Source organism: Macaca thibetana, chromosome 18 (assembly GCF_024542745.1).
Source record: "Macaca thibetana thibetana isolate TM-01 chromosome 18, ASM2454274v1, whole genome shotgun sequence".
NCBI lineage: Eukaryota > Metazoa > Chordata > Mammalia > Primates > Cercopithecidae > Macaca > Macaca thibetana.
In genome coordinates this window covers 3,729,503-4,017,860 of record NC_065595.1, presented here as the reverse complement: position 1 = coordinate 4,017,860, position 288,358 = coordinate 3,729,503, and the positions used below count along the sequence as shown (strand labels likewise).

At 41.5% G+C, this 288,358-nt stretch overlaps 2 long non-coding RNA genes across 4 annotated transcripts; one reads left to right on the top strand and one right to left on the bottom strand.

Annotated features, from left to right (window-relative positions):
• Window positions 1–66,723: 66,723 nt before the first annotated feature.
• On the bottom strand, window positions 66,724–265,855 carry LOC126941272 (uncharacterized). Of its 3 annotated transcripts, none has more exons than XR_007721219.1 (5): window positions 264,886–265,855; window positions 73,299–73,428; window positions 72,286–72,921; window positions 70,930–71,028; window positions 66,724–69,359 (listed from the first exon to the last, which is right to left on the bottom strand). It is a non-coding gene; the product is annotated as an uncharacterized LOC126941272 (long non-coding RNA). The 3 variants fall into 3 exon arrangements; XR_007721220.1 differs by having other exon boundaries at window positions 72,606–72,921; XR_007721221.1 differs by lacking the exon at window positions 73,299–73,428.
• On the top strand, window positions 155,420–155,913 carry LOC126941277 (uncharacterized). Its single transcript, XR_007721226.1, has 3 exons — window positions 155,420–155,463; window positions 155,579–155,612; window positions 155,820–155,913. It is a non-coding gene; the product is annotated as an uncharacterized LOC126941277 (long non-coding RNA).
• Window positions 265,856–288,358: the final 22,503 nt, after the last annotated feature.

Below are 288,358 nucleotides of genomic sequence, written 5' to 3'. Positions count from 1 at the left end.
ATTTAAAGCAATTAGAAAGAAGGGCATCACCAAACACCATTTGTGAAGAAAGTATCACAACGAGAATGACTAAAGAAGCATAGGTTCGGCATCTGTGAGTTGCAAATGTATGTCTGTGCATAACTAGCACTGAAATGTCTGCAAATCAGTGAGTTGAGCAGGAGAGTTATTATGTTTGCCTGCAGTAGTATGTGGCCATGATTATAATTGTTTCATTTTAAATATGAGTCATTTGAGTTTTCTTTTTAGTGACTTTTTACTTCATTGTGACCCTTACAGTTGCACTGAAACTTGGAATACAAAAGCCATCCACTAGATCTTGAAACCAAGAGAAGAGGCAATGTAGCAGATTTGCAATTTAAAATAAAAAGAAATGATGCATTATCTCCTCCTCCCTCACTCTCTCCCTCCATCCCTCTCTCCTTCCTTCCCTCCTTCCTCCCCAACTTGCATTTTTCTTCCTTCCTTTTCTTTCTTTCTTTCTTTCTTTCTTTCTTTCTTTCTTTCTTTCTTTCTTTCTTTCTGTCTCTCTCTTCTTGCATTCAATAAATATTTATCCACTGCTTATACACCATGCTTATGGGAATATAGAAATGAAACAGAACTATTATATTTCTAAATATAACACAAAACCATAAGAAAAGAGAAGCACCAAATTTATTATGTGTTTTTCAGAAGCTTTCAGAAATCCCTTCTATGATATATATCAAGGAAAATATACAAGAGTGCAGGGAATAGTGGAATCTGGGGCTTTTCCTAAACTGGCGAAGAAAGTGACTTAATTCAGGGTCAGTATATATTTAAATCCCACAATTTGAAAAACATCTGTCCCCTAGATAATAGGAAATAAAATCAAGAAATTGGATCAGTGGTTGGTGTATGGGATATGGGAGTAGATATGCTGAAAAGAACATAATACCACATACTATCTGTAACTTTTAGGGTACTATCTGTTTAAATTTGCACACACATTACAGAATTGAGGTTTGAATTGGGTTCCATTTTTCATCAGTGAAAAGCTGTCTAGCAGGACATCTCAAACACAGTGCCAGACACTCTGAATGCTACAAGAATGGGTAGTGAGATGAAGGTGGAGACCATGTCCTAGACGCTTATAGTCAAGAGAGAAAGAGAGAAAGAGATGGAGGGAGAGAGAGAGAGAAAGAAGGAGAGAGCATGCTAAATAAGGACAGATGGACGAAAAATATGGAGCAGAACGAGCAAAGAGGGAGCCTCAGAAGACAGAAATATTAATCCTGACAAATGATCAAAATCACTTAATAGCAAAGGTGGCTTCTGGGATGAATGTAGGAAGATAAATTGGGATTTTAAAAGAGTTGGAAAGAAAAACAAGAAAACTGGTTTTAAGAAACAACATAAGTCAAGACAAGAGGTGCTGGGTCTCCAGGATCTGCTCAGATATATGTGGCTGGTGTGCCAGACGATTGGAGAGATAGGAGAGTTCCATTTGGAAGTAGAGATTTATTAGGATTAGGACAGCTGACTGTAGGTAGAGAGTAACTTAGATGAGGAATAAAGACCAAAACTTTTGCCAGCTTTTCATAAGTGGGAGTTGAACAATGAGAACACATGGACACTTGGACAGAGGGAGGGGAACATCACACACCGGGGCCTGTCGGGAGTTGGGAGGCAAGGGGAGGGAGAGCATTAGGACAAATACCTAATGCATATGGGGCTTAAAACCTAGATGACGGGTTGATGGGTGCAGCAAACCACCATGGCACATGTATACCTATGTAACAGACCTGCACATTCTGCACATATATTCCAGAACTTGAAGTAAAATAATTTTAAAAAAAGAAAGAAAGAAAGAAACAGCGTAAGTCAAGACAAGAGGTGCTGAGCCTCCAGGATCTGCTCAGATATGTGTGTCTGGAGCACCAGACAGGTCGAGGGATACGAGAGTCCCGTTTGGAAGTAGAGATTTATTAGGGTTAGTACAGCTGAGTACAGGTAGAGAGTAATTTAGATGAGGAGCAAAGGTCAGTTTTGCCAGCCGCGATCAGCCCTCTCTGATGACGGGTTGACGGGTTGGTGGATGGCTGAGCATGGCCGTCCTCTGGTCCAGCCAGCTGCAAATGCCAGTGCACTAAGGAATCCTTAGTGCTACCTGGGATGAACCATGCTTTTGCTTCATGTGCACAACATCCTGAGACTGTTCCTGAACAGTCATGGTTACTGGGAGTGGTATGGAAACTCACATTGCGGAGGGCATGACTTTACCATGGGTCCAGTCACTTGGGATAATAATAATAATAGGTATCTCATCAAAACATGTCAACTCCTTAACATGTGCTCTCCAACCCTCACACTGCTGGTATCATGTGATTTCATGATATTTCTAGAATTTCAGCTCTGGGCAGCTGGTCACTGAGGACCGCAGCCATTCTTGCTTTTAATTAACCCAGGCTCCTCTCTACAAGATGACAAAACTGTGGCCCTAGACAGCCAGTCTCCATCAGCATGGGCATCCCTCAGTCACAACAATTTGCTGCGTTGTCCCCATCTTCTGGAAACGTTCACAATCCACGTTGAAACAGTGAAGAAATTACAATTGTTTCCATTCGCCCACAGTTTAATGAGGATCTGGTGATAATGGTGGCAGTTGCATGAAAATCTGAAACTTCTCAGTTACGGGAAAAGCTCCTACACATGAGTGATCACATCCCCACTCAGAGGCTTGCCCGAAAAGGAAATAACATATACATAATTGTGTTGTATTTTGTTTCTCCTTCTGCATCATAGAGGACTAAGGGAAGAAAAGGAGAAATAATATGCTGGCTAGATATGAAAAAATAACGGATTGTGGTGGTAATGGGTGATTACGTCATGCATTACCATAGCAACTAAACATATAAAATAACAATTATGTTAGCAGAAGTTATTTGAAATAGCTTTCCTGGTAGTTGATCTACAACCGCAGTAAAAAGATGAGACAGATAAATAGAAAGATTTGTTCTTTCAATTGAGGTTTGATTCACTATTTCTCTGTTCTTGATTTTTCCCCATTATACTCTGAACTTCTTTAGAGGAAAGAAATATCCCTTTGTCTCTTTGATGGAATAAAAGCAATGCTTAAACCTTTCTCTCTACCTTTTTCTGTTTTGGAAGAGCTCTACCATTATTTACTTTACTCAAAAGGAAGCTGAGCACACAATTCAGCAGGTACAACATATGTAACAATAAGAAAAATACCATAGGGAAGTATTTCCCTGGAACAAAAAATAAAAGGAAAATAAAGAGTCAATAAAACCAGCTACAAAGTTCACTTTCACTTTGAAGACACAAAATGGAAGAGGCTTGAATCTTATTCCTCGTGTAAGTTAGGTTGCATTTGTATTTAAAACCCACACTATGGAAGAAATATAATCAGCTACATTTATCTTCTAGAATTGGAATATTTTTATTCAAATCTATCTTGCAAGTATCTTGCTACAAAGTCCTTTTAATTTTTAAAAAGGCATTTGGTGGTTTATAGCATTAAAGTATTCCTAATAATTCCGTGGCCCAGTAGGCTGGCCTGCTCTTTCTTTCTTTCTTTCTTTCTTTCTTTCTTTCTTTCTTTCTTTCTTTCTTTCTTTCTTTCTTTCTTTCTTTCTTTTTTTCTTCTTTCTTTCTTTTCAAGAAATGTGGAAAACATTAGTGAAAATTGTGTTGGTCTGTACAATTTTATTCTGTTAAAGACAGGTTTTATGATACATTTAGCCTTTTAAATGACACTAATAGTCTCTGGAGACACACGATTTTTCCTCTAGTGCAACAATTAAGTCCATTTCAATGCTATTTAGAGAAGTTGAAACAATTCAGTTACTGTATGTCTGCTCCTAGGTATGTACTGTAAGCCCCAAAGAGAGCGCCGAAAGTTACCTAAATAATAAAGTTTTAGCCAACTTTAGACATGTACCAAGCTATTTGCTTTTTCCATATTTCACTCCCTTCATTTTCTCTCATTTCTTACAGAAGGGGAGTAGTAAGACCTTCTGAAGTGTGTGCTGGTCAGAGGAGTGACTCAGTAATGAGGATTATTAATCACAATTGGGTTCTTTTCTCCTCCCTCCCCAGAGCTTGAAATGTGTTTCCCACTAGAACCAAGTAAGGCTTATTTGATTTATTTATTTTATTTTTTTAATCAAGTAAGTTAGAATAAATATGTGTGTATAATTAGACATGCTTTTCAGGTGAAAGCATATTTTGGTAGTTGGAAGCCTCTGCAGAATATATATTTGTATGTCGCTCAATTATGAAGCTCAATTATAATCAAATTATTACCAACTGAGAAATAAGGAAGTCAGAGGAAGTAATTTAGTGAATTCCAGATCTACACATTTGGCTCAGCTCATGCTTTTAAGTAAAAGTTTAACCATTGGGAGAAAAGTTGAAGTCTAGGAATGTCTTCACTTCAGCAAAAGGCCCCCAGGTAATATCATTCACTCCTTTCAGACATCTGATCTGTTGAAATTGCCTTATTAGAAACATGGCTGGCAAAAGTATGTGTGCATTTTTTAATGGGCACATGTTCTTTTGTTGTTCTATGGGAAAAGAAATAGAGATACTTAATGAACCTGGAAACAATGATTGTGAGATTTTGCAGTCTTGAAGGAATTGTTATCATTCATTTCCATCCTCCTGATATCTGATATCTAAATCCAGAAGAGACTTCAAAAAGCAACAAAAGAAAACAACCACCAACACAACCAAATCAATCAAACACAGGACATTCTGTAGAAGCCTGATTTTAATCACAAGTCAAATTGAGATCATGATAAACATATTTTTCTTACAGATACCACTTTTTCCCACACTTTTCTCTTAAATTCATTAATATGATAATACTCAGAAAATAGTAGAATATCTTGGTCACTGGTTCTTGTGAGGTCTAGAGTGGAAGAGAAACATGAATTATCGTCATCGTTTATCCCCAGAGAGTTAAAGGGCTAGAGTGGGGTAGATATTCCTCCAGCCCGTGGCGATCCTCGTTCTTCTGAGGTCATGGTTCTTACATCAACTCCTCTTTCAGCGATTACGGATGCCGTAGTGCATGGTGTTTTGTAAGTCTCCTCCCATATGGTTATGTGACTCTACCGTGATTTTTATCCTGAATGTGTTTATGTCCTATCTCTCCAAAAAGAGTATACCATCCTGAGTGGTAAAGCTGTAGTTGGCCTTCATTGATGACCACTGAACCTACCATGGTGTACGAAAATTGTGTGGCTGACACAGGTACTCCCAGGAATTGTGTGTTAATTGTCACATTACAGTTGATGTAGACTTTTGCACACATATTAATAAAAAAAAAGAAGTGAACTAAAGAACTAGAGAAACTGGGTGAGCAAATATCTCACCATGGAGGCAGGAACAAAAATTATTTTTGCAAATCAGAAGATAAATAGAATCTCTTTTTCACAGTAGCGAATGAGGGTTTTCTTCAATACTTGAATTAAACAAATTTGAAGATCCAGTGTGTATCTTTGTGATAAAAATTAAGAAAATTATATAGTTAGTGTTGAATAACCAGTGATTTCTCCAGCAGGTTTTCTGGTTCAAAACCATATAATAGAAGACTGTATTGTTTTAAACAAGATAACTGTAAAGACAAATGAAAATGTCTTCAAAGAACTTTAAAGTAGTCAGAGAAGGCATTAGATTTTTAAGTGCAATGCATTTTAAAGTAATTAATTTTTATAAAACGCTTTCAAATTGTCCATGGGAATGCAATTTTTGTGGTAAATGTAAAGTAGTAGGTTTGAAACTTATAATAGAACTTTGATATTGAAAGGCTGAATGTACAATTTCTCTTTCTCTCTCTTTGTCATCGGACAAAGAGAAGGTTGGTTTGGTACCTAGACTAATGTATTATAAGAGCAGATAGAGTTCAATACAATTTTCAGACTAAATAAGCTCTCACTGCTGTTTTTATTTTTCTCGCCATTTAGGAAACAAAATAGCTTCGATGCTTCTGTTCACATTTTTAATACAGCAGAGTCTCTAAGCCAGACAGTGTTGCTAATATAATGATCGTGGCCACCTAAATTTCTCCTGTGTATTAGCATGTTAAAATATCATTTTGTATTTAGGTAATTTTACGTATTACCAAATGTCTCATCCCAAACATCTTAAAATTGGCATTATTATCAAATTCACGAAATATTTGAATACATGTGATGAGCCGAGGACCATGTAAAATGCTGAAAATGAAAAATAAAGCACAGTGTCTACCGTCAAGGGGCCACAGGATTTGGCTAACATTAAGTTCAGTTTATCTATTATTTCCAATAAAGGAAACATGGCCCCGTTGGAAAAACTTCATCATTCCAGAAAAAAAAAAAACAAGGTTTTATTGTTCATAATTTTATTTTATTATTTAGCTCAAATTCCAAGTTTAACCAAAAAGGATTAAAACAAGTTAAAAATTCAGAGGAATGTTATTAGAAAAAAGTCCTTCAAAGGACAGGGGTACATGTGTCATGTCAAGAATAATTTACTTTTTTTTTTTCCAATTCCTACAATTTGAAGATAATATTTTCTCCTCCTAGTGAGGATAGCATCGACATTGGAATGAACACATTAGGGTTCAAATCCGACCACGCTTCTTAGCAGCTCAGTGACCTGCGGTCCAGGCCTCCCTGTCTGACATGCCATTTTCTTTAGGCCAAAAGTGGAGTCTCAAGCCTCTCTGGCAGGTTCTCTGGTGACCAAAGAATGCAGAGCTTATAACGTACTGAGCGCTCACAAGGGAGTCACTTAGTGGTCACTAAAGATAACTAAATAGGTGTGATTCAGCTTATCTTTACACTGACGAAAATGTGGTAGTTACTAACAAAGCAGCTGCACATCTGTGGATATTTTATAATGAAATGGTTGGAGGGTAGACCTGAAGCCTGCACTTCGGGAACCAGCTGCTTAAAGATGACATCATCTTTGAGCATTTCTTTTCCGATTTAAACAATTATAACACGTTTTTGGGTTCCTGTTTTGTGTTTATTTAAATAAACAGTACCGGTTTGTTTTGAGGTATGTCGTGAAAGAAACGTGTTTGTTATAACTAAACACACAGACTCGCTAGGTGGAGTGCAAGAATTCAGAATCTAATATTGTAGATTCAAACCCCAGCTCCCTTGCTTCCTAGCTGTGTTTCTTTGGATAAATAATTTCTGAGTCTCAGCATGCTCACATAAAAATGGGGTGTCAACTGGGTTCTTACTATGATTGCATAAGATAAAGCATGCAAAGTGCTTAGCACAGAGCTTGGCGCAGATCAGTGACCCATGACTGGCAGCTGTTATAATATTAATGCTGCTACTTCTAATATTGATGATGATGGTTATGATGATGCTGCAAAGCAAACCTTCTGGAGGTAGAATGGCAAGCATGTTATCTTTCTTTTAAATTGTGGAAGCATTGCTCTGAAAACACTTGGCTAGACCACAACTCTAGTATTTCAAAAGCAGAGGTTTCTCAGCCCTATGCAGCATTAAAATGTATACAATATTGAAGAAGTCCAAAGCTAGAAATACTTATTTCCACATCCTTTAATGTTCAGCAGTTATAATCAGGAAACTCCATACAGGCAAGTCTTGGCCTTGTAAATATTTTAGCTCTGTTACTCTGGTATGGACCACACTCGTAAAATAAGAAACCACGCTAAGTGTCTGCTTCTCAGTTCATAAAGAAGACATGAAATTCTAAATATCTTACCAAGCCCAAAATAAGCCAAGCAAAGTGCTCTTATAATTCAAAATATAACAAAGAAGAACTCAAAATATGCTCAAATCATCCTTAATTTATGTCTTAAAATTTGACTGGGATAGCCTCAACATTCACAGGAAGGGAGCTTCTCAGATTGTCATCCACGTATTTTGTAGCCATTGTCAAATTTGACATTTAGCAGAACGATTTCAAAATGAAAGTATGCAGATTCAATATACCACGGGTCCAGCCGCCTTCCTCAGGCACACAAGAACATGGAATACACACCGGTGCACATCCACGTGCCACTTCTGTTCCCTGACACCAGTGTTACAGGGGTCACGGGATTCCAGATGACCAGGATGCAGCATCAGCCTCATGCCTGACTTGAATCTTAACACCCCTCTCTGACACTGTGCTTGAAGATCGGTGAAAATACTGCCTTGTGCTCACATTAGCCTTGTTCTAGCTCCAGGTGACCAGCCAACACACAAACCAACGCCTCAACAAGGATTGAAGTGAGAGGGGCTCCTGGCTCCCCACTGCCCCCTGACCACCCCAAGGGATGGGCCGAACCTCGATGGTCAGCCCTAGGGAGTGAGAACAGGTGGCCAGGGTGGGCTCAGAGTACCAGCACTCTGTCTGGTACAGCATGAGGCTAGGAGGGTCATGACTGCACTCCAGCCCACTCACTCCCAAACAAGGCAACTCTCTGTGTACCAAAATGACAAACTCCATCCTCCGCACTTGACCACCTGCCAGTGGCCTTCAAGAGATGTCAAAAATACAGGAGTCTGAAGAAGGAGTGGTGAACAACAATGAAATTCAGCACAAGATTTTTGCCTGTGCAAGTTACTAGTTGCCTTAGTTTAAAGTATTTTAAAGAAGAAAACAAAAAAAAAATAACAATTTAAAATCATACTATTGCATCCCAGGAATGTACATGCATTAATGCCTCCAATGTGTTCAGCGCTATGCTCGTAATAGGAAACTCTGGTGAAACTGGTAGTTTTGTCACTGGACCTTCATGTGTTCTATTTTTTCGCTGTTGGAAATACTTCTCCCATTCTCCTTAAATTAGCCTTTAAGGCTCCACTGATGTGTTATTTTCTAAAAAGCAACAACAACAACAACAACAAAAAGGTAGCCCTACACCTTCAGTCCTACTCCTTTGAGCCTCATGTTCCCTTCCCCTCTCACCAAATCATGTAACCATTATTTTGTTCAATGATTATCTTACTACCCCACTGTAGCCTCCATGAGGGCAGGAAACTGTGAGTTCCAACTCATTATGCTTCAGGATTAGAAACGGATGGAGATGGATCCCATGAACCAGATATTCTTCGGGACCGTGTTGATGTGTGAACATTTTCGTTCATGACTGCATTGACTAAGAGGCAATCATGCATCTTTTTAAGATTGGAGAATAAGACTAAGAACCTCTTGTTTAGGGGTACCGGGCAACAGTAAAATGCCAGAAAGGCATGTTCACATCTGTCATGTTACAGAAAACATGCTACGCAGTAGCTCTCCTGAAGCCAGCACCTGAATCAACCTCTCAGCCATGATCACCCCTGACATTCCAGGTGAGAGACGTGTCACAGGAAACATTTCATCACAGTGAAGCAAGAGAGTTTGCAACTGACTCCTCAAAAGCATAGTAAACTAGGGAAGATTTCGGGTTGTCTCTAGGGTGAGAGCAACTTCATTCTCCTGCATTCTGACCTGCTTTGACTGAGAATGATGGAGAGGCTGGAGTTATAGTCAGAATTCAGTAACTAGCTGTCATGGGTGGCCTCGTCGCTCTACATGCAGCCCGTGATAAATACAATAATTGCCACACCACTGATATCTGTGGCAATTACAAATCCTGCAGTGCGTTCCTCTCCTGCAGACTCAGGGCATGGAGGAGGGCACTGGGCTTCCACATGGCATCATCCATGTGTGTCTGTAGAAGAAAGGCTCACTCACTGCTCTACATCAGGCGTGGACAAGTATTTTCTGCAAAGGGACAGATAGTAAACATTTTATGCTTTGTGGGCCATGTGGCTCCTGTGGCAGCTACTGAACTCTGCCATGGCAGGATGAAAGCAGTCACAGCCACTGCGGAGGAGAGTGAGCACGACTGTGTCCCACTACACTGTTACTCACAGACACTGACATGTGAATTTCACTTAACTTTCACATGCTGCACTTTTTAATCTTTTTTTCAGTTACCAAAAAATGTTACAAGCGTACTTAGCTCACAGGCCACTCACAGTCAGATTGTGTCTGGATATGGCCTATGGCCTGTGGGGTGGAGCTTGCGGCATCTTGCTCTGGTCAGTAAGAAAATCAAAGGAATTCATGATAGATTAGGACTTGCCACAAACACTAAAATGATCAAACATATGCAAATGCCACATATTTTGGAAATGTCAAGGGTAAAAATGTTGCATATAAGAAGCATGTTATTTAAAAACACAAGACTTGTAAACAGTTTAAAGAAATGGAAAATGCAGCAGAAAGTTCCAAAAGCATTATAAATTTCTCATATTGAATAAAGAAGGAAAATTTTCACCATTTAAAATCTACATTAGACTAATGTAATATTTATTTTAAACATTTTGAATTACTAGTGGTGACATTTTAAACATGACATCTACTTTCCAAACCACAAAAGGAAAACAAAGAATAAAGTGAAGAAAATGAGGTCTCTATTTCCAAAATCAAGAAAACAGCAATAATCAAGAAAATAATTCTTTAAAAATGTAGTATTTAAAGAAGAGAGGACTAAGACCTAATATTCTCGTGCATTTCTTAAACACAAAGTGACCTTTAAGTCATAACAACTACAACTCATTTAGAAAACACAATGAAACTGGAAAGTAATAATAAGAATCTCAGGAAAAAATTATTTCTATACATTTAAAAATGGTATTATAAAGTATTGTGCATCCAAAGAGGAAATTAAAAGTGTTAAGTATAGAAAAAATAAAACATGAATATTACAGATTGAGATCTATGTAACTAAGCCACACCCACAAGGAAATGCATTACACCATCGGCATTCTAAGTTGATAGAAAACACAGAGTATTCAACTCAAGTATTCGGAAAATAACTTCAAATCTTTCTAATTTAAAGAAAACAGAAGAAAAATATAATAAGGTGGAAAGCAATAAATCAGAAAATCACAATCTAGAGTGGATGAATGAATTTACAAAGCAAATCTTTGAAGGAAAATTTGAAGCACATTATGAAGGAAAAAGAGGGACTGGAGGGCCTTGGTCCACAGGAGTGACCCTGTCAGGTGCAGTGAGAGGAAGCCATGCTGGGGCCCCTCTGCAGCTGCCAGCCCTCACCATGACTACTCAATTCATGAGCCCGTTGGGCAGCTGCTGGTGGATGAGGAAGGAGTGTGGCTTCTTCTGTCCACTGGTTGGATCATCTTGTCCACTGCTCATTCAACGGCCCCTCTGAGCTGGATGCTTTCTGGTGGGTGTGGTATAAGATGCAAGGATATGCACACTTTGCACTCATTTCTGCAGATCTGTACAAATGCCTCCAGTGCAGATCTGTTCATCTTTAACCCTCCAGCTTTGCTCTTTCCAGCTAAGCTCTTTGTCCCTTCCCAAGTATCCATTTGTGTACTTACCTCAAATCTCTGCCATTCCATCCAGAAGCCACTTGGAAATGGACTTAGGCCAGTGCCCTGCATATCTTCTGACCTCTGCGTGTCCCCATTTCACAGGGAGAGGGGCAGGACAGTGCATCGGGTTCTCTGGTATAAGTGTCTGTTCAAACTCTGTATCTAGTATCTCTCGATAGATCTGGTATTGTCCTTCCTCTAGAGTACTAGTTACTCTAGGAAATGACCACAAGTCCCATTGGACAAAAACAGTGGAAGCCATGACCATGTATAACTAGGGTAACACTGAAGAGCCCTTGCAAGGAGCCCTGCCTCTCACGTCGTCGATGGATGTTATCGGGAAACTGGAGGAGGGCTCATGATTTTATCCCAACTGACAAAGGAATTCTGCTGGTCTACCTTTTAAAATCACTCTTGGAAATGTGAGTCAAGCAATATCCTCATTGGCTTCCTATCTGTATCTGCCCTAGAAGTACCAGGGTCTACTAGCCAGGCCCAGAGCCCCACGGGTCCAGGCCCAGACGCCACTTAGGCCGTGCTGCTCTGTGCAGTAATTACATTGGTCTTCCCTCTAACCTTCGGCGACTGCCCCCTGATTCTCTGAAGTCTTATCATCCTTTTTAACACTCAGGAGACCTGTTGCAAAGTAACATTTCTTATGTCAGCACTATTTGCCTGAAGACAGCCCACAGCTGGGCTTTTCACGGCTGGTGGCTCTCCCTGGGGCATTTCTCACAGTGCTAGCAGAAGGAGTGCCTCCTACACCAAACCAGGAAACATAGTTGGCCAGTGGATTTTCTGTTCTCATAAAATCAATGTATTTAAAGATGCCATTTTTTCCAACTTGCTGACTACAGTCCAGGGCTCTATTGACACTTTGGGCTGGGTAATTCTTAGTGGAGGGGTCCTGTCCTGTGCATTGTAGGGTGTTTAGCAGCATCCCCTGGTCTTTACTCACTTGATGCCAGTAGCACTTTCCCTCATTGTGACAGCCCAAAAAGTCCCCAGACATTGCCAAATGTTCACTGGGGGACAAAACAACCCGAGTTGAGGGCCAATGCTAATGTAAATAATCACGGTTTCCAAGTTTAGTAGTGATTCCACCCACATTTTGGATTGGCTGCAGATTTTCTTCTAAGATGTTAAATTCTGAGTCATGAGAAAGTGTTTCTAAATCAATGGCCTCGCCCTGCCCAGCTGTATCTGCCACCCTCCCTGGTCTAGCATACCCCATATCCATTCCTGGTCATGTCCTCTCAGTTTCCTTCTACAATGAGCCCTTCCTTCTGGAGCCAATGCAGAGTTTTCCTGACTGAGCCATGCTGAGATTTTGTCTTGTTATTGGTCTGGCAGCACTGAGAGGGGAGGTGCTGATGTTAAGGAGGGCAGGCAGCATCTGTCTTGCAAGTCCTCCAGCCTGGCATGGAGTCCGCATGATCTCCAGGCGATGGGAGGGTTCATCGGTTCTGCTGGACAGTGCTCAGGGAAGTCCAGGGCCTAAACTCTGAAGACCATCTTCCCAGTGTCCCAGCCCAGGTATCAGGATCTTCCCACTTCTGTGGCTTTAGTGTAAGAGAACTGCCAGGGAAGCAAACTCAGCTCTTCTCTGAAACTCTACCACTCCTGAAATCATATTTTGGGCTTAAATTTTAGTAAAGTTTGCCTTTGTTCTACAAGAGAAGAGATCTTCTTAAAAATGCTTCCAGGTAGGCCTCCAGGCTCTTATGATGTTACTTTTTATTTCACAGATTCCATAGTTTTCATCAGCAATCACCCAGCTCCTTCATGTTCATGTTGATGTGTGAGCCAGTCCCTCCCTGCACTCAGCCTGGTCCAGGTCAGACGAGAGCGCTAGTCATTGCGATGCTGCAACGGGCCCCACGTTGTCACTATCTTCTCTCCACCAGTAAAGATTCCCATCCCATGGCCCAATTCTGAGTCTCTGCTTCCTAGAACTACTTCTGGTTCCTCGTCTCTTACGTTTCCTTCTCCAGAAGCAGACCCTGAGAAAAAAAAAATGTTGGAGTGAATGTAACTTACTGAGGAGGTTTCAGGAAGTAACTGACTGTTTCAGGAAGGAAAGTGAGACAGAGAAGGGAAGGCAGCCAGGGAAAGTGTCACCAAGGAGCACATTTCTGGTATGGGTGACCAGTGCTCAGTCATGCTGGAAAACCCTGGGAGGAGCTGAGAACACGTTCCAGAGCCTTGCACGGGGGATGAGGAGTCTGCTTCTTTACTCTTCAGTTCCCAGACATCACTGAATGAGAGCTGCTCCTACAGGTGCCGGCTCCCAACACATGAATCCTGCCCTGTGTGCACACAGAGCGTGCCATAGAAAGCCCTCAGGCGAGAGCTTCAGCAGGACGCAGTCTGTGTGCCCAGAATTCAGAGCGCCATGGGCATAGGGTGGGCATTGAAGACACTGATGGCACCTGCTGCTGGAGAAAGGAAGGGAACTCCCTCCACACAGCCTAACTGGGGGAAGGCTTGTGGGGTTTTGTTTCTTGCTCCCTTCCTTCATTAACTTTGCTTTGGCTTCCTTTTAGGATCTAACCTCTTCGTGATGCGTGCAGTCCTGGTGAATCTCACTCATCAGTTTCCCTGCCCTCCCATCCCTCAAGAGCAAGCCGTGGGACCCAAGCTAGGCCAATGGAACTCTCTCCTGGTGTGTTGAATCTTGAATATAATGTGCAAAGATTTTAAAAAATGGCTGGACCTCATTTGTTTTAATAGTAGTTTCTTGACGTGACCATTGAAGGGTTCTTGCTACTCTGACCCTAGATGATGTCCTGAGTCCTATTCCTTATGAGAATGTTTCTCCAGTCTTCCTTTCATTACTATGAGCTGCATAATATCCTTTCAATGAAACTATTTGCTGCTTCAGTTGGTCATAAGACACTTCTGTTGCTCAAAACCAAAGAAGCCTAATTGGTAAAGTGGGCATGGTGCTCGGACTTTCCAGAAGAGAACTGATTTTCAGAGTATATAGAAGAGTGCATAAAAGCAATACAACTAATAGGTGACAGAAACAACACTTCAATCTCAAATGTGGTGTTCTTTTTATTAGAACAGCATCCCTCTCTCCTATCTATTTTTATTCCTAAAATCACTCCTAAAACTTTCACTCAGCTATAGGCAATAGGGCTATAAAAATTTGATGTGGGTCAGCTCTACATTACTTAAACAGATGGAAAGCTGTTTAAAGCATGAGTCCTGTTTTATGTTTCTATACCCATCCGCTACTCCAAAGTACATTGTCTTATATATAGCGGTCAGTTAGATATATTTGCTGATCGATTATCCGAAAGCCAAGGGAACGTTTGAGAAGTGCGTAGCCCACACATCTCTCCACGTGTGTCTTTTGCCAGTTCTGGGGCATTTCCGGTGTTTCTCTAAACCAGTTGCTTTCCCCCTTCAACGGCTCCTGCCCCTTCAGGCATCCTTCCAGGAAGCCTATTCCGTGGCTGTTCTAGATTCGTGCACACCCGAACTTACCCGCTTTAGGTTGCGGATCTGTCCGGTCACTCCTGCCTCGCCCTGGGTCCTTTGGGATTAGACACTTCGTTGGAAGAACTATTGGTTCCCTGGAGTTGAGCTTCCTGGCTCCTGTTCTCCTGCCTTCACCAGGCACAAGGGCACCATCCTCACCCTCATGAGAATGCAGGGCCTCACTCGGCCTCCACACCAGGAGGGAATTCAGACAGTGAGGGGGACTGTTAGAGCTCTCCCGTTCAAAGCTTCCAACAACATTTCATTCTTCGATAAACTATTGACATTTTTTCTTGATGTTGACACATTGCGTCACTTTCTTCAGAAACTTGTCCCAGTAATTTATCTTTTTGAAATAGGTAGCTTTTCTCAATTATTACGAGGCGCGGTTTCATATCGTAATCTCATTTCTTAGCCTTTTCAGTACCCTCTCTGCAGACATGTATTTTCTAAACCCTCATATGGTTAAATTAAATCATGAACTCCATAGAGTTAAAAGATTTATTCAGTTTTGGGTCCCTGGAGTTCAGCAAAGCACCTAATACATAGTGAGCACTTCCTAAGTGTTTGCTGATCGAATGAATGAATTAATATATCCGGGATAACTAGTATATGTGCATACTGCATTTCTAAGTAAATACGCACCTTATTCTACATAAAATATTCATGTCCATAGTGATCTCTACTCTATTTCAAGCTAAGATGTGACCTTTTCTTTAAATTATGTGAATCCGATGGTGAACTTGTGATGAGATAGTTTGCAGCTTCAATTAAATTAATTACAGCTACCAGTTCAGCCCAGAGTACACTGTTTTTCACAGAAGTGGTGGAAATCAGGGTGGAGGAGACTTCATATTGAAACCCAGAGTCTTCGTGGCTTCAATAGGGTACAAGTTTGGGATTGCAATGTGACTCTTCCATTCTGTAATCATCCATTTTCCCTAGGCCAGTTGCCATCCGTTAGCTATGGAGAGAATTCTAAATTTTACCTTCCTTCTGTTGGCACATGACATACTATATTTAATTCCCTTAAGAGGACATCCATATCTAAGTTGAAATGAAGGAGAAGGTTCAATTCAAAGGTTGGATGTTTTTCTTTGTAAAGATCACTAAATAATAGGAGATGAACATGCTGCATGTCTGAAATACATTCCCAAGAAGTGGAAAGATAAATCTGTTTTCTTTTCAAACTTGGTTTCCATTTGATTTAACTGAAATCACTGCCATTGACTATCTTCCTACAAGTCAACTTCAGTCTCTCAGAAATGGACAACGATGTAAAAATTTTAACCTGATATTCAAACCTAATTCAAGAGAGTCCAAATCAAAATATACGGTAACAGTTTTCTCCAATTTTATAGTTCCTTTGTCCTGCTTTTCCCCCTCAAACCCAGTATACGTTAATTTATTGTTATTAGTCTCTTCCGTTGAAGCTGTCTGTCACACAGTGGAGGTAATAATGGGCTGCTTAGTATTCTCTGCATAAGGTATTCCAGGCCTTGAATGACAACACTGGCCATTTCTTTGTATGAAAAACCCGATGATAATGTTGAGTATCATGAATATTTAACTGGAGATATGTTTGTGAATGTGTGTGTATCTGCGTGAGCATGTGTTTGCCAGAGTATGATATCCACAGTGAAATGATCCCTAACCAAAAGTGGGCGAATAAACAGCTAATGTAAATTCCAAACACCGCAGGACATCAGGATCAGTGTTCTGGGATATGATTAGCTCCTGAGTTGTGGAACTCTGTGAAACAAAGATAGATCTCGGTGGAACTTAACATACAGGGGGAGAAAGGCAGAAATGGAGAGGGAAAAACAGAGTCAAAACGAAACAATAGAGCAAGTAAATATGAGCTGAAATCATTAGTGTCAATTACTCTCATCCAACTCATATGTGACCAAATATAAAAATGGTTTTGGGATGGAGGTGCTGAAAAATTCAACAGATAGAGAGAATTGGGGCATATTAATGTCCTTCTGGAAGGCTTAATTTGGGGTGTGGGGAAATACAGTTTTATGCTTCATATTTTTAGTCACTCTGATTAGCGGCACTTTCTGGTGAGAAAGAATGAAAATGACAACAAATGGATTCTGTGGGAGAGCAGACAAAAGCAGTGCAAGACACTCTCTCTAAAATGAGTCCTTTCTGGTTAAAAGCAGAGGAAAAAGCTGCTCTGGTAATATGTGATTAAAAGGACAGTGTAAACACTTAGTAAACAGGAAGAAAAGGTTCATTGTGTTAAATGGGACTACTAGAGGAGAGCTGGAAATTTTTTTCATGACGTGCACTGCATGTTGGCAGCCATGAGAAATGGGTAGAGAGTTTTATGTGTGGGCCAGACCTGAGCTCAGGCACAGGCAGAATTGTGCCAGTATCACCCCAGTGCCATGCTCCATAAAGAGGTGGGCTACAGGGCCCGAGGGCCAGTGTGGGCCAACTCCCAACTGCCTGTCACCACTCTGTGACCTTGGGCAGGTTTCTGGACCTTCTAAAACTTTTTGGTAGGATGTGAAGATTAAATGGGATAATGTATACGAAACATCTAATAGCAATTTGTAGGTATTATTATTATTCAGACTATTTCTAGCAAAATGAATGAAGTGGCAGGAACTTCACCAATTCATCAGTGTCTGTTTCTGTCTCCCAGGACACCCTGAACTGGAGTCAGGACTCAGAGCTGTCAGCTGACGAAAGCAGAGACCATTGTCATTTCTTCTGTAGTAAGGCAATACTCAACGTGCTGACCTTTGTGGTTCTCTCTCTACCCACCATTAAGCCTTTCTCATGTGTTTGGATAGAGCCCTTCTTTCTCCTCTCCTTTTGCTGTCCCATTGTAAGTTGCTTGGCTACTATTCCAAACACACCAGTGACACCTTCCATCCTGAGCCTGTGCTCAGACTCTCTTCTGCACACACTTCCTGTGATCTTGTCAAAACACTAACATGGATGTCAAAGAGGCATTTCCACTCGGCCCAACCAAAAGTGCTCAAAAATATTTCTGCCTCCACCCACATACTCACTTTCTGTTGTTTCCCATTCTGTCTATGGTTCACCAACCCCCCAGTCTCCCAAGCCAGACACGACAGTGTCATCCCAGCCCCCTCCCCTCCTACGCATGTTCAGACAGTCCGAGCTGGTGGGTTCCACCCTAGATGCTTTTCATCACTCCTGGGGGGCTGCACCAGCCCCGTCTCCTGCTGTCCCTCACCTGGAGGGCTACATCACTTTCTAGTGCTTCTTCCGCACTCACTGCCCCGGTCCCTTCATGGCTGCTCCACTCGTTGTTGTTAAAATACAAATATGGCCTTTATATCTCTTCCACAACAATCTCCAGTGGTGTCCCATTGTTATAGAACAAAATCCCGACCTCTCTGCTTGGCACTCGATGCCCTTCACGGCCTGGTCACATATGGCCTTTCCAACCTCACAGGAATGAGAAGACTAGCGTGCCCTTCCCCAAGCCACTCCACACGCAGACAGGAATAAATACTAGGAAACATGTGTTCAGTCAACACATTTAGCCATGAACGTATGTGACGTCATCCAACAAGAGGACAGACCGGGGAGTTCATACCTGCTGGGCTAGAAACTGGAAAGCTGGTGAGAATTTCTAGGACCAGCCTGAGAATGAAGAGATGTTATCCATCCCTGGCACCCGAACACCCTGGGGAAGCTGTTTCTCCTATGGTTAGACCTTGATTTCTTCTTCGCCAGCCTAAGCCTATGGAATTTAATGATCTTAAGGACATGTTTGGTTTAGCATTTAAGGAAAATGAGCTGGTAGCAAAACATAAGCAGGGCACGACAAAGTGAACCAGAAGGGAGGGAGTTCAGGAAGGAACGGACATTCGCGTTCGTAATGCAGGAGCTGGGAAAGCTGAGAGCCTGAGGAGCCTCTTTGGTGGGGAGAGGGCCAGGAGGAAACAGCTGAGAACACAGACCACGGATCAGCGTTCCAGTAAAAAAAGGGTCGATACAGGAGTCATGGGTTACATGAACGGAGAAGAAGAGATGCTCTGAAATCAGGAGGCAGAGGACGAGAGCAAGCTACTCATGGGCAAGTGGACAGGCAGGAGCTTGTGGGAAACTCTGATTTGCTAGGCGCGTCCTCCAGCCAAAGAAGTCACGAAATCCCTGCCACCTGGGAAGTCACCTTGGTGGTCTGCCTGGTGTGTGGCTTGGGGTCACTGTTGGTCTGCTGGGCACAGCAAGCACAGGAAACAAGTGAGGACAAGCTGAGACCTTCTGGAACCCTTGCGTCTGTTCAACACTGAATCAACACCTGTAGGTCCTTTTTAAAACTTTCTATTTTGAAATAATTATAGAGCTATAAGAAGTTACAAAAATAGTACAAGGAGGTCTCATGATCCCTTCACCTAGCTTCTCCCAGTGGCTGCATTATGAACTATGGTACAATATCCACACCGGGAAACTGACACTCGTGCAATGTGTGTGTAGGTCTATGTCATTTTATCACATGCAGACTTGAGTAATCTCCACCGCAAACAAGACACAGAACGGTTCCGTCACCATGAGGATGTTTACAGGCACACCCACCTGCAACCCGCATGATTCTTAAAGCCGGGAAATCACCAATCTTCCTCCATCTCTAAAATTTTGTTATTTCAAGGATATTGTATAAATGAAGTCATATACTATGTAACCCTTGAGACTGACTTCTGTCACTCAGTCTTATTCCCTGGAGATTCCTCAGAGCTGCTTGTGCATCAGGAGTTTTTCCTTCTTAGTGCTGAATAGTATTGCATGGCACTGATGTACCACGGTTTGTGTAACCATTCACACATTGAAGGACATTTTGCTCGTCTCCAGATTTTGGCAACTGCGAATAAAAAGGCTACCAAGAATTGTGTACAGTTTTCTGTCAATTTCTCACTTTTCTGATATGAATGCCCAGGTGTGTGACTGTTTGGTCATAGGATCTTTGTGTGCTTTGTTATTGTTGTTGTTCAAGAATTTTCCAAGTGATTTTGCAGACGGTAGGGACCATTTCATATTCCCACCAAGGACGTATGAATGACTAAGTTTCTCTGCACCACTGACAGCATTTGGTGTTGTCACTAGCTTTTATTTTGGCTGTTCCAATAGGTGCTTTGTGGTATCTCACGTGACCTTAATTTGCATTTTTAAGGTTAGTGATGTTGAACTTTTTACGTGCTTTTTTTCTATCTGTTTGTCTTTTTCAGTGAAAGATCTCTTCATGTTATTTCCTATTTTCTAATTGGATCATTTTGTTTTTTACTGTTGAGCTCAGGGAGATCTGTACAAATTACAAATATGAGTCCTCTTACTGGTATATGTTTTGCAAATATTATCTCTGGGTTTATAGCTGTCTTTCCATCTTTTTAATGGAGTCTTTCACCGAGCAAAATTTTTGTTTTGATAAAGTTCAACTCATGGATCTTTTTCTTTTATGAATTGAGCTTTTGATACCACATCTGAGTACTATTCATCAAGCCCAAGTCCTGAAATTATTTTCCTGTGTTTTATTCTGAAAAATTATATTTGGTGTTTTACTTTTAAACCTATATAATCCATTTTTAGTTACATTTTGTATAAAATGTGTGGTTTAAGTTGAGATTTATTTTTTGTTTAAAAGACTACCTGTCTTCCATTGAATTATTTTAGTACCTCTGTGAAAAATCAGTTGGCTGTTCTTGTGTGAGGCTGTTACTGGTCCATTTTTCTATTTCATTTATCTTTGTGTGTATCCCCATCCCTGCCAGTCCCATAGTCTCAATGCTATGTAATAAACCTGGAAATAGGGCAGAGTGATTCCTCCCACTTCATTATTCTCTTTCAAAATTTGTTTAGCTATTCTTAGGATTGTTCTTTCTCACATAAATTTTAGAATAATCTTTTTTGTATTTATAAAAATTTTGCTAGAATTTTGATAGGAATTGTGTTCAGTGTTTGTAGCAATTTTGGGAAAATTGGTATGTTGGGTCTTCCAGTTCATGAGCAAAGATCCTCTCTCCATTTGTTTAGATTGTCTTTGATTTCTTTCATCAGCATTTTGTAATTTGCAGCACACAAATTCTATACATGTTCCGTTAGATTTATACCTAGGTACTTGATTTTTTTGTAGCTATTACAATGGTATCATATTTGCAGTTTCAGTTTATCTCTCTTCCTTATTCATTGTACAGATACAATTCATTTCTGTGTGCTGATTTAGTATCTTGTGAACATATTGATCTGATTTGTGGTAGGAAGTTTTGTTTGCTGGTTTGTTTTTTAGATCCTTTGAGATTTTATGTGTAGACAATCATGTGATCTACAAATAGGGTAATTTCTTTCTTTCAGATCAGTATGGGTTCGTTTTACTTTTCCTTTCTTATTAGACAGTATGATAGTAAGAATTTCCAGTATGATGTTGAATAGTAATTGTGAGAGTGAACATTCTCACCTAAATCTCAGTTTTAGTGGAAAGCCATTTAGCATATTATCATTAAGTGTGATGCTAACTGTAGCATTTTGTAGACAGGACATTCTTTATCAAGTTGAGGAAACCCCCTCTATTCCTTACTGATAATTTTTGTCATTAATATGTGCTGAATTTTGTCAAATGGGTGTCGAATTTTGCCAAAAGATTTTTTCCCCTAAATTGGTGTGATCATGTGAATTTTTTCTTCTTTAGCTTGTGAATACAGTGGATTACATTGATTGATTTTAAAAGTATCAAACCAGTCTGGCATCCATAGAATAAGCATTCACTTGTGGTATGTAATTTTCTTTATATATTGCTGAACTGTATTTGGAAATATTTTAATAATGATGTTTCAGTCTGTAGTCCTGAGAAGATATGTATATGAGGTCTGAAGCTTGCTAGTTTGATTTTTGTCAATTTTACTAATTCTTTAAAAAACTAAGTTTGTTTTTTTATTTTTACTCTTTTTATTTTCAAATTCATTGATTTATGTTTTTATCCTTATTTCTTTCCTCCTGTTTGCTTTGGGTTTATTTTGCTCTTCTTTTCCAATTTCTTGATGTAGAAACTTAATTTGAGGCTGTTTGTCTTTTTTAATATATGGACCCAGTGCTATAAATTTTCCTCTAAGTAATGCTTTAGCTACATCCCACAGATTTTGTATTTGTGGATGTATTTTTATTTTTATTTAGTTCAATTTTTTATTTATTTCCTTTGAGACCTCTTTGCTTCAGAGGCTATTTAAAGGTGCAATATTTTGTTTTCAAGTTTTTGGAGATTTTTCTTTATATTTCTGTTATTGGTTTCTGCTTTGATTCTGTTGTGGTCAAAGGACACATTCAGCATGATTCCAGTTCTTTGAAATTGTTGAAGTATGTTTAATGGTAACAGATATGATCTACCTTTGTGAATGTTCAGTGGGAGAAAAGAACGTATATTCTGTGGTTGTTTACTAATGCGTTCTTTAAGTGTTGATTAGATGCTTTTTTGGTAATGATGCTGTTAAATTCTCCTGTTTCTTGCTGATATTCTCTGCAGTTATTCAATTAATTATTGAGAAAGGTGTTTTGAAGTCTCCAACTGTAATTATGAATTTTTGTTTTTCTCCTGTGACTTCAAGACCTTTTCTTTGTCTTTAGTTTTCAGAAATTTGGCTATCATATGTCTTGGCATGGATTTTTTTAGGTTTACCTTGTTGGAGTTTTCTCACCTTCCTGAATCTGTAGGTTTATGTATTTCACCAAATGGGAAGTTTTTAGCTTTGAACAGTTTTTCAGCCCTTCCCTCTTCTCTCCTTCTAGGCCTATGATGATACAAATATTAGATCTTTTGCCCTAGTTCCCTAGGTCCTTTAGGTTCTGTTTGCCTTTAAAACAATTATTTTCTTTTTGTTGTTCAGATTGGATAATTCTTTCCTTTTTAATTTTTAAGCTTAGGGGTACATGTGCAGGTTTGTCACATAAGTAAACTTATATCCTGGGGGTTTGTTGTACAGACTATTTCATCACCGAGGTATTAAGCCTAGTACCCATTAGTTATTTTTCCTGATCCTTTCCCTCCTCCCACCCTCCACCCTCCGACAGACACAGTGTGTGTTGCTTCCCTCTATGTGTCCACGTGTTCTTATCATTTATCTCTGACTTATAAGCAAGAATATGCAGTATTTAGTTTTTCTGTTCCTGCATTGGTTTGCTAAGGATAATGGCCTCCAGCTCCATCCATGTCCCTGAAAATGACATGATTTCATTCCTTTTTATGACTGAATAGTATTCCACAGTGTATATGTATCACATTTTCTTTATCCAGCCTGTCACTGATAGACATTTAGGTTGAGTCCATGTCTTTGCCATTGTGAATAGTGCTGCAATGAACTTACTTGTGCATGTGTCTTTATAATAGAACAATTTATATTCCTTTGGGTATATACCCCCAGTCATGGGATTGCGGGGTTGAATGGTTTTTCTGTCTCTAGGTCTTTGAAGAATCTCACCACACTATCTTCCACAATGGTTTAACTAATTTACACTCCCATTAACAGTGTACAAGCATTCCTTTTTCTCCACAACTTTGCCAGCATCTATTATTGTTTGACTTTTAATAATGGCCATTCTGACTAGTGCAAGATGGTATCTCATTGTGGTTTTGATTTGCATTTCTCTAATGATCAGTGATGTTGAGTTTTTTTCATGATTATTGGCTGCATGTATGTCTTATTTTGAAATGTGTCTGTTCATGTCCTTGACCTGCTTTTTAATGGGGTTGTTTATTTCTTGTAAATTTGTCAAGTTCCTTACAAATGCTGGATATTACACCTTTGTCCAATGCATAGTTTGCAGACATTTTCTCCCATTCTGTACATTGTCTGTTTACTCCATTGATAGTTTCCTTTGCCATGCCGAAGCTCTTTGGTTCAATCAGATCTCATTTGTTAATTTTCGCCTTTGTTGCAAATTTGCTTTTGGTGTCTTTGTCATGAAATCTTTGTCCATGCCTATGTCCTGAAAGGTATTGCCTAGGTTGTCCTCCAGGGGTTTTGTAGTTTTAGGTTTTACATTTAAGTCTTTAATCCATCTTGAGTTTATTTTTGTGTATGATGTAAGGAAGGGGTCCAGTTTTAACCTTCTGCATATGGCTAGCCAGTTATCTCAGCACCATTTATTGAATAGGGAGTTCTTTTCCCATTGCTTGTTTTTGTTGGGTTTGTTGAAGATCAGATAGTTGTAGGTATATGGTCTTATTTCTGGGTTATTTGTTCTGTTTCATTGGTCTATGTGTCTATTTTTGTATCAGTACGTGCTATTTTGTTACTATAACCCTGTAGTATAGTTTGAAGCAGAGTAGCGTAATGTCTTAAATGTTAATCTCACTTGGTTGTAAAGGGAGAACAAGAATGCCAAGAGGAAAGAGACAAAGATAAAAGCAAAGATCAGTAAGTCAGAAACCAAGAAAAAAAACTTGTACTTTCTTAGGTACATTCTAGCGAATTAAAAAAAAATGCATAGACAAATTATTGACAGATATGGTCAAGATACTAAGAGATTAAATGCCACAACTATAGAAAATCAGTATTAAAGGAGTCCTTAGTATAGATAAATATTTTGAAATATTAAGAATGATTTTTAAATTGCACATTAACAGTGATAAAGTGTTTATAGAATGAATTGTTCTCCAGAAGAAAATTACTTAAGTTGACTTAAAAATAAAAAGAAAATTTTCAAATAGTAAAATTGAAATGATTACTAAATAAATAACTTCAAAACTGCCTCTAACTTCAGACTTTTTACCTATTTGCAGTAACAGGAAGTTCTTATGACTTTTGAAATGAAATTTTTAATTTCTTAGTCATTCACAGGTGCAGCAGACTCAAGAGTGAATGAAATTGATCCCCAGTTCTCAAGGAGCTTATATTCTGGCTAGAGGAAGTAAACAGTGAACACATCAGAAAAGCTATAAACAGATCAAACGATTACAGAATGTCAGGGTTAAAGGCATCTTTTCCTCCAGATGCCTCTTTTCAAATCAAGACTGAAAGGATATTTCCTTAATATTAGGAATAGGTTTATATAAAAGAAGTAATCTACAAACTTAATGGGGGAAAACTGGAGGAAGTCCACTTAAAATCAGACCCTGGACTAGAATGTCTGCTTATTTAACAGTGTTATAGAAATGTTGTTAATGGTTTAACACGATGAAAAGAAAGATATAATGATGTATAACTAGTGGATTTGATCAAATGCAATTGATCAAATGAGATAGAACTCAATTTGATCAAATAAAATTGTTATAAAAATCAATATAAATATCCTTTTATTGAGATAGATTATAAATATATACTCAATAAATAAAATCCAAGATATCCACTAAAAATGAGGAGAAAACAAAGAGTTGATGACTAATTAGAGGGTTCACTCTTCATCTTCACTAAAAATAAAGAGAAAAGAAAGAGTTGACGGCTAATTAATGGATTTGCTATATTTTATAATTTATCAAATTATAAAGTATAAAACATACATATGAAAAACAAACCTTTTCTTTATACCAGTAAAATTCTAGCAGAAGATATTACTAAAAAGAGATCCCTATCACAATTCCAACCAAAATATATGCCACCAAGAAATAAAACATAAAATTTTAAAATTCTGAAGATTTTTAGAATCTTCAGATTCTAAATGATATGTCATTTTCCCACAAATTAAAGCAATTGAAATCAAAATTATAAATTACCTAGAGAATAATAAGCAGGTGAAAATATAAAGAATATTTTGGGAACAAAAGTATGAGGCAGGCATACAACTGACTTTGCCAAGCATCAGTTGATAGTCTTAAGGCAGGGCAGGCATAATAATGGAACAGAATGGAAGGCCATGAACAGGTCAAATTCTCTGTATACTTTAGCATTTAATAAGGCATGCATTTCTCATCATTGAAGAGACTATCAGTTAATTAAGGAGAATAAATGTAGTGTGTACCATATTCCATAATAAACAAAAGAAGGACCAAATAGTTCATTGTAAACCAAGAAAACAAAGATATAACAATTTAAAATAGCTAGAAGAGTTTAGAGGAGAAAAGGGCTTTTTAGCATAAGATTAAAGGAAAAATTAATAAGGGAGGCCAGGTGCAGTGGCTCACGCCTGTAATCCCAGCACTTTGGGAGGCCGAGGCAAGTGGATCACCTGAGGTCAGGAGTTTGAAACCAGCCTAGCCAACATGGTGACATCCCATTTCTACTAAAAATACAAAAATTAGCTGGGTGTTTGTGGTGGGCACCTGTAATCCTAACTACTTGGGAGGCTGAGGCAGAAGAATCGCTTGAACCCAGGAGGCGGCAGTTGTGGTGAGCCAAGATCGCACCATTGCACTCCAGCCGGAGTGAAAAAAGCAAAACTCCATCTCAAAAAAAAAAAAAAAGAATTAATAAAGGAATACAAACATTACAAACATTTGGTTTCAACATTTTTAATTACCACCCAAAAAAAAATCCCAATATGAACAAAAATAGAATGTAAATGGCAAACCTAAAAGTTGTGAAAAACTTTTGACAAATTGAATTATTTCCTTAATATATAAAATATTCCACAAATCAAAAGCCAGGGAAATAAAAAAATATATAACAATTGAAAAAATAATGATTACCAAACTGCATCTTTTTTTAAAAATTTAATTTAATTTTTTAAGTTCCAGACATGCAGGTTTGTTACATAGGTAAACGTGTGCCATTGTGCCATGGTGGTTTGCTGCACCTACCAACCCATCACCTAGGTACTAAGTCCCACATGCATTAGCTATTTCTCCCTCCCACTGTGCCCCAAACTGGCCCAATGTGTTTTGTTCTCCTCCCTGTGTCCATGTGTTCTCATTGTTCAAATCCTAGTTACAGGTGATAACATGCGGTGTTTGGTTTTCTGTTCCTGTGTTAGTCTGCAGAGGCTAATAGCTTCCAGCTCTGTCCATGTTTCTGGAAAGGACATGATCTCATGATCCATGGTGTACATACATGTACCACCTAGAACCAGAAATACCATTTGACCCATCAATCTCATAACTGGTTATATACCCAAAGGAATATACATCTTTTTTTTAATAAAGAGACATGCATGGTATGTTCATTGCAACGCTATTCACAATAGCAACCTAAATGCCCATCAGTGATAGGCCAAATGGCATCTTTTTTAAAATTGGCATTTTCAAAGCAAATCTAGAGTGTTACAATTATCAAAATATAATTAATTTGAAATTCAACAAATACTACATGCATGTATGCATACATACACATATACATACAGATATGTATGCATGTTTACATATATATATTTGATATTATACAAAGTTTGTATCTTAAATAAAACCAGGGACCACAGAGTTTTACTAAATGACAAGGGTAAAAATTACTGTAATTGATAAAGAAAGGTCCCAAAGTGATATAGTTCAAAAAGAAAATATCCTAAATGTGTCCTGACTGTTGCTGTGGTGTCAGGGAGGGGTTGGTACGACAGGGTTGTATTTTCTCCTGTTGAGTAATTGTGTTGCTGGTGGACCCTGATCCCCCTGGGTGCCAGCTTAGCTGACACATTGGAATCACCACCCAAAAAGAGTGACCCCATCAAGCTGTGCGTCCCCATGTCCGGGCGGCAGAGATTGATGCCAGAATGAACTGCTAGAAAGTGAGATCCTCAGACTGTCCATGCAATGCCAAGTGGCCAGTTTGTCCCTTTACTCTGCACCCATGGCCTCCATGAGGACAGAGGCTGCATATTCTCATTTTGCCTTCTCACCAGGAGGGTCCTGGATTCCCTGCTGTTCTGGGCCCAGAGTCTTGCGTCCTCTCTTCTTTCCCACTGTGTGCATTCAATATTTCTTTCTTTCTTTTTTTTTCGTGAGACAGAGTATCTCACTCTGTCACCCAGGCTGGAGTGCAGTGGTGCGATGTTGGCTTACTGCAACCTCGGCCTCCTAGGCTCAAGTGATTCTCCTGCCTCAGCCTCCTGAGTAGCTAGGATTACAGGCACCTGCCACCACACCCGGCTAATTTTTGTATTTTTAGTAGAGATGGGGTTTCACCATGTTGGCCAGGCTGATCTCGAACTCCTGACCTCAAGTGATCCTCCTGCCTTGGCTTCCCAAAGTGCCGGGATTACAGGCGTGAGCCACCGTGCCTAGCGCGTTGAATATTTCATCATCATTTCTGTCAAGTATGAAACTTCCTCTCCAGTTATTTTTACCTATTTTACCAATTTAAAAATGCTATGTTTTTAAACATGTCCATATATAAACACAAGCCAAAATGTATCTTGGTTCTTTTAAGTATCCTATGCTTATATAAAGTTTTTATTTTAAAAATAGAAAATAAATGGAAATGAAGAAACAGTAATTCATTCTCCTACGAGCACAAGAACTGTATACTGTTTTATTGTATAATTGTAGGAATGAAATAATTTACTCATCACGGTCATCACAGCCTTTCAGACGGACACTTCTGCACTCCAGGATTTTCCACCTGGCTCCTTCTCTTCGTGTCTTATCTTTTCCTTCCTGCTCCTTCCTTACACCTTCCACACCTGTTAGAAAGGACACGGGAAGCGCTTGGCAGCCCGGACTCTTAGGAGACACCACACAGGTACCTTTAGAGAATCTCCCATGGAGTCTGAAAGCACTGTAAACAAGGGAGCAGCCGCGAGATGAGAGAAAGTTGTTGGTCTGTCAGTTTGTACCTGACTGCACATCGTCTTCGAACCCAGATTTTAGAAATAGCTCTTGGCGGAGCCGGCTGTCGGCAACGCAGCCCATTTCCTGCTGTTGCTGGAGTCTCAGCTCTTGCCCGTTCCCCTCTCTGTCTCTCTCTCTGGAGGCTGCCTGGTCGCACGTCAGCCAGGAGAGCTACAGGTGCGGGTTGGCCTCCCGTGAGCCTTTAGATATGTCATGAGAGACAAAGCTCCTTCCACAGAGAGCTGCCAGGCTGTGGGGTTTGTGACACATGACACACAGTTTCAGCCGGTCTGGTCACAATCTTAACACGCTCCCTTCTCCCCCTAGCTTTCCCCTCCTCTTCTCTCCCAGACTGCCAGGCTGGCCCACAGCTGACATCACACGCAGGAGGAGGACAGATTTCAGCTGTCAGCTCAACAGTGCAGAAACGTGCTCACCAAAAAGAAGAAGAAGAAAAAAAAACTGTAAACTTTTAGTAGGATAGGGAATGCTAGTTTCTTGGTGAACAAATGGTGACCAAGACAAGGAAAAGAACTTCTTTACTGCAAGTAAATTCACCCATTAAACCTGCTCCCCACCTCCACAGCCCTTGCCCCTGGGTATTGACACACTTGGGGCAGGAGCTGTGGTGGGAGAGAGTGAACAGATGCACAGACCTCATCAATCAGCTCCCTTTTATGTTCTTGAAGGAGATCCCTGAACACCATCAGGGGCTCAGCCCTGGCTCACCTCACCAGCAGAGCGTTGGCAAAGTTAGCTCAAAGCAGCCTCGTTCCCATACACTCGCCGTGCGGAACAGCTTAGCTAGAGGGGCCAGACAGAATCTCATCCGTCTGGCCTTCCCGTGCACGACAGGGCTTCCTTGCAAAAAAGAGGCTGCAGAGAACAGAAAGCACAGTGGGAGTACTTTGGATTTTTTTCCATCAAGGATAGAGAACAACTGGGAGGGGACAAACAGAAAAAAAAAAAAAAAATCCAGAAAAAAAGAAAGAGGCAAGTTATTGAAATCTAGCAGACAAGCACAAATCAATTATCTGGAAAAGCACATGTAAAATGAAGCTGCATAAATACATAAGGCACTTACATTGATTGTATTAAAATAATGCTGAAATTATAGAGCTGTCATCCACAGACTGTCGAGGTGCCTCTCCCTTCTTGATGTACTTCTCAGGGAAGGATGGGGTGAGGCTGACATAAGACTCACCTGGACAGGCCAGGTGCAGTGGCTCATCACTGTAAGCCCAGCATTTTGGGAGGCCAAGGAGGGTGGCTTGAGCCCAGGAATTCGAGACCAGCGTAGGCAACATAGAGAGACCACATGTCTGTGAAAAACTAAAAAGTTAGCTGGGCGTGGTGGCGTGCATTTGTCGTCTTAGCTACCTGGGAGGCCGACATAAGAGGTTTGCTTGTCAAGGAGATCAAGGAGATCAAGGCTGCAGTGAGCTATCACGATGCCACTCCAGCCTGGGTGACACAGGGAGATTCTGTCTCTAAAAAAGTAATTTTTAAAAAAAGTTGAAAAGGCTCACTGCGCAGTGGTGGTTGGGAAGTCAGGTAGGGCGTGCCCCTCCACTGAACTCCAAGATCAGGTGTAAAGGGCCCCACACGGCGGCCATACCTCCAACACCAGATAACGCCTTCTACCAGTAGACCACCCTACTTGAGGTGAGCCGATCCACGACCCCCCCCAAGAAAAACAAAATAAAAATAAATTAAAAAGAAACCCACAGCTCAGCCATGAAGCTCGAGGAAAGTAACATTGTAGGAGTGCTATTTTCTTAGGGAGGAGAAAAAGCGTTCTTGTGAACAGGGACCATTGTTTTCTTTCTCAAAATTTAAGTGCAAACAAAAAGGATGGAAAAAGAGGTTAAGGATCTGACACAAAGACGAGCACGTTCCCTTCTCAACTATCAAAAGCACGAGGAAAATTTTTAGACCTCCCAGAGATAACGTTTCTAAGTTTTATTTCCCAAACTTCACTCTAATTAAAACAACCCTGGTAGATCATTTTCGAAGTGAAGTTTTTTATAGTCTCTTCACTGTTTGAAAAGAAAATATCACCCTTAGTTTTCCAATAAGTAATCTTTAGTCAGAGAAACAGCTCTGTCATTGAGACTAAGGGAAATGATGTTCCTCTCATGAAGGACCTGCCAAGTGTCACTCTGAGGGAGGCAGGTGATCGCCGGGCTCCACTGCGGAGAGGACATCGGAATTCCACAGCCTGGGGAAAAGCTCCGTCTACCCTGACACTCGCAGCCTGCTTTGCGCTGCGCGGACGTCTCCCTGACTGGCTGCGGCGTTATTGTTCAATGAAGAACTGGTTTACAGATAAAGGTGGCCCTGTCAGAAGTTCTGAACAGCTCCAAGCTAATTGCTGACTCTAGCAGGCCCAATTAGCTGTTACACACTCAGCAAAGCAGCCCCTGGGAACCGCCCCTTCTAACATGCCACACTGTGAAACTCTCCCTGCGTTGGTACCTTGGCTATCAGCTTTGTAGTCACCTTTCAGCAGATCAAAGATTTCTTGGAAGGAATGACTGCTGTATCAGCCCCGACAGGCCCATATACAGCTGCACACACATCACAGTGTAACCCAAAGCACTCATGGGGATGAGCAAGGACTCTGCGTGGTATTCCAATGCAGGTCTCAGAACGATGCCTTGATTGCTGTAATCTGAAGAAATAATCCCAAACATTTAGTTCCAGTTAACTCCCTGAGAAGCAACATTCGTGACAACTCACTCACAGGCTCTGTCGCTGACACTGGATGTGCATGTCTTAGGGTGGAATGGTCTTCCCATCACCAGACGCGTCTGACCTGGAGAACACACTCACCTACACAAACACACACTCGGGCGCTGGCTTTCTTTCTCCTCAAAACTATGCATGTTCTTGTTCGAGAAGTCACCCAGGATCACGTTAGATAATGTGGAAAACAGATAGAGAGAAATAGAAAGGGAAGGAAGTGAACCCCAGTGTTCCCTTGCAACAGGTAAACTTTGGTAATGGAATTTCCTCCTATTATAGAAAATGCCTTGTAAACATCATGGGCAGTGAGGACACAATATTCTGTCCTGTGCTCATTCACTTCCCATTCTCCAATGCTTGTCGCCACTTAAATAGTAGTCAATGTTGTTTTGCCATTATGAGCATTATTATACACAAAATTTTCCTCATATTTTGTGGTAACTTCTTAGGATTTATTTCAAAAGCAAAATTAGGTCAAAATTTAACCTAATCAAAACTAGGTAGAAAGATGCTAAGTAAAAGGATATTGATGCATGTCACTAAATTGTTTTCCAACGTAATTGAAACAGTCCGGCAATCTTTAACACTGGTTACTAGATGTTCACCAGCAATGTGTTATCATATTTGGAAATATTTATAAGATTTTACTAGATTATTATTATAATTAACTTTCCCCAGGTGTTTGTTAGTAGGTTATAAAAATTTTCCATGTGCTTCCTCCATTAACCCACTATGTTTATGATGGTTTTTCTAATTGCTTGCATGATTTCTTCATATAGTATAAACATTTTTCCTTTGTGGCTATTAAATATATCAACTTGTTTCATTCAATTTTGATTTATTTTGTACGTGCATCTCCTTTTACATTTTTGGGTAGTCAACTATATCAGTTTCTGTATTTATTATTTTACTTTATATATTAACCTATATTTCCTCTTGATTATTTGTTAATTTTATTTATTTATTTATTTATTTTGCTTTGCAAATGTATCTGGAGTCAAATTTGTGAAGATACGAACTGTTTTCCAAATACCAAAGCAATGAACATTGCACATGTCTTTTTAGTTGAATTATGTATTTATTTATTGGGGTACATACCCAGTAGTGGGATTGCTGGATCAAATGGTAGTTCTGTTTCAAGTTCTTTGAGAAATCTCCAAACTGCTTTCCACAATGGCTGAACTAATTTGCATTCCCACCAATACTGTATAAATGTTTCCTTTTCCCTTCAGCATCACCAGCGTCTATTGTTTTTTGGTTTTTTCATAATAGCCATTTTGACTGCTGTGAAACGGTATCTCATTGCGGTTTTGATTTGCATTTCTCTGATGATTAGTGATGTTGTGTATTTTTCTTCTCTTCTTTTGCAGTCAGTTTTGTAAATTTTGATTTTTGAAAAAAGTCTCCTTTTTACCAAGATTATAATTGCTTAGAATACGGTTTTTCATAGTGCCTTCCTGTAACATGTGAAAGTCTCCCACCTATCTAATTCATTTCTTTTTAGTCATTTTTTCATAATTTTATCATTAACTGCATTTGTAAAACTTGAGCTTTTCCATTCCTCACAAGTTATTCCCAAAGACTAACTCTTGAATTTATCATTTCTACCATCTTACTATTTTTCAGTTTATTGGGTTTTTCCCTCTTTGTCTCTTTTTCCACGTTGTTTTAGGTGTTTTTTTTCCTTCTAAAAGCCTGAAACAAAATCTTAGTGCATTTATATTGATCCTTTTCTTTCTCTAAAGTAAAATAATAAAAAGAAAATAAAACAGGTACTTCAGTCTGAAAACTGTGTAGGCAGCTTTTGAAAATGTCTCTCCGATGTTATTATCATTGTCATATTTCAAATACTCCAATGACCATCTTTTCAACTGCCTGCTTGATCCAGAGTACATTCAGAATATTATTTATTTCCAAGTGCTTTCAATTACTTTAACAATCACCATTTCCTTCTACGTTTTGCATCTAAATCTTACCCTGGAGAGATGTAGAAAAATAAAAATTCCTCAATGCACAACGCCCCCCCAAACTTCCCTTTACTCTTCAGCGGGTTCTGGGTGGACTTCCGGCCTCTGCAACCCGGAAGTGCTCTTGCCAGGCACATTAGGGGTCTCCAGGCTGCCCCGCATTCTGCATTCACTTTCTGGACTTTCCTTCTTTCTCTTCCTTTTTCTTTCTCCTCTAGGCTCCCATGAGGACAGGAGACTATACCAAACGGTTTCCCCTCCTCCCCAGCTGGTTCCCCTCCCTCACCGGCATTTCCTCCTCTCTCTGCCTCCATGGCGGGCTGCCTGGGTGGGCCCATTCCAGCTCTCCCGAGGTCACTCTACCTGCCTCTGTGGTCCCTGCTCACGCATTTCTTCTCTAGAGACTCTGAGCGTCACCGTCAACTCTCAACTAACCCACTGCACGGGGATACACCTCCCTCCAAAGGTCTTCACAGAACACTCCACAATTTCCTCAGTCGCCGATTGCTTTACATCTTGTTACCTGCTCTCTTCCTCCACGACATTTGGCCCTCTGTGAAAGCAAATGAAAGCTAGGGTGGTTTTCTCCTATTTACTGCAGCGTCCTCAGCGCCTAGTGCAGTGCCTGCCATAAAGCGCATATCCAATAGATGAAACAATAAATGGGTACAAAAGACCTAGGTGGAAATTGCACAGGAATATTCTTAAAACATTTTTTTCCAGGTAATTCCAATACAGAGGCAACTAAGGAAGCTACCAGCCTGAACTATCTCAGAATTTTGAAATTTATCGAGCCTCCTCTGTCATGTAACATAGGATTAATTGTTGTAAATATTTCACAGATGCCAAAAAAGACACTATGATCCGTCTAGGCTAAAAATTTCTGTATATTTCTATTGATTCAGCATGTTTAATTAAATAGTTTAAGTCATTTCTTCTTTTTTATTATCTATGTGATTTATTATAAATGGTTATTAGAGGTATTCTTTTAAATGCTTCCATAAGAATTGTGTATCTACGCGGGGCGTGGTGTCTCACACCTCTAATGCCAGCACTTTGGGAGGCCAAGGCAGGTGGATCACCTGAGGTCAGGAGTTCGAGACCAGCCTGGCCAACATGGTGAAACCCGTCTCTACTAAAAATACAGAAGTTAGCTGGGCATAGTGGCAGGTGCCTGTAGTCCCAGCTACTCGGGAGGCTGAGGCAGGAGAATGGCATAAACCCGGGAGGCGGAGCTTGCAGTGAGCCGAGATCCGGTCACTGCACTCCAGCCTGGGTGACAGAGCGAGACTCCGTCTCAAAAAAAAAAAAAAAGGAAGGGAAGGGAAGGAAGAAATAGAAAAGAATTGTGTACCTACTCATTTGTCTTTGCTGTACATATTTTGATGCAATACTACTTGTATAAATGTTCATAACTAATATGTCTTCTTATACATTTTACTTTTTGGTAAAATAAAGAATACGAATGGGTATTCTTATCCATACCTAATGCTTTTGGCTTTCGATATCAATATTACAATTCCTGGGTATTTGTTTTTCGTTTATTGGTTGTTTTGTTTGTCTCTTGGTTGGTCTCTACTTTGTCTCCTGTATTCCAGACATCTAAAGTATTTCTGAATTATTTCATTTTGATGTGCTCGTTGAAAATAGTACAGTGTAAGGCATTGTACTTTATTTTTTCACATAAAATATTTACATATATACTCATTTCCTGGACTGCCCTAGCAGAGCACCACATACTGAGTGGCTTAAACAACAGAAACTGATTGACTCAGAGATCTGGAGGCCAGAAGGCTGAGCTTAGGCTGACAACTGGGAGGGTTCCTTCCAAGGGCTGTAAGGGAGAATCCGCCCCATGCCTCCCACCCAGCTTCTGGTGGTTGCCAGCACTCTTGGGTGACTCTTGGTCTGTGGGAAGATCATTCCAGTTCTTGTCTTTACTTTCGCGTGTGTTCTCCCTGTAGCGTGCTCTGTGTCTCCATTGCTCCTTTATAGAAGTGCATCTGTCATGTTGGATTAGGGAGCCATCCTACTACAGTTTGACCTCATTTTAATTTAACTAACACCATCTGAAGTGATCCTATTTCCAAATATGGTCACATTCTAAAGTACCGGTGGTTAGGATTTCAACATGTGTAGGGGCACTGTTGAACACATAACGAAACTCTCAGATTTGATCTGACTCTGATCCTCACGTTTTATGAATTTGCATTTTATAATTCCTTCTAGTTTTCAATCTAATGCTTAGGTTCTTGTTTGTTTTTGGCTTTATTTTTCTGTAGAGACCTGGTGGCTATTACATTCTGCGTTGATTTGGGAAGTAGACATCTGTTACTGGAAGACTAATTTACAAGTGCTTATATTCAAGTTTTTAAAGAACACATTTAAACCAATATTTGACTAATTACAGGAGTCAATCATAGACAAACATCCCATGTTTGTCTAAAATAATAAAACAATATTTTTATTCATCTTAGGAAAATGAGTTAGGCACTTTTATTATTTTTTCTTCTTCTTTGTTAATTTTAGCTGATTTGTAAATCTTATCTCTCTTTTTCTTTATTTTTTAAAAAATAGGTAATTCAATAAAAATAATGGTGGGACAATATCTTTTAATCATATTTAAAATAATTGTTTTAACATTTAATAATATCTTGACTAATCCTTTTTATAATTGAAATATTGTTGAGATATTTGTAAATTCACGTGCAGTTCTAAGAAATATTATGAAGAAATTATTTGTCTACTTTACCCAGTCTTCCCAATGGTAATATTTTGCAAAGTCATAGCATAATATCATGACTAGGATATTGACAGTGTAACAGTTTCATTTGTACCCATTTGTGAGTGTGAATGAAGTTCTGTGTAGGTCATCCATGCACCATCTCTGTCAAGACTGATCAGGTCCAAATCACAAGGACCACAAGGACCTCCATCTTGCTCTTTCGTGACTCCATCCACCTAGCCTCTTCCAGCTCCCACTTCCCCAACCTATCCTCCACTTATAAAATGCTGGCATTACAATGTTTTATAAATGGGATCATAGGATATGTTACTGTTAGGGATTGACTTTTTTCACTCAACATAAATCCCTAGAGGTTCATTCAAGTTATACACACACACACATGCGCGTGCATGTGCACGCGCGCACACACACACACATACATATATATTCACATATTTGCAAACTACATCTGACAAAGGACTAGCCATATTAACAATGATTCCCTTTATTGCAGAGTAGTATTTTATGTACAACAGTTTGTTTAGTCATTCACCTGCTGAAGACCATTAGGGCCAATTCCAGTTTTTCACTGTCACAAATAAAGATACTATAGACATTCCCATACATATTTTTATGTTAACGTAAGCTTTCATTTCCATGGGATAGATGCCAGAGAGTACAATAGCTAGATCATATGGTAATTGTGTGTTCAGTTTTACAAGAAACTGACAGACTATATTTCAGAGTGGCTGTAACATTTTACATTCCCACCAGAAATGTCAGTGACTCTGTTTCTCTGCATCCTCACCATCACCTGGTGTCGTCATTTTTTATTTTAACCATTTTGTTGAGTTTACCGTAATATCTCATTGTGGTTTTAACTTGCATCTTCCTGATAATTGGTGATACTGAGCATCTTCTCATGTGTCTATTTGCATCCATATATCCTAAAATATGAAATGCCTCTTCATGGCTTTTGCCCATTTCCAATTGGATTACTTTTGTTTTATTACTGATGGGGTTTTTTTACTGTTCTGCATATATTCTAGTCCTTTGTCAGACATAGTTTGCAAATGTATAACAATATACATAATAACAAAATCAAAATTAATGAAGCAAGAATTGATGGAACTAAATAAAAACTTGAAATACCCACAATCATGTCCAGAGATTTAATTATTTCTCTCTCTGTGCAGATGAAAGATCAATGTAAAATAACTTAAAAGGATATTTACAAATCTATACATGACTATCAATCAACTTGACCTAACAGACATATGCAAATCCCCTGCAAACAACTCAGAATAAGCATCTTTTGCAAGTGCAGGTGCACAGATGTATGCTGAGCCAAAAAATAAGCTTATACAACTAAGCAATAAGGAAAAAATAGATCAAAATTTGTGAGATGAAGCTAAAGTATTTCTTAGAGGGAAATGCATAGCTCTAAATGCCTGTATTAGAAAAGATGAATTTAATCATCTAAGTTCTCACCATGAAGGTAGAGCAGAATGAGAGTTATCAAAGGCTGGGAAGGGAGGGATGAAGAGAGGTTGATTAATGGGTACAAACCTACAGTTAGATTGAAGGAATAAGTTCTAGTGTTTGATAGTACAATAGAAGGACTAGAGTTAATAATAATTTATTATATATTTCAAAATAACCAGGATACAAGATTTGAAATGTTCTCACACAAAGAAATAATCAATGTTTAAAGTGACAGACATTCTAAATACCCTGATTTGATCATTACACATTGTATGGTGTGTGTATCAAAATATCACATGCATTCCATAAATATGGACAATTAGTATGTATCAATAATAAATAAATTTTTAAAAAGAAGAAAACTCTAGAAAAAAAGACCAAACAAAACCCAAAGTTGAAGGGTATACAAAATAAAGCTTCTGAACAGAAATCATTGAAATAAACATTAAGAGAAAATTAGTAATTATTCAAGATGATTTCCAGAGAATTAATAAAATTGTTAGGCCTCAAGTAAAAGTACCCAAGAAAAGGAGAGAATATGTAAATTACTAATATCAGAAATGAAAGTGTTCATCACTACTGATTCCATGAACATGAAGAAAGTAAAAAAATATTATTAACAACTCTATACCTACGAATACAGTAACTGAGGTGAAATGAATCAATTCCTTGAAAGACACAAGCTATCAAAGCTCACACAAGGAGAAATAGATCATCTAAATAGGCCTGTAACTATTAAAGAAATTAAATCAATAATCTTCTGAAAAGGAAAGCAGCAGGTCCAGATGATTTGTTTTGGTGAATTCAACTGAACATTTTTAAAAAAGATGATTCAAATTTTTGTATTTTTTTCCAGAACATAGAAACAGAGCACTTCGTAATGCATTCTGTGAAGTCACCATTGGCTTAATGCAAAAATCAAATAAAGACATTATAAGAAAGAAAAACTACAGACCAACATTGCTAATGCACACAAATAAAAAAATCCTGAACAAGGTATTAACAAATCAAATCTAATGATGTATAAAAAGAATTTCACACCATGACTAAGAGGGATTTATTCCAGGTGTGCAAGTCTACTTCAACAATTGAGGACTCAGTTAATGTAACCCATGACATCAACAGACTCAGAAAGAAAAATTACATAATCACATCAATGTATGCATAAAAAACACTTAAAAAATTCGACACCTTTTTATGATAAAAACTCTCAGTAAATTAGGAATACAGTGGAACTTCTTTAACCTAACAAAGGATATCTTCAAAAACCTAGAGATAACACTATACTTAATGAAGAGAAACTAGATGCTTTCCCCTAAGAGTGGAAACAAGGCAAAGATCTCATCTCATCACCTTTTTTAAACATCAAAATGATAGTAGAAGTTAATGCAATAAGATAAAAGGAAACAAAAGGCATACAGATTGGCAAGCATGAAATAAAACTGTCTTTGCTAACAGATTACATAACTTTTTATGTAGAAATTCCTTTTTTAAAAAAAGACAGCCCCAGAAACAATAAGCAATTATAGAAACATTGCAGAATACAGATTAATACACAAAACTCAGTTGTGTTCCTATATTCCAGCAATGAACAACTGAAATTTAACATTTAAAATGCAATACCATTTATGTGAGCACCAAAAATGAAATATTTAGGTATAAATATAGGATAAAATGTATAGAATCTACATAAGGATAGCTACAAAACCTGATGAAAAAAATCAAGGAAGATCTAAATAAACAGGAGCTATTCCATGTTCGTGTATAGAAAGACTCAATACTATTAAGATGTCAATTCTTCCTAATGTGATATGTAGATACAGTGAAATCTCAACCAAAATTTCATCAGATTATTTTGTGAATATCAACAAACTGATTCTAAAGCCTATATGGACAAGGAAAAGAAAGAAAAGTCAACACAACCCTGAAGAAGAAAAAAGTTAGCAAACTAACACTACCCAACTTCAAAAATTACTATAAAGCTATAGTAATCAAAACAGTGTGGCACTGGTGAAAGAACACACAAGTGTATCAATGAAACAGAATAGAGAGTCCCAGAAGTAGACCAATATAAATATAGTCAACAAGTCTTTGGCCAAGGGGGAAAAAAACAATGAAGAAAGAATAGTCTCTTCAACAAATGGTGTTTGACCAACTGGACATCCATATGGAAAAAAAAATCTAGACAGAGACCTTATACCTTTCACAAATATTAACTCAAAATTGAAGATAGATTTAAATGTAAAACATAAAACTATAAAACTTCTAGAAGATAACAGGAGAAAATACAACTGCCTTTGGGTTTGATGATGAATATTTAGATACAACACTAAAGCATAATCCACGAACAATGTTAGTTTGTACTTACTAAAACTGAAAACTTTTGCACTGCAAAACGCACTGTTAAGAAAATGTAAAGACAAGCCACAGACTGGGAGAGAACATTTGCAAAACACCTATGTGTTAAAGGATTTGCATTCAAAATATACAAAGAACACTTAAAACTTAACACTAAAAAATAAAACTCAATAAAAACATGGACAAAAGACCTGTGCAGATATCTCACCTAAGAAGACGTACAAATGACAAATAAGCATGTGAATGATGCTCAGCATTATGTTATTAGGGAATTGCAAATAAACAAACACGATATCAGCAAACAAATATTAGAATGGGTAAAGTCCAAACAACTGATAATACAAATACTGACCAGGATTTAGAGTTACCAATTAGCTTGTTTTATTTGTATTTTTCTGCATTTTCTAGTTATTTTCAATGGGATCATTAGTATTCCACAAGTTCCTTTATATAGCTAACAGGAGTGGCATGATTTTGCTGACTTGAAAGTGCTACTTTAAAGTTTTATTTCATCATGTACTTATTAAAGTAACTAGTAATTGGGAAAGGATTGTCTATGATATCTAATGAATTGAGCAGTAACCAATAAGACCACCCAAGTTACATTTATTTGTAATGTTTTTCTTTCAGGTCAATTCAACAAATGTTCATTGACTGTTCACTATGGCATTATTTCCAGAACTACTTAGAGTCCAACCATGAAATCAGACCGATGCATTTAGTTAATGTTACAACATTAAAATGCCATGAACAGACGCCTTTCTCCCCTGTGAGCTCCAGCTGCACTTCTTGTCCTATTTCTCAGATGGACTGTACAGACTCCATTTTCCATAGTATGACTTATTCTGCAACCCAAGAAGCCAGTGAAGTCAGAGCGTCCCCCAAAAAAGACAGCAGTTTCAGGTTTTCTATCATGAGTTCCCATTTTCAGTGTTAGGAAAGGAGAAAGCAACAAAGATTCAACTTCTTTTTGCGTCACTAATTCTTGTTTGTCTGAATCTCTCAAGACTGGACAATATGTACATAACCAATAAGTCACTATTCCTTTACACCTTTTGTGTTTGGATATCTGGGAGATGGAAAGGGTCGTCACTGTAAGGACGCAATTATGATACAATGTGGAAAAAATCTATAGCAATGAAACTAGAGTCCTTCCTCCTGACCTAATAAAAAGATACTCTCTGTGTAGAAGAAAGAGTTTAGTTTACGAAGTCAAACATGTCAGGTTCAAATGCTATCAAGTTAAAATACTAGCTCTAGCACTTCCAAAATAACAACTTTGAACAACTAACTTTCAAATGAGCATTTACCTGTGTGTATGGTGGGAATAGCAACATCCACCTCACAGCATTTTTCTTACTGTCATCTTTTACTTGAGGAGTGAAAATAATCACCAAGGTTAACTTTGGTTGAATTAAAAATAGTAATTTAAAGAGTCAAAGTGCTGTTAGGTTTACTTTCAACTGCTTTGGATTGCTGCCATGTTTGATTATATAAAAGGAGAAAGGTCATACATATCTCTATGCCAATCAGATTTTTTTCCCAGATGCAAGACTTTTCCCCTGTTGCGGGTCAACTTTTAGGGAAAAATGAAAGCTGTTGTTCGCTTGGCCATCTCAGTGCCCCTAGGAGTATTCTGGAGTTTCCTGTTTCCAATGCTGGATTCAAGACAAGACTAAATAATTCACAATGTTACACCAAGAAAATCAAAGACTTTTCAAAAATTTATAAGGATGAGATATTTGTTGCACTTAGAATAAAGTATCTTTTTATTGGATGTTGGTGTATGCATAGATGCAATCAATAGTAGAGAGAAATAATTTCTCTAAGCAGGCTTCTACGAAACAGTGAAAGCATTCTTAAATGTTGTGATTACACAAACAAGATTAATATACCTCAAAATACTAACAGTTAAATAACAAATACCTAGTTTAAACTGAAAACATATAGAAGCAATATTTTTCCATCTACTATCTGAGCAGCTCTACCATGAACTGTGTAAAGAAGCAATCATGTTTCACTAAGACTTGCAGGATCAAACCAATTGCATCCTACGCATTGTCAGTATATCTGAATACATGTGTTTCAAATTTATATTAAAAATACGAAGCATAACTTACTTATTTTCTGATTCAAAGCAGTGGATTCTCAGTAATCTGTCTGCCGTGGAAGCTGTACTAACCTTTGGACTGATAATAAATTGTGCAAGCAAGAATTTAACTTGATGACTTCAATGTAAGAATATTCTAATCCACAAGCCCCCTCCTACTCGAACAAACATTGACCTCTGAGACTTCCAATAATGCTTTAAGAATACAAACTAATCTTGCTCCTCAAAAGAGGAGTCTACTCCCACCTGCTCTGTTTCTACAAGAATACCTTGAAACGTGACTTTTAATTCACACTGTCCTGAAACCAGTATCTCATTAGTCCCTGGAATTCTTACTCCCATGACTCTAATAACTTTTTCTCAGTGTTCATTCTCCTGCCTCTGTGGTAAAGATGGCCACCAGTCCTCTGTTGCTCCTCTCATCTGGGAGTGACATCCAGTTCCCCTCCTTCTGAATCTGCACTAGATCCCTGTGTCTCTACAAGCAGGAGAGATGGAATGAGGCTTGGCCAGGTCCAGGCTGTCCTGGGAGTGAGCTGCAGCTCCTGCCTTGGTGCTCAGGAGTCCTGAGGAAATACGTAAGGAATCTGGCTACACTGTTGGAGAGGCCTGAGGGACAGGCCAGAGGATGTGTGAGATGGACCCAGGGGAGCCCGCCCTCTGCCCTCTTCACCACAGTGCCCGGCATGAGTGTGAAGCTGCCTGGGGCACTCTGGACTATGCTAGATGCCAACTAAGTGGTGCCGAGCACCCCTTTATGAGATATTAAAAATGGTTGTTGTTTTCAAACCATTAGGTTTTGGGGTAGTTTCTTAGACAGCATAACATAACAGGACAATGCTATGCAGCCTGTGACGCTATTGGACAGACACTACTTTAAGCTGTCATTGCTGCTGCATTGATTATGATAATAACTCCAAATGGTTTTCTTCCCTACAGTTCCTTCCACTCTGTTCTTCATGATGAAACTCCCAAGGTTGCCACATAGGTTTAAACTTTAAACTTGCCTGTCCCAATCCCTGATGCAGTCATCAGCCTCATCCCTTAGCACCAGGAAGCTTCCAGATGGTTCCTTAGTTGGGGAATGAGGAATCCCTGTCTCTAGAACATTTCAGTCCATTTTCATAGAACTTTGACTATATACCAAGATGTGTCCATTTGCTTTTGGTAATTATACCTATTCTGAAGTGTAAAGCCCACTGCAAACTGAAAAACATGGCTTCATTGTTCTAGACAGGATTCTTCCAGTAATAAAGATTAAATGCTCTTATCTAATCCTGTTAGCCACGTTGCATTTCAGATTGTTTTTTCAGATGTGTATTGTTGTTGTTGTTGTTGTTGTTACTCTTGTTGTTGAAGTGACTGCTGTCACGTACTATTTCTTCCTTCTTTGCTTGTAATGTACTTTATTTATATCAGTGAACAAGATTTTATGCTTCTGTTAAAGTGAATAGATCAAATTAATCTTATTGTCCCAAATTTTTGAACTTTTTTATATCTTAATTTCATTACATATCATGCATTCCTTTAAAGATGTAAATTCTATATAAAGTCATTAGAAATACATGAACAAGATAAAACCTATGATCTTACACAAAGAAACTCTCAAAAAGTTAATATAAATATGTTATATATATGTATCCATTCAATATCTGTGTATTCATTTACTTATGTATAATAAGCCTGATTTCTGAAAGTTTCTAAGCCACCTAACTTAGCACATGTATAAGTAAAATGGTCTTAACAATGTGATCTAGCAGCTCAAACAAATAAAGGAGCTTTTCTCTCTTTAGATACAGCAGTCACCCCATATCTATGCAGGATGCATTCCAGGACTTCCAGTGGGTGCCTGAAACCATGGCTAGTACAGAACTCTATGTATATCATGTTTTTTTTTTCTACACACACATATCTATGATAAGATCTAATGTATAAATTGGTACAGTAAGAAATTAACAACTTCTCTTCGGCATATATTTGGCTTCTCTTTGGCATATCTGAATTGCTAGTGTCACTACTCTTGTGCTTTGGGGCCATTATGAAGTCAAATCAGGTTACTTGAACACAAGCACTGCGATATCACAACAGTGAACCTGATGACTGAGACAGCAGCAAAGTGACCAACAGGCAAGGAGCCCAAACAACGAGGACATGCTGGACCCAGGGAGGAGACATGTCTCAGGTGGGACAGAACGGGACGGTGCGAGACTTCATCACCCTACTCAGAACAGTGCACAGTTTAAAATTTATGAATTGTTTATTTCTGGAATTTTTATTTAATATTTTCTGACCATGGTTGACCTCAGAAAACTGAAGCCATGGACAGCACAACCTCAGATGAGGGGGGACAGCTGTGAACAGCTCAGCAAAGGAGGGAAGTGATGCCCTGCCATCATGCAGGGCTCCTCTAGTCATGCTGTGTCACCCCTTGTGCAAGGTGAAAGCTGACTCACCTGGTCACATGCATGGAAAGAGAAGGTTAAACGCAAACTCTTTTTAAGGAAGTGACTGTGAGTTTGCTCACATGGCTTCCTTTCACCTTCTGCTGGCTGACTCCATCACATGCTCTCACTACACTGGAGGGAGATGGGAACATTCCTTCTCCAGCTGGGTGAAGGCGAAGCAGCAGGGGGCCTATTGTTAAAGAAGAGGCTTCTATCTAAAAGACAGGTAATAATAAGTGCTGGCAAGGATGTGGAGAAAAGGGAACCCTCATACCCTGTGGGAATGTTCACTGATACAACCACTGTGGAGAACAGTTCGGAGGTTCTTCAAAAAACTAAAAATTGAGCTAACCTATGATCCAGCAATCCCACTGCTGGGTACATTCCCCTCAAAAAAGAGATCAGTCTATCAAAGAGATATCTGCACTCCCATGTTTGTTGCAGCTCTGTTCACAATAGCTAAGATTTAGAAGCAACCTAAGTGTCCATCAACAGATGAATGGATAAAGAAAATGTGGTACATACACACAGTGGAGTACTATTCAGTCATGAAAAAGAATGAGATCCTGTCACTTGCAACAACATGAATGGAACTGCAGGCTATTGTCTTAGGTGAAATCAACCAGGCACAGAGAGACAAATATCACATGTTCTCACTTATTTGTGAGATCTAAAAATCAAATCAATTGGACTCATGGACATAGAGAGTAAAAGGATGGTTACCAGACACTGGGGAGGGTATTAGGAAGTGGGGTTGTGTGACTAGGTGAGGATGGTAAATGGGTACAAAAAATATATATAAAGAATGAATAAAACCTGCCAGGTATGGTGGCTCACACCTGTAATCCCAACACTTTAGGAGGCCAAGGCAGGTGGATCACTTGAGGTCAGGAGTTCAAGACCAGCTTGGCCAATATGGTGAAACCCCATCTCTACTACAAATACAAAACTTAGCCAAGCATGATGGCGCATGCCTGTAATCCGAGCTACTCGGGAGGCTGAAGCACAAGAATAGCTTGAATCCAGCAGGCGAAGTTTGCAGTGAGCCGAGATCGCACGACTGCACTCCAGCCTGGGCAACAGAGCAAGACTCTATCAAAAAAAAAGAATGACTAATGAATAAAGCCTATTATTTAATAGCACGACAGGGTGACTATAATCAAAAATAACTTCATTGTATATTTTAAAATAAGAAACCTAGTTGGATTGTTTGTAACTCAAAGGATAAAAGCTTGAGGAGATGAATACCCCGTTCTCCATGATGTGCTTACTTCACATTGCATGCCTGTATCAAAACATCTCATGTACCTGTAAATATACACACCTACCATGTACTCACACAAATTTTAAAAGTTAGTTTTTAAAAAAAGAAAGAGGAGCAGGAGGGAGACTGTGGGATGCTCTTTCATCTCTGCCACAAACCGTTCATTCAGGCGTCACCCGATGTAGCACATTTCCTGGGAAGCGGTTGCAGTCTCCCCGTGCTGACATCCAGGACACACACAGTCTTCCTAAATGGTCTCCTGGCGTGGATGGCAGGCCCTCCGCTGAATGTGCTTGTTCTTTCAGCTTAACAATCCCTTCAACAGAGGGACTGAATTTAATCAGACATCGTTAGTTCTCCACAAACTTCCTGTGGCTTCCTGCAATGAAACCTTCTCCTGTGTATTTACAGATGCTTTAAAATTCATTGCAGAATTATTTTCGGGATTGAAACCAAGTTCACCAAGCCTTGTTTCATAAATCTTACCTTCCCTATTACTCCTTCTGAAAGTCAGATATTTGCCTATTCTCTCCCTTGCAGCCCCTTCCACTTGCCAGACCTCCCTCCAGGGTGGGTCCACATGCAGTTCATCTCTTACTTAAGTTTCCTTGATACACAGGCATATATAAACCAGGAGTCGAACTATTTAGAGTTGCCAGGTGCTCTTTATCCATTCTTGCACCAGGTTGCCTTGAAGCCTGGTTTCAGCTACCCTGAAGCAATGTTCATTTTTACCCTTTTCAGTTTGAGAATGCTCCTTGGCAGAGAAGATAGGGGCAAATAGACACGGAGATATTTTGCTTTTGTTATGTCACTGGTTTCAAGCTACAGACCTATTTGTACCCAAACCTCCTTTCTCTGATCATATCTAAAATGTCTTTGATATTTCCTGATATGATTCCTGCAGTTCCACATCACAGTCTTGTCTAATTTTTCTCTTGCCTAAGTGTCCGTTAGCATACTTTTTTGTATCTCCTTTCTTTTTTCTTATTATCAATTCATTTTCAATTGAAAACAGTAGCCCTTTAAACATGTAAACTTATTCTTCCAGCCTCAGGTTTAAATGGTTCTAATTGTTTCCCATTGCTCTTAGAATTAAGAGGCCATTTCCCTGAAGTCACCTGAAATCCCTCTCCGCCTTTGCCTTCAGCGTGTTCTCACTCTCTGCACACTCCCTGGTGTGGCAGACTCTCACCATGCTCCTGCTTACCGAAGGTCCTTGGCACAGACTGTTGTTTGAACGTGAAATGCTTGCAGTTTTGGTCTGTTCTGGAGAAGCTGTCACAGTCCCTGCATGCCTCTTGACCTCATCACAGTTGCTATTTCACCTTTGTTTATATCATTATGGGATTACGTTCTGTCTCTCGCGAGCTAAACCATAAGCTTTGCAAGGCAGTCACTGTAGCAAATAGCACACTGAAGATATTAAATATTTGTTGATTAAGCAAATAATCTAAGTACATTATTTAGAGCTTTCTACTCATCTTGATATAGAACTTCAAAGAATGTTGAATAAACGAGTTTGCATTGAGAAACTTCAAGAATAAGCCATTGAATTTAGTCTCACATGAATTTGACTATTGAGCTACTTTTTAAATGTGTGATTTATTTCAGAGAAATAACAATCCAAGGGAAACATACTGGAAAATGCTTTATGAAAGCAGAGATTCGGGGAAAAAAATGGTTAATTATAAGGTATGAACTTCATTCCCTGGGATATTCTAGGTAAACAGTCATGGAAAAATAATGAATATCTCCCTTATTTTTCTAATGGCATATTCTTTAATTTTCTTATCTTGTTACTATGGCTAGAATTTCCTGGAAAATATTAAATAGTAATAAAAATGAAAATATCTTATTCCTTTTCTTGCACATTCTTTTAATTCTTGGCTTTTTAATCAAATATATTGCACACTGAGTACAATGATGTTTTTTAGTTGGAAATAGATATTCTTTTCCCAGTATCTTCTTACTCTTAGGCTACACAGAGTTCTAATTTTAATTGGTAAGGTTATTACACTGTATTAATATCTTTTGGACATTTTTCAAAGTATTATATGTTTTTTCTCCCTTAAGATACTAGTAATTGTAAACAACATTTGTTTATCCCTGGCAGACAAAGTGCTAACTGCTGTATATTTCATTTAATTCGAGGACAAAAATACACTTTTTTATGTTTTTTTTTCCAAATTAAGTAGGCTCAGTATCTGGTAGGTGATAAAGCCAGAATGTGAAGAATTATGTCTGAACCCAGATGTGGCTTCCATAGGAAGGTGATAAATTAGATTATTTATTTTTTAATATTAACTATGCCTGTAATTAATTTTCTAACGTTCCATTTAGGATTTCTATATTTATATTTTTAGACTTTTTTTCTTTTTGTCTTTCTTTTTAATTCCTGCTATAATTGATGGGTTTGATATCAGAGTATAAAATCTTTATAAAATAAATTTAAAATATTTTCATCACTTGGAATTGCTCTATGATCATTTATAATTCATTATATTTTTCCTTTCTTTGTGATAAACCAAAAGCAATTTGAGGGGTAAGTCCTTCACAAATATTGTAAAGGTCTTACCCAGTTATTTACCTTTCATGCCTTTTCACTTCTCCTGAACTAATTTTTGGAATTTATATTTTCCAAGCACACTGTTCATTTTCCATGAGATATCTTGTTCACTAATAAACTTGTATGTCATGTTACTTTTTAAAAATATTTATAGTAAAAAATCTTTTAAGCACTAAATGAAAGAATGGTAAAATAAACACATATATACACACCAACTTAACTGACAAGTGAATATTTTGCATTTTCCAAGCATAATGTGGCTTCATCAACAAACACTTAGGCATGCAACTCCTAAAAAGGGGCTCTATTCCAATATAGGAGCAATTCATACCTAATAAAATGAGCAATAATTCCTAATACCATAAAATATAGGGTTTATATTCAAATTCCCTCTGTTGTACTAATGATGTCCTATAAGCTTTTCAAATACTTTACGTTCCAACTAAGGTTTTGTATTGGATATAATTAGATATGTCCCTTTAGTCTTTTCAATCTAGAACAGGTCCTGAACTCTCTATTTTCCTTCATGACGTATTTTTTAGTGGTAAGTCTCACACAATGTTTCATATTCTGGTTTAGTTAAGAAAGTGTTATATTCTGTATTTATCTAAAGATGTTTTTAACATGTGTTTCTATCCCATGTATTCTCTATACACTCAAAAATTAGGTGTAAAGGCTTGTTTGGATTTAGGTTCAACATTTTTGGCGAGAATACATCATAGGTGTTGAGACATCTCATATTCTAATACACAAGGAGGAACGTGATGTCACGTGTTCAACTTTTAGTGATGCAAAGTTTAGTTATTTGTCAAGGTTCCTTTTTTCAGTTAGAAAATAATCTGTCATGGTGTGACGGGTAATTTATGGCACTAGCATCTAATTATGATCCTTGCCTAAATACATTATTTCAACTGGAATTATAAAATGTTGTAAGAGTCACTGTCAGTGGTGGCAATTGATTGAAATATCTTCCTCTCTCTCCCTCCCTCTACCCCCTCCCTCTCTATGTGTGTGTATAGATAGATATACATAGAGAGAAAGAGTATGTGTATATGTAGATGTATACATTGAAAATATGTGTATATGTAGATATATACATAGAGAGAAAGAGAATATACACATATATTCTGAGTATCTTTAGACACACGGATTTCATATATTCTATATTTTTAAATTAAACTAATTATTCTTCTTATTGCTTAAATTTTCCCAAATATGGTTAATAAGAATCTCTTTGGGCTGGCCCATTACATGTCTATGACTCCTCCATTAGTCCGCAAGCACTTCCTCACTTTCTGGCACAAGATTCCCAGGCTCGCCTTCTACTTTACCTGCCTTAGATCTTGAATTAACTATTCAAGAAACTTTGGTTCTTTTCAATAGGGAATGGTGTTAGTAACCATAATCTGGGTACAAGAGGTGCTCATTGCTGTTGGGGTATCAATGCTCACAGGTCTAATTGGTAAGGGGTAGACAGGCAGATAATCTGCACAAGCACACATATATTGCTCATAATATTAATGTTTTCTTTATTATTTAATATGTGTAAATTGTTTAAAGTTCACCATACCAACATTATGACTAAACATAAAGTTACTGAGTAAAAATTAAGACTACTTGGTTGTGATTGCCTTATTTTTAAGAACATTTCCCAGTGGCATTTTGCAGTAGAGTTTTATGTTCAAATGCCACTTGAAATAGTTCAATTGAATATGCCCTTAGGATTATTTGTTTCAACCTCTTTCTTATTTAAATTTGCTTTGTTTTCCTTTTTAATTATATTCAAACATTTATATGATACATAAATCAATATTATATTTAAAAACTTCATTTCCATCCCCATCTTATTTTTGCTGTTTTCTCACACAAAGATAGCATAATATACTCAGTGATTTGTATGTTGCCTTTTTCACTTCATATCTGTATGAGGAAATGAGTATAAAGAGATCTTGCTCATGCTTTTGAAGCTGCCAATCCCCTATAGTGGAGTAAAATCATACTTTATTGAGCCAGCCACCATTTCCAGATATTGGGGTTGCTCCTGATATTTTATTTACAGAATTGTATTTCCTTGCATTTAAGTTTGTTCATGTTTGTGGAGGTATACCTTTGACTTAGATTCTTTGAGACAGTTCTGTTGGGCTCAAGGGTAAAGGTATACGTAACTTTGTTAGGTATTGACAAATTATCTCTATACATCTCTATACATTCTATATACATGTGAATCTCTATATAGAATGTATCTCTATACATTCTATATACATGTGAATGTTTGCTTTTCCACAAGTATGTTCTTAAACTTTGGGTTGTGTATCTTAGACATACAATCTAACGAGCAGAAATGAATCTGCATGTAGTTTAAATTTGCATTTCTCTTTTAATAGATGAAGTTACACATTTTTTTCACATTAAGAAGGGTATGCAGGATTCTTCTGATCTTTAAATGTTCTACTAGTTATTGTTGATATATATATAAATAAATATATATATATTTAAGATGGAGTTTTGCTCTTGTTGCTCAGGCTGGAGTGCAATGGCGCGATCTTGGCTCACTGCAACCTCTGCCTCCCAGATTCCAGAGATTCTCCTGCCTTAGCCTCCCAAGTAACTAAGATTACAGGTTCCTGCCACCATGCCAGGCTAATTTTTGTATTTTTAGTAGAGACGGGGTTTCACCATGTTGGCCAAGCTGGTCTTGAACTCCTGACCTCGTGATCCACCTGCCTCAGCCTATTGTTGATATTTAATAGAGCAAGTGTTTGTTTATATCACTGACATGTTTTCTATTTCTTGTTTTTTGAAATTTATTGAGATTTTGTAATTTGGCCAATGTTGGTAAATATTCCATGGGCACTGGAAAAAAAAAGGTGGATTCTATCTTAAGAAAACAGAATTCAGTACATACTTAACAATTACTTTGAATGTTTACTTCTTTATATAAAGCAAAAAAAAAAAAAAAGTGCATATTATTCTACCCCACTGCTACTTTCCTTCTGTGTCTATAAACCTCTGCTTTCTCATATTGTGACCATTCATTTATTGTAGACCACTGCCTACTCAACATCTCCACTGTGGTATCCAATAGCCAGCCATATGGAAGTGGAAAAGCAAACAAAACCCCCTCTAGATCCTCCTATGGGCTGTTCCTGTGGTCACCACCATCTCAGTCCATGGCAATTGCATACCTCCATAGTTCTGCCAGACTGAACCACAACCTAAAGTCCCCTTTGCCTTCTCTCGTTCTCTAACATCTCACATTTCATTCATTCACAAAAAATCCCTATGCTTTGCATTGGGTTGAATTTGTCTCCCCAAAAGATAATCTCCATGTCCTAACCCCTGGTATCTATGAATAAGACCTTCTTTGGAAATAGGGTCTTGCAGATGTGATCCAGTTAAGTTGAAGTTGTGCTCAATTAGGGTTGTCACTGTTCCAATGACTTCTAAGTGAAAGGAGAGGGAGATCTGGACACAGAGATGCGTAGAGCACACAGAGGGAAGATGGCCATGGAAGGATGGACCCTGGGATTGGAATGATGTAGTCACAAGCCACAGAAGCCAATAGGCCAATAACCAGCAGAAATTAGGAGAGAAGCCAGAACAGATTCTCTCTCAGAGCTCCAGATGGAGTCAATCCTGCCAACAACTTGGCTTCAGACTTCCAGCCTCCAGAACTGCGAGAGAACAGACTTGTATTATTTCAAGCCACTCACTCTATAGCAAATATTTATGGCAGCCACAAGAAACTAATACATACTCTACTAAAATACTATACCTAGAATATGACTCACCTGTAATGCAACCAAATCTTCCTCAAAGCCCCCTCGCTTCTTAGCAGCCAGAACACTGCACTAAAAAGTATGCCAGGCCATGGCACTGCCCCGCTTGCATTGCCCTGGTTCTCCCATTTCACTTAGAATAAAGACAAGCCTCATTGTAAATTAGGCCCTACCCCATCTGAGACTTCAGCTCCTGCGACTCTGCCGTCCACACTAGCCCCATGGCTGCCAAGCGCCATCCTTCCCCAGGGCCTTTGAACAGGCCACTCCTCCACCTGGACCACTTTTCCCACTGATCTCACCACTCCGTCACCTTCAAGTCTTGCTCAAATGACAGCTTCACAGTGACAACTTCCCAGCCCCTCCTAATTCAGATTACACCTCCTCTCTACTCACCCCCTCCCCTTGTTTTCTGCCTTATTTTTCTTCATATCACTTATCACTTTCTAGCATTTTTTCATGTTTTAGATATTTATGATGTTTGTTGTTTCTTCAACCCCCTAAAATGTATGATCCAAGCATGCAGAGATTGCTGTTTGCTCTGTTTCCTGCTGTAACACACACCTAGAGCAAGCTCACCGCGAATCTCTCTGGTGCAAGACTCAGTGACTTGAATAAATACTTTTCGATTTTATATCTTGAGCTGGTCTGGTCATCCATATCTTTTCATGCAACAGTAAACACTTCTATAGTTAATGTCATTATTGATACGTTTGTCGTAAATAAATTTGTTTCCAACCAGCTTTATTGTCCTTTATTTTCTATCTTAGAGATGTTTGAACGATTTTTTCAATTCTTCATTTGGCACTTTGGAGATCTGATGTTTACAAATCTTGTTTTTATTTCTGAAACTGATTTGCTTTATTGCCAAAATGTATCATATTTATCAACCTCAAGAAGTAAATAATTACTGATTAGTCCACTGGAGAATTTAGCAGTCAAAGAATATTCCTCTGATAATCAGTTCTCACTTCCTCCCTTTTTAGATTGAAATTATTTTGGATTTTTAGACCCTTTTTTAAAATTTCACAATTATGCGAATATCAATATGCATCATGTCTTTTTGAGTTACGATTATCTAGTTTTGTTTTGAAAAGTATTTATGACTATAACAATTGTTCTACAGTTACATGTCTGTGTGGTCCCATTGCTTGCCATAAACCTTTCTACCCCTTGTTTCATTCCTGCTTCTTTTAAAATTCACCATAATTTTCTGTGTAATTCTCAAGGTTACTTTTTTACAAGGAAAATGGTGGGAGATAAGTTTATGTAATTCCTTCCTCCTATAATCTTATCAATGGAACAACTTTGCTAGGCATCCAGTTACTACATAGCAGTATTTCCTTTCTCTGGCCACTTCTTGTACACCAGCTCTGAGTCCCAGAGATGTGGTGCTCTCCTCTCCTACGATTTAATGTGTGGAGGGTAGCCCTGCCTTCCCTTCATTTAGTAGGTAATGCTTTAGTAGGGATGGTCTTTGTGATTGTTGTTTTTCTATCTAGACTTTTGCATTATTTTCTTCTTCTCTTTCTTCAACTCCACCTTTTTCTTCTTTGTTTTCAAAACTCAACTTCTCAGTAATTTGCACTAGGAACAAAAAGCATCTTTAAGGCATCAGAGCTTACTTTAACTCATTTTCCCACAGTTATGTTCCTGATTGCTGCTTCTGCCTTATTCATTGTTGCCTCTCTTTTTTATTTATCTTGTTTGTTCTTTTATTCTTCATCCTGAGGTGTTTCTTCATATACTAACGATATATTTAAATTCTGATCTTTTCTGTATTAAACTTCATTATCATTGTTTGCCTTAATTTTATTTTCTTGTTTCATATGAATCCTTTTATATTTATACCTTCATCTAATCTACCTCCTTATCTTATCTTACATTAGGACTCTTATCTGCAAGTGACAGAAACTGAAATTAAATTGAACTGAACATACAGAAGGAACTTAGTGGCTCCTGTCACAGAAAATGTCAGGAGGCACATTAAGAACTCAACAATGAGAACACACGGACACAGGGAGGGGACCATCACACACTGGGGCCTGTCAACGGGCAGGGGGCTAGGGGACGGATAACATATCTGATGTAGATGACCGGTTGATGGGTGCAGCAAACCACCATGGCACGTGTATGCTTGTTTAACACACCTGCCCGTTCTGCATATGTATCCCAGAACATAAAGTATAATTGGGAAAAAAAAAAAAAAAAAGAACTTTAGGTCCAGATACACCACCTGGGGAGGACCTGATTTCTTTCTTGATTCTTCCTTCTCAGGTAGGCCCCCCCTCCCGACATGAAGTTTGTTGTCTACCATTCTTAGCAAACTCAGCAGAAAGTACTCTTCATCCAGCATCCTAGCATTGATTCCGATTTACCCACCTTGGGCCCTATGACTATGGGAGTGCCAAGCTTTATTATCAAGCATGGGAAATGTGCCCACTTTTGGAACAAGAGGGCGGAATCAATGCATTCTATTAATAATAAAAACGAGAGACTGGGGAAGGCTAGTACCCCCAAGGTAAAATCAGAAGGAATTCTCAACACCAGGATTCTTCGTATCAGAAGAAAGGATACTGAAGAAGCAAACGTCACAGAGTTCCATCATCTTTTTCAACAGAAAGAATGTTCAACGGACTGATTTGTTGTTCAGCTGAAGCACGTCTTCCGCTGAGGAAAAACCTCTTTGTGTCAGGAAAATCCAGCTGCTGGTGCTTCTGCCTCCTTGTTTATAGTGAATGGATAACCAAAACTGTTGCAAGACTGGGTAGCAACTCCTATCGAAAGTGAAGTCATTTTCAAATGCCTGGAATCTTCCACACAGTGACTTGCTTGGATCCAGAGACTGTGGCAGAGATGATGCACCATCTGCAAGCCTCACTCAAGAGCAGTGTCGCATCTCTCTAGCGCCCCTGAGCCCCGTGTCACGGGACCCCTGCTGGGCTAGCCTGCAGGATGAGGAGAGGTGGTGGCCCAGTCCTCCCGTCACCCTCAATGAAAATCAGCTGACCACCACACGATCGATGTCCCCACAAATCTGCCCACCTCCACCAGATCCACCAACCCATTGCTTAAGCAGGAACAAGTCCAGCCTGGGTCAGCTGAGAACAGCCCAGAGCAGGAGGCCATCGTATTTGTGAGCAAATATTGTTGTTGTTGGTAGCCACTAGGTTGTAGGTGGTTTGTTACGCAGCCATAGATAGCTGAAACATCATCGGTGTGTCTCTGTTTATGGCAGCCCTGTGAGAGCTGAGCCTCTCCGATTCCCTTGTCTTCCATCAGCAAAGAAAAACGAGACTTCAAATGAAATGTTTTTTCTGTCGGTTTTGCAGCCTAAACTGTTCCATCCCTTTTCCTTCCTGGGTGGATTATGGAGTTCCTGCCTTCCGTTAACTGCCCTTGAGGCTATTTCATTCCTTGAGGCACTGATTTGCAGGGCTGCCTTGGGTACCCTGCATCATTTGTTCCCGTAGTCATGTATCTAGCGGAAATGTCCACACTTCCATATTTGCCCGACTTTTCTTACAGTTCCCAGGGCTGATACTCACCATCTCCCAACACTCCCATGCATTCACAGTTACCAGGTAATTTCTATACTCATAAGAATTTGAAATAACATCTGTTTTCCAAGTCACAGTATTAAAAAAAAAAAAATCCCTTATCCATGCTCTGCTTGCTAATCTCTGCCACCGTAAGTCATCCTTAAAACACTTTAAATTTTCAGGTTAGGACACTTCCTAGAGGCATGCACTACATAGGCTTATTTTCTATTGGAATTTATTTAAAGAAAACTTGCAGCCAGGCATGTTGACTCACACCTGTAATCTCAGAGCTTTGGGAGGCTGAGGCATCTAAGGTCAGGAGTTCGAGACCAGCCTGGCCAACATGGTGAAACCCTGTCTCTACTAAAACTACAAAAATTAACTGGGCATGGTGGCACATGCCTGTGATCTCTGCTACTCAGGAGGCTGAGGCAGAACAATTGCTAGAACCTAGGAGGCGGAAGTTGCAGTGAACCAAGATAGTGCCACTGCACTCCAGCCTGGGCAGCAGAGACTCGGTCTTAAAAAAAAAAAAAAAAATTAAAAAGAAAACTTGCAGAGTGTCTCAATGCTATGGAATTCTGGGCTTAAAGAACAGGCTTGGTTTTGTTTTGAGGCTGCATAGCTTTATGCTTAAGAGCTCAGATTTGGACTTTGAAGTCAGACTGCCTGGGTTCGAATTTCAGTTCTACAGCTTCGTGACAGCCTAGACTTTTGCAAGTTAAATAGTCTGTGCCTCAGTGAAATAAGAAAAATATCAATACCTGTCTCATGGGGTTACCCTGAGTAGATTAATATCTACTCTGAGAATATTGTCTAATATATTGTAATTCCCCTATCAGTTAACAATTATTGTCAAGTTTGTAATATTTTATTGACTTTGATATTATTTCCATCAGTCATTTTTTCCATAATGAAGCATCCTAATTTTTTAAAGTTTTATTTAAAATATTCAAATATTCTAGATATTACCGCAGACAATTTAAAACATAATTGTGTGTGTGTGTGTTTGATGTATTCTATACCCTTCATCAACAATAAAACAAAGGACTATCCTAATATTGATGCCAAAAGCAAAAAAAAAAAAAGCATGTGAGGGAGAAATAGGGGTGAGAAACTGTTTTTTTTTCCCTGAACATAGTTACACTTTCAAATATCCAAAATGTTTTGCTTAACAGAAGTGTGCTTTCTTTTGTTGCTCATCTTTCAAATTCTTCTAGTCTTTCAGTATCCTGTTTTACTAAGCTGTTGAAATGAATTCTACCCTGTTCTAATACCCAAAGTCCTTGAGGTGCTAAAGAAAATACTACATATAAAATGCATGGATAGGCAGAATAGGTTTACATAATGTTAATGTGGACAAATGACATACACAAAACTATATCTAGCTGCAATTTAATTAGATTAATTAGATCAATATAATTAGTAGGGCTATATTACCCTAGTTGGACTTAGGAGTTCTCTGTCACTTTCTCTCTCTCTCTCTTTTTCTTTCTGTGTCTCACACACACACCAGCTTAAAAATGGTTTACAGCCCTAAAACATTATAATAGCACATGGAGCACCAGTGCAATAACACATCAATTTCACCATGAGCACACCATTAAGAGTGGGAGTTTGTAGGACACTCAAGAGACACATAAAATGCTCCCCTACTAGGGGAAAATTTGATAATATAGACTGAAAAATATCCCTACTGTCAAAAAAAGTGCTTATTTCACATTAATCCCAAGTTTAAGTCTGGTCATGATTACACAAAAATGAATTTAACAAACAGGTTCTGGAGTTCACCTAATGAATAAAACAGACTTAGTGTGGCTTTAGTTAAAAACCCCATAGACGTTGCATTTCAAACACCCACTAAATCACAGATGTTAGTGAATTATTGGGCCATCCATTGAATACCTTGCAGATGGTATGGTCCATAAGCATCCCAAACCTTTAGGAACTATGGTGAATTAACTTCTCAATCAACAGAAGATGGATCACCAGGCCAATTGGTGTTCTGGGTCAGGGGAAGGGGCTGCTCTACCCCAGCCTCTATGATTTGTTCTTCGAAAATGATACTGTCCAGCCTCCCTAATTATGAAAACTAAGATGTGCTGTCATGGTTACCTGCAGGAAAACCTGATGGAGATGAGAAGGTGAGTCGACTAGTGCAACAAAAGTCCACCCAAGGCTCATAACAGCCAAGTTGTTAATATTCCACACTAACGTCAAATTATTATGGTTACAGATGAACTGTCTGCTTTTCCATTTGGCCTCCATAGTGGTAGAAAAATTATAAAATGGCAGCACTGAAATTGACAGAAACTATAAAAATAAAAATAAAAATAAAAACTCATCAATACTCACCAAATCAGAAAGATTTTCCTGATTTTAGAATTTGAATCAACAACTACAGGACTTGAAAAGAAGAAGAAGAAATCAGGGAAGGAGAAAGAGAGGTAGATAACAAAACGTTTTGCAATAATTTATGTAGGCTAAGGTTTAACTTACACCAAGCCCCAATGCTGTCTGTTCCATGAGGAACAGAAAACAAAGATGTCCTTCCTTTATTTTCCTCACCCTACCCTGGACCTCTGGAATTCCCCATGCCCTGAAGGCAATATCTCCTTACTATGGTGGCCCGGTTTGTACTTCGACAAATATTGACATCTATTTCAAAGAAAAGGCAAAGAAATCTGGTGTTCGTCTGATTTTTGTTTTCATCTTGCCTTTCTCAAGCATAAATTAAGATATTCTGTTAAATGTTCGTTTCTGTAGCCTAATTACACTGCGTACACTGTGGTTGATAGTGTTTACATACTGCAAACTACTTAACATCTTATATATAGTAGGAAAGATGTGTTTAAATATGTTTGCATGGCTTGTACTTGTATATCTCTAAAATAGACTTGAATCGTTATCAAGCATTGCCATCACGATGCTTTTTTGAGTTATAATTAAAATGTATCATTTTATTATACTTTCAATTTTTGCTCTAGAAAATGTTGAATTGTAACTGCACATTCAAGTTTAAATTAATGTACTGCTTCAAAAGTAATTTGAGCCATCTTTTACCTATAAATATTATAATTTGGTGGTGTATGTGGAACAGAATTTGTATAAATATTTAAATGAGCGCATGGAAAATGTTAAACACTTCTACTAAATTTAAGATTTGAATGGTACATATTCCCTCTAAAAGGGTGACAAACATATCAATTTATATTTATCCATAGCTGACAATCCTAAATTTGAGCTGCCAGATTCTCTTCCTAACCCCTTTCTATGCCCAGAAGTAAAGTCTCTTTAGTGAAAATAAATCCTGATAATCATTCAACTTCTTAGATCGACCTGCAAGATTTTCTTACTGCAGAACTTCACCTGGAAGGCATTCAGAAGGTGGCATGACTGAGCTAGAATATGGTTTCTAATTGCCAGTCAGTAAGAGCAGAATTAATATGGGATATATTGGACATTTTATTCTTAGAAGCCAAATAAACTAAAATAAGAACTAGGAATTTTTTCTGTTAGGTAAAAACTTATATTAGCGGAATTAGGGCTATTTGGGTTGGAAGGAACACATATCCCACATGCACTAGAGTAAGCAAAAATGAAAATTAACTGCAAGGATTCAGGGCTGGAAGGTGGAGGTGGATACCGAGGGTTTGAATCTGGCTGCATCTCAGGTAGGCTTTCAATCAGGAACTCATGCCACCAACATGATCTTGCGACTCTGCTCCTCTCTGACAATCTGTGTGGTTCTCCTTTTCTGCAAATGCATTGACCAGACAGAAAACATGATTGCTGGCAACTCCTAACTTTATCAGGTTCTGAAAACTCTCATCTTCTGCCACAAGAGAATGAAAATGACGCAAATCTCTGAGTCCTTGTTTAAAGCCATGGAGAAGGCAGGTCCTAGACTGAGTCAGCCAAGCACAGGTGGAAGGTGCCAGGGAAGGGAATATAGGTTCCCAGTTGACCCCAAAGAAATGCATGCATGGTGAGTGTAGTTCACCCCAAGTGGAGGCCTCTTTCTGGAATAGAAGGGAGTGTGACAAAGAACACATCCCCATCCCTTGTTCTAAAAATATCTGCGCAAATCGCTATCACTGGCCACCTCTGCTGTTGTGTGAGTATTCACTAGACCCCAACGTGAGACTTCTTCAGGACTCCTGCTGAGTTATGATCACCTTGTTCCTGCTGAAGCCTAGCACAGTGACCGAAGCAGCTATCGGAAGGGAGGGAGAAAGGGAGGAAATGAACTTTTAATCTAGATGTAAAGCTGCCTGAAAATTCTGAGCCCTACTTGTTCTTCATCTCTGTTTAAACCATGGGAGCTTCTATTGCAGAGTCATTCGAAGGCAGAAACATGTACTACTTAAATCATGGCCCCCTGAGCCAGAGGTAGCAGGTGCAAGTCCCCAACTCCAATGCCACTGATGAGAATGGTACCTTCTACAAATCAATTAACCTCCCTCTACCTTGATGTCTTTATCTGTAAAAGAAAAATATGTTGGCACTAAGGCACTTCTCATGAGTTGGTTTGACTTAACCATCTGTAAAGCAATTAAAGCAGTACATAGCAGAGAGAAAGCACTATATTTTTAACCATCATTATTATTATCCTGGATTAGTATTTTCTATTCAATTTTAGTTTCAAAGAAATTGGAAGCAATTACGTACACAAATATGGTTTCTGCATCTGATTTTTGGAAAGCAGAATGGGATTTGAAGGACAGTCAACACTCAGATGGATTTTTGTTCCTCACACCCCATTATTCCTTAAACTAGGAAATAAGGTTCAGATAAAATTGTATCATCAGAACATGGAAAAATAGCTATTTAAACCCAGTATCAGCCACTTGGGTGGGTAAAACACTGCATTGGAAGAAAATATATTGTAGGACAGTGCATGCTTAACTGTTGAATACAAGCTCTGGTCAATTACTGGCTCTGGAATCTCCTTACCTCCCACCCACAATTTACTGACTTCTATATGGAGAATAATGATGACCTCAAAGAAGCAGTAAGAGGGCCAATTAGTTGTTGAAGATATTAAATTTCCTAATGTATATAATAGAGTCACTGTGTGATATCTGTTTTGTAATACTCAATAAATACGAGCTGTAGTTATTATATTCGGCTTGCTTTTTTTTCTACTTAGTAGAAATGGAAGTGAGAAGGACTGTAGGTTCCTAATCCCCAGGGAAGAAAACTACAATCCAGTCATTAATACTCTGGGGTCAAGGTTGACAAGAGGCAACTGCCATCATTAGAGAAAGGCAGCAGAGACTCTCCTGGCTGTGGGTGGAAAGGCCGCCTATGGGATGAGATGAGAAGCACCTCAGCTCCAGGGTTTCCAGTCAGACCACCTGAGATGGAAATCCATATGGAGGTGTGGGTTGGAATGCCTACTCTTCAAAACTGAATAACGACTTGATTTTGGAATGCCCAGTCCAAAGACCAGTGGTCAACACACACAGAAATCCCTGCTTTCGTCGAACCTACATTCTGATTAGTTAACTTCTCTATAAAGAGGGAACAATAATATGTGCTACTTCATCTGGTTGTCATAATAGTTAAACAAGGTAATGCATATAACACATATCACATCATGCCTGCCATTTCTAAGAAATATCGGTGGCTATAATTATTGTTACTAGCATCATCAGCATAGTTATTGTTTAGCAATGGCTCAGGGGCCCACAGGAACTTACCCACCTACTGGTTTCTTTTCTTGCCCCACAGCAGTGAGCTTTGTGCAGTATTCTTTCAGCAGTACCATAAAGTAAGGTTAAACAGGGCCCTAATAAGAACTATTAGATACACAGATAGCCCAGTATTGACTGAGGTGTCTGTCTGTCTTACCAGTATACTCAGGTGTCTATTCTCACATTCTGAAATAGAGATAAACATGTAGCTGGAAACTCTTCTAGATACGAATGTATGCCATATACCAGAAATGACATCAAACACTGAATTAATGTGTGTGGGCTTGACATGAAGTCATAATTAACAATGTTTATAGTCTTGATTTCAACATAATAATGTGAAATTAGAATATTACGATCTGAAGTTAGAAATCAAGGCATCGTAATGTGTATATTTTTGGTGATGCTGTTTTAAGGTACCTTAGTTTTTAAAGCACATACTACTGAACACCATTTAATAGAAATATATTTCATTTCACTTTGTTTCTATCACTTTAAGTTGATTTTTAAGATACTGTCAAAAAGTGACATTCATGATGGTCTTCTTTTAAAGGAAAGTTAAACAAATTTCAGATTTTCAAAGGCACATACTGAGTTGTTGAATTAAGAATGAGCCTGACATTGAAAAGGCGTTCTCTGAGATCATGTCATTTGCAGGAACGTGGATGGAGCTGGAGGCCTTAGCAAACTAACGCAGAAACAGAAAACCAAATACTGCATATTTTCACTTATAAGTGGGAGCTAAACAATGAGAACACGTGGACACAAAGAGGGGAACAACAGACACTGGGACGAACTTGAGGGTGTAAGGTGGGAGGAGGGAGAGCATAAAAAAAAAAATAAAATAAAATAACTACTGGATCCTAGGTACCTGGCTGATGAAATAATCTGTACAACAACCCCCCATGACATGGGTTTACCCATGTAAGGAACCTGCATGTGTACCTCTGAACCAAAATAAAGTTTAAAAAATTTGTAATTTGCCTTTTGGTTCTTAAAACACACAGAGAGAGAGAGAGAGGGAGAGAGAGTGAGAGAGAGAGAGAGAGGGCATTCTCCATTTTCTCCATTTTAATGTATCCATGCAGTGTTGCTGAACCTTTAATAACCACATAGGTGTTAGTCTGGCCATTTCCATGGTGGCAACCATGCATCATTAATCAAGGCCAAACAGCCAATCACCTAAAATGCAAAGGCACGGGAACTCAAGGCCCAGCATCACAGGATGAAGCAGAGGAGGGAAACAGCCACGTCACAGGCTTTGTGTTCTCATGACCAGGCAAGTAGAGACAGTTAAGGAATTGTTCTTTTTGCTGAAGATATTAACCAGGAATAAAAAATTATCTGAAGGTTTAAGGTTATGGTCATACAGAAGATTCTAGGCTCCTGAAAAATCTCACTGGTAATTGGTTGAGCACAAAGGAGCACCTTTAGTGATGGGGACACAATGGGGATGAGGGATGATGTGGACAAAGAGCTCACGTCCCGTGGGGACTTGCCCTCATCTTCCTGTGCCACAGCGGGCATGTTTGACTTATGGGAGCTCATGTTTCCAGCCATGAAAATCCAGGCAGTCAGATATTCTTCATCATAAGTGTTTTAAAGCACTGGTTTACAATTACAGAATTTAAAATAAGCTTCTCAAACCCGTTTCTTTGGGGAAAATTCCCACCTAAAAACCACAACTACAAAAAAGAGAACATAATTTTAAAATGTAATATTTTGAACAGCTTCCCAGCATGGATGATGCAAATATCAAAATGCGGAGGGCAGATCACACCCCATGCACACACCCCTCAAGAACCGTCTTGCAAGGATTTGCTCACAGCTTTGGAGAAACGCAGAATGCTGGGATGTTTCAGATAGAGGAACATGCAAACCCAGGCTGAAGGATGCAGGAAGTCATCACCATTTGTAAACTCCACCTGGAAAGCTTTGTCTCAGGTCACACACACACACACACCTGCACAATTATACACACACACACAGAAGTCCAATTTTAGGAGCATTGCATTTGACTTGCAATTCATTTCTAAACTTTTGAGGAGCCTGGAATCAGCAGGAGATTGGACACCAGAAGTAATAAGTGAATTCATCTTTTAAGAAAAGTTTCTTGAAGCAGGAAAAACATTTTCAAACTCCCTACCCCTTAGAGTCAAAAAGCTTCTGGTTGCTACTTGCTCTGTGCCTGCATGGGCTGCTGGTGACCAGCTGAAACAAAGTTGAGGAGCCCCAAGGAGGTGTCCCAGGTCAAGCTGGAAGAAAGTGGATGAAGAGGAAGAAGCATCCAGGCCATCATGGAGGCTCTTCTAAGAGCAGAGGGGGCCTGGGAGCACAGGGGCTCCTGCTGAGCTCTTCTGCAGACTCATACTGGGGACCACTCTGACTTCACCACTTGCCAGCCCTCAGATGGCCATGTGTTCCACCTGAAAACACCTCTCTGGCCCCATGCAATTCTCTGACCCTGCCGATCACAGTTAGTTGTTCCTGGCCAGGTAAGAATACTTGTGTTGGTTCTAGAAGGTGGCAGGTGTCCTTGAACCTCATGGGAAGTTCAGAGGATTTCATTGCTGGAGCAATGAAAATCCTTTCAATATTGTAATAAGAATTCTTGCTCTGAGATGACTGAAAATGCCCTTGATGCTGGGAAAATTACAAGTAGCACTTTGATGAGAAAGAGTCTAACATATCAAGTTAAAGAAAATTCTCATCACGCTAAAATTTTTGTGGCTCTGTGGAATTGAAAATTATCTAGTAAATAATCCTCATTTCACAATATTTCAATATCACCCTTCTTTCAACTCACCAGATATGTGAAAACTTTTCCTGTCTCTTATCTCAATACTAAGCCCCCACATTAAAATCCCTTTGCTTCATGCCAGAACATCCACCATGTTTATGTTTCTCTTTGTCTCTATCAAACCTTCCTTCAGTTCCAGATCATCTTTTCCCAACATCCCATTTAATGATTCTTCTCCTGAAAGTCTACTGTGGACAACCTATCTTCTTGGAAGACAACAAGATTCTCAATCAATGAGATGCTTAAGAATTATTCAGCAATTACATAAAAACGCACCATGTCTAGACTCTGTCCTTAAAGATTTTGTTTTGGGGAAGTGTCTAGAAATTCACGTTACCAAAGTAACGTATACGGTGTTGGGTGGTAATCACAGTCCATGTGTGGGGCTGGTTGCCGTAATAGCAGATGCCTACAGTAGCCTGATGACAGTACTTCAATTCTTCTTGTGTTTCACACTCCAGTTTATTTATACTAAGTTACAAAGCTGTAAGTGTGGGGTAACCAATAGTCCACATAGCATCTTTGGGAAAATTAGATTAAAACACTCTAATTTCAAAGTGCAGTCCCCATTCTGGGATGCAGGATCATACTAGCAGAACTCCATACAGACCTCAGTCTCCACCAGGCTCTTGGCCACCAAACAATCTGAACAACAATTGTGGTGGCCCTGGCTAGGTTTATGAGGTAGAGAGTAAAAATCCCCCTTAGCTGATCAATTTTGCAGTGTTTTGATCTGAATGGCTTAGTTTTTGAAATTTAGCCAAATGTTAGAAAACCTTGGCAACACAATTGAACTCATGGAAATAATATTCATCACTAAGGCAAAAAAAAATACGAAGAAAGAAGCATCAAGGATAATTTTTGAGAGCATCAAACTGGGAGAAGAAGTAAAGGCAAGAAAAAGAAAGTCTGACTTGCCAAGGTTGTTTAATCAATTCACGAATATTTTTGAGCACTGACTGGGTGTAAATTCTATCCTAGGCACTTGGGGAAAAACAAGTAAAAAATGTGGCACCTGCCGCCAATAGTGCATAATCGAATTAGGGAGCCAGGGTAATTAAGATAATGAAAACACCTTCATTTGGGTTTCCATAGCAGTGTGCACATGCCCATTTTAGCTCTGATCACTTAGCTGTGCTGTTGTTTACTTATCTGTCTTGCTTCCTTCCCACTCTGTGAATACCTCAGGAGCGGGCCAAGAACATTTCCATTTTAGAGTGCAACGGCCACTGCAATCCCGCGTTCATGGGGAAGTTTCAGGAGGGAATCAAAGAAGCCAATGCCGGGGCCACCTGCTTTAGACATTGCTTGAGAAGGAGGGGAGCAATAAAGACACCAGGAACGGCCACTGCAATCCTGGGCTCATGGGGCAAGTTCAGGAGGGAAGCAAAGAAGTGAATGCAAGGGCCACCTGCTTCAGACATTGCTTGAGAGGGAGGGGAGCAATAAGGACACCAGGACAGGAATGTGAACACCCACTCATAAGAGCACAGACAGGCCGGGTGCAGTGGCTCACGCCTGTAATCCCAGCACTTTGGGAGGCCGAGGTAGGCGGATCATGAGGTCAGGAGTTTGAGACAAGCCTGGCCAACATAGTGGCACCCCATCTCTACTAAAAATACAAAAAAAAAAAAAAAGTAGCTGAGTGTGGTGGCGGGCACCTGTAATCCCAGCTATTTGGGAGGCTGAGGCAGGAGAATTGCTTGAACCTGGGAGGCAGAGGTTGCAGTGAGCCGAGATCGCACACTTGCACTCCAGCTCTGGCAATAGTGCAAGACTGCGTCTCAAAAAAAAAAAAAAAAACTGAAGCACAGAGAAACCAAGGGACACCAGACGACTCCCTTCCAGAAACAGTTATAAAGGCATGCAACCTGAAGTCAGAACAACAGAGCTCCACACTCCACCTGTGTGACCCGGGGACTGGCCCTCGCCTCTCTAAATGTCAGTGTCCTCATCTGCTAAATAGGGGACACACCTTCATCAGTGGATTAAAGACACCTTGATTGAAGAGGTGTCCGGGGACATGGCCGGTACTGGACGCCGGGCCATAGCACTAGTAGAAGCTGATTTGTCAGTTATCTACTCCACGAGAACACAAGCTCCACAAGGAAAGGAGCTTTTACCTGCTTGTTTCCTTTTGGGTTCCCTGTGCCTAGAACAGAGCCTGCCGTGGAGCGAGGACTTCACAAACAGGGATGAATAGAGGAGTTATTCGTTGTAGCCGTCGTTGCTGTCGTTTTTATTACTATCATGCCCTGCTGTTAAAACCCTGGCAGGCAGAGTCATATGTGATGGATGCAAGGACTGAGAAGTTGGAAATTAACTTGTCCTTGAAAATCACGTGAAAGCCTAAAGATGAAAAAAATCACTGTAACCTCAAGATTGGTGACTGTCATTTAAAAAAAGACGAGCCAATCCAACAGGGAATGTTTTCTCTACAGCCCCTTCTTTCCTCTGTTGCATCCCCCTATCTTTTCACATTTTTATTTTTATTTTTTATTTCTATTTATTTATTTATTTTGAGACGGAGTCTCGCTCTGTCGCCCAGGCTGGAGTGAGTGGTGCGATCTCAGCTCACTGCAAGCTCCGCCTCCCAGGTTCACGTCATTCTCCTGCCTCAGCCTCCCAAGTAGCTGGGACTACAGGCGCCCACCACTGCGTCTGGCTAATTTTTTGTATTTTTAGTAGAGACGGGGTTTCACCATGTTAGCCAGGATGGTCTCCATCTCCTGACCTCGTGATCTTCCCACCTCGACCTCCTAAAGTGTTGGGATAACAGGCGTGAGCCACCGCGCCCAGCCCCTTTTCATTTTTAACATCATGCACGTTCAAAATCAAAGGTCCCACAGTTTCATTGTAAACAATTATCATAGATCCTACCTTAGGACCCAAGCTGGAGCCATTTCGGTTTTCCTGTCATATCCTGTAAAATCACACCAATGAAAAAAGATTGACTGCATACCGAATGGGTCAACCTGATGGCCACCCGGATGCACACAGACTAGAATACAGCAGTGCAAAGGGCCGGAGGGGATCCCGGGCTGCCGCACTCTCGTTTCTTTCTTCCATGTCCTGGAGGATGTCGCCAGAGATGAGCAAGCTGCTTGCATTAAGATCCCTACCCTTCCCATGCCCAGCAGGATTGCTCATCAGTGCAGTTCACCAGGTCCAGATCAGAACCTGCACTGTCATCAGAAGATGGGCCACTCTTAAGAAATAGCCATGGCCTTTCTTTCCTGAGTGCACAAGCACAATCACGGCTGGCATGGTGTGGAATGAGGACCCCAGGAACGGACATGTTTACTCCTCACCATCTAACAGCTGTAGGCTGGATGTATGGTAGTTGGTTCATTGAAGAAGCAGTCAATTCAACCCAAACTCCCAAGTGGCTGATTTCCAGTGGTCCCTCTGAAATTTCGAGACATTCTTTCCCTTCCACCCTAGGATGATCTGTAAGATGTACATCAGCAGGGCATCTATGATAAGCCGTGACCTTGAATCCACCGAGTAAGACCTTGCTCCAGGTGGCTCAGGGGCACTGTTCTGAGACCAGCAGTTACCTGTGCATGAACACGGCTGTCTGCAAATGTTTAGTAAAGCTGGAGATGCCCCTAGTTAGACACAGTGTTAAACACAAACATAAGGCAATAAGCCTTACATTTCATTAATTGTGGTCATCTTAAAATATGTGTGTATTTAAATATGTTCCTCAATTTACTCATCAATTTTCAGCCCTGCTTTTTTACAGGTGTGTAAAGGCAACTTAGCTTTTGAGAAACATGAGACGTTTTGTTGTTATTTTCTTCTCTTTTAGAAAATGCCCCACAAAGGTGTGGAGCAAGTGTCAACAGAAAGATGGAATTCTTTTGTTTTTTAAACATATATATAGTTTTGTCACAGAATACTTCTCTTCTGGTTTTAAAAGTATTGAAGACTCATTATAACATTTAATTAACAGTGAGAAATTAGTCACACTGATAATGCTCCGTTAAAATCCAGGCCCTAGGAAGGCCCCAAAATGTATAGGTTGGGCTCTATTCAACATTCACATCCACCACTTTGCACTGTTGTGCAGCTCTCGATTAAACACGTTTGGGGATTATAATTTAGATGGAATGCAACCAATAACTCGTGAAACCTTGGAGAAACCAAATCTGAAATGTGTCTTCCTCTGCACAGCCACCACCAACCCCCTTACACACCTAGAGCTGTCCATTGAGCTAAGGTTCAAATGAGTACACACCCGTTCTGTCCCAGGGTTCACACCAACAGCAGAAATAACTTAGAATACAGATTTGAAACGGTCAGTTTGGTGGCTTCTTCCTCGCCTGCAGAGAGTTTCAGAATCCTCTCAAACACTGTTGAAAGCAGAGCAAAGGCTGCTTTCTGTATTGCTGCAATTTCCAGAAAACATTAACTTGATAAAGCACAGATTCCAGCTTTTGGTATCTTTTGACAATCTCAATAGGGGTAAAGATCAAGGATTTCCCTACCAGCAATTTGCAGATGCTGCTCAAAGCTCGTTCTTTCAGAAGAGATGAGGAAAACGGAATAATAAAATTCTTTCCAAAGGGAAACAATAGTTAACTGCATTGAAGCTGCAGCTAATTTGAGTTTGTGAGCATCCCTGCACTATTTTTCTGGGTATTCTTTCTGACATAGTCTTCTCCCCTCCCCCATGTCATGCATACATGTCTGTGTATCCTTTTCTTTCTGTCTGTCTTTTAGGTTCTGTTTGTACTGCAGCTTCAAATATAGAGCCAAGTCTTGTTTATTTCCTGCTATGCAGTTATCCCAAGATTGTGAGCCTGTTTTGGAAAAAAAAAAAAGAATTTTATTTTGATTTGGAAAGCATCCTGTTCTGTAGTATTTCAAATTTAGAATTCCATTTAGTTGCAAAATGAAAACAAAGAGATAAAGCGTAGCCCTGTGCATTTCAAGTTCAGATGAATCTCAGCCACATTCCATAGATTATTTTGATTTAGTTTTAACAAAATACCACATTAAATCACTCTAATGAGCTGTTTCTGTTCCCCTCTCCACACAAGGTCATTAGGGACCAGGCAGCATCTTTCTGCACTGTCTTCACTATTTCATGTCAGAGATGTCAAAAAAGACTTTGATGGTTTTCTATAGCAGAGAATAGGACGCAACTGTTCCTAAAGGAAAAGGGTATGCACCTTCACAGGGAAGCGATTTGTCATGCTTCTCCAGGACTGGTTCCCGACACTCATGGCTGAGAAGTGCAGGTACACGTCTCGTCCTGGGAGGAAAGTTCACCACCCCTTCCCTCCTGCTCACTCACAAATAAGCTCATCTCACACACTTCCTTCCAGCAGCCTCCTTCCGCGTCTGTGTTTCCGAGGGATGAAAGGAAAAACCTGAAATTAGCATACACATTTAAAATACCTGTCATTAAATGAACTGTGCCTCTTTTTTTTAGGGTACCAGCTGTCTTTTTAATTAATGAGAGTTGCAGGTACATGATGCTCACAAAATATTGCACCACACACCCTGTACACCCATGGCAGGCCAGGCGCTCACTTCCATTGTGCGTTGGGATGCAGACAAGGTGAGGGCAGCCAGGTATCAGAAGGTGAGCAGCTTGGAGTTATGCGTGATACACTAATTATAGAGCAACAGCTCCTGTTCCGGTTTCCAATGAGGGGTCTGAACAGCCTCGTCAGTGCTTTCCGAGGTTGTTAGCGTGACTAATTATCTCCTGGTGCAGTTTCTGTGAAGGCTGGTATTCAGAGGAGCGGTAAGCAGGTGGACGCCCATTGAGGGCTGGGTAAACCAAAACAGGCTTCAAGGCAATGCACTGGTGGATACAGAGCCCGGGTTAAAGTTCAGCAAAGCTTCCCAAAACAGGAGATGAAGTCAAAGTCTAAGGACCTGAGCCACGAATTAACAAGAGTGAAGCTGGCAATGATCTGCATTACTAAACAACTGTGTATTGCTGGTTGATTGCAACGCTTTGCTGGTTGATAGGCATTTGCAAAGTCATATCAGATAATTCTTAGATATATTTTTTATTTTGTGGCTAGTATCTCTTAACCAAACAGCATTTGTGTACATTAGGGTGCTAGTGAATAGGATATCTGTGAAAAAGAGATCTGTGATCAAATCTTAAAGCACTTGTACCAAAGTGAAAGATGAGATTATGCCAAATGAGATTATGTGGGGAGATTTACTAACATAACAAAAGTCTAGAGGAACTTCATGGAAACGGGTTTGCAGTCGAAGTTGTTTTAAAGTGATTTTCCACCTTTCTCTTGGGTCCCACCAGACAATCTGAAATGAAGAAAATCAAGCCCAACAGCCATTTTTTTTTTAAGAAAAGAAATTAGAATCCCTTCTCTCTGCACAGACTTCACAGCGCTGTGCTTTGTTTGCCATCTGATCCTTGTGACAATGCTGGACCATGAGCAGCAAAAGGTGCCACCACCCTCTGATGAGAAAGATGTGGGGATGTTGGGGGCCGGAGGTGGCTGAGGCAGACCCAAGCCATGGACACAGGAGTAGCAGCCAGGTTAATCACAGGGAGCACATAAAGGAATAAAGAATGAGAAGGAGCTCGTGCAGCTGCAGGGGGTGGCGTGGCACCCTGGAGGCCATGCAGGAGTGCTCTTTAAGAACCTGGAAATCGGTTTTGTCTCTGAGAATTAAGGTACACAATCAACACAGCATGATCAGAGCTAAACAAAACAAAACTCCATCAATGAGATGGACCGCCTTCACATCCAGCATGAATTAAAAGCAGGCTAGTCAAACACATCTCAGGGCGAGGGGAAGGCCCTTTAGCATGATAAGATGCAGGCCTAAAATGGAAACGCCAGAAAGGACAGTTATGTGGGAAAACTGCTGCAAAGCCCACCTAAGTACCAACCCTGGGAGCAGGTTCTCTGCTCCCGAGCCCAGCGCCTGCCCTGCCTGACAGGTGTATCTTACCGTGTGGCTGGACGTTGGAATCATCAAACTCCATGCTCCTGTTCTGACTGCCTGTTCCCCAAGCATCCTTCTGATTGTTTGACTTCCCAAGTAGCTTGCCTACAGGGAGAGAATGTGTTGGTCAGGATGAAGCCAACATCTGGTCCACTTGACACTTATATTACTCACTGTAAATTAATGAACTGGCACTCTGGTTTCCCGTGTCAGTCTCCTCTGAGATGTGCAAACACGAGTCAGTGTTCTTGAGCCAGACCAACCCTGAGACCCTGAAAAATCCAAGCCTGCGGATGGAGGGCCTGCACCAAGCCAGGCTGGAAGACCACTCCGAAGTTTCTGCAGACCCCAGTTAAAGGAAATGCCATTCTCAAAGACGAGCACATAAATAATCATCCCTTCAATCAAAAATTGACCTGAAAATTTTAAGGCCGTGTATGTAATCCAGAGATGCCAAGCCAGCAGGGGACGAAGCCGGAGACCTGGCGGTAATAAATGGCTGATACCACAGATAAAAGCATGGGGCAGGCCTGGGTGACCACTGAGACCTCAGAGGCCTTCACCCACCCCCTGTCAAGGTGGGACAGGGACAGGAGCATCTCACTCATGAGAAATGATCTTGTAAGTGTAGGGGAATTAGAATCAATGGAAAGGGAACCTCTTAACAGAATTTTTTAAATAGCTGCAGGGCTTTTTCCCAATCGATCGTGATGACAATGTGACAATAACACACCAGGTGTCACAAAAGAACCGCACTGACATTAGACTGTTTCACACAAATGAAGTCATTGCTGAAATAAGAAGAAAGAGTGTCAGAAATGAGAACGCAGAACTGCACTATCCTCTGTCGGGGTCCCTTGCAGGTCACTTGATGTGTTACCATCTGCAGTCCCAAGTGTGGGCATATACAGATACACGTGTGTGGACAGCCCCAAGTGTGGGCACATGTGGATACACTGTACGGACAGCCTCAAGTGTGGGCACATGTGGATACAAGTGTGTGTATAGCCCCAAGTGTGGGCATATGACGATATACGTGTGTGTACAGCCCCAAGTGTGGGCACATGTGGATACAAGTGTGTGTACAGCCCCAAGTGTGGGCATATGACGATATATGTGTGTGTACAGCCCCAAGTGTGAGCACATGTGGATACACTGTATGGACAGCCCCAAGTGTGGGCACATGTGGATACACTGTATGGACCGCCCCAAGCGTGGGCACATGTGGATACATGTGTAAGTACAGCCCCAAGTGTGAGCACATGTGGATACACTGTATGGACAGCTCCAAGTGTGGGCACATGTGGATACACTGTATGGACAGCCCCAAGTGTGGGCACATGCGGATACACATGTACCTACCATCCCAAGTCCTCTGGACAGTGCAAGGTAGAGGACAGCTGAGCCAACTGCTCTGGGTCATCAAGAGCTTTCCGAGTTAGCATGGATTTGCAGCAGAGCTGCTCTGCTCTGGCAGTGCCAGGTAAGCTCCCCGGGGACGCCGTTGGTGTGCACCGACACGTCAATGGTGGCCCAGAGCCCTGGACCCAGGCTGGTGAGAGCAGAGCCTTTCCTTGGCACATCTTCCTGAATTACAGCGTAAACTCCACAGGCACGGGAACAGAGGAAATAAGGCGGCCTTCCGTTCTCATGGCTCTATTTCCCATTTTCACATCCATTACCTTCCGTGGATTGAGTCATTCCAATTCTGACAAATCTCAGAAAAATTGCAAATGTGCTTGTCTCCGACTGCCGAGCGGATTGTTCACTATGCTGTGAGTTCGCGGTGCTGTTCAGTTTACCTAGATCGGGTGCCATGGTCCGAATCGCATACATTCTCGACATTAGGAGTCACTGGTGAGTGATGATTGCCCTCCTACTTCGGAGGAGTGTGGTCTGTTTGGGTGCTGGCCGCATCCTTGTATTGTTCAGACAGTTGTCTGTTTGGAAGAGCTGAAGTAAATCACATTCAAGATAATAGCACGGTGGGGACAGTGCCTAGGGGAGGGAAAAAAAAAAGAATAAGACCTGAGTTATTCCATGCGCTATTTTCAGGAAAAAGGATACTTGAAAATTTCAAAGACATTTCATAATTCTAAACAGCTCGTTCAATTACCCTGCTCGCTGTAGAAGAGGAAGAGCGTCCAAATCTGTGCCTGTATTGCTAAGAGGTGGGGAGGCATTAGGAAGAACTCCTGCACAGATTTTTGGCGAGTACCAGGCCCGTTTTTTTCCTGAAGACATTCCCTCTATTGCCTGCTGCTTGCTGCTTCATAACACTTGACAAATTCACAGTTCTTAAAAGCCCCCATAAATGTTTTGTAAATTGCTCCATTTTATCTGGGAGTTCTCTGAGCCTTGTCCCTGATACTCACCATGTTTTCATTCTCCATTCCTTGTTTATCTTTATTTTTATGCATTTTCCGACATAAAAAGGCTGTCGTTATTAGTATCAGCATTCTCGTTATTACCGTCACGACGTTAACCACAGAAAAGACTCACCATCTGCAAGTTAGAAATTCCCACAATCCTGAGATTCTCACCACTTCCCCAAAACTAAGAATAAAAAATAAGTAAATAAAACCATCTAAAGAAAAACCTAAGACATCTTAAGCTGTTATGTGCTTCAGGAAAAATTCATGTGCATATCTTACCTCTTCCAAGTCAGCTTAAGCTGGCCAGGAGCCGGAGCATGGCTGGGTCGCAGATATTGAGAAATCCTTCACCAAATTCCATTTGGACAGGAGGAGTAATTTAAGGGCATGTGGGTGGGAGAGACTTGGAGGAAGGGAGACAAGAGACAGCGTAGAGCTCCCCATGGAGCACGGGGGAGGGGACGAGGAGGAAGGGTGCAGTGACTTAGTAAAATTGCACTGGAGACCTAAAATTATAGATCTGTTCGGAATATTAATCCCCACAGCTGCAAGAAGGAGGCCAGCCGATTGAAACTTGTTTGGAAGACTTTCCTGGACAAGTTCTATTAAAAATGAGATAGTGTACTGTAAATACAGGATCATGTGCTCCAGCATTTTGTCAGCTTTCCAGCACCTGATTCATTCCCAATAGGGCAATCTACCGGATATTATACCGGGACTGTTAGGAACAGCCAGTACATGTTTCCATCACTCAGAATGGCTACCTTTTTAAACACAAGCATGTAAATGAAATATTTTCCCCAGTCAAGCCAACCCCGGGCCTGGTACCAAGCAAACACGGGTGCACTGCGGTCTGCGTGCAAATCGGAGTTGATGCTAACGCTGGGTACCAATCCCTTCTGGTCCAGCATTCATAGGAGAACTTTAATACCAACGAGGAGTGGGGCCAGCCAAGCAGCATCGGCATTAAAAGAAAAAGAAATCCAATAAGAAACCAATTTTCCTTCAACAGCTGTTCGCCGGTGTTTAATTTCTACCCTGGAAGTCCACTTTTCAGAGATTATCTAATAATTGCGGCTGAGTGTGGGCTGGGTAATAATACATCAATCATATTTCCCCTTCTCCTCCAATCTTGCAGCCAGGAGTCGTGGTGATCACTAAGATATTTCACAGCACTTTTGAGAGCGCCTAGACTTTTAGGGGGTTCCTGGGTAGTGTCGGAAGATATTCTTCCCCAAATGACACCGAGCGGGCCCCTCGGCTTCCAGCCAATCCACTCATCTCAGCGCCACCCGGGGAAATCTTGGAGCTGTTCTCCGAATTCCTCATTCATTTCCAGGATGGCCGTCTCTGACGTTAGTGGCATTAGCATTAAATCACAGCCTGGATGCTAAATCACACCCTGAGAGGGAACAAAAACCCTCGTGGCCGGGATGGAAGAGCTTCATGGGCTCCCATGCAGCACGCACAGCGGCGCCCAGAGCAGCTGCCAGGATGGTAGGTAGTTAATAAAGAAAACAGGTGATGCCGGCCTCAGTGAGAGACATTTGGAGCCAGCCGGGTGCGTGCATAGAGGAGGGGGTATACAGACATTCGAAAGCTACTGACACATACTCACAACCAAATCCATTTCCTCCTGCACCCCAACTCTGTCTCTAGTTCATTGAATGGCATCTTGTGGCTGGGACAGGTGCACACGTGGTCCTGACATAAAATCAAGGGCTGTGATCAGCGTCCTATCCCTCCTCTTAATATAAAAGCAAAGTCACCCCCAAGAGCAGAGATTTAAGGGGAGAAATTAAAACAAGGGAAAAGAGAAGCCTTCCCAGCTGATGGTGACACTTGAGGCTCACCACCGAGCGGGGTGGGGGGGCTCTGGAAGATGCTAGAAAGTAAATGTGGTGAAGATAATAGAATGATATTTTTGAACGTGGGATGAGAGAGAACTAACTCACACCTTCTCTATCATATGAATTGCCTGAGCATGGCCACGGGTCCATTGTCCACATACACACATGAGTGCACATCTGTGGGAGTGAGGGTGATGTTCTTGTGGGAACAAGGGAGGACTTCATCTTTAAGACCTTCTGTCCTGGTAGTTGTTCCTTCTCAAAAGCCCCAGTGACCCTCATCTTCTGGTTGTCAGAGGTGGCATCTGCCATGGGACACAGAGTGCGTGACTGCAAGGCACCTTGTGGTTGCAGGACTCAGTTCATATCCTGTGAGTCTTGGACACTCCAGAGTTATTCCTGGGTTGTAAATCCAGGGTTTTAACATATATAAAGCTGAAACCAGAATGTGGTTTCAGAAAATCGCACTGACACAACTGTTTGGAAACAGCCTCATTTCCTGAGGCGTCCTCTGAGGTGGCTTCCCTGAGCCTGCGGGCAGGGTGTGCAGCCCCCTCAGAGGACGTGCTGGCCTAGTAGCTGGGAGGAAGCAGTGGCCTAAGAGCACACCCAGCTGTTTTCTAAACTCAGTTACCACCTGCAGGGTAGGGTGCAGGCCCCCAAAGGGATGTGTCCACGTCCCAACCCCCAGAACTTATAAATGTGCGAAGAAGGACCTTATTTAGAAAAAAGCTCTCTGCAGGTGTAATTAAGGTAAGGACCTTGAGATGTGGTCATCCTGGACTATCTGATCAGGACCTAAATCAGTGATGAGTGTCTTTGAAAAGAAAGGGGGAGGAAGATTTGGGACAGAGAAGAGAAGGCCACGCAGAGACAGAGGCAGAGCAGCAGTGAGGTTGCCACAAGCCAAGGAACACTTGGAGCCACCAGAAGCAGGAGAGGCAAAGAAAACGCTCCCCTAGAGCCCCCAGGAGAAGCAGGGTCCTGCCGAAACCTTGATCTCAGACTTCTGGCCTTCAGAACTCTAAGAGTATGAATTTATGTTGTCATCAGCCACCCGGGTTGTGGTAATGTTGCAGAAGCATAGCAAACTAATAGCCTACCTAGAAACGAAGAAAGCTCACTTTATCCTAGGCAATAGCTTTTATCCAGAAATATTCTACCTCAATAGTTATAACTAAGATTTCACCTGGAAAAAACAAAAAACAAACAAACAAAACATAATGTAGATTTACGTGTGCTACCTTCCCATGAAACAAACGACTCTCAAATAGACACGTTGACATCTGTTTTGAATTTGAAACTAGAAAGCCCAGGTCATACCAGGAACACACTGCCACTTACTGCTATGGTCTGAATTTTTGTGCAGTCCCCAAATTCATATGTTGAAATAGTCACTCCCAGTGTGATGGTATTAGAAAGTGATTAGATCATGGAGGTGGACCCACTGTGAATGGAATTCATGCCTTTATGTAGGAAGTCCCAGAACCCTCATCTGTATCCCTTCCTTCCACAATGTGAGACGACGGCCATATATGAACCAGGAAGCAGCCCTCACCAAACGCTGAAGCTGCTGGTGCCTTGATCTGGGACCTCCCAGCTTCCAGAACCGGCAGAAAGACATGTTTGTTGGTTATAAGGTGATAAGTCACCCAGTTTGTGAGAGTTTGTTATCACATCCTGATCAACACTAAGACACTCACTAATGTACACCTAATTTAGGTTTCCAAGTGGAAATCTTAATTTCCCATTTTAAAATATCTGTGTTCCTATTATTTTTCAGTTTTCTCTAAATACACAAAATGACCAGTGCTGTGTATTTGCAGCGATACAAGTATTCAGATGCTAAGCCCAAACAAAAACTCAGGGTCAAAAGTGAATTTTTGCTGGCTCCTCAAAAGTGAAATGGCCAAGAGGACGGAGAAATGACCAGTTTTTGAAGCTTGCAGACATTGAGAAATCAAACAAAAACGATAGGATTTTTGTATACTCCCTCATGATATTGAGTGAGCGTTCAGTGGAAAGCGAAGGGGTACCACGTGTTTTGCCTGTGTGTCTTGTGTAGCGTGGGTCCTGGAACCAGTAATAGGAATGTTCCACAGAGGCAGAGGAATTGAGTGGTCCAAGTGCCAGATCTGGAGCTCTCGATCTGTAGTTGCAGGACCAACAGGCTGTTTAACTTCTCTCTGCCCTGATAGCCTCATATTTAAAATGGGGTGAATGAGAGCAACTAATTTAGAACGTAATTGAGAAGATTAAATGAGACTTTATATGCCAATTCCTTAAGACAGTGTCCCAAACAAAGTAGTGCTCAGTAAAAGTTAGCTGTTACTCTGAACCCTCCATAGATGCAGGATCTGATGACACTTTTACAACGTTGGTCCGAACGCCTCGGAAATTCTTGAGGAGAGTAAGATTCACACACTCCACCAGGGCACAGAGAACCTAAGTAGGATTGCTAAATTTCACTCAACGATCTTTGGGCAGCGCTCTGATTTCCAATGTTTTGTTAGTCTGCGCTTGTGTTTGTTTCATATTTATGATATTTTACATTTTGTGAATTTCTCTTTGAATTTCATTCAAATATTTGTTACTGTTTCTTAATTGAAGTGAAATGTTTATAACATGAAGTTAACCATTTCAAAGTGGACCATTCAGTGACACTTAGTACATTCACAGTGTACTGCAACTACCTCCTCTATCTAGTTCCAAAACAGTTTTCATCACCCTAAAAGGAGTTCTCATACCCATTTATCAGTTAATTGCCAATCACCCTGTCCACAAATCCCTCAAAAACATTAATCTGTCTTCTGTCTCTGTGTCTCTACTATTCTATTCTGAATATTTCATATACGTGAAATCATACAATTGATGACATTCTATGTCTGTTTTTTTCCAATTAGAATAAGATTTTTGAGGTTCATCCAAGTTTTAACCTGTTTGAGTATATCACTCCAAAATTCTTTTTAGGGCTGAATAACTTTCCATTGTATGGATATATGACAATTTCTTTATCCATCATCTCTTGATCAACATTTAGGCTGTTTTTACCTTTATGCCATTGTGAATGGTGCTGCTATGAATATGCATGTACATGAAGATATTTGAGTCCCTATTTTCAATTCTTCACCGTATATATCTAGGAGTAGAATTACTGGTTTGTATGGTAATTCTACGTCTAACTTGTTGAGGATGCCAAACTTATAATTCTGTTCACTTGTTGCAGATTTTCACAGTGGCTGTACCATTTTACATTTCCACCAGCAATGTATAAGGATTCCAGTTCTTCCATATTCTTTCCATTGCTTGTTATTTTCTCTTTTTTTTTTTTTTTTTTTTTTTTTTTTTTTTTTGGTTGGTTGATTGGTTGGTAAGTTGGTTGGTTAATTACAGCCATCCTACATTGGTGTAAAGTGCTATTTCACTGTGGCTTTGACATGCATTTTCTTATTGACTAATGAATGATGTTGAGCATCTCTTCATGTGTCTGTTATCCGCTTGCATATCTTCTTGAAGAAATGTCTATTCAAGCTCTTTGCCTATTTTTAGCTGGGCTATCTTTTTGTGGTGGAGTTGTAAGAATTCTTTATGTATGCAACATACAAATCCCTTATCAGACATGTGATTTGCAAATATTCTATCCCATTACATAGGTTCTCTTTTCATTTTTTTGATTCATTAAAATTTTATTTTATATGTTGTGCTTAATTTCCTGCTTCCCTGATAGACACAGCAGCTTTAGGTGGGGTCCTCTTAGGAAGGTCTAAGTCTTTTGCCCAAGTGGACATCACAGGTCCCTGTTTCCTTCACTCACAGGAAAGTAAAGAATTGGGTGAAAGAGAAATTATGAGGAAAGTAGTTTCATAAGTTTAGAACAGTGACCTCATTATGGACCCTGGGATGTAAATTCTAGCTCCATGTCTCAGTAGCTGTGAGACCCTGGGCTAACTCCTGGGCCTGCTAATCCTATTTCCTCTTCTGTATGGTGGGGACAGTGACAGTGTGTGCCTCCTAGGGCTGCTGTGAGGTTCATGCAGATGATCCATTTAACAAAAATAATGAAAACAATATTAGCTACTCATAATATTTTTGGTGAAGAAATATTTTCACAATAGGTACAAGTTAGCACATTTGCTTTTTTATTTTTATTTTTTTATTATACTTTACATTCTGGCATACATGTGCAGAACGTGCAGGTTTGTTACATAGGTATACATGTGACATGATGATTTGTTGCACCCATCAACCCGTTGTCTACAGTAGGTATTTATCCTAATGCTATCCCACCCCTTGCCCCCAACCCCCTGACAGGTCCCAGCGTGTGATATTCCCCTCCCTGTGCCCATATGTTCTCATTGTTTAACTCCCACTTATGAGTGAGAACATGTGGTGTTTGGTTTTCTGTTCCTGGGTTAGTTTGCTGGGAATGATGGTTTCCGGCTTCATCCATGTCCCTGCAAAGGACATGAACTCATTCCTTTTTATGGCTGCATAGTATTCCAAATGCCCATCAATGTTAGGCTGGATGAAGAAAATGTGGCACATATTTTTTATGTATCCTCTTCAGCAACAGGTCTAAAGCACAGTCTCTATGTCAGAATGGCTATTTCTTTAATTTCAACATATCAGCACTTACTTCTTTTTTTCTTTCCAAAGCTACTTCCTTTCCAGGAAAAAACTCCTCCAGCCTCCATTCCTTTTAGCACTACAGTGAGCATAGTATGAACAGCGACAGCCATTCTTGAAGCTTCAGTTGTAGCCGGATGGAATGGGGTAGCTAAATCCACCACAGTCCCGATACCCAGTGAGCTTTCTCTATGCCTACTAGAGGCTTGGAAAGAAAATAGATCATTATAATCATAATCAACTAATCAAAAACTTTAATAAACTATGAAATGGTATTTCCTGAGTACGTCTTGTGTTTTTACAATCCGAAGAAGAAGAAAAAAAGAGGTACAGAGCTCAGACCAGCAATAAAACAAGTAATCCACAATAAAGTATCAAGTATCAAGTATAATAACCCTTTCAAAGACAGAAAGACTAAACTTTGCTGAACAGGAAATTAGAGAATTCCGTATACTAAGGTGTCAATTGCAAGGCATCCACGAGTAGTTAAAGGTGGAAGAAGAGAGAGCAGAGGCTTGTGTTCTGATGAAAAACGCAACACAGAGTGTGAACTTCAGCACCCATGTGTTACCAGGCATTTATGGGCGCAGCTCAGTGACAGTCAATGGAGACCCTGACAACGTAAGCGACAGAGGATCTACCTACTCAGTGGAGAGCTTACTCCTTTCTTTCTTTATTTCTTTCCAAAGCTACTTGCTTTCCAGGAAAAACTCCTTCCCCAGGCTCCGTTCTTTTTAGCACTACACTGAGAGTAATATGAACAGCAGCTGCATCTGGGTCAAACATGGATACGGTGGATTCAAGGCTTTTCAAAAATGTCCACCAAAGTGCCCCAAATAGCAGAGGAATAAGATGCAGTCACACAGATAGCAGGGGCCTATCCCTAAACAGTCCTACAGAAGACCAAAGTTTCCTGAACATTTGTGGCCTCTCTCAGAAGGTTGTCCAAGATCTGTGTTTAATTCCTTGATATGTTTAAAAAAATATTTTACATGAAAATGTATTAAATAATTTTCAGAGTAAAAAGGTGGGTAAAAATGCTGCTCTAGGAGACCCTTTCTCCTCTAGTTTCCCATACTTTATTTTTCTTTTTTTCTTTTTTTGGAGACAGAGTCTTACTCTGTTTCCCAGGCTGGAGTGCAGTGGCATGATCCCAACTCACTGCAACGTCCACCTGCTGGGTTCAAGCGATTCTCATGCCTCAGCTTCCCGAGTAGCTGCGATTACAGGCACACACCACCAAGCCCAGCTAATTTTGTATATTTAGTAGAGACGGGATTTCACCATGTTAGCCAAGTTAATCTCAAACTCCTGACCTCAGATGACCCACCTGCCCTGGCCTCCCAAAGTGCTGGGATTACAGGCGTGAGCCACTGCACCCGGCCAGTTTCCCATACTTCTTGGCACACTGATTTGCATGCCAGTTTCAATAGCATGGGTTTCAAAAAAGTTAAATTCCAGAAAGAAAGTGAAACGGAAAGATCTTAGGAATTATGGGAGTGCAGAGGAGGCAGCATTCGCTGAGGTTGGGCCAGGGATGGGCCGGCCTGGAACGTGGGGAGAGGTGGGGAGCCCTTGGGAAGGGACGGCAGATACCACTGTTTCCCTGTGAGCCGGCATCCCCTCTTCCATGATGCAGAGCCTGGATCTCGTTTAGGCAGCAACAAGGCCAGCACTAGGGGTTTGGACTAAACTCTTCTAGACTATCCCTTTCCCTCTGTCAGATGCTGTCTTTCCACACCTTGCCACCAGAGAGCCAGAGGAAGTGTGCAGCCCATTGGCAAGAAGGGGAGTTATGCTGCAACTTCTGTAAAAGCTATTTCATCCCTCATAAAAAAAAAAAAAAAAAAAAAAAAAAAAAAGAAGCAAAAAACCCCAGCAGACTGGCACCGTGCACACTTGTGCGCACACACACACACACGCACACCTAGACTGGCACCGTGCACACTTGTGCACACACACACGTGCACACACACACATGCACACCTAGACTGGCACCGTGCACACTTGTGCACACACACACACATGCACACCTGCGACAGCTTTCCCTCCCTCCTGTGCATTGCTGGCTCACTCCTCTGGGTCTTTGGAGACGTTATTTTTTAAAGCCGTAGCTGGTGCCTCGTGGCTGGGAAGGAAAGTCCAAAAGAACTGTAGAAAATGTCAAATCCAATGCCTGGATATCACTCAGCCATTTGGCTGAACTTGGAACCACCAGTCTCCAGCATTTTCGTAATCTTATGGGTCAGTCTTCCTCCCCCCTCCTCCCAGATCATGGGAGCAGCCTCTGAACTTGCTCCTGTCCCCATCCTCATCCCTTCCCAGTCCTGCACCGGCAGCAACAGTAACCCTTTTAGGGCCTAAGGAAGGTGAAGGCAGACTCCTTCTTTGTTCAGAACGTGCAAGGCCTCACACTTTGCTCATTCAGAACACAGGCAGTCTTCCCGCGGGCAGCAGGCTTACCTGTCTGCCCTCCCCTCTCACCGCGTTGACTCTGATCTCGCCCCGCCCTCACTCCACCCCCACCACATCAGGCTGCTCAGGCTTCTTGCAGTTTCTGGAACCTGCCGGGCAGGCTCCTCCCACAGGACACTTGTCCTGCCTTCCCCTTGGTCTAGGCTGAGATAAACACAGGACTAACTCCTCAATGTCCTCCAGTCATCGCTGCTATAATCATGCTGTTTTTAAAATGCAAACCACACCCACTCACCTCCCAGTAGCTCCATCCTCCTGTCTTCCTCTAGCCCTTCCACATGCTTAGTACTTCTTCGTGAACATAATTTACTGATTTATACTATTATGGTTAATTGTCTATCTCCTCTTCCTAGAATCAAAGTCCCATAAGTTTTTATTTCTAGTCTGTTTTGCTGATGTAATCGAGGTTGAAGCACAGAGCTTGGCACAGGGTGGATGCCCAGCAAATATGTGTTCCATAAAATATGTGTCAAATTCTATTTCTGCAGTAGCACAGTGACTCTGACAAACCCTCCGAAAATGTGTGATGATTGAATGAAAATATAATTTAGCAAACAAAAATTTACATTCTACCACCTTTACAAAATGAATCTGATACAGAGAACGAGATGATTTTCCAATACAGTCACAAAGTCCATGAAGTTTAAAATAAGTACAGATTATTTATTTTAAATAAATACGTAAAATAGAAAGCTTAAAATGTACTTGAAATATAAAATGGACTTAAAATGTAAAACTTGATCAGAATTATTGTGAAAAATATTGCTGCATGGACAATGCCAAGGACATGTTACAAAACTATTGTTACTTATGACTCTATGAATATTGCTTGTAGGTCTCCATCTCCTTTCTATCCACAGGAGAAAAAATGATGATTTGTTTGAACAGCACTCCAGGTCACCTCCTCAAGGGCCCTCTCTTCATCCTTCTGCCCTATGTGCATATTAGCCCACAAACGTGGGTAAACTCTTTCATTTACTTTATCTGCTTGCATTCGCATCTGCCTAGCTTTTCTGGGAGAAAGTCCTAAACTAGGAGCATTGGCTGCACAAAATAATATATTTTCTAGTCCCAACTAGAAAATTGGGGTGATCTTTGTAGTCACCCCAATGAAAAACACGTATTCCTTTTATTCCATTCCACAATGAAACTGCGTCACTGTCTCGGGTCAATACCCGAGGTTCATTGTCTGATGCCAAGGAAATCAAGGACGTGGACACACAAGAAGTGAGTTTAAGAGCAGAGGTTTAATAGGCGAGAGAAAAAAGAAGACAAAAGCTCTCTCTTACAAAGAGAGGGGGCTCCGGAGTGGGTCTTCAGGTTCCGTGGTGAAATGCAAGGGGTTTAATAGATGAGCTTGAGGAGGTGGAGTCTGATTTACACGGTGCATGACAGATCAGTTGGACCAGGCGTACCTCTTGCGTAGTGTGTGAAGAAGCTGGTCATTCCGCCCTAATCTTTTATTATGCAAATGAGTTCTCTACCTGGCTGGTGCCACGGTGCCTGCTTCTTTACTGCACACATGGTTGACAAAGAAAAGAGAAAAATGAAGCCTCCATGTTGAATACGGCTGGCCCTCAGGTAGCCTTTTCCTGTTGGCACAGCTACCAGCATTCACCTGTTCAAGCTTCCTGCTTGCTTATCTGTGTCTGCAGCTCGATTTCACAGGCTGCTCTTTGTTAGAAAAGAAATGAGTTGGGGGCTGCTTTTTGATAAAGGGGAGACCTTACCGAGGACTCGCTTACCTTCACTATTTGCCTAAATAATTTCGGTCTAGCTCCTGCATCAACACCATGTCCAACCTCCTCTCGCTGCTTCCACACTCACATCCTGGTCCCCGCTTGCTGATTCCCTGCTTTCAATTCTGCTTTTCCAAGAAGATCCAGACCAGCCTTTGCACAGATGTTCTCTGTGTCTTCGCTCCACCTTTGGTACCACTTTTCCACTTCTTGTTTTTCGACTTTTCCATTGCTGTATAACCTTCATCTAGCAAATTATTATTAATTTTTGTTTTTCTGTTTTCAGACAGGGTCTCACTCTGTCATGCAGGCCGGAGTGCAGTGGTGGGATCATAGCTCACTGCAACCTTGAACTCCTGGGCTCAAGCAATCCTCCTGCTTCAGCGTCCCGAGTAGCTGAGAATACAGGCACATGCCTCCACACCCACCTATAGAGCAAATTATTAAAACCCAAATCTTCTATTTGCTTTCTAATTTATGTATTTTTAAGTTATTATTTTAGTGCTTATCCTAGACATCCAAAGATTACAAAAGGCACTCCTGACTTACCACAATCCACTGTAAACCAACTCACTTACCGCTACTGAAACATGACAAGCACCTTAAAATTGTCCAATGCCTTTACTCTTCTTTCGCCCTTTGCACTATTTTGATATACTACTATATTCTACATATTATATATATGCACGTGTGTGTATTACGGACTACATAAGATAGTCTTTTTGTTCTTGTTTTATAAAGCCAATATATTTGTCCTTTTGAGTAGAGTCCTTCCTTCCTGCAGTGTTATCCTATCTGGAGTCATTTCCTTTTTTAAAAGTCTTTTTTAAAATATCTATATTTATTTATTGATAACTGACAAATACTAATTATGTATAATTTTGGGATATAATATGATGCTTTGATCTATGTATATATGTATATGTATATATTAAAGAAATACTCAATCGAGCTAATTAACATACCTATAACCTCCACCAACTTATTATTCTTTTGTGCTGAGAAAATTAAAAATCTATTTTTTTTTCTTTTTTTGGGACAGAGTCTTGCTCTGTCGCCCAGGCTGGAGTGCAGTGGCCGGATCTCAGCTCACTGCAAGCTCCGCCTCCCAGGTTTACGCCATTCTCCTGCCTCAGCCTCCCAAGTAGCTGGGACTACAGGCACCCGCCACCTCGCCTGGCTAGTTTTTTGTATTTTTTAGTAGAGACGGGGTTTCACCGTGTTAGCCAGGATGGTCTCGATCTCCTGACCTCGTGATCTGCCCGTCTCGGCCTCCCAAAGTGCAGGGATTACAGGCTTGAGCCACCGCGCCCAGCCTAAAAATCTATTCTTTCAGGAATTTTGAATTACACGGTACATTATGATTAACTGATCACATTGCCTCCTCCTCTTCAACCTTTCAAATCTCCCTCTGCCTCCCTCTTCCTAGGCCTTTTGTGATTATATTTGGGATAATCCAAGAAAATGTCCTCAAGAACCCTAATTTAATTCCATCTATAAAGATGCTTTTTAAAAAACAACATTACATTTACAGATTCCAGAGATTAACACATGTATATCTTTTTCAGCCTTCCACAGACGCAGAGCAAATTACCACATTAGCAACTTAGAATAACACACATTTATTTTCTCACAATTTCCATGGGTCAGGACTTTGGGCACAGCTAAACTGGGCTCTCAGCTGAGGGTCTCACAAGGTGACAATCAAGGTATCAGTCGGATACATTGGGGAGCTCAAAGTCCTCTCCAAGCTCACACAGTTGTTGGCAGAACCCAGTTCCTTGTGGTTGTAGGTCTAAGACTTCTGCTTCGTTGCTGGCTGTCAGCCAGGGCCACTCTCCCGTCCTTGCCATGTGGCCCTGTCCCAGAATGCAGAGCACACAGCACAGTTTACATTTTTAGGGCAGGCAGAAGAATCTCTGTCTCCAGCCTGCCAAGACAGAGCCTATATAATGTAAGCTCGTCAAGGGAATGACATCGCCCTCAGCTTTGCCATATTGTCTTGGCAAGTCACAGCTTCCAGCACACTCAAGAGATGGGACTTACACAGGGTATTCCACATGGGTGATTACCCTAGTGTGTGTCCACTGCATGTAGCAATAAAATAAATGGTAATAATGACAGCAGAAGTGGTACTTCAACTGAGAAGTGTTATGGTTTGAATGTATCCCCCCCAAAAGCATTTGGGGACAATGCTTTTTGGGGGACACGTGTAAGCCACAGCACTTTTTGGCAAGTTAATCCCCAACGCAACAGTATCGCGAGCTGGCGCCTAATAGGAGGTGTCTAGGTCATGAGGGTTCCATCCTCATAAATGAGTTAATGCCAATTATAAAAGGGCTTGGGGTGCTGCAAGTTCAATCTCTTGCCCTTCCATCTTCCACCGTGGGATGATCCGGTCAAGAAGGCCCTCTTTAGATGTGGGCCTCTTCGTCTTGGACTTCCCAGACTCCACAACCATGAGCCAAATAAATCTCTGTTTTTTCATAAGTACCCAGTCTGTGGTATTCTGTTATAGCAGCACAAGAGGAATTTCCAGTGAGTATGAAGAATGCACAAATCATGGGAATAAACTTTGGCATAAAATAAAATAGATAGTTTAATTATTTCAAACCCTAAACCAAATCACTACTGCTCCAAATTATGGTTTACAACTATGATGGCATTCATAGTTTGGCCCAGTTATCTCACCCTGAGAAATTTGTACTAAACTAGTAATTCAAAGGAACTTCCTTCCTCCTAATGAAAAGCTTTAAACTGGAAACAGGAGCCCACTTAGCAGGTCCCACAGTTCTGGCAAGGACTGACTCTGCTGCTTTGTGTGAGCAAAATTAACCAGCAGCACAGCTCAGAAGGTCCTGGGAGCCTGTGGCAACATCGGGGAGCAGGTGGGGCTTAGGTCAGCTCTGAAAGATGCGACAGGTATGTGGAGAGGACAGGAAGTTGCCCAGGTCAGAAAATCTAGTATGTGTTAGGCATGTTCACAAATAAGCCCATCTATCAGCTGGCTACAGAGAAGGATACACAGAACTGAGAATTAGCAAGGTCCTCTAACACATGCATCCCAGACTCCTGTGCCCTCCAACAGCTATAGTGCCCTTTATTTTATAAATAACAATAACTTCAGCAACTACACCCGGCACTGCGGTAAGCTCAGCCTTTCGGATTTCCCTCGTCCAGTGGCTCTAGGAATCCACAGCAGTGTCTCCGGGTTCCATGAGTCATGCTCGCTGGCTGTGCCAGCCATTCCTCCGGAGTGCTGAGAGGCTTCTGCAGGTGACCTCAGGGCTTCAGAAAAAAATGGTGCAGCTTCTAGGCTACCAACCAGCAGAAATGTGACTCCATGCAGGACGGAAGCAGCACAGTGCGCTATTAAATCAAGCAGTGTAATTTCTTAATTTTTCAAACTATTTGAAAAGCAGAAGCTTAATGTAACCATAAGTCTCACTAAAATATTTTTACCAAAACAAAGATGTAGAAATAGAAACACTATCAGCAGTATTTAATTAGCCAGTTTTTCTTACTATTAGACATAAGGGCTTACACATTATTGGAATGCAATAATGCGAAGTGTCGATTCAGTCATCTTAGGCTGAAGTAAATCAGAGTAAATCAGGGTGACATGAGGTCCCTGAATTGCAAACAAGCAGCTCGGAATATTATCTCATAAGCACGAGAAAGTGTTTGAAATCTACTAGCAGGCTGATATGATGAAAGCTTAAATGAAAATTCTCACGGCTGCAGCACGCAGAATATACTGGAAATCTGAACCAAGCACTGGTTCTAATTGAGGGCAGTGGCAATGGATTTCATGCTAGAGACATTGCTAAGGAAGAATTTTTATGGAATGAAGTTATGTAGCTGTTGGGAGAAAGGGAGAGAGGGAAATCTAGACAAAATCAAGGCTTTGAACATGGACAGTGAGGTGAAGAAGGACACAGCCAACACAAATGGGGCAGTCACAAGGGCAGCCCTGAGAAGGCAGAAGCCAGGAGGCAGCCTTTGCACAGGCTTAATTTCAGTGACTCCAGCAAGTCTTCACAAACATTGCCAATGAGTAGTTGTAGGGAGGTTGCCAATACCTCTGCTTCAATATCATCAAGGATACAGTGACATACTCCAAACTCTGCTTATGATAGACACTCAACACAGGGTTTGGGGATGAAAGATTGAAAGCATCAATGAATTACTTTAGCTGGAAAGACAGGAAGGTAAAGAAAAACATTTAATAATTACATGTGACCACTTTCAATGTTCACTTATCTTCAAATAGCCTTGTGTCCACTCTATCTGCACACAATCCAAAATAACTCAAGAGTTACAATAATTAACATTAAAGGTAGACAAACTGAGAAGAATGGACCTCCTTCCTTCAGTATCCAGTGAGAAATATGTTAAAATGCACAAATAAATAAAGATTTCTGTAAAAAAGGAAGTCCAAGTAAAACTGCTTAAAATAGGAAAGATAAATTCAGACAACACCCAAAAGATTGATTCTCACCTGGAGTTTATGATAGTCAGAAGGCTTAAATATGTTTTCTCACTATCTCTTTGGATTCCACCCCACTGGATAGGGGTGTTTTGAAATACTGCATGAGCTGAAATGTCTTTGAATAAGAATTAATCCAGACTTGAATTAACAGGTGGATGAATAAGTAGGCAAAGATTGAAAATAGCGTTAATTTGTAGGCAGAAATTCAAGATGGTAAAATGTAGTAAATTCCCTCTTGGTTGTTTGAAATAGACCCTCCAGTCACACAGTGGGCTCCAGAGACCCTCTCACCACATGCCTGTTTTCTGGCCTGTCCTTGTTTTCAGACACCGTAGGGTCAATGGAGTTGAGGACAGTGTCTGTCTCCTCTCTCTCCCATGAAGAAATGCAGCGCACGCGGTGGGCAGGCCTCCACTTTTATGTACGTGTTTACCTCCATAAAACAGTCATTGCGGGGCTGTTTGAGTGTGAGGGTTAGTTCTCAACATCCTTCCAACTCTGTCTTCACGGAAAAGTGATAATTCACCAATAAAAACATGAAGGCCAGGAAAAGAGGGGAGGAAATAATAGTGTCATCAGTAGCTGTGAGCTAACAACAGTGTAACTGGAGGAAGAGTGGCTTCTTAAACCAGAAAGGCAGGTCCAGCACCCTACTAAATAACGCTGTGACATGGCACAAGTCATTCACCCTCTCTGATCCAAAGATGTTTTCATCTTCCAAAGCAAAATTGTTATAGCTGCCCACTCTACTTCCTAGGGCTGTAGTGAGGGATAAATGATTAATGCAGATGTAGTCTGTGGGGATAGTGACCAGGAGGAATAAAAAGTACAAAAATACTTTACAACATCAAGAAGATTAGACTAAACAATAAGAAAAATTTGTTTTATTTCAAAATGCCTAGTCACTCATCCCAGGATTGGGAAATTCAGTGGCGTAATGATGTCCTTAAGACTGGATCCTTAAGACTGGATCCTTAAGACTGGATCCTTTGCACCTCACATGAGTCCACCCTCATTCCAGCTGCTGGATCTGCTCAGGGCCACAGGACAGCAGGTGCCCTGAGCATCATAGTATTGCCACTGCATGCTCAGGCAGGACAGCAGGTGCCCTGAGCATCATAGTATTGCCCACTGCATGCTCAGGCAGCAGAAGACATGGTCACCTTCTGGCATTTCTGTGATTTTCTTTTAAAAGTCACTTTACCAAGGTATAAATTACACACAATATCATATCCATTTTATGTATGCAATTGAGTGCATTTTGACAAATGCAATTACACACTTGTAATCTCCTGCAAAAGCTGTAGAGTTCTCCATCACCTCAAACGTTTCCCGTGCACTCCTCTCCAGTCCATCCTTTTCCCACCCTGCCTCTAGGAAGCCAGGACCTGTGAGTGTCAGTGTGGATGAGTTTGCCTGGTCCAGGACTTCCTAGGGGTGAAATCACACAGGATAGGTGCCCTTGGCCTGGCCTTTCACTCAGCAGCCAGTGTTGGAGATTGACCCATGCTGCTGTGCCCGCTGCAGCTCTCTCCTGGGGACCGCTCCATAGCACTCCGTCCTTTGGTGGAAACACTGTCGCTTGTTGATGCACCCACCTGATGATGAACATTTGGGTTGTTTCCAGTTTGGGGTGAAATAAGGAACGCATCCATGAACACTCACGTGCACGTGTACCCAAGGCTTTGTGTGGATACACGTGCTCATTTCTCTTGAGTAAATTCTTATCAATGGGATGGCAGGATTCTTTGCTGAGTTCATATTTAACTTCATGAGAAATGGCCACACAGATGGCCAGAGTGGAATACGGTTTCACTCACCTGCCAGCAACGTGGGGGAGTAACGGTTGCTCCACACACTCGCCAGCACTTGTCATTCACCATCTTTTTAATTTTACTTGCGCTTTTTCTTCATTAACGCTAAAGGTGAAATGCAAGAATGATTGTCCCAGAAGCCCAAGCTGAAGGCCTGCCCTCCTGTTTCACAGGACAGAACTATGTCTTTCCATGTCACAGGACAAGAGAGGTGGAATTAGCATGATTGTTTCCAATCAACTAAAATGCATGCCCTAGACCCCAGAGTGAGCTTTAGATTTAGTGTGGAGACCTGAACCTAAACGGCCTCTATTAGGAGCAACGGGAAACAGCTCTTGGACAGAGTTAAGTCTCTTTCACTATTTAAAAAAAAAAAAAAAAAAGGCCCTTGTATGTAAAAAAAGGTATTATGTATGTAAAATATAACTATATATTCAAAAAATGCATACAGATCAAAGGCCATGTGAACCATGGATTGACTTATTTTTTCAATTAAGCATTTACGTACCCATTTGTTTTTCATTCAGTCAATACATAATTATTAAACAACTATGTTGTGAAAAGAATGAGATGCTAACAGGAAGAGAAATGTGGCCTACTGTATACTACCTAGAAGAGTTAGCACAACCCTGTACGGCTAAGTTTCACTCACCTTCATCATAAATATATAAATGGATGCCAATCTATTTCTTAAACTATTTAATCAAAATGCAGTTTCTAACATAGTTGGGTTGAGGTATTTGATAATATTCTCTTGAAGAACAGTCCAATCTTCTCTGCCATAAATTGATGAAAGTAATGTTTAATTACCTATTTCTTATATACTAAAAGCTATAGAGAATGAAAATGGCAGAATGTCTTAGAGAATCATACACAGAGAAACCAAAACTATTCTAGAGGTGCTGTGCTTGAAGAACGATTACACAGTATTTTGAAAAAGAAAGAAAGTAAAATCAATCAGTTACATCGATGATCTCAGGAATTCCATCACCAGCAGATCCCAGTTTCTGCAACCAGGGGTGCCCACGTTCCACAGGCCGTGTGCACAGTGGGGCGGAGGCATGGGCAGAGGCTGGTGCTCTCACCTCCCACACTGAGGCGGTGCCTATTGGCAAGCAGGATCTGTCCATTTCATCTGGTCACTTTGGATGTCAGTGAGTTGTGGTGATATATACATAACCAGGTGCTGTTCTTAACTAGGTATCATTCTACACCTATTGCTCCAATAAATCTCAACAGCATCTTAAAGCAAAGGAGACACGGCCGCAGTCACGTTGACAGAGGACCTGGCTATTAAGCTGTCTGCAGACTCCAGAATCAGTGAAATGTTTGACAGCGCAGGGACAAATACGTATTAGCAACATTTCTTAATCCATGTTTCAAGGGCAGGATTTGAAACCATGCTTCTGCACGGAGCAGGCTACAATGGCTGGAAGGATACTGTCATAAAGAAATGCCAGAGGCCACGCCGTGATCACTCCCAAGACCCTGGACTCACCAGGCTCCCTTGGACAGAGCATATCTCATAAGACAGAAGATGTGGAGCTCTGACATGAACAAAATAAAAAATTAAAAAACTTAATAAAACATTTTTTCAAAGGAGTGATCAGACTAACCCCATGGTCCCGGAGCCCCATGTTCTTCATTCCTGGAGAAGCAACATTAGTTGGGAAAACTCAATCTGTCCAAACTATGGAAAGGTCTGTTTGTGACGAAAGGTCTGAGGCAGCCAGAAGGAAGGATCCTCACCCAGGCAGATCAGTAGTCTGTGCACACACACGCTTGCCTCTGTCCACACACACTGTGACCCTCTTGCACGAAAGTATAAATAAATAAGGAGCTCCAAATTTAGCCACTGTCCAGCCTAAACTCAAACACCACAGTAAGACTTGGCAAAGTTATAAAATCGTATAGGTTAGACCTCTTTATGATGGACAACATGTAATACCAGATAGTATCTTTCTTTCAATGACTTATTTGTCCTCTCTAAGCCAGTGTGTGAGAGCACTGGCTTCTGTGAAGTTTGTTGGGCATGGTTTCCAGCAGAGAGGACTCCCCAGCATATCCAATAGGGCCGGCGGTGGCAGGACGGCTGCTCACACAGACTGTGCTTCTCCACCTCCAGGAGGAAGTTGTGCTCCCAGATTTGGGTGAATGATCTTGAACGCAAAGATGAGACCTGAGTTTTTAAATGTTTTCCTGCTAGATGAGAACGAACTGCAGCCTAACACTGAGGAAGCTAGAGGGGAGGGGCTTTACCAGCCTGGGAGCCCCGCATCCCACAAGGCACAGTGTTGCCGCATCCGGGCAAGTGTTGGTGGGCGGTGCTGGCCATGGCGCTGCTCCAGGGGCCCAGTTCTAGACCAGAGGTTGGCACTTCCTTCCTCCAGCTGGAAGCCAGCTGGAGCCCAGTCGAGGATGCAGGACAAGCGTCCCCGCCACAAGCCCGCTCCCCATCCTGCCCTGGTTGCAGGCCTGGTACCAATGCATTTAGTGGCCACATGTGGCCACAGAAACAAGGGAGAGACAGGAGAGTGAGGAATTCTTCCTGATGCTGGTGTGCAGGTGGGAGACACACGAACCAGCGAACAACAGGGTAGGTTTCATAAAGCCACGTTCCTTTCTCTCCCTAGCTTGCTGTCACCCTCGGGAAGATTAAATAAAGAAGCAGCTACTGGCCGGGCGTGGTGGCTCAAGCCTGTAATCCTAGCACTTTGGGAGGCCGAGACGGGCGGATCACGAGGTCAGGAGATCGAGACCATCCTGGCTAAAACGGTGAAACCCCGTCTCTACTAAAAAATACAAAAAACTAGCCGGGTGAGGCGGCGGGCGCCTGTAGTCCCAGCTACTCGGGAGGCTGAGGCAGGAGAATGGCCTGAACCCGGGAGGCGGAGCTTGCAGTGAGCTGAGATCCGGCCACTGCGCTCCAGCCTGGGGGACAGAGCAAGACTCCGTCTCAGAAAAAAAAAAAAAAAAAAAAAAAGAAATTGTGGGCTAATTAAAATCATTTATCTGTGACAATTCTGCTAATTTTATTGTTGATGACCACATTCAAACATTTTATAATCAGCTTAGTAATTTTTGTCAAGACCACTAGTATCCTTTGGGTCAGCTCACAGTGTCACACGGTGCGTGGGGTGTTGCTGCCCCAGCTGGAAACCTCTGTGGCCAGGCACACCTTCTTCTTGAGTATTGCTCACACCCACTGGGCTTGTTCTGCCCCCTCGGCCTGGGAGGCTGTGCTTGGCTTGCACTAGCAGCCCAGATCCCACACCTGCCAAGGGAAAGCCAGGCACAGGGAGGTGAGGGGTGTGAGGGCAAGTGAGGGCAGGATCCAACCACTGCATACACCAAGCACCCTGGCTGCTATGGCTAGGTGGGCAGCTCCAGGTACCAACAAAGGTGCTGGCTTTGTATGAGGCTGAAGCTAGACCAGATGTACCTCACACAGCTTTCACTGTGGGCACCTGTGTCTGGATTAGGGGAATGCAGTGGCACCCAGAATCTTGCAGATGCCAGGAGCCACAGAGCTCCAAAGAGGGTGTCACATCCCTGGCTCGGGGAGCCCCTAGGTCCGGGCTCCCCAAAGGATCACAGCTCTTCTCTCCTTGTTGCCCTCAATTTGGCGAGTGGTGGGAGCATGTTTCAGCCCTGCTTGTGTTACTGCTCTTTCAGTCCTGCCATTCAGCAGGTCCTGAGTTTTTGTCCCATAGCCAGGAAGAATGAGGTACACAGACAAGTGGAAGGTAAGCAAGGTAGAGAGAAGCTTCATTGAGAGACAAAACAGCTCTCAGGAGACCGAAAGTGAGTACCTCCTTTTGCAGGCAGGTTGTCCTGACAAGGGTCCACCTCTTAGCAGAAAGGAGACCCACAGTGCGCAGCTCCTTTTCCTAGGCAGGTTGTCCCAATGTCTCTGTGAGTCTGGCTGTGTCCAGGGTTTTTAAGAGCTTCAGAAAGGGGAAAGTGCATGTTGATTGGTCCATAGGTGGCCATGGGTAGGCCCAGGAAAAGCACCATAAGTTCTCACTTTGGGCTGCAGACTCCACCCAGAACCAATAGCCCAGCCCCCAGCTTCAGGCCATCCCTGGCTTGAAGGTGAAGCTTCACTGGGGACCTGCCCCTTTCCACCCAGGAGCCTATCTGCCTTCTGCCACCATCAATCATGTAGTCCATGGCTCCCAGGCTGTTCCTACCAAGTGGCACCTACAGGCCTGCACCCAACTGCCCTCAACCACCTCTTGGCCTCCCTCTCATGCTCGTCAGCACCCAAAGTCTGGAGGGGGCCAATGCATCAGGGGGCTGGCATGTCAGTGTCTCCCTGAGGGCACACATACCTGCCAGGTCATGACAGCACCCAGGCTTGACCTCAACTTTGCTCGGAAATCACAGTGGACGATGGGAGTGGGGAGAGGCCAGGCAATGGGAGCAGGTACTTCTGAGTCTGCAGGGGCACGGGGGCTTACCAGGCCTCCTAAAAACATAGGAATGCCGGGATATGCAGCCGCAGCTGGGTGGCTCCAGTTGTGCCTGGGAGCATAGGACTCTCACCCTGCCAACTCAGTAGGGGGTGGGGATCCCATTTGTCCCTGATTCCCACTGGCTCCATACCACTCCAAGCATGCAACCCCAGCCATGCCTCCCTCTCTGCAGCCAGTGTCTTCACAGTGGCAGCTCCAGATGGACCGCCGCCACCATCAACAGTAATTAGTAAAGTGTTTGACCAACGAGAAGAATAAGGCACTCATTCATCACTAAGTCACTGTTTTGCTCATCTTGACTTTATTGAGTTTAGCTTGCTAATAAGCCACCCAAGAAGTAAGTGAGAAAGGAGGAAGCTGGATGGAGGACATAAGATAAGAGTCACTATTTTTTCTTGGATTATATGACTTTTATCAACAAACTGTAAATCTGGCAAATCCACAGAGAGTTTTTCTTTCGTTGTGGCATGGGTGTTGATATTTTCATGGAGTCTTAATTGTAGGGAGTTCACCAACATTCAGACCTCCATCCCTCAACATACTTTTGACTAAACAACAAAATCTAGCCCTACACTAGCCTTTCTTGGTTCTACCTCCCAATGACATCTCAAGCCCTTCTAATTCTGCTCACCTCTGTGGGTGACCTTTGCCCGTGCTATGATCATCTTGGGCTTGCATGATCTCCTGACTGGATCTTCACTTTCTTTCCTGTCTCCCTCTGATCCATTCTAGACACAGTGGCAGAAATATTTTTATCTTAGATTTAATTTTGTTTACAGCTGAGTTCAATTAATTTTCTTCCACAGGACCTAAGCATTTCAGCCATGCCACTGTATTGTAATTCTCTGAATAATATCTATTCATCATCTGGTTTTGCAAACTGAATAAGGAGGTTTTCTTCTGAAAAACTTCACAAGTTAGTGAAAGATGAAGACACATAAATAAAAATATATCCCTTGTGGACTATGGTAGTGATATTACAGAGGGAAAAACAAAATCCTATGAAATATATTCGAGAGAGAAAAAAAAACTTGGACAGAAATTTGTTATCCAATTGATAATCATGTTTAACTTCTAACTCAGGGTCAACCTGAAGAGTTAATAAACATGAATTTTAAGTCTTCATTAAGGTCAATGATAAACATTACAAACACAATGACAGGGAAACATTGTCATGGAAACAATCATTTATCAAACTTCTTTAGGTAAAATAATTTAACCATGTGTGATGTTTTTAAATATTAGAAAGTGCTTATGAAGGTTTAGGATTACACCAAGGAGTTTCATGGGGGTCGTCTCACCTTGTCTTGACAATTACCCTATGAGTCAGGTGTTATCATTTTCACACAAGAAGCAGGTACAAGTAGGTCAAATAATGTACAAGTGATGACATCAGAACTGGAACTCAATAATTGTGACACCAGAGATCATACCTTCAACCACTGTGTGATTGAAGTCCTTATAGGCTTACAGAAGGCTTAATGTAAATTTTTAATTGGGAAGAATGACATAAACATTATGCAAAAAACCTGAAACCAGAAATATGTGAGATGAGCACCTATTCATTCACCAAGACACCACTCCCTTGCTTTTTACCTTCTGACCCCCACTTTTGCAAAATCCTAGAAACATGGAGGCTTTCATAATTTTAAGCAGTGCTCTGTAATTAAAATCCATACCTACAGCGTAACTAGACTCAAATAACGCCCAAACTTCAAATTACCTGTAAGTAGAAAAATAACCCCTAGAGCATTATCCACTATTCAATTGCATGTTTTTGTGGAGAAAAAGGAAAGTCCAAGAAAAAAAACGTCATGGGGGAGCAAAGAGAGGAGTTAGCTGCAGGCCAAAGATTGATCCAAAATTACCACCAGAAAGAGAAAATCCATTATATGTGCAAAATGAAAGGAATCCTGAACAATCGGATGCTACAAAAAGGGAGCTATAAATGCAGTCAGTTTGAGCGGCAGCCTTTGATTGAAAGACAGTGCTTCTGGGGGAAGACAAACTTACAAAGGAATGATGAGGCATGCTTCGGATACTGGGTATAAAAGCGGATATAAACAAAATAGATAAATGTATGACCCTATGAGAATACCTCCACTGATGAAAATTCTCTAAAGAAACAACCACAAAGCAAAAGAAAAGTCAACACTCCAAATTGACGAAATATGCTAAGCAAGCATTTGGGGGTATGAATGGGGTGTGAATAACCATTTGGCAACCATCACAGCAATATCTCAATCACTCATGACTTAGCCTCTAGTGGATGCAAACCCATGGTGAATGTTTAATGAACAACAGGACAATTACATGGTCTCAAAGTATCCCCCCATAAGACACAGATTACAAAGGGAAAAACAGAACCTTTAAAGTAACTTTGCCATTAAAAAAATAGTAACTTTACAATATATGAACTTGTAGAGTTCACCTTAACCAGGTAATCAACGTAACATCACCAGAAATGAGACACCTAACATCATGTGCCTCCTGATATAATATACTTTGAAAATATTATTGTTGTGATAGTTAAAAAAACATAGATTCTAATCATGAGAAACATCAGACAAAACCAAATCAAGATTTATTGTATAAAACAAATTGCCTGTGCTCATCCAAAATATCAAGGTCCTGACAGTATGGGAAAACCAATGGACCACCACACATTTACAGCAGAAAGAGCCCTAATGATTGAACACTGCACAAATTTTGGCCCTAGAATTTTTTTCCTTAAAAGAACATTAACAGGAAAATTGGCAACATTTGAATTAAGATCTGAAGACCAGCTAGCTGATGATATAACATTTTTAATTAATTTAAATTAATTTTTTTTATTTTTATACGTGTGCCATGTTTTTATAACAGAGAATGTTCTTGTTTTGAGTGCAGAACCCTGGAGTATTTAAGGGTAAAAGAGAACAATGTTTGCAATTTCCTTTCAAATGGTTTAAATATATATATATAGAAAGAGGGAGATAATCAAAAAGCAAAAGTGATAAAATGTTAACCTTTGAGAAATATGGGAGGGGGACATATAGGTATGTATGAATTATTTGTACAGTTTTCCTGAAAGTCTATAATTATGTCAAAATAGAAAAGTAAAAATTGTAAATTAGAACTTATCACTTCTAAGATAACAGCTAAGTCCAGTGATTTATCATTGATTATACAATAAAATAAATTTTAGATTAAAATAAAATCTGTGAGATTATTTCAAAAGCATGCATATGATACATTGTAAAATATAATTTTATATAAAATTGTGTATATTATAACTAATTTCATTACTGTGATGTTTTAGACCAATACCAAATTCCCTGTTGTTTCATGCTTTCTCTTCCTAGTATTTCTACTTCTAAAACCTCTTTAGTTCATTTTCTAACAAACAAAAGTTTGACCTTTGTTTGATATTTTAAATTTTTCTGTATTTCCAATATCTTTAAGGCAATTGAATGCTTACTACTCTTTATTCCAATTAGTAATATCTCTTTATTCAGTACCATCTGCAAACTTCATGAAGCTTTTGTTTGAGCTTCTTCTATTGGATCATCAATTAAGACATAAAGCTGATCCAAATAGAAAATGCAGAGGTAGGCCAGGAGCCGACCTGAGGAAATATGGTATATGTTTGCATCTTTCATAAGCAGGTATTTGGTGCTTACTCAACGTGCTACTGTAGAATCATATCAAATCCTTTTCATAACCATGTTTAATAGTCTTATGCAAAAACAAAACCCTCATATTGGTATTTCATAAATGGTTTCTAAATTAGTCAAACTGCTCTTCAACTTTTTTAAAATATGTAACTATAAGATCTATCTCAAGAACATCTACTCCATTTTACTCATCAAGAATTTTTATGAAGTACCTATCTTGTTTAAGATACTTTGCTTGTTGCAAGAATCAAGATGAAAAAAGAAGTATACGGCATCACTTCTGTCCTCACAGAACATTCCTGGGCCCTGTACTCTGTAGATCGCTTTCCCAGTGTTATCACATTCTTTATGTTTGTTTCCATCCCTGCCTTTCCCATGAAATAGAGATGTGCAGATTTTTATCTTCTATGCCTAGTAACTAGGACAATGCCTAACACTGGCATAAACTTGTAGAAAAATTAGTTTAATATTAAAGGAAGTAAAGGCACCGAGGGTCCTACTTAGCTAGATGGAAGGTGAGAAAAGATCAAAAAAGGGTGAGAACAGAAAGTCTGTTTGGATGCAGAGTAAATGAAGATGCTAAGAGGGTGAGTGGGTGGATGTGGGAAAGGCACACTCAGCCTCCATGCCTCTCAGTCACCCCAGTCTATCCAAGGCTTCCCTCAGGACCAGGCATGGTGTGGAGGGCAAGTATCCTTCAGTGGTGAAGCAGCCAAGATTCACAAAAAGGAGTGTCCTAAGGTGGAACTGGGGAGTGAAGGGGGGTGCTGTGTGGAAAAGAGGACCAGGTAATGAAAAGCACAACTTCTCCATATTCTTCAGAACCTCCTCCGATTCTCCACTTCGCCCCCAGAATAGAACAGAAGAGGTAGAGAGAAAGCTTCACCTACGAGAAATGAAGCCCAGCCTAAGGAAGAGGATTCGGGCAAGGCTTTGTGCTCCCGTCTTAAAGAAATGGCAGAGACAGTACGTAGAGATGACCAGCGAGAAGGTCCCAGAGACAGAACTTTCAGAGCTAAGACCAGAAAGCTTTGGGAAAACCACGGCAAGTTGTGAGCGCTAAGAGTAAGGAAATTCCAAGAAGGGCAGCATCTCCATGACCTGCGAGACCTAGAAGAGTCTCCAGATGGGGCAGGATGGGAGCTAAACACAGCCCTGAAGATGTACTTACACCAATATTAAATTGCGACACTCTTGAGAGTTATTGTTTTTTATGTTGAGCCTTTCTGCACAATGAGCCCTAGGCATGCAGCAAGACAGATGAGCCCCAAATCACACCAACTTCCAGGTCATACGGGCCCAGATGGTGGCTGGGGCCTCCATGGGGAGGAGGCCTGGGGATGAGAAATGCCTCTCTTGCTCTATTCCAGCCCTGAGAAGTGGGGGTGAAGGGAAGGGGAGCCCAACGGCTGCTGAATTCCATTCTCTTTCCTTCCTCCGCGGGAAAAGGTAGTGTTGACCAAAGTTGTACAGACTCACAAGCAGGAGTTACCAGAGAATGACTCTCAAGATCTTATTTCATGCCAAGTTTCTGGGAACAAGGGCTAAATACTATATTGTAAGCAATGAACACTCAACAGCCACTTAGGTCTCCACTGTGACAAACTGAAATCAACAATATATTTCTTGTTTCTAGATAAAAATATAAGTTCTATAATCAGTATACTTAATCTTCCAGTGAAACATCCTAATGCAACATTTGGTTTTCAAAATAAACAAATCACCTGTAGTGACAATATCCTAAGTTTCATGGGAACTTCTCAGGAGCATGGCTAAATGTGAGTCAATCTATAATAACTATAAATATCTTAATGCATTTATTCAATAAGCTTTTGTTAATTATTAATGTACACAAGGCACTCTGGAACTAGGAATACAGAAATGAATAAGTGCATATAATTTAGTTCAAATATCTCCTAAATTCTTATGCTTTGGGAGATAAAAGAAAAGGTATTAACTAACATTAGATTGTCCTTAGGTTAAATATATATGTTAAATTGTTAAATGGAATACCAATATATACTTATTCATACATATACACACTCATATATAATATATATAACATGTATAATGCCACTATATTAAATATATAATATATATAATGCCACTATATTAGATATGTATATAATATGTATACTATATATAATTATACATATATACACTGTATATGTATACATATATACATAATTACATAGATACAATATATAAATGCAATGTATTTTATATACACTATTTTATATATGTGTATATATAATATATATAATGTCACTATATTAAACCAGTAGAGGAAAAACAAGAGAGGGATAAGGAAAATCTAAATCAAAACAACAAAATCGGGAAAGACAGAAAAAGGAATGTGTAAACATTTTAAAGTACTACAAAGAAGTAGATCTGAATATACCACAACTCAAACTCAACGTAAATAGACTGAACTCTCCATGAAATGGCAGTGTGTGTGAGATTAGACTAGGTAATTCAACTGCAGGCATATCTCGAAGATATTGCAGGTTCTGTGCCCAGACCACTGCAATCAAGTGAGTATCTCAACAAAGCAAGTCACACAGACCTTTTTGGTTTCCCAGTGCATATAAAAGTTATGTTTACACTATACTACCGTCTATTAAGTATGCGATAGCATTACATAATTTAAAAATACTTTAGTGTTAAAAATTCTTATGATCATCTGAGCCTTCGGTGAGTTGTAATCTTTTTGCTGGTGGAGGGTCTTGCCTAGACGCTGATGGTTGCCAACTGATCAGGGTGGCGGTTGCTGCTGTGGCAATTTTTAAAACTAAGATATCAATGAAGTTTGCCACATCGATTGTCTCTTCCTTTCGAGAAAGATTTCTCTATACACGCAATGCTTTTTAATATTTTACTCAGAGAACTTCTTTCAAAATTGAAGTCAGTCCTCTCATAACCTGCCAGTCCTCTCTCAGCTAAGTTTAGGTAACATTCTAAATCCTTGGTTGCCATTTTAACAGTGTTCTAACATCTTCACTGGAATTAGATTCTATCTCATGAAATCACTTTCTTTGGTTATTCATAGGATGCAACTCCCCACCTGTTCAAATTTTACCATGAGATAGCAGCAATTCAAACACAGCGCCAGGCTTCACTTTTAATTCTAGTTCTCTTGCTATTTCTACAACATCTGCAGTTAATTATTCCACTAAAATCTTGAGCCCCACAAAGTCCTCCACGAGGGCTGAAATCAACTTCTTCCAAACTCCTGTTAATGTTGATATTTTGGCCTCCTCCCATGAATCACGAATGTTCTTAATGCATCCAGCAAGGTGAATTTTTTCCAGAGGTTTTTTTGAATGACTTTGCCCAGATCCATCAGAGAAATCACTGTCACAGTTATGTAGCCTTATGAAGTGTACTTTTTAAATAATAACACTTGAAAGTCAAAATTACTCATTGATTCATGGGCTGCAGAATGGATGCTGAGTCAGCGGGCATGAAAACAACATTAATCTCTTAGTACATCTTCATCAGAGCTCCCAGGTAACCAGGTACATTTTCAATGAGTAGTAATATCTTAAAATAAATGTTTTTTTCTGAGAAGTAGGTCTCAACAGTGGGCTTAAAATATTCAATAAACCATGCTGCAAACAAATGTTTTGTCATCTAGGCTTTGAATTCCATTTACAGAGAGGTGGAGTAGACGTAGTATAAATTTTAAGGTTCCTAGGATTTTAGGAATGGTTAGTGAACACTGGCTTCAGCTTAAAGTCAGCAGCTACATTTACCTCTAACAAGAGAGTCAGCCCATCCTTTGAAGTTCTGAAGCCAGGCGTTGATTTCTCTCTAGTTATGAAAGTCCTAGAAGGCATCTTCTTCCAATAGAAGGCTGTTTCACCTACATTGAAAATCTGTTGTTTGATGGAACCACTTTCATCTATGATCTCAGCTAGATCTTCCGAATAACTTGCTGCAGCTTCTACATCAGCCCTTGCTGCTTCACCTTGACTTTTATGTTATGGAGGTGGCTTATTTTATTTTATTTTCTCAAACCTCATGAGCCAACCTCTGCTAGGTTCAAACTTTCTTTCTGCAGCTTCTTCATCTCTCTCAACCTTCATATAATTGAGGAGAGTTGAGGAATTGCTCTGGTTTAGGCTTTGGCTTGAGAAAATGTTATGGCTGGTTTGATCTTCTGTTCACATCATTAAAACTTTCTTCATATCCACAATAAGGCTGGTTTTCTATCTTATCATTTATATGTTCACTGGAGTAGCACTTTTAATTTTCTTCAAGAATTTTTCCTTTGCATTCACAACTTCACTAACTGGCACACGAGCTCTGGATTTCAGCCTGTCTCTGCTCTTGACCTGCCCGCCTTCCTCACTAAAGCTTAATTATTTCTAGCTTTTGATTTAAAGTGAGAGACATGAGATTCTTCCTTTTACTTAAACACTTAGGAGGCCCCAAAAAAGGGAATGAAATGGGAGAGTAGCCAGTAGATAGAGCAGTCAGAACACACATCACATTTATCCTAAGTTTGCCATCTTATATGGGTGTGGTCTGTGACACCCCAAAACAATTACAATAACAACAGAGATCACTGATCACAGATCTCCATAATAACAGATATAATAATAATGAAAAAGTTTGAGATATTGTGAGAATTACAAAAATGTGACACAGAGGCCCAAATTGAGCATGTGCTATTGGAAAATGGTGCTGATAGAGTTACTCAACCCAGGGTTGCCACACATCTTCAATATGGAAAAAAATCACAATACCTTTGAAGTGCAAGAAAGCAAAGCACAATAAAACGAGATGCAGCTGTATATCTGAGATGAGATATACATGAGATATACCTAACATGGGGCACTGAAAGGTTGAAAGTAGATGTATGTAAAATATATACCAAGAAAATATCAAAGTTGGTGTAGTTTTATTAATATAAATAATATAGATCATAAGGCAAAAAAATAACTTTACTAGATATTGCAATTCACTGGGTAGATAAAAATATTTTTAAATTTATATTCTTCTAATAACATTGTTTTAAGATATATGAAGCAAAATTTGGCAACACCACTAGGGAAGATTTATAAGTCTGTCATCGTAGTGATAGTTCTAACATACCTTAGTAAATCCATCAGGCAGAAAACTTCAAGATACAGAATATCTCAGCAGCAAAATTAACAAGTTTAGCCTAATGAATATATGTCAGTCATATACTGAAGTTATCACCTGGAGGCTTGATATTATTTTCAATGGTGCACCAAATATTTTGAAAATTACCTAAATATTAATTTATGGGACTTAGGAACTTCTCTAACTTGAGAAAGAGTATATAAAAAAACTATAGTTAGTATCATTTAAAATAGTGTAAAGTACTTTAGTAATTTCCCATAAATCAAGAATGAAACAGACATGCCTGCTATTTAACACCGTTTTAGAGCTCTCAGCCTGCACAAAACAAGAAAAATAAATTAAACGCATAAAGAAAAAAAGGGAAAAAGAAAATAGTTATAATTCCTAGATGGTATTATTGACCACATACAATACTCCTAAAATCTCTAGATTAATTTTCTGAATTGGGAAAGAGGATTTAGTAAAGTTGTTAGACAAAAATTGATATACAAAAGTAAATTGCATTTCTATACATGATCAAACTTTCAAATATGCAGTTTAAAAAGAGACATCATTAACACAGTGAAACCCCGTCTCTACCAAAAATACAAAAAATTAGCCGGGCGTGGTGGCGGCGCCTGTAGTCCCAGCTACGCTGGAGGCTGAGGCAGGAGAATGGCATGAACCCAGGAGGCGGAGCTTGCAGTGAGCCGAGATCGCCCCACTGCACTCCAGCCTGGGTGACGAGTGAGACTCCATCTCAAAAAAAAAGAGACACCATTAAAATATTAATAAAAACATATGAATCCTAGAAATAGATTAAGCAAAACACGTTCAATATTTGATGGGGAAAATTATAAAACTTTGTTGAAAGATTAGGTTAACAATTACCTATATAAATAACAGGTAAGGTTAACAATTACCTATAATTACATATATATGTAGACATGCCATATTTATGTATGTGTAGGAAATTGTTAATAATGTCTGTCTGAATACAGACCCTTCCTGCTTGAAATGTTTCTCATAAGAACACATTTTAGTTACCATGGTTTTGTTAAATAAAATCTATCCCCCAACAACACAGTTCAAATTTCAGTTTCCATGGCTTATTTACCGTAAGTAACTAACTACAGTGCCAATTGTGCTGCCATTTTTTTAATCCACAGATCGCCATATAAATAACAGATGTACGTATCGAGCAGTGATCAATCTTGTCACTTATTTCAAAGTCTGCTAGAGACTAGTCACTGCTGCTCTGTTATTCAGTTCATGCACAGGAAGAAAAGCATTCAGTTGCCTCCTTCTCTCCCCATGATAAACCCACATATCATTTTACAAAAAATGGACAATGGAAGAGGAAATTGTACAAGACCAAAGTGTGGTGTATTCATTTCCTATTACTGCTGTAACAAATGACCATCAACTTAGAGGCTTAAAACATGAATTTATTCTCTTACAGGTCTAGGGATCAAAAGTCTAGAATGAATCTTGTGGGGCTAAAATCAAGGTGTGGGCAGGTCTGACTGCTTCTGGGTCTGGCTGATTCTAGGGAGAATCCATTCCTTGCCTCTTCCAGTTTCCAAAGGTTGCCTTGGCATTCCTTGGCTTGTGACCACATCACTTCAATCTCTGTTCTGTCTTCACATCACCTCCTCTCTCTTATCTCCTGCCACTCTCTCATAAGAATGCATGTGATTCTATCAGGTCCACTTAGATAACCCTTCTATCTCAGCATCCTTGTCTTAATCACATCTGCAGAGGCTTTTTTGCCACGTAAGGTAATAGTCAGACATTCTGGAGATTAGGATGTGTACACCTTGGGGGCAGCTGTTATTCAGCCTACTATATGCAGCAAAGAAACAAAAATAATAACACTAGGTGCAAAAGTAGATGTAATTAGAAGATAGCCGGCCATGAGAGTGTTGGCACTACCACCATTTGAAAGACTAGAGGAATTTAGTGAAGGTCACTAATCAACATTAATGAGGAAAGAGATCGTGAAGATATCTCAGAGGAATGGATGCCAGTGAAAAGTTTCCCATCAAAAGAAATTGCAGAACTTTGAAAGTTTCTCAAAGAACTAAAAATAGTATTATCATTTGACCCAGTAATCCCATTATTGGGTATATACCCAAAGAAAAATAAATCATTCTACGATTGATAAACATACGAGTTTGTTTATCACAGCACTATTCACAATTGCAAAGACATGGAATCACTCTAGCTGTCCATTAACAATGGACTGAATAAAGAAAATGTGGTACATATACACCATAGAATACTACCCAGCCATAAAAAATGACAAAATCATGTCCTGTGCAGCAACATGGATACAGCTGGAGGCCATCATCCTAAGCAAATTAACACAGATAGGGAAAACCAAATACCACATTCTAACTTACAAATGAGAGCTAAATGTTGGGTACACATGGATGTAAAGATGGGAACAATAGACACTGAGGACTACCAGAGAGGGGAGAGAGGAAGGGAGGAAACTGTTTTAAAAAACTACCTACCAGGTACTATTCTCACTAATTGGGTGATGAGGTCAATAGAAGCCCAAGCCTCAGCATTATGCAATATTCCCATATAACAAACCTGCACATGTACCTCCTGAATCTAAATAAATAAATAAAACGTTTTAAACAAACAGAAGAGAAACTTGCAGACATATTTTACAACAATGAAAGTACACAGAATAAAATGTCGGAAGCTGACCTAAACTTAAGTGTATGACAATTCTTCAAAAACAGAGAGAGAGAAAAACAATAAAACTCAAGAAAAGAAAAATTAACAAAATTCAGTATGGTGGGTAGTCCCTTATACAGAAGGTAAGAGCAATAGAATCACAAAAGGTATAAAAAAGGACAAGCAGTACTGGTAATGTTCTATTCCTTAAGTTGAGTAGTGGGCACACAGAGAGTATGTTTCTTGCATTTGTGTGTGTGTGTGTGTGTGTGTGTGTCTTTATATATAGCACATATATGAATGTATGTAGGTAGATCATACATACACGTTTACATATGAACTTTTTCAAGCCAAAATGCTTTAATGCTTTGAATGCTTAATAAATTATTCTGCTTGGAAGGTATCCTAAATGTAATTATAACACCAATAATAATTAGTGATAATAAAAACACAGTTCTGTGGACACTGTGCAAAATTTCTTTTCATTTTTCTCTTTGCCACATGATGGGAGGACACAACAGAAGGACAACAAACCTCCCAGCAAGTCTAGGAGGTTCTGAAGGCCTTCATAGTGTTCTGCCATTAGCTAATAGCCAGTTGCAAGTCTCTTTTACAATTCTAGAGAGACACTTTCTACAAAGAATTCTGGGCTGTATTCTTGTTTGTTTGCTTGTTTGTTTGTTGTTTATTTGTTTTTGAAGTACAATTCCATGTGAAACTGTAATGCTCAGTTAATCACATCTGTGGTCAATCTAACCCTTTCAAATTATAAAGTCCTGTAAGATCCAACTTGGAGAAGCTCCCTGGACAAATCTGGAACAATCTGAGCAACAACAATATAAATGATAGGAATTAATCAAAACCTATGGGATAAAATAAAGGCCATGAGGCCAGGCACGGTGGTTCATGCCTGTAATCCCAGCACTTTGGGAGGCCGAGGCAGGCGGATTACGAGGTCAGGAGATCGAGACCATCCTGGCAAACACGGTGAAACCCCATCTCTACTAAAAATACAAAAAAATTAACCGGGCATGGTGGCACATGGCTGTGGTCCCAGCTACTTGGGAGGCTGAGGCAGGAGAATGGTGTGAACCTGGGAAGTGGAACTTGCAGCGAGCCGAGATTGCGCCACTGCACTCCAGCCTGGGCGACAGAGCGAGACTCCGTCTCAAAAATAAAATAAAATAAAATATTACTAAAGACCATGAGTTCATAGTGATGTAAATAAGTGAGTAAGTAAATGGAGGAGAAGGAATAGCTCTCCTTTAGGGCAGAATTCCAGTTTATCAATGACAGAGGAAGCAGGCAACTAGAAAACCATCATTAGGCAAACAGCACATTGCAGGCATAGTGGATGCTAAAGTTACTGAGTGAAAGTGTAATGAGAAATAGGATGTTGACACAATGCCCACACCTATCCTCCTGAGATATTTCCTAATGGCTAAGAGAAAGACTAACTTTACAGTGGAAAAGCCTGGCAGACACCACCTTAGCCAAACAGTCAGAGTTCACAGCAGCAGGAGTGAGGAAGACCAACGTCGCGTCCTCCTGCTGCACTGCCCTGAGCAGACACACGACCTCCGGCAACCTCAGTCTCATCCGGAGAAAACATCTGACAAACCCAAACTGAGGGATATTCTACCACATAACTGGCCCACGCTCTTCAAGCGTCAAGCTTATGTACGAGTGAAAGACACTGAGGGACCTCACCGATTCGAGGAGACTAAGGAGACAGGAAGGCTGATGCAAAGTGAGACCCTGGATCCCATCAGACCCTAGATTAGGACCAGAGAAAAAAATTAGTGGTAAAATTGGCAAAATTCTAATAAGGTTTAAAAATAGGTTTGCATTAACGTTCATTGCCTGGCTTTCAAAATTGTGTACTGCGTACGTAAGACACTTACTTTGAGGAAGCCTGTATGGGAGAATGCTCTATCGTACTTTAGCAACTTTTATAAAATACTACACAACAATTGCAAAATAAAAATGTTTTGAAGTGATGCAGAAATTCTAGAAAAGGCAAAACTACGGTGACAGAAAGAGAGGCCAAATCAAGCTGGGGATTTTAAACATTGGCAAGAACTTTGGACTTTATCCTGTGGGCAAAAAAAGATGCACAAGAGACTTTCGAAGTAGACGGAGGACAGGGTCAGTCATATTTTGTAAAGTTCACTCTAGTTACAGGCAGAAAGGGGAAGCTGGAGCATATAAATGGGAGGCAGGGCGAGCAGACCATGGGCTCTTCAGGATGAAGACGGAACTGGAGATCCCCTTAGTGGAGTAGAAAGGAGAAGGCAGCAGACAGGTCTTGGGAAGGGAGCCGCAGAAGTTGGCGACTAGCTGGATGAGGGTGGAAACTGGGGTGAGAAAAGGCTGAGGAGTCCAAGACAACTTCTGAGTTGCTAACTTGGGCAATTGGTTAAATTAGTTAAATGTGTGGACACAAAACAGGAGGAGAGACAAAGTTTGGAGGGAAAGACGAACTGAATTTTTGTCTTGATGAGTGAAAAACAGGAGAGTGTATTTGCATGTTTTTCTTTTGCTAATGTTTTCTAATTTAGGATCTAGGTCTTAGGGTTTTCCTACATATATTAAAAAAATACTACTCTATTGTGCGTAGGTAATTCCAATTTCTTGAGCATTTGGTCGACAACAGTTGGGTAGAAAACTGAGGCGCCAAAAACAGCCCATTCCTGTTCCGTCTGGAAAGCAGCTCTCGCCTGCATTTCACCCTCTCAGGTCAGAGCCAATCCAGGGCAGCTCTGCCCTGGATTCTTTCCCGTTTGGAACGGAGGGCTGTCCTCTGCATAATTTAGAAACCTCCAATGTTACATGTTTGGCTGTTTTTGTAACCCAACAGATGCAGCTCGCTCGAACAACTGCACTCCCTGGAGTGTGTTAATCCACTTCGAAAAGGTATAATTGATTTTTCAGTGAAATATGTGACAATGACTCGCTGCTTTCCAACCACAGGGTGGTCTGCCCGTAACCACAGGTATCTGACCTTATCTAGCCAGGCAGGTGACTCTTTCCCCCACACTGCACTCAGAGGTCACTTCAGGCGGCGTGAAAGTTCAATTCTGATTCGTCCCTTACACGAAGTTATTGGTGTTTACCACCGAACCACCAGTTATCCAGGTCAGGGCACGATGAGGCCGTGGCTAAAATGATGACTGGCCCTCTGCACAGAGCTCCCACAGACTTCCTAGAGCAGCCAAGTGGATTTTTGTGTGTAGATCTCTTCAAGACCTTGCCAAAATAATATGTTTTTGCTGAATGCCATGCTTTGACTTACATGTGGAAGTTTTACTGAGAGTACAGATGCTGAGTCTGGAGCACATTTGAGTGAGCACCATGCATGAAGCCTCTTGAAGATGACAGAGCCTCCTTCTCCACGTCAAGCCATTCCTGCAGCGGGCACAGATCTTCCTGCTTCTGACTCTTGCTGCCTCTGCCGTCTGCAGCACAGCGCCACAGCTTTTAGACTGCCTCCCACAGCTCCTGAGAACTTCTCTGTGTGAAAGTCCTGTCTCCCTAGTAGCACTGGAAATCATGTAATGTAGATCTAAGTGCAGCTGAAAAATAGTTGCTGACAGTCAAAGACCTTCAGATTAAAATGCCACGTGACCCTTTGAATGCTCTGCAGTAGAAGACATTTGGAGTCACAGACTCAACCTGCTCCCACAGCCTTAGCATGAAATTCAGTGCACCAGAGTGGGGGCTGGGGGAGTCACCTCCCTGTGAGGGGAGAGGAACTCAGCCTCAAATCTAAACACTCCCCTCTACAACCCGGGGGATACTCACAGCCACGGTACTTGAGGCAGAGTGACTTCAGGGAAGCCACTGAGACAGCTCTTACAATTGCCAGCCCCAAGACTTTAGTGAGTCATTTTATATTCCTGACCCTAGGTTTCCTCATCTGTACAGTGAAGAGGATGATGCCTATCTCACAGGGAGGGATTTTTACAAGAATTAAGTGAAATGAAATCTTTGGAGTATTTCGTTCAGTATTTAGCACACAAGAAGAGTACTCCAAATGGTAATTCTCACTTGCTGTGGTCCGCACATCTGTGTTTCCCCAGAATTCACATGTGGAATTCTAACACCCAGTGTGATGGGATTAGGAGGCATGTACCTTTGGGAGTTGATGAGCACGGAGCCCCGGTGAATGGGATTAGTGCCCTGATAAGAGGCCCCTGAACACTGCCTTGCCTCTTCCATCATGTGAGGACACAGCCAGAAGGCAGGGGTTAGGAGGAACCAGCCCTCCCCAGAAACCAGATCTGCCAGCGCCCTGATCTTAGACCTCCAGCCTTGTAAGGAATACATTTCTGTTGTTAACGAGCCACCCAGGCTATGGTGTTTTGTTACAGCAGTCTGAGAGGACTGAGACGCTCCTAACTCGGATCCTCTGACCCTACAGCCAGTGCTCTCCCCACCCTGTCAGGAGAAAGACCCTCATTTACTTTCAATATGTTCGTTCATCCCAGGATGCTGGCGCCTTGGAGAGACTCACACCCAAGAGCACAGGTGGTTCGGAAGGTGAGCACCTAAACGTGCTGCGTCGAGAATAATATAGGACTTTGGATACTAAGAACACAGGCACAGACAAGCAGCCACAGACCTGCTCAGAGGGAATTTGCAGAGAGGAGGCCCTGGGAGGAGGACGCAGGACAACTTCTCATTCGCGTTTCCTCTTGTCTAAGAGGCAAAGGTCTTTTTCAATCGGCATTAGCCCTGCGTACAGTGGGATGGTGGCTGAATCTGTGCATCCAGAAGGCCCCAGGCCTTAGAAGAAGAAATGAAGGGGGACTCTGTGGGCACAGAATGAAACCTAGGCCCCAGAACTTTGGTACCAGGTTGGTGGTCTAAACCCTAGAGGAGCGTTTCTAAAGACCATGGGTGCTCTGCAGACAGATTTGCTAGCCACACTAAGTCCGTTAGTGCTCAACTGTTTGGAGAGCTTGTTATGGGATAGGATGTGCTGTGAATCGGAAGCAGTATCCTATATCTCAAACTGGCTTTATCACCAAATCTCTCCTCACAGAACAGCCATTGCTGTCACGAGGAATGCTGAGGAAAACACTGGCGTATCATAGAGTATTCTGGAAGCAGGTTATTTAAACCATGGGGAGCAAAACACATCAAGCAAGAATATACATGAGTGTACGTGAGTGTGTGGATGTTGTCCTGGGCTGGAGAGGGCAATGGTGCACTCTGCTGTTACCTGCTCTCTACCTTTGAACTTTATGCAGCTGCTAAAACACCTGAATTGTCTCACAATCCATGCTTTGCACAAAGCATCTAAATCAATGCTGCTATTTAATATATTCTTAACAGTTTCCCTAGAGCCCAGGGCAGTTTGAGACATAAGTCCTTCACCAAATGTGTTTAACTGAAAGGATGTCTTTATACACAAATGGTATAAAACACATAGACAAACACACATACACAGAGATGGAGAGACGGGTTCCAACAGTCTAGAGATTCAATAAATGGAAGATGTTGTCCTAAAACCGGGCAAAGTGATTTGCATGGAACACATTTTTGCCGTACCTTTCACTTTCCAAATCCACCTCATTTATCAAATATTTATTTCACCTGGCAAACACACAGGTGACCCCCTTTTCTTGGTTTGGTTTTCTGTCCCCCTTACAGTTTTGTTCTGCTTTTTAATTAAAAGAAAAGTTTAAGATGTAATTCACTGTGTCAGTTGAAAAAAAGTAGAAAGGATCCATGCGATGGAAAAAGAAAGTAACCTATTTGCAGATTTTTAATGGAGAGGTTTTTAAAATATTTTCTTACATACACAAAGTTAATGCTGCGGTAGGTGAGCTGTAAATGCTTCTTTTCGTTCCATAATTATAAGTGAAATGTTCTTTAATGTGCAATAATAATGTTCAAGCTGTGCTATTTTGCAGCTAATAATTATACACAACAGCGTGGGGCATGATGGCTAGCAGAAAGTTTTCCTTCTTAATGTATCACCCACCTCTCTCCTCTCCCTGCTACCTACCTTATTTGCTGTGACTGTACTTTTTAATCCCCTCTTTATTCTAGGAATAGAAGCACTAGTTAGTTACTTTCTTAAGGAAAGAATGTGAGGCAAAATTGCTGACTGGCTAAAACTGCTCCCATACAAAGTGAAGTCTATAATGGGCTGGCTTTTTTTTTTTTCTTTAAGGAAAGAAAGAAAGAAATACACTCTCAAACTACAGTGAAGCTTAAAATGTGCTTGTTGGAATCCTCAGTCTTAAAAGGTTAGAAGTTTGCTGTGCAGTTTAACACAGCGTTCCTGAAACAAGGCTGGAAGTTGGCAATGAAAGCAGAGGTCATCAAGCCTTGGCGTCAGATACCAATTTCTTCACAGATGGAGGAATAAATTTATCACTGAACAGCCACATTTGTTATTATGGACATGCACCATTTCCGAAATATCTTGGGGTTAGCCAGCTGTGTGTCCGAGGCAGCTTCTCCATTAGCTTCTCAACCACAGTGTTCCCTTGAAATTGCTGAATCTATTATGTGTTTTTCTTTGAAGAAAGAAAGAAAGAAGACGCCACATGTATTAAGAAAAGCCATGCCAAATAAATTGAGATTTGGTTGGAGACATTTGAGGAAACCAACTTACCTCAAGCTGAGTGTCCTAAATGGTTTAAATAAATTAACTTCTGCATCAATTTGAAGAACCATAAAAGGAATGTAACCCGGATACAGCAGTTGATTCAGCAGAAAGAAGACTCCCTAATTTTCCATACACCTAATGCTCGTTTGGACATTTGCCTGGACTTCTTCAGCCCACATTTAGCTCGTTCCCAGCTGCTCTAAACATACTTCCTTCTTAATGGCTCACAATAAACTGACCATATGGGTTAATATCGAGTCAATCTTTTATTTTCTCTTGCTATTACTGAACTACGAAAAAGTATTCTTTGGCATAAAGCTTCTGGTATACGTTCAGCCAGGCTCTCAATAGAATATTGGGAAAAGCATGCATTTTATATAGTTAAAAGGGAAGTTTGGAATGGAGGCCGGAGGGTCAGCTGTGTTGCATAGTTCCGGACATGGGGTCATTTCAAATTTAGGTACAGCATTCTATTCCATACAGGAGAAGCTGTAAACACGTACTATGCCACACTATCCCATCTAGAAATTGCTTGTATTTTTTATCAGTAGATATCTTTAGGATCTTCCTGAAGCTTCCATAGGTTTATAGCACAACTGAAATATTTTACAACTTAAAATAATAGAATAATATGAAGCTGGAACCCAATGGGACCTAGATATCATGTAGCATCTTCTTCATTTCACAGAGGGTTATGTTTCAGAGGGTGTATGTCCAAGGCTCATAGAAAGTCAATCCTCCTGTGACATCTGTCACCAAAATGGACTCAAATAGCTACACAAATGCTTCATTCTCAATTGTTTCTCTGTGTGCAGGCTTACCTTGGTGAATGCTTTATTGAAGAACAAGATTTGGACTTCCATTTTGGGTAGTGGAGGACTAGATTATTTGGATCAACCCTCATGCAGCAGAACACACAAAAAAGGAAAGACTATGTTTATAAGCAACAAAGAGCTAACAACACAGGGAAGACAGACATCTTGGATATAACAGAAATGTGGGTCTACTTTTGTTCTGGGAGCATGTGCTAAGCTGGAAGACACATCTAAGTCTGAGCTGAGTTTTTAATGCCTATGTGGTACCTATGGAACACAACTTAGAGCCTGAGTCATGCCATGGTAGAAACCCAGACGTACCACCCCCTACCTTGGTCTAGAACTCCAAAGAACTGCTTCCTGAGAGTTATAATTCACCAGAAATAAACCATGTCATTCCTGGGCTGCAGGTCAAATTCTAATCATCCTGGTGGCCCAAAGTACTTAAAATAAGATGATTCCAGACAATTAGTGGCCCAAAGCACCTGGCAGAAGTAAAAAGAATTATCTCCAGAGGAAGATAAAGTTATCCTATGCCTCATACTATTTCTATAAATAATTTCTAAACACAAACTTGAAACCTAAAATCAAAGATAAGTGGCACAAGAGGACATAAGCCCTCATGAGAAAGAGCCAAAAGAAACAACAGGCAACAGAAACAGACCCACAGTGACTGCAGATGGTGGAATTATCAAAGATTCTATAATAACAACATTCACTCTGTTCAAGAAGACAAGATCTAAATTGTAAATTTGGGATAAAAAAGTGGAAATATAAAAAATAACATCAGACTTTTTCCAACTATAAATTTTAGACATGAAAAATAAAATAATTGAAATGAAAAACTCAATGGTTGACTTTAATAGCTGATTAGACAGAGCCAGAAAGATGGTAAAAAGCAAATTTCCATCCATCATAAAAGTGGAATTAAAAATATATTAAAAAGAGAAGAGGTTTGACCAGAAAAACAGAAATCACTCTTACATATCTTTTAAAAGAATTTAAGGAGATAGTGAGACCCCCAGAGGTGAACAATAGGAAGCCACCAGCTTTCCTCCAAGATGGGAGAGCAAAGGAAAGATGGGGATTACGTGAGTCCATGGGCCCATGAGGACTCAACAGAAAATGGAAGCACTGCGTATTTTTCCAGCAAGAGCTAGAAGCAAAGAGCAAATGCAGTTGTTGCCAGATTTGTGCCCTAAGGAATAGCTTGGCTTCCTTCATGCTTTCACCTTTCAACTTTCTGTCAGTCTCTCTAATTTGCCACAGATAGCCAAACCTATCCAGAAGTTAACTATCACAGAAGTCTGGAATTTGCAGTCTGCAGTGGTCAGCAACCTCTTGAGATCGAGCATAGCAGAGAAACATTAAGGAATGATTCAGGTAGCAAATGGACCAAAAATTTTTAGGGAAAAAATTAGAGTCACAGGGGTTTAGAAAAGGTGACAATGTCTGAAATACAGAATTGGCCCACAGAAGGCAAGGAGAAAGGAAATGTAGTACAGGCAATACTTGAAGTGATAAGGACAGAAAAATATCAAGGTCCCAATACAAGACATCAATCCACAGATTCAACAAACCCATTTAACCCCATACAGGATACATTAAAAAGAAATTCAGCCAGGCATGGTGGCTCACGTCTGTAATCCCAGCACTTTGGGAGTCTGAGGCAGGAGGGTCATGAGGTCAAGAGATCAAGACAATCCTGGCCAACATGATGAAACCCTGTCTCTACTAAAAATACAAAAATTAACTGGGCATGGTGGTGTACACCTGTAGTCCCAGCAACTGGGGAGACTGAGGTAGGAGAATCACTTGAACCTGGGAGGTGGAGGCTGCAGTGAGCTGAGATCATGCCACTGCACTCCAGCTGGCAACAGAGCAAGACTCCGTCTCGAAAAAAAGAAAGAAATCCACACCAAAGATATCATAGACAACATGCAGAAAACCAAAGAGAAAGATAAAAGTCTTGAAAGAGGAAGCAAGACAATACTTTTAGAGGATTACAGTTAAATAACATCTGATATCCTGCTAACCAAAATAAATAAAGCTTTCTAAGATTCTTCAGCCTTTACGAGTATAAATGTACCATTCTGTTCAGTGCAGTGCTGGGGTTAGGGAGCTGTGGCCCTCAGCACTGGCTACACCTGGAATCTGCTGGGAGGCTGTAAAAAACCCTGTGTCAAGGCACACACCTGACCAATTAAACAGAACTTCCAGGGTACATGCCTGTGCATAAGTTTTGTTGATATTTGTTTATTTGTTTTAATTCTCTGCAGCTGATTGCAGTGTGAACATTAAGTTTAGGAACCACTGTTATAGAGGCATTCTCATGTAGTCTAAGAAAAGAATGAGCCCCAGCATGAATGAAGAGGCTGATGTGAAGAAATCAAGAGCACTATAGATTCTTTATTTAGGCACCAAAATCTTTAGTGTTCACTATGCTGAAATTACGATGGTGTACAGCAGTGGCACTCATTAAAATCACCTGATTTCAAACAATATTTTGTAGAATCACAGACTGTTTAAAGATAGATAAAGCAATCCCATGGACCCTTCACCCAGATTCCCCAAAAGGTTACACCTTACAATGCAATATCAAATTCAATAGACTGACTTTGGTGCAATGCGTAGTAGTTCTATACTGTAGCACTTTATGTCATTCTATAACATGCACTTTCTGTAACCACTGCCAAAATCAAGATACAGAACTATTGTTTCACCACAGAAAGGTCTACCGTGCTACCCTTGTATAGTCACCCCCATCCCTAACCCTTACAATCACTTAATTGTTATCTAGTTCTATAATTGTGTCACTTTTAGGTATAATATAAATGGAATCATTCACTATGTCACCTTTTGAGATTGGCTTTTTTCACTCAGCATATTACCCTTACATATAGTTGGGTCAATTTTTTAACCCACTCTTCCAATGATTGTCTTTTAATGGGTGTAGGTAGACTATTAACAATTAATTTAATTGTGGATATGTTAGGGCTTAATTCTACCACTTTGAGTTTTTTTTAATTTTCTACTTGTTTCTTCTTTTTTTATTATTATTATACTTTATGTCCTAGGGTACATGTGCATAACGTGCAGGTTTGTTACATATGTATACATGTGCCATGTTGGTGTGCTGCATCCATTAACTCGTCATTTACATTAGGTATATCTCCCAATGCTATCCCTTCCCTATCCCCCTACCTCATAACAGGTCCCAGTGTGTGATGTTCCCCTTTCTGTGTCCAAGTGATCTCATTGTTCAATTCCCACCTATGAGTGAGAACATGCGGTGTTTGGTTTTCTGTTCTTGCAATAGTTTGCTGAGAATGATGGTTTCCAGCTGCATCCATGTCCCTACAAAGGACATGAACTCATCCTTTTTTATGGCTGCACAGTATTCCATGGTGTCTTTTATGGGTTCTTTGTTTTATTCTTCCTGCCTTCTTGTGGATCACTTGAACATTTTTAGAATGAAATTTGTATTTATCTATAGCATTTTGAGTGCATCTGTTTAATTAACTTTTTAGTGGTTGGTTTAGGGATTATGTTACACATACGTGACTTGTCACACTTTTCCCAGTGTCATCAATTTACCAGTTTAAATGAAGCGTAGAAAATGTACTTCCTTGTAAGTTCCTTCACCCTCCTTCATTTATAATTTCCTTAAGTATTTTCTCTACATAGATTGAGAACCACCTCAGACAGTATTATGATTTTTGCTTCACCTAACAAACATAATTTGAAAATTCAAGAGAAGAGGAAAGTCCATTCTATTTACTTATATTTTTGCTCATTTCATTGTTCTTTTTATCTTCCTGATATTTCAGGATTCCTTCTTTTATTATTTCCTTTCTGTTCTGGAAAACTTACTTAGTGATTCTTTTAGGGTAGGTATGCTACAACAAATTCTTTTACATTTCCTTTATCTTACAAGATTTTGATTTCTTCATTCCTAAAGATACTTTTTCTGATGGTAGAATTCTGAGTTGAGTTATTTTCTTCCAGCACTTAAACAATGGTGTGCCATTAGCTTCTGGTCTTCACGGTTTTTGATAAGAAATCTGCTGTCATTGGAATAGTTTTCTCCTATAGAAAAGACGTATCTTGTTGCTTCAAGATTTTTTTATTTAATTTTCAGTAGTTGCTCTTATGTTGTGTCTTGGTATAGATTTCTTTGAGTTTATCCTGTTTATGGTTCACTCAGCTTCTTGAACTTGTAGTTTTATGTCTCTGTCAAATTTGGAAACATTTTAGCCATTACTTCTTCAAATACTTTGTCAGGCCCCCTCTCTTTTCCTCTCCATCCAGGACTCTGGTGACACAAATGTTAGAATTTTTGTAACAGCCCTACATGTTCCTGAGGCTCTCTTCGTTTCTTCTCTCACCTAGTTTCTGTTACTGAGATGGGATTATATATGTTTTATTTTCAATTCTATGATTCTTTCCTTTATTTTCTCCCTTCTCCTATTGAACCCCATCTATTATGGTTTTTTTTTTTTTTTTTTTTTTTTTTTTGAGACAGAGTCTCACACTGTCACCCAGGCTGGAGTGCAATGTCACAATCATGGCTCACTGCGACCTCCGCCTCCCAGGTTCAAGCGATTCTCCTGCCTCAGTCTCCCGAGTAGCTGGGATTACAAGCACCCACTACCACATCTGGCTAATTTTTTGTATTTTTAGTACAGACAGGGTTTCACTATGTTGGCCAGGCTGGTCTTGAACTCCTGACTTCGTGATCCATCTGCCTCTGTTTCCCAAAGTGCTGGGATTACAGGTGTGAGCCACTGTGCCCAGCCTATGATTTTTATATCAGTAATTGTATTTAAAATATTTTTTTCCTCCCATCTCTTTCTATTTCATTGCTGAGACTCTTGATTTTTTTCAGTAGTCATGTGCCACACAGTAATGTTTCAGTCAATGATGAACAGCATATACAATGGTAGTCTCGTAAGACCATAATACCGTAGCTTTACTGTACTTGTTCTGTGTTTAGATATGTTTAGATACACAGATACTTACCATAGTGTTACAAGTGCCTACAGTATTCAGTATAGCAGCCTGCTGTGCAGGTTTGTAGTGCAGGAGCAATGGACTATGCTACACAGCCTCAGTTTAAGTGCACTCTATGATGTTCTTCTGACAACACATTACTCAGAACATATTCCTGTCAGTAAGCAGTGCATGGCTGTACTTCAAGCATGCTCATAATTGTTCTCTGAAGCACTTCTCTTGATGTTTTTAAGCCCTTGTAGACCATCCTAGCATCTCAGCCATCTCAGGGTTAGCATCTGCCTTTTCTCGTTTGGTGTGAGATTTCCTTGATTCGTGCTATGATGAGTGATTTTTGTATTGCAACCTGGACATGTAATGTAGGATAGTATGTTATGAGATCCTGGCTATTATTTAAATGTTCTGTCTTAGCAGGCCTACTCTGACACCCCTTCAATAGAGGAAGTGCCACCTCATTACTGCTAGGTGGGTTGGAAATCCAGGTTTCCCACTGGCCTCTGTTGACACCAAAGGATGGGCTCTTACCACAAGCGTGAGATAGGAGCACTCCTTCGCTCCAGGCCTTCACTCATGTCACCCAGGCTGGGAAAGCAGGAGTTGCTTCCACCTATGGCCTTCCCTGGGGATCTAGAGAACTCATTACAGTTGAGCAATGATGAAACCCTAACTCTCCACTAGGCATCCTCTTCTGACACCACCAAGCCAGCAGAGGAACTAGAGCCCCATTACAGCCTGACAAGGGTGGGAATCTGGGCTCCCCACTTGGCCTTGGTCAAAGGTAAGGGTAGGGATGGGACCACAGGATTTTTCTGCTATATTTATATGGAGCAGAGAAGTTACAGGCTAAAGGTTACTTGCTGGGCTGCCCCTTGCCTGGTGCTTTGGCTAGAGAGAAGCTTAGGTTTTTGTTGAAGCTTCTTTTGTCTGTACCCATTGGTATTTCTGGGTTTCCATCTTCACCAGTACCTAGCCTGGGATTTATGACCCTACATCCCCCAGGAAAAAAAAAAAAACAAAAACAAAAAACCTGGGGACTTACTATCCTGCAGCTCCTTGAGCCCCAAGGTCTCTCACTGCTACTCACTGCTATGTGACTTTTTTTTTTTTTTTTTTTTTTTTTTTGAGACCAAGTCTTGCTCTGTCACCCAGGCTGGAGTGTGGTGGTGCGATCTCAGCTCACTCCAACCTCTGCCTCTCAGCAGGTTCACGCCATTCTCCTGCCTCAGCCTCCCAAGTAACTGGGACTACAGGCGCCCACCACCATGCCTGACTAATTTTTTTGTATTTTTAGTAGAGACTGGGTTTCACCATGTTAACCAGGATAGTCTTGATCTCCTGGCCTCGTGATCCACCCACCTAGGCCTCCCAAAGTGCTGGGATTACAGGCGTGAGCCACCGCGCCCGGCCCACTGCTATGTTTTCTATTGTCCATATTTTAGAGTCTTCTCTTGGTTGTTGTATGTATACTGTCCCATTTTTAGCTGCATTTAGTGAGAGAAATAGGAAAAATATATCTACTCTATCTTAGTAGCCCTAAAGAAATGCCAGAGTCTGTTTGAGATGCTGTAACCAAATATCGTGGACTGGGTGGCTCATAAACAACCCAATGTATTTCTCACAGTTCTGGAGGCGGGAAGTCCAAGATGAAGGCACTGGTAGAGTTGGCGTCTGCGGGGAGCCTGCCTCCGGGTCCAGATGGCCGTTTTCTCACCGTGCCCTCACATGGTGGAAGGCACAGGAGAGTTCTCTGGGGTCTCTTTTGTAACAGCACTCATCCCACCCATGAAGCTCGGCTTTCTTGACCTAATCACCTCCCAAAGGTCTTGCCTCCCACTACCATCACCTTGAGAGTAAAGATTTTGATATATGAATTTGGGGGAACATAAATATTCAGAACATAGCAAGAACTTTATAAATTTCAAGGTCTTTCATTGAACTGATCTGGGTTGGGGCTCACACCAAGCGATTCTACTAATTTCTAGGAAAAGTTGTAAACCACTGATGTGTCTCAAAACCTTAATTAACTGAAGAGTTAAGAAAGTAAACAATTCTAGGTAAGTGAATGTATCCCATTAACCTGAATTTTACCCTGAAGGGCTTTTGTTGTTTCAACCCATGTTGCTGAAAACCTTTCTAAAAGGCAAGTCTTCCTTTGAACGGTTTTAAGGAAGTGAACATCACTGAATCATGTCAATTGTTAACTATTCTGCACTGCCAAGGTCCTTATATTTGAACAATTCTTTGGGGACAAAATTTAATATAGGAGGCAGCTAAATGTAATTTTAAAACATCTCTGGAAGTTTGTACTGTTTTTCTACAAATATCAACATAGTTTCCTTTCTTTTGTTACATTTTATCCTCTAATTCAGATATAAAATCAGTTAATTCCAGACTTTGATTTGTTTTATTTAAATTGATTGAAGTATTAATCTTAGAACAATAGTATGGGGATTTTCAATAATAAAAAATTAAATCGTGTAGTTTATTTTCTAAAAGTTAGTAGAATTGGGGGAATATTTATTACGCGTTATTCATTCTTGAATGAGGTAGTAAAAGACGCTATAAATGATTAACACTAAGTGTTTTTTTAAAAAACTAATATTCTTTCTGTAAGTAAGGAAAAATGTAATAGAGACAGGAAGGGGGTTTTTAAAAATGCAGCAGTTACATATAAGTGAATCAGTCAACAAGAGCCAGATAGTACAGAACAAGTAGTGCCTTGAAAAAGGTACGTAAACCAGAAAAGCTGTTACGAAGAAGTAGTCTCCTACTTCCTATTATTCTGTGATCAAAATTGTATGTGAAAAGTTGTCTGGAGAAAATAAAAGTTCGTCAACCAAATCACTCAGTGGCTGAGAAGTAGACAAGAGGGAAGAAGGTAACCTTGGTGTTGCAGGGCACACTGCAAAGAACTCGGAATTGTGATGGTCCGGGGAGTGATGGTAGAACTGTCAGTCAATAGAGTACCCTGCCATCTGTCTAGAGACCCTGAGACTTGATGCCATTGACATTTCTTAAACAGATCACCGTTTCTTCTGGATTAACAAAACAGCATATTTCATTCTGTATTTACTAAAACCCGAATACTAGATTCCAAAATGTTCCCTGGAAGGTGGACTATGCCATATTATAGAAGCTCTAGTACTAAATTTTTTATGTGAAAGTCTCCAGAAAGACAAATAAAATTCTATGTGTTCTTGGGCACATCTCTGTGACACTCACTTTCCATGTACATAAACAAGGAACTATGATGTCCACCACACTCAGCTCTTAGGATGCTGTGAAGGACAGATTAGAGCATGTTCATGAAAGTATCTGAATTTATCTATTGATGCTTCACAGATCCTCATAACTTAAAATGATAATTTATTAGGATCAACACACACAGATCCCTGTGTTGAATGGGCTCACCTGGGAAGTTCTCATTTGGGGTCTCTTACGTGGTTGCATAGAGAGACTACTTAGGATGGATCATTTGAAGCCCCGCTGGGTAAGATATCCATCTGGATTCTTCACTCACGTCCCTGGCATCTCATCTGGGGTGGCCGGAACAGCAGGGCCTGGGCAGACCTTTCTCTCTTTCTCTCATTCTGTGCAGCCCCTCCATGTGGCTAACTTGAACTTCCTCATAGCATGGCAGCCTAAGGGTAGTCAGACCCTTTGCGTGGCAGCTAGTATCCCCCACGTGCTATGAGAAACAGGTGGAAGCTTTGAGGCTCCTCATGATCTAGCATCATTTGTGCTGCATTTTATTGTTTACATAGGACAGGACAGGCTGGATTCATAAGAGAATTCAAAAGGGCCTGAGAGGTGTGGCTTGTTGTGTGACCCTCACTGCAGACTAGCTACCTCGGCGCCTACCACCTTTTAAAGTGCTATAAAGAATGACATACTATTGCATAGAATTACCTGACTTTTTATAGCGTTTTGCAATCTAACACTTCTGAAGTCATTTTAGACCTTCTTCATCTCCACGGTTTAGTCAAATTATCACATTTCTACTGTCATTACTGAGAAATTTCATTCCATATTGTTCCTCTCCTTTTCAGAATAGTAAATTACATTGCTAGGAGTTTTAATTGCCCTGTCCACATATGTGACTTCCGCAGTGATATACATTCCACCTGTCTCTGAACCGACTGTACATGGAGACACTTCCTTCCTCTGTACCAGAAAACCCCTGTGGTGATCAGCTTTATGTGCCAGCATGGCTAAGCTGTAGCACTGCCCCCACACACCCCATTATTCAATCAAACACTCATCTTGGTTTTGCTGTGAAGATATCTGCAGAGGACATTAACACCTACACTCACTTGACTTTAAAAGAGATTATCCTCCATAGTCTGGGTGGGTCCCATCCTATCAGTTGAAGGCCTAAGAACAAAACCGAGATTTCCCTGGGGAAGAAGAAATTACATGTGTGGACTGCAGCATGAGCTGCTGCCTGAGAGTGTCCAGCCTCTGGCTCATTCTAGAAATTCCAGACTGGCCTAGCCAGCCCCCAAAATTGCATAAATCAATTCCTTGCAATAAATCTCTTTCTTTATGTCTCTCTGTCTCTCTGTCTGTGTGTGTGTGTCTGTGTGTGTGTGTGTGTGTGTGTATCTTACTGGTTCTATTTCTCTGATAGAACTCTAATGCTAATATATCCTCATCGATAGAATCAATAGGATAGAATGAATAGATCAACAGAATGCAATCACCTCTTTAAGACAGCAAAGGCAAATGTAGTTTTTAAGAGTATGCTGGTAAAATACTTATAGATTCTCTGAAATGTTAAGTGTTATCTTTAGGAAATCTAGACCTCTTCTAAAAGCATTTAGATATTAGATTGTTAAGGTATAACCTGTTTGGGGGGCATTCACATATTTTGGAAGAAAACGTGGTGGATCATGGCAGGAAAAATCTATAGGTGACACAATAGAATGCATACGTTGGAGGTTGGACCTAAATGGAAATACCCTAACGTGGAGCCAAGCTGACCTGAGGCACCGAGGTCTGAATTGTAGGCAGTGACGTGCCAAGGAGTGCCAGGTGGGGTGCTGCTGGAGAACGGGGAAGGGCAGTTCAAATCTGGGTGGCTTTGCTGGATCCTGTCTGCTCACAGTCCCTCATCCGCTGGCACGTTTGGCATGTTGTCCCACCCAGTTGACTTTGGGCTTGGCAATGTAACCTGCTTTGAACTACGGAGCATGACCAAATACTTCACACTCCAAGGGTGAGCAAAGCCTAGCGTGATTGCATTCTGTGACTGCCACTCTCTTGTTCCTACACTCTGCCATGAGAAAAAAAGAAAAATGAGATATGAGAGATCCAGGACACAATCCCTCCTCCTCTCTGGAATGAGACCAGATATGTCGTGTCCCCATGGCCAGGAGCGCAGCTACAAAGAACCACAGCCACAGACTCAGAACAAGCTCCCATCACATCAGGTTCACAGCATGAGCAACAAGCAAACCTTTCTGTTACCACTTACTAAGATGTGGGGTTTGTTTCTTAGGCAGCATTTACACAGCAAAAAAAAAAAAAAAGAAAAGAAAAAACTGACCAATACATCTACTTTTTTTTTTTTTTATAAGGATGCTCCATTCAAAATTTTACTTTTCACAACTGCTCAAGCTGAAGTGATTTCCAATGTTTCATGTGTATCCCTGGACCTAATACTAAGGTTTTCATTATCTTAGAGTTTTCAAGGAAAAAATAATCTTAAGTTTGAGGAAACAAGCGAGTTCTTCATTTAAAAACAGCTGTGTTAAACATATTGGCCAAGTTCTTCTCAAAGAATAACGATGAATGCAGCATTAATATTTCAAATTGGGCCTGCTGAAAGGTTAGTCTTCTAACACCCTTCAAGCTTCCCAATATCCTGCGGGGAAATTAAAAGAAGGTTAGATGTAGCAGGACTTGGACGGAGTGAAATATCTTTAAAGTATTTTTAAGAGATATGACAGACAATATGCAGCTGAGCAGTTAAAACAATCATGCAGGACTTAAGACAATAAAAGGGCTGGAAAATGAAACCGTTGCAAAAAGGCTTTGTGGCAAGAACTTTATGATGAAGGAAGTTATTTGATCCTATCCTCATGGCTTTGAATAACCCCAGTTTGATTTTTGAAACTAGAAACTCAAATTCAACCCCGTTGGTACTGTGGAGACCAGGGAACCAGAGAACAGATGTTTCTGGGGAAACAAAGTAAATGTGAGTGTTCGTTGCTGAAGCCAGTGGCAAGGAGTGAGAACGTGCATCGGAAGATGATTTTTTAAGGGAGTATAATAATTAACTGGGGATTTAATCTTGATTTTGATATAAATTCAAATTTATAGAATAGTTTCAAGAATAATACCAGGAACTTTCACATATCCTTTAGACTGACTGACCAATTATTTATATATTTTTATATATGCACATTTTTTCTATATCAATTGAGAGTAAATTGGTAATAATTTGCTTTTTATCCCTGAATACATCAGTGTATATTTCCTAAGAACAAATACTTTTTTTTACAAAAACACACTACAATTATTAAAATTAGAAATTTCAAGTGGATACAATACTATAACCCACAGTTCTTATTCAAATTTTTATTCTTACCCCAATTGTGTCTTTTATAACAATTGTTTTCCCAGTCCAGGATCCAATTCAGGATCATGCTTTGCATTTTATTGCCAAATCTCTTTAGCCTCTATTACACTGAGTTTCTCAGCCTTTCTTTCTTTCATAACCTTAAAATTTTTGAAGATTACAGCCTGGTTACTTTGCATAAAGTCTCTCAGTTTGGGCTTATCTGATGTTTCCTCATGATAAGATTCATATTGTGCATTATTAAGAGGAAGAATACGAAAACAAAAATGTATCTCTGTAAGTTTGGGAAGCCATGATCTTTGTTGCAGCATAAATGATGTGAGTTTGATCGTTTGGTGTCTGCCAGGTTTCAGCATTGTGATATTACCGGTTTTTTTCTTTATAATTTATAAGTCATTTGTAGGGAGATAGTTACTATGTGCATATTCTGTGTCTCATCAAATTTTCACTCACTAGAATTAGCATCCACTGATAATTTTCTAACTCTCTGTTCTTTCTACATTTATAAGACGGCATTCCACTGTAGGGAAGAGACTTTTCCTTCCTCTCCTACTTATGTATGTAAATGTGAAAGTATGATAGTGTGGTTGCATTGAAGTATATATGCACATGTACATGTACGTACCTTAGTGCGGAGTTACAGAAACTTATTTGATCCACTGAGCTCATTACGATCATTATATGCTTAATGGCCAAATTGCCTCAGATTTGGCCAGTAGGAGCTCCTCCAAGCTGACTCTATGATTCTGTTGAGATAAATGTTCATATTAAAATCATTCTTAAGGGCTTCCTTTCTTTCTGGCACCTTAGAATGCTCCAGACTCAGTTTGTGTTTCTCTGTCCCAACCCTGGAGAAGACTTTTCTCAAAGCTCTCTGGTTCATTGAAGTGGAGAGTGATCTTAAGAAACCAAGAAATAATACAGGAATGTCATTGCTTCCGGGCCTTTCTAGCAAACAGACCTAGGAAATGCAGAGGCACATGCATGCGTACTACACACACACACACACGCAAGCACATGCACACACATGCACATACGTGCACACACATACACATGCACACACACGTGCACACACGCACACACACAAACACGCACACACATTCACATGCGCACACACATGCACACATGCACAAACACGCGTGCACACATGTACACGTGAACATGCACCCATGCACACACACGTGCACACATGTGCACACACACGCACGCACACACACACGCACACACATTCACGTGCACACATGCACATATGCACAAACATGCGTGCACACACACGTACACGTGCGCATGCACCCATGCACACACACGCACACATGTGTGTACACACACGCACACACACACACACGCACACACACACGAGAAAGAGATTTATATATCTATTTAAAACTATGAGTTTATACTGATACCTCAGGTTCCAGTGAAGCACCACAAGCTACAGCCTAGTTTTACCCCTTTACATATGTGTAACTGCCTTCTCTGATATGGGGAAACCTGTCTACCATTATCTTCAATGTATTTACTCATTTGTACAAGATGAAAATATAAAGGAAGTATTACAGAATAGCGAACTCATGCCACTGCAAAATACCAACCCAATAGCTAGAGTTAAATATTAGTTTACAGTTCTGCTGTGATTTTTTCTAGGTAAAATGTACATACAGTGAAATACACGATCTTAAGTATGTAGTTCAATGAATCTTAACAAATGCCTAAAGTCACTTAACCCAAGCTGTTGTCAAGATACCCAACATTTTCTTCACCCCAGGACATTTCCTAGTCAATCTCTAGCCTTTAGACACAACCACTCTTCTGATTTGTATCACTGCACATTAGTTTTGCCTGTTCTTGAAATTCATGTAAGTGAAATTTAAAGTATTTTCTCTTTTGTGTCTCACTTTCTCTCACTCACCATGTTTTTTCTCTTGATGTATTGGGTGTACTAGAAATTTACCAACTGTATTAATCTTTTCAAATACTTTACTGTAGATTTGGCTGACTTTCTGAAGAATTTGTGTTTTATATATTATTTTATCGATTCCTGTTCTTTATTATTTTCTTTCTCCTACATACTTTGGATTCAATTTGCTCTTTTTTTAACTTAACCTGTAACCTTAAAAAATTGATTTTAAGCATTTTTCCTAATCAAGTATTAAAAATTATAAATGTTCCTCTAAGCACTGCTTTAACTGCATTCCTCAAATTTTGGTATGTTGCATTTTCCTTACCATTCTGTTTAAGTATGTTTTAATTTATTTGCTTGGATTTCTTCTTTGGTTATTTAGATAAGTTTTTCTTAATCTCTAATTTTGAGCATGTTTATATATTCTAATGTTACTGATTTCTAATTAAATCTATTGTGATCAGAAAATACTGTCTATAAAACTCCAATAGTTTTAAAACTTTTGAGGCTTGTGTATGGCCCAGGATAACCACATTTATCTTCATGAACATTGCATGTACTCATGCCAATTCTGCTGCCATTGAATGTACTACTCTACCAATGCCACCCTCGTCAACTTGCTTGTTCATATTGTTCAGATCTTCATCATCCTTTCTAATTTTTTTGAATATTGTTCTTCCAGTAACTGCTACTACACACACAGAAAGAGAGAGAGAGAGAGAGAGAGAGAGAGAGAGATCTATTTAAAACTATGAGTTTGTAGTGAGTAAGATTTCTAAAATCTTTCCGGTTGTAGATATATTTTCCTAGATTTTTAACATGCTAATTTGAAAAATATGTGTTGGGTGAATAATATATGTCTGTCTGATGTCAAAATAACACATCGAAGAAAGAACTGATCAAAGTATTTCACCTTGTACATACCGTGTATACACTCTGTATACAAGATACACAAGTGAGGAAACACTATGTATTACCAGGAGTTCAAATGAACCAATTGGTTTTCTTTCAATACCTCAGATTAAATTTTAAATAAGATCAAAGCTCAAACCCAAAATGAATACACTTCAAAATAATTTTTAAATGTTGAGTGGAGACCTCTGAGCCACAGAGAAATGAGAAATGGGAGCTCCGTTAGAGGGGTACACAAAGGATGCATGGATACAAAAGGGGAACAGAGCTGATGACTCCAGCTGCGTCGCTGATCAAGTTAACAAGCTGTTTATAAGCATTTGGAGGGAAAAAAAAATCATTAGAATTATTAGAAAGATTCATGAAGACCCACCATGACAAACTAATTTTCTTTTCTGACATGCTTACTAAACGTGTAGAGCAATAGATCGCATCGGTACAGAACGCTTCCGTCTCCGCAATGATCACTCTGCCATGATTCACGATAAACCTCAGGTTAACAGTCTTGGATTAATAATACATTGGTTTATGTATTCACCACCGATTAAGCAAAGAATTCATTATTCTATTTGTAGAGACATGGGGAATCACTTACAACACCAGTGCTCTAACCCCTGAGCTATGGAACCAGCATGGGGAATAGTTTACAGAGGAGAGCCGAGAGTTTTCAGCTGTATTCCATTTTTTGGTATGTGTACTTCAAAATTGAAGGAACTCAGTTTCTTTTTTAGTAATCTGGATAAAGATCTGGATTATATATTTGCAGGAATCCAAATTTTGGGTGTACTTTTCATCGTAAGATGTTGAAACATGTAAGGGCAAAAAAAGACAAAAAACTTGTGATTTTATTAGTGGGCTAGAAACCGAGACTGAATTCCTTTAATAAATTAGGTTAACCATCAAACTTTCTATATAAAAGAACAGAAGAATCTGATATTAATTAACCACAAATTTAACTTATTAGTCCTTTTTCACACTGCTGATAAATACATATCTGAGACTGGGTAATTTATAAAGAGGTTTAACAGACTCACAGTTCCACATGGCTGCGGAGACCTCACAATCATGGTGGAGGGTGAAAGGCACATCTTACATGGCAGCAGACAAGAATGAGAACCAAGCAAAAGCATTTTCCCCTTATAAAAACATCAGATCTCATGAGACTTATTCACTACCACGAGAACAACATGGGGGAAACCGCCCCCGTGAATCAATTATCTCCCACTGGGTCCTTCCCACAATATGTGGGTGTTATGGGACCTACAATTCAAGATGAAATTTGGATGAGGACACAGCCAAACTATATCAGGTATATTAGTTAACTATGATAATATGCTTATGAACAAGGCTCTTATGAACAAGGGCAAGTAATAGCCCTGCCCTTCTCCTTCCTTCTGTACTTAGAGTTTTATATTGGATTCTGGACCCATATATTATTTAATTTGTGTTACTGACTCCAAGAGTGTGTCTAGAGATGAGTAAGCAGGTAGAGAGGACTCTGTCAGAGCTGCTCTGAGAAGAGCACTTTAAGTAATTTTAAGTGCTCGTTGCAGAGAATAGAGGGCTGAAGGGATCAATGGTCATGGCTTCAAGTATTTGGAGATCTTTCTTTTAGAAAAAGGAGAAAGCTCTTGAACTACTCAGAAAGTTCTTGAGTTAATCACCTTTTCTCTTTACTATTTGGAGAAACAATTTGTTTTACCCACCAAGTCAAAATCCATCACTACCAACCAACCAGCATAAGAACTTTCTAAAGAAAACAGAGAGCTGTCTTAAGAGACTTTGGACCCTCATGGGGCACATTCAGGTTTAATGGTCCCTTGTAGGGAAGCTGTGGAAGATACTCTTGTTTTGGACATCATAGGGTGAAATGACATCTGTGAACTCTTCCAAGCCTAATGTCTAATATGGTACATATTTTAGAACATGAGATCTAGGAAGGACCTAAGAGATTATCTTATGCTCACTGCTGCAATTTATAGACGAGGAGACTGATATGCCTCTGGCCCGAGATCATGACCTATGTTATTAAACATCTCTCTTTTTTATTTTAAATTATTGATAATAAAACATAGAAAGAATGAATAAGACCTACTATTTGATAGCACACAAGGTGACTGTAGTCAATAATAACTTAATCATACATCTTAAAATAACTCAAAGAGTGCAATTGGATTCTTTGCAACTCAACGGGTAAATGCTTGAGGGGGTGGATACCTCATATTCTATGATGCGCTTATTTCACATTGAATGCCTGTATCAAAACACCTCATGCACCCTACAAACATATACACCTACTATGTACCCACAAAAATTAAAAATTACAACCTATTAAAATAAATTACAGATGTAAATTTAAGGGGTACAGGGGTACAAGTGCAATTTTGTTACATGGATATATTGCACAGAGGTCAAATCCAGGCTGCCGTTAAAATTTTCTTACCATGGATTACACCAATTGAATTCAGAATTCCAAAGAGAATTTTAAAATGGTTTGAAGCCATTCCACTTTTTGTAGTAATTACTAGCTTGTGATAGCCACACAACAACAGTGTCTCCCAATATGTGTCAAACAAGTAATTTTTGATTCAAAAATTGAGAACATTTTATTCCACATCACTACAGAAATCTGTAACCATAACTATGAGTCTGAGTGCATTCTTAAATGCCTGATATTGTAGGGAGTTCACCCCTATCTGCTTAAAATGATGATGTATCTGTTAAAATAGAAAAGATTATTTTGCAGTAACTAACTACACCAACAAAGTTTTTGTTATTGTTGTTTTTGGTTTTTGTTTGTTTTTTTTTGGTTTTGTTTTGTTTTGTTGTTTGAGATGGAGTCTCACTTCTGTTGCCCAGACTGGAATGCAGTGGCTCAATTTCAGCTCGCTGCAACCTCTGCTTCCCAGGTTCAACGGATCCTCCTGCCTCAGCTTCCCAACTAGCTGGGGCTACAGGTGCCATCACCATGCCTAGCTATTTTTTTTTTTTTTTTTTTTTTTTTTTGTATTTTCAGTAGAGACAGGGTTTCACCACATTGGACAGGCTGGTCTTGAACTCCTCACCTCAAGTGATCCACCATCCTCAGCTTCCCAAAGTGGTGGGATTGTAAGTATGAGCCACCACGCCCAGCGCAAAGTTTTGTTTCTTATATAATTTGCCCAAAGTAGGTGGGCTGTAGCCCTACCCCACTGCCTTCAAACTGGAGCCCAGCTGCCAGCAGCATCCCCTGGAACAGCGGAATGACCAAGGCAGACAGAAGGAGTGTGATATGGTTTGTTTGACTTTGTGTCCCCACCCAAATCTCATCTCAAATTGTAATCTTCACGTGTTGAAGGAGGGACCTGTAATCCCCACGTGTCGAGGGAGGGAGGTGATTGTTTCATGAGGGTAGTTTCTCCCATGCTGTTCTTGTGATAGTAAGAGAGTTCTCATGAGATCTGACGGCTTTATAAGCATCTGGCATTTCCCCCGCTTGCTCTTCTCTCTCCTGCCACCCAGTGAAGAAGCTACTTGCTTCTCCTTTGCCTTCCGCCATGATTGTAAGTTTCCTGAGGCCTCCCTGGCCATGTGGAACTGTGAGTCAATTAAACCTCTTTCCTTCACAAATTACCCAGTCTCTGGTATTTCTTTATAGCAATGTGAAAATGAACTGATGCAACATGCATGACCAAGCACAAGCTCATGCTCAAAGCTGCTGCTGGAAGTGACATTTCCACTCACGTGCCACACTCCAGCATAATAGCACAGGGAAGGATCATCTCCCCTCAGGAAGAAAGAGGTCTCAAATACTGTGAACAGTTCTACACCATCTGCAGTGCACATCTGTCTCCAGAGGCTTTAATGCTACACCAGCCACTCACTGTCTCCACCACCCTCTTCTCTCATAGCAGGGTCAGATTTCACACAAATATAAGATGTGCTTGTCTGATGGATATTTTAAGGCACTGGTGGAGTTCTTTGCCTATCACCCAGAGATTACTGAGTCATGCAGGGATTAGAGTGGAAATAGAGCTGGGTTGAGAACAAAGTTGTAAATTCTACGAGGTGACTTCAAAGAAAGCCGTGTGTGTTAGTCATGGTTCTCCAGAGAAACTGAACTGATAGTAATATGTGTGTGTGTGTGTGCGCGCGCGTGTGTGTATATGTGTGTGTGTATATATATATATGAGATAATATATTGGTCTTAATAAGGATCAATATAGGATCCTACTATTGATACTAAATAAGGAATTGCTTTATGCAATTATGGAGACTGGTGAATTCCAAATCTGCAGGGTGGGCCAGTGGCCAGAGACCCAGGTGCGGGTGGCCCAAAGGCCATATGCTGGGGAGTCCCCCTTGCTCAGTGAGGCCAGTCTTTGTGTTCCATTTAGACCTTCAGCTGATTAGATGAGGCCCACCACTCTTCGAAGGGCAATCTGCTTTACCCTCAGTTCACTGATTTGAACGTTAATCTCATCTAAAAGCATGCTCTCAATTGATACAGGAAATGAACCACTACACACTGGTATAAGCAGAAAATCTCTTGTGCTGGGTCAAGTGGCCCAAACTGTTCCAGTCAGCCTGACCACCAGGAGATATGGAAATAAAGCCTCTGCTTTGGGGAGGAGGAGCTAAAAAGGGAGACTTCCCTCCCTGATTTCCCTCCTTTAAAGGACTGGAGGGGGACACTCACTTGGCTGTCCTCACCAAAGAGTGAAAGAGGGGACTTCAAGGAGCCTATGGTGAAGCCTAGGGGCACATATAAGATGGGAGACTCGCAGTCCACCTCCCTGTGGGGGCCATGCTCAGCCACAAAGCTCACCACTGGCATTCCTGCAGGGCACAGGAAGGGAGGGTGTGTGGGTGCTTCCTTGTGGACAGTGCAGTCCACCCTCGTGTTCCTCATTTCTAAGATAGAGAAGGAGAATCCCAGGGCGGAGGCTGCAGAGGCCGGCGTCAAGCTCACCCGAGATGTGCCACGAGGAAAAGAAGGCCACCTGCTTGGAAGAATGGGGACAAGGCCATCCCAGCAGGGATATACAGAGGCTCTATCAGAGTTGGCGAGCAGACCACCTGTGATGATGGAGTGGCTTATGGTTGCGTCCCTTGTCAGCTGATTCGTAAGGCCTTTCCTCTCCTGTGTGAGCCATCGGTCATGATCTGGAAAAGGGAAGGTGACCTAAGAAAGATGAGCCCCCCACCATGGCTGTGTGCTCTGGGGAAACCTCTCTCCACTCTGCTTGTGTTACTTTCACAGGGATGCCATGGCAAAGTACCACAAATTGGGGGGCTTAAAACAAAAGAAGGTGCTTCTCTCACAGTCTTGGACACCAGAAAATGAGATCAAAGATTCCACAGGACCCTGCTCCCTCAAAGGCTGGAGGAGAGAAGCTGCCCCCTGCCTTTCTCTGAACCTCCAGTGTCGCCAGCAGTCTTTGCTGCTCCTCGGCTTTCAGGATGTGACTCCAATCCCTGCCTCCATCTCCACATGGCTGTCTCCTTCCTGTGTGTGTCTGCGCCCAAATGTTCCTCTTCTGCTGAGAACATGGATTACATTGTGTTAGAGTCCACTCGAATGAACCATATCGGGTTACACTGTGTTAGACTTCACTCGAGTGAACGACCGTATCTCAGTTTCATTACATCTACAAAGACTCTATTTCCAAATAAGGTCACATGCACAGGTACAGGGGTTAGGACGTCAACTTCTCTCTTGGAAGAACAGAATTCAACTGATACAACACTGCAGGGGTGAAATCAAGACAGAGAGAGAGATGAGGGGCCCGCACATGCTCTGCTCACCTCAAAACTTCTCGAGAAGCAAGTCTAACTTGCAGAAATTTGAGAAAGGCAGGCGAAGCAAAAAAACAAAATGAGATTTTTTCGTAACTTAAAGAGGCTGAAAATGATGGAATTGGACTGAGATGTGTTACAGGAGCCTACACAGCCAGAAGGATAGATTCAAGGTCATGCTTTGAACAAAAGCCATTAAACATAAATAAATAACATGGTATCACACTTTTGCCTCTCAAGTTGAGACTGCCTCTAAACTGACTAGCATTACAAATATCCTAACAGAAAACTATCCCCAAAACCTAGAAGGCCATATTATGCTTGGGCAATCATCTGACCATGTACAACAAATGTAATGAAAACAGTACACCTGAACCACGGCAAACCCAACAGTTTAATTTAAAAACTCAGAGATACTAAGTATTGCCTTCAGCTGGACATTCGGAAACTTCACATGGCTACATTGTATTTCCCCCCACCAGTTGCTTCAGGGTTGTGAAATTCACTGGACTGTGGAGGGAGCCTTAAACCTTTGTGGGTGATTGATGTCTCAAGTACCTGAGCTTTTCTGGTTCTGCTGACCCTCAGTCTCCTGGACCCTAGGTAAGGGCCTGGGGGACTATACCCCGATCAGTTGAACTCACTGTGGGATTGTTGCTTCTGAAAGTCCAAGGGTCAAAATTCTATGTCTTTAGAGAAGAATATTTTCTTACTTTCAGTCAATGACTATTTAATATGATTTCTAAATATTTGAAGAGAAATGTGTTTTATAATATTTTTGTGTATTTCTGCATAATGAATAATATCTTCCATTCTATTCCTAACTCATCAACTTGAAAACCACAGAAGAATCAGACCCCAGTATGATTTGATATCCTGCAGTCTCATCTCTGGAAGCCCAGAATAAAATGAAAAAGGTGCAGACAAGAAGAGAGAAATCACTGTGGACAACACATTTTACCTAGCAGTCCAACATTGTTTATCAGCATAATAAAATGTGCCAATACTCACCAGCACCCTAAAATATGCACTAATAATAAATAGAGATATAGGGCATAATATGGCCAATGATGAGATATAAATTTATAGCTCCTGGGGGGAAATGATGGAAGACCTCACAATGGAGAAAGTTGACTTTGGATAAAACAAAGAACTTTTCTCCTTTGATAAGCCTCAGATGAAAATAGCATTGATTTTTTTTAGTTATAAAATCACAATCCCTATTTTGCATGATCAAGAAACAGAAACAAATTTCCACACTATTACCTTTCAGCTCCTATATATTCCATTTTTATCTTTTGTTCATCCCATTGATAGTTTAAAATTAATGGTTTTATAGGTAGGATAGAGCTCAGTATCAAATATGCTAATCCTTGACCTGAAACGCTGTCAACCACAACAAATTCTTTCTTCCATTCCCTAAAGCAAAAAGCAATGAAAAACCTTCAAAGTAAGTTTGCCATTACAGCTTCCTGTAATCCCTGGAGTCTCTGCATTTTCCCCAACTCAATGTTCACCTGTATCTGAAGAGACAATGTAAAGGTTGCTTATCAGCGACTGGGGACAAGATCATAGGTTCCACTTTTCCTTTTTGTTTTCGATGGCAAGTTAGAGCCCCTGAGTGATTTTAAGGAGATGATCTCACCATGCCTGACTTTTATATGAGCATTTAACTTTGGTGCTAAGTTTCTTTTATGGTCTCCATCAAAACTTAATATGTAAATATTAGTGTCACATCTTCCTTCCCTCTTAACAATCTTTAAAGTCAAATTTGAATTTTTAGAATACTGCAGCTATGAGTTATTTTTCCAAATCACATAAGCAGCATGATCACTTCACATTTTACATTTTGTTTGTTTTCTTTGTACAGGTGAGGTAACTCATACCTATATCCCCTGAACTTAAGCTTGCTAAGTTTTCAGTTGGTTTCCCTTGAAAATGTCACTTGCCAATTCATTATTTATTTCATGCTTTCTCATTCTAATATGGTAAAAATATGTATATATTCTAAGCAGATAGAGAAATCTATAAGTCCAGTCCAATTGGAATCTTTGTACTTTGATAGTTTCAAATGTACAATTATTGGTAAGGAGATCAAATTGTTCCAAAACCACAACTAACCATGATAGAACTAACTCCTTCCTAATGTGAATGTATTAAATGTCTTATTTTATTTCTCCAAGAATTAAAATGGTGCCTTTTACAATAAAAAGTAATAGCAAAAAAGAATAATAGCTAATTTTTATTAAACACTGAAAACACCTCAAGTACTCTGCTAAGAATTATATGCATTTTTCCTCTGTTTTTCCTCTTTAATTCTCACAGTAAACATAGAGCATAAATACTCAGTAAATTCTCACTCAGACAGATGGCACAATGTCATTCTGTCGGTCACAAAGATGTTGGTTGCTGTGTGCTCACAGGACATGGTACTTCAGGCTTTTTTTTTTTTTTTTTTTTTTTTTTGACAATGTCTGGCTCTATCATCCAGGATGGAGTGCAGTGGCACGATCATAGCCCACTGTAACCTCCACCTCCCAGGCTCAAGCCATTCCCCCACCTCAGCCTCCTGGGTAGCTGGGATTACAGGCAAGTGCCACCATCCCTAGCTAATTTTTGTATTTTTTTATAGAGATGGGTTTTCACCATGTTGCCCAGGCTGGTCTCAAACTTGTGAGCTCAAGAGATCCACCTGCCTTAGCCTCCCAAAGTGCTGGGATTACAGGCATGAGCCACTGAGCCCAGCCGACTCCAAGCTTTTCTAATGAGATTTCTGGGCCACAGAGTGGAGACAGTCCCTATCCTCAAAGGATGCTGCCATGCATTGTCAAAGACCAATGTGTCAAAATATTTATGGAAGAAGGTGCCCGAAAGTTTGAAGACAGTTATCTATAAGGGGGGTGTAAGAAAATCACCTGGGAATACCCAGCTCAGAAGAACAGGTATGAATGCCCTTGAATCACTTAGAGAGCTTCTCTTCAATGTTAAATTATTGTAGTATCACTGAGCTCACCACCCAGAATGATGCAGTCCGCCTCCCCAGGAAGGAATGAAGGTCATAGTTTCCTCTCTATAAATGTGTCTCACTTTATATTTTTTTAAAAAATGTTAATTCAGGCACTGTGTGTGAAAAGTTTGGCAGGAAAACAAATGTCCAGTCCAAGTCCTGGGGCCTACGGGAGGGCAGCAAATGTGCTCCTGGCCCATGGTGTGGTACACACGCACCCTCCTTTCCTGGCTGCCTTGTGCCCAGACCCGGCCAGAGGCCTGAAATGTGGCCATGTATGGCAACGCAGACCGCAAAGCCTGGAGATCTGCAGCATCAGGCCCAATGCATGGAGCGAACAGAGCACTGACAGCAGAGGATCGTCCTTCCTCTGAGAAACACAGTTCTTGCAGGGTTGGAGACAAGAGGCATTCTGCAGCTGGGATCAGTCTCAGCTTGGCAGGAAAGGATCGAGCACCCTGGGGGACTCAGTGTGGCAGGAAGAACTCAGAACCTTATCCTGTGGCTGCTCAGGGGCTGAAGCAGAGGCACTGCCTTTGGGCTGTCCAACGCCCTGAGGATTTTGGATACGGAGAGTCTTTCTGCTAATGAGGCATGTGAGGTCCTTGGGCAATTGTTTAAAATAAGAGCAGGACCATATTTGTACCCCAACATGAGGAAGGGTTTGCAAAGGCTTCCATTGTTTCCACAAAACTGCAGAAACAGGCCTCATGACTCAGGAAACTGAAGGAACTTGGTGGACAAGAATAAGAGCCTAGTGAATCAAAGGTTTCTTTAAGGGAACAAACGCCAGGACGGAATTTCATGATGTGGTAACACAACTAGAAAGGAGCACGGAGAAATCAGTGCATCCTGCTCTTGCATAATGAAGACCATGTAAGGGGTAACAAGACTCAGCCAAGGTCAAGTGAAGCAGATGTGTACAAACGCGAGTATTTTGACTTCTCCATTCTATCAGGGAAATGACCTCATTCTAGACCATTAATGAAGGAAGCATAACATAACCTGTTAACATCTGACTCTTCTTTCAGAAGTGCTAATCTCTTACTCTAGAGAGAGAGATTCTAGAATTTCTAGAGACTTCTAGAATTTAGGAAAATTCTAATAGTCCAATTGTATTCAAACTTCAGAAAACATATACACTTTAAAATTTTTTATTTTAATCTTTGTGGGTACACAGTAGATGTATATATTTATAGGGTACATGAAACGTTTTGATTCAGGCTTGCAATGCATAATAATCCTTTCATGGCCAATACGGTATCTGTCCCCTCAAACATTCATCCTTTGAGTTACAAACAATCCAGTTACATTGTTTAAATTATTTTAAAATGTACAATTAAGTTATTATTGTCTATAGCCAGACTGTTGTGCTATCAAATAGAAGGTTTTATTTATTCTTTATTTTTTTTGTACCCATTAACCATCCCCGCCTCCCCCCACCATGCACCCACTACCCTTCCCAGCCTCTGGTAACCATCCTTCTATTCTCTATGTCCGTGAGTTCAATTGCTTTGATTTTTAGATCCCACAAACAAGTGAGAACATGTGATGTTTGTCTAAGGCATGCACTTTATTTGGCCAACTCGAGGGTCTTCGGGAGGAACCTGAAGGAAATTATTGGGCAATAGGACTTTCATCAGGGCAACCTCCATTCGAATTAGCAGAGAAACATATTAGAGGCTATCTGTCACCTATTTGGCCCTAAAACAATTGGACATCACATCTGTCATGGTAGGAAGGAGTCATACTGCAAGGAAGATAACAGGGAAGTCAAATTCCAGGAAGGCTTTCGATCCACCAAATTCAGCACAGAATTCAGGTGTGTGTGAACCTGCCCACTGTCCGAGGACAGGGTCTATGGCATCCGTCCTTCTCCAGGGGGATTTGCAACCAAAAGAGGTCAGCAGAGGGCACGGACCAGAAGCATTTGTCTTATAACTCCCACCATGCTTGCCTGTTTCTTTACAAATGGGATATAGACTCTCATTTTTAAATTCCCACTGTTTATTCTGTAATATTAATTTTTTAAAAATCAACAACAACTAAAAATGTGGAAAAGACAATTTTAATATAAAAATTAAGGCTATTCCTAGGGCTATACATAAGGTGCCAGTTAAAAAAAAAAAAAGATTAGGAAATAATAACTAAAGCTGTATGCCTTATCACTTCAGGTAAAAATATCTTATGAATAATATAATCATTGTCTCTGGTTATTGGGTATGAAAAAGATAAGTGTACCCCGCACAGTGTGATGGAGGGAGACATTAACACTTTCACATGGCTGGATACGGACTCGAAAATGAGTTAGGAATCACCGGGTCATCTAAGTGGAGGATTATTCCGTACATAGGCCCCTAGGTCAATTTAAATTATTAAATTTATCTCAGTGGCCGCAGGGGCCAAGACGCATTTGTGTTCACTCTTTATCTTTCTGTCCTGTTAGCATGGGCTTAGCAAAAGGGGATCAGCAATGACAGAAGGAGAAAAAAAAAAAAGAAAAGAAAAGAAGGAAGATCCAAAATTCCTGCTTGGGCCTTTAGATGGTTAATGACTGAGTTGCAAGGGAATCAGCCTACATTGTTTCAAGGGCATTTTCCTGCTGAAGAGCTTTACTTGTTGCTTTTTACTTCTATTTTGACCTTGACACACCCAGGGTACCTTTGGTGCTCACGGGCTGTCCATAGGTGAGGAGAAGGGATGATGTGGGTCATTCATGGGATGTCACTTAAAATCTGCGATTTCTTGGGAATGCCCCCACCTCATTTGTAAAGGTTAGTAAAGCCCTGTTTTAGGGTCATGCAGGCTGCTGTTCTGTGGTCTTGAGCCCCTTGACTGGTTACTTTTCCATACAAGTTCCAGTGTACACAGCCCCTTGGGCTTCAGTATGTCTGCAGGGAGCACCGTGTAATAAGAAGTCCTAACAATCCCCTCCGTATGTTGCTCCAGAGAGAATCCAAGCTGAGGCATCACATTTGCGACCTTGTGTCAGGGGAATTTTGAATAGAATAGGCCCATAATCCTAATGTATTTTAAAAGCTTAAAAATCATGATATTTAATTCTGCTCCTATAAAAGGACACATTTTCAACCCACAACTTTTCTCTGGAATCTGTCCACCCCTCTCTGGGCATGGCAAGGCAGTGAAGGAGGCACCTCCGTGTGTCTCTGGCCCGTCTCTTACCGTGGAAATCTCACATCAACCAGCCCTTCCTCACACCTAGTCAGATTGCCATGGCCTGCAAAAATATGAGGCTTTGTTCCTTTCATTTGAACAGAAAAGTGCAGATTGACTGAAAAACAACATTTGGCCTCATGTTGCACCTCTTGCTTTCCTTATCAAGGCTTCTTAGTGGCTCTTTCTGTGCCCCAGACCTGTGATGAGGCCCTCAGATGCACTATCCTGTTTGTTCCTACAGCAACCCTGTGAGGCCGGGGGTGGGGCTCACGCCTGTCATCCCAGCACTGTGGGATGCCAAGAGGGGACGATTGCTTGAGCACAGGAGCTCAAAATCAGCCTGGGCAACATACCGAGACTCTATCTCTACAAAAAATACAAACAATTATCTGGGCATGGTGGTGCATGCCTGTAGACCCAGCTACTCAGGAGGCTGAGGCAGGAGGATCATTTGAGCCTGTAAGGTAGAGGCTGTGGTGAGCCATGATCACACCACTGCACTCCAGCCTGGGAGATGGAGTGAGAAGTTGTCTCTAAATAAATAAATAAAACAACCCCATGATTTAGGATTCACTGGTACTATTTCATCCCACAGACGAGGTCCCAAGGCTAGTAATGGTAAGTCAGTGGCCAAAGTTCAGAAAACCTGAGCTGACCCATGACCTGGCCTCAGATTTTCTGGGCCCCAGCCAGGTCTGCTGCTCCTCCTCTCCCTCTGCACAGGCCCAGTTTGCCACACACTGGCTAAACAAAGAGCCCAGCAGCCTATAGAGAACTCCAAGCCTAGTCTACACCCTTGGGGCCCTAGACTGTGCCACCTTCCGGAACCCACGCAGGTTTGTATATCTGATAAGCCAGGCACTTTGCAACAGAATCAGGAGTCACTGTGGCCTCTCAGACCCCAAGGAAGTTTAGAAAGAAAGTTTGCTGCAAAACTTGTATCAGCTTTACCGACACTCAGGAAAGTGTGGGAACATGCTGGGCTGGGCTGTGATTCTCCTCCAAAGAGCAAACCTTCTTAAAGATGTTACAAATCCTGAGACTAGTGTCTTTTCTTTCCCCAGTCAACTCATCCAATCCTGGAACTATCAACACCGTCTTTATATCACCTCTCCAAAATTCCATTTTCAATCTGAACCTCTCAGATCAGCACATCCAACAGAAGACTGGAAGCTCCTCTCAGATGCCTCCCAGTGCCTTTCACCTGACGTGACTAACTCAAAGCTCTCGACCTCTCGCCTCAGACCTGCTTCAGGTGTCTCCACTCCGATACTTCCAGGCACTGCCATCGACATGGAAACCTGGTGGTTAGCCTGGAAACTGCCCTCACCCTCTGTCCTGGGTTGAATAGGGCCCCTCAAAACGTATGTTCACCCAGAACCTCAGAACACGATCTTATTTGGAAATTGGGTCTTTGTAGATACGATGAGGATCAGGTCCTAAATTCAAGGACTGGTGTCCTCATAAGAAGAGGAGAGGACATCCTGATCCACACAAGGAAGAACCATGGGACCACGGAGGCAGAGCGTGGAGGGACGCAGCCACCAGCCAGGAGCACCTGCAGCCATGGGACCTGTGAGAGAGGTGGGGAAAGGAGAAATCTCAGAGAGGCCTTGGAAGGAGCCAGCCCTGCCCACAACTTGACTTTGGACTTCTGGCCTCTGGAACTATAGGGAATTAGACTGTCCTTTCTCCATTGCCCCGGCCACCATCCAAGCCTCTATGAATCTTGCCAGGATCTGTCCCACAGCTCACCAGCGGATTCCCCACATTTATTCTTGCCTCCACCCAGTCTGATCTCTGCAGAGCAGTGTGTTCTTGGGAAAACACAAATTGGATGACACAGATCCCTTGTTTGAATAATTCTATGGTTTTGCATTACTTTTACACTAAAATCCAAGATCCTCAGCATGGCCCCCAAGGCTCTGCTCGCTCCGGCCCCTGCCTGCCTCTCTGGCCTCATCTCACCATCCCCACTTTCCTTCTCCTTTGTGAAGCTACAACCACCGACCTTCTTTCCATTTCTACATGGAGCCAGACTTCATCCTGCCCTAGAGTCTTTGTTTCCACTCTTCCCTCTGATACAGACACTTGTCCCATTTCTCATCAGAGTGATCTCCCCACCCTTCAAGTCTGGGATAATTATCACTGCCTCACGGAGTTACTTTACCTCTTACATAGATAAAAATGACAATCTCTGTTACACTTTCTTAGTCCTCTGTATTTTTTAATAGTTTATCAAAATTATGATGATATATTTATCTCTACAATTGTTTGCCTGGTATCTCTATCCTCTACCATGCTGTACAACCCAGGTTGGTGAAGGCTTCAGCATTGTGTGTCCAGTACACAACCCAGTGCCTAGAACGCACATAGTCACTGCTACAAAAATGTTTGTTGAATGCACATTGGTTGAAAACTTGAGTCTTCTCTGAATTCCACACTTCTACCTTAACAATGTAACTCCTATCACAAGCAATAGAAGGGGAAATATTTGCTACTTCTTTTCAGAACCTTAATTTCTTTCTCATATCTAAAGTCTGTGCCAACCAGATCTTCCACTTTCAGCTACAGAGTTGTGCATGGAGTCCCTAGGTTTTGTGCGGTTTACACTCTGGGTCTGGACAAGGAGGACCTACCAGTGATGGCATCATTGGCCCCACCCATGCCAGACATCTGAGGCTCTTCCTCTTCATCTCTCTAAGTCACTGTGGTTGGAAATGACTAAATCAAACCTGGGAGACGGTGTTTCTCAAAGTGCCAGAAGAGACAAGTCAGAACATGTAGAAGTGGTTTTCTAAGCAATTAACTGCAATCAAATTGCTATTGCCATTATGTAAATACTGGACACCAGCCTATGACTTTTTTTTTTTTTTCTTCCTGAGACAGAGTCTCGCCCTGTCACCCAGGCTGGAGTGCAGTGGCACAATCTCAGTTCACTACAACCTCTGCTTCCTGGGTTCAAGCAATTCTCCTGTCTCAGCCTCCTGAGTAGCTGGGACTACAGGCACCCACCACCATGCTCAGCTAATTTTTGTATTTTTAGTACAGGGTGGTTTCATCATGTTGGTCAGGCTGGTCTTGAACTCCTCACCACATGATATGCCCGCCTGGTCCTCCCAAAGTGCTGAGATTACAGGCATGAGCCACCACACCCAGCCAGCCTATTGCATTTTTTTAATTTTTAAATTTTAAGATTATTGATTTGGATATTCTACAAGTGGCAAAGGAGAGGCATTTTACAGTTTTCTGCCACTGAGCACCAATGAGCACCACATGATGACTTCAAAGTCCTTGTAATTAACACTCCTAATACAATTACACACCTAGTATAACCACTAAGCTGGGCCAGCCTATATTCATTTATTCAACTAATATTTATTACCTACTCTAAACCAGGTGTGTAACTGCAGTGGGATAAGAGGCAACTTACCTCATCTCACTGAGCCTATTTTCTGGAGAAGGGAAGGCATGAAAAAAATCAGAAAAGTCATTTTGAAAAGGTGATAATTGACCTGAGGCCTGAAGTCACCAGGAAGTGTGGGAGGCTGGCATGCCTGAGGAGCACTGAGGAAGCAAGAGAGTCATGGGATGGAGGTCAGGGAAGTGGCTGGGACCATATCATTAGGGGCCCTTGTGCTCTGCTAAGAACTCTGGATTTTTAACAAGAGTGCAATGCAAACAATTGAAAGGAATGGTGTGACCTGACTGCCGTGGTTAGAGGACTTCTTGTGCTCAAGCACAAAGAACAGACTGTAAGGAGCAGCTGTGATCCAGGGAACCAGATACGAAGATATTGCCTGGGCCAGGTCAGATGATGCGCTAGAGGAGGATCAGCAGAGATGATGAGAAGTGATTTGAGTTTCATTCTTTCAACATATGTGTGATCACTGATTTAAAGTCTGTGATAAGTCCAACATCTGGGCACCCTCAGGGGTATTTTCTAGCGGTTGCTTTTTTTTCCTACATACGGGCCACACTTTCCTGTTTCTTTGTGCATCCCATAGTATTTCTCTGAAAACTGGACATTTGAGATAATAGAATGAGGCCACTCTGGAGTTCTGATCCTGCCCCCTCCCTGGGGTTTTTTACTGTGGCTGTTTTGTGTTTTGTTTTGTTTTGTTTTGTTTTTAATTCCATAAAGTCTGCATTCCCTGTTATATGGGACTACTGAAGTCTCTGCTTGGTTAGCTTAGCATTCAGCTAATGACTGGTCAGAGTTTTCCTGAGATGTCTTAGCCAGCAAGTCTTCCAGGAGCCCTTTAACACCATTGCGTGTGTCAAGCACATCTTCAGTGCCCAGGCCATTCCCAAGTCTCCCTTCACCTTTACTTCCTGCTTGTGCAGGGCCTCAAGGTCAGCCAAAGGTGAGTGGCTGGGGACTCCTTCAGGTCTATCCTGAGCCTGGCTATAGCCCTGCACATGCAAAAAGCCTGAAGATTTTCCAAAAGAAAGGCACAGCTCTTCAAAGTCCTCCATGGACATCTTGATCCCCAGAATTTTTTTTAGTGCAGCTCATTATTTTTAACAAATGCTCTGGAGATGGGACTTTTCTCACGGAGCTCTGAGTCAGGTCAAATAACAGCAATGCCCTGTGAAGAGAGTTTTTCCCAGGGAGCTGTGAGATGGATCCAGTGGGGACAATGCCTCGGGGATGAACCTTTTCGAGGTGCCCCAAATCCACTCTGCCCTGCCCAGTAGCGGTGAGGCTGTTGGATTTTGTGATTGCTATGATTTTGAGATTCCTGGTTTTCAAGGATACTGTAGGACTGAGGACAGAAAGAAGGGAGCAGGCCAAGTTAAAAACACAGCTCTGCTGTTCTTATCAATGTTCAGTCATTTTTCATGAGTAGATGTTTTTCAAGTTGTTGTAAACCTTGGGTCAATTTCCATAGTTCTGGATGTTGTTGAAAAAAGGCTAACACTGATAATTTTGCCTGTATTGTCATTGCTTTTATGGAGAAGTGGATTTATGGAAGTCCTCTCCCCACCATTCTGAAGGTCCCTCCTCCAGGAAGTGATTAGATTGTAAAAATATATTTGAAGCAGGGTCCATAGGATTTCTCAAAGATTTGGATGTGAAGAACAAGAGAAAGAAATGAACTGAGGGTAATTTTGAGGCTTGGGTCCTAAAAATTAGAAAAATTTAATTCCTATTTATTGAGATGGGTAAAAATGGGAAGAAAGCAGATTTCTGCAGGATGACCAAATGTTTAGCTTTGAACACATTAAATTTGAAGTTCAAATTAAGCATTGAGGTGCACAGGCCAAGTAGGCCGTTGGACAGACAAATCTGGACTAGAAGGACTAAAAGATATCACCTAAAAATGATAGTTACAGCAATAGAATACGGGCCTACGTAAGAGGAATACATGTAAATAGAGATCCCACAACAAAGCCCTGGGGTGTTCCTACATCCATGGGCAGGAAAATGAGGAGCATTCAGTAGAGGGAAGTGAAAATAAGTGAGGTAGAAAGAGAACCAGGAGGAAGTGATGTCTCAGAAGTCAAGTGAAAAAATTGGTACCAAGGGAAGGATGTTATCAACCACATCAAAGCAGCCAGCAGTTGAGCAAAAGCAAGTCCAGCAACCAACCACTGGATTTACCAACACAGAGGCCAGGAAGCACCTTTAAAAGAGCAACCCCGATGGAGCAGCGGGGTCAAATCTGTAAATGGCTTCAAAGGAGACATGTTGGGGAGGCCATGGGGACAGTGAGTGCAGAGAGCTTTTCTGGTTGTTCTTTCAAGGGAAGCAGAGAAATGGGGTCCCGTCATCATGGTCCTGCCGGGTGAGATAGTCAAAGCAGACCCTGGGCCCCAATGCCCACGCAGAGTGTGAGGGTTTTACTCAGGAAGCCTTGGAGAATCATGCGGGGCTTGATTTTCACTTACGCCCCAATCAAAAAGTGACTCTTCCACATATGGGAATAACATATAACATGGCTACCCACTTATTTTGGCAGCAAATGTGTTAGTCTGTTTTGCGTTGCTATAAAGGGTTACCCAAGATCGGGTAATTTACAAAGAAAAGAGGTTTATTTGGATCACGGTTCTGTAGGCTATACAGGCATGGCACCAGTGTTTGTTCAGTTTCTGGTGAGGCCTCAGGAAGCTTTTACTCATGGTGGAAAGTGAAAAGGGAACAGGTAGGTCATATGGCAAGAGAGATGGCAGGCTTTTTCAACCAGTTCTCGTGTGAACTAATAGAGTGAGAACTCACTCATCACCGTGGGGAGGGCAACAAGCCATTCATGATGCAGACAACTCCCACCAGGCCCCACCTTCAACACTGGGGATCACATTTCAACATGAGATTTGAAGGAGACAAACATCCAAACTATATCACCAAGCATCTGTGCAGCACAGCTCTTCAGTTAGAAAGAAGGATAGGCAAATGCAAATAATTAATATATCCTGTAGACAGGGCGTCAGTCTATGGAAGGATAAAAGCCTTCATGGAAACCAATTGCCGTCACCTATACCTACAGTGATCTTCAGGTGATTTGTGTGATTGGAGACATAAAATAATCAGAAACCATAATTAGGGCTCTGATAGAAGAGGGCTGCAATACCAGAGAAAGTTTTCTGGTACAAGCCTAGTGAGAGACAAGGAAGAGGGGTAGCTTTCAACAATTCTTGCAAATCTCCCGTGAAGCTTTTGGGGTTTGGGGCAGGTTTTGTCTGCATTTGTTTGTCTGTGTGAATTCATATATTAGGGTAGGGGGGTTCCAGTTGCTTAGTGAAGAAGAACTGAAATTTATGTCAGATCTCAATGTTCCTGTTTTAGAGTTGCATGCATTTGTGATTATGTTCATAAATCACAATACAAAGATAGTCCACGTTGGAGAAATATGCACAGTCCCTGCCCCCAAATACTGAGGTCATCCGAAAACACTGTGAAGCTGTAACACCTTCTCCCAACTATTAGGCCCCGTGATTACAGTCAATTCCTGGCTCCTAGATTATGCAAAGCAGGAATGTGGGCACCCTGAGGACATTGTCTTACTACCTTTTTTTCCATCTGGATATGCCACATGTTAGAATACCTCACGGTTCCCTCTCTGTATCAATCATCCTGAAAGCAAATCGCTAAGCCTCTTGCAATTTAGCACTCCCAAAATGTGTTTGATATAATGAACCTCACATTTTTTTACCTGAAATATTCTTAAAGATGTTTTCATTTATCTCATCTCTGAAAATTGCATATCTCTTGCCATGCTGTGAAAGTTTCAGGCTGTCTTTCCTCCTCTCTGCCATCAACAGACAGAACGGAAGCTGGTAACGACTGATGCACTACCCTCGGTTTTTAACTCCCCAAACACACCTCATTTACTGCCCAATCAAACTCAGTAGTTGCAGCAGTTAGCCAGGCAGGCCTTACCCTGGAGTTTAAAATTCCCTTCCCACAATATATATAGTTAGTCTTAATAAATAAATGACTTGGACCATGCATTATATATCACTCAAATCCACAAGGACACAAATTATGTATAATACATCGGCTGTGTAATTTATTTATTAAGCAAAACGTGAATTTTCCATGCTTGTGTTTGGAGGCACAGTTTGTCACACGCAGCTAAATGATGTATTCTTATTAGTCCCACTCAATTACGAAGTCATCCCTCTGTGCACGGTGTATTTGTTAATGATAGTGCCACAACGCTGCCTCTACAATATCTGTGATTTTAGTGATTCATAACCGCTCACTAAAACTGTGAAAATGATAAATTGACTGCTGTTGATTAAATGCCGCCAACAGTATGTTTCATATGTGTTTGTCGCAGTTAGGAGTTAAAGAAACAGCATTGCTCAAAATCATTTAAATATCTAATTAAGCCAAGCCCTCACTAGATATAAAGAACTCATCAGGATACGAAAAATAAAAAAAGAAAGCTCAGTGGGAGAGGAGGAAAGAAACACCATCTGTAGACCCTCACCAACATAGCCTCATTGACGATAAAGAGACTGTCATAATAACCATGTGGAAGGGGCAATGCCCACATTTTTAAAAGCATGGGAGTTAGCCCCTTCTGCTCACCAGCACAGCTGCCGGGCTATCTGATGACTGGCCCTCAGCTCTGGGCCCTTAGCCTTGGGCAGTAGTGGATTTCAGTCACTTATCTGGAAGCCCTGGGTGATGGCCTTTGAAACTGGAGCAAATTCACAGAGGCTTGGAAGGAGGGAGATGCGGAGGCAAGAAAAGGGGAAGGAATATTTTCAAGCAGTTTCAAATCACATCTCTTGGCTTCCACTGCAGCGAAAGGGTTTGTTAATGCTTCCACATAACAAATGGCAGCACAAAGGAAAATATCATTTCAAACAAAGATTAATTATCTTTATGGCTTTAGATCATTTTTTTCTCCCCTTAGATTAATCCATATAGAGGTCTTATTGGTAATATTCAAAGCAGTACAGAACAAGCCCAAGCCCAGAGAATGCTCTGTGCCGGCACCTCTGCTCCTAATTTAGGCTGCTGGAGTGGGTATTCAGGGTAATAAAAATAGATACCCGGTGAAGCTTGGTAATCTTATTAAGACCAGCCAGGAGGTGTTTATTTTCTTTTTCTGCTATTTTGAAATCAATTGAGAAATGTAAGTGGAAAGTGCATGAATTCTTTCAGAAATCAATCTTCTTAGATTAGACCATGTCTCCGGGATGTTTGGAGCAGAGTAATAACAACAAAAGTGGGCTATTCTTAATTTTAAAATTTTGTTTGTGCCTAACACACTTTTTAAATTTTCCCCTTATAAAGATAAAACTTAGAACAATGTCCCCATTGCTTTAAAATTGTTTCAAAATTAAGGTGCAGCATTGATTATTAACAGCCCAGATCTATAACTGACCATGAAGAAAGAACCATGTCTTACATTGTCTTTGCAAAAGCCAATTTCACTTTTAAAACTTAAAACTCAAGAGAGGGTGGTATGCTGAAGTCTTAGATCTTTTGAATGGCTCATAAGAACAGTCATGGTATGAACTTTTATAGGCAAGGCAGAGGTCATTTTCAAATTCTACCAAGAACTCAAACCCTAACACATATGTATCAATTTAAACATACTTAGTCTTGAAAGTTGGATGATTTCCTTTATGTCAAATATCCCTAGGGTACCTTTAACGACATTTAAAAATTTTATTCTCACATCTGAAAGCAATTCCACAGTGTCCTGGACAACTGGCATCTTAGGGACCCGTTGAACCCTTACTAACTGCTTGGATGCCTTGTATGGCAGTCACAGAGAGTCATTCCCTCATTTATAAGGGGTTTGTTTTGTTTCCTTTTGTTTCTACTGCATCAAGTACAGTTTTTCATTTATTTCCTGACAGAGCAAACTGACTTGATATGCAAGTTTGTACAGTGATGGCCAGAGGGAACCCAGATTCAGAATCTCTTCTTCTCAGGTTCACTGCAGTGGGAGTGGAAAGATCCTATGTCCTCACTTGTGTTCTTAATTAACTGCAAAAGGTTGGGCAAATAACTCACTCTCTGCATCTTAGATTCCACACTTCAAAATGGCAAATATTAAGATTGGTGATAGGCTGTTTCCATCCTTATCTAACCTTTGGATTTGACTCTCCCTCCTTCCCTGGTAGCACCAGGACCTCTGGTTTGCAAATGGCTCAGCATCTATCAGGCAGGTCCTGGGTGCAGCCCAGGCCTCCAGCACTCCCAGTGTGTCAGCCCATGCTGGGGCACACGTAGGTGGCACCCCAAGGAAGCATCACTTGGGAATCTTCACCTACCAGATAACATAAATTAAATGGGACCTAGTGTCCATTTCACATCTGCATGTTCTCTCCCATGCCCTTTGCAGATTAAAAGGCCTAATCATTTTGCATAGCCCTGTAGCAGGTGCCCTCTGATTACTCCTTCTCAGGGCTCTTTGTGTAACCACCAAACCCCGGCATTTACAGAGATGTTATTACGACCAAGAGTAAAAAGCTGACATTCTTTCTCAGCCCCCTTGTGAGTTAGATCAAGACCTTGCCATATAGGCATGTTCTAGAAACTTCTGCTCCTTCATCAGTGATGCCATGAACCACTCTCCTTCTTAAGCCTCTTGCTTTCTTTGCCAAATTTGTACAAAAACTTTTTAATGTAAAATAGCTTAAGAAGAAACAAACCTGACTTACATGAAAGGAAAACCCCAAAAGCACAAAGTGATGGCATACAAGAGTGCTGTCATTTTCCACAAATAAAGTTGTTCAGGAGCCCTCCTGTGAGACAATCACACAGCAAAATGGAAATGGGAAATTTCCACAGGAGTTGTTCAGCTGTAAAGAGTAAACCTGTGAACAGTCTTTTTACCACCAGTGGTAGCTATACGATTAAAAGGATCTGTTTTATCGAGCAGCCACGCAGATGAGCAGACATCATGCTCCTAGAATTATGCGCTGATTTTTCTAATAGTAATAATAATCAAAGTCCTTTGGAACAGTCCTTTTGTTAGTCCTGCACTGATGTCTTCAGGTATAATAAGGGCTGCAACAGAGGGGCAGAAATTCCCTCCTGAGGATCCTCAGCACTCTGTCTGACAGGGCTTCAATGCCACCTCTGATGTTTCATGGATAGGGTGGAGACCGAAGCTCAGGTTCTGGATGGCAGCATCCTGGGCATTGCTGGTCTAGGCATGTGACCTGCCCACATTGGAACCAGCTCCCTCCCCCCGCACAGTGGAGCTGACCACACCACCTGCAGCTGGGACCGGAAACAGCTATACACTGAGAAAGGACCCCTGGTCAGAATGCCTTTTTTTTATTTCCATGATTGGAAATTAAGCAATTTCTGTTGGTTTGTTTTCATATGTCTATTTGAAAGTACAAATATTTCTGGGAATATTAGCCTGCATTGGTGGTCATGTATCTCTTAGGATGATTTAGTTTAGAACAAAATGTTCTCCCTAATAACCAGCTGATATGGTGTGGCTGTGTCCTCACCAAAATCTCATCTCGAATTGTAGCTCCCACAATTCCCATGTGTTGTGGGAGGGACCCGGTGGGAGATAATTGAATCATGGGGGCGGTTTCCCCCATACTGTTCTCGTGGTAATGGATAATTCTCACGAGATCTGATGGTTTTTTAAGAGGTTTCCCCTTTTGTTTGGCTCTCAATCTTCTTGTCTGCTGCCATGTAAGACGTGCCTTTCACCTTCTGCCATGATTCTGAGGTCTCCCCAGCCACATGGAACTGTTGGGTCCATTAAACCTCTTTTTCTTTATATATTACCCAGTATCAGGTATGTTTTCTCAGCAGTGTGAAAATGGACTAATATACCAACTGAGATCTTTGTAACTGGAGAAAGAGAAAATGTTTGGAAGTATGAGGGGCAAGACACGATAATCTTGAGGGATGGGGCTCATTCTAGGGAGGGGACAGAGAGAAGTGGGCAACTGTGCTCGATTCAATGTATCCTATAGACAGAGTTCTACTTATTACCTATAAAGAGGTATAATATCACCATTTAATAATTTTAAAAGGCAAATGAAAAATAGAAAAACATTGAGACAGAAAAAAATCTATCACAGTCAGAGGCAGAGGTAACACCAAATTTCAGACCTTCTTATTTGATGGACAATGGATTTTAATAATAGGTAGAGACCTACAACCATGTAATTGTACGTGTGCTAGGTCTTTTACAATTGTCAATAATGGTATCCTCCAATATCTTGTCAACTTTATGCTAACAGTAATGTACATGATATACAATGCTCTGCATTTTAAAAAAATGAGAAACAAAACTCATAGCTGGACTATAAGACCAAGCAATGTGAGCAGCTGGAAAACATCCCATCCATTGAAATAGGCGAAGGATGGGGGAGGCACCTTGGAAAAGCTATCACGATTCTTCTTTATTGCTGGGCAAAATAACACAGCATTCTGCATCTGAAATGTAAGAAAGCGAAGAAAGATAGCAGAGATTAAAAGGAAGCAGATCTAGGCATAAGGACAGAACCTTCTGAGAAAGCACCAGCCAATGTAATAAGATTGTTTTTCACTTCTTTGTGAGTTAATCTTTGAAGATATGGTGTTTGTAGGGCCCTTGGAGGTCAACTGTACTGATGGTAAAAATATTTTCCAGATGAAGCAATACAGTCCAGGATGTATAATGGGGTCAATGAAACTGAGAATTAAAGGGAGACTGTGTAAGAAAATCTGAGTTATATGATCACTGCCAATATAACTTGCGTGTTTTCTTCTTATGAGGATTTATCATACCACATATAACCAACTGAGTGAGGAATAATAGAAATATGAAAATTATGATAAAGAGAAACAATAAGAGAATGTTTTAAATTCAAGGAAGAAGAAAGACGAATAAGAAGGGGAAGAATGAGGGAAAAGAGAAAGAAAAGAAAAAAGAAGCATTTTTAACAGGTTGCTTGTACAACCATCAGCGGGCTAGATGGGATATGGCTCGGGGTGAAGAAAAGGGGCACAGACCAAGAAAAAGTGATGCGATTCTGAGGATGAGGAGGAGAAGACAACCTTGGGTTTGAAACATGCCAGGCAGAAAGTTCTCAAAAATTAACTGAAAGCCAGGGAAGTCCTTGGCAGAGAGGCATTTAGGAACAACTGCACATCCCAGCTTTCCTTCCAAGGCCCAGCGACATCTGCTCAGTGTGGCAACAAAACTGCTGGTGGTCAAACAAGCAAGGAGCACGAGTTCACTAATTCGAGGAGCAGAAGATCATTTTCAAAGGGCATTTAGAGTTGGAAGTGCCTCCCGACATGTCAGGCCTGCAGGCGTTTTTAGACTGAGAGTGCAAAGGAGAGCCTACTTCCTGGTCTCTGAACCCAAAGCAAACGTGTCTTGAAGCTCTTGTGTTATTGAGTAGAGTTCAAAGAACATAAAACAGCCATCCTACAGAAAAGGCTCCTCGAGGACTGTGGTGTCGAGAAGAGATCAGAGGATCAGATCCCCATTAGGGCATCAAAGGGTAAAGAGGAAGGATCCAGGAAGAAGGGTAATAACTTTAGACTTCCACGAGAAAGACTAGAATATTAAGGTGCTAATGGCATACAGCCAGCAAACAAGACTGCAAATAACTGAATGGAGGGAGAATCATCAGGGTGATATTTACAGTGAGAGAGAGAAGGAAACTGGTGAGCCAGTAAAAAATTAGATAGTAATGAGAGGGGAGGCTTCGACTGGAAGGAGCCTTCAAGGGATACCTTCCCTGGAAACTGAAGTTTTCTATACATGGTAACCCTGGGAAAGCCTAGGAGTTTGTAGTGGGATCCAGCAGGAATGAAGGAAGGACTAGAAGTGAAAAATAGCAAGACAGCTTCTTCTAATAAATCAGCCTAGCCCATAAGCTTGATTGGCAACAGAAACCAAGATTCCCGTTCTCACTCCTCACTATTTTTGGCAAGGTTGACTCTCGTTTTCTCTGAATGGCCAATTGAGAATCCGGTCCACCTCACTTCAGAGTATACTCCACTGCTTCTGCCATTTCTGCATGGATGATGCCAGAATCGAAAGTTCTCTTCTAGAGTCTTTCAGCTTCTGCTCTCTGGAGGTACTCTCTTATAATCCTATCATCTGTACATGTGGAGAAGGCCAAAGAAAACTAAATGTGTTACAAGAAAAGAGAAATGCAAAATAATGACTGCTCTGATGCACTCTTGGCTTAGTGGCTGTAGCTCCTGCTCTCTGGAAAATGTTTAGCAGCCTGGAAAAACGTCCTAGGTCCCTAAGACAGCTGCAAAGCAGGAAGTCTGGCAGAGCCCGTCTAGAAAATGGTGCCTTGGGTGCAGTCTTACCTGTCACTTACAGTGCAGCTGAGTCCTCTCTAATGGTGTTCAAGTTCCAGGAAGATTTTTTAAAAGTTCTTTCATCCCAGCATCCCCACATAGCATTCATAGACCCTATAATATTTGGAAAGAGGAATGGCAAAACGCCTCACTTCCTTCTTAGGTGAGTGGAGGGAGATGGCAGATGCAGGAAGAGGTCCTTGTTGGCACTGGCCAGGGACACCTGACAAGGTGACAGCCAGGAAACTGTGCAGTGGAGAAGGCAGTGCTCTGGCCAGTGTGGTCTGCAGGGCCAATGTGGCAGAAGGGAGTTGAAAGCTCAATGGATGAAGACATTAGCCCTGAACATGCTCATGCTCCCCGAAGACCTTTACAGGAATAACCAACTGAAGATGGCAGTGGCTGCCTTCCTTGTAGCCTCAACTCAAGGGTCAAATGGAGGGAGAGATAGAAAGCCACCTTTGAAACAGGTTAGTGCAATGCAGCTGGGTATGCGAGCATGACAGTGATGACCCCAACCACCAACACAAAAGGTGTCAGAATGGACCCCTTCACGCCTTGCACAGTTGTCCAAGATGTGTACTGAACAAATCCAGCACTCTGATGCCCCTCATCAGCCAACAGAGACCCGCTGTGGTTCTCTCCATCATTGTGTGCCCACTTCTCTGGTGGTGATTTTGGTGATTTCAGTGGTTGTAAGACTGAGGAATTATTACAAAACTAATCAACATCAACATTTCTCTTAACCTCTTTTTAAGAAAGGAGTTAAAACATTAGGTCACCAGGCCACTAGGGAATGTTAGAAAGATAGCCAGCTTCCCAGACAGTGTTAGACTAAGTGCCAGGTGCACCTCAGGCCAGGACCGTCAAGGACAAGAACTGGTCTTAACATATCCTAGAAGAGGCATTTTGTTGGGGGCTTCCAAAGATGAGCTAAGTGCCCAACAAGACTCTTAAATTGTGACTTGATTTAACAGTCAAGTTTTGTGATACAATGTCAGACTGTATCACAGCAGCAAATATATACTACATACAATTTTACTATGCACACCTACGCAAAACATTCTCATACAGCAAAAGGCATTAACATTACAAATATCTCCATATCATAGAACAGAAGAGGTAAAACCTGCAACAGAAGACTCGGAGATTTAAAGAACTTAACTAATACATCAATGTGTTTTGTCGCCATCATCACCATCACTAGAGAAAAAGAACGTCAGTAGCCATGCTAATATTTAGCTGACATTTACTGTGTTTTGGTGAGGGAGGGTGATAAATCCTTTACATATGTATCTAATTTAATCCTCAGAATGACCCTACAAACAGAAAAACTGAGATCTACAGAAGTTTATGGAAAAGTGCCCATGATCACACTGCCCATATGTGGCAAACCTGAGGAATTCCCAAGGTCTGTCTGACAAATTCACTGAGGTCTGTCTGACGAATTCACCGAGGTCTGTCTGACGAATTCACCGAGGTCTGTCTGAGGAATTCACCGAGGTCTGTCTGACGAATTCACCGAGGTCTGTCTGAGGAATTCACCGAGGTCTGTCTGAGGAATTCGCCAAGGTCTGTCTGAGGTATCCATGGAGGTCTGTCTGAGGTATTCACCGAGGTCTGTCTGAGGAATTCGCCAAGGTCTGTCTGAGGTATCCATGGAGGTCTGTCTGAGGAATTCACCGAGGTCTGTCTGAGGAATTCACCGAGGTCTGTCTGACGAATTCACCGAGGTCTGTCTGAGGTATCCATGGAGGTCTGTCTGAGGTATCCATGGAGGTCTGTCTGAGGTATTCACCGAGGTCTGTCTGAGGTATTCACCGAGGTCTGTCTGAGGTATCCATGGAGGTCTGTCTGAGGTATTCATCAAGGTTTCTCTGAGGAATTCGCCAAGGTCTGTCTGAGGTATCCATGGAGGTCTGTCTGAGGTATCCATGGAGGTCTGTCTGAGGAATTCGCCAAGGTCTGTCTGAGGTATTCGCCAAGGTCTGTCTGAGGTATCCATGGAGGTCTGTCTGAGGTATTCATCAAGGTCTCTCTGAGGAATTCACCAAGGTCTGTCTGAGGTATCCATGGAGGTCTGTCTGAGGAATTCGCCGAGGTCTGTCTGAGGAATTCACCGAGGTCTGTCTGAGGAATTCACCGACGTCTGTCTGAGGTATTCGCCAAGGTCTGTCTGAGGTATCCATGGAGGTCTGTCTGAGGAATTCGCCGAGGTCTGTCTGAGGAATTCGCTGAGGTCTGTCTGAGGTATTCACCGAGGTCTGTCTGAGGAACTCACCAAGGTCTGTCTGAGGAATTCGCCGAGGTCTGTCTGAGGAATTCACCGAGGTCTGTCTGAGGAATTCACCGAGGTCTGTCTGAGGTATTCGCCAAGGTCTGTCTGAGGTATCCATGGAGGTCTGTCTGAGGAATTCACCGAGGTCTGTCTGAGGAATTCACCAGGGTCTGTCTGAGGAATTCACCGAGGTCTGTCTGACGAATTCACCGAGGTCTGTCTGAGGAATTCACCGAGGTCTGTCTGAGGTATCCATGGAGGTCTGTCTGAGGTATCCATGGAGGTCTGTCTGAGGTATCCATGGAGGTCTGTCTGAGGTATTCATCAAGGTTTCTCTGAGGAATTCGCCAAGGTCTGTCTGAGGAATTCACCGACGTCTGTCTGAGGAATTCACCGAGGTCTGTCTGAGGAATTCACCGAGGTCTGTCTGACGAATTCACCGAGGTCTGTCTGAGGAATTCACCGAGGTCTGTCTGAGGTATTCATCAAGGTCTCTCTGAGGAATTCGCCAAGGTCTGTCTGAGGAATTCACCGACGTCTGTCTGAGGAATTCACCGAGGTCTGTCTGAGGTATCCGTGGAGGTCTGTCTGATGAATTCACCGAGGTCTGTCTGAGGAATTCACCGAGGTCTGTCTGAGGTATCCATGGAGGTCTGTCTGAGGTATTCATCAAGGTTTTTCTGAGGAATTCACCGAGGTCTGTCTGATGAATTCACCGAGGTCTGTCTGAGGAATTCACCGAGGTCTGTCTGAGGTATCCATGGAGGTCTGTCTGAGGTATTCATCAAGGTTTCTCTGAGGAATTCGCCAAGGTCTGTCTGAGGAATTCACCGACGTCTGTCTGAGGAATTCACCGAGGTCTGTCTGAGGAATTCACCGAGGCCTGTCTGAGGAATTCACCGAGGTCTGTCTGAGGTATCCATGGAGGTCTGTCTGAGGAATTTACCCAGGTCTGTCTGAGGAATTCACCGAGGTCTGTCTGACTCCACTGCCCAAGCTTCCAGTCACGGTTTTACACTGCCTCATGCTCAAACGATTGCTTTGTTAAAACAAAGTCTATGCAAAGTCATCTGTGAAACCAGGTCTTGTTTGGACTCGTAAACCTGATTATGTCTTCTTATCCTCTCCCCATCCAGCTATAGATATCAGGTTTTACAGAAGCAGAACCAGGGTGTGGTTGCAGAAAAAAACAAGAACAGTGAAAGACGCGTGTGGCATCAAGTCTCCATCTTGCAGGAACTGGCAGCGATGGTCCGAGCCAGCGCCTCTCGAGGTGGCCTCCTCCTCCAATGCAAGGGAAGGACTCACCAGGGGCTTCCCTGCCGGTAGGGCTCAGAGATGTCACTGTTATTTCACTCAGAACCCATCACCAGAGCCTGAGATGCAGTGCTGTGTGCAGGGCAGATGGGCAGCTTTGAGGGAAGGCCTGAGCGCTTCACCTTCAAGGACTGGTGCTGACCCTGGAGCACGCAGGGTGTGGCGTGGAGCTGCGTCCCCTGTTACTCACCTCAACGTGTTTTAATGCTGTTTCCTCTCTCCCGTTTGATAACCCACCTCTTCAACCAATGACCTTCGATATTTGAGTGGTAACAGAAACGGAACCACTGTGGCAATAAATTGCTTATAAGCTTGGACAGAAACATCTGCTGACCGAGTTAGAGCCTTGACTTTCCCGACTTCAGGGAGGGGAGATTCCACTTCCCATACACTGGCCAGTTGCCACTCTCAGCACAAACCTGGGGGACTTATTTACAAGACCATTATTTGTTTTTCCTGCATATTCTGCAAAATGGTTCAACATAAACGGAGTGTGCTGCACCCAGTGGAGTTTTAAGAAAGAAAAGCCCCAGTCTGGATGCCAGGGGGCAGTCCTCTAAGAGTCCCCGGTGGTAAGGGGCCCACCCTGCCCCTTCCCACAAGGGTGGTCCTGTTGCAGAACCAGCTACAGGTCCTGCCTTCTTTATTTTCTCCTTCTTGCACTGCTCCTTGCCTTTGAAGAAGGGACTAAAAAGAAAGGAGAAAAGAAGAAGCCACAGTGGCAACAGAGAAGCGCTTCCCCGCGCCTGGGGCGCCGCGGTGGCCCGTCCTCCCATGTCCTCCGCGTCCTTCCCAGGCCCGGAGTCACGCATCACTCATCTTGTCACATTGAACTCCGGATGCTCCTGCCCTAGAGAATGCTCTGACTCCGGCAATTTTTCTTCATTCTCACTAACAATTTGGTAATGAAATATTGATTTTTAGTTAGATTCATATTGATGCTATTAGGTTTGCATTGATAAATCATGCTGGCCTCCTGTCTGGAAGGCTAGAGAGTGCCACACTGAGCCCTGGAGATTACAATCAACTCATTGATGTGTTAATTTGATGGATTTTTTCGTTCTCTTAGAAGGAGTGGGAGGGTAAAGGAAGATTTTTCAGTGCGGCATTGTAAAGTTTTCACAGTGAAATCAGGGACAGTAATTGCAGGCTTCGCGGGATACATTCGCCTCTGAAGAATCCTTGGGCTGATTTAACCAGGTTGTTAAAAGCAGGACAGGTGTGGGGCTGGAGGGGGAAGGTGGGGGGATGTGGGTGAGGGCTGGGAGGATATGACACACCTTGTAAACACTGTTCCAGATCCCACACGGGGAGGGGAAATCTCGCGGTTAAATCCTAATTAAGCCATTTACAGGAGTCATGAAGCATTTCCCATCTCCAGGACAGTTTGCGCGTGAAGACTGCCCCGTGCCAGGCAGGTGTGCCCTGGGCTCCGCCGCCGCCCTCCACCCTTTCTGGGGACACTGGTGCGGTTCTGGGGGCATCTCCCTCTGCTTTCTCCTTTGCAAAGTGCCCCTTAGGAAGTCTACGTCCTCTGCATCTGCAGCCTATTTTAAATGGCCTCTAGATTTGATTTATGTTTCTGTGCAAATGTGATGCCTGTCATTAGGGGATAACACCTGCCCACGCCCAAGGACCGTATTGTAATTCCCTTCAGAGGCCCAGCATTGGTGGCGGGGGGAGGATGTTGCAAGCAGCCCAGGAAAGAAGGGGCTTTCAAAATGGTTAGGTAGGAATGCATTTGGCTTGGTTTGTTGTTGTTTTTTTTAAAGCAAACCTATTACATGACCAAGCACGTGTGCTTCACCTCTGCGAGCTTTACATCGCCTTTCTTCTGATGAGCGCAAAATGACAACTTCACAGAACCAAATCCATTCAATTAAATTCACCTATGAGAGTGTGTGCATGTGTGTGTGCGTGTGTGTATGCATGTGTAAAACTGCAAGGCCTGCTTTCTAAAATAGATGCAACACACACAGACACACACGTGCGCACACACATGCACACGCACGCACACACACGCACATGCACGCACACACACGTGCACACACATGCACACGCACACACGTGCACACACTTGCACACACGTGCATGTGCACACACATACACACGCGTGCACACATGCACACACATGCACACACGCACACACACCTGCACACACACGCACACACACACACGCATGCCATGTGTGCTGAAGGGTGCCTCTGGTGGAGGGTAATGGGATGAGGAAGGGATGCTTGTATCAGCTTCTTTCCTCTTCGCAATTTGAAGAGCTCGGAATGACCAACCAGCCACACTGATGGGCCACATCTTAGCACACAAGCTGCCTGAGTGGCAACCTGGTCTCTGGAGCCTGCCAGCAGGTACTCCCGGATGGTGGCACAGAGGGGAGCCTGTCATTAAAGCACAGGGAACGGAGCTCACACAGATGGAAGGTCATCGTTCACCTCTCGGCCACCCTCGTAGGAGTTACTGTTGTCCCTTCTCAAGGTTGAAACATTCTATATACGTTGTGTGTCTGGCTGGCTGTCCCTGCAGGGGGAGGGTGGGGAGAGAGAAAGAGGTGACTGATTGTAGCCTCCTCGTTATCACTCCAAAGATATTTTTGGCAGCAGTCAGTAAGGCTTGGGAAAGCAAGAACTTCATATAACACAAAGCTTTTCAAGAGCACATAAGAAATCACCATGATAAGTTTCCTAACTGTGGTCATTTACTCCCAAGCTCTCAAGGGCTCACACTGCCAACGCTCTCCTTCCTTTCTGAAAATTCATCCCATGTTACCCCTGGAAGGAACCAACTCCCTCTGGGACAATTCCTGTGCCCAGGCCCCACGATGCCAGGTTCAAAACTTTGATTCCAGCCCCCAGTTTGAGTATGGAGGAGTGAAATGAAGTCTCCTATGTGGAAAGCGTTTGGTCCACTCTAAAACCCTAGGCAAGCTGGAAGCCGTGTCCTAATCAGGGTAACCCAGACGCTGGGGAGGTGAAACCTTTCTGAAGCACAAGCTCCAGCAGAACACACAGTGTTCTGTACCAGGCAGTTGGACATCACGTCACAGGCCGAGCCCTATAGGATTCAGCAGCTTACATCTCAGGTGGACCACAGGGCGCATTTACCCCAGGGAGGACCCTGAGTCACCCATGCTCAGGATCGTGCTTGGACTGTGGCTGTGGGCATCCGGGCAAAGGGGCTACTTCCCATCAAGTAATTGTCCATCTAGGTTGCAGCCCTTCCCAGTCTCAACAGATGTCCCCTTGAATCTATGAGTAGCTCTCCTTAGACATTGGCCCCACCTTCACAACTACAACTCAGGCCTACTCCAATCCCAGCCAGTCCAGCCCCACAGGGCTCACCATGTAGGATCTGCCACTCAGATCTGCTGACTTCCAGCTGCCCAAGTCCAGCTGACTTGAAACCATAGCGGCCCCAGCAAGGAATGACATTCAGGTTAATCTCCATGAACCTCGCAGTCAGAGAACTCTCTAGTCAAGCTTATGAAAGGCTCCTTCATTGACTTTTTTGTCACATCTTAACAGTGATGCTAAACACACACACACACACAGACATAACTCTGACCTCAAAATTTAGGATCACTGGGGAGATGCACCATCTATATCAATAACCCCAACTCAGTCTGCCCTCCCCCAGGTGAGTACATGCTGGAACTGCAGCTGCACACCTGCACTCCTCCAGTCTCTCTCTGTCCCCTACCTGCTCTTTGTGTTGAAACTGAGCTTGCCTGTTAAGAGACGATCTGCTAGACGCCCCCCCCCAGGAGTCTTCCCCAGCCCTCTCAGGAGGGTTATCCCCATCTGCCTGGGCCCTGCAAAATCAGTGCAGTGCTTGCTGCAATTCCCTAAAGCTGCAGGGATGCCTCACGTGACGTCTCCACCCCTGGACTTCCAGTGTCTCAGAGTGGGAAGCATGAGGGACCCACTCCACATCCCCAGGGCTCAGCATACCACAGGGTCTAATCGTGCTGGCTGAGTTGACGAGTGATCCAAAGTGTGGTGCCCCTTCAAAGTGGAGAGGCGACCATACCCAGAGAGGCGGTCTGAGATCTACATAACAGACAGGCTCCAAGACCGGGTTGCAGAATGAGATGAGGGCGGGTAGGGCAAGCAGAGGGGCCGCAGAGCCTATGCCCAGGGAGGAAGATGCACACTGTGTTTTGGGACCGTCAGTCCCCGTGGGGCTGAAGCACAGGAGCCCAGGGGAAGAAAGCGTGACTGAAAATGTGGCCTGCTGGTGTGTGGTGGCGGGCCACCCGTGGCAGAGCTGAAGTGTGAGTGAAACGCAGTAGCAGTGGGAAATTAGTGGAGGGCTTGGAGTAGAAGTTGTTTGCTTAGAATTTTGTTTTAAGAACAACTAACTTAGTATTGGTTGTAAATGGATTTAAGTGCAGAGGAGAGAAAAAAGACAGGCAGACCATTGAAAGACGACAGGGTCTTCCCGACAAGAAACATTGAAGGCCTGAGTTTTTAAAAATTAAGTTAAATTAGAAATCGAGGCTTTCACACGTATTTCTTGTGTCCCCTTCCTCATAGCCTGGGATAAAGCGTTCCATAATCCTTATTGAGACTTTGTCGTTTCTGTCCTTCTTATGAGTGTACAGATTTGCAAGAACCCAATCTAAGAGAGAAGAGCTCCTGGGAAGACATATGCAAATCCGTATTCAGGGAGGAAAGAGAAGCGTGTTTTAAATTTACCAGAGGCATTTCCTGCTTAGAAGAAGGTGGTAATGATTTTCTATTCACCACGGATTTCCTTCCCTTTCCCTTCCGTCCTCTGCTGAGCCAATGAGGGAGTGGAGAGAGAAGGTATTTTCTATTTAGAAGGTATTTCCCATCTAGAAATGACCCAACTTGGAGGTCTCCAATGCACTCATAAAGCAAATGTTCATTCAGAAACTGACATCCTGTGTACACACAGGCACCCACAAAGTCAGTGATTTTACTTAAAATGTCCATGTTCGTCACTCCACATTCAAAACACACTCTGTTTTGACTTAGTAACCAAAAGCTGAAAGTGTCCTTCCTTTCATTTATACTAATGATCTTTGGTGTGATCAGGAGCACAAACAGAACATGTCAGCCGGGACTCCAAGCCCTTCAATACACAGGATGAGTCTGATAAAAGCGTTGTCAGCACTTTCCGACCACTATTCAATTATTTCATATTTTGGTTTAGAGAAAATAACACACCCATATCTATGGAGAAAAAGACAACATGTGTAGTTTAAGGCTGTATCTGTTATAACAGACATCTTAAACACACACCATTATTGTTAAAAGAAATCCCCAGCCAAATTTTAAGTCAATTTAACTTCTCTTGTGTCAAATTGAATCTGACTTTGAAGTTATGAAATCTCCAGATTCTGACTAGGAGCTTCAAAAAGTACTAATAAACTAGCTCCACGCTTCTCCCAGAACATTGACGAGCAGAACACATTCCAATAAAAGAAGCGGAGAAGAGAAAATAACCCAACATGAATTCACACTTCCCACATTGGTTAATCCCTTTCCCTCTCTGAAGACACTACCTTTTAAAGGGAGGCAGACAACACCATCAACTCCATATAGCACACATACTAGTCAGCAAACATCGTGTACCCAGAGCCATCATATAGGGGTGCCATGGAAGGGCCTCTAAACGCCGTGCTCCTTGATCCGGTGAAAGCATAGTTTCCTCATTCCTACCAGAGTTAGACACACACCGGAACTCAAACATTAAAGTCCTACGTTGCTTGTCTCTGAAGGCATTGCACGATACAGAACCCAAAGGTGAATGAATTTTTTTTGATATTGGAATCAGTTTAAAAGAAAGACATTATGTCACTTACTTAAAAAATATCTAAATTCCCTTGCATAACAACTCTAAGCGTAAGACCACCATGTCTTCAGGAAGTACCTTCCCTCTCCACTCCTGCGTTGGCTCAGCAGAGGACGGAAGGGAAAGGGAAGGAAATCCATGGTGAACAGAAAATCATTACCACCTTCTTTAAAGCAGGAAACGCCTCTGGTAAATTTAAAACACACTTCTCTTTCCTCCCTGAACACAGATTTGTATATGCCTTCCCAGGAGCTCTTCTTAGACTGGGTTCTTCCAAATTCAGACTCTCAGACAGGACTTAGGATCCCAGGAAGCAAGGGAGGGAGGAGAGGAGTGAGTGGGGAAGGGAAAGGCAGCCAGTGGCACGTGAACAAGGAGGTGACCCCTCCCGGGGCCCCTCTGAATTGACCATGGAGGAAAGGCCTACACACTTGGGCTGGCATCTAATAACTGCCACCCTCGGGTTGAGGGCTGCTCCTGGAGCCTTACTCCTTTGTATCTCCAACCTCTCCATGCTAGGCCAGAGAACCCCCTAGAGGAGAGATCCCGTGCAGTGGATGGGGTCTGGTTGTGGGGACTCCAGGGGCAGCCAGGTGGAGGGGAGCAGGCACACAGCATCTGCAGTTCCCACTTCCCTGACAAGTGGACTCCCCATCCCTGCTCAGCTGTCCAGGGACTCACCCTTCACACTCTTCCCTCAGTGAGTCCCTACACCCAGCGTGTCACCAGCTTCTGTCTTCCGGCTACTTCTCCTTTTCCATCACCATTGCAGGCCCAAAGCATCTCCTCGTCTATATCACAATAATTTCCTCCTCTCTGTCTTCCAAACCTCACACCTTCTCTTTCCCCATCATGTTTATACCATGGGTGCATCTTTCTTAAACATGTTTCATGTCTGTCTTCTCAAAAGTACACATCCAAACCCCTCTACCTGCCTTTAAGACCCTCCGGGAGTTGGTTCCACACCAGCGGCAAGCTTTCCCCCACTCCTCCCCACTCAGCACCCACGTTTACCAGGCCAGGCGCCTCCCACAAAGCCCAGACACACATGGATGTCTTGGCTCATTCTCGACCCCACTGGGGGAACTGTGACTCTGTATGGTCTTTCTTCTTCCGTATGGTCTTTCTTCTTCCGCGTGGCCTTGTGTAAGTTAACTGGAGAAACTCAGATGCAGAGAATTGTATCTGCAAAATGGGCAAGCTCTGCAATGTGACAAAAGCACTGAAACAAGGTTCTACGCAAACACGGCAGGGCTCCCCAAGGGGTAGCAGGGCTCTGGAAGCCCCGGCCCCTTCTCTGAACTTGGCCACCCCACAGCCGCAGAAATAGCCTTTTCTTCTCAACTTGGAAAAGTCCCGCCAATCCTATTCCTCCAAGAAGCCGTTCCTCCCCTCACGGTAAACCAAGCTCGCACGGACCTCGGACTTCTCTAAGTTCTCGTTTTACTCAGGGTCCGCAGGGTCAGTGAGGCATTTAACTTTCCTTCTGCAGTTTCGTGGCTTGTTCTTTGTTCATCAACTCACTCCCCATAGAGCCTGCGTCTGGTACATGGTGTGCCTCCCCATCAGACCCCAGCGGAGGGCCCTATGGAGGGGCCTCAGTCAGGCTGGGCTGAGGGGCTGATTGAAGTGGGTCTGCTCTTGTATTGCTTTTTGGCTTTGTTTCTTTAAAGGGCCTGAGAAGTGTCTGCTAACCTCCAATAATTAACCTTCTGAAGTAACAGAACTGGGGCTTATCCTAATAGTCCTATGACTGGGGGAGTCTATAATGGTAACAGCTGCTTATTGACTCACTGCTCTTTTTCAAATAATAGGGAAATCATTTTCTAAGAAGCTTTAGACAGACACAAGACAAAAAAATCCGTTCTGCTAGGTGGACTGTGCACTTTGACACCACAATTCAGCACCCAAAAGTAGACGTGTAAGAGATGTTGATGTCTGCAGGTCTTGGTGGAGGATGTCAGGGGACAAATCATGAGCAAACAGAAGCTTCCTTGGAACTCTGTTGGATCAGCAGCTCACAGAGAGGGGGTTGCCCAGGGCTTCCACTGACTCTCCATAGACACCACATGAAGACCAGCCTCCGAGAGGGGCTGCCCGTGCCGGGCCTAACAGGAGAAGAGCTAGAGAGGTAGAGGCAAGTGCAGAGTCCTCCTCTGCACCACATGTATGAGGCTGAAGACTGGAAGTTGCACTGATTCTCTTGTGGACTGACCCTCATGGTTTAGGACCCAAATGGCAACCCAGGGCCCATGGACCTAGCATGGTCGGCCATGTTTTGTTTCATCTTTTAGTTCAAATATGTAGACATTGTTCAAACATTGCTTGATTTCGTATAAATACTCATACTTGACTTCTCTGAAAAGCCTGGCAGAGGGTAGGGCTTGGAAAGGCACTCTGGAGCCAGACGGCCTGGGGTGAAATCCCAGGGCAACCAAACCCTAGATGTGTAATTTCAGGTGACTTCCTCAGGCTGCCTATGCTTGCCTTACAGACAGCATGAAGACCATTACAGTGTTGCTGTGTCCAGCAGAGGAATTCATAGGAATAAAGGATGTAGAACAGGGCCTAGGACATAAAAAGCCTCATCTATGTGTGAGCTACGATTTATTATTTTTTTTTTCTGACAAGGTAGATCAACTTTCCTACTTGGGAAACATTTTTAAAGCCCCAGATTCTGTCTCCTTTAGATGAATCGTGTTCTTTCCTCCCCAACACGGTGTCTACCACTCCTGCCATGCCCAGCCAGGGCCACCTATCAGCGTTTTTCTCCCAGCCATTGTAGGCCATGGAATACACTACCCCAAACATTATAGGTGAGGCTGAAGGTGGCATCATACAATGTGACTGTGGTGGGAACATCACACCAGGTACTGGTCAGCAACCCAGTGGGTGAAAGAACAAGGTGTGGTGGGGTGGTGACACAAGCTAGTGCAGACACAGGCAGGGAGGAGGCAGAGCCTGGCAGAGAGAGGCAGGCGGTAGCAGACGCGAGGGAGAAAGGCAGCCCGAGCCTTTGCGGTATCATCCCAGGCTGGGTAGAGAAGGCAGCAGGTGGTGGAAATTTAAGTAGCCAAGCCAGTTCAGAGATCTGAGAATCAGGAAGGGAGGCACCAAGAGAGAGAAGGGCCAGCCCACGGGCAGCCCGGCACCAGGGAATGGCGCACAAGGCCCACAACTCAGCTCTGAAGACACGTAGGAGTAAATCACCAGAAGAAGGTCAAGCCCCAGTGTTTTGACCAGTGATGACAGAGCAGGCACAGGCTGCCATCCCCCTGGTTTTATGGTCCCTCCTCCTGGGATAAGCTGGCCAAGAGCAAAGGCCAGAGGAGGCCACCACCCCGATACAGGCTGTGCGCTGGGGCCGCAGACTCAGGACTAAGGTTTATAAAGATTTATAAAAGCGTGCCTACCTAGCAGACACCACACAGATTAATTCAGGCATCTAAGCGATTTCTTAATCAGCCACAAACAATTCCCAGGTCTGAAGCACTTATTTCTTCTGAAACACAGAAACAATTTCAGCCAATGCATTTTTTTTTTTTTCTAAATGGAACAATGAGCAAATACAATTGCTATTCAAGTCCTGGGGCAAAATAGTGGTTACCAAAATAATCGACCCTACTTAGAGCGCATAAGAAAGTCATAGAAATTGCAGGCGATTTTGTGTTCAGTGGAAAAGCAGGATTCCTATTCCCCCTGACTGTTGGTTTCACCCACACTCCATGAAGTTTCTAAGTAGGTGAAGGAGGATAAAGTCTCTCCAATAAAACTTTTCTAATTGAAAATCATTACCAAACTGCTTTCTTCTAAGACAAACGGGCTCCTGTGCTAGGATCTCCTGCCCCTTCTTCAATCACATCTTTCTGCAGCGTCGCTGGCAGGGCCAGGTCAAAGGAGAACAACAATGGTGGATTTGACTTCAAGGACCCACTTACAATTCCCTCTCTGACAAAAATAACTTCTTTCATGGGGAATTTGAGAATCTGAAAATTGGTGAGCCTTCTCTGTGGGAGACCAGCACAAAGCGAGGGCATCTCGTGAAGGCCCTTTCTTCTAAGGGTCGTAAAACCCAAGAAACACCTTTGGATGTTCCGGCCCCCACCTTAGCGCTGTTCTTTAGGCAATCACAAGAAAGGGGCTTTGTCCCTGAGAACAAGGCATCTCTCCTTCCGTGTCTATTGTATTTGGCCCCTGCACGCACCTGTCAGGATGTTGACAATATTTCCAGTGAGGCATTTTCCTAATGCATTCCCTCCCCTGGAGGGAACCCTCTCCTTGACATCTGTGACAGCCCCATAGGTGGATCATTTTGTGAAACGGGCCTTCAACGTGAAGCTTTCGCTGTGATCCTGACCTCATTTAATTGTCTATGTCTTCAAACGTCCAGGTTGTATTGGGGCCACAGTGGCACGTGAAGGCCCCCCGTGGGCAGCTGGGGCGGCAGGTTATTCTGCAAGCTGTGTACTTTCCACAAGTTCCTTGGCCTCCTGGGAACTAAATTCAAGATGGTGGTGATCAGTTCAAACCCCCAGACAATTTGGATCTTGGCAGCCTCGGCAGTGAGTTCTTTACCTGGTAATTTAGTGGCAATTTTCTATCCCCTAGAGAAGCCTGCCTGTGGATGGAGGCACAAGTCTGTACCTAGCCCATGGCCCACCAGACATGAGAGCAAATAGGCACTTCCGGTCACCTGCTGTCATCACCCTCTAGTCCACTGACCGTCTTGACTTCCTCCTGACCCCTGTGCCAGTTCCCCTGTGTCTCCTGGAATTCTTAATGCTGAAATTCACCAGAGCCCTGTCCTTAGTGCTCTGGTGTCTACTTTACCCTCTTAGCCTTCCAATCCCATCTCAATGGGTTTAAATGTCATTTAAAGGCCAGTGGCTTCCAAATCTCTCTCTCTAGCCCTGACATTTCTCCCGAATTCTAGGTGCATTTAGCCCATTGCCGACCCTCCATGGCCATGGGAATATCTGATTTGCAGACTGAAGGTGTCCAACCCGAACCTGCTCCTCACACAGACTTTCCTAAGTTGAAAGAAATTCAATTATTTAAGTTTCACAGGGAAAAATAAAATAACCTGTGCATAATCTTTGGCTCCTTTCTTTCTGTCGCCCTTCCTTAAGTCCACAAGCAAATCAAGTTGACTCTGTTTCAACGTGTATCCAGGGATCCTATCCCATCTCACCGTCTACCCTTCCAACACCCTGGGTGCATCTCCAGCCCTCTCTCCCGGCTTGCTGCTGTTGCCTTCTCACTGCCTTCCCTGCTTGCATCTTCGCCCCCATCCCCAGTCTAGACTCAGCACAGTAGGTGGTTAAAGGGACCCTTTCAATACCTATTTTACTCCACAACTCTACTCCACTCAAAGTCTTCCAATGGCTTCCCATCACTCCACAGCTCTACTCCACTCAGAACCTTCCAATGGCTTCCCATTTCATTCAGAATAAAAAAAAATCCAAAATCTTCACAATGACAAAAAAAAAGAAAAGAAAAAGAAAAGCCCCACTTGTTATGAACTCCCATCACTTTCTAGGCCATCTTCCATCCCTCTGCCCTCTCTCCCTGAGCTCCCTCCACACCGGGATCCTTGGGTCCTAGGACACATCAAGGACACTGCTGCTGGGGCATCTGTACTGGCTCTTCCTGCTGCCTGGAAGGCCTCTCCTTTCTCTGTCCCCAGCTGGATACTCATGTGCTCACCTCCCTTTCCTCCTTCAAGCTTCTCTGCATGAGTTACCACCTCACAGAGACCTCTATGACCACCCTACCATTAACAGTGCTGTCACACTCCTCAGCCCCTTTCCTGACTCAATTTCTGATCTCCATCAACCCAACACCTTCTGACACTCTACAGCATATCTATTTGTGGCCTTTATTATTCACCAACTGTGTCCCTCAGCGAGAATCCAAGTGCCCCCATTTCTTTCTCATGTAGGGTTACGTCCCAAGCACCCAGAAGATGTGATACCAAGTGGGAGGTTATCAGAGATGTGTTAAACGAGTTAACATTTTTCATTCTTTTTTAACTTTTAAGTTCAGGAGTAGGTAAACTTGTGTTATAGGGGTTTGTTGCACAGATTATTTTGTCACCCAGATGTTAAACCTAGAACCCATTCCTTAGTTTCCTAATTTCTTAATTTCTTGCTTATGCCTACCATAGTACTAAAAATGAACTTGATGGTTTGTGTCCAAAACCTCACTTCAATATTTTTAAAAGTACGATTTCTGTTGTTTATTTTGTAACAAGAGGATGGGAGGCAGTTTATTCGTGTCAGAGAGGATAGGCCCCAGTGTGTGTTGTTCCCCTCTTTGTGTCCATGTGTTTTCATCATTGAGCTCCCACTTATAGGTAAGAACATGCAGTATTTGGTTTTCTGTTCCTGCATTAGTTTGTTAAGGATAATGGCCTCCAGCTCCATTCATTTCCCTGCAAAGGACATGATCTTGTTCTTTTTTATGGCTGCATAGTATTTCATGGTTTATATGTACCCCATTTTCTTTATCATTCTTTACATGTTCACTTCTCCTTCCACCTTGGTCTGCGAGCCCTGTGAGGAAAGAAAGAGGATCTTAAACTGTGTCTCTGCCTTTAATAAAGGGCATAGTTCAGAGCAGGCAGCCAGAGTTTGATAAATAAGTGAACGAATAAACCAAGAAACTAACATGCACATGCTGTCTCCAGCACCGACATCATCCTCTTCTTCTCTTACACACAGAAACTATTCTGCCTCCCATCCTCTCATTTCAAATGAGCAACAGAAGTCATACATTTTTTAAATATTGAACTGAGGTGTTGGACACAAACATTGAATCCGTTTTTAGTACTGTGATAAGTACGAGCAGGGAATGAAAAATAGACGGCTACACTGGAGTTCTACCACAGGGTCTTACTTTTTGGTGGTTTGCTATTTTGCAATGTGTTATGTGCTTTGGGCTGAACTGTGTCTCCCTCAAAATTCGTATGTCGAAGTCCTAATTCCTGCTACCTCAGAACACAATTGTATTTGGAGATAGGGCCTTCAAAGGTGTAAGTTAAAATGGGCCCACTTCAGGAGAAACCAACCCTACTGACACCTTGACCTCAGACTTCCAGCCTCTTGAACTGATAGAGAGTAAATTTCTGTTGTACAGGCCACCCAGTCTATGATACTTGGTTATGACAGCCCTGGCACATGATACACGGTGGCGATTACACTACCCAGCAGAGCATGAGATTTCAAAAATCACACCTTCAATTATTGATTGTTCAGAAATCAGAAGGGTTCCCTTTTGCCTTTCTGGTGATACTGTCATGAATAAGACAGATTCATGCCAATAAAGGACATCCCATCATGTCAAACCCTGGTAAACCTTCCAAACACGAAGGCTATTTCCGTTCTACAGCAGGGCATCTGTTTCAGTCATCATTTCTACCATAAGATGGTTTTATCATAAATGGCCACTTCTCCTTATAATCAATCATCAGATAATACTTTGCGCTGTACTTACTTCTAAATTTTATTTATTTATTCTTTCATTCATTACTTATTTACTTTTCATAGAGAAGCCTGACACACTTTTTGAGCTAAATTCCTGACCTTTATATGACCCTTGCCAGCTGTTCAAACACAAGAGTCCATTTAAAAAAATTATGAGTCGATTTAACAGAAATCCAAAAATTCTCTTCTTTTTTTGTCCTAGTCACTGAAGAAATACCAGAATGACATATATAAATTGAAAACCATTTCCCGCTTGCAAGCATATCTTAAATTGATACGGCCAAGAATATTCCTTGTAATTGTTAAATTAATTTAGATATTCTTGATATATTGTTCTTTGCATGAAAATCACTCATCATTCTTCTTTGGCTATTTGCCTTTTTTGCAGGAAGAGAGAAAGTTCCACAGGACACTCCAAAGAACGTCTTCAGCAGATGGGGTCTAAAGCATCTCACCACTTTCTGACTGGTCTTACAACTCAGGTTTCCTCTTACTGCAGCAAACACTTCACACCCAAGGCACAATATTAAGATTTGCTACTGGAGTCTTAAAGTACCGAAGAGAGAATGAATTTTCCTTAAAGGAAAATAAAGATAAATAATTATGCTTTTTGTGGGTAGGCCTCCTACAAAACCTCCTCAAAGGCCCAATATCTGCAGCTTCCCCCACTGGCAGACATGCAGGTATATGAAGCAGCGTTCACTAAATGTCAAGGCAACCTGCAAACATTGTAAAAACCTAATAAATCATCTCCTGATTAATTTTAGCTGAGAGCATAGAATCCTATTAGGCTCAGCTTAAATGTTAGAAGGAAACTAGAATGATTCGAAAGAAACCCAGCTCTACAGATTGTTCCCCATTTAAAAACTATGTTATCAAAGACCGTATTCTAAATACCTTTTTCATTGCTGCATCAGTTCAATAAATGCTAACCAATCTCAAGTGGTCTGCTGCCATACCCCGTTTCATAAGGGTTAAAACAGAAAAGTCACATTTCCAAAATTCTCTGTTTGTTAAGCTTATCTAAAGAGTATCTATTATTTTTTGAAATAGGGCATGGATTTATATTTTTTAAGCAATCTGACTCTGATTTTTGTTTATCGAATTAAATGAAGTTTACATCAAATATTTCATGCAAATCATAATTAAATTTGTTTCCTCTTTTGTACTCCAAAGCACTTTTGGATGAGCTATTAGTATCTTAGTCATGTATCTTTATGGGAAATGTTTGGTTATCAAGCCCCAGTGGGACCAGAGCAGTGGTTTACAAGCCAACAATGCCTCTGATTGGCACCTCTACCACACTAATTGTCAAATGTTTAGAATTTCATCCCTGTATATACACACACAATACACATAATATAATTACTTCTTTCTTACAAGGACTTTTATGTATTGAATTGCAATTTCATTGTCTCCCTCAAAGAGTGTATTTGTGTTTGTTGGATTCACTTACTCACAGAACTAGACTTCTCATGGATGGTCTGGCAGCCAGCAGTAGTTTTCTGGCTACAGTGCTAGACATGTCACATCTCCAGATGAGGGGTGTAAGAATTATGCCAAAGGGTACCATCTCCACACTCTGTACTGAGATAGGATTATGCTCTAGGCCATTAGGTAATGATATGGCAGAGTTCTTTTGTGAACTGAGAACCCTAGTGAAAGCAGAGTTATCAAGTGTATCAAATTAAAGAGTAGTATTTTTACTTCAAACCAGGTGAGTTTTGACGGAAAGGTCTTGATAGCAAATGGACCAAGCTTCATTATGGAATTAAAGATGAGCAAAGAATCTATGATGTTTTCACATCCTCTTGGCCTTCTAACACTCAAGATTAATTTAACCAAAAGAGTTTCCCAATCCTGAGGGATCTGCTTCCACTTAAGGAGGTAGGGGAGGAATGGACACCTGATTTTGACATCTAATTACTTGGGGCATGAGGACACACTGTAAAACACATACTGTATGCCTCTGGGGAAAGGGGTTTTTTTCACTGGAAATAATAAGTTTATGTTTCCTGCAAAGCAACCCTGAAAGTTCCAAGTAACTAAATTTTCATGCTTACTTCAAAAACTAATGCTGCCCCATTTCTTTTCTTTTTCATAGACTATTTTCTATTACCCTGATTCTTCACAATATAATATAAATATGGATATATATTTACATGTAGTTCAACAAGAATTGTAAACATCCTTTGTATTGATTGCATATTTAATGGTATTCTTAGAGTTTGTAAATCCCTGTCTAGATTCTTAAATAGTTTGTTTAAAATTAGATTTCACTGGCAATCTACCTGTTCTTTAATTCAAATCCCATCTCTTCTCCATACGCAACCACATGGGCTCTAGCATTGTTGTGTAAATGTTAGACATTATCCTTAAGCACAGTTCTAAAGGGCTTCAATAGAATCACACTATCCAGATTGCATAGTTCTGGTAAGCGATGTTCACTTTCAAAAAGGAAGAAGTCCCCGAAGTTTAAAGTTTATCAAGTCAGAGTAGAAGCTATTTCTTCATAAAAGCAGAATGGAACTGTCATTATCAATGGAGCATTTCACTCCGGTTTAATTATACAGCAATAATTCAAATGTTTATTGGAAGAAAAAGATGGATAATAGTAAACTTTATAATCCACTAGCTGTTAAAATCTAATTGTCATTTGACTGTCTTGCCTTATAGTACATATTGTGATGGAATTTTTATGAATATTGCTAAAATAGTTCAAAATAAAATGTAGAACTCCATTAGATTATCCAGTTCCCTTTTACTGGAAATTGTGAGCAGAGAAAAAGTGACTTGTTATTATAATGTTTATGAAAGAAGAAAAATAGTTGCTAACAATTGATATTCATTCAGCCCTTATACTGTGGCTAGCACTGTTCTAAAACACTTGAAATTTATTATCTCTTTAAACCCTCCTAAGAATCATATAAGGTAGGTGTTCTTTTTATTCCCTTTTCATAGTTAATGAGAAAAAGAACAGAACAGATACAACTTGCCCAAGCTCACATAGCAGGAAAGTGATGGGGAAATGACTAAACTCAGGCTGTTTGATCCCATATCCTGCATTCTAACCACTGCATGGCATTTCATCAGAAACCACCTGAGCACAGGAGGTGCTACCTGTGAGCCTGTGCTGAGATCTGGGAAGGCAGCAATCTTTGTTTTCCTTTCTCTGACTCCAAATCAGGTACTTCAGGATAGGTTCTTCCAACCAGCAGTGGAAAGGAGAAAAAAACTTTCTCTTTGGTAAAACAATATACAATATGTTTTATATCTCAAAAATCTTGCAAGCTATCAGCAAAGTAGATTCAAAAATAAGAGTTTGCTTAAGTAGTTTATAAGACAATGAGGATTCTACCTCATGTCGTTTCTTTTTATTAATTTTTTATTAATTACATGTCTTGTTTTTATGAGAATGTTTTAATGAGAACTCTGGACACAGTAGAAACAGAAGCTACTTTTATGAGTAGCAGTGACTTGATCAGTTTATGATATTGACAAAGAAATAAGAATGACATTATTAACTATAGGTTGGCCAATGAAAGTGTAGTCATACATATAGAACTTGGGGGAGCAAGGCTTTGACCATACAATTTATAGGAGCACCTTGATAGCATTGATCTTTTATACTTATATTGAATTAATATTATTATAGTCTCAGACAATAAGCCAGAGTGCTCAAAATTTCTCAGAACAGTTTAGAAGCATCCTTTAGTTAACCTGCATTGGTTATTGGTTAGGGTTATCAGCAAATGGACAGAGAATGACCAAGTTATAGATTACCTTTCAAAGAGTCAAATCTGCAAGTTCTACGCTAAATCAGTACCAAGGGATGCCAAGAACAAAAGCACTAATATCGATACTTTGTGCCCACAAACATCAAGTATTTATTGACCATACACACTGCATGCCAATAACCTCTACAAGTATTTACCGATTTAATCTTCACATCATCCCTGCAAGGAAGATACTACTATCTCCCACTGTGCAGATTTATACATGCCTTTATTCAACAACTTTTCCTTCCTTCCCAAGCTTCATGCAGTTATGTCACTTGCCCAGGGTCACACAGTTCTGGAGGCAGCATACTTCTTTAAACCCAGTCAGTGTGACTCTCCAACTGGCACTATTTCTGGAACATGTGTGGTCTCTAGATTTTGCATAGCCCAGACCCCATGGCCTCAGTTACAGAAACAAAGAACTTCCTTCTATTGGCTCCTTAACGCTAGCCGAAGGAGGTGTATTAGTTCATTCCCATCCTATTACAAAGAACTACCTGAGACTGGGTAATTTATTAAGAAAGAGGTTTAACTGACTCACAGTTCCACAGGCTGTACAGGAAACATGGCTGGGAGGCCTCAGGAAACTTACAGTCATGGGCTCAGGAAACTTACAGTCATGGCCTCAGGAAACTTACAGTCATGGCCTCAGGAAACTTACAGAAACTTACAGAAGGGTGAAGAGGGATAAGGCAACTTCTTCACGTGGTGGCAGGAGAGAGAGAGCAAAAGTGGAGGTGCCACACTATTTTAAACAACCAGATCTCGTGAGAACGCACTTGCTCTAGCCAGAACAGCAAGAAAGAAATCCATCCCCATGATCTGATCACCTCCCACTAGGTCCCTCCCCAACACTGAGAATTACAATTCAACACGAGATTGTGGGTGGGACACAGAGCCAAACCATATCAGGAGGCAAAGATGAACAATTAGCAGAGAGAAAGTATGTACAATGTCCTTCAGAACACAAGCCATGACATAGTGAACGGCTTGTCCGTACTTCTCCATCCATACCTTCAAGATGTCCCTTGATGACTTCCCTGCATTCACCTGCCCCTTGCTTGAAGGAGGTACCCCTGGCTCATGGACAGAAGTGCATCACACTCAGGGAGGGTCCAGCAGACCACTGAGAGCAAAGGTGCTGAGCAGCCACTCATTCTTTTATTGAACAGATATTCATTGAGTCCTGTATGGGTGGGATGAGCAAGATTCTGCTGTCAAAACTAAGCCCCTGCGAATCTTCAGAGGTTTCAATAAAGTGGAGGTTTGTTTTTGCTTGTGTCATAGTCCAGTGTAACTCAGGCAGCTCCCACTGGAATCTCCTTCCATTCTCTCCACCTGTGTTGCTGCCGTCTCACTTACCTGGCCTCCGTGATCACAGTGGAAAGGTGGACAGAGGAGGAGAGTGGAGCAGAGGTTCCTTTGGCCAAGCTAGAAGTAGTGTCTGTAACTTCTACCCACACTCCATTGACTAAAGCTGATAATCTAGTCCTAACCTAACTACAAATGTAGCGAGAAAATAGATTCCTCCTATGTTCTCTAAATGGGAAACCTACTTGATAGGCGTGTGGTCCATGCCTGTGACACACATCTACTACCTGACTGCAGTGTAACTGGGAATATTGTGGCCCCTACATCCAGGCCCCTATAACCTATAGGGAAGTCAAGAAATTACAGGCAGTGACAGCTCCATATAATAAACGTTCTTATGAGAGAGGTGTTTTAGGGGCAACACCAGACTTTGAGGGTCCACGAAGGCTTTCTGGAGGAAGAGATATTTATCTAGAGACCCAAAACATAGAGAGGAGTTAGCAAAGTCAGAGAGAAGGAAAGATCTTCCAAGGAGAAGAAAGTGCCTGTAGTCAAGGTCGGAAATGAGAACAACTGAGTGGTGCCCATAACCAAGAAAATGTCAGTGTGGCTTGAGTACAGCCCAGGGGAGAGTTCCACAAGATACTGGTGGAGTCTTGATTGATGTGAAATGCTAGTGAAACCATTTACAATTATTTACATGGGCCTGCAAAGTGTTACTCTTCAGTACCAGAACTGTAGACACTGCGTATGTACAATTGGATCAAGGGTCCTTTGTTTAATTAGATCTGAAGCTCCTCATATATTTTTCCTTCGAATAAAAGTCCATTTTAGCTTCAAGTGCAATGGCTCCTTCCGTGCAATTTCAAACTTCCTTGTAAAATACTTTGGAAAAATGTGTTGACAATTTCCTCTTCCGATGATACGACCGTCTGGGACTCTGATCTCAAGTGTGAAAAATCGGCCCACTCTGAAGAGGCTTGAGCATGGTTTCCTGCTGCTTATGGATGAAGGAGCTGTAGCTCACACGCAAAGCAGTTTCCAGCCACAGCTCTGCACTTTGTTCTCTTAAGGAACAAAGGACGGCCCCAACAGCTTTGGATCAACTCTGCAAAGCTACTGGTAAAGCCTTCAGCAATGTAATAATTTTACTTGTGAAATCAAAATATATGAATATTTGATTTGCTTTGCTTCTGCAAATGTACCTTCAAGAACTTCATGTTCTCCAGCTGGGTGGGCCACAGTGAAGCACTTCTTTGAGCCCCACACTCAGTCAATGGCTCAGTGTCTTTGTCAATCCCCTCAATGTTGTTTCTCTCAAGATATGTCAAAGGCCCCTGAGCACACATCCATCAGGAAACAGGTTGACCAACATCAAACTCTTCAATATAACCCCAACAGCAAAGTTAAAGGTAGCATTTACTCCCATTCCTAAGTGAAGCTGCCTTCACATGGGTACCAGAAGCATCTGAAGGCAGGGCTTCACTGCTCACTGGCTGCTATTTTCTGAGTCAAAGGACCAATCCTCATCAAGAAAAGTGAGTTGACAATGAGCACAATTTCAAACTGACCTTAATTATCCCTGTATTCACTTCTATGAGGGTCAGTGGAAACCCCAAGACAAGCTGGAAAGGGCCCGTCCCAGAAGGTTACCTGCTTCCAGAGGCATGCACCTCCTGGGATGTTTCTAAGCCGATCGTTTCTTAATGTTCCTAAGCCATGTCATCCTAGGGTCAAACACGGGCACTTAGTAGGACTCAGAGGAAAGAACCCCTCAAGGTTTCTCATAAATCATCTCTGGGAGGATCCCAGGCTGTACTCAAGAACAAATGTTTTCTACATTTTAAAATAAAGAGTGTAATTGGATTGTTTGTAACTCAGAGAATAAATGCTGGAGGGGATGAATACCCCATTCTCCATAACGTGCTTATTTCACATTACATGCCTGTATCAAAACGTCTCATGTACTGGCCGGGCACAATGGCTCACACTTTGGGAGGGTGAGGCAGACGGATTACTTGAGGTCAGGAGTTTGAGACCAGCCTGGCCAACATGGTGAAACCCCATCTCTACTAAAAATACATAAATTAGCCGGGTGTGGTGGGCAGTGCCTGTAATCTCAGCTACTCGGGAGGCTGAGGCAGGAGAATCACTGGAATCCCAGAGGCAGAGGTTGCAGTGAGCCGACATGGCATTCCAGCCTGGGTGACAGAGGGATACTTGGTCTTAAGAAAAAAAAAAAAAAAAAGACAAGAAAAAGAAAAACAAACAACAAAAAAAACCTCATGTACCCCATAAATATATACACCTACTGTGTACCCACAAAATTTAAAAAGTAATAGTAATAAATAATAACTGTTTTCAAGATTCATCCATTTCCAAGAGTTCCGCAGCTTTGAAATCTGTGAGGTGTCTTGCAGTGCTCTCAATAGCCACTGTGAACCTGTCTTCCTCCAGGCATCATAATTTCCCCCAGGACTCAGCCCTGCCCTCCTCAGCTCTGCGTCACTAAGCCCTGCTGCTGCTGGTTGAGCCGTCACCACAGGAGCTGTGGGGAAGGCTCATCCCTTGCCCCTTGGATCTAAGTGGCTAAGAAACACTGGTTCCCTGACTCTCAATGGGTTGGAGCCGTGCTGTGTTCCATGTGGAAGTTGGGAGAATGCCTCTGCCTCATTTGTAACATGGTATGATATGGTTTGGCTGTGTCCCCACCTAACTCTCATCTTGAATTGTAGCTCCCATCCTGCCCACATGTCATGGGAGGGACTTGGTTGGAGGTCATTGAATCATGGGGGGCAGGTCTTTCCCATGTTGTTCTCGTGATGGTGAATAAGTCTCATGAGATCGGATGGTTTCATAAAGGGCAGTTCTCCTCACACATGCTCTCTTGCCTGCTTCCATGTAAGATGTGCCTTTGCTCCTCCTTTACCTTCTGCTGTGATTGTGAGGCCTCTCCAGTCATGTGGAGCTGTGAGTCCATTAAACCTCTTTTTTCCTTATAAATTACCCAGTCTTGGGTATGTCTTTATTAGCAGTGTGAGAACAGACTAATACACGGTGTCAAAAAATTCTTCCCCTCAGGTAAATTATTACATTCTTACAGATTCTTGCACTTAAAAGTATTTTAATGTATGTGAACTTTCTCGAATTTTATTAGAAGGATCCTACCCTACTACAAGCTCAGAAACAAGCGCCTGGAAGATGGCAGACAAACCTGAGTCACAGACACTCATCTGTGTTCAAATGCTCTCTTGTGTCTGATGACACCAATCCAGTGTATGTAGCTGACTCCTCCTTCCGAACACGTTGGGATGAACCATAAGCCAGCCATCCTGCTGTGTAGTTATATCGAAATCCAATGTGGAAAGCTGCTCAGATTCCCTCACATTAAAACATGTCAGTTTCCTGAATCTTAGGCCTACATTGGCACTCTATCTACTTAGGTCAATCGGAACCTTAGGACTGAAGTTGGGTTCCTCAGACCCAGCTTTAAAGTATATTCTACCACCTAGAAAGGGTAATTACTTTACAGCAGTCGATGGTAACACCATAAGAGCAAAAGGAAAATGCTGAAAGCAAACTCAGTATCCAGCTTCACTGATAAGTCTTATGGGAAAGAGTCTCCCAGACTGAAGATGATAGCTCATATGCGAGTTATCACAAGGGACAACTCATTGCAGCAATTAGCAGGACACTGGGTGACTCCAAGTGCAGCCTCTCTTGGTCAAAGCCCACAGAGGAAGTCTGTGTTTCAGCATGTGTTTCCTTTGCCTTTTTTCCCCTTTTCATCTGAGGCTCCTTCCTTCACCACAGATGTCCACCCTCAGTAGGAATCAGCCAACAATCCATGGTAGGTATTTTTCTCTAGGGGTGCTGACACTTTTTGCTGAATTCAATTTTACTGTCATTTACTGCCTTAACTTAATCTGTATTTTAACTTTTTCATTTCTGTGGAATGAAACAAATTTTTCTGCTATCAGTAAAAGAAATGCTAGGCATCTGTAAATAAGTAGATAAATATTTGTTGGGGAATGAATTCCTGCAGTAAGTTTGGGTTTCTTTTGAGGGAAGCTAATCGTCTTGCATTTCAGAACCAGCAGACGTGGGTTCAGGTCTCAGCTCTCATTAGCTGTGTGCCTAAACCTCTTGCATCTGTCTGCCTACATAGAACACTGTGGCTCACACTGAAATTACATGATTGTTGAGAAAATGTAATGAGATAATGTGTTTGATGCTTAGAAGGTACTTAAACATTATTTGGCTCTCTGGAGAACTCAAAAGGACACCAGTCCTGAAGTGAATATTTGAAAGCAACTCTGGGGGGAGTTGTAAAATGAACCAGCTCTGCACAACCTCACCCCAGGTCAGACGAGCAGGAGGAAGGCTACAACCAGGGCTCCAGGAAAGCTATGTCCAGGGTTTGCTGAGGGTGGCAGAATTGATGAGCTTCTCATTGGCTTTTCTCCAGTTTCAACAGTGTGCCCATGTGTAGGCACAGCTCCAGGACAGGAAGGTTCCAGTTATGGCCTCTCTGTGACCCCTCTCCTTACCTGAGCACAAGTTAGAGCTTCCAGCCACTGGTACCCTCCCATGTACACATCTGGACCTGACAGCAGGTTGGCCCTCTGTTAGTGGGGTCCTCATGAGTTTTCAAGTCTCTGTCCTTGGCTCCATCCCTTCTTTGATAGGTTTGACTGTGTCTCTCTGCTTTCTATGTTATTTTTACTTCTATAATACGACTTCCAAAAAGTCATGACTCATTAGAATGCAGTGGTTTCATTAAAAGAAGCATCGCTACATTTTTAAAGTACATTTACACCAACGGATCTAAATGGAGTTTAGCGTGAGATGAAAGGGAGGAAGCCATGGCTGGAAAACACCCAAAGAGGAAAAATGACTCTGCCGGCCTGGGTTTCTCTCACTAGTGAGGGAGGAGAGCTGCAGATGACTGGAGCTGCCTTTTACTTTTCTTTTCTTAGATTTATATGGTGCTTCTACTTCAAAGAGCTCCATTCAAGTGCCCACGTCCTAAGCATCTTTTAAAACAGAACAGACATAAGTAAGCTGAGGTGTAGCCCTGCAGAGAGGAAAGAAAATGGTCTAAACTGGCCGTGCAAGTTGGCCTGGGTCTGTGTGCCTGCTTCTAAGGGAAGCCATCAGCAAATGCAGGAGACGAACCTTCCAGAGTATTTGTTTGGGTTTCTTTACCTCATTTATTTGAGGACTGGAAAGAGAAGCTATGTTTGAGGCCAGGGGAGAATGGCAGTTTGACCAACGGAGCTGATAAGCAGTTGAGAGCTGTTTAAAAATGGCAGATTACCCCCAAAGTGCTGCGGAGCCCAGGACCGTCACAAGGACTCACCTGCTCTTCTCTGCCGTGACTTTTGCGACAAGCAAAGATATGAACTCACTAACAAAAACTTGACTGAAGGCCTAGTATGACCCAGGAACTAGAATAAGGGACACGCAAGTGGCAAAGATTCTCTCTCAAGAAGTCAAATGGGAAGCTCCCTCTTTAAAAATTAAGCAGCTCCATGCCTCCCCCACACCCTACTCCAAACCCCTCAGTAGAATGCAGGTAAAACCCCTAAGAATGGAGGGTGATTTGAATGTGTAACATCACAGCATTAGACCCATCTCAGCGGATCTGAGTCTGACAAGGTAAACGGTAAACGCGTGTTCATTCAACAAACAGTTATTAGTTGTCACCTTCCACGTACCAGGGATTAAAAAAAGGTCCCTTCCCTGAAAACAAAACAAAACAGAAAACAACCAACCAACAAACAAAAGCAGCCAAACAGCAAGAACAACTCACAGTTTCTGGCCTTAGTCGCAGCAAATTAGAACCCATTATGATGGGTGCCACGCTGGGTTTCTGCACGAGCGGCAACAGGAAAAGTGGAGAGGCGAACAGGCACCGTGCAGGGGAGGCGAGCAGGGGCCCGTCCATCAGAGTCAGATGCACTGGGACATATGTACAACGACGGATTTATTCTAGGGCTGCGACCTTACGCAGTTGTGAGCACTGCTTACGCTGTGTACGAAGCTGTGGCTCCTGCTGCGCCTGAGGTCACAGGAAAGATGGCCAGGGATGGGAGAGCAAGGACAAGGTGGGGCCTCAGGGACGGGAGAACCTGCAACAGTGGACTGGGGCCTTCGTGGTCTCTCACACCTCCTGGCCCCTGACCACATGGGATGTGTGATCTGAAGGGGATGCTGGTCTCCTTTCCCCCAAGCGTGCACCTAGCTGAGCAATGGGAAAAGCTGCAGAGGAGCCTGTCAGGGAAGAAGGACTGGGAGGCCCGCTACTGACCCAGGAACGTGGTGAGCAGCAGGTCTGCTGCACCGCAGACACAGCAGCCGTGCCAGTGCCAGTCTCCAAACACTGCAAACACGCCTCTTCAGGCCCTGCTTTCTTGGAAAGATGCAGCCAAGGGGATTCCAGGAAGAGTCCTCCCAGCTTAGCTGGGGTGACCCAGTCCAAATGGATCACACCAAGCACAAGGGCCCAGTATGCTGACCTGCTGACCTGATCCCAGCCAGCGTGTGGGATCCCCGGCTGAGTGGGACCAGGTCCAGCCTCCTGCAGGCACTAAGCCTGCACTCTGGAGCTGTGCTGCATGTGCCCAGGTGGAGGGAGGCCTGTTTCCAGGGCACTCACAGGCCCTGCAGGTGCTAAATGCATGCTACAGGCAGAGAGCACCACGCTGAAGAATTTGTGGGACCATTGCTTCAAAGCAGAGGGAGCATGTGCTGGAAGACACCCCTTCAGGGTAAGGCCAATGCAAAAGGAAGTCCTCTGGACATTGTCCAGTCGGCGTCGCTAGTTTGTGCACACCTGCATTATAGAAAAGTGACTTTAAAATGTTTGTGCAACTTGGTTTCATTTATTTCCACAAGATTTTTAATACCTAACTGCCCTAAAATCAATTGCATAAACACTCCTCCAGATACCCAGTGGGCAATTTATATGAGCAGAAATAATTTACATTAAAAAAAAAATCTCCGTTTTCAGAAAATGAGACTGTAGACTTCTCAAAGAAGAGGCACTGTAATTACAAGCTCCTTAAAGGCAGGACTCTGCTTTTGGCACCAGGACGTCTCCTGCTTATTAGAATCACCTGAGGAAACCAATTAAAGCAGAATATCTGGGGGTGGAGAGAGGGGTGGAGCCCCCAGGGCGGAGCCTAGGCATCTGCATTTTCTAAAGTCTTCCTGCTGATTCCAAAGTGCAGCCATCAGACAGCACATTTTAGTTGAATCAAATCGAGGCGTCAGAATGTCTCAGACAAACTGAAAATGCCAACTCAAGATTCAGTTACTCCATAGTTTTGCTCTTTTTTTCCAGCACTACTGGCATACAGATCTGCCAATCAAAGGTAGAGATCATAAAGGTTTACTTACAAAGGGTGATCATAATAGCAATAAAAACAACAAGACAAGGCCAGGTATGGTGGCTCACACCTGTAAAGTTGGCACTTTAGGAAGTCGAGGTGGGAGGATCACTTGAGGCCAGGAGTTCAAGACCAGCCTGGGCAGCATAGCGAGATCCTAAAAAAATTTTTAAAAAAAAGAAAAGAAAAGAAAAATTAAGGCAAGTTGGATTAAGCTATACTTAAACCCACATGACCTCAGTGTTTCAAAATAATCAGAAGTATGGAATTTACTCCCTCTTATCTGTGCCCTTTAACCTTGCCTGTTAAATTCCTGCCTCCTAAAAAGATAGTCAAGGACCGTAAGGGATTGCAGGAAATCTCACTGTAGGTGAACGAAGTCTATTTCCTTCGTCCTTCACTGCGAATGTCTCACTCTTAAAACCAACCAAATGCACAGGCTCGGAGGATACCAGCTTCAGTACAAGTGAAGAACAAAAGCTATGAATTTCAAATCCTAGCTTCTTAAATAACTTAACTCAGCCAATAAGCATCACATAAAATTGATTCCTAACAAGGAAATGAATAAACACTACTTATTAGCTTTGGTGCATATATAGATGTGGAGAAATTATGGCCTAATCAATGACTTCTGTGCCTTCTCCTCCATATTCTTCGCTGCAGAGAACGTTACCCACATGGTCGTCGAACAGCCTGCCGCTAACAGAGCCCACCAGCGACCGGCCTCTGCCTCCTCTCCCACAGCAGCAAAGGGACAACTCCACTAGGCACCAGCTCTGTGATCTTTACAGATAGGTTTCCATGTCCTGTCTGTAAAATGGGACTAAAACTAGTACTTCCCTCACTGTATTGTGAAGATTAAATGAGATCATCCGTGTTGAGTCCTAACACATGGCATTAAAATGGCAGCTGACACTTTTCCTTGCAGTGTTGTCTATGAATTTCATGTTGCTCCAGCACACACCTGTAGGCAGATGCTATTTCACACCTTCTTATCTTTGCATCCTTCCTGCAGCTACCAAAGGCGTGTTCAGTAAATCTTCATTGCATTGAATTGGCACGGAATTTTTAACTAACTAGAGATTATTGTTTAAAATAATATATCATTTTATTTTCTAAGGCATTCAAACACTCTCCTTTCAAATAGTTTAATCAGGTGTCATCATAATTTTTGTTATTTTTATGTTACTTTATAAAATTATTAACAATACAGTACAGAAAGAATTAGTCAATATCACCTCTGTGGCTTAACCTTCAGTTAAAACATTTTTGGTTTAATAAAGACTGGGAATAGTAAAGAAAGCCTGCAGTTTAATGATGATTCCGGTCTAATGAGAGTCTTGAGCATGCATCTGTTGACCTCCCAGTGCTCAGACACAACAGAAAATGGATGAATCCCCAAAATCAAGATGCTAAGGCAAAGTAAGTCAGGAAGAGTAAAGAGAAAAGACAGAGGCTTCTACTGCTTATGGAAATAAACAATGCCTAAAAAGTGAATTAAAGCTTGTTGTCAATGGCTTCTTCTCCCCAGGGATGGATGTATATATAATAAAGATTTCCAGAAACATCAACCCATATGGCTTGGTAAGCATGTACTGAATAGGGTACTTTAAATTCTAGTAGGAATAGACCAAAGTGATTTAAACTTTTACGTTCCTGTTGTAAATGGGTGTTTCATTTTCTGTGTAAGGTCATATGATTTTTCTAGATTTACAGGTGTATCAAAAGACAACAGTAAAAATTTATTAGTAGGATGTCTGGGCTGAGGTTTAAAATGTTAAGAATGTTAAAAATGTTGAAGTGTCAGCCTTCTGCCTTTGCCTGAATATAGTCATTTCTCTTACAACATAAGCTTTCATCAGGCAAATTGGATATAATTGATCTAATAATTAGAGAACACAGTTTGAATTATTGCAGCCCTTTATTGATTATGAAGAACCCGTACCTAGTGCCCAGCTGAGGAAAAAGACATTCCAGGCCGACGGAAGCTTTGTTGGAACGGCCAGTGCTTTGTTTGAGGCAGGCAAAACGCTGTGAAAAGCACTGCGTTCATGAGAGTTAGGAAAAGCCTCAGGTCTTGAGTTAGGAACTAAAATGGGAGCTGGGAAAAAGATGTAAAAAACATTGTTCCTAAGAGTTATGGGGAAAAAAGGTACATTCGTTGTGTGCAATGATTTCATTTAAAAATCTACTCTAAATATTCAGAGATATTTATGTTTTACAGTGTAACACTTATAGCTATAGAACGGGGCAAAAAAAAACTTTTTTATTGAAATTCCTGTAGAATAAACTAATTTGTTGTATAGGGTTTGAAATTCATTGTGGCAAAACCTCTTTCCAATAAGAATACATTTCATGTAGAAATTGTACAGGGTTTTCCAAAGAAAGGCAACTAACCAGCTACAAAAGCAAAAATTTTTTGAATAACAGATTTTACTACTCTTTGTTGAGTTTGATTCAACAGGCCTAACATTTCCCACAGAAACAGGGGCACTTGGCCATAGCATCTATTTCCTTGACTTGGCCAATATCAGGCAAAAATCTTAATCCGCAGAATGTAATGCGCCAGACCCTCCAAAAACTAGCCATTTTGTCTCATAGATAACCAAAAGCTTTGCCCTTCTGAGTTTAAACATCAAGACACACGCGTGAGTCAGAATGAGACAAGGATCGCCCCTTCACCAGCTTCTCTGGGTGACCGCAGTATCCAATCTGCACACACAAGAGAACGAGCAGTGATGGGAAAGGCCTCGTCGGAGGCTAGGAGGCAACTTCCTGAGAGAACAACCTCTTCCTCCTGTACTTCCCCCACCTGGAGATGTCATGATTGCTTCTCCCATTCGTCATTCTGGAAACGTGCCCACCATTTTTCCTGCCACCGACAGTTCATCTGTGCTTGGAGTTCTGCTGGTCCCTCCCTCCCCACAAGCTCCAGCAGCCACTGTGTCTTCTTCCATGGACTTCAGACCTCCCCTCAGCACAATGATGTCCCCGCAGAGTGGTGTGGTCATGTGAGCAGTTCAAAAGGGTGTCCGCTTTTTTTTAATTCTAGGTAAGGAGTAAATTCTAGAAAGATTTTAGCCAATTGGCCAATGACCACTTAAGATCCATGGCATCAATTAATACAGAATAGCATATTTGATTATCTTCAAGAGGAATGATGCAATGAAACCACTTTGGTAAAGAGGACAACTTAGTACAATCCAGAGACATTATAAAATCTCAGGAACTTTTGTCTCCGTTGCCCGAATTTGATTATTTTCTGTAATTGCAAGAGGTAAACTATTTGAAATACGATGAGTTTAGAACTTACCAGGTCTTTACCCAGACTTCTTTTGGGAAACGTGTTGCCTATCATTTCTTCAAAGTACTTGCTGTATATAAAAAATCAAAATGAATGATTAAGAGCTAAGGCTTAAAATCATACAGACGTGGCCCTTCTGTTGTTTATTCTTCCTTCAGAAATAATGACTGAATTACTGAATAGTGATTGAACATGCCACCTACCCCAGTTCTGACGCTTAGTAGATCTTTGATTTGGGGAAAGCCATTTAACATTTTTGAACTTCACTTTTATCAGTTATAAAACTAAGAAAATAACACAACCTCCCTAGACTGTGGTAAGGATGCAGTGAGATAATGGATGTGAGCATCTGGCATAGAGCAGCACTCAATAAATAGTAACTATTGTTATAGCTGTGACTAATGAGCATTTCATGGAAAAAATATATTCTGTGCTCACGTTGGCCTAAGTGTGACTTCCTAGTAAATGTTCTAAGTACTTGATCAGTCGCCCTCCTCTCTAAGCCCTGAGTCTTGCAGTCTTAAATAAATCACTCATACATCCAGACTGAGCTGACAGATAGCCTTTAAATTCAAGCCAAACAACTGAGTGCATAATTTTACAAAACTATTCCTCTGTGGTCTGGGTTTGGTGTTAGAAACATTTGGAAATGCATGTTTGGCCTTTCTGTAGTATCCTTGGAGAAGGAATGGACAAATGAAGGGGTGTTGGCAGTGGCTTAAGTCATTAGCTCTGTAGTGTACTCTGGTGCAAACGCAGGGGGTGACGATGGAAAATCCAGGCAGAGAGCATGATTTTATCCCACACATCAGCTTATCAGATTACAGGGGATGGGGGCAGCAAAAAAGGCAGTGGGAAATAATTTAACATTTTTCCTCCTATCCTGTCCTGTATACAGAAAGATACAACATTATAAGCTAAATCAGTTGGCTAAAGTGTTTCTGAAACTGCTGACATAAAATTGGAAGCTCTGAAGGCCAAGGATTGCATTTCCTTCAGTCTAAGTTAATCCATGCTGCATTACACACACAATAATAAACTTACTGATGAGGAGAATGGCATGAATTTCACACACCGTTTCACAGACCCACAGATGTGGAGTTGCAAGGGCATTACATGCCACGAGCCCAGCACACCCTCCTTCCCTCTACCCTCCATCCGTCTACACTCCTCAGTATTCTACTGGACCTCCTCACAATAGAAGAACAATTATTGCTCCTGAGAACATGCATTGAATCCCACTGGATTCCAGGTACTGTCTGATCTGTCTTCAGGGATGAACTTACTTATTCTTCCCAAACTCTTATAAGGTAGCTACTCTGACCCCCTTTTTGGATATGAGTAAACCAAAGCAATAGGAAGTAATTTATCTCAGGTCATTCAGCCTCTACAGAGCAGACATGTACTCTGCGCCCTGCAGCCGGGCTCTGCAGTCTGTGCTACAGTTGCTATTTGAGGCTGTGATGCCCCCATGAAGGACCCGGTCAATCAATTATTACAGCATTTCCTTCACAACTTAGTGAAGATCATTCTATGAGTCAAAGGCTCTTCAGAGTCAAACAAATGAGTGCAAACTGGCCCTTTTCCTCTGAGTCACTACTTTTCCAGACAAAGTTTCTCTAGTTGCTTTGATTGGTCTATATTCATGCCCATTCCCCAACTCCCCTACGCTCATTTGTAAGGTGATAAAGTCAGCTTGAGGTTGAGTGTTGAATGATGAAAAAGAGAACGGGTAGTGGCGTTTCACTGTGACCAGTCATCTGGGAAAGATACCTGGAGGTTCCATTTTTAAAAAGGATGAAGGTATTAAAACTGAGGAAGAAACTGAAGTGAAAACAGATTTTGAGAAAGAATCTGAAGTGAAAACAGATGGAACGTATAAATTTTCTGCAGATGATGTGTTAATAGTGCTGAGGAAAAAAAGGGGGCTCTGATCTAAGGGGAGTAGTCACATATGCACCGCCCAGGACCAAGCACATAGCTAAACATGTGCTGGAAATCACGACTGGTGTGGGAGGTACAGCAGGAAAATTAGAGCTTAGCAATTAATGTACCTCCACCTTCACTCAGATTGAAAAGTAGTTTTGCATAATGAGAAGACTGGGGACTGGAGGCAAACAGACCTCAGTTTGAATCCCTGGTGTAGCACCTCATAGCTGTGTGGTCACCAGCAAAGGCCTTTCTTCCTGAGTTTCAGGTCCTCCTCTGCACATTACAGGGCTGGTGTGATGCCCTCCGGGCAGCATCTCCTAGTTACCATCAGATCCATTAAGAAGAGACCAAGTCAGTCTTGTTCCCTCATTAACCATCCATTGGCACGGTCCCACATCCTGCACTCAAATATGGGCAGCTGAAGGATGTTAAGGCTCCTACAATAGAGCCCAGGGTTAGGGCTCCATGAATGGTAGCTGTTACCATCATAAGAATAGTGGGTTTTATTCAGAGTTCAAACTGCTTTCATGTGTGCGTGGTATAGTTTTCTGTATCTATTATAATAAATAGTACGGATTTGGATTTAAATTTAAAGTCAAATCCTTTTTATAACACAGTCTGCTTCTTTTTACGAAAGATCTTATCATCTGAATTAATGTGCTTGTGCATGCATACGTGCATATATATGTGCATGGGACACTGTGCACGTGTGTTTCCATGACGTGTGTCTGTGTGTGTATGCATGCATATGTCTCTGTGTGTGCATGTATGTAATACTGTCGATCTAAATAACAATAGACAAAGGATCTCTAAAAACCCACATTTACTTGAAATTATGGCATTGTAATGGAAATGCATGCCATAGTAAGCTATGTGTATATTCAGGGAGGAAAAGGAAGACAAAGATTTCTAAAGGAAAAATGAGGAGGATTATATGTGTTGAGATAATTATCCTCGGTTATGAGGATCAATAGCAAGGACAGAACCTTTCTGGGATTGGACAGGAAGCTGCTGGGCCAATGTCCTCACAGAATTATTTTTGGTATGATTTTGGGGACGGCCTTTGAACAAGGATGTGGTTTTTGCAGAGTCTTTGGTGATAGTTTTGTTATCAGGCATTTATGCATGAGAATCCTCCCTTCATGGCCTTCCCCAGCTCCACTGGTCAGGGATCTTTTCAACACAAGTGATCTCTTTCAATTCTGGCAACTTTCACATTTCCTCCTTTAGATCATGATCTCTCTCCAGAAACACCGATGATCAATCAGTAATAGGTTTTGAATGTCCCTTGTCCTGGTTGCTGGTCTGGTCTTGTGTTGGGAGTAAATGGTGGCTAAGAGTCAGTGTCAAAGTTGTTTGAGCTGCATTCAAGCAACAAACGATCTTTAAAGGGAAGGGCTCTCAGGCCAAGTCTACCTGGAATCCATTATTAGTTCAATTTTGTCTATTCTGTAGTCTTTTGCTATCATCTCAAAGTACTAGGTCAGCATTATTCTGTTAGGAGGTGTACTTCTACAAAAAATAAAAATGTAACAAGTAACAGATACAAAGTTTAAAAGGGGAAAACATAAAATAAAATTAATAGTAATAGGATAAACCCAGTTTGCCTAATGGTTTTGAGCCATTGAACCTAGTCTTAAAGGCAAACAATTGAACAAATCAGATAACCATTATTCTTTGCAAAGAAAAGAGTAGAAATCAAGAGGGGTAAGTACCTTATTATGATTTGGAATCTTGTTCTGACATCTTGGAAAGTGTATGAAAACATCATCTTCCTGTCGTGGTTTGCAGTTTGGACGCCTGTGCTAATGGCTTTGGGTGATCTGGTGAATTTTTTGTGCAGCCATACATCAGGCACTTGCTCATAAAAAATTCGTCTAGTTTCAGTTTATAGTGCTTTAGGAACAGAGAAGTTCCTTTCTTTAGTAATTCCATGGAAGGAAGCTGGAGGAATCTAGAACTCAGAGATCTAAGTTAGTCTCTAATTAGATAACCAGAACTCAAAAACAGTGCACAGAGCTACAATCTGATAATGGGTGTACTAGAGCATTTTTTTAGAAATGTAACTTTTTCTTTCCACATTAATCACATAGGAATCTCAGGAATTTTAAAACCTAGTGAAGCCAAATCGAGGCAGACTTTAGATTTCACCTACAGTTTTAAGATTTCTGGTGCTGCCAAGAATTGACAATTTTACTCACTACTCTAAGACTGGGAGAACTTGAAACCAGGCATTCTATGTACATTCTTAAATATGTCATTCCAGTCAAAGCATTGATAATATACGCAATGTTTTTAATTGTATCCTGCTATAAATAGAGGACATTTTTATGGAACTTATGCAAATAACTGTAGTGTCATAAAAAATACAGATAGTTTTTGAATTTTGAGAAATTATGTAGGAAGAAATAGCAAATGTTTTCACCTTTGTTAACAAAAGTATTTTTTACCAAATTATTGTTAGCTATAGATTAGCTTAAGACAAAACATTTTCTTACATCTGAAAAACAAAATATTTAAGTAAAGAACCAATAATGCATCAAATAAAATTCATAAAAACAATAATCTTCATCAGTTGTTTAATCTCATATGGTACCTTTTTGTTCTACTTGATTTTCATTAGCAGTTTTATGAATTTATTAGTTTCTTCATTAGCATATTTAAAATTTTTAATTTGGCCCATTGATCTTTAAATTATTGGAGACTTTTATTTAAAAGTGCTTGTTGGTGTCTTTTCCATGGATCTGATTGCAGATGCCTTTAGAGAAAATCAAAACTGTGGAAGACAGAGTCTTATAGTAACCATGGTTAGGAATCTAATGGAAGTTCATTATCATCAGCAATTAACAATAAAATGTGGTTATTTTGTGGCATATAAGATAATCAGAATTATGACTGATGATGTATGAGATTTATATGAATTATATACAATTTCAAACATTCATATCAATAACATATGATAAATGTAACTGAAAGAAGACATACTATCACTTATCATTTGACAATATTTTTCTATACAATTTGCCAGATAGGTCTCATCATTTCATATCTCTATAAGATGACAGCTATATTCTTTGAGACCTCCCAGGGATCCAGTAGGAAAACCCCAAAGTTAATTTTAGGTCACAAAGACTTAATTTAGAATTTTGACATTGGAGAAGCCTGTCAAAGATGAAAATAGGTTAAAACATTTGATCAAAATAGGATTACAAATCACTGTGAAATCACAGTCATTCATTCAGCCAGAGTGATAAGAGACTTCCAAAGTTATGTGGATGTAAAAACCTTAGCCTTTTAAAGCTCAATGTTCCGAAGTAATCAAATACCTAATAAAAACAACACAGAAAATTATCTTGCTAAAAAGTAAAATATTTGTTTCTTAGGCCAATTTCCAAAAAGGTAGAGAGAAACCTTCGTAACATGATTGCTTTTCCATATGGGAAGCCTGTTTCAATAAGCTGAAAGTTGAACCTGATGAAAACACTACTTGGATTTAATCAGACACAGGAAGAGTGCATCCAAAGTTATGAGTGTGCCCCATTCTAGAGGAGAACTTGTACTCTGAGCAGGAGAATGCATGGCTTTTAGTAACAGCATGGGAAGTTTCCTGGTTATGTGGAATAATTCAGACACAATGAGAAAAGCCAAGTACACACTCAAGTCATACTGGATAAAAAAGTTGCTTTTCTAGGCCTTCAAGGTAACCATTTTAGCATCAGGCCATCACAGCAGAGTTAGAAGAGAAAAAAGTTAAAGGAGAGAGTTATCATTCCAGTTCTTCTCAGGAGGAAATAGAGGAAGAGCAGAAGGCAATGATGTTGTATTAGTCAGAGTTATCTAAAGGAACAGAACTAATAGGATTTATGTACATAGGACGGAGATATATTAGGAGAATTGACTCACATGATCACTAGGTGAAGTCCCACAATAGGCTGTCTGCAAGCTGAAGAGCAAGGAACCCAATCTGAGTCCCCAAACCTCAAAAGTAGAAAAGCCAATAGTGCAGCCTTCAGTATGTAGCCCAAGGTCCAAGACCCCTGGCAAGTCACCGGTGTAAGTCCAAGACCCCTGGCAAGTCACCGGTGTAAGTCCAAGACCCCTGGCAAGTCACCGGTGTAAGTCCAAGTGTCCGAAAGCTGAATAACTTGGAGTCTGATGTTTCAGGACAGGAAGCATCCGGCACGGGAGAAAGATGAAGGCCAGAACACTCAGCAAGTCTCTTCATTACCCACTGCCAGCTGATTAGAAGGTGCCCACCCAGATTGAGAATGGGTCCACCTCTCTTAGTCCACTTACTCAAATGCTAATCTCCTTTGGCAACACCCTCACAGACACACCCAGGAACAACACCTTGCATCCTTCAATCCAATCAAGTTGACACTCAATATTAACCATTACAGTTGTATAACCTGCAAATTACATGTGATGAGATACAGCAAACATTGAACTTCTGAAATATGAATCTGAGAAGTTTTAAGAGGAAAACTCTACCTGAAGAAACGAAATCACAATTTTACATGAAAAAGACAGCATTTCTAAAGTGAAACTAGGAAATTAAATAGTGATTATAAAACAAAAATATAGCTGCAGAGAATTAAAAATCAAAACCTCTTTAGACTAAAGAACTTTTGACTTTTAATTGTACTGAAACTAATATTTTAAGAAAATCTTGTTGTTCTTATAGAGGGAGCCAACTTTTTGGTTTTGTATTTCTATATTTTCAATATCAAAGATCAATGTTTAGAAAGATTTATAAATAATTCGCTTCTAACTATAGCCAACTTGAGGACATAAAATTTTTTTATCAATTCATCCTCCACAAACCTTTTGTGACCTGCACAAAGCCTTCACATTATGCTTAGGCTTTCTGCTTTGTTCTGTCTTCCTCTTTCTTAAAAAATAACCGGTCGTTTTCCTTTAGGACAAACATTTACTACACAAGATTCTTTTCCAGACAAAATTATTCTCCTTTCTTTTTAAACTTTATTAACAAATATATATCTTTACAATAACTATGACTTTCTTATAACTCCTTCCTTCACTTATTCCTTTTTATATTGTTTCTATTTTCTTTCTAATTTTAATTTTTGAAACAACCTTTAAACAACCTCCAAATTAGAAAAAAAAAATTCTCAATAAAGAACATATTTTTGGCCAGGCGCAGTGGTTCACGCCTGAAATCCCAGAACTTTGGGAGGCTGAGGCAGGCAGATCACAAGGTCAGGAGTTCGAGACCAGCCTGACCAATATGGTGAAACTCTGTCTCTACTAAGAATACAAAAATTAGCCAGGTGGGCGTAGTGGGACGCACATACAGTCCCAGCTACTCGGGAGGCTGAGGCAGAAGAATTGCTTGAACCTGGGAGACAGAGATTGCAGTGAGCCAAGATTGCACCACTGCACTGCAGCCTGGATGACAGAAGGAGATTCCATCTCAAAAAAAAAAACAAAAAAAGAACACATTTTTATGCCTTTTTAAAATTATTCTCATCAAAACACATCTTACTTTTTTGGCACACATTGTATACACAATTACATATATTAACAAGAATTTTAACTCTTAGTAATCTTGATTTTTAGTGAAAATCTAGGAAGCAAGAAATTTTGAACTGTCTGTCACATAGTAGTGTTTTATAGACGAGAATCTGTTAATAATTTTGAGAAACATCGTTTTCCATAACATAATTTTTACATGTATCAATAGACCCAAATATATATAATATATCTATAAATTTTTAGGAGTGAAGAACAAACATTTGTGTTCAGTAATTTCAGTTTTTATCTTATTTTGAAATGACCTAGACATTTAATAAGTATCATTTTAACACGACATAACCTTAATATTTAAAATTATATAAAAATTTTATCTGTAAGCATTTGTTCCATTTACATTTACCTAATTTATTTTTAACAATTTACCAAGATTACTTATAAAAACTGAGATATTAGATAAAGCTAATCATTATTTCAAATTATTTCCCTGTTAAGCATTTTTATAGCCTGTGACTATTAGGTGTTCATGTAAGCAGAAGACTTAAAGTTAAATATAAGAATATGTTGTTAATAACTCAGCAGATACAGCTGTTTTTATTAAACTACAATATTAAATTAAGCTTATATATCAAAGGGTTACACAAACAAAGATTATTCTGCTTTTAGGTTGGGTTTATCATTTTCTGACCTTAAAACATCTGGAAGATACAAATATAAAACTGTCTAACCAGTAAACCCAGGCAAAAATGTATGCTGACAACTTTATTTTACCAATAATTTTTTTTAAAAAAAGCTTCTTTCTTATTAATATTTTATATGAGTGCTCATTATCTTTGCCAATTTGAATAAAATTATGTAAGGGATTTCTGGCTAACTACATCAGATTTTATAATATAGACACAAAATATAACAAAATTCAATGTACATATGTGTAAATAGACCTAAACATATATCCACACATAAATACAATCTTATACATTTCATTTTAGAATTTTGGTCATGAGATAGTAATACAGACTCACCAGTTTATAAAAGACTATTTGATCAAAATTTTATTTTTGAAAATATAAGCCTTGTTCAAATGGCTCCCTTTTTCAATGGTTATTTGCCCCAGTAGGTATCCTAATGAAGGCTGTGGACCAATGTTTTGGGGAAAGTAAGTTGTTTTACAAAGACTTCTTTTGCCCCTTTTTGTTTTTTTTTTTTTTTCTTTTTTTAGCTTTAAATGGGTTTGAGGTTAAATTTTCAGTTTACATTTCAGCCAGGATTGACTGAATTGTATAAGAAAAAACAAAATCTCTAAGTAGCCTTGAATTAGTAATAAACCCACAATTTGTTTGCTGGTCTGATTACCAATTGAGAGTAATCAGTGTGGGTGGAGAGGCATGTTGGTAGGGTTTTTGTGTTTGTTTGTTTGTTTTGTTTTGTTTTTGGAAGTGGAGTCTCGCTCTGTCACCCAGGCTGGAATGCAGTGGCACGATCTCAGCTCACTGCTACCTCAGCCTCTCCAGTTCAAGCAATTCTCCTGCCTCAGCCTCCTGAGTAGCTGGGACTGCAGGTGCCCGCCACCACACCCAGCTAATTTTTGTATTTTTAGTAGAGATGGAGTTTCACCACATTGGTCATTTTTTTCCGGCCCCTACATGGCAAACAAAGCAATTTTTATGCATGAGAGAGCTACCTTTTATTATTGTGCTTAGCTCAAAATTTTGACCTGTTTGATCTGAGAGCCCCACTTCTATAAACATTTATCTGGTTTAAGACTAGTAATACTTGAATCAACTATTCCATAAGCTTAAGCAATTGTTAGGCAAACCTAAATTTGCATTTCCAAAAGATGTTTAGATTGTTGGTTGCCATGAGGCTGTTGTAATTTGTAAAAGCACTAATTTTAAAGTCCTTTAAGATTTTTTTTTATCTGACCTGGAATGCTATAGCAGAGAGTTTTATCTCAACGCCAGCAGAAAAATCAACAGATTCAAAGTAGGTAGGAAAAGAAGCAGAGTGCTAGAGGATTTAGAAGCCTCTACATGTTGACTCTACCATTGTATTCTCTTAATTTGGTACAAAGAAGAAAACAAGCTTGGGGAGTTCAAATGATCCCTATGATTGCCATTGATCAAAAAACGTGCATGAGGAAAGCCATGTAGCTGCCTGGAGACTCAGAAAATCTGATATGTCTAAATGTTTGAAATTCCCATTTTATTTCTTTTTAATCTCTTCAAAGCAAAGAAAATTCTACCAATCCTGTGAAAGAATGTTAGGAGTTTGAGTGAGTGTTTTAGATGCTGGGAACTGCTCAAATGGATTTTAATTAGCCATCTTGCAGCCATCATTTAGAATGTTTATTTTTTTTCTCTAAGAAGATTTTCGGAAATCAGCATGGGAAGAGATCCAAATCACTTACAGACATGCAGAACCAAACCAAAATGAAACCAAGATAAGAGTGATCACAAAAATGTTAACCCAGGCATGCAGATCAAACAAAATACTAAATTAGGCACACAGAAACAAAAGTGAATTCACCAGAAAAGACATTCTTCACAAACAGAACATAAATTCTGTAAAAAACAGATGAACAGACACTTGTCCTTATACAGTAAGGGCTTTCCAGAAAAAAACAAAAAGTCTTTCATCATCCCAAGAGGAATGCAAGGTCCTTTACTCAGATGGCCTTATAACAAAACAAAAAGTGAAGCTAGTCAGCCTCTACCAGCCTCTACCAAATATAGGGAGGCCTAACCTGAGAAAAGACTCACCAGGACAGAAAAGGTGAGGCCATGGAAGCAGAGAGCTCTAAGGACCTAAGTGAGTACTGCATACCAGGTCCCAGAATTACCAATTTCTTTCACAAGTGATTTTTCTTCAGGTCTGACTTCTGGACACAATTTTTATCAATGTAAATATTAAACAGAGAGGGGCTCTCTAAAAGAAAATGACAGTTACTTGGGAATGAGGCATTTCAATGGAAATATGTGTGCCATAGTAAACTAGGTCATATTCAGGGAAGTAAAGGAAAACGGCAGTTTTTAAGGGAAACAGGAAAGAGGCTATATAACTGCTTCTGAGTGATACGGTTTGGCTGTGTCCCCACCCAAGTCTCATCTTGAATTGTAACTCCCACAATCCCCATATGTCGTGAGAGAAACCTGGTGGGAGGTGACTGAATTATATTGGGGGGTGGGGGTCTTTCTTGCACTGTTCCCGTGATAGTGAATGGGTCTCATGAGATCTGATGGTTTTAAAAAACAGAGGTTTCTCTGCACAAGCTCTCTTTGCCTGCCACCATCCATGTAAGATGTGACTTGCTCCTCCTTGCCTTCAACCATGATTATGAGGCCTCCTTAGCCATGTGGAATTGTGAGTCCAATTAAACTTCTTTCTTTTGTAAATTACCCAGTCTTGGGTGTGTCTTTATCATCAGTATGAAAATGGACTAACACACTGAGATTATTATCATTAGCTACAAGGACGAATAACAAGGGTGACACCAGTGTAGACTTGGAGAGGAAATTGCTGGGAAGATGCCCAAACAGAACTATTTTTTGTGTAAAGTTGAGATAGTCTTTGTGCAAGGTTGTGGTTTCTGCAGAGTCTGTTGTGATAGTTGTCAGGCATTAATGCATGAGAACCCTCTCTTTATGGCCTTTCTCACCTCTGTTCATCAGGATTTTTTTTTTTAAACACAAGTGACTTCATTCTGATTCTAACAACTTCTGCAACACCAAGACCATTTTTACAAAGGGAAAAGGAACATTTGTCTGTGCTGGCCAAGCCTTCAATACATGCAAAGCTTTCAAATCCCAGGCAAGAACTGGATCTGGAGGCAGAACAAAAAAGCGAAGGAACGAATTTCTAATTTAAATGAGAATAATGGCTGCTTTTTCTCAGAGCTTATCAACATTTCTGTGTCTCAAAATAGGTTTCTTCCTGGTATTTAATGTAATAATGATATGAGAGTTTAACTTCATATTTTTAGGATCATTAGAAATCTTCCAAATGAATTGACATTTTCACTGGTTTTACATTTTTGCCAACTATTTTCCAAAATTGGTATGACCAATGAGCCAGTTCCCAAAAGATCTATGTGTGTGCATACAATTCCACATTTATATTTCTACAAATTTATTTAACAAATATTTATCATGTGGAGTATCATGAAGAGTACTCACAATTTAGAGAACCTAAAATTTGGTGGTAGGAATAAGACATAATGTGAAGAAGGTCTTTTGATTCTGTAATGCAAAATTGCTTATAAATGTGAGGAAAATGTTAAACAACCATAGCAGAGAGAACATGATTAGCAGTGGGGAGACAATGGCAGGTACTGCAAAGCTTAGGAAGAGCAGCTTCATGGGCAGGTGCCACTCAGAGAGGGCTGTGTTTCATGAAGTCAGTGCCAGAGGGAGGTCAGAGCATGAAGGAGAGCCCCAATGGACCAGCCAGGAGCCAAACAGCCCTGCAGGAAGAGTTCATCTTTAATGGGAGGAGTGTGGAAGGCAGGACTAGATGGGAAAAATTCCAGCAGGCAGGCAACACAAGTCCCAGAAAAAAAAGGTGGTGACAAAGTAGACTGCTTGTTGGTTAGAAGTGACCGTTCAGAGGCACCCAGATTCAAAATCAGTGCCCTGAGGCCTCTGAAAATAGAGCTGAGAAGAGCAAGTTATTGCAGAACCAAGGCATGGGGCATGTTTCCAAGAGGGATCTGCACAGGTGCACTCGACTGGAGCACAGTTACTGAAAGAGATGGTACATTTGAGAACATGTGGCCCAAACACTACAATAAGGGCTCGAGATAAGAGCAGAACCTGCCTTCAGTGTAGACCTCACATTAGATCCCTAACCCAAGGCCCTTAATCTCCTCTTAAATACTTCTGGAAGGACAAAGAAGAGATGTCAGAGCCAGAAATGGGTCAGGGAACTGAGGAGGTAGCCAAGTCCATGGTGCTGGTAGATGGTCAGGACCCAGGTATATCAAGAACATGATAGATGACACCCCAAACACTCAGCCCATGGGAAGAGAAAGAGCACTTCAACTCTCATTTTAAATGTTTTTTTCTTTATTTTTAGGTTTAAAAATTATGTGGAAATATTGCTTACCCTAATTTCCTAAAGCGTTAATAAGGAAAATTATTAATCACATTTATTGTTCATTCTGATAGGGTTTCAAACTTTGTACGATACACATATGCAGACCGTGAAAGGGTTAGTGAGAAAGTCCTGCATGCACTTTTGTGTTTCCTGTCATGCAGTTATTCTAAAGCTGTCTTCATCCACTACACCTGGCAGCCCTGCAGAGCACAGTTCTAAAGTGAGCAGTGTTCTAATCTACTTCACCAGCTTCGTTAACATGCTCACCTGATCCACAGCAGGCGCTGGGATTGTTGTTGGAGATGCTCACTCACATCAGCTTTGAATGGTTCATCTCAAGTATGCAAAGCAGTTATCATAAGTCAAAGGACAACAAATTAGAAAATTAGAATGGGTACCACATGTAATCAGGGTGTTGTTCAATTACTATCTTATTGCATGATGCAATGCTAGGTTTGTCCACTCACAGGAATACTGTGTGTCAGGTTCTCTTTCTGTCCTATGTATGTGTGTGTATCTGTGTGTGCATGTGTATGTGTGTATATGGGTATGTATATGTGTATGTGCACATGTGTACATGCCTTGAATGTGCACATGTGAGTATGTGTATATGCACATGTGTCTTTGTGTTTATACATGACTCCCAAATTGGTCCTGTGAGGTTGGCGTTTTTCATCCACGCCATTGTGATTTTGAAATGTTAGGTGAATATCCTGCCATTAGTAACTGACAGAGACAATTTGAACCCACACCTGCTTGATCTCAAATCCCATGTTCTAATTCCAGAAAGTGGCTGAGACTAACATGCTCCTGAGTATGGTGAAGAAGGGTGTGTAGATCAGACACGCGCTCAGGATAAAACAGGGAAACCTTCAGGAAGAGTTAGCAGTTACCCTGCATCAAGAATCCCTGACATCCTGGAAAGACACAAAAGGCAGTTAGCCCAAGATCCAGAATGTGCTCACACCTCTTCAGCACTTCTAAGTCTGTGTGTCTGTTTGTGTGTGTCTGTGTGTGTGTGTGTGTCTGTGTGTCTGTGTGTATGTACTTGTTATGGTTAATGAATCACACACAATTTATTCCTGTTTGTAGATTTAGTTCTTTCAAACCCATGCTTTCATTCTTTTAATAAGTCTAAAAGTAAGATAACCCTTTAAGGGAAAAAAAGAAGTTTCTATGTTTGTGTGTGTGCACACATATGCAACATGTATGGTGAAGCAACAGAATATTTTGTCTGGCTTTATCCAGGTATAATTGATAAAAATTTTACATATTTATGGAATAAGATGTGATGACTTGATATACACGTACATTGTGAAATAATTACTACAATCAAGTTCATTACCATGATCACCTCACATAGTTGCCTTTTGTTTTTACAGTAAGAATCCTTAAGATCTAGTCTCCAAGCAAATTTCAAGTATACAGTAGAGCATTATTACTCATAGTTGCCACATAATTGTACCTGAGATCTCCAGAATTTACTCACTTTGTAACTGACCATTTGTACCTTTGACCAGTATTTCTCCATTTCCCTCCCCCACCCCCTCAGCTCCTGACAACCACTGTTCTGCTCTGTTTCTATGAGTCAACTTTTCTAGGTTCCACATATAGGTGAGATCATAGGGTATTTGTCTTTCTGTGTCTGGGTTATTTCACTTAGTGTAATGTCCTCCAGGTTCATCCATGCTGTTGAAAAAGGCAGAATTCCCTTTTTTAATAGCCAAGTGATATTCAATTGTGTATATGTCTACACCACATTTTGATGACCCATTCAGCTATCAACAGAAATTCAGGTTATTTTCATATATTGGATATTATTAATAATGCTGCCTTGAACCGGGGGACGAAGATATCTCTTCAAAGCACTGATGTCATTGCCATATTGGGTATATGCCCAGAAGTGAGATTGCTGGGTCACCTGACAGTTCTATTTTCAGTTTTTTTGAGGAATCACCATGCTATCTATTCTTTAAGAGCTGTACCAATTTACATTCCCATCAATGGTGCACAAGAGTTCCTTTTTCTCCACACCCTTTCTAACACTTGTTATGTCTCCAATTTTTGATAATAGCTTTCTTAACAGGTGTGAGGTGATACATGATTGTGTGCTTTTTACTGCATCTCACTGACGATGATGTTGAGCCCCTTTTCATATACCCATTGTTCATTTGTATGTCTCTTGAAAAATGTCTATTCAGGTCGTTTATCTATTCCTTTGCTACTGAGTTGCATAGTTGCTTATGTATTTTGGATATTAACCTCTTATCAGATATATGGATTACAAATAGTTTCTCTCATTCTATAAATTCCTTTTCATTTTATTGAATGTTTCCTTTGCTGTGCAGAAGTTTTTAGTTTGATGTAATCCCATTTGTTTATTTTTGCCTTTGTTACCTATGCTTTTGAGGTCTTATACAAAATAATTCTTGCCCAGGCCAATGTCATGAAGCATATCCTCATATTCTCCATGTTTTCTTTTAGTAGTTATGTAGTTTCAGGTCTTACATTTATCTTTAGTTCATTTTTAGTTGATTTTTGCATACAATGACATAGGAATCCAGTTTCATTCTTCTGCATATGGATATCCAAATTTCCCAGCACCATGTACTGAAGACATTCTCCTTTCCCCAACTGTGTTCTTGTAGCCTTTGTCAAAAATCAATTGCCTATAAATGCATGGATTTATTTCTGGGCTCTCTATTTATTTTCATTGGTTTATGTGTCTGTTTTTATGACAAAACCATGCAGTTTTGGTTACCATAACTTTGTAGTATGTTTTGAAATCAGGTAGTGTGAAGCCTCCAGTTTTGTTTTTTGGGTTTGTTTCTGATTGTTTGTTTTGTTTTTTGTTTTTTTCCTCAAGATTGCTTTTGATACAGACAAGAGGCAGGGAAATACTAGGAAGAAAAGGGTGGGGTCCCTGACAAGGGTTCCACCCTCAGGCCTGGACCCATGGCCCTAAATGAGAACTTCACATCCCTGTTTTCCTGCCTGAATGCTGCCTTTTGGCCTGCCACATCCCCTATCCTGTGCCCCATAAGAACCGCAGACCCCAGACACAGGACACACACACACAGAAGACAGAAGTGTCTGAACATTGAGAGAAGCAGCAGCTGGACATCACAAACTGCTCAAAGAGTTTGCCCAGGGATGGTCCAAGAGGAGATCAGCCCAGGACAGCCAAACTCCAGGGGAAGACTGCCTTCCCACTCCATCCCCTTTCCAGCTCCCCATCCTGCTGAAAGCCACTTCCACCATTCAATAAAGTCTCCACATTGACTGTCCTTCAAGTCCATGTGACCTCATTCCTCTTGGGCACTGAACAAGAATTAGGGACGCACTGGGTGTGGGAACCCAAAAAGGCTGTCACACTGGCCTTTTGCCCTCGCTGGTGGAGGGTAGCCACCCCATGCCACAAGGCAAAAGGCCCACTGAGCTGGTAGCATGTCCTCTGGGGCTCCAGGTGTTGCCAGCACCCACTCCCAGACAGCAGAGCTGAAAGAGTATTGTAACGTGCTTGAATGCTGCCATGGGCTCACACAGGGCCTGCTCCTACCAGAGAGGAGCAACCGTCTGGTTCCAGCATTCATTCACTCTGGTTCCTACACTTGTCTGCTCGTGTGCTCCCACCTGTAAGAGATTTAGCATGGCAGCTTAGTAAATGAATCACTCCCTTTGTGAGTCCCAGGAAGGGGTCAAGGGAACTCTCCCATCTCACTTTGGCTATTTAGGTCTTCTGTGAATTTGTATAAATTTTATGGTTTTATTTTCTATTTCTCTGAATCTGTAGATCACCTTGGATAGTATGGACATTTTAATAATATTAATTCTTCTAGTTGATAAACTTGGAATATCTTTCCATTTTTTATGTCCTCTTCCATTTCTTGAATCAGAATTTTATAGTTTTCAGTGAATAAATCATTCATCTCCTTTGTTAAATTTATTCCTAGGTATGTTGTTTTTGTAGCTATTAAAAGTATGATTGTCTTCTTGATCTTTTTGAGATATTTCACTATTAACATATATATAAATATATATGCTACTAATTTTTATATGTTAATTTTGCATTCCACAACTATCCTGAATTTGTGTATTAGTTCTAATAGTATTTTGTTGGATTCATTAAGGTTTTCTAGATACAAGATCATGTCACCTAGATAGACAACTTAACTTCGTCCTTTCTGATTTGGATGCCTGTTGTTTCCCTATATCATGCCTAATTGCTCTGGCCAGGACTTTCAGTACTATGTTGGATAAAAGTGTTGAGAGTGAACACCCTTTTGTTGTTCCTGATCTTAAAGGAAAAGATTTCAGCTTTTAATCAATCATTGAGTATGATGCTAAATGTGTACAGTCTCTCTACACCTAATTTGTTGAGTTTTCATCATAAAAGGATGTTGAATTTTGTCAAATGCTTTTTCCGCATCTATCAAGATGATTATGTGATTTCTTCATCAGACTGTTACTGATTTGTGTATGTTGAACCATCCTTGCAACCCAGCAATAAATCTCATTTGATCATGACATATAATCTTTTTAATGTTCTGTTACATTTGATTTGCTAATATTTTATCAAAGACTTTTTCATCTGTGTTTATGAGAGTTATTGGCCTATTATTTTGTATTCTTGTAGTGTAATGTCTCTACCTGTTTAGGGTATGAGGCTAATCTTGGCCTCATAAAGTGAGTTTGAAAGCTTTCCTTCCTCTTCAATTTTTTGAATAGTTTGAGAAGGATTGGAATTAATGCCTGAGAGTTCACCCATGAGTCTGTCTTGTCCTATACTTACCTTTGTTGGGAGGTCATTTAAGTCAATCCCCTTACTTATTATTGACCTGTTCAGGTTTTCTATTTCTTTATGATTCAGTCTTCATAGGTTGTGTATTTCTAGAAATTTATTCATTTCTTCTAGGTTATCCCCTTTTTTGGCATATAATTGTTCATAGTAGTCTGTTTTGGTCCTTTGTATTTCTGTGGTATCAGTGGCAGTGCCTCTTATTTCGTTTATAATTTTATTTATTTGAGTTTTCTCTGTTTTTTCATGGTTTTTAATGGTTAAAGGCTTGTCAATTTTTATTTATCTTTTCAAAAAACCAAGTTTGAGTTTCATTCATGCTTTCTATTGTCTTTCTAGTCTCCATTTCTTTCTACTTTCATCTTTATCATTGCCTTCACTCTGCTGACATTGGGCTTAATTTATTCTTTTTCTAGTTTCTTGAGGTGTAAAGTTGTTTATATGAGGATCTTTATTTTTTCTTAATGTTGGCATTTATCACTTTAAAATTCCTTCTTAGAAAAGTTTTGGTTGTATCTTGTAAGTTTTAGTATGTTGTCTTTCCACTTTTGTTTATCTCAAAATACTTTTTAATTACCTTTTGATTTATTCTGACCCACTGATTATTCAGCAGCATATTGCTTAATTTCCATCTAGCTATAAATTTTTAGTCTCCTGTTATTTAGTTCTAGTTTCATAACATTGTGGTCTGAAAAGATACTTGATATGATTTTAATATTCTAAATTTGTTAAGACATTTTTGTCACCCAACACATGATCTATTCTGAGGATATTATATATGCACCTGAAAAGAATGTATATTCTGCTGCTGTTGGATGGAATGTTCTATGTATTCTGTTATGTCCTTTTGGACTATAATATTATCCAATTCCTCAATTTCCATATTGATTTTCTGCCTTGATAATCTCTCCATTGCTGAAAGTGGGTAGATATTAAAGTCCTTTATTATTATTACCTTACTATGTATTTTTCTCATCAATTTTCCTAATTTTGCTTTTTCTTTAGATGCTTCCATGTTGAGTGCATATATATTTACAATTGTTATATTCTTTTGAAAAAGTGACCCCTTTCTCGTTATACAGTGACCTTCTTTTTATCTTGTAACAGATTTTTGACTTAAAGTCTGCTTCATTTGATAAAGTATAATCATCTATACTCTCTTTTGGTTATCATTTGTATGAAATATATTTTTTCATCTCTTCATTCTCAGCCTTTATGTGTTTTTAAAAGCAGAGTCAGTGCCCTGTAGGCAAGCTGTTGTTGGATTCTTTTTCCATTCCACTACTCTTGTGTTTTTTGATTGGATAGTTTAACCAATTTACATTTAAAGTAATTATTGAGAAGTGAGGACTTACTATTGCCATTTTATTGATTGTTTTTCACTGTTTTGTAGTTCCTGTGTTTGTTTCTTTCTCTCTGGCTATCTTCTTTTATGATAGGCTGATTTTTTTTTTTGTAGTGGAATGAGTTGATTCCTTTCTCTTTATCTTTTGTGTATCTACTAAATATTTTGCTTTGTGGTTACCATTAGGTTTACATAAAACATCTTAGAGTTGTAACAGTATATTTTAAGCTAATAACAACTTAAATCACATACAAAAACTGTAGTTTTTCTCTCACTCCCACCACATTTATGCTATTTATGATATCCTTTATATCTTTTTATATTGTACATTCATTAACAAATGATTGTAGCTATAGCTCCTTAAATATTTGAGTCTCTAACTGTTATATTAAAGTTAAAATTTACATACTACTATGACAGTATTAGAGCATTTTGAATTTGGCTATATATTTACCTTTACCAGTGAGTTTTATACTTTCTTATGTTTTCATGTTTTCATTAGTGTCCGTTTGTTTCTACTCGAGAAACTTTCTTTAGCATTTCTTGTAAGACACATCTAGAAGTGATGAACTTCTACTTTTGTTTGTCTGAATAGCTCCTTAGCTCTTCCTCATTTCTAAAGGACAGCTTTGCAGGTGCAGTATTCTTGGCTGCCAGTTGTTCTATTAATTTTAGAACTTTGAATATATTATCTTACACCTTCCTGGCCTGCAGAGAAATCCACTGATAGAATTATGGCCACTGCCTTGTGTGTAACAACTAACTCTTTTCTTGCTGCTTTCAAAATTCTCTTTGTCAATTTTGACAATTTGATTAGAGTGTGTTCCAGGGCCATCTTCTCTGCATTGATCTTGTTTGGGGTCCTGGGAGCTTCATAAATCTTGGTATTCATATAACTCCCAATATTTGGGAAGTTTTCAGCCATTATTTGTTTAAATAAGTTTTCTGCTCCTTTCTTTCTCCCTTCTCATTCAGTAACTCCTATAATGGATATTTTTTGCTTATTTGATGGTGTTCCATAGATCTCATATGTTTTATTTATTCTCTTTCATTCTTTTTTCTTTTTGTCCCTCTAGCTGGCCAATTTCAGATGATCTGTCTTTAAGTTCACTGATTCTTTCTTCTGCATGATTAAATCTGCAGTTAAAACTCTCTATTCATTTTTCAGTTTTTTTGTTGTCCATTTTAGCTCCAGAATTTCTCTTTTGTTCTTTCTTATTGTTTATATTTCTTTATTAAACTTCTCAGTTTATTCATGCATTGTTTTTCAGATTTCATTTATTTGTTTGCCTGTATTCTGTTACATATCATTGAACTTCACTAGATGATTGTTTTGAATTTTTTGTCAGGCAATTTATAGATTTCTATTTCTTTACGGTTGATTGCTGGAGCTTTATTAGTTTACTTTATGGTGTCATGTTGGCCTGACTGTTTATAATCCATGTATTCTTGCACCTATGTCTTTGCATTTGAAGAAAGAAACACTCTTCTCATCTTCACAGACTATTTTTGGCAGGTAAAGATCCCCAAGCTGATGGAATTGCCTCTGAAATTGCAGTCAAGTGGGGTTGGAGCTAGGTCTTGTGGTTGTTCCTAGGTCTACCTTGTATTTTGTAGTTGGCATGCCTTTACTGGATTCTGTCTGGCTCCTGAGTGGACTGGACTGCTTCCAGGACTTTGGTCAGTAGAGCTGGCACTGGGACAAGGATCTGTTTTCAGACCTACTGTTGGGTCCACAGACAGCAGGTCTGCTATTAGCTGTGTGGATGGGTGTGGATCCTGCTTATCCATGGGGTGATTCAAACCAGGTCACTAGGTGGGCCACTGGACGAGTAGCACTGGCCCCAGGCTGTGGTTAAGAGGGACTGGAACTGAGGCAAAAGGCCATTTTAGGATGTAAACTCAGTCCAAAATTGGTGGGCCTTTCCTTCATGGGCATGGACATGCAAGTCTCCTGCTTGGTCCCCCTGTTAGCAGGACTGCTCCAAGACTGTGGCAAATGGGGATTGGAGCCAAACTAAAGGGCTGTTTCAGAATCCAGTCAGATAGCCTGTCTCTAGGGGCACAGAAAAGTGTGTCTTCTGTCAGGTTATTGGGTGGACAGGACTCCTCCAAGACCATGGCTGGAAGGCCTAGAGCTGATTCATGAACCACTTCAGAGTTTATAACTGGGAATGAGATCAGTGGGCTTATTACCAGAGGCACAGGTAAGTGTGACTTCTCCTAGGTCCCTTGGTGAATGATGCTGGTGGAAGACCAAGGTCAAATGGGGCTCTAGCTAAGTCCACAGGGACATACAATGTTTCAAAGTCTGCATATTGGACCATAGACGTGAATTTGCCACATGGGTACAGAAATGCCTTCTCAAAACAGCCCTCCTTGGTTGTGGACTCTGTAGGGATTTCAAAACCTCCAGTCTGGATCTCAAAGCTCCCACAAAGACATTTTTGTCCATTTGGATAGCTGCCAAATTACTGTTTCTGTGGGGGGATATGAACAGAGAACTTTCTGTTCCGCTGTCTTACTGATGTCAATCTCCACAAAAGAATACTCTTAATATTTAAAGAGTCGTTACAAAACAATGAGAAAACTTTGAATACAAAATACAACAGAAAAGTGTAAGTTAACAGACAATTCTTTCACATATATGCAAATAAACATATAGTAAACTCATGAAAAAATAAGCCTCACTAAAATCAAGGAGGGAAAATATGATGAAATATCACTTTTTATTTAACAAACTGGAGTTATGAGTGACTTTTATTTGTTCATCATATTTTATTTCTCTAACCTATTTCTGTATGTTTCAAAGTTTCCATAGTGACCGTATTATTATTGTTGTCATCAGGGGAAAAAATGGCGTCACTTTAGGGAAGTGTTTTAAAGGAGGTAACACTGTAGGTGCTACAAGATAAACTTATAAAACACTGTAGATCAACATGATATTTCCTGAATCCCCGTGTTCAAGTGAAAAAAGAAGAAAGAAGTAAGCCACATCTCTATTAGTGCTATCTGAACACAAAGTGCTTCTTGGTGTGTCAATTCCAACATTTCTTTAAAATTGCCAGAATTAGAGTCACAAGAGATTCTGTAACTGTAAACAGAGATTTTTTTTTTTACCTGTACTTTCAGTGTTGTCAGGACAATAATTTTCCACCATCTTTCCTCAAAGAGTTTAACTTTAAATCTCCTATGGCCACCAAGATCACAGTCAAGGTTACAAAATCCAAGTATTCTGGGCTGAACACTCTTACAAGCATCCTATTTCTTCCTGGAACTTTGCCATAAGCAGAAGCCAAGGCTCAAGCAGGATTTCCTGCCTTCACCCAAAATTTCCAGGCTCTTTTGAGTTGAATTCCTATGTTGCAGCTTTTTACTTAAAAATAGTTTGATGCAACTGAATGAATTCTAAAACCTACTTGTAGGAGGAAAATGAGAGTGGGAGAGAAAGAGGAAGAGGAAAAGGAGAGAGAGAAGAAAAAAAGAAGAGAGATCCTTTAGCCACTGGGTTCAACCCAACTTCTTTATCCACCCACCCACTCCCAGAGTAAACACATTGCTATCTTTTTCAGAGAGAAATTTCCATGTACCAATGTCAAAGCTTTGAGAACTTAACCTCTAGACAATAATTGTGTCTTAAAGCAGATAACTTGGCAAATCTATGAGACTCTTCTAATCCCACAAAAGTTACAAAAGCTAGTGTGTTTCTTCAGGTCTGTGACTGAGTAGACATATATTTATTTCCCAAAACATTCAGCATAGTGAGCTTAAGGAAGTTTTCATGTTTAACACAGTGCCCTACCAAGAATTAAATACTCCTTAATACAAATCCCTGAAAAAGTAGAAATGTGTATAGTGTTCCGTTTACAGCCCTTAAATATAACCTAATTAATTTGTGACCAGTAGTTCCTATCTGCATCCTTATCAAAATCAAAAAGTATTATAAATTTTTTATTCTCCCTAGGTTTTAAAATCATTTAGAAAGAAGGAAAAAAGATGAAAGAAAGGAGTAAAGAAAGATAGAAAAAAATGAAAAGGAGATAATGAGAGATAGACAGAAATACTCCCCAAATTGAGGGAGGAGAGCTTCCCTACACAATCGCTTCTGTAGCAAGTGCTTGCTTATCCTACCGTGTAATTTGATGATATGCTCTTCTGTCCTTTGATACTCCATAAGATCTTGAGAGATACTCAAAGATAAAAATAAGGGATGGAACTTCTCTATTGAATTCAAGACCTTTTCTACAAACATTTATGAACAAAGTCTCCAGTTTATCAAATAAATTACCAGTAATATTTTCCAAGACAATCTCCAAATCTTGCCTTAAAATAAACTTTTTTATTTTTTTTTTGAGACGGAGTCTGGCTCTGTCACCCAGGCTGGAGTGCAGTGGCGCGATCTCGGCTCACTGCAAGCTCCGCCTCCCGGGTTTACGCCATTCTCCTGCCTCAGCCTCCCGAGTAGCTGGGACTACAGGCGCCCGCCACCTCGCCCGGCTAGTTTTTTGTATTTTTTAGTAGAGACGGGGTTTCACCGTGTTAGCCAGGATGGTCTCGATCTCCTGACCTCGTGATCCGCCCGTCTCGGCCTCCCAAAGTGCTGGGATTACAGGCTTGAGCCACCGCGCCCGGCCAAAAATAAACTCTTATAAGCAATATTACGGGAACAATATATGTAAAGGTATTTAAAGCTGTTATTATATACTGATACATTTTCATCCAGAGGCATTTTATCTATCTACAGTCCTACCATTGCATTTCCCCCTTGGTCAATATTAACAGTATCTTATCTTTGAGATGCTATGTCATCATATTTTGAGGCAATATTTATTTGTATATTTTTTAGAATGTCATTGTTCTTCTTCAAGAGTTGAATTTTATGTGATTTAACTTAATCTGAAGTAACTTCCAAGAGGATTAATTCCCAGTGTTATAATGGGTAGCAGTGTCAAAATATGATTCACTAAAATGAAATGTTTCTGGAAATTTTGGCTGCAAGTTGAGTCCTAGAAGTCACACCGAAAAGAGACTTGAATAGCTCCATCAATTTCATGTTAATGATTTGCAAATGGGGTTGTTTTAATAAAGCTTATAATAAAAGACAAAACATAATTCTGGATTAAAAATAATCTACCACATATTTAATTCTATGAAAATTACATTTAACTTTCAGTGCACCTGAATGCTTTAAATTTTTCCATATTCCAATATTATTCACTTCCCTAATTTAGTAAGTCTGCCACAATGAATCAAATTATTTGTTCCTGGTTATTTGTGCTGTTGTATAGTTGATGCCTCTTCTGCTTTGGTTCACCCATCACAGTCTTAAATCCAGAGTCTTTGTCTTCCTGGTGCTATTTCTGCACTCCCTCAGTACTGTCATGGCTTATGGTCCACCTAAATGTGAGGTAGCCATTTAGAATTCTTAACTACAAGAAATTCAGGAAAAAAATATTCTAAAGATCCTTCAACTTAATATGCTCAATACTGAATTTATCTTTTAATACCTGACTACCCACCTTTTACTAGTCCATCAGTGCTGATGATCCCTGTTAATAAAGCACTGACAGTTCACCCAATTCCCTCTTTTCTTGCCTCTCAAATCACACTCATTTTCGTCATTTCTGACCCACTGTCTACATCATGACCAAATTGCTTTTATTTGTTTCCTTCTCTCATTATTTTAGAAAGGACACTCTTATTTACTCTTATGTCTGAAACTCCCTTTCCCCACCCAGAGACACGAGAAAGCATAAGTGAAGGGGATCTCCCCATGACAATCAGCCAGAAACTCTCTTCACCTACTTAGAGGCACCAGGTGGGCCAGCCTGAGGATGCCCCTTCTTCCCCCTCAGGAAGCACTAGCAGGAACTAATCTGAGCCCCAGAAATACAAGACAAACCACACAGGCCAAAATGGCATCACAGAGGCTATGAAAATTAAGTTCTCACTGGAACCAGAGCCTGAAAAGTAGGCTAAACCATACATGCAAAACCTACATAAAGTGACTCCATTAAAAAATAAAATATTTTAAAGGGACTCAGAGACTCCTAACATAATAGTCAACAGTCCAGGATATAATAAAAAAATCACCTGCTTATTATACCAAGAAAAAAAAAACTACAGGTTGAAAGTGAAAAGTCAATCTGTTGATGCTAACACCAAGATCAATCAAGATGAAACATCCATCATAAAAAATGTTTCAATAAACAATTACAGTGTCTCTTAAGAACAACCTCAGCAAAGAAGTAGAAGTCATAAAAAAGAACCAGAGGGAAAAATAGAACTGAAAAGCACAACAATAAAATGTTTTACATAGTAGAGTGAAGACAGAAGATAGAATCAGTGAACAGGATTGATCAATAATTTTTAATAAACTTACTCAGGCTGACCAACAGAGAGAAGATAGAGTAAAAAAAAAATGAACAGAAATTCAGGGCCTTAGGGCCAATAACAAAATATCCAACATTTTTATCACATCCTCATAGAGGCGGAAGAAAAAACCTGTGGATCTATCTGAAAGAATATCCAAGGACATAATGGATAAAAACTTCCTGAATTTGGTGGATACTCTCAACCTACAGATTCAAGAAACTGAATAAAACCCCCATAAGATGACCCCAAATCAATCCACGCCCAGTCACATTATAATTAAATTGCTGAACACTAAGGACAAAGCAAAACACATAAAATTAATCAGAAAGAAGTGACACGTGGCCTATAGGTGAGTGTTGTGGCTGTGAATGTTAGTTCTTCCAACACTGATGTGGAAACTTCATCCCCAGTGCAGCAGTATTGAGAGGTGGGGCCTTTAAGAGGCGATTGGGTCATGAAGACTCTGCCCTCATGAACGGATTAATCCAGTGATGGATTAATAGATTAGCATTTTAGTGCATTAATGTGTTATTATGAGAGTGGGGCTGGAGGCTTTATAAGAATGAGAACTGAGCACAATCAACCCCTTCGCCATGTGATGCCTCCCGCTGCCTTGGGACTCTGAAGAGACTCCCCAGCAGCAAGAAGGCCCTCGTCAGATTTTGCCCCTCTACCTTGGACTTCTCAGTCTCCAAAACTGTAAGAAATACTTTTTTTCCTTTAACTTACCCAGTTTCAGGAATTCTGTTATAAGAAACAAAAAAAAGGACTAAGGCAGAGAATACAAGTTCAAATTACAACAGATTTCCCAGTAGAAATCATAGAGGCCAAAGGGAAGTGGCATAACACTGTTCAAGGCTGAAAGAGAAATGTCAACATGTAAAACTAAGTATAAACATTCTTAGAGCTACCTGGGAGGCAGATACAGGAAGATCACTTGAGCCTAGGAGTTCACAACCAGCTTGGGGAACACAGTGAAATCCCAACTCAATAATAGCAATAATAATAAAGAAAAAAGGGGAAAGGAAGTTCTGACTATCAGATACACCATTCAAACACGAATAAAGTTCATCTTTCAAACAGAAAGAAAATGTTAAAAAGAAGGAATTTTGAGGTATCAGAAGGAAAGAACAAGGTAAAAAGCAAAAGTATGGGAGTATGTAACAGACTATCCTTTTTCTCATGAGTTTTCTAAATAATATATGATGGGTTAAACAAAGATTATAACACAATCTGACACTCAAGAAAATGATATTTAAATGTGGAGAAGGTAAAGAGACATAAATAAAAGTAAAGTGTCCTCATCTCATACGAAGTAGTAAAATGTTAATACCAGTAAACTGTGATGTCACACATATATATTCTAACATTCAGAGCAATCCCAAGAAATCTATACAGAGAGATACCCTCAAAGATACTATAAACAAATCAAGATTTAATTCTAGAAGGTATTTAAGTAATGCACAGGAAGGCAAGAAAATAGGACTTGATGGACAAAAAAGGAAATGAACGGAATATAAAATTACAAAATGGCAAATCTAAATTTTATTATACCAATAATTACTCTAAATGTAAATGTTCTAAACATAACAAGCAAAAGGCAGAGCTTGACACGGTGGATAAAAAACATAGGACCCGAATATATGTTACTTAAAAGAATTTCATTTAAAATTCAAATACATAGATTAAAAGGATAGAATAAGATAAATCATGCAAACAAACATTTACCCAAGAAAAGCAGGAATCATTATATTAAGATCAGATAAAGTAAACTTCAGAGAAGAGAAAATTACTATTGACAAAGAGGCAATTTACAAAATGATAAAAGCATAAATCCACCAAAAAAATAATAATCCTAAATGTGTATGCACCAAACAACAGAGCCTCAAAACATATGAAGCAGAACCTGATATAATTGAAAGGAAAAATAGACTACTCCACAATTTAGTTGGGGACCTCAATACCACATTCTATGCAAATGATAGAACTACTAGATAGAAAATCCGCATGGATATAAATCTAAGTGATACAATCAACCAGTAGGACACATATAGATGACTCCGGTCAACAACAGCAGAATACATGGTCTTTGTATGCTTTGTTCTGTTTTGTTTTGCTTTGTTTTCAAGCACCCATGGAATAGTTATCAAGAAAATGAAAAAAATATATATATATATCCTAATATGCTAGACCATAAAATAAAACATAATGAATTGAAATAATGGAGTGCATTTTCTTTTTTTTTCTTTTTTTTAATTTTGAAACAGAATCTCACTCTGTCACCCAGCCTGGAGTGCAGTGGCAGGATCTCAGCTCACTGCAAGTTCCACCTCCCAGGTTCATGCCATTCTCCTGCCTCAGCCTCCCGAGTAGCTGGGACTACAGGCGCCCGCCACCATGCCCGGCTAGTATTTTATATTTTCAGTAGAGACGGGTTTTCGCTGCATTAGCCAGGATGGTCTCGATCTCCTGACCTCATGAGCCCCCTGCCTCAACATTTTCTGATCATATAAAATTCCATTCATAATTGTTTAATACTCTCAGACTTATATCTATGCTCTCAGACTTACATCTAACATCATACTTAATGAAAAAAGGCTCAATAATATTCTTCTAAGATCAAGGACAAGGCAAGAATGTCCACTCTCACCACTCTTATTCAACACAGAACTGGGAATTCTGGTAACTGCAATAAGGCAAGAAAAAAATACATAAAAAGCACATCAATTAAAAAGGATGAAGAAAACTAGCCCTATTTACAAATTACATTATTTTCTACATAGGTAATTTCAAAGAGTATACAAGAAAACACCTAGAACTGAAAGCTGAGTTCACCAAGCCTGCAAGATTCAATTTCAATAAACAAAATCAATCATATTTTGAAATATTAACAATAAGCATATGAAAATCAGAATTAAAAACCTAGTATCACTTGCAATTAAGCCAAATAAAATGATATATTTAAGTAAAATCTTAAGAAAACACATACGGGCTCCACATACTAAAAACTTCTAAATACATGTGAAAGAAACAGAAGAAGACCTAAGCAAATGGAGCCCTCATGTTCTACAAGAATCAACATAATAAGATGTCAGTTCTCCTCAGTTTGATCTATAGCTTTAATGCAATTTCTATCAAAATCCCAGCAAGGTTTTGTGTGGACACACACAAGTCTGTTCTAAAATTTATATGAAAAAGTACAGGCTCTAGAATAGCTAAAGCAATCTTGAAAAAGAAAATAATATAGGAGTAATTGCCCTTCACAGTATTTTTGGTAACTTTTCCCAATATTAAGTCTTCCTCTACAGCTACAGCAGTCAAGGCAGCACAGAACTGGCACAGGGATAAACAGATAGTGAAAAAGCAGAAAACTCAGATGCACACAAACATACCCAATGATTTTTGACAAAGGTGCAAAAGTAATTCATTGAAAAAAGTATAGCTTTTTTAACAAATCGTGTTAAAACAATTGGACAACCATAGGCAAAAAAATAAATAAATAAATAAATAAATAAATAAGCCTCAATGTAAACTTCATACAATAACTAAACCACCTCCAATAGATCATAGACTCAAAAGTAAAACATAAAACTATAACTCTTAGAAAAATAATAGGCAGAAATTTCCAGGATCTAAGACTAGGTGAAAAGTTCTTTGACCTAACACCAGAAGTACAATTCATAAAAGGAAATATTGACAATTCATAAAAGGAAATATTGACAAATCAAAATGTTAAAATGTTTGCTCCATGAAAGATATTGTTAAGTGAATAAAGAAAATAACGTACAGGCTTGGAGTAAATATTTGCAAACCACATATCTTTTCAATGTCTAGTATATACAGCATCTCAAAACTCAAAAGTAAGGAAAAACAACGTAAATTGAAAATGGGCAAAAGTCGTGAACAGACATTTCATCCCAGAGGATATGCAGATGGCAGATAAGCACTTGAAAAGATTTTCAGCCTCAGGAGCCATTAGGGAAATGCAAATTGAAACCACCATGAGCAATTTCTACACCATATCGGAATGGCTAAAAGAGAAAAGAGTGAAAACACCAAGGACACAAAAAAAACCCTGATCAGTTATACATTGCTGGTGGAAATGTAAAACATAGACACCCTCTGAAAAACAGTTTGGCAGTTTCTGACAACACTAAACATACAATGTTTAGTGTATGTTTTACTATGTTGCCCGGCAATTATACTTTTTGGCATTTGTCCCAGAGAAATAAAAATTTGTTCATGCACAAACCTCTACAGGAATATTTATAACTCAGATACCCTTCAGTGAATGGATGGTTCTGCAAACTGCAGTGCATCCATACCATGAAATACTACTCAGTCATGAAAAATGAATGAATTATTGATACATGCAACAACTTAGATGAATCTTCAGGAAATTTTGTTGGGAGTGAAAAGTCCATTGAAAAGGTTACAGGCTGGGCGCGGTGGCTCAAGCCTGTAATCCCAGCACTTTGGGAGGCCAAGACGGGCGGATCACTAGGTCAGGAGATCGAGACCATCCTGGCTAACACGGTGAAACCCTGTCTCTACTAAAAAATACAAAAAACTAGCCGGGCGAGGTGGCAGGCGCCTGTAGTCCCAGCTCCTCCGGAGGCTGAGGCAGGAGAATGGCGTAAACCTGGGAGGCGGAGTTTGCAGTGAGCTGAGATCCAGCCACTGCACCCCAGCCTGGGCGACAGAGCCAGACTCCGTCTCAAAAAAAAAAAAAAAAAAAAAAAAAGAAAAGGTTACAAACAGCATGATTTCATTTATATAGCGTTCTTGAAATGGCAAAATTATAGAAATAGAGGGAAGATTAGTAATTGGCAGGAGTTAGGGATGCCAGGGGAGAGGGGCTGCAGTGAAGTAGGTTTGGTTGGAAAAGGGCGACATGAGGGAGCCTTCTGGTGATGGAACTGTTCTGTAGTTTGCCTGTGGTGATAGATACACGAACCTACACGACAAAATTGCATAGAACTAAACACGCACACACACCACACACAAATGAGTACAAGTGAAACTGAGAAATCAGATTAAGGTCTGTGGATTGTGTGAATATCAATATCCTTGCTGTGATATTGTCCTATGGTTTTGCAAGATTTGGGAATTTGGAAAAACTGCATGATGAGTACAAAGGATCGCTACGTTATTTCTCACAGCTGCATGTGCATCTACTGCTTTTGTAAAACAAATAATTTGTTAAAAAGATACTGCAAAAGGGAAGAAATGAAGAGAAAATTAAGAAATTGCCAGTAGGATTAGAGAATTAGAGACGGTTCACGTAATAGAAAGAAGGCAATATCGTTAGGTCTTAATGGATTTGGACATGGGGACTAAAAGGGAGAGAGAATTGAGGATGAAGCCCAAGTTTCACAGCCCCAGAAATGGCTGTCCGCAGGTGCCGCTAACCAAGAAAGAATAGCCTGAACACACTGGACAGGGGCTGTGCATTCAGCTGGCAACTGTAGGACAGTGTTTTGAACCCACATTTCTCTATCACTGATGTGTCCCACAGACTCCATGAGTCAGCATAGCCACGATGGAAGGCGTGGTGCACAACAATTATTTCATCCCACTCCCTCACCTCCCATAACCCCTTCTGATCAGTCTCCCAGTCCTGAACTCTCCTCCCCAGTGCTTCTTTAATCTGCCGATGCCCGTGTCTGTTCAATCACGTGCACTCCCTCAGTTCCCACCAACACCCGTCATGTAGGGTACTTCAAAGATTCCTGGCCATTCTCCTGATCTTCAGATTCAGCCCCTTTCAATCCATTATCCCAATGACAACCAGAGTGATCTTTCTAAAATGTAAATTTAACTGTTATCCCCATTGGCTTTAGGGAAAAATGGAAACTTCCTAGGTCAGCCTACAAGGAAAGTACTAACAGGAACCATTTTTGAAATGTGTGAGTCCCCCTGTATCTATTCCCCTTTCTTGAAGCACCCTAATTTCCTTTTAGGGAATTCCTCACTACATTGTGTGCATTTGGGGTAGGACATTAATCCAGGCACCTGCTCTTTTGCTGTGGAAGCTCAGGCGTCTCCTCCGGGCTCCACTGGCCAGATTCCAAACCTCACTGCCTGTATACATCAAAAGGGCAGCCACTTGGCTGAGGCAAACTTTGCCAGTCAGACTCTCTCGCTCCTAAAATGTGGAATCTATGGAACAAATGCAAGAAATGGAAACCTAGTGGATACCAACTCATTCACTCCACCCAGAAGCCCCAGGGGCCATCGGGCAATTCCTGCTACAAGACCCTCTGGAGCTGCCTGGTTTTTATCTTTCCCTTTCTTTAGTCTTCCCTTTAATCCTGGGAGCTTCCCCATATACTTACAGCAAATACCATTTGAGCTAAGTTAGTAAGAAGCAGTTGCTGGTGCTGCTGACCAGAGAACCCTAACTAATATCATAACCCCTGCCCCAGCCCTTGTAAAGTTCCACTGCCCTATTTCATGTTCACTCCCAGCACCACCTTCCCTCAAGTCTGTCTTGCCACTGTGCCAGACAGCTTGCAGCAGTTCTTGAATATCCTGGATTTTGCAAACACTATGGCTTATCCTTTCAGTCTCAGCTCAGATATCATCCTCTTTGGATAGTCTCACCCGACTAGCCCTCCCACTCCAATCTAACCTGGATTGTATATACTTCTCTTCCTATAACATCCTGTCACCATCATCGTCATGGCCATAGGAGACTGCGTAATTTCTCGCTTCCTTGTCAAAACCCAGCTGCCAAATAAGAAACCCTTGGGGTCAGGGACTGTGTATTGTGCACCACTGTTTTCCAGGGCCTATCCCAGTGTGGACACGGTGCACATTCGGCACGTATTTGTTAAATCCGTGTGTCAAGCAAGGAAGAAGGTGGGAATGTCCTATGTACAATTGGGCTATAGAAATCTGAGCTTCAGAAAAGTGTTCAGAGCCGGAGATCAATATTTAGGTGTCATCAGAGTCTGAAACTTAATAACACTCAAAAAGCAGAAACAGAAGAAGGAGAGGGGCAGGGAGGGAGCAGGAAGAAGGAGAAGCCTTCCGAGAAGGGCCAAAGGGAGGCAGGGAGGGAGGGAAAGAAAGGGTAATACCTTCTAGAACAGCAACATATCAAGGACAGGCATGAGGGGAATGGTCTAAATGCCTGAGAAGAAACATGAGAAGACAGGGCAGGAAGAGAGCAGAGTGCAGAGCTCAGGGAAAGCTGGAGGAAGTCAGGCGTGTGTGACCCTTCAGATGCGCCCTGTGGGTAGAGAAGACTGGGTGTTTGCTTATGAGGAAAGCATTGCATTGGTAGGTTTGGTTGGTGGAGGCAGAAAGTGAGCTGAGGAGTGACAGTTCACTGTCAAGGACAGGAGAGAAAGAGGGCAAAGGTCATGGGGCTAACAGGGTTGTGGGGGTTTTCATAGGATGAGAAAACATTGAGGAAACTGAAATGCCGGGAGGAAGGAGCCAACGGAGGATGAGAAACTGAAAACAGAAAGAAAAGTAAAAGAGGATGGTATTACGAATGGAAAAAGATCCACAAAAAGATGGGAAGAAAATGGATTCATGCACAAATGAAATGGAGACGCTTCGCTGAAAAGAGAGAGTAAGAGGTGAGAGTGGACGTGGGTTGTTGAGGGGCACACACTTCCAGGCGTCAATGTTTCCTCTGTGCGATCAGTCATTTGTAGAAAGACTGATCTGGGGAAGGTGGCAATGCTTCAATAGATTGGCAAGGGGTTAAAGTTTCAGGGTGAGTAATGAAGATACTATTATTCAAGGAGATTTTTTAAAAGTTGCCAGGTGTCCCTGAAAGTTGAGCAAAAACGCTGCACCACTCAGCAGGGCTGGGTCGTTCTCTCCAGCAGACTCCAGAAGCCCGGGCCCAGGCGTGCAGGCGGCAGAACGGATTCCGGAGCCCTCAGGATGAGCCAGCACAGGGGCGGGCGACACACTTTCTGACCCTCTTCTGTGTTTGTGAGGAATTCTGAGCTCTTGGATGTCAGCCAACGTCTAGCCAATCCCCCATTTTGCTGTATTTCTGATTCTACACAATCAGTTTCCGACAATGTTTCTAGTCTACTAACAAAGCTTATTCATTGCCCTAGCAGCAGAAAAGATTCCAAAATTCATGTTCTCCATAATTCAGACCAAAGTCAGCACCATGGCAGGTGCGGGTAATTTGGCCAACTCGCTGGCCACGATTCCGCACGTTGTAATCCATCATCATTATGAGCTGCATTCACGTTTCTTTCGTTGGCATAACGTCTGAAATGCAAAGGGATTGTTAGGACAGAGAGAGATGAACCAATGAGATATCAAGACTCAAATATGTGCTTTGTTAGAAATGAAAATGGAAATATGATTCCAGGGGAAAAAGGACTTTGTCGCAACGTGGTCACACACTCCTTTCAAAACATGAAAAATAAATGCACCCTCAAGAAAAAGAAGAAAAATGAATCTGACAGATTCATTCTCTCCTATCTTGAGGTTTCTCCTCTGAGCCTATGCATCAAGGATCAGTCTGAACAAGCAAGGCCATGCCGTCAGGAAAGATAGCCCGCACTTGCATTGTTCCGAATATGTCCTCTCTTGGACAGTCAGTGCTTTTAACTCAAATGTGATTAAGTGGCTTGTCCCAGAAATGAAAAAAAGTCAGCTTCCAGCCCAAACACAAATAGATTATAGACTCTCTGAGTATCACTCTCATTCCCTACATTCACTACAAATTTGAATTTTCATACCTTTGATTATACTTCTAATGCAGAAGGGAAACAAATATCCCACAGTTGCCCATTAATTACAAATAATGTGGTGGAATTATGCAATCTGGACTGAAGTAGAATTATAGAATATGGGCAGAGATTTTCCAGATTATCAGGCCAACACCCTGAGATTGTAGGTGAAGGAAGGGACGAGCACAAGGCCCACAGCTAAGTTTTTCCTACCGGAGCAGTTTCCACCACATCACACTGCCCGTTAGCTGGAACACAAAGACATTTAAGCTCCTCGATTTAGCTGACATCTGTCTTTGATTGCTTTTATCAGGTAGATTTTTCACATACCAAAATGTGCATATGGATAAACCATGACTAGGACACAGTAGCCACTCAATAAATACTTGTTAAATGCTTCCTGAAATTGGTGCACATGAGAACCTCTTTGATCTCATTGGAAGTCTCAATCACAAATGATTTTCAGAGATAAAAGGAATCTTGACGGCGTCGCTAAGGATCATAATACAGTTATTCAATTTGTTACAGAATTATCCTAACCATTTCTGAACCAAATTTTGGAATACTAAGTCTAACAATGGACTTTTCTGATTTATGAACTAATTTATATAAATATTCATCACTTCATTATACTGTTAGTGAATCGTTTTACTGGAAAATTTTTAAATTGCTTGGAGTCAGAACTATCACAGAATGTACAAAATATCTATAAGGCAAGATCAAAAGATCCAATCACAAGTCAGAGTTAAACAACTTGAACTTCACGATGCTCATTTTGAGTCATACTCATCTCCAAAGGGATATGACTTGAAAAATTGCACAGCACTCAAATGTACCATGTAATGTATAACTCTCCATGCATAGACCAGTTTATAGAGAGAGATCGATGATATAATATCATTATCTTAAGCCTACTATAATTTGCCATTAATTTCATCTTTCTCTTACATATGGAGAGAAGTAAGGTCCATTCATAATGCCATAGCATTTTTTACTCCCTTCTCATTAAATAGTTTTTAGCCCATGGATCCATTTTTGAGTATGTATCTTGTAATCTGCCTGGCTACACAGACTGTGAGGTTTTCCTGATGGATGTCCAGGCCACCTTCTTACCTGCGAAAATCAAGTGTCACATTCACTGGTACTCCCCAGATGGAAAGCTACGATACACCTTCACAATTTCAGACAGATTCCCAAGTCAAGACTATATCAAGATGATATAAAAAGTTTGAAGATGTCTGAAGCAATAATGAAATCACAACATTCTTCTTTCTTTCAAGATACACAAATCGGCTAATTATTACTGTGCTGAACTCACTGCCCTGAAAGGTTCTATGTCTAGAAATAGAAGCCAGTCACTTATAAGGTAGAAGCTAGAGAAAGGATGACTGATCGGGACTGAGAATGGGGGTCCTTCAAGCTTATTTTCCAAAGAACCTCAGGAGGAAGCATTTGAAAGAAGCCGGTTCCACCCAGCTTTGCTACTAACCTGTTACAAACTAGCTACTTAAGTCAGATAACCCGTGTTCTCCCATGCAGGAGAGTGACAAACTCAGAAGCAAAATAAAATTATGGCGAACTTCCAGTGCCAATATTCTATGGTTTGCTATGTTTCAAATTTAGTGCACAATGTGAAAATGTTATTTAAAACCGATTTTGGTGAAGACACAATAATGGCTGGCAGAAAACAGGCGTCTCCACACGCCTATGTTGGACAAGTAACCAGTGTGGACGAGACAGGGCCCACAGACCAGGGTGTCAGCTGCTTAGGAGCCCGTGAGGGTGCCTCTGGAGAGGGGCCCGCCCGACATGACGTGACACAAGCGAGCATCAGCGCAGGCTTTTGTCTTTATGAGACATGCCTTCCCCTGCAACACTGTGGGGGCTTCCTACAGGGCTAGTATTTTTGCTGCCAAGCTATCTGTATCCGTTCGGTTTCAGATGTTTCCTTTCTCCCTCTTCTGCCCCCCTCCCTCCTTTTTAATTTAACTAGAGAAAATGACATGTTAATTTCAGCTCCACCTCTGCTGGGTCATCGTCAGGTCAGCAGATTAGAGACAAACGGGAGAAAGGAGGCAGCGGCTCCCACGGCAGGGCAGCCTGGCCGCATCCATCAAGCTGCGAGCGCGCAGCAATGACAGGCATCTGTCAGAAAGCAGGGGCGCCTCATTAACAGCCGCTCACCTGCCCTGAGCTACACCTCGCTTATAATAATATCGATCATTCACTCCAAGGTGTTGCTTTTTTCCGCTCGGGGGAGGAAATAGCAAGCACTCGGTTTCCCCTCCTCCCCGCTGGAGTTCACAGGCCACGTCTCTTGGAGAAGGGAAGAAGGGGTGGCTGGGGTGGGGAGGGGGCAAGAAGAAGGCCGTCCTGGAAAGGGAAGGATGACATCACACATGAAAAGAAGGCGTCTCAACCTACTGTCAGAGATCAACCCATCGATCGGGTCACCTGGATGTTGAGCCATCCACATGCAAACCAAGGAAGGACAGTGTGAGCGCCTGGCTGGAGAACTGGATCAGGAACCAAGACACCTCCCCATTGTCCTCCACGAGGGATTCCCCTGGGCAGAAAGATTCTAAGGCCAATGCTTAGCTTTTCGCTTTGTTTCTTGTAAGCAAGAATAATTTAAAAACAACAAAATTTTGATTTTGATGAGCTTTTGAATCTCCCACTACTTGTCTCTACCAAACACAGGCACTTTTTCTTTCATCGTGTCTGTCTCTAGCTCACAAGGGTGATGTGATCATCTTACGTGTAAAAGAAAACCAAATTTCACTTCTGGTGGTGACTATTGTCTGATTTATCACTACAGTAACCACCCAAGGAAACCATGCCCACAAAAAGCATTCTTCGGGAGAAGGTTGGTTATTCATACAAAACTAAATTTAATTATGTTCCCCCAAAGAAGCACTGTCAGGAGAGGGGCGTGTGTGTGTGTGTGTGTGTGTGTGTGCAGGCGCACACGCCTGGGCAGTCTCTGGTTCAGGGATGTGTGCATTTCTCTTTTTTTTAATTAAATTTTTTGAATAGGTTTTGGGGGAACAGGTGATGGTCGGTTACATGAGTAAGTTCTTTAGTGGTGATTTCTGAGATTTTGGTGCACCCATCACCCGAGCAGTGTACGCTGTACCCAATGTGTAGTCTTTTATCCCTCACCCCACTCTCACCCTTTCCCCCAAGTCCCCAAAGTCCACTGTATCATTCTTATGCCTCTGCATCCTCATAGCTTAGGGTAAGAACATACGATGTCTGCTTTTCCACTCCTGAGTTACTTCACTTAGCATAATGGTCTCCAATTCCATCCACGTTGCTGTGAATACCATTTTTTTTTTCCTTTTTATGGCTGAGTAGTATTTCATGGTATATAGATACACATATATATACATGTATTGTATATATGTATTATATGTATGTGTATATATACACCACATCTTCTTTATCCACTCATTGATTGATGGGCATTTGGGCTAGCTCCATATTTTTGCAATTGTCAATTGTGCTACTATAAACATGTGTGTGCAAGTGTCTTTTTCGTATAATGACTTCTTTTCCTCTGGGTCGACACCCAGGAGTGGCATGTCTTTGATGGGCAGTGAACAAACCCTTTACAAAGCTTTAACGATAGGCTCAGAGCTTAAACCTGGGCCACCATCCAGAGTTGACCACAAAAGACAAAAAATTATTACTCTTCTACTGTAGGGAAATTAAAAACATGCACGTGCGTTCACACGCACACACACACACAATCAGCCCTTTTTAACTTTTGAAAAAGGAAGCTAACAACATACCTTTTTTTCGGGTTGAAAAAGCAACTAAAGACTGCTATAGTTCAAGAGAATATAGATGATAACACTAGGGCTGAAAGCAGCTAGGTGACCTTTCTACATTTGTACAAACCGGAGGAGGACGGAGCTGAAGTTTTAGCAGGTCCACAGCTCCTCGGTGCCCCACTTATGAGTGAAGGAGAGATAATGTCTGTGGCAGTAAATAGTAATAACAAAACAAGTTGGTGGCAAATGCATATGAGAAGGGGATGAGTTCAAGTTTCTCTCCCAGCGACATGGCAAGGCCAGGACCAAACACAGCCGCGCTAGAGACAAGCTTCCCACATCCGGAGCCTGCAGAAAATATTCCCAGCATCTCCTCACAACTTACCCTCCTATGGAGCTGGAGGGGTGACTCGCGCATCCTGGGGGATCAGGTCACATAAAAAAGGGTGCTCCTCTGCTGAAAGGGTTCAGCCCCCGAGGGTAGACTCCTCCACTGAGGGCAGGAGTTCTTCCGTGGGAGACCACTGCCCACAGAAATGGCAGAGCAGGGTTTCTCTATTTTAAAAAAGAGCCATTCAGAAGTGCAATCCCTTATCTGCAATTACAAAACTGCAAAAGATTCGAAAACTGAAAATCTTTTCCTAGCCCTTTTTGCAGCAAAATCTGACCTAACCTTTACTGACATGAGATTCTTTATTTGTAGTTTTTATTGATCCCAATTAGAGTGACCATTCCTACATTTGACTGCAACTATATTTGGTATTTGACCAGAACGCCACCTCTGACTCCACTGGAAGAGTGATTTAGGATGCAGTACGTGCACCGCATCATTTTTCTAAAATCAAAAAGATTCTGAATTCCAACGCCCACATGGCCTTGATGGTTTTAGCTCAGGCATTGGAAACTCACTCTCTCCGTCACCTCGGATCTGAAGGGATTCTGCACATTTCTGTCTAGACATCTGCTGACATCCCATCATTCCTACAGAAGACAAAACAACTACAAAAAAATACATGGTTTGCATCATCGTGTCTATTTTGTGGTTTCTGGTACCCCCACGTTGGAATTGCCCATCAATTATTGTTGTCCCTTCTTTTCTAGATAACAAATGAAGGTCTTGGTTAATAACAGTTCTGCCAGGAACACTGTGTTAATATAAACTCGGACGGAACAAAAAGCTTCCTCTGCAAATGAGCTAGCTCCTAATGACGCCACCATCGGTTACTTCCGTGGAAACTGCTAAGCTTATTTTGTGGATAAGCTTGTGGAATCCAATGGGAATAGTATCCCCAGAGGAATGGCAAGAAATTGCATGCATAATTAGCTTGGCCAAATCTTCATGCTTCCTTCTCTGATTTGCAAAAAGTCACTATCACAGTTGCTCTAAGGGGAAAAAATAAAATATAGGCCTTCCCCAATTCTAGTTCCCGAGAATTTAATCTATATCACACAGGATTAAAATATTGATTTTCCAGTAGGCTACTGGAAGATAAGAGGCGAATTTTGATGCAATAGTCTTATGTGTAAAAAAAGCCAAATTCCACTTCTGGCGACTATGGTCTTACTTACCATCTCCAGATTTTTCCCTGCCGTTTGCCTCATCCCTTTATGCTTCACAGAAATTGTTTTCAAAACTTCCTATTTTAAATCAACCACCTGGATGTCTGAAAAAGATTCTTTCCAATCACAGGGGGAATGATCCTTTCTAAAACACAATCCAGATTCATTATGCAGCTCTTTATGTCTTCTTTATGTACAAAAAAAAATCGAAAATGCACACACTACACACATTTTATTTTTTTAGTATCTCTCTCTCCCTACATCTTGTCACTCTTCCTTCCGCTCCCCTCTCTCTCTCTCTCCCCAGCTCCCTCTCTCCCCCTCCTTCCCTCTCTCTCTCCCCCACCATCTCTCTCCCCATCTCCCTCTTTCCTTTCTCTTCCTCTCTCTCTCCCCTTCTCCCTCTTTCTCTCCCTCTCTCCTCTCTCTTTCACTCTCCCTCTCCCTCTCTCTTCCTTTTCTCCCTCTCTTCTCTGTCCCTCCCTCCCTCTCTCCCTCTCTCCCTCTCCTTAATTGCCAGGCCTTTACAAACCCATGCCTGAGAAAGAAACACCCGTCTATTGCCTGTCAAACAATGCCTGGCTGGGAAAGCTATTGGGTTTATAGAAGAGACAAACATTTCAGGCATGCCATTCTGGGGTAATGAAGCATGGCAACAAAATATACCTGTGCAACATTTGATAAAGATGAGCTGACACGCCAGTCCAAATAGGCTCTTTTGTGTGTCTGCACGTGTCTACCATCATTGCTTTCATCTTAAAACAGGAAGGTAGCAATAACCGCAGCAGCTGGCAGGGACCATAAGGGGGAGAGCAGCTCACACAATTAAACGTCGTTTACCTCTGGCCTTTATTTCACTCCCACTACCCTTAATTTATTATATGTTTTCTCCCTTTCTATGCAAAAAAAAAAAAAAAAAAAAAAAAAAAAAAGTGGCTCAATTTTTCTTTCTTTCTCTTGCTATCTCATTCCTTTTATGGGGCATTGGAGAAGACAATAGGCAAAATCCCTGGGTGTTTAGCACTGGATTTTAAGTTAAAATGCTTCTTAGAGGGGATTTTATGGCTTTTATTGTTGCTTGATTAATGCAAACCAAAATTAAATCCTACAGTTACACATGGTACATCAGCCGGAGAGAAGGCCAACTGTACTTGCTGCTTGAGTGTACAGACAACATCTTTGGTTGCTTAATCTTCAGACAGACAAAGGGTTGGGGGAGAGAAGGGGAAAGAAAGGGAGAGGGAGGGACACAGAAAACAGACAGAAAGATGGAAGGCTGATCTGCAGACCAGCCAGAAAGTGAGACAGGAAGATGCAGAAAATTCAGCGGCCCACATATGAGCTGGAGAATCATTTATGGTCACTCATCTTATCTGAAGTCAAAGCACTGTTCATTCTGGGTTGGATTCTTTTTTTTCTCCGTTCCTTCTTGGGGACAGTCACGGCCACCACCCGTGGTATCCCACACACAGGTGGTATCCCACACACAGGTGCCTAGCGTTGAGTAACCACCGGCCTTGGCAGGCAGGACTCAGAGACCACAGAAGGGGTCTTTCCTGCCTCCCTGACTACTTTCTATAAACCTGACTTCACAAAGGCCCATACAGGATATTGCCTTTATCCTATTTCATAGAGGAGCACATCCTATTTATAAAAGCAATGCAGTGAAACTGAAAGGGCATAATAGCTGCTCTGTATTATAAAGCTCTTCTGTTGAAAGAGCTGGACAAAGTGCCTTGGGTTATTTGATTTTTTTCTCCTTCTTCTAATGGCAGTAACAGTTTTTGGTGATACACATGATGGCAACAATGAATGCTTTGTGGCACGATGACCTCTACGAAAATGAGAGACATACAGGTTTTGCTTTTGTTCACTCAGCTAATTACCAACCTTTCATTATACCTCTACTCGGACATCTAAACTTCAGTTAAGCTTTACGTTTAAGTGGGATGGATCTTCAATTTGCCTACCTAAGGGAAAGATGTCTCTAAATGGCAATTACCATGCAAAATAATTTGGAGTAAGGAACATTTTTATTCCCCTCAGACCTTGTACAGTGATAGTCTGTACTCAAGACAAAACCTTGGCTAGAGAGATTAAAGAGCAGGTGCTTGGAGGCTGGGCACGGTAGCTCACGCCTGTAATCCCAGCACTTTGGGAGGCTGAGGCAGGCAGATCATGAGGGCAGGAGATCAAGACCATCCTGACCCACATGGTGAAACCCCATCTCTACTAAAAATATGACAATTAGCTGGGCGTGGTGTTGTGTGCCTGCAATCCCAGCTACTCAGGAGGCTGAGGCAGGAGAATCATTTAAACCAGGGAGTCGGATGTTGCAATGAGCTGAGATCGCACCCCTGCACTCCAGCCTGGTGACAGAGTGAGACTCTGTCCAAAAAAAAAAAAAAAAAAGAGAGAGAAAGAAAAGAAAAGAAAAGAAAGCAGCAGGTGTTTGGGATTTGCTATTGAAGAATCTGGATTTGAATATTTGCCCTGCTACTTGTTAATTGGGGAAAGTCTTAATATGCTTGCACTCCTGCTTCCCGTTCTGTAAAATTAGAAGACTCTAGACCCACCATAGGAGATGTTGGAGAAAATCAAACGAATAATGAATATAAAAACACTTTGTAGCCTGCAAAATGCTATACATAGGTCCATTTGTTTTTTACAGTTTTAAAAGTAGTTTATAAATAAAGGTAAATTCCAGAAATGATTACAGAATTAAATTGTGTTAAAACTTGAAAACTTAATGATTAAAAAAAAGAAAAAAAGGCAATACACTTACAAATTGCAATGCTTTAGGCCTTCCAGATTCTTCAGTTTTATAAAATTCACAGTTATTTAAGGCTTCTGTCTTTTCAAAGTCATTACATCCACTTCATTATTTTAATTTGCGAAGTAATGGTGAAAATATCCCTGGAGATTTACAGGAATGGAAACCTTCTAATGGAAGTCATTTAGTGAGTTGACTATTGTTTTATTGGTAATAGGAAACACAGTCCTGAAAGGAGGAGATGTAGTTTGGGGGAAACTGCATAAACTTATCACAAAATTAGCCCATTTCTTAACCATAAGATAATAGTGGAGTTAACAGAAATTCCTAAGGTAAATTAAGAGACTACATTATTTCCTTTTGTTTCAGATTTGAAATCAGGTTTACAGAGGCATCATTTGCCAATTATCAACTTTGATAAACACAGATTGTCATGGAACTACCGCCAGAATCGAGATGGAGAACATTCTATCATCCCTGTTATATCCCTTTGTGGCTAATCTCCCACCCTGTTCCATCCACCAAAGTCCCTAGCAGCCACTGATCTGTTTTATGTCCCTCTGGTTTTGTCTTTTTCAAAGTCTGAAATAAAGGGAATCATGGAGTGTGTAGTTTTTGTCTTCTCTTACTTAGAGTAGCCCATTTGAGAGGCATCCACGTATTGTTTAATCAGTTGTTTATTCATTTTTTGAATAGTATTCCATAGTATAAATATTCTGCAGTTATTGATTTGATGGATATCTGGTTTGCTTTTAAATTTTAGCAATTATGAATAAAGCAATCTGCACATTTATGTAAACCCTGTACATTCATTGCTCAAAGTGCAACTCCTAGTGAGTATTCTGCCCCTAAAACTAAACATGGACAGGGGTTTGTATTAATAGATACTTCCATTTCTCTTAAATACCAAGGACTGGGATTGTGAGTTATATAGTAAGTGCATGTTTCATTTTAGAAGAATCTGTTAAATTGTTTTCCAAAGTCGCCATGCCATTTTGCATTCCCTCAGCCATGTATGAGAGTTCCCGTGGCTCCACGTCTTCACCACCACATGGTATTGTTGTTTCGGTTCTGTTTTGCTTTGTCAGCAATTTTAACAGGTGTGCACTGGTACCTCATTGTGATCCTCATTTGTGCTTCCTAGTGACTAGCATCCTTTTGCATGCTAATTTATCACCAATGTAGCTTGTCTGGTGAAAGTGCTTTCAAATCATTTGGCTGTGTATTTTATTGAAGTGTTTCTTTTATTATTGAGTTGTGAGTGTTTTCTATGTAGTCCATATACAAATCTCTTATCAGACATGTGTTTGGAAGATATTTTCTTACAGTGTGATTTGTCTTTTCATTCTCTTAACAGGGTCTTCTAAAAACCACAAGTTTTAATTTTTATAAAATCTAATTTTTCCACTTTTGTATTCTAACTCATGCTTGTGGGCATGTTTAGTGCTTAAAATTTATTAGAAAGGCCCACTTACCAATTAGAGCATCCTTCTTAAACAAACAAAGTGATCCTAAGAATTCCTTAACGCAACATTCTTCCCTTCTTTTAGTGAATGTGAAATTCACTAAGGGCTCATTAGAATCATGCCCTGTTTTAGCTTCAGTTGGATACCTGGTGGCTTAGGGCTCAGGATTAATAAAGCTAACGAGGCTAATCCTCACCTAATTATTAATTCAAATGTCCAGAATTTGGTAAATTTAAGAGTAACACGACTGCATATGATTTATTTTGTTCTGCCTTTTCTGTTCCTGACTGAGGTTTCTTAATGAAATTTGAAAACAAAGAAACTGATTATAAATGATCTACCAATGATCCATAAACTTATTGAATGAATAATTCTTATGTACATATATATCTCATTGATATATATTATAAGGGTTTCTTTTTATTTTTATTGCTCTTTTTTTTTGAGGGGTTCAGCTTACAAGATCCTCTTCAGTTAAAGTGTTGATGTCTTGTTTGAAACAGAGGTGGGTAGACGCCCGATTTTCTTGTTACGAGTTTCTGAGTTTCCTCTTTGTACTTACCGGCCCTGGCCCCGCCTTCCCTCACTGGAATTCTCTGGAGCCATGCTGGTGCTGGTTCATAGTTCTCGGGCCTTTCTCCTGTGGGTCTCCCATCTCTGCTGTTGCTGATCTCTCCTGTGTTGTTACTCTTAACATTTCAGTTCATCGTCTCTATGCTTCTCATGACATCTTTAAGTACACACTTTCCTCTGACTGCTCAGAAACTAAATGGCATTTTTCTTGCAATCCATTCTGCATTTTTAATGCTTGTGTAATCCTTGCACAGTTCTGGTACCTCATGCCATGATGCCTACTGCTCTGTGCCATTTGTATTCTCTTATGGTATGGTCAGTCCCTTAAATTCCTCTAGGCAAGTCTTCTTGTGAGTCGTTCACACCAAGAACAGGCAGACCTGAGCTCACCAGTCCTCCATGTGGTGGAGCATTCATGACCCCATCCTCAAGTCTCCTCCGGGTCCTACAGGCTGGCCAGCCACACACACCTGCTGCTGCACTCCCTGGCCACAGGCAGGTCTTGGCAATTCACCTGCTCTCTGCAATCAAACCGAGTGCTTTAGAAATTCCAAATCCCACCGGGCGTGGCAGCTTACACCTGTAATCCCAGCACTTCGGGAGGCTGAGGTGGGTGCATCACCTGAGGTCGGGAGTTTGAGACAAGCCTGATCAACATGGAGAAACCCCATTTCTATTAAAAATACAAAATTAGCCGGGAGTGATGGCACATGCCTGTAATTTCAGCTACTCGGGAGGCTGAGGCAGGAGAATCACTGGAACCTGGGAGGCAGAGGGCAGAGGTTGCAGTGAGCAAAGATCGCGCCATTGCACTCCAGCCTGGACAGTAAGAATGAAACTCCATTAAAAAAGAAGGAAGGAAGGAAAGAAAGGAAAGAAGGAAGGAAGGAAGGGAGGGAGGGAGGGAGGGAGGGAGGGAGGGAGGGAAGAAAGAAAGAAAGAAAGAAAGAAAGAAAGAAAGAGAGAGAGAGAGAGAGAAAGAAAGAAAGAAAGAAAGAAAGAAAGAAAGAAAGAGAGAGAGAGAGAGAGAGAGAGAGAGAAAGAAAGAAAGAAAGAAAGAAAGAAAGAAAGAAAGAAAGAAAGAAAGAAAGAAAGAAAGAAAGAGACAGAGGGAGGGAGGGAGGGAAGAAGGGAAGAAAGAAAGAAAGAAAGAAAGAGAGAGAGAGAGAGAGGAAGGAAGGAAGAAGGAAGGAAGGAAGGAAGGAAGGAAGAAGGAAGGAAGGAAGGAAGGAAGGAAGGAAGGAAGGAGGAAGGAAGGAAGGAAGGAAGGAAGGAAGGAAGGAAGGAAGGAAGGAAGGAAGGAAGGAAGGAAGGAAGGAAGGAAGGAAGGAAGGAAGGAAGGAAGGAAGGAAGGAGGAAGGAAGGAAGGAAGGAGGAAGGAAGGAAGGAAGGAAGGAAGGAAGGAAGGAAGGAAGGAAGGAAGGAAGTCCAAATCCCAGGAAACACCTGACGTCTCTGCTCCCCACACCCTGTCTCCCTTCGTCCTGCACACTCACAGCTCTTTGGCAGAGCACTCCCAGTGACACCCCGGCTCCCAGAGGAAAGCCTGCCCTGCCTTTCAGTTCCAGCATGTGAGGTGTGAAGCCGACTCTTCACAAGACTGCTTTGTGAAAGGGAAGGCGGTGGACACCTGCGCTGCTGCTGGTGGGAAGCACGGTAGGTGGGATGCTGGTACAGCCCCGTCAGCAGCGGCGGATTCTCCAGATGGACTTAGTCACCTGATGCTTGGCAAGATTCGGCCCCAGCTACCTCAGTGGGAGGGGGTTGCAGACAATGGAGATGCTCAGAATGATTGACAAAATGGTTTTGAAACCTCTAGACCAAGGACCATTAATCTGAAAATGACTCTGACTCTACTTGATTTCAACAGAAAGAAACGGCTCCTTTTGAAATGGATAGTGACAGCCGAGCTCAGAGATAACAGACTGGCAATGACAAGACCCTACTTTTTAAACAAACAACAGAAAACCTTCCCTAGCTGTGTTTGGACGGTTTCACTCCGTTGATTTTTAAACCATCATGAGATTTGATCACATTCACTTCCCCACCTGCCCTCCCTCCATTGCCGTCCAGACCTGCCACCCAACTTCCTGGAAGGTCAGAGGGATGTCAACCAGGAAAGAGGATGCTGGAGCATGGGGGCAAGCAGGGAGAGGGAGCAGTGGGTGCAGAGAAATCGGGGGACCCCACGGGAACACAAGCTAGGCAGCCCCACGGGCTCTGGGCCCTTCACCCCTTCCACATACTAGGGAAAGAAAATGTGTGAACAGAGGCAATACTGTATGAAGGGAGCAAGGGCAACGAAAAAGAATTTTACATGGACCTTAGAGAGGAACGGAGGAAAGGAATCTGGTGTGTGTGTGTTTGTGCACATGCACAGGTACGAGTGTTTTAGCCCTAGACACGTGGTCTATCAGAAGGACGTGGGACAAGGTCAGGAATGAACTCCCCTTTGAATCACCCTCAAGCAGGCAGAGGAATTGGGACTGATTTATGAATGTATTTCCACAATTTACTTGAAAATTTGTAATGTCTGTGCAGCCTGGCAAGAAAAAAAAGGCGAGGCACTGTGAAGGAACGCTTCTGCTCCACTTCATTGTAAAATTATCCCATGCTACCTGCTCTAATCCCCTGAAAACAAATTAAATCCTCACTAAGCTGACTTTAAATCAATAGTTTCATTTAAGAATAGTGTGACTTAATAAAAATAAAAAACTAACTGATCCAGCCAATTTAAGAGGGAAATAAATCATTGCCCAAAGAAAAATAGCAGATTTAACTTGTATATGGGCCCCGGCTCTATTTAGAAGGGAGAGTTGGCGTCTAAATTAACTCTGGCTGGGGAGGAAGCTCATCGACCCATTCAGAAACTCGCTTTACCATGCACACCCCAGGAATAAGGAGGCCAGCCGCTCCCAAAATGGGAAACAGCATCTCAATCTATATTTTGAAAAATGTAACCACTAAAAAACAGAAGATGGCATCCTTGGAAGCATCCTGGCAACCCTAAGACTGCAGTGCCACATGTGAGGGCCAGGAAACCCATGTCAGGTCACGGCAGAAGCCACAAGGTTCCTTGTGAAGATGCACTGGTTAAGGAAACAGTGTCCTCAACAAGCCAGGACAAAGGCAAAAATAGGTGTGCTGGATAAACACCAGTAATTATAATAGGTGCACAATCTATTTGCAATTATTCTTTGGAATACATCTAAGTGTGGGCTAGACATATTTTTGGCAGTATACAAAGGCCTGGCTACCATTTTGTGAATAAAGTCATCTAGAACAAAAGAGTAAGACTCGACACAACAGGGCAAGTAGTTACAGAGAAAACTCTGCAATCCCATAATTCTAAACTAGCACTTTGTCCCATTTAGCAGAGTACTTCTCTACTAATCATATAAATTAGAAAAATGCTTAGGATCTGATGCTTGCTTACTGAATTGATTATTCGGTATTGAGGCTATATAAACATTAAAGTGAGTGCCTTCAGAACACAACACATCAATATTATCAGCGTCACTACTGCCCCTATCATATTTTAAACATCTAGCAAGGCATCTGGAAGAAATTGTTCCAAACTTGATCGAACTTGAGCAGTTGGTGAGATGAATTAGTGGCCATTTCATGGTGTCTATCTTGGTCCCGCTGCAAGCAAGTGACCTGACAACTACAAACTAACAACGTATTTGTTTCTATTTGTAGTAAATTAGGAGTGTTTTCCTTTTCCGGAAGGTCAACCCGTTGTTTTCAATACCCACTCAAGTGAAAACTTTCACTATTATGAAGCAATTCCACAGTGGCCGCTCCTTGAAAAGCAGTTTAAAATCATTTTGTGAATGACTTCTCTCGCTTTCTCTGGGAGGGAGGTGGGCATTTTATAAATGAAAAAGCTAAGCATGAGCCAGAGGCCTGGCCAGACCACTGGTAAACGTGACTGCACAACCAAAAGAACAGCTCACCACCCCTTTCTGCGATTCCCAAACTTTCAGCTTCTGGCAGGGTCTGCTGTGTGCACAGAGCACCCATCAGCCCTGAGCAGACCTGAGACATTAGCACAGGAGCTGTCATCTGGAAAAGTGTCACCTCCTGTCCAGCTGAAGTTCCATGAGGCTTCTGCCAGGGACCTGAATAAATATTACAGAACAGCCCAATCTCATTGTCCTCATTTGTCTTCCAGAAGCCCTTGTCCTGTCCTGAGCTTACTGACATGGCCAAAAGACTGAAAATGCTAACAAGACAGGGAGCCCCCCCCTTGTCCTGTCCTGAGCTTACTGACATGGCCAAAAGACTGAAAATGCTAACAAGACAGGGAGCCCCCCATCTGCAAATCCTGTTCTTACCCATCAAGCTAAGCCAGCACCTGTACTTGTACCAGCACTTTTGAGCCGAGGTGGGCAGATTACTTGAGGTCAGTAGTTCAGCAGCCTGGCCCAACAGTGACTGTCCTGTGGAGAGCCTCCTGGTTCTTTCACAGCAGCAGTGTCCCAGGAGACCACGCATCGGAAAGGAGATCAAGGAAAGAGCCACGTATCACCTTCCAAACACATCAAGCAGAGTGCCTCAACCTCTCAACAACTTAAGGAAACTAACCGCCACTCACCAGAATTGCAAGACTCTCAGAAAACACGACAGAATCAGGTGGAAAAATCAAGCCAGTTTCTGAAGTGGTTTAAACTGAGAAGTTTCCAACCAGATTTACTGGATGCTGACGTGCTTCCTCATGCCTGGCTTCGCGGACAGCCTGGGGTGTGGTTCTCTCTGCCAGCGTTGCTACTGCACATCTTTGCTATTAATTTCCAGTGTAAAGAGATAAGGTTGGTGGGGCCACCACAACTTTTTGTTTCTTTTCTTTTTCTCTGTCTGATAAGAAAATGGCTTTCCAACCAGTAGAGAAATTCAGAGACAACTGGTGAGGAGGCCGGTGAGGCTGGTGAGGCCAGTGACATGCTATTCAGTGCAGCAGCCTGGAGGGAGCAGAGAGCAATGCTCGCAGCTTTCACCTTCTCTAATGTGGTCAGCCCACATTTTGTAAATGAGTCTGTTTCACATTCAGTGCTACACATACTCTTTGTGAAATAATTTTAAAAGCCTCAGGATACATTGCATAAAAAACCAAACAATTAAAACATTTTATGAAACACAAACAACAACAGCAGAAACCCATAAAAACAGCATCTGGGCTTTCATATCTCCTTCAGGGCCTGTAAAGTGGCCAGGGTTGCTGGATCATGAGCCATGGAACACAGTCTGCTTCTTTCTCCAAGTACAGCTAGGCCAGGTGCACCTACCCTCCCATAAAGGGACATGCCAGCAGGCCAGAGGCCCTGACACCTTGCACCCTGCTCAGCATCTGGGAGTCTTCCATCGGCAGGTGGTTCGTGGGCACCTTGTGTTCTCTTCGCATTGACCGGGAGCGCCTGCCTCCCCGAGGCCATGTCCCTGTGGCCTCTGGGGTCCTTCCCTGTCCCATCCCATCCTCTCTCACTGAGTCACAGGGCCTCAGAGCTCACTTGTTTCAACCATGCCTTAACAATGAAACTGAGACCGATTGAAACCCCCAATGCAACAGCGCTGACCGATGGTGGGACATTTAAGAGGCATTTGCATCAGAGGGTTGGCTCTACCCTCATGGGGAGATTAACGCTCTTTCTCCAGAGTGAACTCTCACTCTTGCAAGACTGGATTAGCTATCTGGAGAGCAGGAAGTCACAGAGCAAGGCCACCCCTTGCGTTTTGTCTCTTTGCACACACCTTCTCACCTCTTTCACATGTGTTCTTGCCAAGTAATGTCACCCGCCATGTTGCAAAGCCCTTGCCAGATGCAGCCACCTGATCTTGAACTTCCCAGCCTCCAGAACTGTGAGTGAATTATCTTTTTTCTTTATAAATTACCTAGTCTTGGATCTTCTGCTATAGCAACAGAAAACAGACCAAGACATGACTTATCCAAGAGCTTTCAGGGAATTCATGGCCAAGCAAAGGTTTGAACCAGCAGCCCTGACTCTTGGACAGAAGTATTCCTGGCACACACGCTGGAGGCTCAGGAGTGAAACCACCTGGCACAGGTGCTTTAAGAAAATGCAGGTAAAGAAGCAGCTGTCACTTCTAGTAGGCAGAACAGGGAAGTGTTACGTGGTTGGGCCAAGGTGTGTCCCAGATGTGTCCAGACATGGTCACCTGGTGTCTGTGATTGGTGGTTAGACCATGGCATGTTGTCTGTGTCCAGACACAGTCACCCAGTGTCTGTCTGTCTTGCTGCATTGGGTCATGAGTGGCTTGTCTGGTGTTGCTCTTCAGCAATGTGTGTGTTAGGGAGAATGCCAGGTCCAGCTGTGTGGGCTGGGCTGGCACCAGGGAGGGGCTGCTATTCTGTTTCTTAGAAATGCTCCCATTTCGCAGCTTTGTTCCAGTTGGCTTCTGGCACGTATCGGCCATGTGGGACCTGCCCAGCCGCGTGCACACCTGCGGGTATCAGTGCCCTATCTCCACAGCATCAATCAATTTTTGGTTCCTGTGAAATGTCTCAGCTTCACAGTGGAGAGGCTGGGACAGGACCATTAGTGAGAGCCTCAGTTCTCCTGATGTCCCTAATTGCTGCATCCCAGCATAGCCATGGTCAGAGGCAGTGTTTTGTCAAAGTCCAGGCTTCAGAATCAGGCAGACCTGGGATTTTGCTTGGGCTCCCTCTCTAACAAGTTGTGATAATGAAGAGCAGGAGATGAAATCTCTCCAGGCCTCAGTTTCCCATCTGTAAAGAAACACCCTTACCTTCAATAGTTAATGTGAAGATTTCAAAAGATTATATGAGTTTACCATATGTGAAGTATTAATAAATGTTTAATCATCACTCTACTCTCTACAATTTACCTAACATCTACCTTGCGATTTGACATTTGAAGTTCTCTCATCTTCACAAAAATACATAATTGTCCTTGTTTAACAGATAACAAACTGGAATGTAAAGAGGTTTAGTAAGATACCCTGAGGTTAAAAAGTGAGTGAAGTCTGAGGCAGGGTTAAATCTGTATCTGTCTGTATCCACAACCCATCATCTTCCCAACTGACAAGGGATCCCCGACCAGGGCTGTGGGCCACATGCACAGATGGCCTCAGCAAATCCTGATGCAATATTGTGGGGTATGAGTTTTTTGGAGAAACAGGTTCATCACATCTCAAAAAAAGGTTTTGCATCAAAGAAGGTTAATAACCCAGCATTATACCAACTTTTCCTGACTTCCCCATTGCAGGCACTTTCAACATGTCTTAACATCAAAATCTTCCTTTAAATAACATCTTATCCAAAACTTTATCATTTACCAAAGGTAGGGAAGTTAAAAACTGCTTTGGATTAAGGGCACATGGTGGGTGGGAGAGAAGGGATCAACGGCTCAGGTCCTTACCAGCTCAGCCTCCTCCTCCTCCCAGTCCTGCCCCTGCCAGGTGCCGAAGCTCCAGGGATCCCAGGTGGAAAGCCACCATGCCAACAGCCACAGTTACCACAACAGTTTTCCACATTATCTGCATTGCGGCAGCCACTAACAATTCCATCAAGAGACACTCAGAGCAGAAATCATAAATGTCTCCAAGATGCTGTGTGGACTGAGGCAATGCTCAGCTCCAGTGTGACAGGTTCCACTTTAAGGACCAGGCCTCAGATGGTTGCGTGAGGAGGTTTCCTGAGCAGACAGCGCAGGGAATGGAGCACAGAGTGCTTGGTGGCCCTCCCTGAGTGCTCGCTGTCCTGCCTCCAGCATGTGAGGAATTGAACTCTGAGTGGAAGACTCTTAAGCCTAGCAGTCAGCGGAACGCAGGACAAACACCGGCCAAGAACACCCCCAGAGGCACCTAGCCAACCTTTCTCCGAATGATTTCCGAGACGCCAAGAAGAACTTCCCAGAACGACACTCCCCACCCGGCCTGCGAGGAAGTCTGAAATGAACCCTCAGGTTTCATTATTCTGTATCCTAAAGAATGTTCTACCTTCAAATCCCTGGCTGGAGCTGCACACACAGAAGGATAAAGGTCCCCCAAGACCACAGGAGTCGCCACTCCAGGGAGACCGTGGGTTATAGCCCCAACCGATGTCTGAGCAGTGCCTTAGATTGCAACGGTGCCTCACAGCCTCACTTCATCTGTTCTTCCCAACTACTCATGAGATTGAATGCAGGAGGTGGACGATCCTCTTTTCACAAATCAGCCACTTCATGAGATGTTTATAGAGGGACACAGCAGAAATACTGACGCTGAGCCTGTCCCCTCTCCAAATCACTACACCTACACCAAGAGGCTACAAGAACAGAAGTGGGAAGAGGCATTAAAAACAATTTTTAGCTGTTTCTTAAAAGTGTCTGGCCTTGACATTGGCTAGGCATCATCAGAACACTAGACCACATTGCACTTAATAAGCATTGACGTTATGGGAATCTGTCTTCCGAACGTATTACTTCCCGCTATGCTGTCTTTTGTTATAAAAGCCCTGCAGCATTTTTACAGGTTCCTAGAAATCCCGGGAAGAGTTTCTAGAATCCTAGTCTCACAGAAGGAGCTACATTCCAACGTGAGGTATCTGTCGCCTGCATTGGACTGGTGGTGACCAGTGTTTCCTGGTCCACATTGTGGAAACACCATAAGGGATACCTCCAGAAAATAGCTAATTTCAGGGCCAGGTCATGAAGGAAAATGTGGCACAATTGCCATCAACCCAATCAGCAAGTGGATGATCACTAGGATAATGCCCTTCTCCATCAGCCCTTAGAACAATGCACTTAGCCTGTATCATGTGACCTCCGTGTGCCTCCCCGGCTACCATAAGCTCCTTACGAGTAAAAGGTGAGTTTTAGAGTGAGACTGTTGTGCCATAAAAAAGTGCCATATGAACAAAAGATCATTGTATTGTATAACACATGTGTTTCCTCCAATGAAATTTTTTAGGACGGGGACTTTATTGTACTGATTATGATTTTTGTCTTTTAATTTTTGACGTATAATTAATTTCTTGGACACCCAAGAAAGTGTTGATGTTTTTGACACATGAAAAGCCAAGCTTCCCTTTGGTTCATGCGCCTCCTGCCTTATGAAATTGCTGTTCCTGTTATTTAGAGTCGTGCTCATCTTGTTCCAGGTACTGGACCATGCACATGTGTGGTCCCAAAGCCTCCACACAGCAACCCAATGCCCAGTTCAGCAAAGCTGTCAAAGACCTTTAGGAAAAAATATTTAAAGACCAACAACAACAACAACAAAGAAACACATAAGGCAAAAAGAAGATTTGCCCATGAGGCAGTAAAGACCTAGCATATAGCATAGTGCTTGGCAGCTCCAGCTCCAGCGAGGCAGCCTGGCTGTGAAGCCCATCTCAGAACGCCTGCACAGGACGCCGTGCTCCACGTAGGATGCTGGGAGAAGCAGTGGGATGGGCCGTGGAGGGTCACAGCCTCGGAATGGGTGGCCTGCAGCTTCTGGAACTCGGTGAGCTTCCAAATGACATTTCACACCAAAGCTATTAGAAGATTAGTTTTTATGCAGGGCAAAAAGCACAAGAACATAAGACAATATATGAAGACAGCAGCTAATGTATCATCACGATGCGTATTTTGTCTACTTCCAAAAACACTTTCCTAGAGCCTAAAATTGAATAATATGTATACACATGAAAATGTTCGAAAAAAAATTTAAGAAAGAAGCCAGGTAACTGAAAAATTGAAAGTGAGTAAATAATTGTATAATCAGCTAGGGATTATACACTTAACCATAACTGAGTTTTGAATTTCCTGGCAGCCAAGTCAATAAGTGAAACCTATGACTTTCTAAGGACATTACAGTTCTCAAGAAAGACAGTTTTCCCCAGGTAAAGTTCTGTGCTTAATTCATTAAGCAGATACGTAACATAAAAGACACTGGATAACATCATTAATAGTCTTTAAGAAAATTTAGAATATAGAAAAATGTGGATTATTTGGCCATCTCCTTTAAGATAAAATCAAAACCCTAATTTCACTTGTTCTTGTAAATTCCAGAATTAGTACATCTTATTGTAAAGGGTTCTTACACTGCACAAATGAGTAAAAATGTAATCATTTTCATTTCTAAGACAGAATTTTTAGTTTTCGTTCATTAAAGATATTTGTATTGTGGCTTTGCTTCTCAATGAACCTAGAACATCGGAAAAGGGACATTTTCAAATACTGTACCCTTTCTCTCCCTAGTGTCAGCTACCTGCTTAGGTTTCTGCTGAATTCTTAGTAGGAGTCAATTCGAGATGCAGCTCTGGATGGCTCTGCCCACAGAGCTCTCTGTGAAATGAAAATGCTGCCCACCTGCTCTGCTCAGTGCCACCACCACTGACCCCGCATGGCTCCTGAGGGCCTCGACTGCGTCCGGTGCAACTGAGGGACTGCAGACCACTGAAGTGTTCACTCTCAAAACAGTAAGCAGCAAATTTTATGCTGTGTATATTTCATCAAAATAAAAAATAAACTGTGCATATAGCAAGCTGTAGAAAGTTCACAGAGATTCTGAAAGGAACACAAATTTGTGTTAAGATTTTGCCAAGTTTGGCTCAATTTTGCTGGGCTTACTCATAAGATTTCTAAAAAGGTCTCTTGGTTCCTTTAGACTCAATTTCTAGAGTGATACAAACACAGGATCTGGTTTTCTGTCTGTGAAAAATACAGGATTTGGTTTTCTCTCTGTGAAAATGACAGTTTCTTTTTAAAAAGGTTGCAAAACTTGTCTCTTTGCCTTATAGGGTGATCTACCCAAAAGCAAAGCCTTCACCTCTGACCAGAACTACCTTCTGCACTTTGGTTATTTGTCCTGCCCTCATCGTTCTCCTCAAAATAAGAGAAACAACAAATATAAAACACATATAATACAGGCATATGTACATATGTAACAATATTATATACACTTAACATATTATACTAAATATTATAAATCTTTCTCTACATTTACATAATTAAAACTTTTTTTTTTTTTTGAAAGGAAGTCTTGCTTTGTTACCCAGGCTAGAGTGCAATGGCGCGATCTCTGCTCACTGCAACCTCCACCTCCCAGGTTCAAGTGATTCTCCTGCCTCAGCCTCCCGAGTAGCTGGGATTACAGGCATGCACCACCACACCTGGCTAATTTTGTATTTTTTGGTAGAGACAGGGTTTCTCCATGTTGGCCAGGCTGGTCTCAAACTCCTGACCTCAGGTTATCCACCCACCTCAGCCTCCCAAAGTGCTGGGATTACAGGCATGAGCCACTGCACCCACCCAATTAAACCTAATTTTTAAAATAATCCTGACCAAAGCTTCAGTTTACCTTCCACACGAGAACACATGCAAATTAGTACAGACCCAGAGTTCGACAGACACACAACTAAGCCTACGAGATTTCATATCACCAAATATTTCAATAGATTCATAAATAAAGTTGGTAGTAGGTGTGGGGCCTTCTCAGGTATGGTTTTGAGACAAGGGTTCTAGGTACAGGTGAGAACAAATCTGCAGTAGGTACATTTTCTAAAATGGTTTCTTTTAGGATCAAGCCAGCCCACTGTCTCAATTTCCTACTGACATGAGGTGCAAGAGCTTTGCCTCCAAGTTGCCACAGTGCCTTCACAAATCTTCCATTCTCCCAGGCATCAGGTGCCCACACATCATGTTTTGCAATGACAGGATACTACTTTTTGAAATATTGCCCTATTTACTTTTTCTGGTAATTCCTTTCCTTCCTTTACTCTTACCCCATTCAAGCACCTCTGCTGTCCGGCATTTATAGACTCAGGGGAATAATTCAGTAGAGGAGGAAAGAAAGAATCTGGAATCTCCTCCTGGCTCCTGGGTCTCAAAAATGTAGTCCCTTGGAGGAACAAATAAATACTCAAGCCAAGACATATGAAAGTTTTGAGGAGAGATGTGCTTGTCTCCCCAGTTGCCCACCCCTAACTCACCCTAGGACTAGATTAAAATGTACTGGCTTACAGGGAAAAAGAAAGGCGGATAAGAAAGAGAAGTCCAGTTGCAGGTAGGATCCTGGGAGGCTGCAAAACCTGACATAAGTTCATAAGATCCGGAGTTCCCATGCCCAAGAGAGAACATCTGTAGAGTGAGTCTGGGTCAACTGGCCCATGAGGAGCCCACAAGATTTCTGGAATCTAACACAGCAAAAGCACGAAAGGCAGATTCCCAGGCACCATCAAGTGCACGCCAGCGGCAGCAGCTACCAGGCATGTGCCAAGGAAGGGGAGAGCGACGTGAAGGCCAGGGGGCCAAGGACCAGCTCACTGCTCCGGAAGGGTAGGGGCCCAGACAGGGGGCAGCAAAAACCCCAGGCTTCCCTGGGCATCCCTGCAACGCTGAGTAAACAGTGCCCTGGGCATCCCTGCAACCTGCAACGCTGAGTAAACAGTGCCCTGGGCATCCCTGCAATACTGAGTAAACAGTGCCCTGGGCATCCCTGCAACGCTGAGTAAACAGTGCCCTGAGCATCCCTGCAATGCTGAGTAAACAGTGCCCTGAGCATCCCTGCAACCTGCAACGCTGAGTAAACAGTGCCCTGGGCATCCCTGCAATACTGAGTAAACAGTGCCCTGGGCATCCCTGCAACCTGCAACGCTGAGTAAACAGTGCCCTGGGCATCCCTGCAATGCTGAGTAAACAGTGCCCTGGGCATCCCTGCAACGCTGAGTAAACAGTGCCCTGGGCATCCCTGCAACGCTGAGTAAACAGTGCCCTGGGCATCCCTGCAACGCTGAGTAAACAGTGCCCTGGGCATCCCTGCAACCTGCAACGCTGAGTAAACAGTGCCCTGGGCATCCCTGCAACGCTGAGTAAACAGTGCCCTGGGCATCCCTGCAACGCTGAGTAAACAGTGCCCTGGGCATCCCTGCAACCTGCAACGCTGAGTAAACAGTGCCCTGGGCATCCCTGCAATGCTGAGTAAACAGTGCCCTGGGCATCCCTGCAACGCTGAGTAAACAGTGCCCTGGGCATCCCTGCAATGCTGAGTAAACAGTGCTGGGACAGTCGAGGGGCTGACTGACTTTTATTAACATTCCATTACCCCCAGAAAAAGGGAAACTTGAATTAGAAATTAAATCAAGTTACTAAAAACTAAAGACGTATATTTCTTGCACAAGAGTTTAGGCACTAAGAATTTTACCTCCTTTAAGTAACAATCTACAGCCTTCACCCGGAGGGTGTCCACTCCATGGGGCCAATGGGCTTTCCTGATTCATCTCTTTGCAGAGCAATTCACAAAAGAAAGTCTGCTTTGGCTGCAACGCCAGCACTTACAGACCAGAGCATCCTGTTCTGCACTTTGGCCTTATCCGAAATGTGTGTATATCGTGTTCAAGTATCTAGAGCAGGAAGTGCAGACAGAGGGTAGAGGTCACACCTGCATCACAGCGTGCTCCCCTCAGAGTCCTGCTGTAACCTCTGTTGCGGATTTTCCCTTCACAAACCGTTTCATTAACAGTTACCTCCAGGATTTAACTGGAAAACTAAGCAATGTTGCAAGAGAGCTCTGGGGAAGACTGACCTTCCCAAAGATCTTTCTGAGCCAAGAACTGTTGAATTCTCTGAGCCAGAAAGGGCAGCTCTTTCTCTTCTGAAGACACCACTGCATTCCAGTTAGGAAGCCTCCCTGAGACAGGCTGCCCAGTGACCAGTGGCCACGCCGGCCCCCAGGGAGGGATGGAGAGCTCTGAGTAAATGTGATCTCTTCATCTGTACATGGAAAACCTTTTGGAAACGGTATGCATGCAGTCCTTATCCCTCAGCGTCCACGGAGCCCTGGGGACAAGGAATCACTCACAGAAATCTTCAGGACAGCTTTGAAAACCGACTTAGTCATCCACACATGCTTCAGAAATTATTCAGATAAGTTAGGAACCCAGAACATTTGGGCTGATTTTGTTATTTGTTGTATTTCTCTCTTGATGTTCATTTTATCCTCCAAGTTCCTTTCCTCTTATGCTAATAATTATCTGCCTTAAATGGATAAAAAGTGAAGACCCATTTCCTTCTGATTAGTCTGCCAGTCACCAGTGGGTCTTCTTGCCTGATCTATGCATTCCTTCTTCCCTCCAGCCTCAGGGCCAACTGGTGATCTCACACCTGGACTCCAGCAGTAACTTCCAGCATCACACCTGGACTCCAGCAGTAACTTCCAGCCCGCCTCCAGACACACCTCAGCCTGGTCTGCTCTGCTGTCAACTAGTTCTCTCTTCTCAATCACTTCCTTTCCATTCTCACTCTTGACTGCCTGCCACAGGTAAATCAAGCTGGCAGCAGTAATACAAACCCTACTACAACCAGACTGCCCAATGTGTTCCCTTTCCCCTGGCCACAGACAGAGCATGGCTCAGGCCGACCATAGCCTCCCACTCGGCTCTCTAGAACTTAACCTTGCAAGTTTAAGCCAGCTGCTCAACCTCTGTGGCCTCAGGGTCATCAAGACTGGATGTTCCCTAAGGCCTCTTTCAAATGTGCATAAGCAGAGACATTATGGGGGGGAGCCTATGCTGTTGGAGCCGAAAGGGGTCTTAATAAGTGCCACCATGACACCTCTGTTCATGCAAACTCCACATGCAGGTGCCCTGTGCCAACTCCTCTGCCTCCATTTCCTCATCTGTAAAATGGGTATCACGAGAGCACTCACCTTGAAAAATGATGAGACTTAAACAAAATATCCATATTAAGTATTTAGAACATGGCCTGGCTCACAGTGAGATCTCAGTAAATGGTAGCTTTGTCATTGGTGTTCGTTAGGATTATCTGATTCTTACTTTCTTCGGACATCAGCCCACATCCACCACCTCCAGGAAGCCTGCCATGATGACTGCAGTCCTTAGTAATTTCTCCCTCTTAGTAACTTACAGCATTTCTTCTGTCTTCCCTTCACTTGACACACAATCACACACACTCTACAAGTACTGTTTCTGTATTCTTATTTTATCTAACTTGTGATGCTTTTCCCTCAACCAGATTTATGTAGGGCGCCCCCTATTGTGCTTCTCTATAAACACCATGGTGACTTGACAGTGCCATGCCTCTTGTTGAACACCTGGAGCTACCGACATTGGAAAACTCCAACAAATGCCCAATGTCCTAGTATGCCCAGAAAAGGGCCTGTCTAGGAAGCTGAGAGTCAGTCAAATTCGGGACCAAGAACTTCACTTCAACAAAGATAAGAGTCATTAACACATCCACTTCCATGGAAATTGCTCACGGCGGATGATCTGTGATTAAAAAAAAAAAAAAATTAAAAAAAAAAATTCCCCTAGCTGTTTGATCCACTTACAGGGCTAAGGAAGCCCAGAGATTTGGGAAAACTTCAGGTTTGGGGGTTTCCTTTAAATTCTGCATGTTATTAGCATAGTTTACTTTTTCCTTATCAGTGAATATTGTGTCCTTTGCCAATAACAACACATCTCAACACATAATGTGCCTAAAAGAAAAAAGGAGAGAGCAAGACCAGAGTGCTCGGGTGGCAGTAGTTCCTTAACACAACCCAAACACACAGTGCTCAATATGTCATAATGGAGGTATCAATCTTAAAAGAATTTCATCAGTCTCCAAAGACACCATTGCCAGGAACCATGCCACACCATACCAGCCAGTGAGCCAGGCTGGTTCTTCTATCTCAAAAAATCAAATGCCCAGGAACACATGAGTCATCTGCAGATTCCTGCTAATGAGCAGAGCCCTGCACGAGGGTTGACAAGACTGAAGCCCAGAGTTCTTTGTCCATGAATGTTGGACAAGAACGGGCAGCGCCTGCTTCTTTTAACTTCGAATCTGCTTTAGCAAGAGAGCTAAATGGACAAGCATGCCCTGCACTTCTGTTTTCCATGAGGAGCCAGAAGTCATCAGCAAAGCTGCAGCCCAAGATGAGAGAAGCCATTCGCCTCCTGGGACCTCCACGGAGTGAATGCCTTTAAGATGACAAGAGCTGGGGTGTGGGAGGAAGGTCATTTTGTGACTGTGTCTTCATTTTGGTAGATTTTCTTGCAGATGTTTCCAGATGATCATGTCTTTATAATGGTCTTAGTAGACTGGAAGCGTTAATATTTTAAAATAAAAAGAAGTTACCACCTCAGCAATGCTATTAGTGTCACAATAGGTGGTTGTTTGTAATAAGAATCCTTGTACTGGGGATGAAAAGACAACTCTGCTTTTCTACCACGATGATAGATTCTGAAGCCTTGGCTGAGCAAATGGTTTCAATTTGGGTGTAGCTTTCTGGAGAGGAAGCCTTTGGCCATGGAACAAAAGTAATCTTGTTCTAAAACAACTCCTGTGAGATCTCCTTAAACATGGGAGCTAACCAGGGCTTCTCAAACAATCCAACAGAGATATTTCAAAGACAGAATGCTCTCAGCAATCTGCTATTACATGGGAGCTAACCAGGGCTTCTCAAACGATCCAACAGAGATATTTCAAAGACAGAATGCTCTCAGCAATCTGGAATATTAAGTCCTTGACAGTAAGATCAATGATTTGCAAAGAAGCCCCTAAATCAGGGTCTTCAACCTTGGCACGATTGACATTTGAAGTTGGATAGCTGGGTAATTCCTCACTGTGGGGGGCTGTCCTGTGCACTGCAGGAGGTATACAGAAGTGTCCCACTAACTACAAGTAGCAGGAAGATCCCCTATGTTTTGACACCGGATTTCAGCCAATGCTTGATGCTTCACTCAGTGAACCAGCAAATTTTACCATATCACACTATAGCTTTTAGCAAGGGAATGCAAAAGACACCCCTTCATGTTCTTCCAAAAGATTTTCCAATAGAAGCAACTCAGAATGAACCCAGGTGATTTCAGTGGTTTCCAGGAATTCTCATGTTTCATGCATGGGACGTGGCCCCATGGTGCTCAGACCCTGCCTTATGAATAACTGTCTCATTCTCCTCAGGGAACAAATCCTCCAGCTTTCGAAGGACACCCAGACAGGTTGCTTAATGATCATTGGGACATTGTGGCACCGATTTTTTAAATGAAATACACATAAATATCCTGAGCCTGGGGGCTATTTCTCTCTAGTCCTGATGGCCTCTCTCATCTTAAAATAATTTACAGGAATTCTGCAATTATAGTAGGTCTCGGGTTGTTTTTCCTTGCATCACTTTACAGAGATACTTATCAAAAGCCCAAACAAGGCACCATAAATCGTTCACTTCCTTGGTAGGCTCATATAGTTCTGAGTCCCATGTGGTCTATCAAAGGGTCACTTGGTGAGAGGCCAAGCTGCCAGACGTCTTCTCTCATTGCTTTTTAATTTCCTCCCTTCCTTTCTTTATTCTCAGAGATACTACATCTTTAAATAAAAGACAATGCACAACTTTAAGGGAATTTCATTTTAAATAAAATGTTCCTGAATTTAAAAAAGAAGAAAGAAAAGGAGAAAGGAGGGGGAGGAGGGGAAAAAGAAAAGCCTCTTCTTGATAACTTGCCTGGACTTCTTGGCTCGGGATATTGGCCGGGTTCCCACTCGTTCCACTCCATACAATCGGTTACTTTCAGACAACTAGTCAATGGTACCAGAGCCAAACAAAAAGGGAGCGCGCTCATTGACTATTTTTCTTAAGCCTTGCTATTTACAGAAGATGAGCGTCATCTGCCTTCCCTAGCTGGTCTTTCTCCGTTGGATGGCTGGCTTCCTTCGTTGAGTCCGTTGTTGCTGCACTGGGCTTTGTGCGAGGGGCTCGTTTCTTGCAGGTGGCCAATTTCCCATGTCCCTAAAGTCCCCCCTTCCTCTGCGAATAGTCTCATTCCAGCAAACCTCATAGTCAGATGAGTGGGTGGTTTGGGGACTGAAACATGCCACGGAAGACTCATTTCTTTTGCCGTTAACTCCTGAAGCCCCACCCATAGTAATCAGAACATTCTGTCCAACAGATGACAAAGTCTGCATTTTGTCTCCTCTTTTGATCTATGAAAAATCATGCATCTCATGGCTGTATATGAAAGCAATCTGAAAAAGAGGTTTTTTCCTCCTTTTGACAAATGTTACTGGAACAGAAACTCTCTTGTTCCTCTCACTTCTGTGTTTCTTGATATTTTGAACTGGATAGATGAATGAATCAAGGAATAGTTGCAACACAATTCTGAAAGAGAAAACGTCATTTTAAAACACAAATTGATAGCACACATGTGCTTGGGTTTTGTTTTCATTAGAGTGCAATTTCCCTGAGGACAAGTATTTGCATGGAGTTCTTTATCCTTTGTTATAATGTAACTGTGGTATTATCAGTATATATATATTTTTTCTTAAATTAGGATGTAGGTGTTATATGCTTCATTCATACCCTGGGCCAGGCTCCAGAGATACAGTAGTCCCTAAGTGGGGTTGCCATTTTGTGCACGTACTTGTAATGTATTTTACATTAGTCCTGTATTAGGGTGGGTCTCACGCACCAGAAGAGAGGATAATCTCCAGTCCCAACTCATGGCTATGACATGACATGACTGGTTTGTGTGTAAAAAGAATGTAAGCATTTCCTCGCCTGCTTGCTGAAACACCTTGGATGGAGAGACTATCCAGCCTTAAGCTTGAATTAAAATGCAAGAAAATTTTAGAAAATCACTAGGCAAGTAGGGGAATTAAATGCCACGCCACAAAACTGGGTGAAGTGAGAGACAGCAAAGAGTCCCATATCAAAATCCTACCTGCCTAACTTTATTTATCACCTGTGATAAATTCAGTACTAAAGTAACTCCTACTTCACTGGGCTGATGTTATCTCAAGAATAAAATAAGTATAAATTCCACATCTAGAAGTCCCTCATTTACACTTAGGAAGGAAAGCGTGACACGGGGGGATGGTTGTGCTTTACTGAAAGGTGATGTGCAGGGGAGCAATGACTTTTAAAAGGCTAAAAATGAAACCTACTAAGATTGTTAACATAAAAATAGAGTCAAAGTAAATCAATCATCATCAAAAACAACAACAACAAAAGATTCCTTGATTTAGAAGGTGATCATTTAATCAAACCTTTATTCTTTTTCTGTTGAAAGCTCTCTAATCTCACACTAAGAAAACAACTGTACATCCAGGTTATTCTGAACCATGGAAAAAACCAGAGTTTTTTTTTATTATTCAGAAAAATGGAAACATTTTTAACTTCAAAAATTTAAATAGCAGTTTTGTTAGTATCTTTTGTTATTACCTGTTCTGAATTCTTTTCAAAGAAAAAATACAAAGGAAGCAAAGGAACAACAAAAATTGGGGGATGATGAGAAAAAAGAAATGAAAGGAAGGATGAAAAACTAAAGGAGAACTATAGGAAGAAAGGAAGGAAAGAAGGAGAAAATAGTCTTCCAACACTTATAAAGACAGGTGTGCTAATAGGGAAGTACTGACATAATCAGCAGCTAATATAATATCATAAGCTACTCATTTAAAATTATTCTTGAATATTCCACTTGCGGAAATAGGAAGCAGTCTTATTTTTTCTATTCATCCTGCTAAGAGCAGATAAAATTCCTGCACATTACATATAAAGCAAACTTCAAAAGACTCTAAAAGTTGGAGAGAAGAAAGCAGACCACCAGCAGGAGCTCAGAACCCCAGGAAACACACAGTGGTGGTTTTTGTTGGTGGTGGTGATTTATTTATTTGGTTTTTAACCTCATATATACTAGACTTGTTACTAGAAAAGCCAGAAACCCATAAATATCAATGGGCACATGGAAAGAAACAGACAGGAAGGCTTGTTCCCCACAGACAAAGGACCAGAGGACGCACTGCTTAATAAGAGTGAAAACTCTTAAATGAAACTCATTTTATTCCAGCCAAATACCACAAAAAAAAACTGCAGTCCACTCCCACCCCTGCCAACACATGGAAAGTTTGGACTTCTATCATGACAGAGCCATAATGAGGCACCCAAACCCTGTTCCATGGTGTTGCCTAGGAAGGCCAAATGGTGAGTCTGGACTTCCAGTTCACCCATGGTAACAAAGAAACCTTCCCCTCCCCAGAGGCATGGTATCAGAAGTGACCTCCTGGACAGTCAGGATTTTTATCACTAAACAATAGGAACAAAACCATCCTACCATAATGTCAGTGAAGGCCATATAGTGTGCAGAGACAAGCACACTGCCCCTCTCAGCCAAGTGGTATCTGCAAAACCTAGTGGGGAGTTGGAGCTCCCAACCACATTTATCAGTAATGAGATGCCTTTACCTCTTCTTCTATCAACAGAGACCAAGTGGGGAACTTGGACTTCCACCCTACCTGATTGTAATGAGTGGCATCCCCACCCTTCCTTCCTGTGGCATAGAAGTGTCAGAGAAGGTCTGCTAAAATAGAAGACTTAAATGGGGTCCAGAGACTCATAACATACTACACAAATGCATAGGTTGTAACCAATACTTATTCATCATAAGAAAACCAAGAATATCTCAATTTCAATAAGAAAATACAATCAACAGACACCAATATTGAGATGGTACAGATGTTAGAATTATCTGTGAAAGATTTTGAAGTAGTCATCATAATAATACTTCAATGAGCATGTACACTTTGAAAAAAAAATAAGAAAGTCTCAGCAAAACAACAGAACACATAAAGAAGAGCTAAATAAAAACTGTAGAACTGAAGAAAACAACTAAAACTTAAAAACTGAATGGATAGGCTCAACAGCAAAATGGAAGGGACAGAGGAAAGAATTGGTGAACTTGAATATAAAACAATAGAAACTATTCCTTTGGAACAACAGAGAAAAAGCAGCCTGAAAAACAAACAGCCTGTTGCTATGACTAAATAGCTAATAGTCATGGTGCCAGAGTCTGGGAAGGAGAGGAGAGAGAAGGTAGAGTTTACTCAGTAAGATAATAACCGAAAAATATCCCAAAGTTGCACAGACATAAACCTATGAATTCAAGAAGCAGAGAAAATTCCCAAACAAGACAAACCCAATGAAATCCATGAGAAGATATATCATAGTCAAATTCTGAAAACTAGAGGGAAAAAAAAAACTGCAGCAGGAATGAAATGACATCTTACATAAGGGGAAAAAACAATTGAAAAGATAGCAGATTTCTGATAAGGAACCATGTAGTCCAGAAGAAATTGTCATGACATTTTTCAGGTTCTGAAAGAAAAGAACTGTCAACTCATAATTCTATATCCAGGAATGAAGGAGAAACTAAATACTTTCAGATGAAAAATAGCTAAATAGCTAAAAGAATTTGTTGCCAACAGACCTCTCCTTAGAAAATGTCTATAGGAAGTTCTTTATTTTTTTATTTTTTATTTTTTAGAGGGAGTCTCGCTGTGTTGCCCATTCTGGAGTGCAGTGGCACGATCTCAGCTCACTGCAAGCTCTGTCACCAGGGTTCACACCATTCTCCTGCCTCAGCCTCCCAAGTAGCTGGGACTACAGGCACCTGCCACCACGCCCAGCTAATTCTTTGTATTTTTAGTAGAGACAGGGTTTCACCGTGGTCTCGATCTCCTGACCTCGTGATGCACCCACCTCGGCCTCCCAAAGTGCTGGGATTACAGAAGTGAGCCACCAAGCCCGGCAGGAAGTTCTTTAAACAGTATACAATATACAGTTCACTCAAACTGGTAAAATGACAACACCTGTAGACTTTAAGTTACATATATAATGTAATGCCTAGAGCAATCATTAAAGAAGGCATGCAAAGAAATCACTAAAAAACTATAAATAAACAGAAATGGAATTCTAAAGAGTTTTCAAGTTACCCATGGAAAAGTAGAAAGAAGACAACAGAGAAACAAAACCAAGAAAGACAAACAAAAAAATAAAATGACAGACATATGCCCTGACACATAAGTGATTACATTAACTGTAAGTGGTCTAAGTATACCAATTAAGACTGAGACTTTCTGCCTTTTGTGACATTATGAATGGACCTGGACGACACTATGCTAACTGAAATAAGCCACACAAAAAAAGACAAATACTGCACGACCTCACGTATATGTGAAATCTAAATAGTCATACTTATAGAAACATAGAATACAGTGATGATTTCCAGGGGCTAGAAGGAGGAGGAAAAGGGCAGGTGATGGTCAAAGGGTACAAAGTTTCAGTTATGCAGGATAAATAAGTTCTGAAAGTCTACTATATAGCATAATACCTATAGCTAGCAATACTGTATTGTATACTTAAAATTTGCTTTAAAACTTATAATGATAATAAAGGGGGCATGAAGACCTTTTGAGAGGTGATGGATATGTTTATAGCCCTGATAGTGATGATAGTTTCACAGGTGTGTATTTATCCCCAAACTCACTGTGTTGTATACATAAAATATGTAAGCTTTTTACATGTCAGTCATACCTTAATAAAGTTACTTTAACAAAAATGACTGAGATTTCCAGAGTGTATTAAAATACATAACCCAACCATATGTTGTCAACAATGAATTCACATTTAGTAAAACAGTGTAAGCAAGATGAAAGTAAAATGAAAGATATGCCATCCAAACATCAATCAAAAGGAATCAGGAAGTGACTATATTCATATCACATAAAGTATATTTCAGAATAAAGAAAATTACTAGGGACAGAAAGGGACGCCACCAGTAAATATGCAATGATATACTAATGTATACTATGTAATATACTGATAATTTTCCTGGTAATTATATATATGTGTGTAATGTGCATTATATGTGTGTGTACACATATACATATATAACATATATGGAATATATATACATAAGGCACATATAATGTATATGTGTATTATACATGTATATATGAGAATAAAATGTTAATCCACACAGAAAAATAGAAATTATAAATGTGTATGCACCAAACAATAAAACTGCAAAATATATAAAACAAAAACTGATAGACTTGAAAGTAGAAATATACAAATCCAAAATTATAATTGAAGAATTCATCATTTCACTCTCAACAACTGACAGAGAAACAAGACAGAGAATTAGTAAGGATATAGATGAATTCAACATTATCAACCAATAGGGTCTAATCCGTATTTTTAGAACATTCCACCCAACAACAGCATGCACATTCTTCTCAAGTGCCCTATGCCAAGATGGGCTATATCTTGAGCCATAAAATAAACCTTGCCAAATTTAAGAGAATTAAATCATATAGTACATGTTCTCTGACTACACTCAAATCAGAAACTATAATCAAATAGAAATCAATCAATAGAACAATAAAAAGAAAGCCTCCAAACACTTAGAAACTAACAAATAAAAATATTTTAAATAATCCATGGAACAAAGACAAAATCTCAAGGAAAATTTAAAAATACACTGAACTAAACAAAATGAAACTATATTAAAATTAGTGAGATGCAGCTACAGCAGTAAGATAAGAGAAATATATTGAACTAAATGCTTACATTAGAAAAGAGGAAAATACTTTAATCAGTAATCTAAGCACTCATGTCAAAAAACTAGAAAACCGAATAGCAAAATAACCTAAAACAAGCAGAAGGAAAGAAATAATAAAGACAAGAGTGGAGATCAATGAGATTAAAAACTGCAAAACAATACAGAAAATTAGTGAAATTATGAGATAGTTATTTGAAAATATTAGGAAAAATGTCAAAGTTCTTGCTAACTGAAAAACATAAAAATTATTCATATTAAATGATTAATATCAGGAATAGAACAGTGGATAGTAATACAGATTCTGCAGACATTAAAATAATAATAAGGGAATACCACATACAACTCTGCAACATCAACCTGACAACACAGATAAAATGGACCAACTTCTTCAAAATATACAAACTGCCACAGCTCAGTCAATATAAAATAGTTGCATAACCCAATAACAATTTAAGAAATAGGATTTCTTATTTGAAACTCTTAAAAAGATATCTCCTGGTCCAGATTATTTTACTAGCAAAATCTAGCAAGTATTTAAAAAATTCACACCAATACTACACAATTTCTTCCAGAAGATAGAAGAGAAAGAAATTCTTCCCACTTCATTTTATGAAGTCAGTAGTGTCTTGATACTAAAATCAGAGACAGAGTAAAAAAAGAAAACTGTAGACCAATATCACTCATGAATATAAACTGAAAGATCTTTAAGAAAATATTATCAAATAGAATTCAGTAAAACAAAAATCTAAAATGTGTGTGTGTGTAATGATCATGAGAAGTTTATTCCAGGAGTTCCAGGAGTTTAGCTCCAGAAGTTTATTCTAGTTTAATATTTGAAAATCAATCAATATTATTGTTATAGACTGAATGTTTATATCTCCCTCAAAATTAATATGCTAAATCTTAACACTCAAAATGATGGTATTGGGAGGTGTGCCTTTAGAAATTATTAAGTCATGAAAGCAGAGCCCTCAAAGTGATGGTATTTGGAGATGGGCCTTTGAAAGTTATTAGGTCATAAGGGTAGATCCCTTGTGAATGATACACAGATTCCAGAGAACTCCCTCATCCCTTCTACCATGTGAGGATACAGTGAGAAGATGCTTTCTATGAAACAGAAAGTGGGCCCTCACCAGTCACTAACTCTGCCAGTGCCTTGATTTTGGACTTCTCAGCCTTCAGAACTGTGACAAATAAATTTCTGTTGTTTATAAGTGACACATTTATGGTATTTCGTTATAGCAGCTCAAATGTACTAAGATAGTAATCCACCATACTAACAAGGTACAGAAGAAAGATCACATGTTTATATCAATTGATGCAAAAATTTTTTTGACGAAATTGGACAACGATTTATAAAAAAGCCTCGCATAAAACCAGGAATAAAGAGGGTCTTCCTCAGCTTCATAAAGAGCATCCACCAAAAAAAAAAAAAAACTGCAATTAACATTGTACTTCATTTTGAAATACTGAATGCTTTCCCTGCTAAAATTGAGGGCAAGGCAAGGATATCTGTTTTCACCACTGCTATTCAACAACATGCCAGAAGTTCTAACCAGCACAGTAAAGCAACAAAAGGAAATAATAGGCATGCAGGCAGAAAAGAAAGAAATAAAACTGCCCATATTTGCAGAATTTCTATGTAGAAATCCCAAGATATTGACCAAAAACAACCCTTTACAGCTAACATGTGAATTCAGTAAGCTCACAGGATACAAGAACAGCATACAAAACCATTTGTACTACTATACAGTAGCAATGAACATGTGGAAAGAAACTAAAATTACACTACCATTTGGAATCATTCAAAAAAGAATGATATTTTGAAATCATTGGTAATGAATAATAAATACTTAAGTGTAAATCTACCAAAACATACACAGAATTTATATGTTAAAAACTCGGAAATACTGATGAAAAAATTTAATCAATATCTAAATAAAGGAGAGACATACCATATTCATGGATTGGAAGACTTAACATAAATATACCAACTCTTCCCTGATTGATATTCACATTTAATGCAATTCCTATCAAAATCTCAGCAGAATTTTTTACAAAAATATAAAAGATTATTCTAAAATTTATAAGAAGGCCACAAGCCCTAGACCAGTGATAACAATCATGAAAAATAAGCTGGATGGAATCACACAAAATGCTATCATTACTTACTTTACAGCTACAGTAATCAAGACTGTGGTATTGACAGAGAAATAAATCAATAAAACAAAATAGAGAATACAGAATTACCCCCAGGAGTATGGCCAACTGATTTTTTACAAAGGTGCAAAAGCAATTCAATGGATAAAGAATAGTTTTCTCAACAAAAGGTGTGGGAGGAATTGGATATCCAGAGGTTAAAAGAAAAAAAAATAGACCTCAAGCTAAATCTCACATCTTATATTAGGTTGGTGCAAAAGTAATTGCGCTTTTGCCATTAAAAGTAATGTAATGGCAAAACCACAATTACTTTTGCACCAACATAATATAAAAATTAATTCAACAGTATCATAGATGTAAATGTAAATATAAAACTATAAAACTTTTAGGAGAAAACAGGAGAAAATCTTTGAGATCTAAGGTTTCTCAAAGAGTTCTTAGACATAACACCCACACCTATAAAAGAAAAATTTCAATAAATTGGACTTGCATAAAATTAAAAACTCTTTATCACAAAAGACCCTTTTAAGAGGATGAAAATACAAGCTATAGACTGGGAGAATATATTTGCAAATACATTGAACTAAGGGGTCATACCTAGAATATATAAAGAACTCTCAAACTCACCACTAGGAAAAAAACAATTGAAGTAGAAAATAGCAAAAGACATTAAGAGACATGCCACCAAATAGGATACATGGGTGGCAACTTAAGCACATGAAAAGTTATTCAACATCACTAGCCAATAAAAAAATGCAAATAAGACCATGATGATATGTGACTATATTCCTATTATAATCACTAAAATAAAAATCAGTGACAACACCAAATTCTGGTGAAGATGCAGAAAAACTGGATTTTTCATACATTGTAAAAGAGTACAGTTACTCTGGAAAATAGTTTGGCAGTTTCTTTAAAAACTGAATATATACTTACCTTGTGATCCAGCAATTGCACTTTTTGCATTTATCCCAGAGAAATATTTATGTCTCTACAAAAACATATACACAATTATTCATAGAAGCTTTATTTTCACTAATCAAGAACTGGAAACAACCAAAATGTTACGTTAATAGGTGAACAACTGTGGTACAGCTATACCATGGAAAAGTACTCTGCTATGAAAAAGCACAAACTATGGATACATACAACTTGAATGATTTCAAGAGCATTAGGGTATTATGCAGAGTGAGAAATAAAAGCCAATTTCAAAAAGCTGCACGCTATATGATACCACTTATGTAACATGCTCAAAATGGCAAAATTATAGAGACAGAAAATAGATTAGTGGTTGCCAAGGTTAGGGATTGGAAAGGGAGGGGTAGAAATAATTACAAAGAGGTAGTAACAGGAAGCCTTCATGGTGATAGAATAATTCTGTATCTTGATGGTGGCCACTGCATAAATCTATATAAAATGATAAAGTGACAAAATGAAATGGAATCATACACACACATTGTGCCGGTACAGGTTTCTTGTTTTGATGTGATGGGATGTTACCACTGGGGAAAGCTTGGTGAAAGGTACCTAGGACTCTTTGTACTGTCTTTGCAACCTCCTATGAATCATTCTTATTTCAAAACAAAAGAGTTTTTAAAATTATTTCGGCTTTTATTTACAAAAGCAGTGCACCCATATGGTCAAAAAGTCAAACAGTATGTGAAAACATAAAATCAAAATCAGAATTCCCCTCTTCACCATGTCTATGCCCAGATCCACTCCCAAGTAATAAACATAATAAACAGGCTCTTCATTCTTCCATGTGAAATATGCACCACTGTTTGTGTACCTTTTAATGTTTTTTGTTTTTTGTTTTTGAGACGGAGCCTCACTCTGTCACCAGGTTGGACTGCAGTGGCGGGATCTCAGCTCACTGCAAGCTTCGCCTCCTGGGTTCAAGCGATTCTCCTGCCTCAGCCTCCTGAGTAGCTGGGACTACAGGCACACAGCACCATGCCCAGCTAATTTTTGTATTTTTAGTAGAGAAGGGGTTTCACCGTGTTGGCCAGGATAGTCTCGATCTCTAGACCTCATCATCTGCCCACCTCAGCCTCCCAAAGTGCTGGGATTACAGGCATGAGCCACCGTGCCTGGCCAAGTTTTACTTTTTTAACACAAATGAGATCATATGATACATGTTGTTTTACACCTTGCTTTTGTTTTCTTAAAAATCTTTCCTGGAGATTTTTCTTCCAATCAGCTCAGTCTTTTCTTTAAAGACCACATGTCATCAGTCATGTGTGGGTCTCATCACCTGTTTCACCATTCTCCTCCCCGCAGATCTTAGGGCTGCTCCTAGACTCCTTATGCATTTTGCTTTGCTCTGTGTTGCTATCGCAAACAATGTTACAATAAACAAATGAGCATCATCTACATACACTTTTGTGCCTAGCAGTGGTATGAGAGAGCTATTTCATGACAGTCTAACCAACACTGGGTTTTATCAAACTTTTGAAATGTTTACTGTTTGAAATGCTACCTTTGTACTTCCAGACACAGCTTTTCTTTGACTTCAGCAACACCGCGTCACCTGTTCCTGGTTCTCCTGCCTGGCAGGCCCCTCCTGATCTCTTCTCCTCGCCTGCAGGCCCCTCCTCTGTCCTCTGGTGGTTCCTTTTCTTTGGCTCAAACTTTAACTGCTTTCATCTGCAGGGCTCAGTGCTGGGTCCTCTTTCCTCTCTACATGGGCTACTTGGGGATATGGTACCAATTCCCTAGAATGTAAATACCACTGTAATGCAGGCAAGTTCCAAATTTGATCTTAAGCTCAGGGCTTTCATCCAAGTCCCAGATTTGTATCTATAATTGCTTACTTGACATATCTAATTAGACACCTCAAAGATATCTCAAATTTCTTAAGTATAAAGTGGACAGAAGTCTTGGATTTCCCCCTTTAAACTTTCCTGGTATCACTTGAAATCAATTCCTTTTCACTAAAATGCCTCGAACCAATCACTCAAAGAGAACAGAGTTGCAGCCCCCAGTAACTCTCATGGACGCCTTCTCCTGTCCATCTCCACTTCCCCACCTCAACAAAACCCCTAAACATGTTTAATTGTAATAAACCTTGTTACCTGCTTCATTCCATTCTCTCCTCAGCTGTAAAAATTACCTTTTTACAATACATAACTGGATAGCTTTATATTCCTTTTCATCTCAGCATTTTTCAGAAGAAAATACAACCCCGGCCATAGGTTAGTATTACAGTTGCATCATGTTATTTTTTCTCAGAAGATTCATAAATTTCCATGAACCAAATGGCCAATAACAACTACTAGAAGATGTAACAGAACATGAATGTTCACTGAGACTTTTAAAAAAGAAACATTTCTAATTCACTGAATTAAATTTTATTTCACAGTTGTTTGGCTTGATGTATAATTAGAAAGGAAAGTATTTCTTAAGAAACCCTATACACTACCACAATCAGATACCATCTTATGCCAGTCAGAGTGGCGATTATTAAAAAGTCAGGAAACAACAGATGTTGGTGAGGCTGTGGAGAAATAGGAATGCTTTTACACTGTTGGTGGGAGTATAAATTAGTTCAACCATTGTGTAAAAGTGTGGCGATTCCTCAAGGACATAGAACCAGAAATATCATTTGACCCAGCAATCCCATTACTGGGTATGTACCCAAACGATTATAAATCATTCTACTATAAAGACACAAGCACACATAGGTTTATTGCAGCACTTTTCACAATAGCAAAGACTCGGAACCAACCCAAATGCCCATCAATGATAGACTAGATAAAGAAATGTGGCGAATATACACCATGTAGCCATAAAAAAGGATGAGTTCATGTCCTTTGCAGAGACATGGATGAAGCTGGAAACCATCATTCTCAGCAAACAAACACAGGAACAGAAAACTAAACACTGCATTTTCTCACTCATAAGTTGGAGTTGAACAGTGAGAACACACGGACACAGGCAGGGGACCATCACACACCGGGCCTGCTGGGGGCTAGGGACAAAGGGAGGGAGGACATTAGCACAAATACCTAATGCATGCAGAGCTTAAGTCCTAGATGATGGGTTCACAGGTGCAGCAAGCCACCATAGCACATGTACACCTATGTAACAAACGTGCACATTCTGCACATGTATCTGGGAACTTAAAGTAAAATTTAAAAATAAAAGAAAACGAAAATGAAAACGAAAAAAGATGGAAAATAAAAAGAAACCCCATATACCAATACAGTTGCTCATAGGTATAATCAAAAGTATGGTGCCAAGGGACAGAATACTGATGTTGGGCACTCCCATGCACCTAAAGGACCGAAATAAAAACTTCACATCAACCCTGCCTCGTGGGCAAGTGACTCATTGACCTTACATTCCTCTGTTGCTTTCCTAATGCAAGGGGACTCTCACCCATTTCCCACAGACCTATATACCCCGCCTGCAAACCTGACTGAAAGGCCCACACACCACACCAGAGAGACGTGGAGGGATGGAGCTTTCATCATAGACAGCATTGGAGCCCCTATCCCGGAACCTGAGCATGCCTGCAGGTAGTGGAGGGTGTGCCTTCATCAGCAAACACCAGATGCCTTTCACGTCTTACCCACAGGGCTCCAAATTATTGTATTTTTCATCATCGTTTAATCAGTGTTCCTTCTGTTGTGACACCTGACAGACACTGCCGATGATGGCGGGTGATCCCAAATTTGAACAATTCATTGTTGACTGTAACAAATACCTGTCAATTTTAAACTGACAATTTCTACTTATGTTAAGTTGCAGAAAAAAAGATAAAACACCCTCTCTTATGGTATTATGAAAGGAAATAAGAAAATATTTGATATGTGCTTTTACAGGTTTGAACAAAACCTAAAAGCTTTAGCTTTCATATTTTCCAAAAAAAGACAAAGAAAAAGAAGAATGAATAGAACAAAGCTGGCATCATATTCTATCAGATTGATGGTTCCATCACAAAGTTTTCTCTTCATACAAATGCACATATGTCTACATATACCCTTACATCTGAATATTTGAATTTAGATTTCATCACATCAAAATTTTAAAAGTAAAACTCATTACCAATAAAGTGAATTAGGAAAATGTTTCTGGCTCCAAAAGTCTCTACTTCTTAAAAGGAACATAATTATAAGGGCTATAAACATTTGAATCATTTCCTCGAACATGTGCAAGTATATGCCTGGTGAATCTCTTCCATGGGAAACCCTAGCCCTTTCCCTAATGGCACATTTTCTTAATGGCTTTGCTGTTCCTGAGTTCATTTCATTGCACAGTTACTTGTTATATCCGACATGAGTTAATATTGCAGTAAAAAATATTGAAAGGCATTTCTCCACCACATCAACTCCCTCCACCTGCAGAGGAAGGGATGGAGAATGAGACTGAGAAGAAGGAAATTCACTGGTCCCAAAACTCCTGGGAGCACATTTAAAACTCAAATTGGAGGAAGAAGATGAGGGATGAAGGGAAGCTAGAATAAATACCTCTCAAAACAAAGAAGAGAAATGCCCCTCTAAAAACTGCACCCTAAAGATAAACAGAGGAATTCGATATCCACGGTCTGGACTAAAAGATACATGTGATGGGCCCCTACATGGATGCACCAAGCCAGCCCTTCCAAGAGTGCAGTCTGTAAGCTGACTCAGGAACCATATCTCCCATGATGGATGCTCAAAATTGAGAAGCACATTTGCAAACACGATGATAATGGAAAGCAAAACCGAAGATGGGCAATCTCCAAAATTTTGCACTTTTATTTTTGCATTAATAGTCTAGACTGCGTTGCCTATAACAAACTCACTAATTACACTTTCATTCATTTGCAGGTTATCAGTGGATGCCTGACCTTAGAAAAGTTGCATAGAACTGAGGAAGATTGTGGGAGGTATCCTTGAGGGTCATCTAGACCAGCACTCCAGCCTGCCCCAAATCTACAGATGAAAAAAGCAAAATCCAGAGAAGTAACATCTCAAGGTCACATAAGTCAGTCCCTATCAACGTCAGCACTAAAATCAAGGACTCCTAAAACCAGTCGGATCACTGTTCCATTACAGCATATGGTCATTCTTGTTAGATGGAAAACAGAAATATTTAGAAGGTCCTAGGAGGGTCTTATTTCTTGAATGGAAAGTGAAGACTTGACCTTCTTTAAGACTGCTGGTCAACTCCAGACAAGCTGTATTAAATAATGAAGTGGGAACAGAGACTGTGAAAAATCTAAGGGGAGGAAAAAAAACAATCTTTAAAAAAATGCTATAGATTTCAAAGCACTTAGAATTACTATTTTCCTTTCATATCTTTGGCTCCTTCTTCTATTCTGGGTCCTAGTCAAATGTTAGTTTTACTGTAGTGTTCTATCGAGGCCAAATTAATGACCAAACTGGAATTAATACTCAGCTTTGTTCTGCAAATTCAGACTCCCAGACGTCACAGAGGTGCTGAACACATTTTAACACTCATGGACATTCACACTAAAGAAATACATCAATTTACAAAGAAGTATGAGCCTCAAACATGTACACCCAATCCATATTGGTGGCCAGAAAACAGTTTCCCTCCACTCGCCTCCTCTTCCTCCACTCCCTCCATCCTGCTGGACCTCCTGTGCACTGGATTACCTGGCACACTCTGGGACTGTCGCAGCACAAGCAACTTTGGTGCCATGCTCTAATTCCTCAAACGCTGTTACCTCTCTTTATGCTTAGCCCCGAAGTGGGAAGAAGGAAATAAATCTTGTTCCTTTTGGGATGTCATATCCTTGGGCGTTCTGGGGCCTTCCACGCCAGGCCTCCAAGCCCTGGTGCACCAAGGCTCAACATGGCTGAATACAGGGTTCTATTTCATCTTGGCAGAGACACAGACTTTCCACACACAAATTAACATTGTTTCATCTCATTTTGACACCATAATGTCTTTTCCATACACCTGCTCTGACATTTTCATGAAATCATCGCATCCCAATCAACTGAGTAGGGAATTAGCATTGTTACACCAAACATTCTGAAGTGTGGGTTATTTTTCATATCTAAATATCTCATCCCCATATGCTGCTTTGGAAAGATAAATTCAAGATCTAACATACTGCAAATTTAAAATTCTAAAATATGCATATTTGATTTTACAATCCCCCTATTGGCATTGTGTGCCATGCAAAGCTGTATTCATGCTTGGGTAAATGGGTAACTTTTAAAGTAAATCAAATCTAGGATTTCATAGGAAATGAACCCCTCTTTGATGTTTCAGCATTTTAAAATTAAGAAATATTCCTAGATTGTCATTCCTGACATTCCAAATAGTAATTATTCTTCTTGTGATTAATGGCGATGATAGTATTTCTGGTTTCTAAAATGTTTCTGCATACCTCCTAGATGGCGGTATAATAAACTCAATACAACTCGTTTATTATGGATTTCATTTCCATGCAGAAAACTGAGGCTCACAGATGCTGCATGTGGTATGTAAGGCACCAGCTCTAATGGGGAAAGGAGGGAATAGAACTTCAATCTTTTGATTTCCAGACTACCATATCATAAAGCACATGAGACAATACCCCTCTCAGAAATAGTGACTTTGCATACTACTCCTCCTAATTGTTGCTTAAATGAATCTAATGAATCTTAATTTTTTTTTTTTTTTTTTTTTTTTTTTTTTTTTTTTACTTTTTATCAGTGTCATTTTGTGATCCAAGAAATAGCCAACCCAAATCAGCTATGCGTGGGCTCTGGACAGTTGACTGAATGTTTGGAAGGGCCCATGTTAAACAGATTTTTGTCAAATAATGTTGCCACCACATAGGGTGATGTGAAAAGGCTTTTATGTGAAGTCTCAAACTGTAGTGCCCCCTACGTGTGCTGTGTGGGAAATGCCTAGGATTTGCTGATAAAGAAACATGAAAAGCAAACACAGAAATTGTTCTCATCCATGTGAAATGGCAGGAATACTTAGTTTGCCAGGGTAAAAACGTGCATTTAACAAATTTGAAACCAATGTTCCTCTATCTAAATACCTAATTACTTACACTTTCTCCTCATCCCCCTCAAACAATTCTCACTCTACAAGACCTTAGCCAAATGCTGTCTTTTTCCTATTAACTCTTCCAGATGAAATGATAAATAACCTTTATGAATTCATTTTAACCAAATACACTAAACTATTATAACACATGACAATTCGTTTGATATCTGTGTTTATATTTCCACCTTCTCCACTCCCAAAATTTAGCCTATTAAATCCTTGAGGGCAGAGATAGTATGTTATAATTTTCAAACCTCCAGTAATTAGCACTTGTTAAATAAACAAATTTAACGAAACATCTTCCTTACTTCCAAATATCTCCCTCAATTTATACTAGGCATGTAGCAAAACTATTAAATCAATATATATTCCAATCAATTCAACAAATACTGATTTCCACATCTAGTTTAGAGATACAGTGTGACCTCCATACTTTTTCTCATAATGCAATAGATTTTCTGCATTTTACAAAATACTTTAAGATATTTACCTATTTTGAAAACAAGTTGATATGGATGCACCTGAGACTTAAACATAAGACATTCTGTAAAGAATCCCAGAGCGAGAGGTGGATTCATTCTTCAAAGATCATTCCAACTCTGGTTTCTCCTCCAAGCTCAACTAGTGGAATTTTTATGAAGCTTAAGGTGTTGACACTCAAGAGAACAAGCATGGGGAATTTTGTTTCATTTTGCATGTAACCCCATTCAGGCCTATTTGCTCTGCTAAGCAGTTAACTCCTCACGCCTCTGGTAATTCTAATGGGTGTATACTTAATAGAATTAATATTTTTGTGATGGTAAATGGTTCCACCTTCTTAAAGTTTGCCACAAATAGCCAAGTACTGAAGAAAGGATCATTTTTTTCTTTAGGTGCTAGACTATTTAAAAAATTGTAGATATTAAAACACTCACCACTGAGTATCATCAATCATTCTCCCAATTCCAATGAGATTATTTCCAGATTCTGGTGTGGACAACAGGGTTGGGGCTGAAGGAAGCACATAACCTACATTTTCATGCACACCAGGCAGGAAGGTTGATCCGCAGCTGATCTATGCTTGCCCTACTGACATCACGTGATGCATTGTCAATAGTAGTCTCATTGCTGGCCAGGTCCACCCAAGGTCCTTAGGCTGTACAGATACCCACCACAATCTCACACATAAGGAGAGAAAATAGGATGTCCAAATGAGTCATGATGACCCTACACTGAAATCGTTTTGTGGCCCCAACCATCAGCTTCCCCGGAAATAAGTCTGCTACAAAGAGGAAGGTCCTGCTTCATTTTCCAACTCCCCCACCATGTGCTCTGAGGGCTGTGAATGCTTTAACAACATCCCAGCCCCGAAATGCACGGGAGCCAGTTTCCAAGGAAGAACAGCAGCAGTCGACCCCTAACAACGGGGCACAGGTAATGGATAAAAGCTCACCCCGATTTCCAAGTCGCCAAAAGAGTGATCACTGCTAGGTCTTTACCTCTGCTCAGGGTTCCATTTCCATGTGTGTAAGAGGTTATCGAGGTTTCTTTTCATTCCAACGGGTTGGCAGGGGAAGTCGTCGGGCTTTTGAGTGACGAAAACTCCTCTGCATGTGTGCCCATAAAACATTAAATGAGAAATACAGACGCTAGAACGCCCAAGTTAGAAGCTGAGAGCTAAACATCACAATGCGGATGTTCCCTATGCATTGGGATGAAACCTCTTGGACAAGATGCTGCACTCAGGAGTCTCAGTTCTTCTCCTGCAGATCCCCCGCCCGAGCCACTTCCGACCCGTCCCTCTATCCACGTTGCAGGGCGAGGTTCCATTAGTCAATACTCAGTGAGAAAAACTCTAAAAAACGGTGATGAATTGGAAAAAATCTTCACAATCTATACCTCCAACGAACGACTAATCTCCAGAATCTACAACGAACTCAAAGGAACGGTGAACAATTTTAATCGCCGTTATGACGCCCGTACGTAGCCGGAAGTGTGTCTGTCCAATTCCCGTCCGGCCGGACTTCAGACTGACTTCCTTTCCGGCGTTCTGGAGAGAATGCACGTGCCCTTCTCACCGGATTCTGTGTACCCAGAATCTCATTAGCCTACTGAGTGGGAATTGCAAGCCTCAGCCAGGCACAATGGCAGCTGAACACTGATTTGGTATCAACGTGTTTGTGCTGAATCCCTCATAAACAGGGAAGATGTTTCTTAGGATCCCTCGCAGACCACAGCTTCCTCACAGGTACCCAATGGGGAGACAAGAAGTGTACACAACTGGTATCCAGCCTTCCCTCTGGCTAATTCAGGAGCTGAAAGCCATGTGGTCATCACGGTCTTCTGAAGATTATTAATGAGAAAGCCACTTAGAACAAAGCCGTCCACAGTTACAGTTATTTCATCTTGAATACTAACAACACAAGGTCACTGCGCTGGAGGACTCCTTGGAAAACTGACACTTGTCCATTATGAAAATTCTTTGTTGATTGTTGTTGGGTCCAGAGTCTAGTTGTGTAGGGAACTAGAGAGAAAGAGAGAGACAGAGAGAGAGAGAGAGAGAGAGAGAGAGAGAAAAGAGAGGAAGACAGCAGAGAGGAGAGAGAGAGATTTGAAACCCATCTCACACCCTAAATGTGGGCAGGTTTGCAGACAGATATCTTGGAACTATGAGGTAAACATGGTCTAAATCCCCTGTTTTGGGAAGATAAGTGCTCAGAGTTCTGTAAGCTAAATGCACACTGCTGAAATGTGATTGAAAACTTTGTGATGTGAAGACTAAAAATCACAAGAAGGAGGCAGGCAGCGTTTAATCTTCTGTTGGATGACAATTCAAGATAGACTGATAGAGATACCTGCTGCCTGATAAACCAGTCAATATTGTAGATGGTAGATATTTGCAGTCAACAGGCCCTGGGAACAGGGAGGGGGGGTTGGGGACCACGGCATTTCTATACTGCAATTCTGCTCCCAGCTCCTTGCTAAGGAAGGAGAGACCTATAATTTGTCGTATTATGTTATCATACTATGGATCGAAAAGCATTCAAATTCTTCCAAGTAGACCATGCTAATCCTGTACATAGGCATTCTTCGGCCACATCATTGTCCATTGCAGATGGCATGTGTTAAACTATCCTGAAAGTGAAAGTGAAGGGTGGTCTTTGAAAGAACTCTACTTCTAGAAGAGCCAGATTTTCAGGCAGAAATTTTTCTGGTTTGTCTGTGCTTAAAATTCTTAGCTTTTTTTTTTTTCAAATACACTGGCAGGAATACACACCAAACACTCACAAAAGAACCAGAGAAATCACTGGTTCTGGCCAAATGAGTAGAACACACACACACACACACACACACACACACACACACACGGTGACTAAAGCAGGATAGTAATGTCCCTAGAGTAGTTTTCAAAGTGTGTGTGTGTGTGTGTGTGTGTGTGTACCTACATGTGCATATCCCTGGTAGTGCATTACTGCTTAGCTTATTTGGAGGAAATTTGAGAAAATATCTTTGAACATGGTTGTCTTACTGGATTTTATTTATTAAATAATTCACTAGGCTTTACTTCTGGAAAAATTTCCAACTATAGCAGACAGAAAGGAAGCCAAGGGAGGGTGTTTACAGCAAGGAGGGGCTGTGAAATATCTTCACTCCAGGTTCTTTATGAGGTAAAACCATGTCACACCACACCACCATCCCGGTTGCAAACTATTCATCTAATTTCCCTCTTTTTTGGGATATTTTGTTTTCCCCTAAATGTCAGCGTTTGCTGGGGGAAAAAATATTTTTGGTTGTTTCTTTGGAAGCTTCTTGCAGTATGCCTCCACCTGCTGGAAGGAATCAGGCATGTTGTTAGGTGCAGCTGCAGCCCTGCACGTTCAGAGCTGCCTATTTCTATGTAACTGAAGAAAACAGAAATTATAAATCTCTAGAAGAGATGTTTACTTATAAATATCACATGTAAATTAAATGCTATGCATCAACCTCTGGTAAAGTTGTATAATCAATGTATTTTAAATATAGTTTGAAATTAAAATAACTTCATTTTAAGGGAAACAATTTATGATGATGCAAGTAATCCAGGATGTCGATCAAAATATACCCAATTAAAGGTAAGGTGAAACGTAAATTGTGGCATTAAAGTTCCAAATGTTAACAAATGTTTTCATTTCCCCGACTGCAGTGTATCATTTTTATCAGCAATTGGAAGCATGCTGCATGTTAGACTCTGTGGACGCCTGCTTTACACAACAGAACACTCTGATGGTGTACATGTGCCATGGTACGTATAGAAATTCTAAGAATTCATATGATTTACCTGCTAGATCAGGGACTATTACAGTCTGCTGTTTAAATTCATATTTTAGCACTCTTTAAAAAGTGGATTATTATTGACCCAATAGACCATAACAGCTCCAAAGAAGCCGTTACTGTCCATCGTGTAAAGCCTTCATGGTGTGTGTTTTATTGAAGCTCTGTAGCTATCAGGATCTGCTTGTCAATCTAGCTGCCATGAGCGTGCACCAAATGCATGTGCTAAAGATGCCTTGTAAATTGAAGCTTTAGTCAAATTACCCTTGTTCTTGTCCAATAAGCCATGGTATAAAATTGGATATTTCCACTGCAGTTTCTTTCTCCACCTCCAGAATTCCATCTCCCTGTATTTATAGAGGTTGAAATTTTGAAATGTGGATAAAGGAGTGGTGATTCGATTTCAAGATTCAAAAAAAAAAAGCAGGAAGAAAATTGAAGATAGTTTTGCTTTGCATGAAAAAACATCTCAAAGAATGCATGAATTTACCAGCTTCCAGGAGGCTGGCGGTGGTCACAGTGAGATTTCTCTACTTTAGGCTTTTGGGAATCCAAATAAGATTTTTGTTGAATTTTCTACGTGCTAATTTTGTGTTTTCCACCTGTCTGTCCTCTTCTTTCATTTAACAAAAAATGAACATTGGAACATTTTGCCAGGAAAAAAAGAGAAAAAAAAAAAACACTTTTTTAGTTACTTGTACCTTTAGTGAAAATAAAATAATACTTTGAGGTCTCAAGCTGTAGGTGCAGCCCTTTCAGTGTTTTCCTGGGCTGGTGAGAGGTTTTGGCAAAGCCGTCCTGACACCCACATGGCATAGAGAGCGTATTTGTGATGACGATTAAGCCATTTGTTAGTCTCTTCCTGATATGGCTGAAGCCGTGCAAATCAGCATGGATTCCCAATCCTCAGAGACAGGGTATGTTCTAGAAATCAAGCTATGAACAAAAAGTTCAGGCTGGATTACCCGAAGGAGATCCAGGCTTAATGTCACTAGGTGTATGTGCTTACTTTCTGGCTGAGAGCAAACGTTTGGTAAGTTTCTGAGCTAGGAAGATGCTTACGGAACTGTGGTTTGAAAAACATACAGTCAGCAGAATATATCCGCTTAAAGAGACCAGTATTTCTTCAAGTTATTGAAGAAAAAAAGAATAGGAAGGGTGAGATTAAGTGCTGTACAACTTTGTTCTTTCCCGTAAGAAATAGTAAAAGCTCATATTTTTATACTATGTTATTTCAATCTATAATTGTTATAATTGATAGCTTAAAATCCTAAAGTTCAATGGTAATGTGACAAATGGGAGATAGAGCTAGAGCAAACTCAATGAGGTATTTTTTTAGTTCCATATCACGTCAGATAAATGGATAGAGGGTTAAGAACTGCAAATTTCTAAGAAATCACCAGCGTAATTCTCTCGGGAAAGTATAGTTTATTTTCATTTTGCAAATATCTGCTAACCGCTGCATCACCCTCCTGTGCTCAAGAGAAAGGAGCACAGTGTGTCCCCCTGGCACTGTGGAGTAAAGCATGAGAAAATTTTCCACGCAGCCCTGCCATAACAAATCTCAGCTGGTCCTCTGCTGTCCTCTGGGGAGAATGCATTTGAACTCATCCCAAAGAGCTGGTTTTCTACCCTGGAGGTCTCCGATGGCTACTGCGAGAAGAGAGCCATGTCCTGAAAGCAGTGATACAGATTGGCAGCCACTGCAGGGATGCAGAATGTCGATGAGTGTGTGTATTGTAAGGGATTCTCAACCCCTCCCTAGCACCCACAGGGGCTGTCCACAGCCTGCAGCTTGGGCAGGAGGGAGTTAATGCGGGGCAGCTGCCTGGCGGGGACCAGCTGAAACAGATCAGCTGGGAACTGGCCTCCCCTCTGCATTAACCCTCAGAGGGATGCAGAGACCCAGGACAGAGGCCAGCCTGCTGTGCTGCACCTCTGCCTCATTTATTCAGGGGAGACACACGCGTGTGCACGTATACACACACGCAAACACACACACACACACACAGAGTTCATTTTACGTCCTGACCCCTTCTGCCTCTTGTCCTGATTTGAATGAGAAGTTCTATTTCTAAACACAGTGCTTTCTCACTGGGCTATTTTTGTCATATAGTATGCTGAGTTGCTGCCTTAAAAAAAATATATATATATATATTTGCACACACACACATGCACACACACAACAGGCGTGCAGCCCTTACAGGCTGATGATTCTGCCTCTTGCCAAGGGAATTCCTGGACAGACACTACTCTGAAAGAAAACCCTTCTGGCTTTGGAAGTGTGGCCGGGCAAGGCAGGCGGAGGTCATGGAGGGGCCGGCGTGATGGAGTCCTCCGTGCAGCTGCCTACGCAGCCCGACGCTGGCATGCACACTAGGACGTGTCGTGCAGCATCCGACCAGAGCACACTCACGAGGACACATGTGGGCCCACCTATTTACCATCAGAGAAACAAAATCACGCACTTTTACTTTGAAAGAAGGGGGAAACTGGCAAGTTATTATTTGAAATAAAATGGAATTTTAGGATAATTATTTTCTTTACGATCCCTTTTATTTCCCTATTTTTCATTTGAATTCGGGTCTAGCCCGCATACAAAGAAATTGGCACTCTCTGCCACCCGTCAACATTTGAGTATTTGGCAAAGTTATGACTTCGGTTCCATACACGACAGCCGAATAAAAGAGCTGCAAACCCAGAAGAAAAGCAGAGTCCTGGGGGCGGCGGGGGAGAGGTTCACAGAATTGCATTTCCAGGGGATCCGATCCAGTGCCTGGAGTCCTCCATGCAGCACACACCCACCCTCAGCACGTTACCAATGTGTTTGCACCGTCAGTAAATCATATTTCTAGCACTGTACTAATTACAGGGGCGGCAATGCATATAATAAAAAGTTTGTGCCCACCGTGCTTGGCACACACCCCTTCTGGGATACTGTTGAGCTCATTCATGATTTCTGCTTGTGAAGACATTCATCCAAAACATGCCTTTAATTGTGATGTCAAGCACGAGAGCAAATCTTCAGAATCAGAGAGGCAGCATCCTTTCACATCCATTCTGATCAGATTCAACTTTCTTTTATTCATTGTTATTAGTCACTGTATTTCTGGCACAAAGGGGGATTTGGTAGTCAGAGAAACTGAAACTTGGGTGGCAAAAAGCAGTTGTGTTGGCTCCTCTCTTCCCCAGGAAAGAAGCGAGCCCTTTAAAAGATATTTCTCGGGAAGAAACGAGCAATCCATACAGTACAGCCTTGTGTGGAGCAGAAAATGAGGCTGCGTGCTCGCTGATGTCTAGTTACTGCAAACTTAGCATCACAATGCCCGCACTGCCAGGCCCTGAGCCTCCTGGGAGAGCATCCCTGAAAACCCGAATGGAACCAGAACTGCTCTTTCCCGGAGTCCCCGTTCCACCGCCGTGCGCAGGGAGCAGGGCAGAGGCTGGCATCACCTCCCGCTGGGGCCTGTGTCTCCGGGCTCATATGAGGAGGGAGATTTGTGAATGATGGATATGGAAAGGCAGGACTTGTGTTGAAAAGGAACGTAAAAGGAGGGAAAAAAACTTGAAATTTAGAATCAGAATCTTGATTTTTTTTTCATAGACACATTTGTAAGTTGATTAAAGGCTTTCAAGGCATGTCCTTGCAGAATGTGGAGAAAGTTAAAAAGGAAAAGAGCAAATGCTTCCCTCATTCCCCTCTGCTGAGCCTGTGCGGGAGGCGGCCCACCAGCGACACACACCCTCAGGACGCCTGGCTCTCAAAACCCATAGGAGAGCTGCCATTTGCTCTCAGACACATTTGCTCTCTGATGTCTGAGTCAAGGAAGGAGGAAAGGGCCCTGAGAAGGATGCAGACTTGCACACTCAGTGAAGACCCTCCGTGCATGGTGCTGAGGGCATGTTCGTGGTCAGAAGGGAAGAGAACAGCTCTGTTTCTGGAACTCTGTACGATTTTGGAGGGGCCAGTGGGAGCACTGGGAGGGAGGGCAGCAGGGCCAGCCATGTATGGCAAGACTGGGGACTATCTCTCTCATGCCATGCTCCCCCATATCGCAGAGGTGCCCTGTGAACTCTGAACCCCCAGATAGTGCAGCCATGGCAGGGGGCTCCAAGATCCCGGAGCCAGGCCTCCCTCTTGGGAGGCCTCCCCTTTCCCGAAAGTGGGCGTGGGGGCAGAGAACATCTTAATGCTCACAAACAGGGGGCAATGAGGCATTTGATCCATGGCCTCTAATTATCTGTACAACTTTAATAGTCTTCGCGTTCATTATCTTGGAGATGAGAAATAAAGGACTGAGTCATAGGCATCCATATTTTAAGTTTATTTATTGCCTCGCTGAAATCAAAAAGCAGGGGAAGAACTCTCAAAACTTGGCCTGTGCAAGACAAAAGGATTTTGCTCCATTCCAGGACTGATTGAGTGTTTCAGGACCCAGAGGAGGCTGGACAAGTCCCAGCTCAGAACAGGCTCTCAAGGGGTTCCTGGGGGTCTCCAGGGACAGGGCACCAGGACGGCCAGCAGGGAAGGCGGTGGCCCTGCCAGGAGAGCCCACTGGAAGCAGCATGGAAACAAGCTCCTATGAGTGGGCGACTTGCCGTCTCTCCACCCCAGGCAGCATCACGTATGAGCCATTAAGTAATGACACAGGGTTACTACATTGAAAAGATATCTTGCCAGATGTTGTACACAAACACTGCTGAAGCACAAACAGGAGGCCGGAGCGTGGCGCTGAAGGCTGGAGGCTGAAGGCTCCCGGCAAGGCAGCCCTGGGAGCGGTTCCCCCTCCCTCTCCTTTCACCATGTTGTGAACAACCTGCTCCGCTTCTCAGGAACAGCTGGAGGACTGAAACAATGAGGAAAGGGGCAGAGAGCATGCCCTAGGAGCGGTTAGACCCCCTGACCAGCTCCGGCCAGGGAGCAGCGGGCCTGACTTCAGGGGAAATGCCCACTCTCCCTCCACAGTCGTGTCTCCGGTGTTCCAGTTTAATTACCTTCTTCACTGCTGCCTTAAATGAAGACTCTAAACACCTTCCCCTTGTATCGTGCTTATACGCGAAGCCAGCAGTCAAACGGCACCGTTTATAATGTCTCGGCTCCTATTCTGTGACTTCTTCTCCCCCTTTTAACCTGAATCTCTAACCTATTTTAAACATGCCATCCCCCCGCCCCATTAACAGAAGGGATCCTTTTTTCTCTGTCTGTCTTTCCCCCTCAGTAGATGAACTTTAAATGCAATCCTGCGCTCCTCCTGGCTGACCCGCCTGCTGTGAGTAATTGTCTAGAGAGAATAGGAGAATCTAAGAGCTTTTGTGAAAGGGAATAGAGAAGACAGACATTATTATGATTTTGAATCCGGAGCTCTCTTCTTTTCTTTCTTTCTTTTTATTTTTTTTTTCCTGGATCTAACAGCTGTTTCCCATCACAACTGGTGTTTGAAAGACATTGCAAAAATGACTGTATCCGTATCACAATTAGTTTCACAGGCAGCTAATAACTTACTTGCCATCCATGCCTGATTTAATCAGGACAGCCCTGATTTACGAGTGTTTGTCCCAGTGTCCGGCCCTCTCTGCCATTTCCTCGGGGTGGGTGCCCTTTGGGGTGCTGATGGAGGGAAACGCCCCCTTTAGGGCTGCCTGTTCGCCAAGCAAGGCGAGAATGGGCCCCTGGGCTTCTTCCCAGACAGGAGAACCCCAGACCCAGAGACTCAAGAGCTGGGTGGGGCGAGGCAGCCTCTCCTGGGTCACACCTACCCCTCCTACCCCACCCCACTCACCTGCCTCCCTCGCCTCCCCTGGGTCACACCTACCCCTCCACCCCCGCCCCACTCACCTGCCTCCCTCTCCTCCCCAGCACAGAGCCCGCTCACACTTTAAGGTCAAAGATAGTTCCAAGCTTCACATTCGTTCAGACATAAAAGCCCCAAGCCTTTGGTGGGGAGGCTGCTGTCAATGGTGCCAAATTATGCGTGTCTAGTTTTTGTGATGTGATCTACTGCCGTTCATTAGGGACTGAGCTGGGCCCATCGACTCATTTTTCTTGGGGCAGCGAGCTGGTCTGCAGGGAGTCCCGGTACTGAGAGGCCAATCCGTCCTTTGCTCACTCAGCAACTTTGCTCTTTGAATTTTTTTTTTTTAATGAAAAATTTTAATGCAGAATAGAGGAATCAGGCCTTGGACATAGAAGTGAATGGATCAGATCTTGCAGGAGCCAAGCCCTGGAATATATTAATATGTAGTGAGTGCAGTAACAACTTTGAAACATTCACAAATCTGTCTGGCAGGGCATGTCTCCTGTTTTAAAGTGTCACTGCTGGGCCTTAATTACACACATAAGAATAAGGTAAGGGGGCGTGTCACACTTCGGAATTTTAGAAATTCACATTGTATAAAACACTGCACCTCTAAAAGGCTACGCAGACCACACTAACGTGTCAGAACTTCCCTCTTTGGCAAACATACAAAAGACTCGTGCAAAGAGTAACGGAAGTTGAATACAACGGGCTAAAAGCAATGCTTTTCTGTTCCTAAGCGACCAGAACTGGGCCAAGGAGACTCAGCGTTTAAATATCCCGGTAATGGATCAGTGAAGGAATGAAGAGACTTGTCCACCATTCAGCTGCTCCAGCTGCTCCAGCTGCTTCAGCTGCTCCAGCTGCTTCAGTCCATCTTGGCAACTTCTGGTGGCAGGGAAGTGACAGGCATCAGGGTGGAGGGCAGGGCGGAGGGCAGGGCGGGAGTCCTGAGAGGCGGGCATGGTGGATGCACCAGCTGGGCCTTTGAACTGCCATCTCCTGTGCCATCCCTTCAGGGAGACCTCTTCCTAAGGCTCTCCGTTCTAGGGAGCAAAGGTCCTGTCCCAAGGTTTAGAAAGCAAAGTCCTCAAGACTGCTACCAGTCCAGCGAGACCAAAACCAAGAGAGTTTCCCAGAGCCCCCAGGAGGGCAGGAGATCAGATGGACGAGCAGGCGTCCTGCAGAACGCTTCTCATCCCAGCACCCTGTCCACAGCATCACCACGGAGGCCCAAGTGAAACAAAGGTGAGGACAAATATCTGCCCTGTAGTACCTGAAATGGCCATTTCACCCAAACCCAGGGAAGCTACCTGCTGTTGTACAAAGTAAAGACACACGCGCTCCTGAAAATATGGCATCAGGTGGTGACTGCACAGACAGCACACTCCAGCCTGCGCGAGAGCCCCTCGTCAGCTCACAACTCACAACTATCTCACAGGCTCTCAGGCTCGGCAGTCACCACGCCTGGGAAGCAAAAGCCTCCATTCCCGACAGTCATCACAATCTGTTTGCAATTACCAAGGAAAGAAAAGAAAGATCCTGAAGACCCATCCTCACGGTGTTAAATGGAGCCTTTGGTTTTCTATCTGTGTTGCTGATGAGCCCGTATTTTTGGAGAAGCTGTAACAGGAACTATGGGGGACTTAAGTTCCCTTTTGTTTTGTGTTTTTCTTTATCAGGCATTTTCTTTTGCGAAGAAAGGTCAGAGGTGGAGACAGTATTCCCTCATTTGTTAGGAAGGCACTGAGCAGAAAGAAGTTTCGTAAGAGGTTATTTCAAATAAATTATTTAAAGAAAAAACAAGACTGCCATCCAATGCCAGGGATGGACGTCTGAGATGCTTACCAGCCTCCAGCTTACATTTGGCATTATTTCTTACATTTTTCTGCATACTTTTTTCCTCCATGTGCAAACACAGGCCAAGTTTGGTTGTTTCAGGGCCATGCTAGGATTGGACTCTGCACAAGTACTGCAGTCAAAGAGGAGAAAATGAAAGAGAAAAGTGACTGCCGATCCATCTCACTTGGCATGTTTATATGTTCTTTTAAGCAAAAAAAAAAAAAAAATCCTGTTTACCAAATGGAGTGTCAGGAACATTGTGTAAAAGAACACTTATCTGTGAAACTTTGATCTTTCTCCGAAGCACCATTAGCAGAGACTCACGGGATGATTGCTTGGGAGCAGGGGCAGGCAGAGGGGAGGGTGGAGGAAGGGACTTTTCAAGGGGGAAAAAGCTTATTGTGCTACCTATGGTTGCATTTAGAACAGAAATCCTGTGAAATCCCAGGAAACAAGCTGAAGCTGGGCCACTGGCTGGGCAATGCCACCACCCAGGCCCCCTGTGCCCACAGAAACATGGGCCAGGGCCTGGCTTCAGTCAGCCCCTCGCTAAGGCCAGCTCCAGGAAGACAGTCCAGCAGCTCTAGGGCAGGGCAGGGGGCAGCCCAGGCTCCAGCCTCCTCCTCCGGAAGCTGGAGAGCACCGCATGATTTGTTACTGAGATCAGGAAATCAGAGGCTTATGAAATTTCCAGTTACTTTCTGTTTCATCTAGGTCTGGCAAAAACAAGCAGAAGAAGAAAGAAAAGAAAAAGGTGGGAGGGAGAAAAGGAGGAAGGAAGAGGGGGAGGGAGGGAGGAAGGGAAGAAGGAAGGAAGGAAGGAAGGAAGGAAGGAAGGAAGGAAGGGAGTGAGGGAGGGAGGGAGGGAGGGAGGGAGGGAAGTGAAGGGAGGGAGGGTGGGAGGGAGGGAGGGAGGGAAAGTAGGAAGGAAGGAAGGAAGGTGGAAAAGAGGGAAGGAGGGTAGGAAGGAAGGAAGGAAGGTGGGAAGGAGGGAAGGAGGGTAGGAAGGAAGGAAGGAACGAAGGAAGGAAGGGAGGGAGGGATGGAAGGAAGGCAGGAAGGCAGAAAGGAGGGAAGGAGGGAAGGAGGGAAGGAAAGAAGGAGAAGGGAAGGGAAGGGAAAGGAAGGGAAGGGAAGGGAAGGGAAGGGAAGGGAAGGGAAGGGAAGGGAAGGGAAGGGAAGGGAAGGGAAGGGAAGGGAAGGGAAGGGAAAGGAATAAACACTCTCATATGATTAGGATTTTCATGTCCAGCTTAATTCTTTCATTTTTACCTGTAAAGGAACAAACAAAACCTGTATGTAGAAAAGAAATCGTAGTTTGTACTACATATGTTTAAATTGGAAATGTTCAAGGAAGAGCAAGGAAGAATTAGGGAACTGACAAAAGGACTTCATGGGAAGGCCTGGGGCAGGTGCCGACGATGGCGCAGCTCAGGGCAGAGAACAGCGGAGCGTCCCCAGTCAGTTTCTGCTTGTGGCAGCACAAGTGGCACTCACTGGAGGAGTAGTGTGGCCCCTGCACGTGTCTTTGGAGGATCCAAAATTCACATGAGTCTGAGTTCTTCAAATGCTGCCGATGGCATTGCCTGGTAAGAAAAGTCTAATGATTGTGGAAATGCTTCCATTGCACAAAGGCTTCCATTAGGCCCTGGCTCATCAGCCTACCTCACTGAGCATCCACATTTCTCTTCAAACCTCCTGGACGGGGCCCAGCATGCTGGGCAGGAGCCGAGTTTCTGAACTAGTTCTGTGTCCCTTTTGGAAGTGCTTCCCATGCACCTTCTATAGGTCAAAGAGGGTTAACCACCAAGAGCTGTAGAAGCCTAGGGCATAGTCTCTGTCCATAAACAAAACAAAAGAACGTTCTTGATAGAGGCCAAAGAGCCCTCAAGAACCATTAGCGAAAGCAATAATTCTATATGATAAATTGCCAAAAACATGACACGTGCAATTAAAAATGGAAGCCAATGGAAGTACTGGCCAGGAGAGTGAAGTCAGTGAGAGCAACGGTGAGGGGCAAAGGCATCAGAGAGGCCTTCAGAGGGCAAGTGACTTGGATGATCAAACATTCCAGATCTGACGTGGGGCCAGGGCCCTGGGTGCCCAGTGAACACTGTCTGTCACACTTGCAACAAAAGGCGTGGAGTGCCACAAATCACAGAAACCAAAGGGCCCGTGAAAAAGTAAATGTAAAGCCGGGCACAGTAGCTCACCCCTGTAAACCCAACACTTTGCGAGGCCAAGGTAGGCAGATCACTTGTAGTCAAGAGTTCGAGACCAGCCTGGCCAACATGGTGAAACCATCTCTACTAAAAATGTAAAAATTAACCAGGCATGGTGGCACACACCTGTAATCCCAGCTACTCAGGAGGCTGAGGCACAAGAATCACTTGAACCCAGGAGGCAGAGGTTGCAGTGAGCTGAGATCGCACCATTGCACCCCAGCCTGGGCAACAGAACCAAGCCCTGTCTCAATTAAAAAAAAAAAAAAAAAAAAAGTAAATATAGAAAGTCACCTGGGCAGTGAGGCGGCTTGACACCCCTTACCTATTAGGGGATACTGGGGACGCAGATAGATTTCTCTGAGCTTCCGTTGCTTTGACTGTAAAATGGGAATTGTAGCATTGTCCCCCTGACCCCAAAGGATGCTATGTAAAGTTGAGATATAAACAGAAAGCAACAAGGATTTTCATTTTAGTTGGAATCTCGTTTCAACGCCACTAAAAGTCAGGTTCTTTCATGTATCTGGAGTCAATCCAAAGAACCCAGCATGGTTACTATTTTCAGCAGAAGCCACAGAGAAGTAAATACAGTGCCTCAAATCTCCCAGCGGTAATGAATCAAGGACTAGAATTTGCTCTTTATCGGCAAATTCTATATTCTTTTACAACATTATTTTATAAAAGATTCTAAGTTAGACTTTCACAAGCGTTCAAACAATTCAATGTTCTAAGTTGTTACTTTCGATTGACAATTTACTAAGAATCGATTCAAAAGCAATGTGTATGCCACGTAGCTAATACCCTTCCCTCCATTTCATCTTGCTGCAAGACAGAGGGAGGCAATGCTAGGCTTGTCTGACAAATGATGAAAGTAAGGTTTAGCGTTTGTTTGTTTGTTTGTTTGTTTGAGACGAAGTTTCACTGTCTCCCAGGCTGGAGTGCAGTGGCACAATCTCGACTCATTGCAACCTCCACCTCCCAGGTTCAAGCAATTCTCCTGCCTCAACCTCCTGAGTAGCTGGGACTACAGGTGAAAGCCACCACGCCCAGCTGATTTTTGTATTTTTAGTAGAGATGGGGTTTCACCATGTTCGTCAGACTGGTCACGAACTCCTGACCTCAGGTGATCCACGCACCTCGGCCTCCCAAAGTGCTGGGATTACAGGCGTGAGCCACCGCGCCTAGCCGAGGTTCAGCATTTAATTAGCCAAAATAGCACCTCCAGAAATGTCCAGAAATGTGCCAGAATTGCAGAGCAGGTCTATCTGCCTCCAGCAGCCAGTGGTCTTCCCTGTCATGAAGCCATGGTCACCCCTCAGGACATCTAGTCACCCACAAAAGATCACAGCTAGCTTATTAGCTGTGTGGCCTTGGGCAAGTCCTGTGGTCTCTGTCGGGCTCCTCATCTATGAAATGGCTATGTTAATAGTATCCACCTAAGCCTGGGTGTGTACATTAAATTAAAATTTTAATTTTAATCTTTAATTTGAGTTCAATTAAAAGTTAATTCAATTTAATTAATTAAATTATATCTATTAAAATAACCTGGGTTAAAGCTAAAATACTACCTACCTAATGCAGGCAGCTTGGTGTGAACTGAAGGAAAGAAAATATATAAAGGGCTTAGCTGAGAACAACGCCTGGCATATTTTAACACTTTACAAATGTTTGTCTTCAGTAGTAAGAGTGTCATTATCATTACTGTCATCTTTATTATTATTTTGGTTGTGGCCAAGAGAGTTCACTCAGGTTCACACTACTGGTCTGAAAACTGTTCCATGTAGGTTTTTATGCAATAGTCAATAAAAACGTGATTTTGACATCATTTCTTACAATGTCCTATAAATTCTACCTACATTTGATACATGTGAATATTTGGCAAACTGATCAAGGTCTATCATCTGCCCTTCGTGCTGCTCATAGTGCTTCATCGCCAGCAACTCAACCCATTTTCAAAGGTCACCATATCTTGCAATTCGATGTTTACACACGCAGCTGCTGCTTTAACCCAGACCCCTAGCACTGCTTCTTTAGAAATATGACTATGCCCAGGGTCTGATAAATCAATCAATCAACTCCAATCAATGCACTGGGAACTCAGACGCATGTTGTTTTCAGGTTGGTGGACGCACTGGACAATGCCCAGGATGTGTCAGTGCAGTTGACCATGCCCTTCTTCTTGAAACCCCACTTCGTTATCCCAAGAACCCACCTCTTCTGTTGCTCCCCACTAATTCCTGGGTCACGTGTTGTTGGTCCTGGTCATAGTTTCCTGTATATCCAGTACTTAAGTGGGTCTCCATCCCAACCTATTTACATACTGGGTGCTTTCCTCCATTCCAATGGTTCTAACTCACTCCTCTTGTAGGCTGAAGACCCCAAAGTTACCATTCCTTGCCCTTGAACTTCTGCATCAGTCCACCTGTGTGATGCCACCTTGTAAAGCTGAACTTCGCATCTTTTCATCATGCCAGTCACTCAACACCCAACCAGACCTCAAGCATTCCAGAGGGTTGGACTCCTGTCTCTGTCATTGTCACCACTACCCAGTTCACAGCTTCATTGTTCCTTATCTGGACTGTTGCAGTAGCCTCGTGCATGGTCTCTCTGCCTTTAGAATTGCCCCTTCAAATCCACCCCCAACACACACACACACACACACGCACAGACATGCACACATTCACACATACACATACACACACATTCACACACACTCACATGCACACATGCACACACACATGCACACATGCAGGCACACACATTCATAAACACGCATGCACACACACATGACCACCCTAGAGGTCTGTCTCAGACACTCACCAGATTAAGCCATTCTCTGCTGAAAACCTTAGTTTGGACCCTATCACTACAAGACAGATCCTAAGCCCTTCTGCATGTCAGAGGACCAGGAACCCGCTCTTCACACGTGCAAATGCCTCATCACCCACCCCCTGCCTTGACCTTTATCCTTCGGTCATCAGGACATGCTTATGATCACCAGCACAGCCTTCACCCCTCAGGTTTCATGCTGTTGAATGTCCTCCTTTGTCCACTCCTGTGCTGTTCAATATTGTCGCCACTGGCTACATGTGGCTACTGAGCACTCGAAACATAGCTGTATGTGGAAAATAGACATTGCATTTTGAAGACCTGGTGCCAAAATAGTGTAAAATATTAACATATTTCATACTAATGATATGTTAAAATGATAAGATTTTTGATATATTGACTTAAATAAACTATATGATGAGTATCAGTTTCAGTTGTTTCTTGTTACTGTTCCACTGTGAAGATTCAGTGGCTTTGTGTGTGCAGCTCACATTCTACTTCTAGTGAGCAGCCGTGGTCCCGTCCACCTTCTCTCCATGCCTCCCTGACTCCTCCTCTCTTCTTCACCCATCAACGTCCTTCACATCTCTCATGACAGCTTAAGGATCAGCTCTTTCAAGGAGCCCTTCTGCCATCCCTCAGAACTAAGACAAGCACCTTACTCTGTGCTAAGACGCCCGTGCACACCTTTATCCTTTCATGTTTCACACTGAAATAATCTAGTTACTCACACCCAACTAGACTGTAAGCTCCTTGAGGGTAGGCACTATACTCAGTCACATTAGTATAAATGCATTTGTACGTTCAACAAATATTCCTTAGACATCTGCCATGCCCCAGCACTGCTAGAAATTCATTCCTAATGGTTGACACAGTACTAGCCAGGAATAAGGAAGAATTAAAATAGGTAGATTAAAGCATCTTAGGAACTGGTAATTTTCAAACAGTCTACTAATCTGGAATTAAACTATTTATTTCAATATAACAATATTTCCTGCATGCACACCTTATTACATGCTTTAGAGAACTCAAAATAGAATATTCATTCATGCACTCTTCCCTCAAAGAGCATTAAATCTAGTAGTGGTAAGATACAGGAATAAATAGGTATGATAGAATACAGAATATAAATGTTGTGAGAAAAGTTCAATGTCTTATGAGAATGCAGAGAAGAGAGATTCTTTGGCAGGGCATGGTAGCTCACACCTATAATCCAAGCACTTTGGGAGGCCGAAGCAGGCAGATCAGTTGAGGCAGGAGTTTGAGACCAGCCTGCCCAACACGGTGAAACCCTTTCTCTACTAAAAAAACAAAAATTAGTGAGGTGTGATGGCACACACCTGTAGTCCCAGCTACTCAGGAGGCTGAGGCAGGAGAATTGCTTGAACCCGGAAGGCAGAAGTTGCAAGGAGCTGAGATTGCTCCACTGCACTCCAGCCTGGGTGACAGAGTGAGACTCCGCCTCAAAAAAAATAAAAAATAAAAAAAAGATTCTTCAACCATCTAGAAAGTCAGAAAAGGCTTCACAGAGGAGATGAATTTGAGATGGCACTAGGAAGATGAATGGGATTTTGAAGGGAGGAGTGGTGATGGGGAAGGAAGGAAGAGACAGAGCACAGGTACTCAGAGGAGAGGGACAGGGTGCGGCCTTGCCAGGAGACAGGACAGAACGGGGTTCGGTAAGAGGCTCACGTATGTCTCCTAGAGTGCATTATTTTGCTGGGGCTGCTATAACAAAGTATCACACTCTGAGTGGCTTAAAGCAACAGAAATTTCTTCTCTCGCATTCTGGAGGCTGGAAGTCCACAATCAAGGTGTCAGCAGGGCCATGCTTCCCGCAAAGGCTCCAGGGCAGAGTCCTGCCTGGCTTCTTCTGGCTTCAGGTGGTGCCCAGCAATCCTCAGAATGGGCACCTTTGCTTGCTGCAGCATCACCCCAATTTCCATCTCCGTCTCCAATGGCCATCTTTCCTCCATGAGTCCTCATCCAAATTTTCCTCTTCTTAAAATATCATCAGGCCAGGCGCAGTAGCTCAGGTCTGTAATCCCAGCACTTTGGGAGGCCAAGGCAGGCAGATCACTTGAGGTCAGGAGTCTGAGACCAACCTGGCCAATACAGCAAAAACCCCGTCTCTACTGAAAATATAAAAAATTAGCTGGGCGTGGTGGTGCATGCCTGTAATCCCAGCTACTTGGGAGGCTGAGGCATGAAAATCACTTGAACCCAGGAGGTAGAGGCTGCAGTGAGCCAAGATTGTGCCACCATACTCCAGCCTGGGTGACAGAGGAAGACTCTGTTTCAAAAAAAAAAAAGTCATCAGTCATTGGAGTAGGGCCACCCACTCCAACATGACCTCATCTTAACTCTATCACTATGCTTAACTGGACCAATGTGACCCAATCAAGTTCCAATCCATAAACTTCAGGGAATGGGGTTTCACCAAGCCTTCTTCCAGGGGACACAGTTCAACCCACAGCCAGGAAAATCAGGAAACAAGGATCAAAAGGAAGCATGGGGCCAGACCATGCAAGACCGTGAATCCTAGCAGAGGATGGTGAAGCTGATGTGCAGGGAAATAGTTGTTTATGTAAAATCCAAACAGGACTGAGATCTGTCGAGCATGAAGAGCTGAATTCCTTACCATCTTTGCCCTGCTGCCCTTAGGCGAACAGTGTCCACAAAAGGTTCATCATGGATAGCAGCGCGTCCTCCCACACACCCGTGCTCTGGTTGTGCTTTAGGTACTTGGGGAAAGTTCCGAGGCCACTGGAGTACTCTCTGGCCCTTGGAAGTCGTACGTTGTAATGACCCAGCAGAGGTTCAGAGAGCCGTGCTGTCTGTGTTGAGTGCAGTGGTACTGACAGGACCACGTAGACTTGATGGTGCCCCGGGACACCAGGGCTCGGAGGACAGGAGCCGTGCTGGATGTTCACGTGGTGTCTGATTGCACAATTCCACGAAGCCAAAGCGAGACCCGTCTGCAAGTATCCATTCCCTGCCTTATTGCCATCCTGCTGTGTAGCCGCTGCCCGGCACTTCCCTCATCAAAACCCATGAACATTAGGCCTAAAAATACGTATTAGGGTTTTTAAAAGTTAGAAACTTTACATACAAAACGAACCTTCATCAATTTCTAGTTAACGTCGAATCACTCATAACGCATATTGCCGGGACCCTGTTTCACTGAACAACTGTCACTTCAGGATGCGTTAAAATTTTCAGAAAAAGAAAAGCACAACTACATAAGAACTTATTTAATGCCTCTGATGGCTTGGTAAATTTTAATGAGAATGTGCTGCTTAAAGAACCCACAAAATGTATACAGTCTTTGGGAACGTAATGATATTTTCAATGTACAATATTTTACATCTCACCTCGACCCACTCCTCCCTGACCCACTGCTCACTTGGACAGACATAGTTTTGTGCCCTATCACTGGATCTAATGCCTTGCTCACTGGCCATATAAATATGTGAGCCCCTCCAGCCCCCTTTCTGAGGAGATCTACAAGTAAGTATGTAGCCATTTCTTCCAAAAGTTTATGTGCACTGTCAAGGTGATCCCTTTAGAAGACAGACTTGAAAGGCTGGGTTGGTTGTGAGTGTGAAAGAGGAACCTGCTGCTCCGGGAAGGTGTGGTTCATCGTGGGGAGAAGGAAAGAATGAGAAGATGAATCCTTAGCCCCCAGGCCTCCATCACAGCCCAGGCTTCCCGGCGCCAGGGGGCCCCACTGGCACAGGCCTTCTGGGAGCATAGGCTCCCCTCAAATCCCTCACCCAGGGCGCAGCTGCTCACCTGCAAAATCCTTCAGCATCTCCCAGGAAAACTGGGGCTGAACAGTCATGCTCCTGTGTAAGATAAATACAACTGGCTATTATTCCTGGAGCCAGAATGCCATGTGGGGTGTGGTGCAGGGCAGAGGGGGCGCTGAGGGGAGCCCACAGCCCACTGCACCAGGGACTCGGAGCGAGGGTGCCCTTTAGCACCATGAGAACCTTCACAGAGGAGTTCAGTTTATTTTTAACAGGGATTTGGTATCCGTACAATAATGACTCTAAATATGCAAGCCTCTAGAGAGACAAAGTGCCCAGGTCTCTCCCAGACCCTCCAACCACTTAGCCACCGCATTTGAAACTCGTGGGGAAGACGCTTGCCTGGATTTTATCAGCAAAGCCTGGCTGCCTTGCTCACTCTGAGCAGTGTGTGCACTGTGCCCTGGTGCAAGCCCTTCTCTGCTTACTCCCACACCCACCGCTCATCCCCACTCCCCTCCGCCTTTCCAGGGTACCGAGGAACTCGGAGGATGTTGTGATTTCCATGAACTTAGACAAGAAAAGAGGCCCCCTCAGCCTGTGTTGTCGCCTTCAATGAAGATGCTGCAGAACTCGTACAAAAACATTCCAGGCAACCCCGCTCCTGCGACGCGTGTCGGGCACCGAGGGTGCTGGTGACATCTTGTGGTGGAGCCGGTGACAGCTGCTGCTCACGCCTCCCTGACACCACACAAGCTGTCCGGGAGCATCCAGCACTGTCGCTCCTCATACATCAGCAAGGAGGCATCTGGGATCTGAGGGCTGCTGCCAGGATCCATCGGCGCACCCACCCGAACCTTCTCTCCCACCTGGCCAAGCCTTGCCACTGGCAGGCCTGCCAGCTCCTCTCCCAGCAAAGCCCTTGGATTGCGGGAATGATTTCCCAGTGGTTAAATCACAGTGGTACCTTTTGGTTAAATTCATACAAAAAGATTCTTGTGCAGAGTGGCTGCAGGCAGTATTTTTGAACCCTGAACCCTGTAATGAGAGCGTTATTGGAAGCATGAGGGAAGCCAGCAGAATGATTTAGAATGTGTCCTCAGAGCAGAGGGGAAGTCCGACTTCTCGCAGGCACGGAGTGATCCGGGGACAATAGGGAATTGAGGTGGGAAAGGGGTCTCCAGTACCCATTTACTTTTCCTCTCGTGTTTCTTCTCAACACACATTTTATTCAAGTGATTTGGGGATTTTTCTTTAAAGCGGTGGGTTCTGGGTCTGGATACTTTCTGAGTCATTGATGCTTAGAAAAATGCAGCATTATTTAATCAAAGCAAATGGTATAATGTATTCTTCCAAAGAAACCGTATTTCATGTTTGGAGCCTACCAACATACTGAACACAAATGACCGTGCTTTGCTTTGAGGACGTCCTGTCTTTTAAATCTGATTCCCTAAACACTACCGATCAGTGCCCACTATTTCCAGAAATTATTAGAACACATCGTGTTGATTACCAGCTCTACTATTCTAGCACTTGCATAACTATTATTTAACTTACCTTTAAGGTAATCTTTCAATATGGGAAATGGGGATATTGTCATAACCATTTTTTTCAATAGAACATACTGGAAACCAGAAAGTGTTTGCCTGCAAAGTTACACAATTAGTGATATACTAAAAACTAGTAGACCAATTTCTCCCTTCGTGCTGGCGCTGGCACCTCCCATAAATTCCAGTTCTCTCTCTCAGCAACTTGAGGGTGATCCTGTCCCGCTATTGGCAGGAGCAGACTACCCCGGGTTGCAGAAGACCGTGCGCATCTCGAAAGAAGGATGTGCAGAGCTCCGGAAGTGGTCCACGCTACCCTGACGGCCACATGTGGTGGTTCAGACTGTGCACTGCACAAATGGGCACTGGGGAACTGTTATGCCTTGGTCTATGCAAATAGCACCTCTTACTGTGGCACCGTGCCCGACCTGCACAGCCATCAACAGCAGCTTCTGGGTGTGTCTGACACTCTGGGTGTGTCAGCCTCAACCTGACTGCCTGAGATGGAGCCCTCTCCCAGAAGGGGCCAGGCCGAGCCTTCTTGTTTCATGACCAGCCTAAGGTGCTGGCTCCTCAGCTGAGGATATCAGAAAATATGACAGCTGATGCCCCGAGGGACTTCTCTTTCCTACTCAAGTTTCAAAACACAGGGGTTCTGAGGAAGCTTGGCTTTTTCATGTCAGAAAACACGTAGCTTGTACCCTCAAGTCCAGACTGCAAAATGCCAAAGTCTGTTGCGTGCTAAAGCACTGCTGTGTCCTCCTGTGGATTACACACAACTGAGGGTGTCACCCCAAAACAGCCATTCAGTGCTTTCACGGTATTGTTTCAAATCCTGTAGGCAAGAAAGACTGGATATTAAATCGAAGGATCTGCTCTTAACCTATGACGTGGGCATGTTATTGTCACCAAATAAAGCTGAATCCACATCTACACAAGAAATAACAGAAATATTCAAATATGTCGATGACTTCTACATGCATTCTGTTCTCACAACCTACTGTCCTGTGGTCCTGACAGCCAGCCAGCCAAAATGGTGTTGTAGCATTTTCTTTTCAGGAATGCAGTGGCCTGTGGGGTCTGCCACACATGACTGGCTTGAGCCTTGACCCAGCTTGCTCTGGCACATTGACAGCAGACTCTGAAGTTAGTTGTGGTTTAATTTCTTCTTCTCCCTGGATATAAACGTATGAATAAAATGGAACTCCCCACTTGGAGAGAGGGAGCAGCACTCTAAGGGTATCTATCATGCCTGCAGAGAACTTCCCAGGAATTCAACTCGACGTCAGCAGATAACTGTGCAGATGCAGATACCTCTTGGAAACAGTCAAAAGACTACATGTTTTTAACAGAAAGGATTCAGTTAAAATGTTAGCCGAGTAATCTGCGAATAGATAATCACACAATATAAAGAAAACGTTTCAGTAAATACTTTAGATTTCTTTCTTCTGCTATAAGTTCCAAAAATGATGAAATGATGGCAACTCAGAATAAAAATGATTATTTGAGGCAACGGTATCCCAAGTACCCTGATTTGATCATTACATATTGTATGCTTGCATCAAAATATTAAATGTACCCCACAAATATGTACAACTATTATGTACCGGCCGGGCGCGGTGGCTCACGCCTGTAATCCCAGCACTTTGGGAGGCCGAGGCGGGCGGATCACAAGGTCAGGAGATCGAGACCACGGTGAAACCCCGTCTCTACTAAAAATACAAAAAATTAGCCGGGCGCGGTGGCGGGCGCCTGTAGTCCCAGCTACTCAGGAGGCTGAGGCAGGAGAATGGCGTAAACCCAGGAGGCGGAGCTTGCAGTGAGCCGAGATCGCGCCACTGCACTCCAGCCTGGGCGACAGAGCGAGACTCCGTCTCAAAAAACAAAAAACAAACAAACTATTATGTACCACATTTTTTAATGGTGTTTAATCCTAATGCACCAAAATTCTCTGTTTATTCCCAGCGCATTGGTATCACTTACGAAGCCTCTCCTCTCCACAGGATTCTGTGCTGGGTGTGAAAATACTGACCAAAATTGAGGCGATACAGTCATTGCTCTTAAAAAGCCTAAAATCAAGAGGAAGACAATAAACATATGAACATTTTAACTGGGACTGACAGTGAGAAGGGGGATAGCCTTGACACAAAGCAACAGAAAACACCACCATGACCAAATTCAGAGAAACGCAGCCCCTTGGGGAACTGA